The 224,838-nt window shown below is 44.7% G+C and overlaps 2 protein-coding genes across 5 annotated transcripts; both read left to right on the top strand.

Annotated features, from left to right (window-relative positions):
• Positions 1-6,548: 6,548 nt before the first annotated feature.
• Positions 6,549-18,577, top strand: LOC144723457 (protein phosphatase 1 regulatory subunit 14B-like). The gene is made up of 4 exons (XM_078602230.1): positions 6,549-7,336; positions 15,298-15,381; positions 15,912-15,944; positions 17,088-18,577. The coding sequence occupies exons 1-4, from the start codon at positions 7,043-7,045 to the stop codon at positions 17,151-17,153; spliced, it is 477 nt and encodes a 158-aa protein (XP_078458356.1). The 5' UTR covers positions 6,549-7,042; the 3' UTR covers positions 17,154-18,577.
• A 43,209-nt stretch (positions 18,578-61,786) lies between these two features.
• LOC144723456 (1-phosphatidylinositol 4,5-bisphosphate phosphodiesterase beta-1-like) lies at positions 61,787-206,384 on the top strand. Of its 4 annotated transcripts, none has more exons than XM_078602228.1 (33): positions 61,787-62,297; positions 79,226-79,303; positions 123,169-123,237; positions 159,122-159,259; positions 160,413-160,492; positions 164,788-164,841; positions 167,640-167,715; positions 169,829-169,929; positions 170,615-170,778; positions 173,185-173,331; positions 174,303-174,460; positions 174,922-175,004; positions 177,044-177,128; positions 177,272-177,440; positions 178,021-178,128; positions 179,566-179,636; positions 180,080-180,176; positions 181,882-181,966; positions 184,788-184,912; positions 186,285-186,439; positions 186,679-186,843; positions 188,020-188,119; positions 190,704-190,808; positions 191,593-191,681; positions 191,919-192,063; positions 192,541-192,591; positions 193,078-193,294; positions 195,636-195,780; positions 197,546-197,622; positions 200,067-200,162; positions 201,650-201,707; positions 202,507-202,593; positions 203,409-206,384. In XM_078602228.1, the coding sequence occupies exons 1-33, from the start codon at positions 62,199-62,201 to the stop codon at positions 203,610-203,612; spliced, it is 3,681 nt and encodes a 1,226-aa protein (XP_078458354.1). In that variant the 5' UTR covers positions 61,787-62,198; the 3' UTR covers positions 203,613-206,384. The 4 variants fall into 4 exon arrangements, with proteins under 4 accessions (XP_078458354.1, XP_078458353.1, XP_078458352.1 ...); XM_078602227.1 differs by having other exon boundaries at positions 178,009-178,128; positions 191,922-192,063; XM_078602226.1 differs by having other exon boundaries at positions 178,009-178,128.
• Positions 206,385-224,838: the final 18,454 nt, after the last annotated feature.

The following is a 224,838-nucleotide window of genomic DNA, read 5'->3' as shown; positions in this document are numbered from 1 at the left end:
GGTCTTCCTCTCTTTCCGGTCCCTTCCATTTTCCCGAACAACACACTTCTTTACTACGAAAGTATATATTTTTTTTATTAACAAAATGATTCAGGTATACACCGCCGAGGATATGAAAGGGGGTTGACACCAGCGCAAACACATTACGGATTACGGTGCAATGGGACTCTTTCTAAACCGCCTGTTTCAATAAACTGTTTCAATCAACTGTACAGCCCCCGTGTCTTCCTAAACCCTGATACCCTTGTAGGTGATGAACACAATAAGGGAGTGCCTAAATGTCCTCGTGAATGCTCTTAAGAATCACTGCCCACTGGAGGAGAGGTCGTGATGGGGTTTCATGTTTTGTGGTAAGCTTCCTCACTGCCCATTCGTTTGGCGCGTTTTTTTTATCGGCCCATTCTTGCAGTGTTGGGGAATCAGGCTCTTTCCATTTGTCTATAATGGTGCGTTTTGCATAACAGCAATAACACACTTTAAATTTTCCTTTTGTTGTCCATCCTACATACGTATCTAAATAGTGCCAGTTTTATTGTTTCACCCACGACTCTTTGCGTGGAGATATATAGACATCACGCAGGTGGTGAGAAACTTCTTTTTGATGCACAGGGAAAGGTGCCACGTGAGTTGCTGAGGGATGTAAGCACATTATACATGCGAAGAATACTATTGTTACGCGTGCAACCCCCACCAGCCATTGCAAATGTCGAAACGTTACCCTTATTTCTGAATTAAAGTCTCAAGGAAATCTGAACACTAACGTACTGTATATATTATTGTAAGGTGTTTTCACATACTCTGTCGTGCTCAAGGAAACTGTTACAGAGTATAAAACAAGGCAAAATATTATTTCTCGATGGTAAAATGCGCGAGTGTGACTCAGGGATCGGTCCTCTCAAGGATGGAACCATTATACAAATAATATGGGCCAGAATTGTTTTTCTACTTTGAGTTGGTCTATAAGAAGGCTGTGTGCATGACACACACAGTATGGTGATTTCACGTGGAATGCAAGGAATGACGGGAGGACTGTAAAATGGTCACAGTAATCGGTGTTTGCCAACTTGGTGGTTTTGTTGATAGATTTTACGACTTTTTGAGTTTTCCCGAATGACAAAATTTTGTCAAAATGACCAGAGGTGACACATTTAACAACTTTCTGCGATGAAGACATGGTGCAGATTTAGGAGCAATTTCCAGTGCACATTTCGGATCCTACATCTGTTTACTATGTGTGAATATTTGTAAATTGTTTAGTGAGAGTGTTGATGACTTTAGGTCTGCCCAGAAAGTATTTTGTGTTGTTCTGCTTTTAGGAGCTGGCAACACTTCCAATCAATCATACCTTTTGCTCTCCGGAAATCACAATGTTAGTACTCTTTTCTCTCTGAAAGTGTTACCGAGTCGGTTGAAGTGTTCCAGTATTATCAGGTTTTGCAGATCTGGTTGGGTTGCATTTTCTGCACTGTAGTCATTGCAGCTTGGCTGTCAATTGTCTTCACGCTTGGCTGAGGACAAAGCATATTGAGCGGTCGCCTTTCACAGTCACAAGATCCCCCAGAACTTTTAACAGTGAAGGCACAGGTTTGACATTAATATTATTATTGCTGCATCGCATTCCCCCCCCCCCCCCCATGAGTCACTTGCTTATGCCACTGCTGACGTAAGGACCCCGCCTGGAGGGAGCACGACAGAGCCGCTATCTCAATGATATTTGGCCTTCTCTTCCCACGCTGGCTGCACCGTTCTGGAACAAGTGTCAGTACCCACGTTTTACCCCACCACACATGACTTTCCGACCGACTGTGGTGTATCCATGTATTCTGCGGGATGGACAGAGCAGTGCGATTCATGTGGGAGAATGCACTTGGCACTACTGGGATGCAAGTCCACTGTGCTAACCATTAAACCACGGCAGCGTACCTGAGTAGTTTAAATGCGCAGTTAATGCTGTGCCTGAGTATTTTGTTCCATGAGTAAATAATTAATTCACATTTTAAAGATCGGTGTGATGTCCGTTTGCGTTAGTGTTCCAGGGCTAGTCATAAAACAAAGGAATGCGAGAGTGGATGCACATTCGCTGTTACTGGTTAATAATTTTCAGCTCAAACCCATCCAAGGTAAATAACAACCCAAGCAATACCAAGTTACTTCTACTGGTACCAATAATATTCTTCAAAAATAGTGATTCATTTTCATTGAGTGCATGCGTGCATGAGAGAGTTCTTAGAGACAGATACTTCATTCACCAAACTGCAATGTTTTACGGCAAGTTTCGCTTTAACTAAGCTACATCAGTGGCGAGAGATTACGCAATCGGTGTCTGAGTGGCGACCACCTTCACCAACCCACATTCATCGACGTGGCGAGGGGCCAGGCAAAACAACCAGCACGGCTTACGCGCCATGGAGGAGGGGCGTCCACACAGGTTGAAGTATCCTCAAATGTTCAAAATTGAAACGATTTGCTACTTTTACATTTTTCTTCTTCTTTCTTCTAAAGGTGAGTAGAGGGGTAGGATTTGTCATGGGCACTGGCTGGATTTTTATACAAAAAAATCATCTGAAGAGAGTTTTGCTGTGAGCCATACAAATTTCTGCCCATGCAATTTCAGCATCATTGTCTCCCTTCATGACATTTGCAGTTCGGAACAGATTTATGCTTCCCAAGAAGAAAGGAAGAATGGTCATATTGGAAGATTGATTTTTATGGTGTGGGAAATTTAAAACAATGTCGGAGAAAGTACATCACGTGGGCATGGAAAGAGGCCTGCAATTGTTGAGCATTTTTTTTTAAAATCAAGCTGACGGTGATGTAAGGAGAAAAGTGTCACGTGATGTGCCACTTTTGAAGCCAAGAGATGGTGGACTGAACAGAATGAGAATATTTATTTATACTGGAGGAATCCGATGAGCTATAAAGCTCCTTTTCACAGATGTCCAGGAGTTTTCACAGATGCCCAGTAAAGTTTGTTGGACAATATAGCGTGGAAAGAAAGTCACGCTTTGCGTTACCAAGCTGAGCATCTGTCACATCATGTCAAGGCATGAGTCGCGCAGCAAATGCATCATGTTACCTGTGTTTATGTGGGTTACAGGTACACCCAGAAGTAGTTGCCTATCATCAACACATTGTTTCTCAGATAGGAGTCATATGCAAATAGTTACTATTATTCGCATTTATTTGATATTAATTTCACGGATATGAATAATTTCCACGCATCACGTCCATCCCCCATGACTGGTCGAACGATGAGGCTGTTGGGACTCGAGCTGGCAGCTCTGATTGTGATCTCCCTCTACCTTGGTCGATCATCGACGTCACTCGTCAGCTGCTCACAATGTCTTTCAGCCAAGCTCGCTTAATTTCATTAACAGTCATAATTATTTCTTTAACTTGCGTTTCGCTCTCCGATGTAGGTGTTCCTCCTTCCGTCTCTCTGAACCTTTTTGCTAGAGATCTGCATGAAATTCCTCGGCTAGTTTTATGCTTTGTTTCTATCATACATAACGATTCCATTTTCCTCTGTAAGGACTACCAATTGTGATTTTTTTTCAATCAACGACCTTTTGCTTTAAATCTCCCATTGTTTGTTCTGACATCTAAAACACTTTTGTGTTGTGTTCTCTGTTTTTTCCCCCTCCACATTCCATTCCTAGTGGTATTATCTGTGTATTTATATTTAGTTTGGTATTTCCATGTTTAACTCTTTTCATCTCGTGTTTCGCTCCTCCCTTACAGTATTGTGAGATGCAGTGTTCTTCTTTCCCTGATATATCCTGGGGGTTATTTGCACCTCAGAGGTGGGCAACACGACCAGTAGCCGTCCAATCGTTGGGCCACGTGCGCCAAACGTTCAGGCTTTCTCCTGAACAAGGGTGGTCTTCACCCAGCAGGAACTTGGCAAAAGGACGTAAATGATAATTTATGTTATTACATGGTACATTAATTCTGACTTTGCTGAATATGTACAGATCCTTGTTCACTAACAACCCATTAGATATTAACTTTCAGACCGCCCATTATATCTACAGTTCATTGCCATCTTGGCAGCAAATCCCAAGTGTGAAGGACATGCCTGTTTTGTAATTTCTGTAATGCTCAGTCCCGCCCATTTGTTCACCAACTGCTCTCGATCGCCTTCAACAACCAAGGCATATGAAAGTGTCGCTGACAAGCTTCTCATTCTCACATAGTTACTATGCCATTTAAATTAACTTTCAGGTGTCTGTAGCCTTACTGAAGTTTGTTTCAATGCAATTAAATCGCTGACATCCTGTTATACGCGTGCCGCGTTTGGTCACCGTGGCATGCTGAGCAAGTAAAGCGCATCTGCGCCATCTCCTGGCCATACACTCGCAGCACAACAATTCATGTATTTCATTTCAAGAATAGGGTTTTCACCTTTTTTCTGGCAACAAAACTGAAACCTTTTTACAAGGGATCATGTCTGCATTCACCACAATACTTCAGAATGCAAACAAAAACACACTCTGATAATATATGCATTGTCCTTGAAAGGGATTGGTCCACACCAGAGACAGCTTTCTTTTGAGCCTCATCTCAAACGGTGTTAGACCAGAGGACGCCAAAATGCGTCCTCTGGTCTAACACCGTGTGGTTAATGCAGACACGATTCCTTGTAAAAAGGTTTCAGTTTTGTTGCCAGAAAAAATGGGAAAACCCTATTCTTATATTTTGGTACTGGCAAAGGAGGTCCCATGATATATTTCATTACAGTTTAACACGTAGGCTTTCGTGACCAATATTATCCACAATGAAGGTTTTGTTTCGGTTTAGATCTCGTAAATATAAAGTATTCGAATTCTAAATATTGCGGATTTACTCTCCAACACACCGGTGTGCTGAACTAGTAACGAATTGGCACACGTTTTGTTGACGTGACAAAACTTCGCTGATTGGCGGTGTCGGAGGGTGGCCGGTTTCACGACACGTTTATATTTACGCGATCTCACCCAAATAAAAATAACACATTCCTGCGGAGGGAGCTGGTAGGAACGTTGGGTTGCTCGGTCAATGGCCAGGGTCAACAGCGGCGTGGTGTATTCCGCAAATATGCCCGACTGTGAGGGCGGGCACAAGCCGGCGTGAGTAGGTTAAACGTTGAGGTTTATAAGGGCACCACGGGGCGACCAGCCTCTCCCCACCCAGCCCCACCCCTCCCACCCCCCCACCCAGCCCCTCCCCACCCAGCCCCTCCCCTCTCCACCCAGCCCCACTCCCCACCCTCCCCACCCTCCGCACCTTCCCCACCCAGCCCCTCTCCACCCTCCCCTCTCCACCCAGCTCCTCCCCACCCCTTCCACCCCCCACCCAGCCCAGCCCCGCCCTCCCCACCCAGCCCCTCCCCACCCCCCCACCCAGCCCCACCCCACCCTCCCCACGCAGCCCCTCCCCACCCTCCCCTCTCCACCCAGCCCCACCCCTCCAATTTTTGGATGCACGACGGACGGACGGACACAATAATCCCCTGTGGGCTGGTGGAACCAGGTGGTTCCTACCAGTATAAATACTTTACTATTTCATTACAGTACATGTACAGCTTCCTTGTTAATCTACTGCTGGATGACGACCTCGTCAAACCGTCGCAGGTCGTCGAGGCTATTTGACCATACTTCACCACGCCGGTCAATGCGTGCGGGTTGCTGTAAGTGGGGAGAATAGACGTGGGTCCAGGGCAACAGATGATGTTGCTGCACTGCCTCTTCTGCTGCCCACCACAGTAGCCACGCTGCAGCCTATAGCACCTGTTAGGCACGATGGTCACTCCATTCAGGCACTAAAGCCAGGATCACTCCTGCTTAGCTTGCAACAAATCTAACGAGATCGGGCGGGTTCTAGGATATTTGGTCATGGGATGAATCTAGATCAAATCTAGAATGACTGTGTTTTGTTTGTTACCACACGCTTGCATTTGTTTGTATTTGTGTAATGTTTATATTTCATATATGTATCTCTTTATTTTCCAAAACAAACTGCAAAAGGGCATAGCCGACAAGGCAAAGGGAGAGAGGGCTTAGTGGGATGGATCGGGGTGGCAAGGCTCATGGGGAAGGCTCAACTCGTCCAAAGGACCGGATTTGCCCTTCAGTAGGAATTATATTCACACGCGCTATGAAGAAGGGCCATTGCTCGAAACGTCGCATCCTCTACATTCCATGTAAATATCCCTTTAAAGCAGAAGGCAGTTTTATTATTGACGAACGCTGTTGGGAGTAGGAATTTAAAGCCAAATATCAGCTTCAAATAAAGATCAAATCAAGATCAAATCTCATCGCCAGCCGCTTGAAGAGTCGGGGCAAGAGATTGGGGGCATCGCTCTGCTGCAGAGGGAACCCCAACGCGAACGTAATCGATTCCCTTTCGATTAATCGTGCTCGCAACAATGTGCGATTCCTTATACGTGCGAATGGGCGGGGGAATCGATTAGTTTGAATCGAGCCACCGTCGATTCTTTCTGACCCCCCCCCCGCCCCACAGCGGCACCACCTCCCCTATATAAGCCCCAGGCTGAGGCAGGAGGCGCCGTCTGTGCGCTCCCCTCACTCCGCGCTGTCGCCAACGCGGCCTTACAGAGAAGTAAACAACGTCGTTTACAACAACAACAAGAACAAAGCAGACGCGTAATTTATATGAAGTGGCGGTAACGTTAAAATTTAACTCGTGAAGTGGCTTCACAGCAGTTGCGTTAAAGCCATCGACGTCGTCATACGCCGAGTTGATAAGTGTCGGCACAATCAGCTTAAACATCGCTTAAATTAAGCAAACAGTTGCGTAATTACCTTAACCACCACCAACCACCCACATCACCACCAACATATTAACATCATCGACACCATAATTGTCACACAATAATCACCGTCGTCATTATCACCTGCGATAAGCAGCATCAACACCACCACGATAATTACCACTGATATCATCATCACCGCCACCATCAGCACATACAAGTCGGCGCTTAATCATCACCATCATCACCACCATCTCATCACCGTCACGAGGAGGACTGGGCCCTCTGCTGATGTCTGCCAGAGTTTGCTTCGAGGCCGGGCCAGGGGTAGGCTCCGCCACGCAGGCGGGGCAAGGGAACGGAAAACAACAACAACAACAACAACCAGGACATGGACAACAACAACAGCAGCAGCAACAACAGGGGCCGGTCCTCCCTGGTGGAGGTGCAGCGCCGCCCACGATGCCTCCGGGGCGGCGGGCGGGCAGCAAGGTGACCGTCAAGTACAACCGCAAGGAGCTGCAGAAGAGGCTCGACCTGGAGGAGTGGATCGACGAGCGGCTGCACCTCCTCTACGACTGCGACGTAGGGCGCCGCCTCGCCTGTCTAACCTCCCTCCCTCCTCCCTGGCTTTGTCGCACGTGTCCACCACCAGCACACGTTGTTGTAGTTGTTGTTGTTGTGTTCTCTCTTGTTCGCGTTGCCCCCGTGGTGGTTCTCGTGTTGGGCTCGCCACCACCAACACCGGCGGCGGCGGCTGTCCGTTCAGCACCCTGGTCAGTCGGTGGGTTTCTATTGACGACGCCAGTGTGTGTGTGTGTTCCATGGAGTGTGTGTGTGTTCCATGGAGTGTGTGTGTGTTCCATGGTGTGTGTGTGTGTGTTCCATGGTGTGTGTGATTGTGTGTTCCATGGTGTGTGTGTGTGTTTCATGGTGTGTGTGTGTGTTCCATGGTGTGTGTGTGTTCCATGGTGTGTGTGTGTTCCATGGTGTGTGTGTGTGTGTTCCATGGTGTGTGTGTGTTCCATGGTGTGTGTGTGTTCCATGGTGTGTGTGTGTGTGTTCCATGGTGTGTGTGTGTGTTCCATGGAGTGTGTGTGTGTTCCATGGAGTGTGTGTGTTCCATGGAGTGTGTGTGTGTGTGTGTTCTATGGAGTGTGTGTGTTCTATGGAGTGTGTGTGTGTGTTCTATGGAGTGTGTGTGTGTGTGTGTTCCATGGAGTGTGTGTGTTCCATGGAGTGTGTGTGTTCCATGGAGTGTGTGTGTTCCATGGAGTGTGTGTGTTCCATGGAGTGTGTGTGTTCCATGGAGTGTGTGTGTTCCATGGAGTGTGTGTGTTCCATGGAGTGTGTGTGTGTGTGTGTTCCATGGAGTGTGTGTGTTCCATGGAGTGTGTGTGTGTGTGTGTGTTCCATGGAGTGTGTGTGTGTGTTCCATGGAGTGTGTGTGTGTGTGTTCCATGGAGTGTGTGTGTGTGTGTTCCATGGAGTGTGTGTGTGTGTGTTCCATGGAGTGTGTGTGTGTGTGTTCCATGGAGTGTGTGTGTGTGTGTTCCATGGAGTGTGTGTGTGTGTGTTCCATGGAGTGTGTGTGTGGGTGTTCCATGGAGTGTGTGTGTGTGTTCCATGGAGTGTGTGTGTTCCATGGAGTGTGTGTGTGTGTGTGTTCCATGGAATGTGTGTGTGTGTTCCATGGAGTGTGAATAACTGAGCCATCATCCTACCGTGTCCAACAACACCGTGTCTTTCTTGTACGGGGGAGGGGGGTTGAGTTCTCAGGTCTGTGCGACGTGCAGACGTTTCGATTACGGGCAAGAACGGCAATGTGTTTTTTGTCTGCTTGTTTGTGTTTCTCTCCTTGTGCTGGGACTTTGTAGGATGAACGATGACATTTATAAGGGCACGGTGACCAATACGGTCTGAATTGATCTGTAATAAGGTGGGCACTGATAAGGGGTTAACATGTGTGGTAGTGTAGTGTTATAGTATCGTGGTGGTATCGTATATTAGTGTAGTGGTATAGTAGTGTGGTGGTATAATCGTGCATACCTGCCAACCCATACGGTTTACTCGAATTCTTGTGCAGGGAAATAGAGTTTTCAGGTCCATAAGTTGTACAGCTGTTTCAATACCTGCAAACATTGTGTTGTGTCTATTTGTGTTTCTCCCTTGTGATGGAACTGTAGGGTGAACGTTGAGATTTATAAGGGCACGGGGTGACCAATAGGGTCTGAATTGGTCTGTAATAAGGGAGGCATTGATAAGGGGTTGACAGGTATGGAATAGTATGTTCAGTGTACGATGTACTGTTGTATAGTAAACTAAACTCAAAACTATATATCTATTTGTACTAGGTAAGGCCCACTTGAGCTCCCATGTAGCTCTTTTTTCAGCAGCGACCTGGCCACCAATGACAGCTAAACGAAGTGGCTTGTCGCGTGGAAACTTAGAGAAGCCACGTACCCCAAAGAGTGTGTTGTTTATAGAGTGCATAGTGCATATAAATACTTTATTACCTTCAGCTTGTTACTCTATATAGCAGTGTACTGAGTGAGTGAGTCCACATTGCAGTGCATGCCACATGGTGCAAAAGTACTTGGTACAGTTTATTCTCTAATATAATGTATTGTTTAGTATAACACTGTATATATTGTATACTAAAGAATACACTATGTACAGTACTGCACAGTATAAGACTATAGTCCTACACTGGTCTACTATATTTGAGTACACTCTCAGCTTGGCAATGTGCAGGGTGCATTGTGCGGCATAGTACTAATGTACTATAATACTATTTAGCATAATACATTGTAGTGTATTTATACGGGATTGTGTGTGTGTGTAGTCCAGCATACTGTCTGTTGTACAATACCGTATGCTGGCTTCAATGTATTGTGTATCCGTGCACCATTTACAGTCCACAATACGTGTACTGTGTTATACACAGCAAAATATATGGCGTACTGTGACAAATATACAAAATAAACTACTGGATACTATCTACACTATCAATATTAACGGGAGTGCACAATACACGGCAGTATTGAGCATATACTCGAGTAGTTTATTTTTATATCCCGTATTGTGCACTGTATACACAACTCACGGTATCAGTACTACATAGTACAACATGCACTACACAGGACAACATGCACTACATAGTACAACATGCACTACACAGGACAACATGCACTACACAGGACAACATGCACTACACAGGACAACATGCACCACACAGGACAACATGCACCACACAGGACAACATGCACCACACAGGACAACATGCACCACACAGGACAACATGCACCACACAGGACAACATGCACTACACAGGACAACATGCACTACACAGGACAACATGCACTACACAGGACAACATGCACTACACAGGACAACATGCACTACACAGGACAACATGCACTACACAGGACAACATGCACTACACAGGACAACATGCACTACACAGGACAACATGCACGATGTATAGAATATACAACTAGCATCGAGTGACTGGCTCTTGGCCAGAGGAGTATGGAAGTTACAGGCGCTCGTGGCTGTTAGAGGAGATCACCTTTCCGTTCATGCTCGTTTGAAACATAGACACGTGGTACTTTTAGCAGCTTTTAATCGAGGTCTTCGTCTAGCAGTGTATTGCTCATGGATGACGATGGTGTCATACGCTGTACCGCATTGCACTATGTGTATTTGCTGTACAAGTGCAGTATTGTGTACCATTGGAGGTGTGCAAACGGATTTTTGTGCGCAGTTCTGCCCTGTATAATAACCAATAAATAGTCCTGGAACTAACACTGCACACGAACGGTGTTTGTAATTTCGGTATACACACCACACGGGCTAACTGAAACGACTGTGTATCGTCAGTACACTCGTACATGTGGCAGCAACATGCCTAGCCAGTGGGCCCTACCTTGGTGAAAAGGTTGTGCAATTATCCATACATTATTTGGTATATGCACAGGTCTAAAGTTTCATCTGTTTGACCTTTTAAAGTACTGTAATAACATTTGGGTTTCGGAGCCTGGGAAAGGTCAACCAGCCAAACTGTCAGCGAAACCTAAGAAGACTTGTGAATGATGGAAACGCATATTAATCCTTCACTGATAAAATGTTATTTCTTTTGGAATATTTTATTTCAAATAATCCTTAGTTCGAAAAATAAACTCCTTCATTTGGAGTGATGATTTTTAGAATGTGTCCCAAGGAATGAATTTGATCTATATAATAAGCCAGCTGAAGGCATGGGTGTGGTTATTTGCACTTGCAAAGCAGATTTATCACGAAAATATGCACTTATGTAATATTGGATTTTCAAAATATTCAAAAGCCACAAATTACAATTGTCTTCTTGTGCGTGGTGCACGTTCTAGTAATGTTTATTTAGCGTTTTGAAAGGTTTCTGCTAAATTCAATCAAATTATTGTATAAAGCAGCAACGTGCAAAAACTACAGGCACTGTACTTTATAATTCACAAGTTGCATATCTGAATTGAAAGAGTTGGCACTTAACATTCTTCAACAATGATGTTTGTAGTTTTTTTATGCGGTGACCTTGACCATTCCCTTTGAGTGTTAAAATGTTATCGCAACATTCTTTGACCTGCTGCCCAATCGTATGCAACCTTGGAACAACCACTGTTGTATTACAAGGATTCAGTATTAACAAGTAAAATTGTGGTGGAATATATTCGTATGGCCATTGTACACAGCGATAATGTATTATTGTGCATTGGCAATATTTCACATCGTGAAAGATTGCTGGCTACTGCTGCCTTTGACATTACTGCCCCACGATGTAGTCATGCAGAGAGCTGTCATCCTGCTCGGGTGTAATTCATTGACAGATCACAAGTTAATAACTGCCTACCGAGACAAATGGGACCTTGGGAAAATGTAAAATCTGCAGTGTAGCAAAGATGTCCATCAGAAGAGCTGTGGCATTGCTGGAAGAGGCTCACTTTGCCTGAATGGTTATGACTACAGAAGTATGTGCTGCCTTACACTTTATATAGCCCGGAACAGAGAAGCATCGCGTTGTAAGAAAACATGCCCAGCAGAGCTGCATTCAAGGCAACTCTATTTTCGTTAAAGATTACCTATCCATTGCACACGGGCGGTCCTTCAGAAACAAATGGCTGCCTGACTGGTGCAGGGAATTAATCCTTGCAGAGGTCACGGAGAAGTCCGGCGAGACACATTAATGAGCTCAGAGAATTTGCGCTGAGTCAACTTCGATCAATGGAGCTTCGGTGAGGGCTTCTGTATGCTGCTTGCACTGTGCAAGGGGTGACTACTTTACTTCTTCATGCTCTCCTTTCCCTGCGCGATTTGGCGATTTTAACACCGACATTTGGTGTCCCTTGGCAATCATTGACAACCATTGACAACAATGATGTGTTTGAATGCCTGGAAAATATGAACTAGAATATCAAGTGCCAGCTTTATCACCACTACTGAGTCAATGCGGTCACATGTTCACGGTTACTTGTGAAAATTAAGAAGACTCTGACGTTCGTACATTTCTGGGTGAGGCCACGTTAAGTCGAAGATTGACTTATGCTGTGATTAGACCATTAGGTGTGGCATCCTTTTTTAAGAACTGAAGTTGGCAGTACATATTCTTATATATCGTGACATATACTTGATTTAATCATTGTTATTACCTTCATGTCCTGTCTTGTAACCAGGTCGCACTATTTAAGAGCCATTCATGCAAAATATTTTATGCCCCTATCTACGTTTTTGTGTGCGAACTTTGTATTTAATAACTCATGGTTAGACATTACCATGCCGAGAAATTATTCCAGCAAGGAAGTGTAGCTGTTAGACTTAAATGATTCTGCCTGATCTCGAGCTATGTAAGAGTATACTTCATAGCATAGTTGCTATTTTGCTCATCCTTCAAAGTCGAGCAGTAACTGTGTTTAAAACGCAATGTAATATGACTGAGGAAAATTAGCAATTCTTTGTTTGATGTGTAAGCACAACTTCTTCTTGCCAGTGAGTGTGCCCCAATACTCACATGAGCAATTGCCTCTACACATACTGCTTCTACATTCATTCATCTTCTTATTTCAGCGCATTGTCACTGGAAAAAGGTTCCAGCCATAGGACTGCGAGAACATCAATGTAACAAATGGCATTGCCTATGGCCGCCGGGTTAAGAATAATAGGATCGGGCCACTGGAAACTGAAATAACTGTCAGGCATCCTTCACCCTGTGGGTTTGCTGCTGTTGTGGAACTGGGTTGTTTGACATGACATTCCTTGGACAGATATTACTTCGTTTTGTTTAAGCTGCAGGCAAACATCCCAAAGCAAAGGGAGATTATGAACAAAAGTAAACATTTTATTTAGCTTTATTTTTTATTTAGTTTTGTACGAATTTTTCCTTTTTTTTTTTACAAATTTGCATATTACCAGGAAGATCAGTTTAACACATCGGCTTTTATTGGGCTTGGTTCTCCAACACACCGGTGTGCTGTACTAGTGACGAATTGGCATGTTCTGTTTACGTTGAATAACCATTACTAGTTGGCTGTGTCGGGTGGTGGTGGGTTTTAACGACACATTTATTTACGCGATCTAACCCAAAAAACATCTCTATTATACCAGGTGTTTGAATCGTTGCCGGGGCTGTAATATTACCCATGTGCTCCTCCATTTAGAGAGTGTGTAAAGTTAGCCCATTCCCACCAGCATTCAGGGATTTGCATTTTACAATACCGTAGTCTCGTAAATGTTTGGTACATGTGACTGCATTCTTTTTCAAAGTCCACTACAATCTTGGCCTTTATGTACGGGCCAAGTGTCTTACAAACAGCAGTACATACATGCATCACTGCCAGCACAAATCACTTCTTATATGTATGGTATTGTATTGGTTTTGACATTTATATATAACAATGTGTAATTTTCACAAGCACATGTTTACTTCAGTTAATTATGTTATGCATTCACTTTTGTATTTTTTTGTTACGTCAATAAATGCACATTGTTATTTTTACAGACATAAACATTCTGAAATGATATTTTTGAAAAATATTGAGGCATGAATGAAATTGTATGGTAACATGGCATAGCAGTAGTCATTTCGCAGCCTGTTATAGAGGTTCAGGATTAAAACCTAGCGGCCGCCCTAATTATTACTGCGGGTGTAAAGCCATACACGACAGTCTCCTTCAGAGTGGATGTTAAAGATCACCTGATGTCATTCGCAAAAAAACTAGGCCATTGTGTGCTGGCATCATGGCCCAAATTTGAAATATTACTTTCAAATGACTCAATTGGGATTATACATAGCCATGATCTCCCCTTACTGGCAGACTGATGCCCCAGCTTACTCTGGCAAATTAAACTATCCTGTGTCTCTTGAATTCTTACCTGGTTAAACAAAATAAACTTGACACTCCTGGAAAAGTGTTGTCTTGTCACTGGGCAGTTGCACAAGTTTGCATGTATCTTTCAGATACTTGAAATATGGGATTAATCATGAGTATAAACATGGCCATAGTAAGTCAACCAAATAGGACTGTCATTCAGATTTAAATATTTTGTCCACCTTTAGTGATACGGATGCTTCTAGAATACCGGTGCCAGCCCTTCACAGATGAGGTTAAATATTTGTACTGGGATCATGATTCAGTTGTGTAAATGAAACTGAGGGCTTCCAGCACGGTTTATATGTACGGTGTGAAAGAAGTTCAACATGCATGTAAGGCCATTTTTTTCAAAAAAATGTAATTAACTACTTTAAAATGACACCTTATATGTATTAGGATATGTTTTTACATTGTGACTGTAAAATTGCCTAATTTGTGAAATTGCATGGCTATGAATAATCTATAACACGAACTAGAAGAGGGGAAACTAAAAAAAGAGAATCTTGAATAACAGAGAAATAGCCGAGGATTTGAAAAGGTTAAATGATCAAGATAAAAAAGCCATAACGCGAAAGGTCCCTTTTGAGCAGCAAGTTAAAGACCTTTCAATAACCGCACTGCCATGCATTTTTAATCGTGCACGGGTCTGTGATGTTCAGTTCACTTCGTCTCATGTGATGTGCAGCAGTGAAACCCCGTGGCTTCGGCCCGCTTTCATGTTCGTTTCCGTCTGGCTTCAATAATGCATGCCGCCAATGATTATGGGAAGGCGTGGGGTGTTTGTACAGATTAGATAACCTTGGCTACTCAGTGGGGATGATGGCCTCCCTTGGTGGTTGTGTTTTTAGTTTCAATTACAGCTGATTGAATGCATTTGTTGTTACATGCACGATTGCATAGGTGGTTTGTGTTAAGTTTATTTAACAGCTTCACAATTGGCGGTCCCACTGCTTATGTCATAATGTTGCACTGTATTAAATGTCAGTCGATGCGAATTTACTTCATGTTTGATATAAGCACACGCAATACGTTATTTTGTGTAATTTGCTCTAGCAGTAGCATATGAATGTGCTATGTATTTGTATATGCAGCTAATCAAGAGTGTGTATAGATTTAAAGAATGCTGCCCTTTGTCTGGTACAACAGGAGGAGGAGATGCCTGAACTGGAGATAGACATTGACCAGCTGCTGGATATGAACACGGATGAGGAGAGAGCTGAGCAGTTACGGGTGAGTGCACGTTAGTACAAAATGCTGTCCCAAGAGGTGGACTAGCTGCTCGTGTAGAGGGAGCTTCTGAGAGCCCCTGTTTAGGGTATTTGGCCTACTTCTTCTACATTGGCCAGACGTCTTGAAAGAGGTTTGAGTAGCAACATATTACACCACCACACGCGACCTTCCAATAGATTAATGGTAATGCAACCATTGCGCTGGCAACCTGGATTACAAGTCCAGTGTGATAACCTTCACACCGTAGCAGCATAAGCATCTGCACTTGATGGGATGCTTCCAGAAAAATTGCCATTGCTTGTACCAAGAGAAAGTGACAAAGCGGGACCTTGACTTGGAATGTCAGGTTTACTAAAAACAGATATCCTGTATTTTAATTTTATTTACAGTGATTTTGAGTATCCCTTTGGATATGATTAATTTTCTTAACATGTGTGCATATGTTTCTCGGGTACATTAAAATGCAGCAGGGTTATTTGCCTCCTGTAAAACTGTCATACACTAATACAGCCATGTGTCTGTCTCCACAGGAGATTTTACAAGAGTGTTGCAGCAGTTCAGAGGTAAGCCAGTGCTAAGTTGAATGCAGAGAGAGTTAAATACATTACCATGTAGAACACATACAGTGAAGCAGAACCACAAGCCTGCAGAATGGACCGCATCCTAAAATATCTTGAGCATAGGTGAGTTACGTGGGCAATGGGTGTATATCCATGTCAAGTTGCTGAGCTCTTGGCTTCAAACTTCAGAATGTACCCTGGGCTAAAAAAGGTTATGCGTAACGTGTTTCAAAGTCTCGATTTGGTCACGGATTGCTTGGCAATAAACACATCTAAAATTAGCAATGCCTTTTTTAAAGGTGGGTGAAAAAAAACCATTTTCGTACGCAGAGCGAAAGGTCCATTTAAAGGTCAGGTAAGAAGAGGGTGCTGTGGTGAATGTGATGTTGACTGATGCACTGTAGTGTCTTTGCCACATTTTCACAACAAATGCGAACTTGTCTCAGCTGGCCTCGAGCTGGCCCAATCTGTGTCCCCAATCTCCACGAGTCAAAAGTTTCCATGGGTTTGGCCCATCCTGCTTCCGTGCCCTTGCCTGCTTTCTCCCCGTGCTCTGCAAATCGGGGAACGATCTTTAAATATAGTACAGTATAACATTTCCCCAGAAGCCCCTGGGGCGTTATTGCCGGACCTGTGTGCGTACCTGGATAAAAACATGAAAAGAGGTAATTGTTTCAACACTCAGTCGTTAGGATAGACTAATTTGAGCTAAAATGTATCGCATTTGTAATATTCCTCGTATTTTAAAGACTAATCTGGACATAATGTTGAACATTGTGAGTGACGTCATAGATTGCGTGTCTCATTTCCTCGCCGACTCGGTGATGCCATTTATGGTTCTCGGGTTGGCGGAGTCCTTAAGAACGTGGCACATAATGAAGGCATGAGCCTGGGGTCTTGGGTCTGTGATTGGTTCGGCTGGGCCAGGCTGCCATAAAAAACACACTCGTTCACTAGCACTGAGCCTGCATAGTTTCCTCTGGCTGTGAATCATTACAAAATTTGAATCGTTCGTTGCTAGGCCATGGCTGTACTGTCACTAGAGTTTGCATGGGTGGATTGCAAATGATGTTGTGTAAGGTACACCAGGCAGCTCGTTTACAAAACAGAAATAAACCTGACATTCATATTTGTCTGCTCGTGCAGGAATTTGTTTTGGAGCTGCTGTCCAGAATAAAAGGCATGAAAAAACTGAGTACTAACAAAAAATAAAGACCTGGCTCTTGGCCTTGCAGTGGAACAAGCTACTCCTCTCCATGGCGGCCACCTGTGAAAAAAGATGCTCGAAAATTTGTATTTAAAGAGAAAAGACAAACAAAAAAACCCCTAAATTGGATATTTAAAAAAATCACAGGGAAAACTTTGGTACACTTTGAGAGCAGATATTATTTTGCACACTGCTAGCCATGAAGGCACATTTGTAGTAAAGTAGTTTTAAGATACACTCCAGGAATATATAGTGTGCGGGTTAAGTTTATTGGCATTTGCAACTTTTAAAGGCACATGCCTTTCGCGATCGTAATAGTGAAGTTTTTGGAAATTTTTCCTTATGGTTCATTAAAGCGTCAGACGTGTGCATTTTTTTACCATCATGGCATAACTTTTTTACATTCATGTTAGACGGTTGCATTTGAATGTTCAGTCATACACTGTTACCTTTTAATGTTGCAGCTTATTCTCATTCAGTGTAAGTTTGTAAAACCTATGCGTTTTTGTTTTCATGTGTCCACACACATGGAGATTGTACAATTTTTTTTACATGTGTGGGTGTCTGTGTGTGTATCGTGTAGTTTCATGCTTGGGATTTTAAGAAAAATAATGCAGTATATACACGTGTATACAAACAGATGTGACAGCCTTCTGTTTTGCTGTTGTTGATGGCTTTATTTTTCTATGCTTCGATTAAGTTTTTGCACGTGACAATGTTCACATTTTTTTGGCGATAACATTCTTTTTATTTTTAAAACGTCCTTTATTGCATGCGATGAAGCTATATAACTTGCATTTTTTTCTTTGAACCTATCTACGTGACTTTACCGAAAGACCCAAGAATTCGAAAAAAACAATTAATACCCTAAGCACATTACTTGCAGTGTAAACAGTTGTTTGGCGTCATTGTGTCATGTACCGCAGCAGGAATATTTTTATACCACTTTTTTTTTTAAACGCACACACATTGGGAAATGTGGTATTTTGTTACACACAGTCATAGAACTGGCTTTCAACATCAGGGGACTTTGTGGTTTTTTTGTACTGTATATTGTATTTTCATTGGACATTGTTCTACACAACAAACATCGTAAATGTAGTATTTCGGTGCTTGTGGAGATCGCCTTCCATGCCTGAAACGAGCACACTGGTTGAAATGGCGTGCTAGTGCCTACTTAACCGATTGGTTAGTAGATTGATTGGCACTTGTGTTTTACGTAGTCTCGAATTTTTTGCGCGTCCTATAACCGGTTTAGTCCGTGAAATCTGGTTGGCTTGTTTCGCTTGCAAAAAAACTGTTAAAGCTGACTGCCAATAATTGTATTGGTTCAATTATATTTTACACTTGTGCTTTTAAACAAAAAGTATTCCTTGCAGTATTAATGCTGATACTGTCCGAGAAATAAATGAGGAGTTTCCACTTACAACCATCTGCAGTGCCGTTGGAAGGTGGTGTGAATTTATCCGGTTATAAAACATGCACATACATTTATTTATGTGAATACTGGCATATTGGTCTAATGTCCATAACGTGTTTTTACAATAATTTTGGCACGACACTTTCATGACACCTAAACCAAATGCAACAATTTCTGCATTCTCGAATGTAAAGTTGCGTCGGCATGGTGGCCTACTTCAGTTACTGATATCTACTGACGCTGTCAGCATTGACACTCGGCAGTTTCAACTCTCTCCGATTGTGCCACTCACCCATTTCACAAATCATCTCTGACTTTCATGACATCATTAACATGCACAAACTGTCAACGCTCGCATGCACGATTCGTGATCCAAACTTGTGAAAATCGTTTATACCACATGTGACAGCTGTCTGGGAAAGAAAGGAAGTTTTTTTAAATTCCCATTTGGCATGTGAAAAACGATGACAGCTGTACTGCTCTTGCCTTGGGATGGTAGTTTGTGATTTTATTATCTGTGCCCTGTGGACACAGGATGGAAGTGATGATCTTTCTGTTACAGTGGAAATACTTATAGATTTATTTTGGTGATGTTACAGGGTTAGTGTGAATAAACTACTCGCTTTAATCGCCATTGTCATCGATATCTGTACATAAAAGTGCACGAGAGGTTGCAATTGACATGGGAAGATCATCAGACTCTTTCGAGTTAGTGTGCATAATATCAATTCACCCAAATTTTATAATTTGAACACATTGCATTCAGTGGTTACAATCACTAAAACAGTGATTACAGACACGTGGCCGGTTATATTTAATTTCAAGCACTTATCAATAAAATATATTGTCTCTGTGTGAGTGGGTATTTACAGCCCCTTTACAGATTCACTCGGTTTGCTGTCAGTGGGCGTCGGCTTCCGATACATTTTAAGCCTGCGGTATTGAAATGTCAGGTATGATTTAGAAACGAGCAACTGCTCTAAAGGTCTGTACATCAAACTGCATTAACAAGATAAGCTTGGTAAAAAAAGTATTTGGCTGGATAAAACAAAATGTACAATAATTCATTCAAATGTGTTTTCTTGCTTGCAAAAATGAATCTTGTGATTGTGATTACGGTTGGTTTTGAATATTAAGCACAGCTTATTTTGTGCTCAAAGGTGTTTTCTATAATGTTTTATGGCACACATCAATATTTATTATTTGTAAGTGAATGTAAATGTCTAATTTTCCACGGAAAATTATGTGACTGAACGATAATGTATGCTGTTTATTATTGTTATCAATGGGGAATGTCACCATTAATTTCTTCTAATCAAATACAATTTAGTTTTTTTAAGGTGTGCAAGTTCGTATACTGTGGTATTTTCCACTCGTATCATACAAAGGTGTAGCTTCGTGTCTTTTGTTATAAACAAATAAGCCAAGTGGTGTGGTCTGGTGGAAAATTACATATTTGCTTCTGTATGTATAGTGGGAATGTGCTTTTGTTTGTTTATCCAAAACAATTTAAATCTAAATGCACACACGTTAAGTATATTTGCCGTCTTTAGTGTTGCAGTGTTTTCATGTTACCGATGTACGTTGGGTCACGTGCTGTTATTAAATGTCTGTGTACATACGAGTGGACTCTAAATAAAGCACCTTCAAAGCACATTGTCAACACCTTGATTTATTAATCAAAACTACGGGTCACTGTCAGTTGGTTTTTGTAACATTTCACTGGTGTCTTGTTTTTTCGGGTATGCGTGTGCTCATATTTGTGCTGTGCATTATAAACAAAATGCGATCCACAGCGTTCTCGATTGACTTTTGCGACTTGGAGATATCATTCCAGTCATGATTGCCATCCCAGAATAGAAGGGCTTGAAGCGTCCACTTGTCTTGGCTTATATGATAGCCATTCAGAAGGTCACCCATGTCCCACCGAATTGCTGTGCTTCTTATTTGATTTACCAACGACTACATGGCAAGCTTTGTAAAACACCTGAACCAGCCTTTGGTGAATATCTCATTTTTTTAATTGTTTTTTTTTGTATGACGTATTTTAAACTGGAAAAACATCAATCCCCTGAGTAGGAGGCTGATGGTGTTTTTGTATGTTGCTTTTATAAATAGCGATCCACCCTCCAACCCTTACAATACATTTTTCTTAAGGGCTACTCGGAGGTCAGAGGGCTGAGCTGGCATCGTTAAGGTCCTGGGTTAAAATCCAGACAGCCACCCATGCTGAAATAGTTATTTTGCCTTGCGAGTGGATGGGCACAGGCCCAGTCAAAAAATAACTGCATAAAACGCTCAATCTTATAACATTTGGCTCCTCACTATTTGCACGCTGAGACGTATGGAATAATTCAAATAGGGCAATTGGAATACATTGAGAGAGAAAAAAAAACATGGGTGTAAATTTAATTTGTATAGTTTGTAAACTAAAAAGATACTTGGTATAATTTAATGTATGTACCGTATTGTCCACTGCTGTACATTTGTATTGATAATCATTACACCTCCAATATATTGTATATACACCATAGATATTTGGTTTTTTACAAAATATTTTTTGGGAACTGACATTATAATATATTTATGGTTTTGATGAAATTTGTAAAAATATACTGCAGAGAATGTATATATAATCCATTTTATTTTCATTGCAGTTGTATTCTAACGAGCAAAATTTGAAATGTATCTAGCCCTAAAGCCATTTTATGATTGTATTTAACTGGTCTCTGATTTGCTCATTTTGGTAAAGAAAAAAATCACCTACATTACCAATTTCTGTACAGTATTTAAACATTGCTTTAGGGGCAGCATAGCACCACACAATTTAATTATAACCATGTAAATTATAGATGCACTACACATACATCTTAATATATTTAATCCACATTAAAATGCACGGTGTAATTTTGGCCGCTATTTTCTTTTTTCAAATCTAATAAGCCGTAGGATAAATAAATCACAATAAATCAGTAGGGCATGCATTATTTCGGGCAAGAATGGGCAGGAGTATAAATGTAGAGTGTGTGGGTTGTGCATACATCAAACGGCTCTCTCCAGCTGACCTTGGCTTGCATTGGGACTTTCATTTCAACTTAGCTGCCAATGCTCATACATTAATAATACACGCTGAAAGGAACTGACATAAGGCACACAAACCATTCTTGTGCCAGGTGCTGCCTACTCTACATTTTCCACAACGCGCTGAAATATAACGTCATGCACGTTTTGTTCGTGGTTTTCCTCCAGTGCAGATGAAAGCGTGATTCAATTTGCCACTGTGCCCACACTTCGGTTCCAGACAAAGGCATCATTGCATTTTCCAGGAAGTAAAAAAAAAACATAGAATGGATACACATTTTAATGCCTTACTTTGGTACAGTACAATATCGCATATCTAACTGGGGACTGAGCTATCGGCGAATATATTAAAATGTTCAATATGTGACCGTCTATAGAGAATGACTGTGCACAAACACTGCCCTGGGTGTGGGTGGTCACTTGGTAAGGGCAGTTATGAAATGTCGTAAATGTGGCATTGTTGTGTATGCTTTAGGTTAGACCCATCCATAATTCACTGCTATATGGTCTCGTGACTGTTGTAAGATGACTGGTCACGGATCGAAGATTAGCAAAGGCGCAATTTCTCATTCATTATTTATCTACAGAAGGAGGGACATTTGCGAATCATGTCAGTACTCTAATAGATGCATTAATTAGCACGTTATTTTATTTAACAGGAACGTTGATCACGTTTCCAATCGCACTATGGACAGCTGCGGATTGCACAATTGAAATAGCATTTCAATCCTAAGTATATATTTGCATGTCCTATTGCTCGTCTGTTGTGTATAGAAATGCTGCACAAACCCGTTTATTAATTGGTCGCTAAGAACTCGGTGATCTGACGTGCAAGTGACTCATGCAGGCGTCACGTGGCTAATACAATGGATTGAGAACAGGTACCTCGTGTCTGATGTTTCATGCCCTGAGCCTGGGCGCATTGCTCCAGCCCAACCTTGGTATGTGCTACACATTTTTAAAGCTTTTTTTTGTATGGCAAGTGTAAATAACATGATGTGTGTCTATCGGGGTTATTACGCCATTCAATAGCCTCTGTGTTGGTGGATTTGTTGAGCTATAAAGATGTTTTGTATTGGCTGTAGCTACTAAATATTGCAGTGTTTAAAAATGAAATCACAGTTACTGCGCATAGCCCAGCAACAAGCAGCATAAAAATAATATAACAAAGTTCAAATATTTTTTGAATTGAGCAAGATCATACGAACTTAGGGAAACAGACCAGGAGGGCAGAAGCAGAATGAAAAGTGTTTTGGACCCGCAGTGTGGTGGTTGAAAACTGTGGACAAGACGATAGAAGACGACACAAGTGAGTCTGGTAGGCGGACGCCTCCGCGTGCGTTGAGCCGGTGAGTGAGGTTCACGAGAGCCGTCGCCACGGTAGTCGTGGCGAGAGAAGAGTAATCAGGAGGTGACTTTGACTGCTGCTGACCGGAGTGAACTGGTGAGTGCTGGACCGTCAATGAACATGACTGATTCACATTGAATTCTAACAACAATGGTCAGGTAGGAACTGGGTGCTCCGGTACTGCAGCAGTACGACTTTTTGGTGCGTTGTATCGGAGTAGAACATTGTTCAGAGTTAAATAAGTCATATATAACGGGTGATAAAATACTCAATTGGCTACTCCTGGTGAAAAAGAATGAATACAACATGGGGCAGACATAAAGAAACATTATTCACGAACACTGCCTAATAGCATTGAACATAAGCTGCCATTTTGTGTTATAGCTTAATTTCAGAGTTGTGAAAGAGCACAATGGTTGCCTCGAGCCGTAAGTCATTGAGCCCTTCTAGAAACCCCTGTGTGATCGTCTGCTCATGAGTTCGCGTTAATTACAAACGTGCTAAGGTTTTTAAAAAAATCATCTGCTCATGCACCACTGCAATTGCAGTCTGTACATTTCTATTATCTTATTGAAGCAGTCAGGAATGGATGCCTCAGCCCTAAACTCAAGACTTGCAAGAGTGTGTGCATATCTGAGCTGACCAGCTTTGTGCAAAAATACATCCCCAAATCCCTCATACACTGCACCATTTGTATTCCAGAACATGAGACCCATTGTCTGGTACGTACGACACGGTACAAACCCGGGTCACTCAGATAAAAACACTTGAGCCTGGTTTCTACAATGGTGTAAGAGACTATCATTCAATCATGATACTACATTGTCAAAGGTGCACAAGCACAAATAACAAAAACAAACGCAACACATTTGGTCAATAATGCTGGCAAAAAAAAAGAAAGATATACAATGGGCGACGTGATGGCACATCGGTCCTATTTCATGTCACGTGTGCTGTGCGATATTGTATTATATATCGGCAGTGTCACTGACAAATGTGTTCAGTTTCTCCGTAATCAATTGTGAAAGTGTGCTCCCCGTTCAAGTGTTCACTATGGCCCTAGGAGGTTGGTCGTGATTATAATTCTGGTTCTAACCCATAAAATCCCATAGCTGCATGGGGTTCACCTGCTCAGATTTACTTTCCCCATGCGCTTCAATGTTGTGCCTCTTCTCTCGGTCACATCTGCCGTCCTCGAATCTCATTCCAACTCATCCGTTCATCACCATCTCGGTCTCGCTCAACTCCTTTAGCCAGTCACTTGTAGCGCTCATGATAACTTTTAAGACCATATTCTTCATTGGCAAAATATTTCAGCAGACACTGTCTCCTTCATATGTTATTCTTTACACATTCCCATGGGCCCCACACCCTTCTAGCCTTGAATACTTTTCAGCAGCATTGATTCGATACAAGCAAGCTCTGGACTAGTTTAGACATCCAGTGTCGCATCAGTAGTCAGACTTGCTTCAATCAATGCTGGCGAAAATGCCACGTGTGAAAGGGCACGGGCCCTCTCGTGGGATTAAAGCAAAGCAGTGGTGCTAATCTTCTTCCCTTCAGGCACCACTGTCAATCGTTTATGATTAACCCATTCATCGAACAGGCACAATATATTATCGAATTAACATTTGATTTTGTTGCCCATGAACAAATCACCCACAATGTGCCCAATAGCATCGGATTTTGGAAGCTTTCGCACGGGCTAATCCTGTATGATGAGCAGACAGCCAAGCACCATGCATAGAGGGTGTTGTAAAAGATACGACACTGCGACTGTGGCCATGCAACCCAAACTATGGACCATATATCAAAACGACACGCACACTCTGCTGAAGACCTCTCATGGCGAGCAGACGTTGGCATTTAGGTCCTGAACGTATTGCCACACGTAAGAATAGAACCATACGTTTCAGTGCTACTATTCAGTCACAACACAATGCTTCCTGCCTTCACAAACCCACACTGGCTAGTGTGGTGAAGTATGGTCAAATAACCTCCCCAAGCCTCCACCGCATAGGGAGGCCCTCATCCAGCAGTGGACAAATGGCTGTATATACAATATGCTCTTCATGTACACATGAGCATTGTGTCAGCTTGAATGCCGGACTCAAATAGTAATTTAATTTAGTTGGACCGCCGACAGTTAGACCAAATTTTCATTGTTTGAATGCGATTTAGCTGAGGGTACAATCGCGTCACAGTGCTCAAAGCCTTACAGTGCAATAAGACAAACCCGAGCCTCCCACAACACAATTTATAGGCTGCGCGTACACGTGCATTATCAGCAGAGTCGAATGCAGCCGCAGGCTACACCTGGCGTTGTTATGTTGAATCGTCAGCAGGCGGGGGCTTCGAAGCTGCAGATATATTTCCATTTTGACGTGGGGTCTGTTCGGCATTGAGCTTTTTAATTCACGATGCTAGACCATATGAATTGTTTGACTGTTTGGCATCACCTACGGTGACATAACTTTCGTGATTTATTTACGTGGTCAAGAATTGTCAATTATGTCATAACCATTTGAAATTCGTGGGGTTATCAAGTAATGTACTCGCATTAACTACGTAAATAAATAGGTGCTACTAAAGATGGTGCTACCTTAAGTGCTACTGTATTAATGTCTGCTCTGGCCCATGGACGATTTCCTTGCAACAAAATCCTCTGTCGTAAACAAAACAACCTCGTACGAATCACAGGGTTTCCACGACTCCTGTAGGATTAACTGTGGTTGACATTTGTACCAAATCGCAAATAACCTTTGCAATTTGTGTGTGTGCATGTCCTTTATACATTAAAGTGGAGAGCGGCCATGCTGAGCTATCAATTCCTGTGCACAACCAATCACAGTGGCGAATATTTGAATTGGTGCTGGGCCTCCCCTAGGTAAACCCAACCTCAAATGAGTACCTGCTGCTGTGTGTAAACATCGCCACCAAGGTGGCCCGGGCGTGGTGTTGGCAACCCCATCCCTCCGTACGCCGCGCTGGCCTGCAGAGGTATTCGCTTGCAGCACTTGTCCCAGGAGTGTGGTGAAGGCTATATGGAGGATCTTTGTCTTTATTTTTTATACAGAACAGTACAATATTTTGCGGTCTCATTATCTCTGCTCAGTGTTGCATGGCAGATGCGTAACCAGTGGGGAGCTCCCCTTGTTCCCCACAAACGTTTAATTAGCGATCACACAACGACTGCAATTTTATGCGTAATTTGGTAATTGTGTTATCCGCTATACTTGCACACGCGGACTTTACCTTGCAAATGCTGCCTCGGCCTACTTTTGCAAATGGAATTTTTACCGTGTGTTTTTGAAGTAGGCAGCATCCTAATGTATTGTCTTGGAGCATTCATTCCTAGGCAGTATAATAGCAATATGTTTAATGCATTCCCGAAACATAGTGGTGTTGGTATGGTCAAACAACCACCACAACCGACAGGTCGTGGTTAGGCCTTCATCTATCAGTGCTAAAGGCTAGAGGTAGACCTTTAAACATATTCCAATTTCAAGCTTGAATACATGAACAATTTGGAGTATACAGGGTGGCTCAAGTCAGGACACACATTTATTTCAACAAATCACAAAGTGTGTTTTCATTTGTTTTAACAAATGTCCAAACTGACTTCAATTAACACTCATTCAAACATGCATTTTCTTTTGAAATTAATTTAGGACTTTTTTTTTAAGATTGCCGGGATAATATTTGAAAATTCATCAATTATGTTTGCTCAATTCAATAAATTTTCTTTCTATTTTTAAAATATCATCTGAATAGGAAGAAGAATATATATTTATAATGATAATAAATTAAATTTTCACTGAAAGAATACAGAATATAAAAAATTATGGCAGTGTTAAAATAAATATAATAACACTGTGTCCTGACTTTTGGGTCTCCCTGTACATTGTACAACAGCTAATAGACAGTTTAACACGCAGGAGGCTTTCGCGACCAATATTATTATTGATAGAGGTTTTTTGGGTTAGATCTCGTAAATATAAACGTGTCGTTAAACCCGCCACCACCCGACACAGCCAACTAGTAAGGTTTGTCACGTAAACAAAACATGGCAATTCGTCACTCGTTCAGCACACCGGTATGTTGGAGAGTAAACCCACATCATGTAGAATTCGAGTACGACAGCCAGAATTGCGAAGAAATCCTCCTGTTTCGGTCTTAAATCGAGGGATAAATGTGATTGTCGTCACTTGTGAGCCATTCAGGTTAATGTAGTCATGTCAATGACAATGGTTGTCTATTATTAGTTGGATTATTCACAGTTAATCAATGATTAGCTGTGTCGGGTGGTGGCGGGTTTAACGGCACATTTATATTTACGAGATCTAACCCAAAGAAAACATCATCAGCGAATAGACTAATACGCATTATGAAACAGATGCCTTGCTAACATCGTGTTGACGTGGCCATCTCTGTCCTGTAGCCTTTGGAACCTCAGTTCCATTTTTGGAACAGAGTTGTATTATTGAGGTTAGACTTATCTTCGCTGTAAAAATCAGAGTTATACTCAATATGCTATTTGGAAGGGCATTTAAGTACAACAAATACAATGCACAATGAACTTGGATGGAACACCACGACTATAAAACTATCCAGGCCAGTTCACTGTGTGTTTATTTGAAAGTTCAAAGGCGTTTGAGGTTAACAACAAAGCTGTAACCCAGGTGTGCATGGCCTTTTGCTACAGGGGCTTGTCACATTGCTCATGTGTATGTGGCATGGGAGCTGACTCACGTTTAAGATTCATAAGAATGGCTCCAAAAAGTGCCTATGGGTGTGAACCTTATCTTAGTTGTTTACCTAAATGTTACTTCGCCATACGCCACTGTATATCATATGCATCGTCTTATGTTTCAGGATTGTTCGCCTAAATTTGTGCGGTACAAATATGGCTGCTGGTGTCCACGGGCTGTACGTTGTGCGTGCGTGTGATCACATGTTGGCCAAGCTTCTGTTGTCGATGTGCCACGTCCTTTGTCAAAGGCGTCAGTGATCATGGCCTTCCTTCCAGTCGGCTTTGTCCATGATATTACTCAAGAACGTGGCTCCGAGTTGCACCCAATTGTTCAAATTGCTTATGCACTTACATCTCGTCTGCAGGAGCTACAGGGATTGCTCGTTGTGAGACAGCGGGAGTTGGAGACCGATCGCGGAGTCCTTTATCCAGCAGTGGATAGACCACAGCTGACTCGATGCAGTACCTATCACGAGTGTACGATTCAGCTTTAATCGCTTTCTAAATGCCTCCTTTACACGTACTTGGGCACGAACATATAAACGGTGCACAAATTATTTTACTATCGTTCGTGTATCAAACCAACGTGGGAAAGCATCTGAGAAAAGCATAGACCACTCATTACACACCAAGACCAAGCTACCCGGTCCTCCACGAACTCGTCTGAGATGGTCGTCTGAGATGGTCGTCTGAGATGGTCGTCTGAGATGGTCGTCTGAGATGGTCGTCTGAGATGGTCGTCTGAGATGGTCGTCTGAGATGGTCGTCTGAGATGGTCGTCTGAGATGGTCGTCTGAGATGGTCGTCTGAGATGGTCGTCTGAGATGGTCGTCTGAGATGGTCGTCTGAGATCGTCGTCTGAGATCGTCGGACGAAGTGCGCAACTGGAGACCGCTGGCGAACGCTGTGGAGCTCTGCCGAAGTTCCGAATCAAATCCTCACCGAGTCCCCACCCCCACCATTGTTCCGCACGGCTTTGTTCTGCCAAGACAATGACGGTGGCTCCTCCGTCAACCGTCTGGAACGCTCTTCCTTCCGATATTAGGAAGCCACTGGAGCTATGCACCTCTAAATCTAGATTGAAAACTAATTTCTTTAGAGCTGCTGTTGTTGTGTTTACTTTGTTGTTGTCCTTCCCCCGCACCTCCGATTAGCACGGTTGGCTACGTCCTGTGCGAAAGAAGTTCAGCGTACGTCTGTACATCACGTGGCTTCAGAACATCGACCGCGCGCCTGTTGCTGCGCACACCTCTTCCACAAATGGGACACGAGAGGGGTCATCACGAGAGAGGGGTCATCACGAGAGAGGGGACATCACGAGAGAGGGGACATCACGAGAGAGGGGACATCACGAGAGAGGGGACATCACGAGAGAGGGGACATCACGAGAGAGGGGACATCACGAGAGAGAGAGAGAGGACCCACGGTGCCAGTGACTGCATCTACCCGACCCAAATAATGGACCACGTCGTGAACCACCGCATTCTACGCCGGCTCTCCGGCGGACTGGACAGCGTTAGCCACACAACCCGCGAAGCTATTATCACATGGCTCGCAAACTTACATCTTGACGTGTAATGTACACGTACTTGCCGTACTCTAGAAGAAGAATGACTCGTTACTTTATGTTAAATATGGCCATATTTATTTACGTGTCCCTCTGTTTCAGGTGATGATGGTGATGATCAAAACAAACACTACACTCTACCGCTGTGCATGCAGATATAACCACGTTCGGGTCCATCGGAGATCGATGGCTGCAGAATCTGTGCTCACGAAACACAATGCGCCATAGGAAATTGATGAGCCACTGGCTCACCTCAAGAATTTCACAAATGTGGCCAGGTGGGTTGTTACAGTGCATCGCTTTAGCACGGGCACCTTACGTGAGCGCACACCGATTAACGCAGACGATGAACGTCGCCAAATATTGCAGAGCCTCTTGCTCTCACTGAAGGAGTGTAATCACGAACGACCACATTGGGGGTGACTGCATTGAACATGAATGCGTTATTTGTGAGTTTCGGAATTCTTTAAAGTGTCCCATTCCCAAAATATTTCCCTCGCCTCTTGCGTCTGAACATTTATGTGCCAGTGCCTTCAACTTTACTTGGAGAATAAACTGCGAAGCTGGACCGAAGTTAAATATGAGCAAACATAAGTCCGTTAGTTAATCCTCTTCATCCCCTATTGGACATGAGTCCACAATGAGTTTCCCTCCACGTCTTCCTGTCCTTGGCAACACGTTGAGCCTCGCCCCAAGAGAGGTTGATCGCTGCTGCCCGCGCGGCCTTCACGGTCTCGCGTCACGTGGGTCTTGGGGCTGCCACGTTTCCTGTTGCCCGGCGGTCTCCGTGTTGAGCAAACAAAGTCACGTGCAATAAGGTCATGAAGCAAATGGAGAACGTTTTTTGGAGGGACACAACTGGCACACACATCGTACGTATGGCTCGGTACATTATTAATTGGGGACTGGGATCGACGCGATGAAATAAGTAATGTTTTGATCCGTGCGTATTTATCTGCTATGGCGTATGATTCATAAACACGGACATGGACACATTTAATGGAACAAAAATCTGAAAAGTACACAAAGAGGCAGGGAGAGGAGGTGTATGCAGGCATTTCTAATTGACACCAAGAGAGAGAAAAAGCAGTAGATGGATCAGAGAACAAATGCACATTAATTTATTAAAAGTATAAAGAAAAGTATGTGCGCTTGGGTTGGACAAGTTTTTGACCTAATTTATTTTAATTCCATGTCTGAGAATTGTATATATATCGGTGTCACTGTCATGCGATGAAAAATCTCTGCGCTACCACAAATGTCGACAAGAAGACCGGTGGCCGACACGAACGCTCGAGACGATGACGACTGCGGAGACTGGGTGATGAGATCAGCTCGTGTTGCACGAGTGAGGTGGATTGTTGGAGGGAGTGGCAATGGCTTGGAGAGGCATTCATTATGATGATGATAATGTTCAAATTAAAGCCAACTCTAAGAAAACCAAAGCTAATGAACGTGATAACAGAAATCGTTTTTGAAAGTTAATTTCTGCATATTGACTCAGACTTCACAAAATCTTCCGTCGGCCATAAAAAAAAAACATTCATGAAAATTGACTGTGTGCGCCCCACATAAATCTGGAAATCGTGACCATATTCGGAGCACACATCGCATGACTTAAAGATTAAGCCGCAACCTCTCGGCGAGCGGCTTGAATCTGCACACCGCCCGTCTCCTCGCTCTCTGTTGACGGTGCGCTCTGTTGTGGCCAAAGGGTGCCTTCGTTTCCGGGGGTCGCTGTGATTTGTTCTCATCATTATACCCGCTCCCTGCGTGTCGCTCGACTCCAGCACGCTATAATGCCAAATTAATGCCATGAATCAGGTGGCGCTGCTGGCGGTCCCCGGCTTGACGTGTCTCACGTAATTGGGCACGCGCCACATTTCCAGCGTCCCTTAGGACTCTGATTTCAGTTGGCTTGAGAAGGAAAAAAAGAAAGCCGCAAAGGTGTCAAGCAGCCTCCTAAAATTTATCTCTCTACTTTGGATATTTATTTACTGACTGACAAGACGAGCTCTCTTCCACTCGCTAACTCGGTTGTTTTACACGTCATAAGTGCGCTCGCCAGTTTGGCTGCGGTAGATCAGCGTGCGTAATGTATAAAATATATTTTTAAAAATACCCTCGCAGAGGTCGTTTGGTGGCTCAGAGGTCATCAGATCTGGCAAGATCCTGGTTGTGAATCTGGGCTACAGCCGCCCGTAATTAAACCGGGCTCTCAAGTGCAGTGAATCGATGGTCTCAGCCTGGCCACCATCGACTACACACTAAAATCCATCATGGAGTACTACGTTTAGTTTTGCACTAAATTTGGCTAAATTCCAGCTCTGAAAATTAAAAAATATAGGTTTGACTGGCCTGGTATGAACATGACTCTGTGCTGCCCCTAGCTTTCACAGGAAGAAGAGGCTCCTTGTGAAATATCTGCTTCCACAGACTGTTCTTGAACCACGGGGTCTTTCTCCATCAGGTTTTGGATTTTATGGACCGTTTTTTCCAGCAGCATTTGTTTAAATGGGCAAAACTCTGGAGCAGTTTTGACTTTCTGGATCCAATCAGCTTTCAGGCATGTTATACAAATGTTTTTAGAGAATGGGTTTGTTTTACTAATTCCTTCACGGTTATTTTGTCTATAGGAGGAAATAATATTACCCAGGGAAAACCCACACATTAATACAACATAATACATCCTTACAGCAACACTGTTCATGACCAGACGATCTAGTCATAATTCTACAGTCTTTTGCCAATCCTCTCCTGGATGAAGGTCTCCCCCATACTGTGTTGGCCATGGGGTCGTTAACCATACTTCACCACACTCGTCAGCGTGAATTGGTGAAGGGGAGCTCCCAGGACCGCTTCAGATCTCGCTCGCCACTGATGCTCACCGTGGCTGGGAATCGTACTCCGTTTGCCATTGCACTGATCACTGTACCATGCACTGCCCCTCCACTAACAAAACTACGTATTATATTGTAGTGAATGCTATTCACGACTCAATGTGATTCTATATACTGCAGTACTGAATGCCCTCAGAACATCAACATGCAATGTTTGCTTACGACAGTTTGTCATTATGAATTGGCAGCTGTCCGAGAAATAGTGGAACTGTGAGCTCACTCCAGTAAAGGCCTGGTATCTTGAAACGATGGGTAGAAATCCAGAATCTGAATTGCTGAAGAAAATTTAAATGTGAATTTAATCTTATGGAGAACATGCGCCGCTCAAGAAATGTTGGATCTCACCGAGTGTTAAATACACATTTACATAATTTTTTTTTACGGTACAGTATTATATAAAGAGAAGTGATTTCTTGCGCAAATGAGTATTGATGCAGTGCTCATGTCCTGTTTACAGTCGTGACTCAGTGGTGGAGTTTCTACCATCCTATGGTGGGTCAAATTGTCCCATAGCTTTCAGTTCGGTTTGCTTCAGTTAAGTGAGGTCTGTTTAGAAGGTAATTGTTGAATTTCATTGTTAAATACATGAAGGTAAAAGTGCTATGCAAAGCATAAACACATAAGCACTCCTATACAGTATGAAAGGAAGGTGATATATTGCCCATTCATCAAGGTGTTTATTTATTTCTAGGGTTAGAGGCCATCGAGACCTAACCGTCAGCTCCTTTTCAAGGGAGTTCTGCATCATGGAACTAAATCCAGCAATACAACGCATCAGAGTCTAATGCAAAAACATACAAACATTTGCCAAGCCAATAATAATACTAAGAAGGGCCATTCAATGTACAGTATTATGTTGATACTTGTTTACCCACGAGAGCCTCACCGATTCCCAAGACTCTGCCAAGTTTTCAAGTAGGGGTGATATTGCTACGTGTCATCTCAATTGAGTAATTTGCAGAAAACATGTTCAGCATGGGCATGTGTGGCCAATACCAATTACATTGCACTGTTGTTTTGTTAAAAAAAAACAGTTATGGGAGGAAATTGAAAAACCCAGAGGGGGGACCCATGCAGAACAGGGAAAGAACATACAGACCCTGCACTGAGAGGCACCTGAGTTGGGAATTTAATCCAAGGCCCCTTCCTACTGTGAGTCACGAGTTGGTACAACCATGCCACCCTGGGACGAAATAATTTAATTCAATGTACGCATATACATCTTATACATAGGCTTTCACGACAAATACTTTGATTTACTATTGCGATTTGGGGTTACAGTAGGTCTGAGTTGTTAACCTAAGGATGCTGGGGATGTAATCTCCAGCAAAATGTCGTAGCCATTTCAATGTTGTGAGATTACTCTCCAACAACAACACCGGTGGTGCTGCTGCAGCAGTTATACATCTGACCACGTTTGACTCACGTGGCACTTTTGTTAATGGGCTGATTGGGTGGAGGAGGGTTTACGACATACATGTTTTACACGACCTAGCTCAAAAACCCAATTATGAATCGTACACATATATATGTGTTACCACTCTCTAAGTGTTCAGAAGAGATACACTAAACTTAAAGCTCATAGAAAATTCAGTGTACGCTCATACAAAATAAACAGCTTTGACCTTTCTTGCCAGTGAATATTCATTTTAAGTACAGATCTATTCACGAAGTGCAAGCAATATTCGTTGGAGTGATAACAAGTATGTACCCATTGAAATATTCGTTGGAGAATACACATTAGGAAGGTGAAGACCTTTAATATAGCTAATCAAGCTCACGTTAAATTTCGATTTAAAGCTTTCGTGACTGCAGGGATTCATCTTCTTGCTTCTTTCGGTAAAGTCACATAGAAGGGAAGTAATAAAATAATAAAAATAAAACATAATAAAATAAAATAAGAATTATTCTACGTGACTTTACCGAAAGAACCAACAAGACAAGCTCACGTTTATATATCCTTAGAAAATATATCTCCAGCACATTCGATATTTATTTCCAATATAAAGGAATCTCAAAGTTGAGAAAATACACAGCACTTTCTCAGATTCCCAAGTCATGTCTTTGATTTTATAATGCTTTAAATTTAGGTTTCAAATCCCTCCAAGGGCTATCAATCCTCTGCACGATTGCCTTTACCGTATTCAATATTCTCCATGGACACCTCCTCTCATCTCACTATCCCCCCCCCCCTTCATGTACCCTCCTAATATAGCACTGGAGGCTTTCTCAGCCTTTCTATCAAAACTCTCAGTCAATATTCTCCGAGTAGAAGGTCGCTCTTTCTCTGATGCTGCTCTCACTGTTTGGACTCTCCACTCCTCTGACCATGCCCACTGCGGAGATCCTTCCTAAATATTCGAGTCCCGGTTCACGTCTTCTCCTTTGCATATGACCGCAGTGCACTACGGCTTTTAACTTTTCAACTCAGAATTAATCACGTGATGCGCTGCAGATAAATATTGTAAGCAGCACGACACGTATAAGTAACTTTCGTATTTTGTTATTTATACTTCTGCCATATCGTCCTCTCCGTTCATGATCTGACCAGCGTCTTTAGACACATGCAGTACAAATCCCAATTGTGTGATGTATTGTGACATGTCTTGTATCCATTCATACATTTTTGTGACGGGCGTTGATCCAGCCGGAAGGTTTATTGACCGGGTAGATCACTCTTAGGGCTGGGCAGCGGTGAGGTTGACGTAACGAAAGACTGAAATAGCACAGAGAGACACATCCCCAGTGACCACGCTGACACATTTTTTTACTGACATGGGATCCTCTACTGGCATAAAAAATCAGCAATTTGCAGGCATTTATTGCAGCCCTGTCTTGACAAATGCGCACAATTTATATTTTTTTATCCGACTGTATCCATCTTGCTTGCCGTGGGCATCTTTCTTAACCCCCCCTCCCCCCCACAAGCTATGTCCACTCAGCATCACAGATGGGAACGCCACAGTCAATTGCAAGCTGCACGTGGCGGGGTGCAGGGAAGGTGCCCCCATCTCTCTCAAGACGTCGGGCCAGTGTGGATCAGCAGGCTAGCAGTGGAGTGAGCAAGCGATTCCACGTCCGCACCTTTGCCTTTATACATGTTGATGCTGCCCTAATCGAGCCGAGTTGCCCAAAATAGCTCACACCCAGGGGGCGCCCAGGTTTTTGAGTCAACCTTTGCTCAAAGGGAAGTCGCCCTTTCTTTTCGTGTTGTCCCCCCCCACCCCCCTGGTCTGGAACTTCCTCCCCCACCCACCCATCCACCCCGCCCAGCCACTCACGTTGTGTCCCCTTTTCCTCTGCCAATAACTCGCCAAAATAAAATAAATATATTGATGGAACTCCTTTCCCTGCAATGACCCATGGGGCGGCCGCTGTTCTGTGGATCATCTACCTTGACACGTGGCTTCATTTAGATGCGATATAAACACAACATGTATTGCATGATGATCCTCGTTCTTTTTTTGGGTTAAAAGTATTGGCAAATATATTGGAAAATATATTGTCGGTTACTTGCCACATGTTTTTCTCTGTGTATTGCTCAGATGTACACGACGATTGTTTAGGAACCTTTTTTTAAATTCATCCAAAAAAATCCAGAGGTTTCATGGGAAGGTTTTTCTTGACACGATTGGTTCGCCATCTGCCGGCACAAATGACGAAGTGCGCTGCTCCGTGCTTCCGAGCGGTCTGCCGGTGCGTTGAGAACTATTGCGCCTTACATTCGCACATGTTTCACAGCAATTTGTTGACTTGATTGTACGAATTATAATCATTTTATGAACAAATAACAATAACAGATGTGCATCAACAAAGAAATATAATCTCCATCAACGTATTATTTCCATATTATTGTACTGCTTCCACATATTACTTGTTTCATGTGTACATATTTGTCCACTGCCAATGCCAAATGCAGCCATTTAGCAATATGACAAGGTCACGTGATATCCCGCAGTGGGCCCACGGGAACGCTTCCATGTTGCCCATTGTTCCATCCAGTCGCCCTTCTCGGTGTTCTTCAGGATCAACGTCTCTATTGCCTTCAAGTGCACCCCCCCCCCTCACGGTTTAACGAATAATGTTGTCGTGACCTCTACAACGTAATTTATCAAGGTAATAACGTGCGTCGTACCGTGTATGTGTTTCCTTTCCCTACTAATACAGACACACTTTTGTGAATAATTCATTGAGTGACTAATGCTAGACACGCTTCTCTGCTTGCAAATGCCCACGAAGTTTAAAGCTATGTTTCTGTTCCAACTTCCAAGTACGAATGAGGATGGTTTTTGTGTTATTCATCTTGCCAGTAGCACACAAGGGTCTTCAGCTGCTTTAAGTTCAGTGGTGGGGACGGACCTTTGGGGGCCTGAAGCTGACCCGTCCATTCTGGGCATCTGTGAAATGGAGCTTCGTATCTCACTGGATTCCTCCTGCAGTATAAATAAAGATTGTGATTCTGAAATAAAATGTGAGAGTCTCTCTTCCAATTCGTACAACCCTAGGGCGATGATGGAAGAGCTACGGACAGGAGATAGATATCAGTGGGCCCTACCTGGTCAAATAAAAATAGTATAGTTCCATCAAGTGAAATAAGTGACACGTGTACAATATAGAGATGTACAGTACGGATACAACACATGGGAGTTGCAGACAGGTTTGAGATGAGAGAGATTATTTGGCTTTTAAATGTTAATTAGCGCGTTATATTCATTAGGATTTGAATTTGAGCTTATTGTGAGTTGCTTGGAGCCCGGAGGTTTTGCTTCCTTTTTATTTCTGAGCTCTGCCACTGATCTAGTCGCTTCCAAACGGGCTTCTGGATGGTTGCAAGAATATCCGTTAATGGGAGGCAATTATGGCCTTTGATAAATTACTGTTCATATCAAACAAATGTCCCTGGATTTAGTTTCATACTTACAGCTGCAATGCCGCATAATCCTTTGCTTGCGGTGCCAAATGGCCCTTCTATAAAAAGAGAAAAGAGCCCTCATGTTGTTCTGGGCACACGCTGTTCCACAGGCGATGTTGGAGTTATTGTGCTTTTGGTCTAATTAATTCATTGGGCATTGTGATACTCCATGCGTGTACGTTTACTGATTATGTTGACAGTTGGTAGTAATGCAGTCCAATGTAATGAAATAAACATGCGTGCAAATTCTTAGGCTCGCTTCTTTTTTTAACGCTTTCTTTCGATACCTCCTTCTGCAAAACGTCCATACACAAGCACACGCACACACGCAACAATGTCCTGTGCATAGCCTCGCTCCGTGCACCTGTGAATAGCAGACACCACAGTCCTCACCGCTCATTAGCCACGTGATGATTCACCACCCCACACTGGAAATGTCATGAATTGTCAGGATTCTGGGTCACGATTTGTTCCCATATATAATCCATTCCCTTTGTCCTGTTTCGTTACCGTCTCGTTTGTTACTTTATCCAGCGAGATGGATTCTGCCGTGGCGGGACAGAGCGGGACACGGGGAAGGTTTCCATCCAGTAGTGGATAGAAAATGGATGATGATGCTCAAATGTTAAGTGTGCTTCTTTAAACGTTACTTCTGCCACATTGAATACAGGAAACAGTGGCTACTGTGCAGCCTGAATTAAGGAACTCTGAAAAAAGAATTTGTCTCGGTACAAGAGAAGGCATCTGCTGAGGGTTTTGGGCAGGTCTGAGCATGGCCTAGGAGACTTCCTATTACCGCAGCCACACACTAGCGTCACCTCAAGCACACATTCATCAAAAACCTAGACCCCATTGTCATCACCACCAGACATTCTCGGCCGATTCTTGGTTAAGGAATTATGTTTGTTAACAGATAATACTATTCTACAACTCTGTGTCAATCCAGTGCTGTGTCAGTCATGGGCTAGTCATTGAGCTGTGAGGCAGGTGTGTTCAGATGTTTTGTATATTGATATTACTGCCCGTCATCGCACATGACTGGTTCAGGTATCACTTGCCACTGATGATAGCCGGGATCAGGGATCGAATGCAGGCCACCGGGTTCACAACACAGTGTGCTCACTGATTTGCTTACCATTCCACCCTCTCTTTGATAATATGCATACATATGAGCACAAAATAGTAATTGCACAATATGTGGTCCACAGTACTAAGTACTGTACAATCAAATAATTTAAAGTTATTCAGTGGCCTCTGGGGCAGCAATGTTCACCTTCTAATATTTTAATGATAGAGGAGTAATAGTCGGTTTTTTTACTTGAGTATATTCTCTTTGAGTCTCAAGACAGTTTCCGGAGGGACCTGGATTGGAATTTAGACCAATTCCATTTTCGAAGACCCATTCGTAAGCAGGATCAAATACATTCCATACAGGAGCGTATAAACCTACTTGTGCTACTGCCATCTCCTGGCCACCGCACACCCTAGACACTCGGTTTCATGAAAATGTGTGCGATCCACCGACCCTGGGTAATAGGTTCACATCACACCTGGTACTCGACATTCATGATCTATCTCACTTCACTTTTATTGTTCCCCTAAAACACGTATTTTTCTTTCTTGTGTAGCACCATCCCATCACAAGCCTTGTGTGTATCTCAGCTGTCCTTCAAGCGAAGTTTCCTCTATACATCAATTTTGGTTTATTAACAGAGGAAGGGACACGTGCTGGGGTTATTGTCTCTTGCCTAATGCACACGGTTCTCAATTCGCAGAGTTATTCCAGGCGTTCTGTGTTTGCATTAGACAATCCAAATCCTTTCATCAGCAGCAGTGCCACAATATGTCGCCTGCTAAAGCAGTGAGGTTTATGTGAAGTGGAGTCAGATAATGAAGGCAATAGATGGCCGTAGAATGGCTAAATGAAGACCTGCCACCCACCGAAATGACAATTGACAGCACCTGGGATATTGCAGATGTGGTTCCCCCCCCCCCTTCCTTTCACTCTGCAGCCTCATGAATTTTTATGGCATGACTTGGTTATGGCTGAAATTCATTAACCTTCTGCGCAGGTGAAGAGGTTACACATTGCGGGGTGACGCGTGCCGGTGACAATTTGATAGTAATTTTCAAAGGGACATTGAAAACGTGTTATAATTGCCACCTGTGAAATGTATGACTCACCAATAGCTTTATTATGCAAAACAATATATCGTGCTGCAGTGTGTATGAAAGTGATATTAAAAATAATCTATCTTTGATGCACATTGGGTAGGTTTGCCAATGCTTACTTGACTAAATGTGATAAAGACGAATCTGTAATGCTTAATTTTTTTCAATTATCATGCTTTTTTATAACCACGTAATTAGTCACCCTACCAAAGGCTTCGATACATTTTCATGATTATGGGTCAGTTGCAATGTTTTAATTGATGATTCGTCACGTACAATTTGTTTTATCCAAATAAAAAAACGGGATGCTGCTGTAAAATGTGACTATGCCCATTACAGTTTTACACAAGCTCATTGTGTCGCTGTGAAGCACTCTAATAATGTTTAGTTTTATATACTGTAGTGTTGTTCATGAAAATGTTATCTCACAATTGCTGAAGAACCTCAGACAAGCAGGGAGGCATCAGCGAGGTGGTGAGCTGGTGCCAACAAGCTCTGCAATCCTCTATATATTAAGATGATTCAGCCAATTGAGTGTTTATTCACTGTATGTATATATGTTGAACTTCTTTCACACCGTATGTAGTCAACAGTGCTTTATCCGAGGTGCTGTAATAAGCATATCTGTGGGTAAAAAGCAGAACTCTGAGTTGTGTCTCCACATGTAAATACATGTTTGTTCAAATCCATCAGCTTATTGGCTTTGCAAACCAACAACATTCGACTGGTTATGAATGCTGAGTCACAGCAGCAAAGTCAGGCCCGCCAAGAAAAGTCTGCGAATAAACTCATCGACTAAAACATATATTGACTCACATATGGAGACATATAACGGAGTTGTTTTGACATTTTAGATGGACACGGTTATGATTTTTGTCGATCAAGCCATTGACAATACACAGTACACAATCATTTGCAAATGTGAAGATTGTACCGTTAATGTTGACAATACAGTTTGGGAGTGGCGTGGTGGGTAGGGCACTGTCCTACAACCCCAGGGACCTGAGTTTGATTCGCGGCCACGGCTAACATCACTGGCGAGTAGCATCTGAAGCCGTCACTACTTCCCTCTTTTACCAACTCACAACGAACAGCGCGTTGACGTATCTTTAACAAGACCCACCAATGACCTGCACGACATAGGGAGGCATTCATCCAGCAGTGGATTGTTGAGCAGCTTTATATTATCACATCAATAATCATTATCACAATGATACCGATTCTGTTGCGTTGGTGCAATATAGCTACAGCAGATGGCGTCATTAGATCATCGAGTTGCCTTCACACATAAGCTTAGAATGCAACCCCATTGCATTATTCAGTGAAATTTCATCCCCAGCCGCCGTGTACTCCCAACAATATTGATTAATGACACTTCCAGGGGAGGCTTTTACCCTGTTACATTCTGTCCTTGTGCACTGTGAGCGTTATTCTGTGGCTAAAGATGTGTACACACATTTGGAACTGCGTTATATTGAGGTTAGGATAGAGGGCATGTCTTGTGTGTATCACCCCCCCCCCCCCGTACATTGCCAGTTAAGTGATGCTGGCTCCCAGTTATGTTGCCAGCCGATTGAGGGCCCAAAGCAGAGATGATTGGTGGCTCCTCCCACCTCCACCCGCTCTCAAGGTACCCACACCTCGTGAGATGGCCGCAGAGATCTTGACAAGAGCCAGAGATGTGCAGTCGTGAGATAAGATGAAGGCCAATAAATGTAGACAAATAACAGCGAGGTCACGAGCAGAGAGATGTTGACAAGACAGAGATTAATTGGCCTTGTATGTTACCTAGTTTATGTTTTATGAGGATTTGATATTAAGCTGATATTTGAAGTACCACATTTTTTACATTTATGAATCCAGATCCCCTTTAGGCTTTTGGGGCACTACGTCTTAGCTTGGCTTTATTGTGCCTAGCGCGCCAAACTGCTGCCTTCAGCCAGAACATTCACTTTATATTACAGCCCATTGAATTCTGAGGTATTCCATGATTTCAGCAACCTTAAAGTGGTCAATAAAACCTCTTCTGGTGGCAATGCTAAGGGTCCCTTCATGCTGCACCGTTATCTTTCATAGCACGGTGCGCAACAGAGTCGTTGCCAACAAAAGTTGTGTAGCGGAACACCACAGAGCAATGTCTACAGCATTCACATAACATCACGATGTTAGTGGCCCTGTTGAGGTTGATGCTCACCGACGGATAACATCACCAACCCGCACTGACCAATCGCGATGAAGTTTGGTCACACAATTCGCATGACTGACACAGCACGAGTCCACCCTGTAGTGGATTTGGCTGCATGTGGACACAGTGGTACCACGTTGTGCCTCACAGCGAGAAGGGCTTGGATTCAATTCCTGACTCAAGCACATTTGTGTGTGGAGTTGGCGTGTTATCCCGCTGTTCGTGCACATACTTCCTCTGGATTCTCTGGATTCCTCTGGTAGCTGAATAAAAATAAAAAAATGCAACTGGTTTTGGCAAAAAATGTTAATGCTGAAAATGATATTTATATTGCTAAATTAGGTTTACGCGTAGAAATATCACCCCCTGCTGTTGGAAACTTGATAGGACACTCCTGAGAGAAGTCTGGAGACTCAGTGCGGCTTTCCTCGGTAAACAATCATAAAGGGGCTCTACATTAGTATGACTCTTTAAATCGTCTAGCACAGGGGTCGGCAACCTGCGGCTCCGGAGCCGCATGCGGCTCTTTTGAACCTTGACCGCGGCTCCGGGGCGGATGCTAGCGAGGGGAGGAGGCGCACTGTGACACCTGCTGTGGCGTTGCCGCTGCTGACAGGTCGCCGCTCCGCTCCACACTGCCCGCCCGGTGACAGGCAATAACGTTGCCGTTGCTTTGTCACATGTTTGGAAGAAGTAAAAACCTTCCTGGGCAGCAAAGAGCTCACCTTTGCTGAGCTGGAACAGCCAGAGTGGCTGGAAAAATTACATTTTATGGTAGACATGACAGCACATCTAAACACGCTAAATACAACCCTTCAGGGGAAAGGAGGCACAGCCCTGCACATGCTGGAGGAGGTTTTGGCATTCGAGCACAAGTTGACAGTGTTTGTCAAAGATTTACAGAGAGGTACACTGTCTCACTTTCCCTCTTTGAGAGAGTTCAAACAAAGTCATGATACGATAAATTTGGAATATTTCAAGTCTGCAATCACCACAATGCAAAGTTCGTTTGGGAAACGATTCTGTGAGTTCAGAGAGGAAAAAACGACATTATCCTTCCCTGTCACTCCCCTGGCGATCGATCCATCCCTATTGAATATGACTGCATTTGCAGGTGTAAGTCAACCTGATCTTGAGATGGAACTGGCCGATATAGCCGACAAAGATATATGGGTGTCCAAGTTCAAATGCTTGACCGCTACTCTTGAGGATGTTGCCGGTCAGAAGGCCATTCTGGCTCAGAATCATAAATGGAGTGATATTGAAAACCTTCCCAAACAGGACAAACTTGTATTCGAAACATGGAATGCCATCCCCAACACTTATATAAACATGAAAAAGTATGCATTTGGAGTCCTGTCGATCTTCGGCTCCACATATGTATGTGAGCAGGTCTTCTCCAACATGAACTATATTAAAAACAAACATCGATCACGCCTCACAGATGACAGCTTGCAAGCCTGTGTGAAAATGAAGGTGACGTCTTACAGCCCTGATGTGCAGACACTGTGCACTGAGGTTCAGGAGCAAAAATCCCATTAACCAGGTAATTTAGCTATTAATTTGCAAAAATATATTTTACATTGTTAAGTGAAAAAGTCCTTTTTTTATTCAGATTGACAGCTGACTGCACGATCCTGTATATAGCAATAAGGTAAGAAACAATATATGCAGTGTTATATTTGTTTTAAATGTTGCAATGGTTTTGCGGCTCCCAGTCTATTTTTTCCTTCGGAAACGGGTCCAAGTGGCTCTTTATGTCTTAAAGGTTGCAGACCCCTGGTCTAGCAGATTTATTTTAAACAGGAAAGCTCTGGACCGGTTTTGAGTTTCGTGCCTCATAAGCAGAATCAAGCTGCTCAGGCTTGGGGACCGTCCATAAATGACGTCACGCGATTTTGGACGATTTTTGACCTCCCCCCCTTCGTCACACGACATCACAAAAAGTCAGACCCCCCCCCCCTCAAATATGACGTCACAAAGCTCTGCCACCCCCCCAAAATAAAACATGCTTCAAATCGCTTTAGACTATTGTCATTGTAGTGCGCGTTTAATGTGGCGCTGCATTCTGATGTTGTAGGAGAAAACATTTATCTAAAAGTCTATTTAATTAAGTAGAACGTGTTGTCTATATTTAAAGTTGCGCATTATGATGTGACGTCACATTTCTCAAACTCCCCCCCCTCTCGTCACACATCGTCACAAATGTTTGACCCCCCCCCAGGTTCGTGACGTCATTTATGGACGGCCCCTTGTACGTTCGTATGTTGAACTTCTTTCGCACCGTACCCAGCTTGGTTATAATCGGAGGACAACAAACTGTGGTTCGGCCTTCGCCAGCTTCAGTGCTGCGTCATTCGCTGAATCGTAGGCGGCTCCTTACTCCAGAGACGATCTAATAAAGCGGCGGGGCCTGTCCTCAAGGAAACAGCCGTTTATCAAATGGCACGCGCGGCGGAGTGACGGATTTGATTGTCTAAATAATAAATGAACCCGACCCTGGGAATAATGCCGACGATTGTATGGGGGTTCGCAAGGTGTAAGGCGTGGGTCGATTTACCTTGAGCCTCGCATGTTAAATGGGAGGCAGGGATGCCCATCCACTCACTCAATGCAGCATTAAAGTTTGTGACCGCAGGAATTCTGAAATATTGTAATGCATTGCGCCTATGCAGAGACAAAGCCCATGCCTCAAGTGGGGGGTCAACCAACAGGCGTCGTCCCAGCCCACTCGGAATCTCTGTGGACCAGGGGCAGAGTCCTGTTTGCTGAACTTGTTAACATTCTAATTGGCGTTTTGCCAATTAGCATAATGGGAATATTGCCAATGGACATAATTGACACGCGGTGTTAAGAGTTATATGTACGTATTCTTACGGACACCTAATTTGTACTGGTAAAATAAAGCAATGGTTTGTTAAAATGTAGTATACGTGCAGTACTTTGTACATGCACAGCCCATTCGTTAATGCGCTGCTGGCTGGATGAGGGCTATGGATATTATGGCAGTACAGCATGTGGATTATTGGATCCTTCTGTGCGGGGCTTTGAGTATTATTCCCTCATCGACATTGTGTCTCTCCAGGTTCTCTAGTATCCTCCCACATGCCAAATACGAATTATTAAAAGTCATTACAAATCGCAATGCAGCACGCTCCCGAAAAACAACACTGTATTGAGACTATATTCTTTGGGTATTTCGGTAAAGCCACGTAGATAGATCAAATAATGAAAAAAATATCACGACGTTTCGATCTCAACACAAGCAATCGTCATCAGGTGAGACATATCGCGGGAGAGCTGCTGAGAATATATGAGGCTCTGTGAGACTTACCTGCACAAAGGATGTTGTTATCACCATCATCATGCAACTGTATATGTTAAGGTTGCATAATTCAAAACGTGTCTGTCGCATATTAATGATGTGGTTTCTCGTGTTAATAACGTGGAAACTTTTAAAGTATAGTTTGCTGTAAAAAAAGTACATTTCAATGATATCGGTAGTAGAAAATGAAAATATTTAATCAAATACGTTGTGTTCTTTTGTTGAATAGGGCGCCCGTGTTCAAGAGAGCCTAATAAGCTTGCGAGATTATTATCCGTGTGTTGTATGTCTATTTATTCCTTGCGCATCCTTCACAGCTATCATTAGAGATCAGGGTACACCTGCAGGTTTGTTCCCTTATATATTAGTATCCCAGTGTACTCGGCCATTATACATGGAAACGATGCAAATAAAGCATGGCTTGGTTCATCTTCTTGGTTCTTTCGGTAAAGTCACGTAGAATGGAAATAATAAAATAATAAAAATAAAACATTATAAAATAATTCTCACGACGTTTCGGCCACAACGCAAGCAGCCGTCCTCAGGTGAAGAACAAGTCTGTCGATAAGACAGAGTCTGAAGAACAGGTCTGTCGATAAGACAGAGTCTAGGTTTTTGATGAATGTGTGCTTGAGGTGACGCTAGTGTGTGGCTGCGGTAATAGGAAGTCTCCTAGGCCATGCTCAGACCTGCCCAAAACCCTCAGCAGATGCCTTCTCTTTTACCGAGACAAATTCTTTTTTCAGAGTTCCTTAATTCAGGCTGCACAGTAGCCACTGTTTCCTGTATTCAATGTGGTCTTCACCTGAGGACGGCTGCTTGCGTTGTGGCCGAAACGTCGTGAGAATTATTTTATTATGTTTTATTTTTATTATTTTATTATTTCCATTCTACGTGACTTTACCGAAAGAACCAAGAGGATTAATCCCTGCAGTCACGAAAGCTTTAATTCGAAATTCATGGCTTGGTTGTCTTTGTCGGCTGCCACACGCATCATGAACAAAGGCGAGGGGGCAGACTGGCAAAGACTCGCGGGTACGAGCGGGTGGACCCGGAGAGGCGACCGAAGCAATGAGCGACACGCTGCAAATACGTCGCTCTCTGTACGGTGGCACGATCGTGGAGACGCGCTCGTACAAAACGTGGCATTCTGCACAGCTCATTACAGCAGCCTTTAATGAAGACCGCTGGCAAACTCGGGCGAAGGCATTGATTGCAACGCTGTGGGAGGGAGCTGTCGTCCCCTTCACGATGGTTGGATCCGTCCGCCTCAGGGTCTGTTTAGTGGAAAGGAGAAAAAGCTACATCAAGGTGAATGGCCGAGTGTGATTAAGTTGGTATCGACAAGCCTGACCCACAACATTGAAAAATAATCTCCTAAAATCTTGACACCGTTTTTTTTTATGTCACCAACACTCGACATTTACACAGACTATGCCAGATGTGGATACATGATGCACAAGTGGGAAATAAATAAATAAAAACTCTCCAGTGTGTGTTCAAAACAAGACTCGACAACACGTAACGACGCAATGCCCGATCTACAAATATGAGGGAGACACCACAGCCATGCACACATCCGCTGCTCCTGGTGCGGCGATCTTGCTTGACCCCCTGAATGTGAAATTGTCGTTCTTGCCCTGCATCTACATCGGCCGTTCGAAGGAACGACTGCCTTGTAGCAAACAATCCGTTCGCTGGGCTAGCGGGTTGAGCAATGCTCCTTGTTCAGAGTAGGGAGAGAGCCAGATTGACTGATGCCAACTATTGAGCTAATCAACCCTTCTGAAAAATTTCTGTAAGATAATCTTATCCGCCTGTGTGTGTAATGGAGTGTATAGCATACCACGTTGTGCAATAGTGTGTCTATCTATGATTGTGTCATTACATACCCTGAAGAAAGGACGTTGCCAACACATTAGCATATTATATATTTGTTTGTATTATGAGTAAATTACAGATGCGATAATTAAAAACAAATATGTGTCCTCTGCTCCACTGCCAATGCAATCCCTTAATATTGTACTTGACTGTTTAACATATGTTGGTAAAACTTTTAAGCAGCAGGAAATATAATTAATTTAGGCTTAATGAACGTATTTGTGCATAAATGATCTGTCACAAAGCACAAGACAAACTCATTCACACGCGACCTTCTCTCACATTTAAGTCCCAGAATTCATGATATTGGGCATCTGCATTTAGCTCTTTATATTGTCTAATCGTCAGATTAATTTAAATTCCCATGTTTTTATTTTTTCTTTGAAGAATGTATGCGGGTTTTGTTGTTGACGCTTGTGCACCACTGCCAATGCAGAATCACCAAATTGTTGTATATGTAGGTGGGCACTTAGCGCACACGCCGCTGAGCGTGTACACAGTGTGTGTGTGTGTGTGTATACATGGTGTGTGTGTGTGTATACACGGTGTGTGTGTGTGTACACGGTGTGTGTGTGTGTACACGGTGTGTGTGTGTGTACACGGTGTGTGTGTGTGTGTGCCGGCAGGACGGAGGAACTGGGGGCAAGGGTCATGGTAGACCTCGTGGGGAAGCCCCTGGAACCTTCTGGAGGGTTCGAGAAGGGAGGCGCGGCTAGGGCGGAGCCAAGCCGCGCCGAGGGTAATAAAAGCAGCAGAGAGCGGGGAGCTCCGGGCTGTCGGTTCTGGGAGTGGACTCGCTTCGTCGTCGCCACCGCCGCCTTCGCCTGATCGTCGCGTGGCCGGACAGCGGTTGGCTGTCTCGGTCGACGCCGTCGGTGCAACGCGGACAGGGTCGTGTCTGGGCCGGGCCGTGCGGCAGCGTGGTCGAGAGAGAGGGGGGGGGGGGGTCCAGTGGTGGCGTGAACTCAACAGCAATGAAAGGGGAGGACGGTGCCTCCCGCGACTCCCTCGCCTCCGACTGAGCGTGTGTGCGACGCACGCCACCCCCACGCGCGCAAATGCAACGAGCGTCGAGCAAAAGAGACGCACACAGGACACTTCATATATTTAGGGTGATCCATTTATAGGTACCCCACTGATTTCTACTCACCCTCATATATGTGATGACCCTCAAGCTTTTACGCATCATTAAATGATGTGAGCACATCACAACAACTGGCTACGTCGGGCAACGTTTATCGGAAGGTGGCCAAAACATTTAACAAGTCTATTGAGACTAGCAGGAGACATGTTAAGGCCTTAATTAAAAAGGCCGTGCCCTTTATTTCGTACGTACGCTCTTCCCATTATTTTTCGTATAAATGGATCAGCTTGTACGATGCATTTGCTCGTTTTTGAATGAATATTACTCACGATTTGGCTTCAGTTACATTGAACCACTCAAGCGAAATTTTATCTATGATCCCTGGAGAAGTTGCCAATCACCATGTATTAGCACAAAGGTCTTTACATCCTGACTGACGAGTTGGGAAGGCACTTTAGTTGTCTGTAACTCCCACTCCTCGCCACGTGAAATGAGCTCAGAGTCAATCTCAGATGCTTCTCGCTACAGATAAAAACAATCGCTAACATGAATGTAAATAAACATTCAATAAAAATACACAGCCCTTTGTCAATATGTTGCATAGAGGTATCCCGCCCACACAGTGTTTGGCATCAGGGTGGTTTGACCATACTTCACCACGCTGGTCAGTGTGGGTTGGTGAAGGTGCGGTTCAAAACCAGTTCAGATCATTCGTCACTGAGGTTCGCCATTACGTATTGTATAACACAAACACGTGACACGTAGTGTATAACACAAACACGTGACACGTAGTGTATAACACAACACGTGACACGTAGTGTATAACACAAACACGTGACACGTATTGTATAACACAAACACGTGACACGTAGTGTATAACACAAACACGTGACACGTTGTGTATAACACACACGTGACACGTAGTGTATAACACAAACACGTGAAACGTTGTGTATAACACACACGTGACACGTAGTGTATAACACAAACACGTGAATGCATCAATCTGACGACTTCATCTCTCACGTGGGGGGTGGGTGGGGGCCACACATCCTGATGCATCATCCACAGCGATGAAAGAAAAGAAACAGCCCCCCCCCCTCACTCGCTCGGCAATGTTTTTGTACATTCTCTCGCTCGTGCGATGAAAAAAACAAAGACGACGGTCATCGTTTAGTGCACGCGGGCACGTCGCCACAAACACAAGAGCGAGATGCAATTTCCTCAGATTATTGCAGCCGTGAAAAAACAATCAGAAGGTGTGCTGGCCAGGATAGGAGGAGCGCAAACACCTGAGGGGGGTCCCCTTGCCTCTGTTGGGGTTCATTCCTCTCTTGTGTCTGCTGTTGAGGCAACATGGTGCCGTGGTGGCGAGATGTTAACTCCCTCGCCTGGTATGCAGGAGGTCGTGAGTTCGATCCCGTGTCTCTCCCTTTCTCCCCGTGGTCGCGTGGATTTTTTTCCCCTCTACATTCAGAGTCAACATGGGGTCTAGAGTAGATTGGCTGCTCCACTATTCCCAGGTGATAAAGCCACGTGGTTGAGCTATCGTTTGCATCCAGGTTGCTTCTGAAAAAGAGCTATCACAGCTCAGTGGGACTTACCTGGTGAAATTAAAATAGTTGAGTTTAGTATTACAGGGCAGTGTACATTTGTGTTCACAAAATGAGTGTAAAAAAATTGAAAGTTGATAAAAAAAAAATTAGCCAACAGTGATTATGAGTGGATGGAAATCATTGACAATGATTAAGACTGCCAGCCAAAGACTGAGTGATGAGTGACCGTGACGAGATTACATGAACGAGTGTGAATGAAGACACAGACTAGGATAGTTTCGTAAAAAGTTACTCAAAATCGCAGTGCACTGAGGAAGACCAAATACAGCAACTTGCAAAACTGTACATGCATATTCTTTGGGTCTTTTGGTAAAGCCACGGAGATAGAAAAAAAAGAAAAAAATTATCTACGTGGCTTTACCGAAAGACCCAAAGAATATGAATTCCTGCAGTCACGAGAGCTTTAAGTCGATGTATATGATGAATATTTTTAAAAATATTCTGAGGTCACTGACGAGCCGACCGGGTCGAGGGTGGGGGGGGATTCCATGCCCTCGTCACAGCAGCATTTAACAACGAGATAGTGGACACAAATAGTTGACTCCTGTACTCTCATCGACGAGATCCTAAGACAATGATGAAGTGAAATCCACAGGCTAAGATTTTACAAACATTCCACATGTTTACATCGACCAGACGAAGGCTTGTGACGACGATGAAATAAAATGCTCGCCGCATTGGCGCCGCGACGGGGCAGATCAAGTGCCGTCGCCTTGTGGAAATGCCTTCCCTTTTTCGGCAGCGTTGCCATTGCGACATTTGAGAACAAGAAGCCCTCTCTACGGAACACGCCGGTGACGCGCTGGGGAGACGCTTGTCCACTTGGTTAGCAGACGCAAGAGAGGAGCCAGCAAGAGGCATTTGCCAGTGCGAGGGCCAGGACAGTCCGTGCCCTGGTGCCACAGCCAAAGTTGAATGCCAGCAACTGGCGTGCACGCTTTTGAAATAGAGTGCTTTTAAAATTAGATTCCGGAATGTAATTGCGATGAAGCAATGCGGATCCGCTGCACGGTATACAAATGACTAACGTAGATAAATGCATGCGAACAATGCCCCTTGCCTACTCCCGAAATGTGAAATGAGTCACCAAATTGTGTGGGTACCTTTGAACATTTGTATACCCGGTGCATGCTGGTTATTACTACTGTTGTGCCGTTTTATCGTTTATTTTTCTCTGCACACAGAGAGAGAGACCTCACCTGCTGAATTTTTTGACCTCGTTATCCAGCTCTGAATATTTATACCAAATCGGCTTTAGCGTTCCTCCAAAATACGCCGTAATTATTGCGAGAAATGTAGCGTGTCGTTTCGCATGCATACGAACATGCAAATTTTAGCACGTACAAAAAAAAACACGCATACATATTGGGGATTTAAAAAACAAAACGCATCTACCAGCAACCAAATCTGCCGAAATATTAGTAGCAAAAAGGTCAATTTATAGTCAAACGTATGAAGAGCGACAAAATAACGTGCAAATGATCGCCAACGGCAGTGGGCGGCGAGCGCTTTCTGTTGGCGTCTGGAAGAGGGGGGTCGTTCTAATCGTCACCGAGCTTAATTCCCTCTGAGCAGGGCTGCCCGTGACAGCGTTGTAATATCAATTCATTGTTGCTACAAACCGTTACGGCTTTAAATGACGGGAGGAGACGCGCGGTTCACCGGTCCCATGTGTTTTTTAATCAACTCTAAAAATAGATCTATTTCCAATGAATTACAAAACTGTGGGATTGTCGCCGACTTTAGGGCTCCGCGTGTTTCTTGCAACCAGCATGTTACACTGGCGCCTTTTGTAAAATGTGGGCGATTTCCTGACGTGAACGAATGTTATTTGTATGAAAATATATTGCAAGCTCTCAACACTTTTTTCTTACGAAAAACAAACATTTTGTTTATATTCTTTATTTTGCGTGACCTTTTGTGGTTTTCCTGGAAATGTTCCTTCATGCAATTCTACGTATGTGTCATCCGAGCAATACATATTAAAATGAGTAAAAGTTGAAATTGCAAATAATAACATCACATGCATTACTTTTTGTTTATGCACGATAACAGAGGTTTGCTCATTAGCCAGATAAAAGTGACATTGCTGTGAGTCATGGGATGTTTGTTAATAGCAATGCATTTTATAAAGGAAAACACTTAACGGTTAGATTGTGCATACGCAGGCAATATATTTAATGGAAAATATTTTACGTGCGTACCTGTGCATGTATATCTGCCCCAGAAATATAATAGCGCCATGTTTCCTTACAGTCCTTTGCCAATTTGTGGAGGCATCAACACAACGTGTTGGTCGTGGCGAGCTGTTTGACCACGTTTCACCACACTGGTCAGTGCAGGTTGGTGAACCGAGTTCTGTCGGAACCAGTTCCGGAACCAGTTTCGACGTAACTCGCCACTGCTGTGAGCCGTGGCTGGGAAACGATCTCACGTGGCTTTGTTCACCACTCCAAGAGCAAACAGTATGCCTTGCATACCGTGTATACTTGCAAAAGTGAAACTGCAAACATGAATTGCCTTTCGAAAAAAGATGTCACGTCACTCCCGTTTGCATACTCTGACCTAAATGTAGCACGAAATGATGTTGATTTATTTTTTAATAAAGTAATTCCAGCACTGTTTTTTTTTTACATATAGTTACGGACAATATTTTCACGGTAGATACAAAGCTGCTGGTCGAGTGAGCCCTGGGTTCAGGCACATTTGTATTTACACCCAAAACACGAGCCGGTGGGAGCCCCGGTGTGTCCCACGAGGAGCGAGTGCAATGGACATCACCAGTGAGAGGCTGGCCGATGGTGACAGTGCTGATGAACTGTAGTAATGACGACCAGTACTGTTGCTCACTTGGGGACTTGTTGCAGTCGGAGTTTTTTTTCCTTCCTTAGAGTGTGTTTTTTTATCATCTCTCCCCCTCCTCCCCCAATGTGCCTGGGCAATGGAGAATTTAGGAGCAGTCTTTTTCAGAGCAGAGATTAAGCGGTGACCCTCCGCGATAGGCTTGCCTCGGCAGCTGTCCTCCCAAGCGGAATACGTTGGCAGTGATGGCGGCACTTATCGAGAAGACGATGATGATTGTGTTTGTGGTGAGAGTCACGGATCAGTGGACTTGAATTTGACAATTCTTTATTATTTGAAGATATGTTTTGTTCGATCAGCCACCAACAAAGCCACACTTGGCATCACGAGACCATTATCTGGCATTTGGAGCATCACCGTTTGTTATCGGTGGCTTGACCCGAAGGACCTTGGTTTGTGTCTCTTTGTGGAATTGCTGACCGTGAAGCCACATTGTATTGCGGCGATCTTACCTGCACGCAATAAGTCGTGAGTGACAGGGCTTTGTCTAAGGCGCCTCCTCTGCTGCTGGTGTTTTATGATTTAGTTGAAGGACAAAGTGAGATGTATGTCGAACTTCTTTCGCACCAGACGTAGCCAACCGTGCTCATCAGAGGTGCCCTTCAGAGAGATGCCTGCTGCAAAATAATACAAATAATACGTTTACATTTGTAAGGCGCATTCCATCTCAAAGGGACAATCACCTCCCAGCGTGTGTCGGACTCGTCCACGAGGAACGCAACTTGAAGAGCGATTTGCGTAAAAGGAGCTCAACGCCAGAGCTGGGCGTTTCACAAAGGGACGTTTGAAATCTGAGTGTCTGGCAGAGAGAGGTGTTGACTGCAAGCGCCCTTCTCAAGAAATCGATTGCTGTGTACATTCCCAAGCTTCAAGCTTATTTTGTTTGACCAGGGCGAGAACTCTGAGAGAGCAGGATAGAGTCTCATTTGCAAGAGTCACCTGGGTCACCAAACTCGCAAGAAGTAATACAAACAAAGGAAAGCGATGAAGCAAATATAAATCAGCGCAAAAACTAAACCGTGTCACGTCAAAAATACCAAAAGTTCCACAAACAGAAATAATTGTTCATGTTTCTTTTGCTGCATGTGGTTGCATTGTGGTCCTCGCTCTCAGCCACCGCGTGTGCACAGGGAGATAATTGCATTCCCCGCAGTGTAAGTCGGCTCAAGAAGATGATTTTCAGACTGATCACAGTGCAATTAAATTACGGAAACGTTTTCACGGATGCAGGGTGACTTTTGTACTAATATGTCAACAGGCAAGGATATCTGTCAATTATATCGACAGCATAACCTTGTTTAAAGGGCGGCTGAGGGGGAGGGCGGCAGAAACACCAAACTCATGGAGGGGGGCATGACACAATGTTAGACAAACTTTCAACAAATGTTAAACGTTGAACAGAATGAATAATGATAGCCTTTGCTTTTGTCTCTCATGCATTCTGATCTATAAACCTCCCCCACCGCGAACGCGAGGCAAGGCTGCGGTGTCCATCGCCTAATTGTATTGTGGGCGCCACGGTGGCTCGGAGATGTTAACTCCCTCGCCTTTTATGCAGGAGGTCGTGGGTTCGATCCCGGCCCTGATGCCTGCTGCTGTATATTTGGAGTTTGTGTGTCTCTCTCTCTCTACCCGGGTTCGCGTGTTTTTTTTTTTAGATCTGGGTCCTCCAGTTTTTCCCGCCACAAATAGAATGAATGTGCCTTTAGAGTGTTTGGCTGCTATAAAGTTTCACGTGATGATAAGACACTCTGTTGAGCTATCATTGTGGCCAGGTCGCTTCTGAAAAATAGCGATATAGCTCAGTGGGCCTTACCTGGTAAAATAAAAAAAAAGTTTAACTTAATAGTTTAGTATAACTTTCTTTTGTCATGCCTACTGCTCCAACTAACACCTGCGGTTCGTGTAACTATTGATGCTTGTAAATTTCAAGAAAGGGAGTGGATGAGCCTCATGCCCGATGTTACAGGAACGGCTGCGTAGCTGCCACCGTGACGTGCGAGCATTCCATGTCATGGGCTACAGCAGAGTCCTCTAATATTGTACGACCCGGCTTAACGTTGCAAATGTTTTCGTGAGAAAGTTAAACCGATGTCTTGCTTTGTTCGTAGAGTCGCGAGTGAATGCATTTGAAAACATGCATTTAGATCATTTAGATTAATTTGCTGCTATACATTTCCACACGATAAGCTACTTTGTTGAGTTATCATTTGTGCCCAGGTCGCTTTTGAAAAATAAGTTAACTTCTCAGTGGGCTTTACCTGGTAATGTAAAACATTGTTTAGTTTCACTTGTGTATCTTTGTTTCATTGATTTGTTTACCTTTCCTATACTTTTACTGCAATCGTGTCTTTGTATTGTTTGTTGAGACGTTCTGACCCGCTCCGACTGGACATCTGTGAAAAAGAGCTTGATAGTTCATCGGATTCCCCCAGTACAGATACTGATTCTGATTAACTCTGCTCGCCAGACGTGATGGCCGTGCGCCGAACATTCAGAGAAGGTGCATTCGTCCCGTGTGTCGACTTTCTTCACGCATTGTTTTTATTGATTTTATTCCTGTATTCAGTTCGTGTCCATCATACCAACTCAGTCAGAGCTACGAGAACCAAATGTGCGCACAGGCCCCACGCACAGTCTCATTTTATTGTCATCAATAAATAATAATGTTCGGCACTTTGTCAATTTGCTGCTGGATGAAGGAGTCCCCCACAGCGTGTCGTTCGTGGGGAGGGGTGTTTTTGACCATACCTCGGACAAATCTGTGTTCAATTGGTGGTAGGCGTCTAGTTTGTGGAATGACTTGCCCTAGACCGTCAGGGACGCTCCGTCAGTCGAGGTTTTTATGGCTCGTCTGAAAACACGTCAATTTTCTCTTGCGTATCCCCGTCTGTGTACGGGTTAGTTTGCCTCTATGGTTTAATGTTAAGGGTTATTTTTTACTGGGAATCTGTTGTAAAACTTTGTGTGAATGGCGCTAGAAAAAACTGAGTTTTACTTTTTTGTTTACGCTGCTCGGTAAATTCCAGTGACGCTGGGACGAGGGGGTTGTACAGGACCAGTTCAGATTTCACTTGCCACTGATGTTGGCTGTGCAAGGGAATCAAGCGGAAAGCCACCACGTTCACAGGTGCAGTGCACCACTTGTTGTGCAAACCAGATTGCAATGCCTGTACAATGAATGTACACACAATATCGTGGTTATATTTCACATGCAGTATGTATTTTATTGTGGTGGATACGTGACGTAATGCAGCGACGAGAACTGCAGCAATGCTCCGTCCACCGGTGACTAAGTCAGAAAATATTCATACCTTAGGGTGAAATATGCATCGAGTTAAAAAGTATCCCCGTATAAGGGTTCGTTACGTTGTACTCACTTCCGCTGAGAGTCATGAGCGGTGGTATAAATTGCACATTCTGGCGGGAGAGATCAAGCCTATCCATAAGATAACCGACCACAGTGCAAAATAGTGTTGCTGCCTGTCAGAAAACAAAGTCTTTCATTAACTGTCATTCCTTCAGATGGGGATGAACACCTACATTAGCAGGCAGAGAGGGATGCCACCCACGCACAAAAAGCTTCAAAATACCGGCGCAAAGTGACCTACGACCTCCACACGCCACCTCACCACCCACGTGCTCCTCGTGTCCGAGTCATTGTCCTTTCCGATGAGATCCGGCGACTGCCCGCGGGCGAACGGGGAGGGGTTTATTGTTATTCAATCTCACCGTTCTCAAGATATTACCTCGGAAATAAATAAATAAGCGCGCACAAACATTACCACATACAGCAATATATAAGGACATGTATATAAATGAAACCAGGTGTCATATGGAGGTCAGATGTAAAGAAAATGTGCTGAAACTTTAATGATTAAAAGTTCTGAAATTTTTACGAAGACCTGATGCTTGGGTGATAAGGCACGGCAGGGACAGGCATGTTTTTTTTTCTCTCAATAGATTCACATTAACCCTTTTACCAAGGATTTCCTGAAAGTGTGGTGTAATGCTTGCCATCTGTTTGATCACATCTTATAGGTGTGACATTTAAAGAAAGAAAGAAAAAAAACAAGCAATCTGACAGGATTTTTCAACCATTCCCTAACCAGAGGTTCTATTGCAATATCGGTACTTCTGCAAATTAGACCCACAACACTTGTTTAGATTTTTTTTCCCTTTGGGTATTTTTTATTTCCCCAGTGAAAAATGATTTCGTTGGGGATTTAAGAGTTCAGCCAACGGGAGCATCATTCCATCAACATTAATATCCTTCTACAGAGATGTATTATAATATTGCGGTGAAAGCTCCGGTCTAAAACTTGCAAATATAAATGTCACCCAACCTTTCTCTAAATGCACAATAGAGCCTGCATCGTTAACATTGAAAATGTACCTGGGGTAATGTTGCATTAACAAAAAAACCAATGCAAGGCATGCTTGTCTACAAAGAGCAAAAAAGTTAAACAAGATGATGTTTTCACAATATTTGGTAAAAATTTCGTCAAAACATTAAAATCCAGTATTTTATTATAATTCTGCCAGTGAGAGGGCTAAAGCATTCCAGCCGCAGGACGTGTCACCTAACCCCCGCACGCCTGGGTTTAGACACTCGAAATGAAATCGCAAATGCAACTGTGTGCACATGGGGATGAAGCTTCTTCATAAAAGTGGAGGAGGCTGTAATGAAATGTCAGCTGGTGTTTGCCTGGCTTCTGGTGCAGGCAATTGGGCTCGGAGGCTGATCAAAAGATTGAAACATCATTGTGGCCAGCAGACACCCAAAACAAGGAACTTCATCAATCAAACTTGTTTCTATTACAGAGGAGGGGCTTTGACCCTCCACGCTGGCAAGTCAAATGTTGTTAGTGTTGAAGTTAAAACGGGCCTCGTTAATGTTTATTAACGTTACGCTTAAAATTTAGTTTTCTGTGAGATGCGTTTTAATTTGAGTTCATCTCGAGCACGGCAATGTTTAGCAGAAAACAAAGCGAGTTCCGTGGTGTGAAGGCCAGAGCCGTCGAAGCCACCACAGGTGTGTGTTCATTGCCCCGAGTGTGATTTAATTGCGAGAAAAGCTATCAATGTTGGGCAATAGCCGTGCTTGAAATAGCTGATGTATAGGGAGTGCAGAGCGAGGAAAAAAACTAGAAAAGGGTGACTCGATATGGGTCCACAGTGTGGAGTCTAAATTGAAGCCCTAGATTACATGGATTTTTATCGACTGCGGGTATCATCATCAACCCTCCCGGGATGAGTTTCACCTTTGCTGGTTTAAAACGTATTCAGACGTGTGACATGGGGCCAGTCGCTGGATATGACAAAAAAAATTGACTTGAACGACACGCCTGCATTTACATTCAGGTGAAGACGCGGATTAAGGACTCTGCCCACTGGCCTGAAACATATAAATCCGGCTCTGGGAGAAAATACAATTTTTATTGATGATGACATGGCCATCCTAAAATTGGGGATTATCATTTTCATGTCACATCGCATACATTACCAGCCTATAGTTGATTATCCACTTTCTGCCCTATTTTCTTTTGTTGCTGCCTTTCCCTGTCCCATTGACATTTCAAAAACATAGCACTTCACTTTAAAATGTTCCTCCAGACCTGTCATTTATTTTACCCGCCGTTATTTCAACATGATGCATGCGTGTTCATGAGGTACTTATTTTGTAATCATTGAAATCCCTCCCACAACAAGGCACAACATCTGAAATTTTTTTAATTTTCTCGTGGCATTATTACATTTTCTTACAGGTATTCTGGATTACACAACATTCATCTCCTTAAAGCTACCGGTGCATTCACACGTTTGAAATGGTCAGGTAGAATATAATAAGTGTCATATTTACAAAAGCCCTTTATTTATCCAGAGAGTAAATGGCAGCGCTAGGCATAAAAAAACAAGCAAAAGCTGAGGGCCTCAAATAGTTCAAGGGACCCTGATTTATGAAAAATAAGGGTACATCCCATATCATCTTAAATTAAAATCTCTGTAATGTCTATCTTGTCTGCATCTCTCATATATCTTTACATCTCTATTTTTGCTACATTTTCATAACCACGAATTAGCTCCATCTCTTTCCTATGTGTCTCAGGTTCCCCAATGGGCTTTCACCGCCACCGCCAGAAGGCCTCCCCGAGTATAAAGACTCTCATTTCAGGCGGGCACTGCGTTGTTATGTTTGGCCAATTCCTCAAAGATTTCTTTGTATTCGTAAGGAAACTTAAAATTCCCGGAGAAAACCAAGACGTGCGATGGGGATACCATTCAAAATTCACACGTGATCCATGAACCCCTTTTACAGAACACTGGATGACAAGTGTGTGTGTGTCTGTGTGCCACGAAATCCGGCAGCATTTGCTTCCACGCCCCATTTTATTTGGACTGTACGCGACTAAAACGTTTCAATGCACTACCCGGGCAATAGACTTCTGTAATGACCTCATCAGCCATGCGCAATCCACAGCTGGATGAAGCTTCACCCAAGCCGTCGCCATCGCACGACCCTGTGACACAATCATCCACCCAGCACCTGAACGTGAGCGGCATCCACCACTCCCACACCCTCGGCGGATGTCGTCTCGGACACGCCACATTCACTGGCTGCAAAGCATAGTTAGTGATAATGGTTAGTGATACTAGTTAGCAGAGGTGGGACAAAGTCATTGTTATGCAAGTCCAAGTCGAGTCGCAAGTCATCAAATTCATGACTCGAGTCTGACTCGAGTCCAAGTCACATGACTCGAGTCCACAGCTCTGCTAGTTAGTAATACTAGTTAGTAATACTAGTTAGTAATACTAGTTAGTTATAATAGTCAGTAATAATAGTTAGTAATACTAGTTAGTAATAATAGTTAGTAATACTAGTTAGTTACAATAGTCAGTAATACTAGTTAGTAATACTAGTTAGTAATAATTATCGCCATCCTCTCCATTGACGGTCTAACCTCTATGGGTGTCCTCTCGTCCATGTGCTCCTCTCTTTCTGTCAATGTAGTTGCAAGCATGCAGCAGCTCTCCACGCTTCTGGACAGCCTCGTACCTAGTTATGCTTGCAGACAAGTTGGCAGATTGCAGAGGTTTGTTTTGAGGGTTCAAATCTCACCTCTGCTCAGTAACTGTGTAAGATGTAAGGCGGCCCTTTTCTGAAAAAAAAAATCTTATTTCACTCCAACTGAAAAGAGTGATGGAACAGCACTCAATTCAGGCTCACAATTCTGACTCCCTGGTGGAAAGTCCACATTCCAATGGCAGGGGCGAGCGATCCACACAAACATATGATAACAGCTCTGTATACGATGACCTAGTGGACGTTAACAGCCCTGTGCCTGGGGTCGGTCCTGCATGGCAAATGTCCATTTGGCCACGCAAGTTCACTCTCCTTCGCGGCGTGTATCACAGAATCAGAATGTTCACACTGCAGGAATCCCATGAGCTTAAAAGCTCTTTTTCACAGATGTCCAGTTGGGGCGGGTCAGAACGTTACAACAACAACAACAACAGGCAATACAACGCACACGATAGGAGTGCGAAGTATAGGAAAGGTAAGCAAATCACAAATAAACTTTGTTTTATTTTATCAGGTAAAGCCCGCTGATATCCCCCCCCCCATACACAAAACAGCACCCATACCCCCCCCCATCCCAGATGAGCTGGTATCGAGCCTGTGGGTGGGTGAAATCTGTCCACTTTCCTTGACTCGCTGCAAATTATTGCTCTGCCTGGCATTGATCATGGACGCATCTGCCAAAGATCATACCCCATCGGCAACAGATGATGACTAATCTGCCATAGATCATGATCAGAATTCCACAGGTCACGACCCATCTGTGGGCAGGCGATGGTACGTCTGAAGCAACAGTTGCTCTGTCTAGCACAGAGCTGTTATCGGGTATTCACTTTCTTACAAAAAAAATATCGAGCAAGTTTCGTTTATTTAAAGAAAAGTTAAGTGGAATATCAATGATGGATGAAAATGCATTCGTCCTTCAAACACCACATTCTTGTTTTCGAACAGGATAGAATGTGTATACCCCACCTGATAATGCGTCGAATTAACGCATTCAATTAATTTTAAGTGAAAATTATCTACAAGTGATGGATGACATCCAATTAGGAAGCTACTGTAAAGAACGACACGCGATTTTGTTGGAAAATGGGCTTGCTGCTCAAGATATAGGAATACAAATAAGTCATTGTTTTATTACAAAGTTCGAGTTACTCCCCCCTAGTTTTATACTTTACTATTTTTGTGAAAAATTGTAGTTGGTCTGTGGTCACTTCCTTTCTGAATAATTAATAATTTAACCCCCCCCCCCTTGGTTCTGGCGTCTCGTGATGCTGTGTGCCGCATGGGAGGCGAGGTGTACACAATACACGATGGTAATAGTTTATTATACACGATGATAATAGTTTATTGTTCACGATGGTAATAGTTTATTATACACGATGGTAATAGTTTATTATTCACGATGATAATAGTTTGTTATTTACGATGGTGATAGTTTATTGTTCACGATAATAGTTTATTATACACGATGATAATCGTTTATTGTGCTTCTTAACCATGCGGTGAGAACTCAAGAGATCAGGACGAGTCTCATTTGCAAAGGAGTGACCCACAGTTCACCGACATGACACGAGTACAGCGACAAAGCATTAGGAAGCGGTGCAAACGCAACAGCGTTACATGAGAAATCGAAATTTTTGCACAAAAATAATGATGATGATGTTTAGAAACTCAGCATGGGTGGAGTTTGCGGGGGGGGGGCACGGGGGGCAACGCCCCGCACAAACTGGACACCTTTATTAATTTATTTTCAGTAGTTTACAATTAACATGAAACATGTATTAATTGTATCCTCCCGCGATTCCTAATGCGAGGGACAAAGCGAACCCGTGCCTCCCACCCCCGGCCCCAAGTAAGGAAGTCAAACTCCGCCTCTGACTTAAGGGGCCATCCATTGAGTCGGCAGCAGAGATCTGTGAACTCTTGACCCCTCCTCCCCCTCCCTGTAGGCACGCGGACTTTTTACACCCCCACCCCCCCCGAATCCTATAGAACGGCCGATATATTTAATCCACGCAGAAACGATCCAGGATTAATACTATTAACGTGTTTAAGCAAACAGATAGTCCACCGCCGGACGATCTAACTCATTTGAAGGCCAACGTAGACAAATTGAATGTATGTCCCCTAACCCAGTGATGGTGACCCTCCCAGGATTCGTCTCCCACCAGACGTCTCCCCACCAGGAGGAATCCCATCGCGACGGGCGACTTTGCTCGTCGCAGGCACCAGAGGGCGCGTGGCGAATGGGGTTGGAGCGGACAGCGGCAGGGAGCGAGAGTCTGCGAGAGAGGGGGGAGGATGGAGGGTGGCGTGGAGGAGGAGGGGATTAGGGGGTGGAGGAGGTGGTGGTGGTGTGTGTGTGGTTTTAGTGGGTGGCGCTGCTAGACGAAGGAAGCCGCCTTGTGGCTCCCTCGCCGAGGAAGTCACCGCCCCACTTTTCAAGTTACATCCAAAGAGCCCGGACGAGAGGCGCACAGACACACGCACAGACACACACGCGCGTCAAGGCGGGACACTGAAGCGAACAGGCGAGACGAAGACGCACGGACATAGTCTGAAGTAGGAGGCGTACACAGAGAGAGAGAGAGGCGAGACAGACCGAGGACGGGAAGGGAAGACGGGAATAAAAGTTGCAATAATCGTTTGCCTGCGTTGCATATCATCAGCTGGGGCTGGCTGCGAGGCCGTGTGAGCGAGTTCGTGAGTGAGTGTCACTCAGTTGTGGTCGCTGCTGTCCTAGTTGCCATCTGCCGGCGCGTGTGTTAGTTGTGCGGCGGCAGTATTTGTCTCTGGGGTTTAGTTTAGTTTTGTTTATCGCGGCGGGGACAAGGCGAGCTTGTGGAGTCGAGAGCAGGAGATGGCAGGCGCACAGCCTGGCGTGCACTCGCTGCAGCTCAAGCCCATCCAAGTGTCAGAAGACCTGCGGAAGGGAAACAAGTTCCTGAAATGGGAAGAGGTGAGTGAGTGGCGACGCCTGTGACACCCACACACCTGGCTCGCTAGGTGACACACGCCTGCTTCTAGAAGTGACACACGGCTCCATGGGTCTTCACACACACCTGCTCGATCTCTCCAACACCACGCGTGGTTTACTGATGCCACATCTGGCTCTCTGTCTGTAAGTGACACGCCAGGCTCTTTAGGTGACAATCACCTGGATATGCTGGTGGCACACACCTGCACCTTTCCAACACCACACGTGGGCTACTGATGTCACACCCGGCGCTCTCTCTCTCTCTGTGACACACATATGACCCTCTAGAAGTGACACACCTAGTAGCTCTTTCCGAAGTCACACCACACTTGGCTCTGTATTTACTCGACACACATACACCTGCTTGCTAAAAGGACGGCTCTTTAAGTGTACACACACCTGGCCCTTGACTTGACACCCCCTGACTTTTGATAAGTGGCACCACATCTGGCCGAATCTCTCTTTAAGTGACACACACCTGACTCTGTTTACGTGACACACACACACACCTGACTCTGTTTACGTGACACACACACACACCTGTTTCTCTAGTAGTGACACACCTGGTTCTCTTAGTGACAAATATATGGCTCTCTCCTGAAGTGACACACCTGGCGGCATACGTGACACACACACACCTGACTCTATTTAAGTGACACACACTTAGCTCCCTAAGTGGCACAAACCTGGCTCGATCTGTAAGCGACACACACACACACACGTGGCTGCATTGGCACCACCGCACCAACATCCCACCACCTTATTGGATGTGACGTCCTTACAATATCACCATCACGGCACGAATGTGTCCAGCGTCGCTTATGCACGGTTACAATGCAGTGTTGTGTCGTGGTTAGCATTCAGCTCCGCTGTGCGTGGTTGATCGTGTGCGGAGGCATGTGCGTGGTGTCTATACTGCGGCGCACATGCAATGCGCAAAGTATTTTGATGAGTCAACAAATATTTGTGACTTTCTAATAAAGCTATACAGTAAGTACAACGTGATATATGTCCCGTAGTACATGTGTAAAAACAATCCCAGTGCTCCAGTGCTAAACTGATCATTGACTGGCGTACCATCTGTTGCTCCGAGGCAATGGTGAAAATTCCACATTGCCATGGTGGGGATAAGTCTATTCTTAGCGCACTCACTGCTGCTTTGTTCCCATCATGCAGTGGCTCAGCTGGTGTTACTCGTCTTGCCGGTCTGGAGTGATGAAGGGCCGCGTTGATTGCCGTACATCGAGGCTTGGGATGTTGCTCGGTTGCAATACATGGAGACCTTTCAAGTAGTAATCCCATGGGTTCAATCCCCGGATAGGGTACAATTCAGTTATGTCATCATCACCACCACCATCATCATCATCCCATCTTCTTTGGGATTTGTAAATGACCCATTACCTTGTGAGATTGCACCGCATGTATAGTATGATGGACAGTTATCAGTTCTATTAAGGAAGTTATGGGTCTCGCCATAGCAATGAGGAATTTACATAATCGGCTCACGGCCAACATTGTATATGTGTGTTACCTCCAGAACTCATCGCATTGTGAAACTCTTGTACCTGTTTATCCTTACAACAGCATGTCATCGTTACTCGTACAACTGTGGATAGCACTCATCATATGTAATAATTAAAACGCCGATTATCTATAAGTAAATGTACCATCCCAAAATGGATACACACATAAAGTGGCTTGCTGATGGAGCACCAAGAGGACACACACACTGTGCCCGTTGAGTAACTTGGGGCGCTTGCACCGTTGATGATCACTTACAACGTATTCATTGGATATCGAAGGCTTGCTGGATGATACTTCTCTGCGGTTACCTCCTAAATGTATTCGGTTGAATCACAGAATTGTACGTGGCGAGCCGTGTTACGTACTCCAAATGTCTCGTGAGTAACGACGCAAAGTACAAACCAATCGCCTCCGCTACTGTAACGTTAAGAAACGGTTGAATAAACTCCATCATCATGCGATCTTCGTTAGAGTATTGTCACTCACTTGCAGTCGATAAAGACGACATTTATAATAATAATCATTAATTCACAGCGCCCCCTCCACAACACATGACTGGGGGAAGGGAGGGCCGTGTCAGTTATTGTCAAACGACCCGTATCAGTTGTCAAACGACCCGTATCAGTTGTCAAACGACCCGTATCAGCCGTGCTGGCTATCTGACTGCAGCACGCTTTGTCGATGTGTGCGTTGAGCAGTAAGAATGGGGTGCAAGGATCACTCTGCACTGACATGAGCCCTGGCCAGGACTCAAACTTCGGCGTTGGTGGGGAGGGTCAAAGTGCAGTGGCAGTTGCCGGCACAGCACGTGCGTGGTGATGCATGGCAGTCGCGTACACGACGCACACTCCAAGTGCTGCGGCAAGTTCACTTGCTGTGGGCAATCTGACGTCTCGTGTCGTTATCCCACCGAGCCGCTCACAGCAAGAGTTGTGCGTTTATTACGAGTCTGTCCATTAGTCATTGCAGTGGGTTAGTCATTGTCGGCTGGTGAGTAGGGTCAGCGCACACAAAGCGTGCCGGCACCGGGTGTCTTCTCCGTGCTTACTGCGTGGCCAGGCGCGCAATCTCGCGTCTCCACACCTCCCCGTGAGCATGGTTGGCCACGTACGGTGCGAAAGAAGTCCAACGCGCATCCACACGCGGCGGCTCAGACGCAGCACCCGCGCTGCTCGTGGCGTGCCAAACTTGTGCGGACGGGACTCGCCCTTCGTTAGCCACCGAGCGTGACAGATGCTGCTTGCTGCCGTGCGCTCATCACACATTGAGGAATGTCTCGTTGGTGCCGCCTGTTCACGCTGAACAGCCCTGTCAGCCGGCGTCACGTTAATGCGCAGTATTGTTGCGATGTTATCGTCCCCGTGGGTGATTGCTCCATTGGCGAGCTGCCCCTCTACGTTGGCTGGCATCGTCGTTAGCCATTGTCCATCCACTGCTGGATGAAGGCACACCCACGCTGTTGCCATCTCTCCCGGTCTCCTGCGATGCCACGGCCCATCTCATTCTCTGCACAGGGACCGGTCCCATTGCGCCACCGCTGCGGTGTTCGTCTCGCCTGGCCCATTCCCTCCTTTGGCTGCCGTTCTTTACCCAGTCTCGTCTGTTGCCCATCATGCCTTTGAGTGGTGTGGCCTGCCCAAGCCCTCTTATCGTTTTTAGTGGGTTGTTTACCTTTTATTTCATTGGCACTCCTATCGGGTTTTGTGTTTGTCGTTTATTTCTGATCCACTCCTACTGGACGTTTGTGAAAAAGAGCTCCATAGCTCATCGGATTCCTGCAGGATAAATACAGATTCTCATTCTGATCTTTGTGGAATCACTGCGATACCTGCTTTGTGTTTATTCCTCTGATCCACGTCATCCTATTTCGGTCTCTCCATGTAATTCCAAGCACGTGTCTCTTATTATTATTAGCATCACCCATGATCGACCCACTGCTGGATGCATGTCTTCCCTGGCTGTGTACGCCCATTCACTTATTTGGTTGCCCCTCCGATGCGTATAGTCTTGATCACCGGCCAATTATTGTGCAGCATCTCTCATCGTTAATCGTTAAATCACGACCAAGCACAGCACCTCGATGTCGTATCGCGCGAACCAACTCATCTCGCGCAAGGAAGTAAAGATCGACCACGCGAGTGTTCAGTGTCAACATTCCGACGGCTTTCGACGGTCCGCGCCGAGGCGACCACACCGCGGCTTCCCGAACACCGAGACGCAGGCCCGGGGCCGACAGCGAGAGAAGAGAGCGACAGGTCAAGCGTGCATCCTTCTTACACCCCGGACATGTGTAAATGTTTTAGGTAGGAATTTGTATTGTGGAGGTGGGGTGGGGTGGGTGCAGAAAGTGAGCGGTTGTGCGATGTCACTGATCTGGCATCGCATGGCCCTCTCGCCCTCCCCCCATTGTCTAACTAACACACTTGGACTGCGCCCTCGCATTCAGCTCCACCTCTACCCCCCCTCGCCCTGTCTCTGCCCTCCCTCTGTCTCTGCCCCTCTCTCCCTCCCCCCATTGTCTAACTAACACACTTGGACTGCGCCCTCGCATTCAGCTCCACCTCTACCCCCCCTCGCCCTGTCTCTGCCCTCCCTCTGTCTCTGCCCCTCTCTCCCTCCCCCCATTGTCTCACGCACTCGCTTCACTTGCACGACTTGTACTTGCGGGGCTTAGCTCCGACATTGGCGCTGTCTGCCCCCCCGCCCGTGCCGTTGACGCCGCACGGCTCTGCTCACTCTGGAAGCCCCGAGAAGCAGTCGCATTCGGAGGCTTGCCCCCTCGTGTCTCTCCGCCTGATGAAGGCCGCTTGTGTTGCGATCGAAACGTCGTGGTTTTTTGCTTTTACTTTATTTATTTTTAATTTTCTATCTACGTGACTTTACCGAAAGAACTAAGAATATGAATAGAAAAGAAGGCTTTAAAGTTCACGTTCAATCTAGCACGTTGGTTTCTCTGTCGTCGGTGGCCTGGTGTGGTTCACGTGGGCCCATGGTGCAAGTGGTGCAAGGAGTGAAATTGTCTGCGATAAATTTGCACGTGATAAGCCACTTAGTTGAGCTCACATCTGTGGACAGGCCGCTTCTAAAATGAGTTATACAGCTCAGTGGGCCTTACCTGGTAAAATGAATAGTTTTTAATTTAGTTTAGGAATGAGGCCCCATTGTGCAATTTCCCCCTCGCTTGCCCCCGTTTTTGTCACCTGTTGGCTGGGCCAAAATGTAACGATTGCCCCCCCCCCACACAAGGTGCAGTTGCACCGCCTGCACACTATCGGCTATGCCACTGCTTTACACGAATGATGGGACTGAAGCAGTTTGACACAACTGCATAGTTTTTTTAGTTTTTTTATACAGTTGTGCTGTCCTGCTCTCTGATGTATTCTCGGGTTGTGCCACGGAGTTGGTCGGTATGACGACCACCGTTTCGGTCCATGCGCCGTCCCGGGAGCTTCTTCAGAAACGGAATTCCTGAGGAAGCTCGCGGAACATGGAGCGAAACGTCGGACATCACGCACATGCCGAACAGCACACCGCACAAGCCAGCAACAACATATGTGGCCGTTGCATAATGGACATCTGTGAAAAAGAGTTCCATAGCTCATTGGATTCCTTCAGTCTAAATAAATAAAGATACTGATTCTGATTCTAATGCAGGGCTAACGAGGGGAAAGCCTTCGCCCCAACATCCCGAGGTGATTTGATATTCCGGAAGAGTGTGAACTAATATTATTGGTTATTTCGGTAAAATCGCGTAGAAGGGAAATAATAAAATAATAAAAATAAAACAATAACATGATCACGACTTTATCGAAAGATCCAAGAACATGAAACCCTGCAGTCACGAAAGCTTTAAATCTAAACATGGCTGGTCAATTCGCGGGCTGGTGGTGAAGGCGGCTGTGGCCCAGTCCGGGCAGCACTCGCTCGGCGTGGTGGCCGGGGAATTGGACTCTGGTTGTCGGGTTCACGGTGCAGTGCTGTCCCATCGGCTGCACCATTCAGTGGCGCAAATACAATAGAGGCCTGCAGAAGTTGGCAATAGCGGGAGCTAATCTTAACGGTTTGCAGTTGTGCGAAGGGCGTGTTTGTTGACGTTGGAACATCACGGCCGTCTCGTATTGCCATGCAGAGAGAATAATAATTAAACTACGGCTCGTCAAGTGCTGTTGCTGACAGAGGTTGAGCAGCATATATATTCAAATGCTCCTTGCCAAAAGTCAAAATCCAGCAGATACCAGACGAAGCCGCCTGGTACAATGGTCATTTGTTATCTGTGCTTGATAAGAGCGGCTCGAACGTCCAGGGCGGGCGCCTTGCGAAACTCGCTCCTGAGGACGTGGACGTGGTGGTGGTGGCTTTTCTCGATCTGCGAGGTTCCGTCAACACAAACAACTTGTGCACTGTGCTGTGCAGAAAGATCTCGGGCCTGCAGCGAATGGAGCCGGCCACCTCGGGGACCATTTCACCGTGGAAGTATCCCTGTTGCCTTTAGTCTAACAAACTCAAAAGGCCAGTCTTGAGCAAATCGATGTATTATGTATTATGTTGAACTTCTTTCGCACCGTACCTAGACAACCGCGTTGATGGGAGGTGCGGGGGAAGGACAACAAACTAAATACGAAAAGCAGTTTGAACGGAATTGGTTTTCAATCTAATTTAGATTGAAAAAATCTGGTTTAGATTGAAAACTCAAACGTGGCTAACAGGCAGCAGTGAGACGAAGAGACGACTGCTAATCGATTTCGTCTGTATTAGGGCTCATCCGTAAAGTACAGTCACCAATGCGCATTGCTGCCAAGTCCATCTCTGGGAAAGGAATACGCAGAGACGCGACTTTTGTACTACGAGGATCCATTTATCTCGCCCACTTGCAACCAATACATCAAGTATGTTCACGATGAGAAACCCCATCTCATATTTTTTTTGTCAAGATGTCCTGCTTGCTATGCTGCTGAAATTTGAAACGGTTCGCCGTTCTGCATTTTGCTTTCATTGTGCTTGTGGCTGGCTACACGGCTTATCTTATCACAACACCTACAGTGCTTCTTGGTAAAACGCCACCCTCCCTGCTTCACCTAGATGCTGTGTCAGCCCTTGTGTGTCGACAAACATTTTGGCTTCTTCTGATACCGATAACCCATCCCGGCTTTTGTTAGAAGGGAGGTAAATTAATACAAATACTCAGATTGGCTTTTGAGTGTGTTGGATTAAAGCAACAGGGACACTTCCACGGTATTATGGTTCCCGCACTCGACTTTCAATCCAGAGTTCTCGTCTGCCCCACCTCTGTTCACCCAACAGGATAGGGGTCATCCATTCAGTCCGTACGCATGGAGGGGGGGGTTAACCCGAATGCGTGCCGTTTGCGTGTGGGGGGGCTCTACTGACAATGTGCGCATAGGAAACGGGGGGGGGGGGGGTGAAGCCTCGATAATAATTTTTCTACATTGGCCTTGAAATGAGTTAGATAGTCCGGCGGTGGACTATCTGTTTGCTTAAACACGTTACTATTATTAATCCTTGATCGTTTCTGCGTGGATTAAATATCGGCCGTTCTATAGGATTCGGGGGGACGGGGGTCAAGTTTTGACAGGTTTTTGCCGCCTACTAAATGGATGGCCCCATACACGGATACAGTCGAGTTAATCTCGATTGTCAGGTCACGTGTGGTGGGGTGCACTGTGGGTTCTCGTGCCTCTTGCAGGACAGCTGGCCGGCGTGAAGTAGGCCAAGCTACCCTTTTAGAGGGCCCCTCAAGTGTTCCTTCTAGTCGAGGCCCTTCTGCCAGCAGTGGTGTTAAGCTAGGAATTGCAGGGCTGCACTTTTACCTTTTTATATGAACGCATTAGGGCTGATCAGTCGGCTATCTTGTTCCTTGCAAGGCCCTGGTGAAGAGTACGTTGACATTTACACCACAGATGGAAGAAATACATCCGCATAAAAAATGTTGTGCTTCCTTTGAAGACAATATGAAACATCAGCAGTGCCAGTCCATCATGCTGATGGATATCCTCATCTTAACTCAAGTACAGTGGCTGGGGAAATAAATAATGCAAGTGTATAGTGGGAAATTATTTCACACTTTTGGTGATTTGTGAACCACTTATTTTCAGTTTGACTGTCTAATAATGCTCACTGGGAGGATCTGTAGGAATTTTGTAATTGAAAAATAATAAAATAAAACGGACCCGAGAAAGTGTTCTTATTGTCATAATTGTAAACGCTTGCATGCTTGTGTTTACCATTTATTGATCGTTGGTTACGTCAATATTTAGCTTTTTGTCTTGTCACTTATAATAGATTTTTCTCAACGATCATTCTTACCGAGTCACTGTTATTGGGGATGTGGAAGCGCTCTCAAGCCATTATTGAAGATTCACTCCGACAAACCGGTAAGAAGGAAGCTGCCAGGCTTAGATTTATCGAAACAAAAACTTCATTCAGGGAGGCCAGTGGGTAAGGCCGTGCTTGAGGCTGTGGCAGTTGGGTCGGCTCAGTGTGTGTGGGGGTGGTGGGATAGAACCCGTCAGCTGAAGAAGTGCCTCATTTGGTGGATTGATGTATAAAGCACTGCTGTCCGTGTCCCTAACTCGATAAATGAGTGCTGATCTTGTTTTCTCCGAGCCCTCCCCAAGTTTCAGAAATGCCAGCTTTGTCCCGTTGATTGTGAGAGAAACATACAACACTCAAGTAAAACGCTGCACTTACGATGATTTTAGACAGAAAGTTATTTGCTCGCTGATCATATCTCAAACATGTTGGTTGCCAGTGTCTTGTTTTCAGGATGGGTGTTTAATGACAGACCTGATGCTTGCCGTCAGCCACCAGTACTACGTTAATATATATGGACATTTAAATTCAACGGAGCACGTTTTTTAGCCCCCCCCCATCCACACCTCTGTCCTCCCAGCAGTATAAGTGGGTACACCACATTTAGTTGATGAGCAGGCTGCTTGTGTGTGGTGGGGTAAAGTGTGGGTACACCCACCTCTTCCAACACCAGTGTGTCAGAGCAGAGTAGGCCAAGATACCCTCCAGAAGGTCCCCCCAGAGGTCTGTCAAGTAGAGACCTCTACACCTTTACCTCTTTGCACCTTTATATTATTTACAAATGTTTTCATGAAGACTGCTCTCTCCTTAAATTGCAGTGACAGCCCCTACATCTTGGCCCTCGCCATCACCATGGCATCACATCCACATCTCTCTTAATGCCGTCACCACCGCCTCCACGCTCACCCTTGCCCTCGCCACTGCCATCCATCACCATCGTCTTCTTCATCACCATCACGTCGCTGGTTTTGTGCGCTCCGCGAGTTGGGACGGAGCGGGGCTCTGCGCGGCCTGCGCCCGCTTGCCCAGCCGCCGCCGAACCCGCGCCCCACGGAACGTTTCACCCAATTGATAAATTGGCACGTGGCAGGACTTAAACACCCTAGTGTGAATAGCGGCTGACATGTCGTTGTCTGATTTCTTTAGTGCACCGTTTTGCAGTCGCACCGAAAAGGGTGGGACGCCGACTCTGTGACATGCGTGACATGTTCTGATTTTCCACGTTTTTTTCGTCCTGATGTCCACATCCGGAACGGGACTGTTCTCTAACTCGCGTACCCATCGCTCAATGTCCCTCTGACCCTTTGACTTTCTGATTTTACGCCTCTGTTCCGCCATTATCATCCTTATAAGTGCTGTTGGCTGTCATTTTGAACATCATGATAGTTTTAGAAAATATAGCATATTTTACACGTGCGAAAATACCACCACCATCCTGGTGTTGATGAAAAAGACAGTTTTGTCTCTGTGCTGTGGTATTTTAGTTTCTTATCTAGAAAAGTGGGCAAATGATTGCCATCTGAGCAACAGTCCTAACTGGTTGACATCCAGTGCCCAAGTAAAAGCTGCCTTTTCATGACTACAAATCCTTACCCACACCGTTAAAGTGTCTGAATTGACAAATCGTGGAACTGCCCACGAGTTTCTAGCTTGACGCGGGAAATGAGCAACACTCCAGGAGACACCGTGAAGTGAAGGTTAGGGTGCAGCCCTGAAAGTGCTTGTTCGCGCCACAGCTGACAAGGTCACAATCAGAATGTGTATTTATACTGGAGGAATCCGATGAGCTATAAAGCTCTTTTCACAGATGTCCAGTAGGTCCTCCGCTAGAGGGAGCTCCATCATGCCCTTCTAGAGTTCTCGAGGACATGTGGCATCACTTTTCCATGCTGGCCGGTCGTCTTGGTGGCGGGTTACCCACACCTCATCCCACCATAGGGAACAGCCAACAGACTATGTGGATACACTCTGTGACTTAAAAACATTTAACCGTAGTGGAGACATTCTTTTGATTGGTTGGTTGAACAGTGGGGCTGATGCAATAAAGTTAAGGTGGATTGGCATTAAGGTGGATTGGCATGGACATAATACAGTGGCTTACAACCAGTTTTGGCCTATACAGTACTGTTTACAGCACAAATGCATACCAGCATGGGTTGCATTACTCTGAGATGCAGGCTAATGTGGGCTCACGTCATTACAGCCAGCGACAAGCCGCACTTCAAAGACACACTTTGAATACCACGTATGCCCTTGGAATTGACATGTCCTTTATATTCCCAGTACTTTATATATGTACAAACGTTATATTATCATATATGTTATATGATATGCATATATCCGCGATATTATATTTCTACCCAAGACTATCCTTCTTGTCCACGCTGATGTGCGGGGTGAACTTCATGGATACCGTTATCCTGGGGGTGGTCTGTGTTGTTTCTACCCCACTTATCCATGATAAAAACAATGCAGGTGAACGGGGGATAATAGGATGCATTTTCTGGATGAACTATTCTTATCTGTGAAAATAATTGTTGTGAATGTTGAAATGTACGCACGTACATTTCAACACTCACAACAATCACAACAATTATGTACCACGTAGGCAGCGCACCAACTAATGCGCCAATTGATGCTTCAATACTCTTTGGTTCTTTCGGTAAAGTCACGTAGGTATAAAAGAAAATAAATCACGACGTTTCGGGCACAACACAAGCATCCATCATCAGGTGGGAAAGCGTGGCCTGCTGCTGAGGCAGACTGTTTTAAAAGGTTTGAAATGGGTGTAGCTCATGGGTCATGAAGAAGTGGCCGGGGCTAGTGATGCTAATGTGAGAAATTATCATGTAACTGTGAGATAGGAGAGTGGCCTCCTAGACGAGGGCGCTCACATGTCTTTTGGATTGCACTCTTATCATGCCCACAGGCCCTGCGGATTACACCCGTTGGGTTGCACTCCCCCGTCGAGGAGGCCGCTCTTCTTCTTTTCTACAGTTACATGATAATCTCTCACATTTACAGAGCCACTTTTGTGCCCTCTAATCTCTCACATTAACATCACGCTAATCTCTCACATTAACAGAGCCACTTTTGTGCCCTCTAATCTCTCACATTAACATCACGCTAATCTCTCACATTAACAGAGCCACTTCCGTGCCCTCTAATCTCTCACATTAACATCACGCTAATCCCTCACATTAACAGAGCCACTTTTGTGCCCTCTAATCTCTCACTTTAACATCATGCTAATCTCTCACATTAACAGAGCCACTTCCGTGCCCTCTAATCTCTCACATTAACATCACGCTAATCCCTCACATTAACAGAGACACTTTTGTGCCCTCTAATCTCTCACATTAACATCACGCTAATCTCTCACATTAACAGAGCCACTTCCGTGCCCTCTAATTTCTCACTTTAACATCATGCTAATCCCTCACATTAACATAGTCACTTCCGTGCCCTCTAATTTTTCACATTAACATCATGCTAATCTCTCACATTAACATAGCCACTTCCGTGCCCTCTAATTTCTCACTTTAACATCATGCTAATCCCTCACATTAACATAGCCACTTCCGTGCCCTCTAATTTCTCACATTAACATCATGCTAATCCCTCACATTAACATAGTCACTTCCGTGCCCTCTAATTTCTCACATTAACATCATGCTAATCTCTTACATTAACAGAGCCACTTGCGTGCCCTCTAATTTCTCACTTTAACATCATGCTAATCCCTCACATTAACATAGCCACTTCCGTGCCCTCTAATTTCTCACATTAACATCATGCTAATCTCTCACATTAACAAAGCCACTTCCATGCCCTCTAATCTCTCACATTAACATCACGCTAATCCCTCACATTAACAGAGCCACTTCCGTGCCCTCTAATCTCTCACTTTAACATCACGCTAATCCCTCACATTTACATAGCCACTTCCTTGCCCTCTAATTTCTCACATTAACATCATGCTAATCCCTCACATTAACATAGCCACTTCCGTGCCCTCTAATTTCTCACTTTAACATCATGCTAATCCCTCACATTAACATAGTCACTTCCGTGCCCTCTAATCTCTCACATTAACATCGCGCTAATCTCTAACATTAACATAGACACTTCCGTGCCCTCTAATTTCTCACTTTAACATCATGCTAATCCCTCACATTAACATAGACACTTCCGTGCCCTCTAATTTCTCACTTTAACATCATGCTAATCCCTCACATTAACATAGCCACTTCCGTGCCCTCTAATTTCTCACTTTAACATCATGCTAATCCCTCACATTAACATAGTCATTTCCGTGCCCTCTAATCTCTCTCATTAACATCGCGCTAATCTCTCACATTAACATAGACACTTCCGTGCCCTCTAATTTCTCACATTAACATCATGCTAATCTCTCACATTAACATAGCCACTTCCGTGCCCTCTAATTTCTCACTTTAACATCATGCTAATCCCTCACATTAACATAGCCACTTCCGTGCCCTCTAATTTCTCACATTAACATCATGCTTATCCCTCACATTAACATAGTCACTTCCGTGCCCTCTAATTTCTCACATTAACATCATGCTTATCCCTCACATTAACATAGTCACTTCCGTGCCCTCTAATTTATCACATTAACATCATGCTAATCTCTCACATTAACATAGCCACTTCCGTGCCCTCTAATCTCTCACATTAACATCATGCTAATCTCTCACATTAACAGAGCCACTTCCGTGCCCTCTAATTTCTCACATTGACATCATGCTAATCTCTCACATTAACATAGCCACTTCCATGCCCTCTAATTTCTCACATTAACATCATGCTAATCTCTCACATTAACATAGACACTTCCGTGCCCTCTAATTTCTCACATTAACATCATGCTAATCTCTCACATTAACATAGACACTTCCGTGCCCTCTAATTTCTCACATTGACATCATGCTAATCCCTCACATTAACATAGCCACTTCAGTGCCCTCTAATTTCTCACATTAACATCATGCTAATCTCTCACATTAACATAGACACTTCCATGCCCTCTAATTTCTCACATTAACATCATGCTAATCTCTCACATTAACATAGACACTTCCATGCCCTCTAATTTCTCACATTAACATCATGCTAATCTCTCACATTAACATAGACACTTCCGTGCCCTCTAATTTCTCACATTAACATCATGCTAATCTCTCACATTAACATAGCCACTTCCGTGCCCTCTAATCTCTCACATTAACATCATGCTAATCTCTCACATTAACATAGCGACTTCCGTGCCCTCTAATCTCTCACATTAACATCATGCTAATCCCTCACATTAACAGAGCCACTTCCGTGCCCTCTAATTTCTCACACTAACATCATGCTAATCTCTCACATTAACATAGCCACTTCCGTGCCCTCTAGTTTCTCACGTTAACATCATGCTAATCCCTCACATTAACAGAGCCACTTCCGTGCAGCAGACCATGCTTTCCCACCTGATGACGGACGCTTGTGTTGCGCCCGAAACGTCGTGATTCATTTTATTTTATACTTACGTGACTTTACTGAATGAACCAAAGAGTATGGCTTCCTGCAGTCACGAAAGCTTCAAATCAAGATTAATGCTTCAATGCATGGATGAATGAATGCATAAATAAACGAATGCACACACGAATAAATGGTTGATTGCATAATAAGATGTGTGGATGAAGGAATAAATGCATAAATTGTTGAACACATTAATGACTGTGTGAAGGAATTCATACATTAACGGGTGTGTTAATGAATGAATGCATGAGCAAATGCATGAATGGGTGAGTGAATGAATGAATGAGCACCAGGCTGTATCGGGGTGCATGAGTGGAGGGCCGGGTTCCCCTAAGCTGCCCGGTGCCACTGCCGTTCGTTTTCAGTGATTGCAAATGTTAGATAACCTGCAGATATTCGGAGGAATGTGTCGCTCGATTCCTAATGGGATGCATCTGGGCGCGGACCATTTTAGTGCTGCGACTAATAGGAGTCGCAGGTTAGTAGGGCTGTGGATGAGTATGCTCAAGATATAGATGTGTGGATGAAGGAATGAATGCATGATACATTATTTCTACCATCCACATACCGCGCCTGTAAAATGGAAATATTTATTGTATTTACTTTACTGTTTTATATTTATGGATTTGTCTACAATAGCAGCAACACAATATATTTTCTTTGAATGCAAATTGATTTTTTTAAATTTCAGGGTCGTACCAGCAATACACATTTTATAAGTGTGATTTGTTTGGAGCATTTATATGATGGTAAAATAGATGATACATTATTTCTCCCATCCCCCTCACAAATTAAAGCGACATTAAAAACGTGTTACGCTCAGACTTCAATTTGATTGTAAATATTCTTCCCCAGATAGGTGGCAGAGATTTTGTCACGGCATCTTAGAGATTGAACCACGTGATGCATGTCAAGTGCGTGTGATTTTAGGGTTTCACCAATTAAATTGTGCACACCGTGGACGTCTGATGTTGGTCGATAAAAAAATCCGTTTTGATTAATTTTACCCTGTACAGTGGGGTTTAGCTTTTTTTTACATTGGGTACGTAATTTAACACCGTATGTTTGTCTTGTAAAATATGACACTGCAAACTTAACAGCAAAGGTGGCAGTGGCAATGAGGCAGCCTCAAATATGCACCTCAATGTCGAACGTGGTAGTGGGACGGAACGCCAATACAGCAGCAACTTTGCCTTTCCGCAGTTGGTGGAATACCAACATTATTTTTGAGTCTCTCATGCTCACGCTCTATTCCGTTGACTGCCTCAGGTCTACTTCAACAGCGGAACAATTAGTTTCTTCCACCTCCCGGCCGATTCGATGAGTTGTCACAATTTAAAACTCCGCCAGCTGGAGGCCCTCCAGAGACGAAGTGAAAAGTTGTTTCGTTTTGTGAACGCTGAATTTTACTTGTTGTTAGCCTTGTAAACATTTTTTACATTTTTACTTAACGTTGTTTTCCTTTTGAAAATATTACTGGGGGCCTCACAGTGCCTGTAGCCCAAGGGCCTACAAAATATTAATTCGGCCCTGTGTACACCAATGACAAATAGCATATCACCTCCGTGATCTGTCCATTGGTGGATGAAGGCATCCATAAGCCGTGTCTCAGTCTTGTGATGCAACGACCCACCTGCACATGAGATGATTACATTGCTCCATATCCGGAGTGGACTTCCTCCCTCTTTTAGCTGCCACTTCGTTGTTAGTCTTCATCAGCTGCCATCTGTTCCAGTGACACTTGCTGCCCAGGCCCACGTGCTTGTCTTAAGAGTCGATATGACGTCTTGAACTTGTGTGAATGTGTCCAAAGACTCATCGTCATCATCATCGTCACAATCATCGGTGTCCAGTGCACACGTTTCGTCATTTTGTTTCCACTTTCCTCTCCGTCTTGTGCCAATATGCTCAAGTAGTGCCACATCTTTCTGTCACCAATCTCTGACGTCGTCAAGAATGCGTGAGGATAATGAAGACAGTTGAAATTCGTCTGCGCTACCTGCCCCGACATGGTCCAGAAACACGGACACGAACATGCAATTAAAAGAAAGCGGAGGATATAAAAACGTCATAATTGAGTGAAGAAGCATGGAGGGCTGCATTCCAGGAATTGCACTGAAAGACAGAAAGAGCAACACATGGATGAGGGAACATGCACAACAGAGCGCACATCGAAAAACATTCGCTCCTCTTACGCAGCAGCTTTGATGCCGTGCACCGCGAGCTTAGGAATCGATATTAATGAATAAATGCGCTGTTCCACTCTCATACTTTGATTGCCGGATCGCCCCTGTCATCAAAGCGTGTATTGTCTCTTTGATGGCACGTTGCACCCCTGCACTTTACATGGGCCTCGTACGGAGAGCATTGGAGGTGATTTTTTTTTATATACTGTGGACCTTGGACTCTTTATAGGTTGGCTTCTGGCGAACGTGAAACAATCTCCCTCTTTGATTGTCCTTTGTGTTAGGGTACCTCAGGTTCTATGTGCTCCTGGAGCTGTCTTCTGCATCCTAATCTTGCTTACCAGACCACTTCAAAGGGTGTAATCAATGGCAGCGGTTCTTTGTTTTCCATGTTAAACGTCGGAAAGAAACTCACTTCAACATTTGCACCACCGTTAGTTTTGTTCAAATGTGCTCCAGTTAAAAATAGCATTCAAATCTTTAAGATCATCAAGACTACTCGCATGTGTGTGTGGATATCTCTATGTGGGTTCATTAAAGTACTTTAAGTGAGTTGTGCAATAAAAAAGATAATTATCTCATCAAACCAACATGGTTGAGTGCCTATTTGCCACTTTATTGTCGAGCAATAACACGTGGTTGACCCAACTCAGGGACTGATCCTTATTTAATTGCAGGTCTACAAATCATATATAAAAGTTAAAAGTGCAGCCCTGCAATTGCTCGTTCATGCCACTGCTAATGGAAGGGCCTCCACTAAAGGGAGCTCTAGAGAGCCACTCTGCAGGGTGTTTGGCCTACTCTTCCACACTGGTCAGATATATTGGAAGAGGTGGGGGGCACCCAAACATTACCCCACCATACATGATCTGCCGATCGACTGACAGTGGTTGCACCCATTCATACTGCTCGGTGGATAGAGGCAGGGAGGGGTGGGGGGGGTTAAGAAACTTGCACCATTGTCTCAACCATCGCACCGGGAGATTGAATCGAACCGGCGACCTCTGGATTGCAAGTCCACCGCACCTCGGCAGCATCCTCGCATTCGTATTACGGGACGGTATGCAATGTCTCTTAAACGCCACTATGTCGTCTCTTTGCAGCTGGTGACTTGTCAAACAAGGCTGTGTGCGGATACGGTGTCATTTTGACATGCACAGCACGCTTGGATTCCTGTTATGTGTTGCTGTTGACACCTTGTTTTGTGTGTTTATTGCCATTTGTTCCTGGGCTGCACACATTCGTACGGCTGCTGCAATGCCTCGTCAGCTGGGGAGGTCACCGCTTTAATTTGTCTGCTTTTTGTTGTTGTTTGTTAAGGACTCCAACACGCTGCTCCCTGTGACGTTGGCGGTGGATCCCAATGGACACTTTCTCTACTGGACAGATATGACCAAGGTACTTGTAACCTGCTGACTCGCTTTGCTCCAGCCACTGGAGCGGTGCACTTTTACATCTAGATTGAAAACGAGTTTATTTAGTTTGTTGTCCTTCACCCACACCTCAGATTAGCACGGTTGGCAATGTATGGTGCGAAAGAAGTGCAACATACATTCTGACGTGCCACAGGTGGTTTCCTTCCCGTGCCCCATATTCTTCGCTTCAGGTCCAACAATTTTCATTCATACAGAATTTGGATGTATATAGCATCTCTATATCCATAATAGAGGTTTATGGGTTAGATTGCGTAAATATAAATGTTGTGTTGTTAAACCCGCCACCACCCGACACAGTCAATTAGTAAGGTTTGTCACTTAAACAGAACATGCCAGTTTGTTACTAGTTTAGCACACCGGTGTGCTGGAGAATGAACCCACAACGTCTACAATTTGAGTACGACATTTTGCTGATTAGTTACAACCAGCATCATCAGGCGACAGCCAGAGTTATGTTAAACTGACCATTTCTATATATACTGCATGGATTCTCATAAATATGACTGCATCACAAAATTAATTAATTAATTAATTTTAATCTCAAATTCTGAGTCTGTACTTATGTGAAGAACATTGCATGCCACTGAGATTCCACTGCAGTTCAAGACTAAAGTTCTAGACTTGTCAGTGTGAGGGGAAGCTTGTAGATGTAAGTCCACGCAGGAGATGCTATTCCCATCCATAGACTCTAAAAGGAAATGCGACTTAAAGCATGAGAATGGAATAGCCCCTATGATTGTAGTATAGGACGACAGAGCTTGGGAAATTATTGGCGTCGGTTCTGGCTGCCTTTCCGCTTGTCTGTGGTTGTCTGCACTTTGTAAATCAGTCTCTCTCTCTCTCGCTCTGAGAGTGGATTAAAACTGCACGTTAGACATTCTAAATGATTATCACCTGCTTTAAGCAATTAACTCAAAACGTTCATCAATAAAACAAAAATATGCCTTCCAAGTAAAATTATATAATAGGTGATATTTTGGGAAATGGCTCTTCTAGTGTTAGGGAGAATTCACCATTGCCTGAAAATGTACATTTATTTTAAGTGTTATTGACGAATGCGTTGAATTTGTTTACGTATTATGCTGGTGCATCAATGCCAATGCAGTATCGCCCAAGAACTTGCTTTAGGCAATGCATTCTATATTGTTGTTGATTATAATACATTGATGTGATTGGTTGGGCCATGTTAGACCGTTTACTCTGTTGTGTCACAGACACAGCACTCACGTGCAAAGTGATGAACACTGTGGTATTCAGACTGTGCAATGCAATGCTGAACGCCGATAATGCTGGTCGAGGTTTTGAATAGTGCACATGTATAGAGAGCATCCTTGCCTATGCAGTAGTCTTAAAAATAGGAGTGGAATAGACACCAACATTGCTGCCTCAGCAGGCCACGAGAGATCATGACGGCCTGGGGAGGCCATCATCCAGCAGTGGATATATCATGGATGACGATGGCGAGGCACCAACATAGATATTCCTACTACAATTCAGGGTTTGTGCATTTTGAATAGTGGATGACAAACATCATAAGTGGGCTGTGAAGTAGCCATGAGATGGAGGTTTAATGATGGATTCTTGAATCTATCCACGTGGAGCTTTAAATCATGATAAGCATGGTTGTGGAGAATATGACTAACAAAATGATAATCAGACTATGTCCCCTTCACACATGCGTCTCCCCACATAAAAACTCAATGCATAATTTCAATACCATTGAATTTAATATAGGCAAACTCTGGACCAAATTCAACATACTGTATGTCAACGAGAAACGGTATGTTTGTGCGGCTGATGGGCCATGTAGGATATGCTTTTAGTTTTGATGTGGCCAGACAGATATGTTTAGGGAAACATTGTCTGCTTATTTGTTTTGTTATGTGGAGCTTTGGATGTTCTCGTTTCGTTGGATTTTCTCCAGGTACTCTGATTCCTTCCCATGTGCCAAACACTCACTACAGTAATTCTCTTCTCACGACATCCTAATGCTGGACTGTCCTGACAATGTGCCTTGACACCCAGTACGGCTTTCCTGGCTCAGTTTCGGGCATTATCATGATTGCAGTCTTGCAATATTACTACGTGCGTGTAAAGCACACAGGGTGGCCTGCTTAATTCACCACATCACAATTAGTTTCACGTGAACATTTTCGAGTGTCCTCTCTTCATGGCTATGAGGAAATGGCCACACATCTAAAACCTGATCCTCTACTATATTTTATTCACTCTCACCAGTATCGTCAGCCATTACCCACGACTGTACCGCTAGACAATGGCCACCCCACATCGTTTCCATCCCTGACAGTCCCGCAGTTCCACGTCTCATCTCGTCTCGCTCCCGCACACAATCCGATTCCATTGCTCCATCTCCACAGCGCTCGTCACTTGAGACGCGGGGTCTCCTCGTGGCCTCCACCTGCATCGCAAATCGTGTCCATCGGCCATCATCCATTCCAGCGCAGACCCCATTACATATTTGAACCCCGTTCCATCCTGGTCACATGCCCTGTACTCTGTGCTCATGCTGACCTAGCGAATAAAAAAGAAAAAGCCAACCGCAAATGCGATTACGTCGACCCTGTGGGGCACCCTTGCAGTTGCAGACGAACGCCGGTAATGAGCTTGCGTGGAAACATTAGGAGTGTGTTGGGGTCAGACGCGAGGGTTGGGGGAGGTGTGGGAGTGCTGGTTGAGAAGGGGAGACAATAAATGTTGCGTCGGTATGAATTGGCGCGACACCAATTAGTACGGCGGTTCACCTTTTACACCTTAAACGAACGCCGATTGTATATACACGACACGCACTGTATAAGATGTAGGCACAATCCGCAGATTAAAATAACTAATATCATATATATGCACACACTCAACGTATAGTTGTTTGCCCGATTCCACAGTCACGGGTTTATAAGACGAATGCAACAGGTACAGTGCTGTTGTATATAAGTCACAATGATTATTTACAGCCCTTTGTCCACTGCTGGATAAATGCCTCCCCATGCCATGCCAATAAGTAAGCATTGTGTTGACCATACTTAACAGGGCTGTTTACTGCAGGTTGGTGAAGGAAGGAGAGCACAGAAGCACAGTTTAGTAATTTCTCACCACTGATGTCTGCCACGGCTGGTAATCATCAGACTCCCGTCGTCAGGCTCGCAGTGCAGTGCGGTAATAATACTGTGCCACTGCTCGACCCATTTAATAATCGCCGCTTAAATAACACAACAGACCAACCACTGCACCACCTTGTATTTGTATTCTTTAATTACATTTTAAGTATTTTGACCCTTTTGAGATTAACCTTCTTGGCCAAAACGTTGCCAATTTTCGATTCCCTTTCAGGCAAGCTGTTTGTTTTCCTTTTGAGTCACATGATATCACTCGATGTGCATTTTTCTGAAGCACCATTGATGTACCGTGCTGTGTTGGATGTCTGCTACGTTTTGATAACGGTGCATTTCGCAAGTGTTGTTGATGGTTGCCTTTTTCATTACATAAGCATTTGGTGACACACCTCAATGGCTGGAGGCCATCACGTACGTGCAGAATCCTGGCTGCCTTCATCTGCACAGCTGCCCCCATCATTAGTATGAAAGGTAGACGGTGCAGCCCCGTAATTCCCTGCTCATGCCACTCCTGGCAGAAGTGCCTCAAATACTGTGCCATGTGCCCCTCGAAAATGAAACTAAGCTCAGGTATATTTTATTTTACCAGGTAAGGCCCAATGAGCTATACTGTAGAGCTCGTTTTCAGATGCCACAAATGATAGCTCAGTCAAGTGACTTAGCATGTATAGATTTATAGCAGCAGCCAAATACTCTAACATCACATTTCTCAATGTGGAGGCAAAAATCCACGTGACCACGGGGAGAACATGCAATCTCAAAATATACAGCAGCAGGCGTCAGGGTCGGGATGGAACCCACGACCTCCTGTATACCAGGCGAGGTAGTTAACATCTCGCCACACGCAGGCCAGTCAACTTGTAAGAGGTTGTAGCTACCCACGCTTTACCCCACCACATGCGACACCGCCGATGGACTCATGATGGTGAACCCACTTATACTGCTGGGTGGACAGAAGTGTCTGGAGTGGGATTTACGAAACTTGCAGCATTGTTTCACCTGCCGTGCCGGGAGATCGAATAGAACTGGCGACATCTCGGTGACAAGTCCGGTGTGCTCACCATCACAACACCATGCCAAGCATCTCCAGCATTAGTAGAATAGAGCAGTTGGCCAAACGTTACATTTCTTGGGAGGAGAAGCATCTATATTTAATGATCCAAGTGTGTGTATTTTCTTCTCTCTTTTCTGCAAATCGGGTGTAATATATCCAGCTTCCTTCGTGCCAGGAAAGATGAGTCTTGGCCGAATGCATAATGACATCATTTGGTTTCCATGGTGATGTGCATGTCTATATTCTGGATTTTAAATTGTCGGAAAGGTCAAACATTTCAGACTTATGTTTAATTTTGAACTACAGTATATATATGACATATTTTGTGCCTGACAATTATTCACATGTGCTTTTGCCAATGTGCTTTAGTCAAAGCACAGTACTAGACTGAGGGTCTTGAATATCATAGTTCTTAACTTTTTGTGCATCATGTGGGAATGTAATGCTGTATATTTTTTTTCACTCGTATGTATCGTAATTATACACCATTTTTGCCTTCTGAAATATGTTTATCGATGCTCAGCATGTTTAAAACATTTGCTGTGTTTTACCATAAAAACGGAGTCACATATCATTTCCAAAGCAGGTCAATTGGATATTTGTCACGCCTTCACTCTGTTATGTATACATCAACATTGTGATAGGGCACAAAGTAAATATGATCAAATCTTATATTTCCGAAGGATTATGTAACTCGAATGTATAATTTGTTTCTGAATCTGCAGAATGTACGTTTGTATACATGTTGTGAATTGAAAGTTATTTGTTTACTTCGTTTGGTTTGCTTTAAAAAGCTTCAACACGAAAGTTTTGGTGGCTTTCATTACAATTTCCTGAGCCTCACAAAGGCCCCCAAGAGACGTGGTTAATCATGCTCTTTAATTGAACCCCACGTGCAAAATGAAGGGGCTTGCGATGTCAACCGTTGAAAAGTTACGACGGAAACTGGCCTGGAGCAACTCGTTCGTGTGCGATGAATGAGCTTCTCCAGAGCTTCGTGGTTACACGAGGACCCAGGCAGCTGAGCCGGACCTGGGGAGAGCTGGGGTCCCCACGTGGCACAACGGGCCCCCCCGCGTAAGCTAAGAGGTTTGGCCATTTGACGCTGCGAGGTTTGTGGAGAACCAGCGTCACGAGTCGTCATTACACACAAAGATGCATTGTGCATAAGCCAGGGCTGTGTGCAGTCAAATTATTTTTTGGCACAGTGCGACTTAGAAAAATGGGAGGGGGGGTTGGGGGGTGGGGCGCGGGGGAGCAAGGGCAAAGGTGTGGGCAGGGTAGGAGAGGTGGCGGGGAGTTATGGGGGCAGTGGGGTGATGCCGGGGTTGTTTTCAGGGTAAGGTTGTTAGGAGCAAGTGAATGGAAGGCGGGGGGGGGGGGAGACAAAATCCAATATAACTCACGTGCCGAATTTAATCTCGAAATGCCGGTCGCGTTTCTTTTCAAAATTTCACGATGTCAATCGTCGATATTAAAACTTACTTAGCCAAATCGGCTCGCCAAATTGGAATGTTTTAAGCCGAGATTTCATCGCCTTATTTTTTGCCCGCGTTAAGCAAACCTGGCTTTTCCTATGCGCCTTGATAGGAAATTGCAAACGTAATGGAACAAGGTTCTTACGGCGCCACACGGCGCAAAACTGTGGTGCACAAATAAATGCGCTCGTAATGGCAAGCAGCTGGCAACGGCTCACTTGGCTTGCTCGCAAGAAGCGCTTTTACGGCACCTTTGTTCACGAGGGGAGAAGTGAGCGGCGGGGATTAGGAGCAGATTTATCAACCGCGCTGAGCCATTGCTGGAAACTGCTCGGATGTTTTGAGGTGCAGCTTTTCTCGGGCTCCGTTAGAAATGTGCAGCAGCACAAGCTTACATTAGGTCAGGTTTATGCAATATTAATGGGTGTAGTGCCCCTTGCCTGTCCAGCCCCCTTGAACCCTGTGGCCCCGATGTTCGGACGTTTCAGCGGTTGGGAGGCAACTCCTGGTAGAGGGCCGACCAACCCACGCAGCGGCCACCGCTAAAGGAACACAAGCTGGATGCTCGAACACCCTCGTGAGGATTCTTGAGCGTAGATTTGACTCGGACCGCCGAAGAGTGAGTTGGTACGCGGCACCTGGTGATTTAGCGCCACCCAACTCACGGTATTGCCCTCCAAAGTGTGAACGTCGGGCAATTTTTGCGTCGCTTGTTGTATTTAAGCGTAATATATGGTTCTGGCAGCCCTATACAACTTTAATGAAGACGTACAAAAAAAATCATCAATATATTTCTATACATTGCATGTTTATATACTTCTCTTAGTCTCCATCATCATCAGCTGTTGCCATATTAACCGCGAAACAAAAGTCTCCCCACTGTCGCCATCCTTGATGGTTCCGTAAAACCACAATTCAACTCTCCATCTCCAAGGCGGTTGTCTTGTTGGTACATTCTCACTTGAGGCTGCCATTCTGTTACCTGTCTCATCCATTGCAAATCATCCTTTCTCGTGACATATCCCGCCCCAACCCATTTACTTTACCGAACAATTGATTTGATCTCTGTGATTTGCATTCGTTCTTTTTCCTGTCTCTAAGTACGATTCTATGCAAAGTTTCTTTGCACACTTTTCACATTTGTTTTTCATTTCCTTAGTGTTTACGAAATATAACTGAATGTTATTTCTTGTACAATTGTATTGTGTTCCTTAAGTTTTTTACTTCATGGTTTAATTGTGTAAAGAGTGAGTTATATTTTCATGGGAATTGTGCGCCAGCTGTTTGCGTCATAGTTGTGGCAAAAAACTCAGCCCTACCACGACCTTGCATTCTTCACAGTTTCTCAATATCCATTTATGTTTTTACTTAGCAGTAACATGAACAAAGGTTAGATGCAGGTAATTCATAGTAGGGCAAGTGTATATAAATTCAGAATAAAGTTCTGGATAGTTTATTATTTTTTCAAACTACGCTTGACTTGTATTGTATTTGTTTTTATTCAGATTTATTTGAGAGACAAAGGTTGAATTTCTCTTTAAACATAATCTAAACAGGCAGGATAGAATTGTGGTGGCTGCTTGTGTTTTAGAAACATTGGTAAGCCCTGAATAACAATGCGCTCTGATCATGCACAAGTAATGTTTAAAAAAAAAAATTCAATAAAGCATCAAGGCGAATACAGTGCAATATTTCCAGCACGTGACCATGATTCACGATGATGACGGTGATGCAGGGAACAAACAAAGATGCGATGGGAAGAGGAAGACCACATTCTGACTCGATGTCGAACATCAAACGCTGACAGGGGATGTAAGCTGTCTCGGTTGAAAGGTGCAGCGACGGGCAGAGTAGAAGTGGAGAGAGCACTGCAAGGAGATGTTGGTGAAGGGAATGGGCAGGTCCCCAGTGGCTCAAGAGGCCAAGGGATGAGGAGAATAAGAACCTCCAAGGAGCTACACTCTTGTTTAATTTTTTCAGATTGTCCAAAAAAACCGATTTATGTAAAGCAACGATCATCAGCCACTGCTCATCCAGTCCTGGCTGGTGTTGGAACAATGATCATTCCAAATATACACTGACCGCGTCTGAAGTCTCTTTTTCAGGAAGGCCCTGCATTGGTTAGTTTGACAACTCGCGTTATTTAGGTTTTGGAATGTGGGAGGAAACCACAGCGACTAAATGGGCATCTCCTGGCTATTGATGATCCTGAAGCCGACAGCACCTGGCAAGGCCTTGTGGTCACCCATCCCATGTACCAACCACGCTCACAACCTGCATACTTATGAGAACTGACATGAGCATATTTATGGTGGTTTGGTAATAAGAGTTGGCACGAGTTTTATATGTCCTGAAGTGGTTGTATTTTGCAAAGCTGAATGGTGAAAGGCTGTGAAGTATCTTAAGAGTAGTTTAGCAGAGTAGACACGGACGTTGTATATCTTGAAGCATCCTGTGTTAAGCTCACAGATGGAGTGGGGTTTTTTTCTTTTTTTTAATTAAAGTCTTTATTTGACAGTCTTTTGCCTCATTACATGGTATTGAGTGACCGGGAGCTTTAATTGATACACACACGGGTGTGTTAATCCTCATCACCACAGCCCTGCATCCACCAATTCAGAGCAATCCTGATCCCTTTGCTCACACACACACACACGACTTTGGCATCTGACTGCACTCCTGCTACACCGGAGCACTGGAATATAAATACACCTGCATATTAATGCAAAATGTGGCACTTATGCCGTACATACAGTGGTATGCTGCGTATTAATTTATTCTCTATTCTTAGGTCAAAATTGTATAATGCATCACATGGCACGGCGTCTCTCCCCCTCGGATGCTTTTCCATCAGTAACAAAAGGTCAAGGTGCAACCCTGCAATTTCTTGCTCACCCCACCGCTGGTTTATGCTCCTTTCTCGTCAAGGAGCATAAACCGTCACGCAAACTCCGGTCATCCTCGCGGCGGCTTTCGGCCAACCATCGAAAAAAGACGATTACTGCATCGCGCACTTTCAGATGCGCTTCTGCGGCCATCTGGAACGCTCTTCCTTCTGATATAAGGAAGCCACTGGAGCTATGCACTTTTAATCATCTAGGTTGATAATTTATTTAGAACTGCTTTTTGTGTTAGGTTTGTTGTCCTTCCCCTGCACCTCCGATGATCACGGTTGGCTGCGTACAATGCGAACGAAGCTCAAACTAATGCATGCGTTGACGGAACAGCCTCGACTAGAGGGAGCTCTATAGAGCCAATAGAGCCTCCTCTCGAAGTTATTTTGGCCTACTCTTCCATGGGGACCAGATGTCTTGGAAAAAGGTGGAGTGCCCACACTTTATCCCACCACACATACTGAAATGTGGTGAACCCATTTACGCTGCTGGGTGGACAGAGCCGGAGAGGCTTTCACTTCAACTTGCCTCATTGTTTTAACTGCCACGCCGAGAAATTGAACCGGCGACCTCTGCATTGCAAGTCCCATTGTGCCGATCATGATACCACGTGAACATTTGTCATCTGCACCCACGCGTGTGTGTAGCGTAAGCTATTTTCAAGATTGCATAATGTATACGCACGCACCTTTCACATATATACTGTGCTTATTCGCATGTAGAACGCATATGCCGTATATGGCACATTCTACAATGTTTATAGTACAATACAGTATTGCCGGATTATGCATACGTGCAAACAGATAACAAAGGTAAAGTAATGAGTTTATCTACTATTGTTCTAATACAGAGCAGAGCTTAACACTTGAGGCAGTAAATGCATTTGCTGGAATAACAATGCATCCCTCTGTGGGTGTGTTGGTGGGAAGGCACTGAAAATGAGTGAGGAATTTCAATGCCCCCTCAAATGTTTGCCGTGGTGAAGTACCTCCCTCCCTTGCAAGTGTGCACCTTTGACACTGGCATTCTTCATTGAGAATGCGCAGTTTATTATTAGTATTATTATATATACGTGTAGGTAATCAACGGTGGCCCCAACAATTAGATGAATCATCCACATAAACAGAAGGACGGTAGGTTTTTCAAGTGCACATTTGTGAGGTTGTGTGGGTTTAAGGAAAATGAATTTAAATTAACTGGTGTAGGTTTATCCCGCGCTTGCACCCGTAATCGCAAATATCAAAATGCATATTGGGGATTTCCGTGCTCAAGGAAATTGCTCGGCGAAATTTACCGGTGGATGTTTTGATATTTACAAAGATGTTCAGCACAAACATTGATGCTGTAGTCGACCCGTGTTTTAAGGTGCAATTTGCCCGTTGGGTTTTGGCAAGATCCAGAATTTGCGAGCAGTTGGTGGATTTTTTTGTGGTATGATGGAGTCCGATTGGAGTGAATGTTTTGAGTGAAAAAAAAGGCGCTTTGCCATTTAAACACGTTGATTCTTTTCTGTTTAGGACCATATTAAACACCGGCTTGCGAACCTGTATCACGTTCGAATAGATTGTGTGCATAACGAAATTGCACTCACGGTTGCAGAGAGCATGCATTGTGGATAGCAAGCGAACCCCCCCCCCCCCCCCCAAAAAAAAATAATACGTGAACTGTATGTTACATAACATATAAAACTGAAAAATGTAAAACACTCATTAACATTTGTTGGCAAAGTACACGAGAGAGGGAGGCATGACCGTGAATGCGTTTTACTGTAAATGCGTACTTTATTTTCACGTGACACGAATGTGGTTAAAACGGATCTAGCCTTTTTTCCTTTACGTAGCTCCGACCTGGATTAAATTACTAATTGCAAAACAAGTGTTCTCTTTACGCTCCCATGACGCTGACATGGCAGCGTTTGCGTCGAGTAAAGTCCCTGGGCGGGTGATCTACATCTACCGTTTGTTGCCATTTCATTTTGTAACTGTAGGCTGGCTGCGTACGGACATTTCTAACGTTCAAGAAATCCCTGAGAATGGGAAAACGCCAAAAATTGAATTGAATTTTGGAAGTACCGTAATGGCAAATTGGATAATGTGAGCGTGTTTTGGTACCGGGTCTGCCGACAATACGGCTGGGTGTGTGTCGTAGTGAACACATCGGACCATCTGTAGCTGATCTGCGATTGAGTAATTGAGGTTTTGCGACATAAAGGCCCCTTTGTCGTTACATGAGACTGCCCGCAGGGAGCGCGGGCTGGTACAAAAGTGCCCCCTTTTCTCCCATTTTCATGCTGACAATGTCTCATTTTCTTTCCCAGTGAGAGGGCACGGTCAGCCAATTGGGCACAGAATGGGGCATGTCATGCTTATTGTGTGGTCTGTTTACCCAGCAGTCGGCTTCTTCTTGTATGTGCTTGGTTGAGTCTGAATAGATGTTCTGAATTAATACGGCATACTACAAGTGATCTATGTGTAAAAAAACTAAACACTACAGTCTTACTTTTTTTTTGGCCGTTCATAAAAAAAGAATGAAGTTATTTCCAATGCGCGCATATTTGTGAAATGAAAGGTAAATGACCAAATCGCAATTCGGGGAAAACAGAAAGTAACCGTTACAAAGTTATTTTCTAACGTATCTTATAAAAACACACGGGAAGTGAACTCATTGCTAAGATTTAAAGGTGAGAAATATAAAACATGCATGGTGTTTAAAAACCAGGTGTTGCTCGAAATATGCTGTGGTGCTGCGATTGAATTAATGTGGTGTGTCTTAATCCTCAACATAATAATAATACAGCCATGTCCTTTGTTTAGCATTGAAAGCCTCACTGAATCTCCAGACCCTTTAAAGATGGACATGCTTGTGAATTTGGTCAATTTCCTTGCTTTACTGAGTATCTTTGCATGTGGAAGAAAACTGGCAAACCAAGAGAAAACCCACACATATGACGAAATAACACTCAAAGCCGCCCACTTGATGGATTCAATAATCCTTTGCTCCATGGCCATCTCCTGGCTACCTCGCAGCCCAAGTCCTACCATGCAGTCTCCCGTCGTCGGACTAACCAGGCTCAACAATGCTTAGCTTCTGAGAGCGAATGAGATCGGGCACATTCATTTGTGATTTGGTCGCAGGAAAAATATGTCTTGTGCACGAAGCGTGGGGTAAATAATGAGTTCGTGCAGCGGACAGCACTGTGACCCTATGCGAGGCTTCCCGCTCGCCACTGATGTGGTGGCGGGGGGGAGTCACCGGCGAAAAGCTGCGATGCACACCTTGTGTTATTCATGATGTGGTAAATTGTGTTACGTTCCGGCCTTTTGTGTGGACCTCAATAGCTTGAATCGCTAACATTTTGAAATGGCAAGTTGTGTTTCTCAAATCAATATTGTATTCTCTGCAGCACAGAAAAAGTCGTCTTGTAGAAAATTGAAAAATGTAACTCTACGAGAGGTTTTATTTCAATTGTGTTGTTGTTGAGTTTGTGCAATGGAAGAAGGCAATCCGTTGAATGTAACGTGTCACGAATCTCATTTCAAGTGTGCTTCATCAGAGCTAACAAAGGCAAGATTAAAATGACTGCTAACAATGCACTGCATAAATAAAGCCTCTCATTCTAATCGCGTGCCATTGAATGCTCTACGCTTGTCCGCACTTAGGCAGGAAATATTATGGTCACAAGTGGTCAACACCAGCCAACAGAGAGTCTGAAGGGTCGACCAAATGAGAGATGGAGTTTTCAATTTACATGAATCATACTTTGTGCGGACGACGGCAGATGATAACCATTATGTACAGTAGTTTATTTAAATTAAATTAAATTAAACTCTTTTTTATTTTACCATGTAAGGCCCACTGAGCTATGTAGCTCTTCTCAGAAGCGACCTGGCCACAAACGATAGCTCAACACAATAGCTTGTCATGTGGAAATGTATAGCAGCCAAATACTCTAAACGCGTGTTTCTAAATGTGGAGGGAATAACCAGAGGACCCGGAGAAAAATCGATGTGACAACGGGGAGAACACGCAAACTCCAAATATACAGGCGTCAGGGTTAGGAACGAACCCACAACCTCCTGCATACCAGGTGAGGTAGTCAACATCTCGCCACTGCGAGATGTTGACTAAATGCCCTTTTAGAGGGGCTGTCTAAAGTCTTCTCTACTGAAGGCCCCTTCCACCAGCAGTGTCATGAGAAAGCAATTGCGGGGCCTGAACCTTTACCTGCGCTGTGTAATATCTCCATTCTGCGACGTGTAATGTGCCTGTCTGAGTCATTTTGTCATTTGCAGCGTTTAACTTGTAGTATGTTTCATCAGAGACGATTTCGGCTCGTTATGGCCAGATTTAAGCTGCGGTATTAATGATGAGCTGTGCGTTACCTTCTGATATTTCTCCTAGGTCAAACAATTAAGTAACATTTTCCAACTGCTAATCTTTTTTGATCGAAGCAATTTCATATTCATCTTCTCCATCCGCTGTTTTCTAAGTTTTTAATGTGTGTTCATTTTGTTAAATGTGTTCATTTTGTTCATTTTGTTAAATGAACACACATTCTGGATGATTTGTACCAAAACTAACAAGGCTTCATGTTATTCACGGAGTAATGCACTTCATTGGCTGGTGCATGCGTGTACTAGTATATAGAACCGTTAACGATTGTCCTGACATTCTCATCAGCACGAGGTTCACACTATTAATCACGACTTATCATGGCCATTATCATTGCTGTCACCGTGAAGTGTGGCAGTACATCATACATGGAGTATGATTACGTTAATACAGCTGGAGCAGTTTATAACCGAAGACTTAGTAATTAGCGCTTGGCAGATCAATTTGCATTTCATTATCGTCATCTGAAACATCATTGTTGTCATCGTGAATTTCATTACTTTCGTTTGCATCATCAGTGCCACAATCGTAATTAAAGCTGTGGCATTTTATCATCCCAATGAATGAATGTCGTTTTAAATATATACAGATCTTTCATTACTGCCACGGTCATTGGCATCATCGCCGAGACTTCGATTCCATTCATTGCCTTAAACGAGCGAGAGTGTAATGAATAAATATGAATGCAATTACGGTAATGCGACCAAAGATATAAAATTAAATCTCACCAAAACCTTCATCCTCCTCCCCATCCATTTCATCCGTCCAAACACGAATGAAGAATACGTTAAATACACGAGTTCGCATGAATGCATACAATTACAATATCAATTGAATATCGTATGCATTAAGCCTTCCACCTTACATTGCTTTAATCTGGAACTCCGGAAAGTGATATTGAGTGAAATACGTGATTTCTCTTCTTTAGTTACAGCGTGGTGTTTTTTCCTGGCCAGCTGTTTCAAAATCCCACCTGCTCCTACCCATTCCTTGTTCATCTCGCATCCCCACTTGCGTTCCCTCCTCCCCCTGTCCCCCGGATCCCTGTTTGCTTACAGTTTCAACTCCGTGCTGGGCGAACGAGCCAGAGTGCACCGTTGTGAGACGATCTGCTCTGAGGATGAGGGATCTGAGTTTAATATCTCACGACGCTTTACAGTATTCCTCTTGCGAGAGAGACGCAGGCTGACTCGATCGGTTCACACTTGCCTATTCGCTAAGCACAAGAAGAAATCAAGACGGTGTGCAATTGCAGGATATTTCACGGCAGCTGCTGTTTTTCCTTGTGCAGAGCATGGTTACGTGAAAAATCCAGAGCCTCCAGCGGGACGGATCTTTAATCAAATCGGCAACTGCTAATCTCACCGCCCGCAGACGTCCCTTGTCACCGCCGCTCGTCGTGCTCGCGGGAGACAATTCTCTCTCTCTCTCGCGACTCCTTTAAAATGGTCTCCTGAGTCTGCAACCCGCATCGTCTGTTGTGGATCGGTGCGAGCTCCACGTCAGTGTAATCCAGCGCAGCGGCCGCCCCTCCTCATCATTTGCAGCAGTTCCAGAACTAAACATCCCACCTCGTGCACCGACAATCGAACTTAACGTTGCACATTTGCACGGCATCTGCATCTGTTTATTCGTTCGGTGAATTTTTCACGACATTGAAGCCATTGTTCATGCAGTGAAAACTTAACCGCAGGTTTAGGTGGAATTGGGTCTGAGAGAATCGGGGGTCGGGAGATCGTTTGTGCCCACTTCGTTGTGGACGCGCCGCAGGAAAGGATGATGGCCGGCCGTCGAGACTAAAGGGAGGGGGAACGTTCACCGTGGAGGTGGAGCGACGCGGTCGGCTCGCATGCAGGAGCTCGACGCATCATTGCATCGCGCGACCTTGAGAGATGGCAACGGCTTGGGGAGGTTTTCCATCCAGCAGTGGGTAGATAATGGCCGATGGTGATTATAGTGACTCTGGACGGGCTGTAGGAATGGGCACTTGTGCTGCTTGTGTATCCGGATGTTGGTTATTCTGAGCAAGTACAGCTGAGCTATAATTTGTAGCACTTCCTTTTGAGTGGCGGGGGCGTCACAGCGCTCCGTCAAGACAGCTGCCAATTCGTGTGGCACGCGCAGAAAACCGCCAAACTGCCGACTGGAAACCCACAAGCTGGAACGTTTCTCAATGTTCCCAAGCTGACTGTTTATTTTTTTTTATCTGCGTGCAGAGATGTGAATTCTCAACGCTGTTCATTATCTCTGCACAGCATCTGCACAGAAATTGTTTAGCAGATTTAATTTATTGTATTTATTGCCAAGACTTCCGACAGCGCCACCGGTAATGATGATGCGATTCTGAAGTTAGTAAATTACCACTGCGGGTGGATGTTCCTAGCAGAGCACAATGAATTCCAAAATAATTACCATGGCTGAACGGCAGTGGATAACCCATGGTTTTCCAAACTCCAGTCATCATGACCCACCATGCAACGTCTTTCCACGTTTACCAGTTTACTCTCCACGCTGCACGTGGCCGACGATTCTCAAACACGTCCCGTATGACGCACAAAGCGGTGATCGCTGTCTGCGTCATGTGGAATACGTGTACACGCACATGTGCAACGGGTGTACACACACGCACACCGATATCTCAATCTTATTGTGAATCGCTCTCTTAATGCAGACATTGTGAATTGCTTAGCACATCACGTGGGATATGGTGAACGATTATAGGGCGTGTGCAGCGTTAATTTGTATATGAATGCAGAATAAATTGTTGAATGCGGAAAGACGTAGTGTGGTGGTTCACGTGGACTGGAGTTTGAGAAACCCTAGGATAGCCCCGTGCATTGTTTGTGTAAGCTTTGCGAAATTCAAATGTAAACACAGATTGGGTGTCCATTATTCTTTGCATTTAATAGTTTATTTGACTTCAACATTTCACATTTTTTTTCATAAACTGGGAAAATGATTGAATGGGCATGTAGAGCATTATTTAGAACTTTGTGTCCACCACGTAAATAATATTGGCGAGCATGCAAAATAAAACGAGGTCCCCACAAGCGCACTGCACAGCAGCAAGTTGTTTACATAACATATGTATGCGTTGCCGCGAGTGTAATATCAAGAGTTTATTGCTGTGTTGGATTTGAATGTATAGGTTGTTGAGCAACTTTAATTAGCATTATTTTGACCGGACGTGAGCAGCCGACAAAGCTCTGAGACTTAGAATAAATGAATCTAAACAGCTGCATTATGCATGTTCTATAACCAACCGATTTTGGCAAACATATATACGTAAATAGTTATGATATTACATAACAGGAGGGGAACTCGTCCGAGAAAATTATCCCCGCGGAGAGGGAGCGATGAAAATCAGCTCGTGTACAGGAGCCTAACGGATTGTTACATTGCGCAACCGTGAGAGGTGGTGGCGTCGGCTTGGGGAGGCCTTCATGCAACAGTGGATAGACCATGGCTGCTGATTAATTGTATCGTGTTCATTCTGAAATCAATATATTTTTCGTAAGCAATAGGAAAGAGTAGAATTTGTTGTCCTTAAATTAATCTATAAATTAACCGTTTCCTCCAAAGAAACACCCCCAAGTACATAGCAGATTAAACTACAATAATTAATACGGTATCTATAACCGTTTCAATTCTGAAAATAAGTAGACAGTGATAACATAATATTATAAAAAAAATTCAAAAACCGAACATTTTTTTTAAACATTGAAACATATTACCCGTACACACAAAGCGATCGTATCCATTCGGTTGTAACAACCTCTGCACCGGTTTCCTGTAAAGTCTCGGGTTCACTTCGAGCTTTGCGGCAACGTTGTTTTTATGGTCCTTGGCGGTCTTGTCTCCTGCCTCCAGCTTCCCCCTCTCATCTGACTCTCCCCGCCGGCGGCGGCGCGTTGCCGCCACTCCCGCAAGAGAGGCCTCCTTTCCTGGCTCACGGCTCTTGTGTCCGCAGTTCCTCCTCCACTTGAGCTCGGTGCCGGTTGAGATTCTGTCCTTATTCAGGTCAAGACTTCGATCTATTCTTGTTTTCATTCGAATGTTGCAAAACATTGTTTTAACATATATACAAACATTTTTCGTGTCCATTTCCCTGTCTATACCCCATTTTCTTAATGCATTTCGATCCCTGTGAAATATTCAGGAGATGTGGTTGCATTTAGACGCTATAGAAATGTAAAATGTATTGTATTTTATAGTTGTAATATAGAAATCTGAATGAAGCCGAATTCGGATTGATGTCTGTTATTCAAAACGCGCCTTATTTTAGTTATTTCATTGTCACAGTCATTTGATTAAAAAAACACCACACACTCGGTAATTGCACAGCCAATTTGTGGGAGCTGCCGAGTTGAGTTTAAGAGCGAGTGGCGGGCGATTGAAATGCATCTGACGAGGCTCTGAAGAAGGAGTGTGTTGCTGAAGGCACAGTTTGATTGGGGCCACAAACCCCCAGGATATGGCCTCAGCTGGCCAGAGTGGATCTGTATTCGTTGGGTGCCGGGTGATGACATTTTCGCACCGTGTGGCATTCGCATCATAATTGGCTTTTTTTTTGTTTTGCGGTACAGTGGCCGACAAAACTGGCCACGAATATGGACCAGCATCTCATTGTGGCAGATTCGTTTTTTTTTAAAGCATTGGACTTGAGAGTTTGCATGCCTAAACACTAAATATATGGTATTCATATGTGGAGACTCGCAACACAGGTCTGCTTATAATAATGAGTTTGTACAAGACATTTATTTATTTCCATTAAACAGGGCCCCATCACCCACAACATCTTCCGGCCCAGCAACATTTGTGTGACAATGCTGGCGAGAACCACAAGGTCGAAGCCGGTACAGAGTTTGATCACTTAAATGCTGCTGGGTAATATTGATAATGTAAAGCCAGTAAGCCGATGGATTTTCATTTATATGTGTAGATAGACAACGGAGGTCGGCTCATGTAACCCTCATCCAAGCGGGAGGTTTGTTTTCTAAAGCATTGCGCTGCGCTGCGATGAGGTACCTGCTTGCGCTGTAAGACAAGCAAGTGGCATGCATAGGTGCCCTTTGTACCTGCAATTGTAATCATCCCTCCGATGCAAAACAGGAAATCCAGCATGGAAAATTATGTTAACGTGGACTGATGCTGTGCTGCTTAAATAAGGTCCAATTATGGCCCCAGAAGCAGAGTAATGAGTCTAATTCAAAGATTTATTTCAGCTTTTTGAATGCTGACTCATCTCACGGGCCTTTGTACCTATGCAGCAATTATGGACAGAGAAATTACAATCATTGCTACTGGTGTGGATTCATCCACTCCCCCTCCCCAGCGGTTTCACGAATTGTCTTGATTCAGGATCGCGATCCAGCTCGGGTATTCTTGTAACATTGTTGTTGATGGTCGCATCTCGAACGGTCGAAGGGGGGCCCATGAACCCACGACGGTACATGCAACATATGCAAATCTAAAGCCAGTGATTCTTACACAAGCGATTCGGTGCATGTTTTGTGAGCTTAAGATTCAATATTAATTGGTGAATCCTTGGTCGGGTTGGTCACTGTGTGTGTACGGACCTGTACGAGATAACATTGGCATTATTTGGAGGTGTAATTCAAGGCATTTGACAGCCTGCATGGCTCAGGTGCAAAGTCTTGTTGACAGTGTATGATGGTGATAAAGCAGGATGCTTTGCTATTGCAGATATATGCATTATATATTTACACTGTGATGTTTTTTATTTATTGCTTTTCCAATTTAGCCAGCGGTACTTGGTTTTGAATACAGATGAACGATTTGGTTTGTGATGTGTGTCAAACGCTACTGTAGTGGGATTAAGGTGGCACGCTGCAAACGTATGATCTTGGTTTGTGAGGCCTTTGTGGAAGAAGGAACAATTCCTCGTGTGAGCCACTGTAAGAAGAAGAGTTTGCCGAGATGGGGTTAAACACATGAGCATGTTTGAATACTTCTCTTAAACCACTGGCCCATTTTAATTGAGGAAGTCAAAGGGTCCCCACATTGTCATGGACACGGGCGGGTGGTTCTCCTCTCGTTCACCAGCAGCCGGCTTGAGTCGGCTCGGGTGGACTTGAGTTGGCCTGATTCCGGCAAGAAGCAACTCATTTTGAAAGCGACGTTTCCATAATTTGCCGAGTTAGTTGGACCTATCCCTTGAGTCTCGCAGGTCTTTATCAGGAAGCCTTGAGAGCAAAAAGGTCAAGGCCACTCTGAAAACAATATTTAATGTTGCATTAGGCCAACTCAAGTTATATTACATATTCAGTGTAATATCAAATATTCCCAATGCTTGCAACACTTTTGATTGAACTAAGTTCGGTTGTGTATTTCTGCTCGGCCCAAATTCTGATGTAGGAAATATTGAATTGAGGCCAGCCCATGAAGCGAAATCGATCCAGAGAATTCAGATTTCAGCCAACTCGAGTTGACTAAAAATAAAAAATAAACACATAGACTGGGGGATAGTAACTAGAGTCCGTGCTGTAGTCCTGTGGTCCGTGCAAATGCAGTCTCTGTGGTCTTGAAACATTGGTGGAAACTCCACATTCCTGTGGCTGCCACAAACTCCTTAATGTCGTTGACTCCCCATAAAGCGGTACTCAATTTTGTTAACCCTCAGAGGCTGAGTCTATTAACTGACCAGGAATTGAACTCGTAGACTTGTGACTGGCACAGGACCAGACACATTTGATGAACAGTATGTTAATTTACACCGTCTCTGTGGAATTCAAAATCACTTTACTCAGGCTGAAAATGTTGCCCCATCAACAACAGTTAGAAAGTAGCACGTGTGATCCATTTATAGATACCACATTGATTGTCAATGACCGTTTTTGTTTCTCAATAAAATGAATGAATATTGTAAAAGGAAATCAGAGCGGCTTTGTTGGACAACGTAGTATCAGGAAAGTGTATACATGTTTAATACGTGTATTGAACATGGGAGGAGGCATGGAGAGGCTTTGAAATAAAATACAGTCATTATTTTCTATATCATCTCTTGGTAATCCAGTATTTACTGGGGTGTATATATATACACACATATAAATGGTTGGCCCCTGTATATTCCAAGTGTGAAAATGTACCTGTGACAATAATCAATGTGCATATATGCAGCGTATTTGCTGGCGATCCACGTATATCCGCTGTGCACACTCGGACCTGAGCAGTCTGACAGGTGGCCTCTGACGGTGGAATAAAACCGGCAGACTGTATTTATATTTTACGTCAGCGTTCGAAGTCGTGTGTGCGCGTGTGTGCGCGCGTGTGTGCAAATGGCCAGCGTGTGCTGCACGCGCTGCAAGTGGCATGAGTCACATCGCCACGTCTATTTACGCTGACTTTACCCGTTCGCTGCTGCCGGAGCAGCACACAGCTGATGTCACGGCAATTTATAGCCTCCAGAGGTTGGCAATACTTAAGGTATGCAACCGTCACCTCTCTTTAACGCCACCCCCCATGTCAAACCCCCTGTCATGCTTGAGAATCCTGGACAGTCGGAGATGCGGGCTATTGCTTAGCCCGCATCTCCGATTAGCAGTGTTGGCTAAGTACGGTACGAAAGAAGACCCACCATACATAATACACATTGTGTATACGATTCACAATCGGTATTTAACATGTGCGTGTGGGTTCAGGGTGGAGAGTGTGAGTGGGGACGGAATCCGATAAGACGCGGTTCAGTGTTCGTTGTCACCTTTCCCAGTTCACATTTTTTTTCACCGATTTTGTATTATTGTGATGAAGCGGTTATCGTATGAGTAGCTGTCAACTTTTTGTTTTAAGTGGAGGTACTAAAGTGACGTTGCATTAACCCCGCTGTGTTAAACGGCTTTCAAAAACCTGATTTGTTTGCTATTCCTGCGCTATAATAATACACAAAACTAAATCGTTATTTACGTGTTTCAAGAAAGCCTCACTGAGTGTCAGGACTCTTGCAGCAGAGTCCTGCATGATGTTATTTTTCGAGTTGCTTTATGTGTGTTAAACGATGCACATTGCTCATAGAATGGGGTCGAGCCGTGGCATCGTGGTTCGTGCGAGTCTCGGCCGTGTCTACCACGAGCGGTGAGTGATATCTTAGCCATCAGTCCTGGGGGGCCATCCTCTTCACAAATCCACAACGACCAGCGTGGTGAAGTATGGTCAAACCGGTATGGAGTGAAACATGGTCAAACAACCACCGTGACTGAAAGGCACGGGGAGGCCTTCATCGAGCAGTGGGTTGACAAAGGACTGTGTACATTGTTTATAATATGTAAGTGTGCAGTATTCTTACAAGGGCTTTCGAGAGTGAACGTTAACGTGTCAAGCATCTGAGTCAGAACACGTTTGAATTGCTGTACTCTCCTTAGAATGGCAGATAACGCACAGGAAGCTCGTGGTTTATTATACTTCCTTCATTTTGAATCCGCATTTTCCAAATAAATTCAGGTCCTGCGTTGTGTCACCACGTTGGAGTTCTCGCATCTCAGTGGAATGTCCGTTCACTCGAATCACTCAAGACCCAAAGCATTTTTCATGACGCTACGAAATTCACATCTGTTACGAGCAAGCGAGCGCGCCCGTATCAAGGGAATGCCGAGCTGAGCATGGCGCGCACACGGCGTTGCGCGTAAGCGCCCGCTACTTACAGGGCTTTTACATCTCGCAGCCCGACTGGAGTCACGTTTTCACAGCCGTGTCCGGTGAGAAACGCTGCAAAGTGTCTGAACGGTATCCTTAAAAATGATGAAAACAGCTGAACACCAACGGTATTTAGTGTCGCTGACTTCAGTGCCATTCAAACTGGGAAGGGAAGTGAGCAGTGAGCTGGGGCAGGGCACGTTGCTTGAAGGGACGGTGTGGCCAGTGGTGAAGAATAGCGGAGTGGCAGCAGCCGTGGAATGTGACGCGTCCGAGAGGGCGCCCAGCGAGGAGGTGGAGGGGTGAAATGAGTTCGTGTGAAGGTGCCGTGTGGATTATCACACCGCAGGATCTCGAGAGGTAGCAGCGGCCTGGGGGAGGCCTTCATCCAGCAGTGGATTGACCATGGCTGATGATACAACAGTGCAGTGCTTCTGCGAGGCAATGCTTTGAGCGGTCGTGATTCAAGTGGAGATACGTTCTAATTGAATTCGAGCTAATCCCCCACGATGCCGTGTCTTGCCAAGGGGCTCGGGCTTGGCAGGGCGAGGAGGGAGGAGGGTCACGAGACGGAGGTGGTGCGGACGACGGAGGAGGGGCGGGCAAGTTGTGTGGTCACCATGGTGTTTCTAAGTGACATGAAACAGTTATCGTACAGTGCGTGTCTGAGAGCCCACTTGCTCTCTTAGGGCCACCGTGTGCTCGTGCCAAGGCCACCTCTTGGTCTCTATTAATGAGGAGGGAGGAATTCCCCCCCCCCCTTTTTTTTAGCTTCTGTCATTCCTTTTGGGCTGGCGGGCAGAAGAGTTGGAGTGACCGCTCTCTCAGAAGCATTGCCTATGGCACCGGCATGAAAAGAATGAGAAAAATCCCCATATATCTGTATAGACTGTTGGGGAAAGTGCTGTTATAGCGAGCGAAATGCTGGCACGGTGCACGAGATGGTTTATTTGGTCAGTGCTATGCCTGGCAGCCTTTGTCACTCCATGCTGATGCTTACACACTTTGATAGGAACTCATTTTAGACTGAGATGACCTCGAGTAGGCCCCGTAGCCAGTTCAGACAAGCGCCACTGATGATAGCTGTGCTGTAACTCGCGTCGCGAGGTTCAGAGCACAAATCGCAAACCACCACACGAATCGCTCACCACGAAAAACGCTCACACACTCACACTGCCACGTGCGGCCCACGGCTAATTGAACAGCCCATAAAAGGGTGGCTCTGGGCCAGTGGGTATGAAGCCAGAGGTCCTTGTGAAGAGCAAATGCGGCATGTCTCCACGTAAACCAACCTGCATTCAGTGTGGAGAGCAGACACCAGCAGATATCAAGAGTGGAATGATACATCAATGATTTTATTTAATATACAGGGTTCTTTAAAAAAATGCTAACACTTATATGGGACTATCGTTTTCAATGTAAAAGCAACAGATAATACTACACTGTAACATGATCACAAATGTATGTTAATAGCTTCAAAAGTCAGTCACCACTTGTTTGCCATAATTGTCAACGCGTGCCTGGAATCTTCTCCAGGTGGTCTCCAGAGCCCGGAGGCACATTTCTTGTGGCGTTGTTGCAAATTTTCAGAAGTGTTCACATTTGTTTAAGCACCCTGTAAATCTCTGATCTCCCAATACAAGCATTGAATTGCCTATGTGTGAAACAGTGATACATGGAGGTGTTCAAGGTTGTGCAATACAGCTCTCCATGGCGAGTAAAGAAAAACGTCGGGAATCAGAAACGCGAAAGATGTAGATGTTTTTGTTGTCAATTGGATAAGGTCAGCTCTGCAGCAGCAGCCCAACTTGTGAATGCGGCCACCTAAGTCAGACACAATCGCCCACATACTGAACTACTGCCATGAGAGATTCATTCCCAGTGGCATCAGAACCATTCACTCTGCCTCACCTGAAGCCATTGCATGGATTGCTAACCTCAACATCACACCATAACTGCTTCCCCAGCCATACGAGGAAGAAGAATACTTCTGCAGCTGCTATTAGCCACGACCATTCACACAAAAACATCCTAATTTATTGTTGAATTTAATCGTGACCTCCAAATTGCAGCAATTCGTCGAATCCCCATGCATGATAAATATTTTTTAACCCCAAGTGGATATTGGATATGTGAGCAGGACAGGTATGCGATAGTTGTGAACATTGCATGGATTGCTAACCTCAACATCAATGAGCTGAAATGGCAAAATCGGAGCATGTGGTGAGTGCAGTGTTCATTAATTAATTTCTGAATTTAAAGCAGAAATGAGGATGCGAGCATCTGGGGCACATTTGTCCCCCCCCCAAACAAGTGAAAAGTTACAGCTGCTTCCCGCTGCACTTTCAAACTGAAACTGTTAAATTGTTTGTTTGTCAGATTTACGATTGTTAACAAAGAGGGCCGGGGAAGGGTATGGGGTTGTGGGTGGTTTGGTGGTGGTGGGGGAGGCAGTGTGGAATAATTTGTGGACCGACAGCCTTTATAGCGAAAGCGATTGAGGCAGTAATACTGGCAGCTGGAACCCTTTTTTTGGGGGGGGGGCGGGATAAAAATAATGGGGTTGGAGAAATGTAAGCATCTGGATTTGGATACCAGCCTCACTCTTTGCCTTTCAAGGCTTGGATTGAGGGTAAAAAAGCGCAAGGAAATGGCACCACGCTTACGAGTGGCGCACGTAGATCGATTGAAGCGCACCGACCGGGCTTGCAGGTGGGAGAGATCTTGCGACGTCTGTTTAATTGTGGCTCCTGATGGAGTAAGCGATCGCCGTGCGCTCACCTGAGCGTAAATCGGCGCGCGCGGTTTTTAGGTCACACGTTGCCGGGCGCGTGACCTCAGCGTGGCCGCTCATTCCATTCGTCGTCACTACAATGGCACCACGTTCTGAACGTGGCACGCGAGAGGTTAATTAAAACCACCATTTCATCGTATTGGCTTGGGGGGGGGGGGGATACACACATTGGCTGCACTACATACGAGATATATGTGTAGAAAGGCGTTATCTGACTCCAATGCCAGAAGTCCAGAAGGTAGCTGTAATGTGTTCTATTAGTTATTAAATCCTGAGGATGGCGACACAGATGCAGACGCACACAAATACGATTAGTCTTGATGGCCAGACAAAGATGCCCCCTGTTAGTGAGCACCTATTAAGGTCGGCATTCCGCGTGAGGGGGTCCTATGGCCATCACCATACCCAGCCACCTTTATCTCCCTAGTCTTGATATCTGACCACCGTACCAGGTACTCGTTGAAAGGTTGAGCCGATCTAGGGAAGGCCCATGTCCGGTTCAAATATTTATCACTCATGTTGGCCGTGAGCGGGAACTCAACTCAGCTGGCTGAGGCTCGTTGTGGAGTGTGCCAACCACCACACAACTACAACAACAACAACCGCCATTTGCCGCTAAGTGGCGGTGACATCACCACGACGCTTGTGCCAGGCTATGTGCACGTTGAGGCCACGTTAAGTGTCGAACGCCCGCTGGCACGAGGTCACAGGACAGACCCAGGTGCCACGGATCGACTGACTGAGACGAGTGGCTGATGCACCACCTGTGCCCCTTACTGTGCCACCTTGCTGTGCTTTAGCCACCCGGCAATCCGCTCGTTGTTGTGAGCGTCGCTCCTCCGCCCTCCGTTGTTGTTGGAGGGTGACTGCCTCCAACTGCCCAGTAGCGTCCTTCACGAGCCTGCTCCACAGACACTGCTGGTACCAGTCATCGGCCACTCAGCTCCACATCCTCCTGAACCACATCACTCCATCTCTTCTCTAGCCCGTGCCGTGCCCGTTTAGCCCCCTCAATCCGGCCAAACAAAAGCTGTTTAGGCATGCGGTGGCTGGGCATGCGGGCTACATGACCCAGCCAACGCAGCTTTGCTTGCCGGAGGAGCTCATCGATGGGACTTTGTCCAGATGTTTCAAGGATTTGTGAGCTCCTCACGCAATCCTGGTTAAACACAGGTTGGATCGTAGGCAGGCCAGCCTAAATGTTTCTAACCGGCGAAGATGTTCCATTAGGGGGGTCCACGTTTTGCAAGTGTAGAGAAGGGAGGGAATGACTGTGGCTGAGAAAACCTGAAGCTTCGTGCGGAGCGACAGACCAGGTAACTTCCACACAGCGTTATGCAACCGATGAAAAGATAATGCCGCTCGACTGATTCGGAGTGAGACCTCTGCTGTCAAACCGGAGCCGGTCATGAGCACACTGCCCAGGTATAGGAAACTCTCCACTCTCTCCACAACTGCCCCATCACCAATTGGGAGTTGTGGGGGTGGAGTGTCTAATGGTACAAAATACCCAGGGAGGTGCTTAGTTTTGGTGGGGCTGATGGTAAGGCCCCACCTCTTAGTGGCAAGCTCCAGGTTCAGCAGCAGCGCCTCCAACTCCTCCTCTGAGTTGGCAGCGATTACCAGATCATCGGCATACATAACATGGTTGAGCAATTGGGAGCCATCCCTTGACCACACACGGGCATCGATCAGCCTCCCATTGTATCTGTACTAGATGGAAATTCCTCTGGTACAGCTATTGAAGGCTTCACGAACTACGTGGTTGAAATAGATGTTAAATAATGTGGGAGCCAGAGGACATCCCTGTCGCACCCCAAGGTGTACATGGAATGACTGACTCCCAGCCACCTAGTGTTACCCGGGCCCGCTCACCATCATGAAGGTCCTTAATGATCGTGAGCAGATGGTCAGGGACTCCGAAAGCACGAGGAACAACCCAGAGCCCAGGCCTACTGATGGTATCATAGGCCTTGACCAGGTCAATAAAGCAGAGATGTAGTTCTTGTTGGAATTCTCTACACCTCTGTTGATGCAGACGGACAGAAATTATGGCATCTGTGCAGGACCGCCCTTTCCTGAAACCGCATTGTGGCTCCACAAGCCTCTCCTCAGCGTGCCTAGCAAGGCGATGTTGAATAATCCTTGCCAGGACCTTTCCCGGCACACTGAGGAGTGAGATGCCCCTGTAGTTGTTATAACACAACTACTCCCCCCACACACATGCAAAGGCAACCCCTTCCCCCACACTAAGTCATGACAACTTGTTGAATCCCAAATGGGGGTAAATCGTTACACTTGACGAATGCCACTGCGTGGGTGTTCGTGGGTGTGCACAATGTCCAACTATTCGCTGCATCTGCTGAAGAGGCTCCCAGATTTTTATTTCCCCGAAGAAGCTTCCGGCACGTGGATCGAAACGTTGGACATCGTGCCGAACGACGCGTGGCACAACCCTGAGAGAACACGTTGCAAAGCTAGACCCAAATGAATACTTTCACAAATACGAGAGACGTTTCACCGTTTCTCTTTTCATCTGATTCACCAGAAATTATACTTTGTGAATGTAGCAGATGAGAAGACTTGTTGTGAACAACAGTTTTACACACCGGTCTGTTGATTTGTGTCGGTTATGTTATGACAAAACAAGCTGAATATAATGTTTTAACCGGGAAAATTATAGGTACAGGAAGCAGGGGAAGACAGTGAATTGAGTATACCAAAAGAAAATGGAACAAATATATGCAAATGGTGGAGTTCTTGAGTAAATATCATGGACGGTGCAATGTGGAAGACCATGGTCACCGAATGTCATTGATTGCCTTTGAAAAAAGACATGGCACATGGAGACAGAGAGAGAGAGATGTTGGGCAAAGTATTTAAACAAGTCACCAGTTGCGCTAATTAAATGTATGTGTATATGACTCACAGGAAATGATTGTATTGAAGGTACAGCATACCTTGTGCCTCAGACACAAGTGACACTGTTTGCTTTGCTACAGCTCGTGTTTTAACTGTGTGCCTATTGAATTTCAGAGTGAAGTGCTGTGTAGCGAAGCAGAGGCAGAAAGATGTAGCGTTTGCTTGTCGGCTCTGTAAATATTAACGCTTTCTCTCATGTTCATAATCTTTGCGGAACAGGGTCTCTCTTGTAACAGCTGGGAGGTCACCGTAAACAGCCCCATTGTCTAAATGTTTAGCTCCCGTTAATCCAAAAGAAACAAAAAACAAGGCGGAATAGAGGAGCACAGCTATGAGTATCCGTCCGTGCATCACCTGTTGCACAGAGGGCATAGCAATGATAAGAAAACACATGGCCAACGCACAGAGAGACACAAACGACATGAATTGCGAACGCATGCTGGTAATGAATTAAAGCGAGTGGAGGAATTTATCCAGGGGTTTTTTTTTGGGCGATTCGTAGCGAGCGAAGCATTTTTCGTTCAATTGTTCGAGGTAACTTGACAGTGGAGGCCTGCCCGCAAGTGTGGGTTAGTTTGATAATGGCGTACCCATCGCCACGGCAACTGGATGTTATCTCCATGGCGACGTTTACGCGCTATCAGCTGCGTTGGGATGAGAAGCACCGCTGCTTGTGCATGAAGTTACTCTCATGGCTGAAGAGGCCTACATCTTTAAACGTTTTCGTAGGAAAACGTGAAAAATTTATGACGTGCATTATATAGCTGACGTACTGCGTAACGCTTTCCCTGAAAGGGAATAAAACGGGGAAATGCTTTGGCCTAAAGGTTATTCTCAAGACTCACGGTGCAGGATACAAATAGATGGGGTGATATTTAAAAGAATTATAGGGGTGAAAAAGCGGTGAGCGCTACCAACTAGGCAACCCGAGTTTGTATCCGGCCATGACTAACATCTGAGTCCCACCCCTTAATTAACTGGGAATGTGTGGTGAAGTATGGTGAAAACAACCCTCACAACTGATGTGGTGTGGGGGTTCATTCAGTAGTAGCGGAGACAGTGGGCTGTAATAATGTTGAATACATGTTATCGACAATCAGTTTTTTTAACGTACTTTTACATGAATAAAAGATTTAGAGTGTTTTTTACTTGCGTCACCACCGGCGATCCAATTTTGAAGAATCGTCGCCTTCCCGTCGCTTGTCAGTCTCAGAATGCTCATCGACTCTGCAACTACGAGCGACCGGCAATCGCTCACTTTGCTCAGCTCGGTTGCACAGTTGATAAGCGTTTCAAATTAGGGGAGCTACAACGGAGAACTTCCGTAAAATATAGAACAGATGGTGAACCCGCGCCGAACTTGACCTTTAGAAAATTGTTGAGTGCAGCGCACGATTGAACGTTGCGTTCCGCCGGGGCATTTAGAAGGGTGTAATGAGAGATGGGGGAATCAATCACGGCGGGTCAGAGTTTTCAATTGGTCTGTTGGTATGTATCGTTTTACAGAATATTAAAAAAAATGGTCCTGGTTTAACTTTTTTTGGGATCAATTTCCAATTTTAATTGCACAAATGAAAGTTAAAAGGTGATTACTCAAAGGCTAGATTTTACTCTCACATTGTACTACCGTTCAACCTCGAAGGCCAAGTCAAAAGCAGGCACGATTGAAGCAGATGCAGGTTCAGAATGATAATTAAGAAAGCTATCGAATCAAAACATAATCGTTTAATTGTAGAAAGTTTTAAAACTATTGAGCTTTGCGGACTCGCTCCAGGAGTTATATAGGAATACTTAGTAGCCTCTTGTTTGATACTCAATTCCACACATCCATACATTCCGAGCCTCTAGATTGGCACAGCCACTGTTAATTAGCGTGCTAATCCCTGACGTGGATGGCTCTTAATGATGTAGCGCCACTTCAAAAGCAGAGGCTAAGCAGGGGGGCACGGAGTGATCTCTCAACTTGGGCCGAGAGCTTCGCGCTGACCTTGTTCTATCGTTTACTATTCAAGGGACCCCGGGCATTGACCTCCTGTCAAACGACAAAGTGGTCTGCATTGAAGAGTGGCTGTTCTAGGGGACGTGAGGCACATGTTTAACAGTTGTATCAACACGGGCTATTACGGGGGTTGCAATGGGGTCTGCCGGTCACACGCTGACCAGAGACACCGTGCAATGGATCGGGCGCCCTTTTCGGTTTCTTATCGTGGAGCGTTATCGATGGACGCTGCAGCCGTCTTGACCCGCTTTCGTTTCCCTGCTCAGGAGTAAGTGCCGCTGAACTGTCGCCCGATTTGTATCTCCTTGAGCAGCCAGTTAGAGAAGACAACTGTCATATATGAGCACCCTTATTAGGCATTCAACCCACGGCAATTCAATGATTTGATGTTCATCGTGATGGAATTAACCTAGCATTTTTTGGTCTCGCCTTAAATGGCTTTGTTGGTATTGTTTGTTAAGTCAATTTTTTTGGACAGGCTTATTAACCATCATCAGCCTAATAGGAACATTTGCATAATGGGAAAAATAATAGTTTTCACATGGACAATTCTATGCGTGTATTTTGAGCATTCTCATCGATTTTTTTTCATTAATCACGAAATGCCTTGTCAATACCAACACCGATGCTGCTGATGTGCGATATTTTAACTGGCGACAGAGTTTTTTAGCCCTGACCAATTCCCTAAAGTCGAAGACACTGCATGAGATGCATTATTAATGGTGGGCAGCTGTTGCTTGTTAAACCAACTGGCCTTGTCTTCTTTAATCACTAGCATTGTTTCAGATTTTTTTTTTACCTTTGATTTGTACTCTTGAAGCTTAGACAAATAACATGCCACGGTAGGGTTAAATGAAGTGATGCATATCTTTATTCTTCATGTACAATGCAATGTCGCTTTTCATTATTAAAAACAGTTTTCCAAAATCACTCTATTCCACTCTTTGCTCACCTTCTTTTCTCATCATTGAGGTTGCTCAGGTGGCCCAGCGGGAGCGTGCTTGCCACTTTGTTGCGGAGGTTCACGGTTCGAAGCCAGCGGCCACCATGGTTAATACTGCGCTGTGCATCGACCATAAAAGTACTACCTGCCATCTGCTTCACATCGGACGTTCAAAGGTCCCGTTACACCGTTTGCAAGAGTAGGCCACTGCGTGCCAGTGTCGTTGTCCAATTTACCAAACTGAAACATTTTTACTTAATTGAAATTGACTTAATTGGAATAAACCTAGCAATCGTCCTCACCCCCCCTGAAAAAGACGTATGCGATTCAGTGAATCTTTCCTCGGTAATCAAGCAAAATAATAAATGAACATTTTCTCCAATCTGCCTTCAGTAATTGCCTTAGGTACATGTAATCTGCTGTGTCTTTTCGAGTTGTGTCCTCCAACTTAGATTCTTTCATCACGGGACCTCCTTTGCCAGTACCAAAATATGAGAATAGGTGTTCCCCTTTTTTCTGGCAACAAAACAGGTGTTAAGATGTTAAAACACCAATTTGAAACCTTTTACGAGGAATCATGTCTGCATTAACCACAATATTTGTGTTCAGAATGCAAACAAAAAACATACTCTGATAATATATGCATTGTCTTTGAAACTGATTGGCTCACAAGTGACAACATCACATTCACCCCCTTTATTTAAGACCGAAACAGGAGGATTTCTCCACAATTCTGGCTGTCGCCTAATGAGGCTGATTGTAATTACCGGTGAAATGTCACAGTACTCGAATTGTAAATGTTGTGGGTTTACTATCCAACACACCGTTGTGCTGAACTAGTAACTAATCGGCATGTTCTGTTTACTTGACCAGCCTTACTAATTGGCTGTCGGGTGGTGGCGGGTTTTAACGACACGTTTATGTTTATGCGCTCTAAGCCAAAAAATCCTCTATTAGGGATGCCTACAATGTGGGGAGGCCGTCAACTTGCAGCGGTGAGATCATGGCTGCTTTCACAAAACACCTCTGCGGAATTTTAAATCCACTTCGAAAGTTCAACTCCGATGAAATCTGCTAACGCAGGTGTTATATGCGTTGTTGCATCGTAATACAGTGGGCGATGGCAAAGGCTCGGTAAGACCCTTCATCCAGCAAGCCTGCTTCAACGTTGAATTTGTAGTTATCGACATTCAAATCCTCGTGGGTCCAACGACATTTCCCACTTTGCCGATGTGCCCGAGTTGATTGTCCACCATCTCACCATCACCACGGTGGCACCAAATAACAAAACGATGGAACACGTGGAGGCCATAACGATTTACATTTCACCGCCTTTGGGCCTGAGAATAGTTTTTTGTTTTGTTTAAAGGTGGTGACCACAGCGTGCACCAATGTTGCCTTGGAAACGCCTGTGACTGCTACCTAGGCATAAGTGAATGTCAAGCTTGCATTCTGTGCTTGTTGGAAAAGAAAGGCAAAAGGCAAGTTGCCTGCATTCTGTGTGCGTGCGCGTGTGTGCGTTGAGCGTTTATGGGTGTGCAAGCTTGTATGCGTGATTGTGGTTGTCATGGTTGGTTGGAGTGGTGGTGCGGTGGTTAGTGCACTCGCGACGAACTGCGGAAACCTGAATCCGATTCCCAGCCGTGCCTAATATCCGCGACGAATATCTAAACCAGTTCTGGCAGCTCCTTTAGGTCATCTCAGCCACAAATGAGGATCTGTGCGTCAGCGTCAGACAACGGTGGGCAGGCGTGCTCCTGGCCACCCCCCCCCCCCCCCCTTGTGCGCCGTGATGGCCTCCACAGGGGCTAGGTAACGGCACTTGTCCCAACAGTCCGTCCGGTTTCACAGGGCAGTTTTCTCGATTTTATTCGTGTCTGTTTGGTTGTCGTGAATGCCACGCACAAAGTGTGGTGTGGAGCGGTGGCACAGTGGTTGGCGCTACCAACCCGGCGACCTGAATTTGATTCCCGGCCATTGCTGACGTGATTGGCGAATGTGTCTCGGGCTTCACCCGACGTTGCATTCTCATACAAGTCAGCACCGCAGGGACAAAGGTGGCCAACGGTGATGCTGACCATACCCCATCCCCTTTTAGGCTGTGGCAGCCTTCATAGGTCATCGCTGACAGTACTTGCCCCGAGGTTCTGTATAGCTATGCGGCGGTAGACCTTTGTCTTTTATCTTCGGCTTGCATGTGTGTGCGCGGTTGTCATGTGGCGTGCGAGCTGCTTGCTAATTTTTCCCGAGAAGGGAACTCCCACGGAACGCTTTGTTTCGTTTCGACTTTTGCCCACGCGTCCCGTGCGGGCGCTAATCCCTCCGCGGCGATTTTGACACGGCGGTGGCAAGCGCAGAAAGCGGCCAGCGGCGGACACGCGAGGCCACCGCGGGTTCCCTGCAAACCGCCGATAAAAACTCTGAGCCGTGCCATCGGGCGGCCTTCGAAGCCAAATGGGTTTTGAGAGCGGCGGCAGAGGCTGTGTGTGTTTGTACACGGCGAGCCGAGGCTTGCGTTTGTCACTGATGTCGAACAGATCCAACTGTTACACTCACTTGACCGCTAATTCTCGTGCCGCGTGAATACCTAAGCCACTCTGTTCTCCTTCAGTCGTAGCTTTGGGGTCGTATCTCTTATAGGCCCGTATTTGTTATTCTCAAAGAACGATGTGATTGAAAAATTCTTGTCCAGGGTTATGAGAAATGGTTAACTGAATAGGAGATAGCTAGCTGTAGGTTTCAATATAAAACTTGCTTTGCCTTAGTCTCCTGGTGGACTCTTACCTCGACCATATTTTATCTTTGTTTTTTTTCTCTCACTCTCAAGTCGCTTTCTGTCGTTAAGTGAGATTGCTGAATTACTGCATTTGCATTTAGTTTAATCGGGATTTAATTTCAGCTATTAAGCTTTGCAAGCACATTTTTTTTCCAGAGTTGGTTTGCTTTGTACTGCCACTTATTGTCAGAGTCATGCACACAGCAGGATCAGACTTTCGTTATACGGAGTGTGTGTTTAGACTGCAGTAGAATTCCTCTTATCCGCTGTGATGTGGGGAAGAGGTGGGGTGCGATAAACATCATAGCCCACATTATCCGCGGTGTTATCTGCAAAAGAATAATTGTGGATACTCACAAATGTGATGCATGAATCACATTTGCATCCCACACAGGTGAAAGTGTCATTTAGTTTGAGTCTAAGCCAATAATGGGGGTGAGCGTCCATGCTAGAAACGTTAAACAGGATGCTAGAGTTAGAGCAATGGTATTATTTTTCATCCGTCCCACTCCTCTCTTGTCATACACAAATGTACAACTGCCGCAACTGCAAACGTGCCAAGCTTGTGGAAACAGAGAGAGGTGGTAGGGTGGCATGAGCTAAAGCCAAAAATGACACATGGTGCTTTCTTGAATTCGTTTAAAGCCAAATAGGGAAGTAATGCATGAAATGATATATTTTATGGAAAACAATAACGAAAATACAAAAATTTAAATTGGGAAATTGATTTAATGCTTTTCAGCCCCAGTCCAAGTACTGGATTATAACAGCAAAATACTTTGAAAATAGTATTAAAACAAGATCTTTAAAAAAGAAACAGTTATGACCATTTTTCTAAAATTGCATAACCACCTTGATTCACCAAACTTTTTAGAAAGCAGTGTGAATAGCTTTGAACGTTGGCAAGTGGTAAAAGTGTTCAACTAGACAGCAGCCCGCTGCTTCGTCAGTAGGGTTGGCAAGTATGCGGCTTACTTGCAACACACAGCAACTTAATGTCCGTCACCTATTGAGGCAATAATCAGGGGGAATGACTTCAACAGTCAGCGGCACCGCATTCCAAAAGGTGCGCACCCGTGGCTTCTTGTTCGGTGATTAAAGAAGAAGAAAATCCCTTGCGTTATTTATACACGCACCCTGCCCATCTCTTTGCGAATGTTTTAACCGCACGCACGCCGCCTCGAGTCATGGGTGTGAATGTAACCAGCTGGAGATGTCAGTTCGTCTGGGCAGAGGACGCATCCAGCATTGTCTCGAGTCCCCCATCTTTCTCGAAGACAAGATTTATCAGGATATCTCTGATCGTGAATGTTCGTTGACGTGTCACTCTGAACTCCTCGAGGCACGGCGATGAAGAGGCAAGGGGGCAAAACATGACGATGCTCCTCATCGACGATTGCCGGCGAGTCTCCACACCAGCAGAGCAACCCGTTGTGTCACAGCAGTTATGCGCGGATCGCGTGTGGTGCGGTCAAGTGTGGGTACTCCCATCGCCAGCGTGGATGAGTGGGGCAAATTCCTTCTGCGGGAGGTCACTCAAGGGCTGTGCGAGCGGCGGCATTTTCCAGCAGCGGTGGCGGGAGCGAGCAATTGCAGGGCTGCACATCACCTGCGGTCTGTGCGCCACCAGCCCGTAGCGCTCGCTCCAAGAAACTTGCGAGCCTGTGTCCGCGTGTGTGCGGGGGAGCGGTGGCGCAGTGCTTAGCGCGCTGCGCGACGAACCCGGCGAACCGAATTCGATTCCCGCTCACGGCCAACACCAGTGACGATTATTTGAACCGGTCCTGGGCCTCCCCTAGGTAGATTCAGCCTCAAATAAGTACCTGGTGCGGTGTGTAAACAGCGCTACTGGTGAGACAAAGGCGGTTGGGCCACCCACCCCCTCGTGTACTTCACTTGCCCCAACAGTATGTTAAGGCTATCGGGAGATCTTTGTTTTTTTAAAACACTTCTTTTGCACCGTACACAGCCAACCGTGCTAATCGGAGGTGCTCGGGAAGGACAACAGACTAAACACACCAAGTGGTTCTAAAGAAATGAGTTTTCCCATCTGGAGATCTAACACTCACGTGATACAACTCCTGGAGTGCTTTGACTTTCATTACTGAACTCGCCGAGAGAAAACAAAGTGAAAAACAGTTTGTGGAATTCGCCTGACCGGCCCCGCTGAATGATTGCCCTGGTATCCCGAGCGGGGTGAACTCTCTCAGCGCAACTCCTTGTTAAACCGGTTCCCTGCCACATTGTGCACCGCCTCCTCTTCGATCAGCTCGCACCATGAAAGAGAGATGATGATGATGATAATGTCAGCCGAAACCTTTTTTTTTGCGATGGACTTTCTGGTCCTAATTTTTGCGTAAGTTTTGTGAGTTACGTAGAACATGTTTACGCATAAACACGTGTGTTTACAGAAGCACTGTACAATTGCACTTTTACTCTCGCTCCAGCTCGCTGCACGCACGCACACATGTTGCGAACTCGGACAGTCCTTGATTTAGCAACTTTAAAGACAACACGTTTTGACTTTTAATCACATTTATACACGTTCAGTATATGTTTGTGCGTATTCGTGGGGAGTAGTAGTCGTCGTGGTAAGCGCGTTGTACTACAAACCCAGCAGTTCGATTCCTGCAGATGATATGGGCAACATCAGTGGCAGGTATCTGAATTGGTCTTAGGCCAGATGACAACTGCCTCGTCTGGTGTGCAGAGGGTCGTGATGTGGAACCCAACTCTGATGCCTGCAGCTTTGGAGTTTGCATGTTCTCCCCGTGGTCGCGTGGATTTGTATACGGACCCTCCGGTTGGTCTCTCCACGTTTAGTATCAACATGCTTTTAGAGGATTTGGCTGCAATACATTTCAACACGATAAGCCACTTCGTTGAGCTATAATTTGTGGCCAGGGCACTTTTGACAAAGACCCATATCTCCCAGCGGGCCTTACCTGGTAAAAACAAAAAATAATTTAGACTTAAATGAGAACATGAGCACTTGAGAGACGAAGGCTTCCGAGCGCTGGTGCTGGTCACACCACCCCCTCGTGAACCGCGCCATCCTTGATAAAGGCTCGCGAACAGCACTTTCCCAAAAGGCTTGAGGAGGCTACACAGGTGACCTTTGTCTTTGTATAGTTTGGACCAGCTGCAAGCGCAAACTAAAGAAGCAGTGGGTTCTGGTCTCGTACTTGCTGAACTGGTTGACAAAAACAAAGCCTCTTTGTTTTGCGTTTCACGCAGGCATACACACACACACGCGCGCGTGCACACACTCGTGTCTCGTGCTTCCTCCAAGACGCGCACGTGTGTGAACACACACGGACAAACATGACTGCAGCACATTCACTCGGGTTACCATGTTTGAAATGAAGAAAAGAAGGACAACAATCGTGTACAACAATATATATTGTTTTACTTTAAAGAGTATATTCTTGCAAATAGGTGTTTGGGGCCGTCCATAAATGACGTCACGAACCTAGGGGGGGGGTCAGACATTTGTGACGATGTGTGACGAGGGGGGGGGGTTTGAGAAATGTGACGTCACATCAAAATGCGCAACTTTAAATAAATATAGACAACACGTTTTACTTAATTAAATAGACTTTTTAATAAATGTTTTCCCCTGCAACATCAGAGTGCAGCGCCACATTAAATACGCACTACAATGACAATAGTTGAAAGCGATTTGAAGCGAGGTTTTATTTGGGGGGGGAGGGGGGCAGAGCTTTGTGACGTCATATTTGAGGGGGGGGTCTGACTTTTTGTGACGCCGTGTGACTAGGGGGGGATCAAAAATAGTCCAAAATCGCGTGACGTCATTTATGGACGGCCCCTTTGGAGTCATGACATCTATCCACGCCAGATATGTAAAAGAGGCAAAATTTAAACTCGTACACATTTCAGAATTGCTGTTGCGCCGTGCCGTGGAAACTCACTCGTTATGTTGTGGAAACTCACTCGTTATGTCGCACATGGGGAAATTGTCATGGTGATAAATGAATCAGAATCTGGATGTAGACCGGAAGAATCCGATGAGCTATGAAGCTCTTTTCCAGTTGTCCAGTAGGGGCAGCTCAGCAAGTTACAACAACAGCACCTCCCATGCGGTACAACCCGAGGAAGGAAAAAGATTGTTTGTACTACACGTCTAAATTATCGGACCAATTGGTCCTTCCAACTTCGTGCTGTTTGTGTCGCCTGAACTCATGTAGACACAGTTATATTCACACACACACACAAACATATATTTTATTATTTGTTGCCATAACTTGTTGACCTGCACCGACTGGACATCTGCGATAAAGAGCATTAAAGCTCATCGGATTCTTCCAGTCTAATTAAAGATTCAGATTCTAAATAAAGATTCTGATTGTATGGATGTACATAGAACTTCCTTTGCACCGTACGTAGCCAACCACGCTAATCGAAGGTCATTCTCCATCTCCACCTCCCAGAGAAGGAAAAATTAATTCGGTAGAGGTTGTCGGCATATCCTTGTTTCACTTTGGCAGTCTTAAGTGGACGCAACTTGCGTCAGCACACAATTGAGTCTACACGTCCTGCCCACGTGAAACAGGTGCCGCTCACCGTTGACCATGAACCGAGCCGACACGGTTACACTCGCACACGTGCACAGTTACACACACAAGACAGACAGCACGCTTTGTAAGCTTCACCTATGACTGGTGGTCCTGCACGTTGCCACCTGTTGACACATTCACGGTAGTGGTGATGATACATAGTAATGATCCAAGGCGATGTTGTTAATCTTGTGCAAGCTTCAATACATCCGCTATTGAAACAAATTTTGACAGACACAACTTAGGAGAACAATATTACCCATCGGTATCTCGTTATAACAGCTGAAGAATCCAATCACTTAACGATTACAGTGCTCTACCAATTATCAGTTCGACTATTCGACTCGTAAGGGTGACACGAAAATAGTAGGATGGGGGTGTGGGGGATGTCGCCTCCATTCCTATGTGTGCCGCTGGACGGGAGGTGATGGGACAGGATTAGCAACATCATTGGCATCATCATCCACTTCGTGATGGGCGTGATTTGGAGAGGGTTTACCCCCTTCCTGAGAGAAGCATATGTTGGCGATGAGAAATTTTCATTGATTAATTGACTCTAATCCTTCCATTCCAAGGGATTATAGTGCAGTATCTGCCTTGCTTCTGAAGGCCATTGCTAGTTAACATGTAAAGAAGTGCCTGCGCGCACGCACACACACAAAACACGCACATGCACTCTCACACAAGGTTGTAAGTGTTGAGGCACAGCTGTGCGGGTCTCTGTGCCAGGGCCGTGCACATGTAAATGCCAGATCGGTGAAAATCTGCAAAAGCAACAATTAGTGTGTGTGTGTGCACTTTTGTAAATTCATGCAATTGAAACAAAAGTGAAAAATAAGCAACTAAATTGTTCCTTGGTGACTTGCTGCGAGCGAGCAGCTTATTGCTATGGGATTGCCATTGTGACTGCCAAAATAAAAATAAAATCATTGCTCCAGGATTGAGTTTCGGTAAACACTACGCTGTAGTGTGTGTTTTATTTGGTATGGTCTTCATTGTTGCCAAGGTGAATGCTAATTAATGTGTGGCAGCTGCTGTATCTGTATTGGTACAATGGACCACATAGCAAAGGGGTATTCGAATTGTGCCAAAACTGCAGTGACACGATGCTTGCAAATAGACGACAATATGAGTAAACGACTACGCTTGATCATTTCCCTGAACTTATCGTGGCAGGAAATTGTAAAGTTTTTAATAAATTACAATATCATTGAAAGTTACGTCTCTTTGGGCTCCTTTAATACATGTGTTCGGCATATAATGATACGTCGATGAATTGATTCACGTAGATTTTAATATTTACAATGTGTGCATCGAATCATGCATGTCTCGCATATAAATGTTTCAAGTTATGTAAATTTAAAGGGAATGATATACACATATTTACATTCAGGCTTATGGAGCTCATAGAATTGTGCAAAAAACCCAGATAATATTCCTATTGAGAAACAGTGCAAATGAGACAATTGGACGTGCGATGAGATAATAGATTCTGGGATAAAATCGCGATTCCGAAAGGGGAGGTGGAAGATGGCACATTGCATGGAATAGCGATGCCTTTTATGTCGCCAAATAAAATGAGTGGAAAATAAGTGGAAACTCCCTATGAAATCTGATTAAATGTTTTACGGTACTTGATTAAAGTACGTTTAAACACATGGCCACTGAGGATGCTGTCCCATGGTTTCGCGATTACGCATTCGCTGGATGAATGAATGGTTCTCAAATAATAGCTCAGCTAGTGCCTGCGATGGTTATTGTAAACCGCTCTAGCATTTCGCATGCGTCGAGTTTCGTGATGGATCGTCCACATTAGGGCTGCTATAAAATATTTTAAAAGCATTTTTAACACTTCAGAGTGTTGTTTTTCTTTAAAGTATGCACCAAGTATACACCATGCAGTTGAGCACTGCAGCATTCAGGCAAATCAAAACTGTGGCTTCAGGGTCATTATATATAATCGATGCATTTCATCAAAGTCAGGTCAAGGTATGTATGAAATCGATAACTTAATCATTTTAACTCATGAAGGTCTCACGTTCTGGCATAGAATGAAACGTATACATTCTGGTATTATCTGCCCTTTTTACCTCCCACCAAAAAGTCAGTGAGTTCCCACTCATGTGAGCAATGAGGTTCATCTGTTATTTACGTTCCTGAGCCAGTGGTGGAAATTCCACATTACTCTGGTAGAGGAGAGTCTCTCCATAGGACACCCACTGACGGCTTCACCATAGAACGATACTTATTTCAATCTAGATTTGAAGTTTTCGTGACTGCAGGGATCCATACTCTTTGGTTCTTTCGGTAAAGTCACGTAGGTATAAAATAAAATAAAGTAAATCACGACGTTTCGGGCACAACACAAGCGTTCGTCATCAGGTGGGACAACCACAGCACTTCAGCAATTGTTTCTTTTATCAACCCGAAAGGGATGATTGGCTTAGCCAAGGGAAAAATCGTGATTTTAATTCACAACCTTCCTAAAGCGAACCGCTCACCACTCTACTGCTGACCCACGTTACATATTGCATTTTGAAAAACATTGTGAGTGCTACTTATTTTGATCCAGATGACCAAACATAGCATTGACAGGAGTTAGACCCAGTGAGGCTTTCTGGAATATAAAGGACCATAATGATGTAGAATAAGAATTTGCATGTATTCAGTGCTTAAATGCCACGGTAAAGAACACTTGTACCATTTTTGGAACACGCCAACACTATCTTCTTGGTTCTTTCGGTAAAGTCACGTAGAAGGAAAATAATAAAATAATAAAAATAAAACATAAGAAAATAATTCTCACGACGCTTCACCTGAGGACGGCTGTTTGCGTTGTGGCCGAAACGTCGTGAGAATAATTTTGTTATGTTTTATTTTTATTATTTTATTATTTTCCTTCTACGTGACTTTTCCGAAAGAACCAAGAAGATGAATCCCTGCAGTCACGAAAGCTTTAAATCGAAACGCCAACACTATATTAGAGCTTCACACCAAGTAAGCAGTATCCTGTAGTAGAAGAGGAGCGACTGGGTGTCTCGTGCCTCAGAAGCTGGGCAAGCCGCTCAACAGACGAACTTCAGAGACAGCGTCTTTGGCTCATTGAACCCTTGGTAAGTCGCGATTGTATATCACACACGAGACATCGGGAGACAGCGACTCAGATGGCTCCGACACGTACTCACAATGGACCAGGCCCGTGTACCAAACGTGGCAGACCCAAGACCCACGTGGCGCTAGACCGTGAAGGCCGCGCTGGCGACATCGATCAACCTCCGTTGGGGCGAGGCTCAACGTGTTGCCAAGGACAGGGAGCAGCGGAGGGGAACTCGTTGTGGCCTGATTTCCAATAGGGGATGACGCGGTTTGTAAGAAGATTTCAAGAATCCTATTTGTGCATCATTTGACCAAGCATTCCAAACATTGTTGACAAGCAGCAAACACAATCGCCTGTACATGCACACCCTGCCTGGGTTGTGTCTGGGAGTAGTTTGCCTTTCGGTGCGCGATTACCCGTGAAGGTTCAAATGGCACCATGCAGGTGCGGCTCTATTTTAATTAAATGAGCCGATCGGCCACAAATCATGGTGTGAGACGTGTGCTTTATTCTCTTGGACACTTGGGAACCTTTACAGAACCCTAATTCGTTGGCCTCACGGAACTGTGCGATACTCATTGATCTCCATTGAAAACAGTGCCCACGGTTATGTCAGATCGAGACATTTTTGTTCAAAACGTCTGGCTAACCCAGCAGCATTCGTTGATCAAGCCTGGCATTGCTGAGGCCCAGAAGGTCTCAACCAGTCCACAGTTTGCTTGCTTAAACCATAATGCTGCCCGATAATATTAGTCTGGAAAGACAACAGACTGATCGACTATAACATCGTATTTTATTTTATGTGGAGATACAGAACACATTGCTGCTGATGCATTATGTGCTTTAACTCATAATGTTCCACACAACAGCAACGCATAATGGGTTTGTATACTTTATTATGTCATAAGTTACAAAACAGTGACCGTATTGTATATACCAAGCGTTGTCAACGTGCAGATGACAGATACGGAAAAACAACAACATATCTCTGGCTCCATCACGTGGCTTAGAGACCATCGATGGCCGTGGTGTTTGTTGTACTGTGCGTGTTGCATGTCTGTGGGCTAGGTGGGCATTGGTACGCACGGAGCAGTTTGTGACGCCAGCCTCTAACACCACTAACTGTGTCGTTATCTAGCCTGCAAAGCAGTGCTGGATCGCATTTATCTCAACAAAATAAGTGCTACTGCACGGCAGATTGCATTCCATCGTTGTCATATCAGCGTTAACCGCTATCGACTGGTCCTTGGCACGGCATAGCTCCAGTCAAAGTCCGCTGCATGCTTGGGCAATGCACAGGACCCGCCCTGTGAGACTGAATTACCCACCACTTGCTGCTGCTGCTGCTGCTGATGTACTTTGCAAACTTTCTGTAACCCCCCCCCACCCCATATATTTCAAATGCTTCAAGCGATTATAAACTACAGTACTTAATTGATGTTAATTGAGATTTGTAATCCTACTGTCGATGGACATTTAGCACCGATAAGCGAAGAGAACAGGATCCATAAAATACAGATCAGGCAGTGACCCAACCCTGCGGCATGGCCTTGTTTAAAGGGGACGGGGGGGGGACACAACATCTGAAGAGGGACGTGACACCGTCAATGTTAAATAAACTGTAAACGAACGTTAAACGCTAAACAGAATGAGTAAAGTAAAAACTGATCTGCTTTTGGTGTTCCATTGTGCCAAGATTTTTTCATTTTATGATTTGATGATGGGAATATAGACGGGGTGGGGGTGGGGGGGTGAGCTTTCATCAAGGGGGTGGCTCAACCCCATCCAGCTCCCCCAGCCCCCACCTCCACCCTCGATGTTACTAAGCTGATCCCAGGGATCCACAACTCCCACGGCCACTAAGTGCCATGTTTTTGCGGCCGTGTCACGCAAGCCCACTACGCCACTGCCGGCGCCACCACTGCAGGTAGTAGATTAGCAGCTTGCGTGCAGATAGTGCCCAAGATGTTTCCCAAGCCGGAGAAGACAGCGCTGGAATGTCGATTGGGGATGTTTACATGACGGGCAAATTTTATGCATTTTGAAACGGGTGGTGGGTGGTGGTTTTTTTCTCATTGGGGTCACAGGGGGATTGTGGCTGGGATGCCGGGGGCATGTGGGCGTTTTGAGACTTTGGGTCAACTGCGGTGATGTCGTGGCAGCGTTAGCATGCAGCGTGCACGATGGAGAAGCAGGTGGCTGCGAGGCCACAGCACTGATGCAGCATTGCTGAGAACCTGGGTGTGATACCAAGTGGCCATATACTGACTAAACTGGGGTTTATTGTCTCGCCCCAGTCATCAGTGACTGCACGAAAAATAAACATCGCATTGAATTTTATATTAAATTTTAATTGGCCTTTTCCAGCTCTGTGGATTGATATTACTGGTTTGACTGTAATGGGACAAACCCAATCTCATAGTAGAATGTGTGGGAAGTGTGCTCCCCCTTCGTATTGTGTGAAAATAAAACGGTCAAACGTTGTGTTAAATAATTATCTTGAACACACTGTGTCTCAGCTGCTCTCCCAAGAGTTCTAAACGGACTTTCACTGTCTCATCACTGCGCTGAGAGTCCACCGAGAATTAAATTGGGGAATAGGCAAGAAAGCAGGTCACGTCCGTTGCCTCTACTGAAGAAGAATATAAGTCAGCCTACTGGGCAGCCTTTTGAGCTGTACTTATCACCCAAACCAGCAGTTACGTGGAACTTTACATCACATTGTAAGGCCTGGGGCCAATTTACCCATTGATGCATCATCACACCTTGTTAATGTGTGATTTAATATTCATTGTGTCTTTGTAATGTTTTCTTCTGGGATGTCATTTTAACGCAGCATTCGAAATAAACACAAGCTTATTATCATAAACTGTTGCCCGTTTACAGAGCAGTAGATTTATTAGGGTGTGTAAAACATTTTCGCGTGAATGGCAGATGGTAATTTAATATGAAATAATTAATTCCTGTAAAATATATAATCATAGTATAATTGGGCAGGAAGTTGTGTCAGCAGCTTTGCCCTAGACTTCGGCCATGAAGATGTTTTACTTGATAATTGCATCTTTTAGTGGAGCCATATTTTTGTTTTACCATGCTTATGCAATTGTGTCACGTTGTGTTGCAGGAAACGGAATGTTTGGAAATCACAAGCATCCGAGACACAAGGACCGGGAAGTATGCCAAGATGCCAAAGGTGAACACGGAGGGGGGAATGCTTTAGTCAATGATCTATGCTAACTTGCTTAATACGCCTTCATCTCTGTGGAAAATCCTAGCAGGAAACAAATCAACCAACCAGTCTTTGCTCGTGCCATAACTCATACCCATAAGCACTGCTTGGGACTCGGTTATCAGTTGGTCGATCCTCGGTTTGTTTTTCGCACGGGTAGAACATCAATGAGTGGCATTTCACCAAGATTGCCATTTTTGGAGCCTTTTGTAACAGCAACAATTGTAACTTTGTCTGCCACAAAAAATACTTAAGAATACTTAAATTCTATGAGGTATAGAATCGACAGGGCAGAGCAAGAAAGGAGGTGCACCATGGTAAGTTGCAGGTTAAGTGACTTCACAAGGAGAGGCAATCCTAGGCAGACAAAACAAACGTCTACAGCAAGGACTTGAACAGGACAAGTCAGAAGTGGGTGCTGCAGCAAGTTGTCAATTGAAGTGATGAATGCATTGCTTTTAAACTATTGTTTTTTTGCACGGAAAATTGATTCATTGGCCGCCGATTTCAAACAGCAGTATCCTATTATCCGGCCTCCAAAATGCGGACAACTCACTGCAGTGAATGCCCAGCGTCATTTCCCCACCCACCTTGAGCTCAGCTCCAACTCCGTTATAATTTTACGTTACAAAAAATTATTGCATTGAATTAATCGAATCAGTGGTTGAAGAGTTAACCAACGAAGTAAGGGGGTAATCGACTAAGCAAGGTGATGATAGTTTCGGCGTTCCGGTTATACGTATGTTGAACTCCTTTCACACTGTATGTAGCGAACCGTGCCAATTGGAGGGTCCTGAGCTCATTGACAATCGGGTGGCACTGTGGTGCCACATTCAAACATGGGGAATGTTTGTGTTGCTAGCATGCTCATGGTAAGCGCGTGTGTCTGTGGGTGCGGATGGATGCGTCTGACAGTTACCACAATCTGTTAATTCAACAGCACCTGGGTTCCCCCCTCCTGTAACCACCGGCCACAGAGCCTTTGCACTGCATGGGGCCCTCAGAAAGTACACCTAGCCTGGCACTAGCACCATAGTGGTATCACAGCACTAGTGGCTGCTGCTGCCACCGCCACCATGATTGAGGTACCACCCTCTTGGTGGTGTGCACCTATCGCTTGGTGTTCTTAGAACAACAGACTGGCTCCTCACAATGTAAACTGCTTTACGGACTTTTATGAATCTGCACTAACCAATACCAGTACAGATAATGCCTCTTACGGGATGTGTAGCAGTGGGTTCCATGTGTCGCAGGATAATGTTATCTTTGAAGTTGTCAATATTGATACAGCGCTGTCACTTGTACTAGACCAATACCTTAAGTAGTTATGATAGTAGCAGTTGCCAAGGTATTTTTTCTATCGCAAAAAAACATCAACACATTCGTCAATAATACTGCCTTGAAAGGAAACATACATTTTCAAAAGTCAGTTGTGTTTGTACAAGAGCTAAACCCGTTTTATATTATTCAGTAACGATAATATGAAGAATAACAACGAGGCTATTTGTGATTTATTTATCCAGGAAAGCCTCGCTGTGTCTTGATCCTGCAGGATGTTTGGCCAATTTAATTTAAAGGAGTTATGCCATTTGCATGTTAAAGGAGTCCAAGGTTCCCAAAGAGGACATATCCATACAAGGGAATAGCAGAGAATAGTCTGCGAAGACAGCGTGACACTAATTTAGCTGGGCTGCCATCTCCTGCACATCTTTAAATCCGGCGGATTTGGAAACCTCACAAATGTGTGATCTTCCAACCCTTGCCTCCCAAGAGCTGGGTTACAAGGATAGCATGCGCCACCTTGCTTGCTTGGCTGTATGAATAGACATTAAAAATTGTATATTTTTGTTATAATAACTTAAACATTGTTCTTCAAACAACATGAAAATAAACGTTCCAATGTTTTCAGAAGCCGAACAGCAGGCCATGCCCATGACATCATAGTCTGCACCAGGATATTTGAAAATAAATCGAGCGGCTTCATGCTTTTGAATCTCAGCATAGAAATAAAATTTCTCGTCGTGAAAGATGTGAAAAAATAAATACTGTGATTTGATTATTCACGCGTGTTTTTCTTCATCGTTTTTGGTAGCTAATGAACGGTTAACAAACAAGATAACAGCAGCCTTGTGTAACCTCTTCCATGTGTGGCTTAAATTGGGGCAATATTACACTGTGTGTGTCTTTGTCTTTATTTGTGTGGTGAACAGTAGTCTAGTGGTTAGTCTGCAAACCGAGTTTGATTCCTGCTCATGGGCAACACCAGTGACGATTGTCTGAACCAGTCTTGGGCCTCACCTAAGTCGACTCAGCCTCAAATGAGTACCTGGTGCAATGTGCAAACATCGCCACTGGGAGACAAAGGCGGCCGGGTGTGGTGCTGGCCACCCACTCCCTTGTGTGCCACGCCAGCCTTCATTGGTGCTCGCTAGCAGCACTTGCGCGAACAGTCTGTTGAGGCTACACGGGGGATCTTTGTCTTTGTATGTGTGTGCGGGAGATCGTTAGGGTAGTGGTTGGCGCACTGCACAAGGAGCACTGGCCACCTGAGTTCGATTCATGCCCATGGCCAACGTCAGTGATACATATCTGAACTAGTCATGGTCCTCCACTCCCCGAGATCGACTCAAACCTCTGAATGAGTACCTGGGATGGTGGTCAGATATCGAGACTAGGGGGAGAAAGGTGGCTGGGTATGGTGTTGGCCATATGACCCATCTCATGCACCATGCCGACCTTAATAGACGCTCGCTAACGGGGGGGGGGGGGGGGGGTATTTATGTGGCTATCAAGACTAATCATGTTTGTGTGAATCTGCGTCTGTGTCGCCATCCCCGGGAACTAATACCTAATGGAACACATTACCGCGACCTTCTGGCCTTCTGGCATCGGGGTCACATAACGTGCCTTTGAGCATACCACTAATCATCATCATGTTAATATTTGATTTGTTGACATGTGTTTGTGCTTAAAATGCGGGAGTGAAGAAATACACACACACATCTGTAATAATCGTTGAAAAACATGTTTCCAAAATGCACTTTTTTAAAAAGCAGTGACTGGCAAGCTGTTCATGTTCCCTCGAGACAATGGCACAGGATGGCACCACGAAAATATTACACAAAGTCACAATATTACGACGGTATTACTGCGGCTTGCTGATTTTAGTTTTTAGTTTGTTTCCCATTATTCTGTTCTACAACTTGGGAACCAAAAGGAGTACACGGATGGGGGGGGGGCTGTTTGCAAGATCGTGGTGCTGAGACAGTTGAGATTTCTATGGCGTTAGAGCCACAGCTGTATTTTGCTTGGTTGAGCATTTGTCAGAAAGCAAAAGTCATTGTGTTATTGTTATAAAATAATTATAATCCATACTGTGCAGTGCTTTTTCAGTCCACTTCTGCATGAAGGTATCCGCATACATTTTTTGGTTGTTTATCCATATTTCACCACATTGGTGGCGGGGGTCAGCATTGTGCAATTGTCACTGAGAGGAATTCCAAAGTACACCTCGTGTAACAAAGTCAATTTCACGAAACCGTAATGTGTTGCATAATGACAGATTGTAATTTTTATCCAACCGAGATGGCCCGTACATAAGCGAACATGTAGGCATTGTTGTAGCACAACAATAGCACCTATGAATAGTTCTTACTTCTATATAAGGCCTGCAACACTGTAGAATGCAACCGTACCCTCTCCAAAAAACAAGACATTGCAATGATGGCATCATATGTCAGGAAAAGACTCCCCAGTATGAAGGACTGTGCTGGAATTTGCGTGGCAGTGTCTGAAAATATGTAAGGTATGAGTTCACCATGGCTTGGCTTTTGAATTTGACACCGACCATTAATAATGAATGAGATTCGTTTTGTTGTTGTTAGTTAGATCGCCCGCTTTTATGGTTGTGTGATAACCACAGGCAGTCTAAAAACAACGAGCAATGAGCAATCAAATAACTGGGTTTGTTTATCCTTCGGGAGTATCATGTTTGGGTTAGTGTCAGAGTTAGGGTTATACAGTAGTCGTTGTCTTCAGTTGTGCTCACGTGTGAGTATATATTTTGTTACTAGCCTTTTGTCCGTCCTAGGATGGAAGCTGTAATATTTACGAAAAAATTGAGCAGAGTATAAATTGTATCTTGTGTAAATTTAATGGCAGTGAATCTTGCACAAAAGTACGTCATCAAACACTTCACTGCAGTTCACTGTAGCACTGTATTAATGGCAGTGATTCTTGCACAGAACTACGTCATAAAACACCTCACTTCATGTCACTGTAGCACTGTATATAACTGACCTTCAATTTGTTCAAATTCACTGCTCTGATACTTTATTCTCTTCTGCTTTCGGCCGCTAGGGTTGAAATAAATTGGAATTCGATACAATATCTGGAAAATCACCGAGAAATATCTATTTTACCATAATGTAGAAGCATACATTAGACTTGCCTTTTGTCTCAAGTGCTGAAGAAATATATAAAGACACCAAATCCACTTTGTTACTGCCTAGAATTATTTATTCGATTCACTTTCAATAAAAAAACGTCAAACTTAAAGCAAATCTGCGAAAACATATTTCCGCTCGACCTTCTTCTGCGTGAGTGTAAAAATCCACCCGCTCATGAATATTAATGACGGGGGGTGTGGCATGTGGAGTGACGTCACGCGCGTTACACACAGACAGACTTTCTTGACTCATTATAGTCCTAATAGCGAATAAAGCGCGGTGGAAGGGATGATGGCCGATGGTGCAGATGCTGCGTGGAGGGAGGAGGCCTTTATCAACAGTAGATTGACGATGGCCAATGATCATGGTGATTATGACCGGTTGGTATCTGAACCTGACCTGCACCTCCCCCTAGATCAACTCGGCCTAAAACCAGTACCCAGTGCAGTGTGTGAACATCAACTGGTTTAATAGGTGCTCGCTAACAGCACTTTCCCCCAAGCAGTCTATTAGGCCAAATCACCATTGCGGTTGTCTGTGCCAGCCCCATGTGTGGGGCGCAGTGGGCACAGCGATGGGCGCAGCGCGCTGCGAATCTGGTGACCTCAGCCCGCTCGCCCGCCATGGCTGACTCCTGAGGCAAGCGGAATCAGAACTTGTCCTGGGCCTCCCCTAGGTCGACGCAACCTGAAGTGAGAATCGAACGCCGCGTCCAAACGCCGGGCACTGGGTGAGGCGCCGCACTTGCCCCCTCGGTCGCTGTCCCGACCTTGATAGGCGCTCGCCAACACCACTTGTCCCAACGGTACTCGAGGCTTTTCACGGTGTTTGCGTATGGCCTGCCAAGTGCAGCCACGTGCAGCCACGTGCGTTCATGCGAAGCACGTGGAGCAGACAGCCCTGCACCCCCCCCCCCCAGGTGGATTGACGCGTAATGTCTGCCGTGTGGCAGGAGTCTGCATTCATTACCGTCTCATTAAAATGCACACTTCTTTATTCTTATGAGCAGAATTAACGAAAGCATCTTATTACCGCTTATCACTTTGACAATTTTAGGCGAGCCCGGACCATTCACTATTCAAAACCGGCACTGCAAATTGATGCCAAAGCCCGCTAACGATAATTCCTAGAGGTAAAATGACAACCTCGCTTCCTTCGCCCCCCCTACCCCACTTCCATTTATAATTCAATGAATAGTCATGATTCATGCTCGTCTCTTGCTTCAAGAGTTGGTTGGTATTTTTTAACACTGTGGTGACTGTTGCGGCCAATAGTCATCGCGGGAAAGGTAAAAGTGCATCCCTGCTGACGGGAGGGTTCTCCACTTCGAGGGAGCTCTGGAGAGCTCTTCTCGAGGGTATGTTTGCCTACTCTTCCATTCTGGCCACGTGTCTTCGAGCAGGTGGCAGTACCCACGTTCAACCCCACCACACACGACCTGTCAATTAAAATAATTGCATTTATACTGCGGAGTGGAACGGGGCGGGAGGATTTAGGAAACATGGTACCTTTGTTAAAACTGCCGTGCCGGGAAGCTGAGCTGGCACCCTGACCCATGCACCACAGCAGTGGCTATCCACTGTGTCTACAAATCAAAACGTACATTCTCATGCGAGCAATTCGATGCGTATATCGTGACCTTCAAAGTATATTAAGCGAGGAGTCAACGCATTGTGATGGCTCTAACAATTCCTCTTGTTAGTCTAAACATGCTGTACGTTTGAAAAAGACGAATGTTTACTTTTACAGTGCAGGCCTCAGCTTATCTTTCTGCGGCCAAAGCGAATCTTTTTTTTGGGTTTGGATACTCAAGCGGACTGTTTTGATTTATAAACGCAGGTTCCCTTTTCGTGTGCGTTGCTTCCCTGTTGCTCACTTCCCTGTAGCGCCCAGCGTCAGCTTCCTTTTGGGTGCACGCATCACGTGCTCGCGCAATCGCATGCCGTGGAGTTGGGAGCAGGATTGGAACATGACGTGAAGCCCGCGCCTGGCAGCGCACGTGCTGCATGCATGCTCGTCACTGTGCACTCTTGCCCGAGCGGTCACGGTTACACAGGGGGCACTTTTTGGGAGCAATCGTTGCTTGCCATCTTCACATGTCAGTGCATTTTTACTGCGAATAACTGTGAGCAACTGGCTTGGTACTGGCAACGAGTGACACAGTTCTGAAAACGACATATAAACTGGAATTGCAACTATTCCCGGTGAAGATTGCCAATGACAATTCAGCATAAACATTTCCCGTGAGTTTGATGATACAGTAACCTATGGCCAAATGTACCTGAATTCTTCCGATCTCATCAAAGTTCATAACCTGGTTAATTCTCTGCAGTACTTGGATGAGCGACTGCCATGGGGCTACCAGGTGTTTGTAGGCTTCCACTTTGATGTGGTCTATCTGTGCGAATGTTGAGCGTTTACTCCCTTGTTTCTTCTGGAAAGTCCGGCGTTTTCCCAAATACCAAACACACAAATGGAATTGGCCATATATCTTATTACAGTGCCCTTCTTAGAAATAATCTTGAGGCTCAGATGATTTCTTGGGTTAATAAAAGGGCATTATTAATGGTTTGTTCTCCTTGCATATGTTGATTAGTATTATGACTACTTCAGAGTAATGCATGCCTAAGAGTGTGGTTGAAAGAGGCTAGGCTATAGACATGCAGTTTCAGTTTATGGACTGATAATAAGTAATGTAGTAGTAAGCACATGATTAATGTTCCAACAAATGCAATAAACTTAAAAAAAAGATGTGACCAATATACCGTTTAGGTCTTTTTGGAATTTAGTTTTTAACTTTTTGCCAATGTTCATCGAACTTTTGTAGCATTGTTTAATGATCTACTCAGAAGTTAACTCTGAGCTCTGCTTCAGCGTGGGCAAATTGAGTCACTTTGACAAAGGAAAGTGCCAGGTGAGATCCTTTGAGAGAGTGTTGCCACACATCAACCCGTTGGGACCCTTGCCGCACCATTAGGAAATTACCCCAACCGTCTGGGATGTAATTAGAGATCCCGTTGATTATATCTAATTTGGTCAGAGAAGGCCATCTTTTCATTTCTCTTGACACATCGTGCCGTTGATTAAGGTTATTATAAATCAAAGCAGGCACATGCGATTGTTCCCAGATGGTAAACAGCTGTGGCCGTTGCTTAGAAGAGAGCATACCGAGGCTTAATTTACAAGATTTAAATTATTTCTAATCACCTTTATACATGCATGTTTAAAGCGATGGATGGTGTGACACAGCTGGGACTGCTGCAGGCTTTTGCTCTGCTAGGCCTGCAGAGCGCAGAGGTGGCGAAAGTTGCAGCGCCGCATTGTGTCGTGGTCACTGCTCAGGCCACTGATGGCGGCCGAAGGGCCTCCAATTAGAATGAGAGAGAGGCCTTCAAGCGGGTGATTTGGCCTACTCTTCCACACTAGCCAAACATCTAAGTGGGAGTTCCCACCGTTGACCCCACCAGGCGCGACTCGTCAATCGACTAACCGGTGTATACCCATCTATGCTGCTGGGTGGTTCGTTTCAACTGCCATGGTGGGAGGAGATCCAACCAGCGATCTCTGGATTTTTCGAGTCCATTGTGCGCTCACCATTACACCAACCACTGCAGCATTCAGAGAAGCACAATGCCGTGCTTTAAAGTATCACAAACCCCGTCGCTTTAGCAGGGCAGCCTCTAAATAAATTCGCGGCTCGCCTTGGTCACTGGCGTGTGCGAGCGCCCCGTTACTGTGAACCAAATTCGCGCGCTGAGTTTTGGCAAGAGGGGAAGAAATGTTCAGTGCCGTGACTCGCGCGTCCACCGTGGTTGTGGCAGCGGTGCAGAATACTATGAAGCTTACGGGCTGCTGACATGACAGCCAGCTCTGGGGTTAATTGGGAAAATGACGGAAGAGATTATAATGAGGACGGTGGTGGTGGCGGCAGTGATTAGCCGGTAAATGGTCGCAGTAGCCAAGGTGATGTCGATGTAGATTAAAGCTGGAACCGCTGACAAGTAACAACAACAACGTGGCTGAATGTGCCTGTGACGTGCGTAGTGAATGCGATTATTGTGGATCGATAGCGATACTCATGATTGATTAACGTTAAACTATACCCAGTGTTTTATTTTCATTCGGTAATGCCTACAGGTGGTTACGATTGTGATGTTGACAGTAAATATGGAAGGGCTGGAGTGAACAGCTAAAGTGACTCAGGAATGTAACGGACTACTTAAAGGTGGCATCAATAAAATGGAATTTGGAAAGAGTGTTAGGTATCGGTAGAATATCTATGGGTTTGCAAGCACGTGTCGCCAACTTACATTGTGATTCATGGCACGTCCACAGAAACGTATTGCGCACTGCTTTTAGACTTGTATCGCCGATGTGTGATTAAAGTAAATAATGGTACGATAATAGTTTATAGTCCTGGGTCAACCCACTGTTGGATGAAGGCCTCCCAGTGCTGTATTGCTCATGGGGAATGTTGGGCCATGCTCCATTAAGGGTCGTGAACGGGGATGGAAGGAGACATCTCTCTCGTCCGTGCTGTTGGCCGTGGCTGGGAGTGCAACTCGGACTCACAGTTGCAGTGCACTAACCCCTGGCCAGCCAGCCGCTCTACTTTTCCACCCCTGGTGTAACGGTTAATGGATCGGTATAATCGAGCCAGAAAAAACAAGCCTTTGTTAAACTAAATCATTAAAAAAATAAGAATATGCCTTATCCTTTCTGACAACAAACCATAACTAAGTGTAAAATCCAACAACACACACGGGCAATGGAGTATTTCACGGTGCACAGGGAGTAATTAATTTCGCTTGGCGTGTACGTTATCCGACTTAATACACCATGCTGTATTGTGTATCTTGTGTTGTCAGCCAGCAGACAGCCTGGCATATACAATTCATGGCAAACTGACCATAAATCACTCACTCACTCTGTATAGAGTACAGAGACAAACAGCGCACACCTTTTGTAGCATGCACAAAATGAATGCAAAGTTGTTCCATCAGAATTGTAGGCAGACCTGGTTACGGATTTGGGTGAATACATATGGCACAGACATCTCACGGGCTGACAATTCAGCCCTGGTGCTCTTGGTTTTCCAACGACTCTTGAAGGTTATTTAAAGCCTGTTCTCGAAGTCTTGTAACAAGGAAAGACATCTAGCAAGGAGACAATTACCCATACATACAAATACAAAGGATGGACACTGCGAGGTGTGGCGGTATTGAGTATCCATCCCTCTTGTACACAGTGGGGTTTGTGGGGTTTCTCTAAAATGAAACAAAAAATAATACATCATGACGTTTCGATCGCAACACCAGCGGTCGTCCTCAGGTGGAAAAAATAATCCAGCAGCTGCTTCAGCAGCTCCACTGCTGGATTATTTTTTCTTCCGCCTGAGGACGACCGCTTGTGTTGCGATCGAAACGTCGTGATATATAATTTTTTGTTTTATTTAATTTTTCCACCTACGTGACTTTACCGAAAGAACCAAAGAGAATGGATTCCTGCAGTCACGAAAGCTTCAAATCAAGATTTTCTCTGGGTTCCTTGGCCTTTCTCACACACGCCACACTCTCAGTAATGGAATTGGCCAAGCATCTCGGTGCAGGACTGTCGTGAAAGAGAGTCTTGAGACTCGCTAAACAGCGCACTGTATTCAAATTGGCATTGCGCCACTGGCAGATTACTTATGGAGGAAGTATTTTGTTTAAAGCAATTATTATCTTTTAGAGCATCGTTTGACCATGTTAAAACAGCTCAGGGAAAAAAAAACTCAAATCTTCACCAGCCCAAATTGCTCAACTGGATTTTGCTTGATTACTTTGGCTTGTTAATGGAGCCCTAAACACTTTCTGGTGAGTCCAGTCGATCAGGTTAAAAGCAACAGGTTTCTGGAACAATGGGTCTCTGTAAAGTAAAACAACAGTCCCGTGGCTTCTTATTCTCTTGCAAGCCAAGTAGAGTTGAACATTGCAGGATGAATTTTCTTTCCATGAGCTCTGTCCTACCACCGCGAAAATAAGAGCTCTCGAATTTACATGCACACATTATATTTCATAAATCGACCCTAACATTTATACTTTTGCATATTTATTTGTGTTTTAAATAAACTTTACATTAAAAAAATTTCGTTTTAAAAAATTAAATGGGGATCACAAGACATCTGGAGCACCCTATATATTTAAAAAAATATATTTTATAATAATGAATGTATAATTCGCACTGGTTTCTCAATCCACTACAGGGTGACGGCCTCTCCATATCATGTGAGCGATGGGGGGTTTCTGGACCAAACTTCACCACTCTGGTCAGTGCAGGTTGGAGTAGGAAAGGAGGTTACAGGTCCTGTCCAGATATCACTGGATACTGATGTTAGCCGTGGCTGGAAATTGAGCTCCGGTCACCAGGTTCATTGCACGAGTAGCTTGAACCACGAGCCATCGCTCCCCCCTACACTCGCAGTGCATGCCTTGACTTACTTCTTCATCGCAATTGATCCCTTCGATATCCTTCATGCAGGTTGCATGAGGTTTTTGTTTTTTGTTTGTTGCGGTTACACCCGATTCAAGAGCCGAATGGCTCACAGGGCTATACCAAATAAATGAAACTGAAACTGAAACGTACGAGGCAATATTGGTTGTAAATGTAATTGTATAACCGATAAACTTTGATACATGCTGGATCAGCTTTGGAGATTTTTACGGGTATCAAGATAAATATGGTAAAATAGAGAACTATATTTAATCGTAACTTTTTCACACAATAACCCAAGTCAAAACGCCATCCCCAGGCAATTATGCCCTTATCCACTATGACATCTGTGCCAAGCTAGGTGCACCTTGAGGCCACGTGAGGTGTCAAAGGCTCGCTGGCAGGAGGTCATGGAACAGACCCAGATGTCATGGGTTGACTGGCTGAGATGACTGTTCTCCCCACTGTGCCAACTTATACATGCACGCACATACAGGATCATCAGAATATCTCACACCCTGGACACACATTTTGCTTAAATACATAATATACAACATTGTTTTCAAAACATTTATCAACTACAAAAGGAAATTGCAGTGTAGGCTACGCACGCACTGTTTGCAGACCATGAATGGCAAGCCATGTGTATTTAGCTTCAAATTGTTTTTATTATCTGCCGGTGAGTTTGTTGAATATGCAATGTCGTGTGCCACCTGCTTCCATAAAGTGCTTCGCTGTGAGGTCAGGCTGAGACGGGGGAAAACGTTGTTCTTGTAAATAAGAGTAATTTTCAACTATTGTCAAGCCACCACTGGACAAAGGCCCTCCCTATGCCATTTTGGTCATGGCAGTTTTCTAAACTGTACTTGACCATACCGGTCAGAGCAGTGTTGATGAAGAAAGACAGATAACCTCCCTCTATGGCCATGCTGGCTGCTGTGGCAAGGTCTGTTAGTGAGCACCTGTTCAGGTCTCTGTCTTCCCAGCGCTGATATTTACACACGACACCAGGTACTCATTTGAATCTGATTTGGTGGAGGAGGGGCTCAAGATAAGTTCTGATGTCGTCACCAGATCAGATATTACTCACCACTAATGTTAGACGGAGCCAAGCAATTGAACTGCGCTGTGAACCTGGTGACCTGAGTTTGATTTCTATCCACATGTGCGTACGGTATTGCACACACACACACATATATGCAGTGCACCGATGTGTATAGCAATTTCGTGTCCACATATATCATACCCAGTACATTTTATGTTGTTTCAAACCTGTAGGGAATGTAACTGGCAGATTAGGTCATGTGGCTGTGTGAAGATCGCACAATGCTAGGGCCATGCTGGGACACTGCTGTGAGAAAAAGCCAAATGACCATTTGCCATCTCATTCTCGCCAACCCCGTGGGGACCTCTTGGGATTTCCCTGTTCCACTTTTTTTCTCTCTCTTTCTCTGTCTCTTTCACTTAAAAAAAATCAAAATAAAACAGGAAGCGGCACTCAGGATGTTTGTTGAAAGTTGTTTAGACATGCGGTCTCGTGTTTTAAATAAAAATACTTGAGAGTTTCCAATGGAGCGGAGTATTATATTAATATGGCCCTAAACACCCGTTCAGTTTTTGTTGTGGAATAATTGCGTTATGATTGGATTAATTGAACTATGGTATTGCAACACAGGAGATCGACTCTTATCTGTGGTGATGTTGGAGACCCATATCGCGGGGTTGTCTGTAAATGTACTCACACTTATCGTGGATAATTGTGTATAATTGAGGAAATTGCTGGCACAGCTCCTTTCGCAGGTAATTGGAAGCTATTCCCGCAGTGACTTTACGAGAAAAGTCATGGATGACGACGGATGATTGTCAAAACACCTCCGTGGGAAATGGGAGTTTTCGCCGACTCTAAGAATCCCCACGGATGAGAGCAATTCTCCTGTATTTCATTTTATGGGTGTATTTGTGCGCATTCTCTTCTAAGCGTTTTGTTCATGTCTCTTTCTTTACGTTAGCCCTGTCTTCCTGTGCTGGTAGCCTCTGTTCATCTTGGCCATGTGCATTTCTCTTTGAGTCAGTGTCCATGCACTTGTCAGCAATGTGTGTGTTTAGCGTTCGCGCATATGAGTCGAGAGCCGGTGTTTGCAGTGGAATGTCTGTGCAGCTTGTACGGGATTCATTTTGCCATGCTGGGATGAGTGCAGTTTATTTTCATTTAATGCCCTTAAGGCTGCATGAACCTTGTATTATCTCACTTTGTCTCTCATGCCTCGGTTTTGGCCGTCTCCGGTGCAAAAAAAAAATCTATCTCGCTCGCCAGAGGATGGGCAGCGGTTTGCAAAGCTCAGCGCGTGCCCCAATGTCAAGTCCACGCACGGCCAGGAAAAGCCGTAGCCAGAGAGCTTTATTTTTCAGAGCGGTGGGACTCCTTCCAAGTGAGCCGATCTGTTCTGGTTCGGCAATTTTATTGAGCGTTACAGTTTAGGGAGACATGACTACCCGTCCCCTCCGACCGGCCCTTCACCACCACCATCCTCATACCCCCCCCCCCCTTGCAGCACTTCCTCCTTTTCCTGCTAGACGCAAACTGTGGTTGCCACTGTGAGATGGGGTGGTGAGGGCAGGGGTTACTCGTTCTTTTCTTGAATGATTGCATCGAAATGGTGGTTTCTCTGTTGCACAAGGCTTACTCCTCTTATAGGGAGCCCCATTTTGCAGAGCATCCTCTATTATCTGTGGGTAGTCGGGTGATTTTGCTAGGCCACACCTCTTTTCCACGAGAAAATCACGGATATTATGAAGCCACTTCGTTATGCATCCCAGCCCTTTATCAAGCCAGAGCTGGGGTGCAGGCTCTCTCCATGCAGCGATTACACTTTGCCACAGCTGTGGCCAGAAATTTGAGCATGCTAATGCTTTTGTTGTGATTTTCTATCCAGTGCTGGTTGAAGGCCTCCCCCACACTGTGTTGGTTGTAGGGATTTATTGACCATACTTCATTACCCTGTTCAGAGGGGGTTGGTGATTGTTTCAGATATCACTTGCCACTGATGATAGCCGTGGCCCGGAATCAAACTCATGTCGTCGGGTTCACAGTGCAGTGTGTGAACCACTGTGCCACTGCTCAACCCCATGTGCTTCTAATTTTTCATTTCAAATATTTCGAGCCTGCAGAATATGTTGTACTGTTTGGGTGGGTTTCTGTTACAATTTTTGTGAAATATTGGCAATGTTTATTGTAACAATATATTTCCATATTTACTGTACATTCCATGCATATTTCTGTTTTTGACAACTGAATATATAACACATTGTATTTCTCCTATAGCGTGTTGAGTGTGGGCTATTTTGCGCATGGGTTTTCTCTTTCACACAAGCTAAACACTCGCTTATGGAATTGGCCAAACATCCCAATACAGGACCATCCTGACACAGAGTCTTGGGCCTCATTTAGGCATCCCTAGTTGAATAAAGACCCTCATTTTTATTTTGATAAAAGAAGGCAGATCTCTTACACTGATGGACAATTAAGAATACCCCACAGTGCGACTGCGGTCAGCAATCCAGTACCATGGACCACATGGTGATACCACCAGCCACTTCCATCATTTGCTGGCACCATTTCAGATGTTTCAGTCGGCCACTCCTGAATCATTTCACCGCCTCACTCACCAACGTTCGCCTGAACACATTAACGTTGCTGATCAACTTCCCCGCCGTACGTAGCAAAAAGGATCAAATGTCCTTTTTATCATACTATTTTAATAGTGCAAGAATGATAGTCATTAAAATGTGTCTCTTTATACATGTTCTTTTTTATTTCATTTAATTAATAACTGTAAAATACCCAGAATGCAGTCCTGTAAGAGTTGTTCTTGTGTCGGCCCTGCTGGACGGCCGTACATCCAGTCAGTTGAAAGTCCGACTGATTTTGTAGATTTGGTGCCAATTTCCCTGCTGTGAACACGACAGTTGGGTGCCTAGCACCTCTGGCCACCTCACTTTGTCTCCCGCGAGCACCAATCTCAGAGCCGACTCGCACCTCGCCCGCTGCAAGGGTTGTGCCTGTTGCCGTGGTCAACGTGGTACTGGACGCTGGCTTTGCTGCTGGACCTCATGGCTGGCAGGATTCAAATGTACATGGCCGTGTCACGTTAAAGTGAGACCGTATAGAATGGCTGCGTGTGAATGAGGGGGTAAGCTTAATCATGGTATTACCTTTGTTGCCTGATGTATTGTATTCCAGCCTGTCTTCATTCCCACAATTCAACAACTGACCCAAGCGATGGTTCGGGTTACTCTTTTCTTTTGTCTGACCATGAATAAATGCTTGCACGCAGGTGCAAGTGTGTGCAATTGGATAGTGGGGGGACAATGCGTCAGGGAGGACGCAGCACAATTGCCTCTGCTTGTACAATGTACTGAAATTATGAACGTGTTTTAAATATACGTTGACCGGGTATGTTGTGTACGTATGTTCAACTTCTTTTGCACCGTACGCTGCCAACCGTGCTAATCGGAGGTGCGGGTAGGCAGGCAGGCTGGAGGAATGCATTTGCCACGGGTATAGTAACCGAGTGGGAGCGTTCAGATCTTTCAAACAGTCGTGTGTTTATTGTAAAAGGGGCCTTTTGTTGAGACTTCAAATCTCTACTTTAATAGTCCAAAGTCAAACTGCCTCTATGCTAATATGAGAATGCGGTGGTGCTCCTATCCATAGGCTGGCTCTCATCATGGCAATGTGGAATTTACGCATTAGGATGGAAGCCAGTCTTTTCATAGCAGGGTCACGTGTGACCTCCCACACGTTTTACTAACTACACGGGCATCATTGACCAAAGAAACCAGATCTGTAATTATTGCACAAGCGTCGGTCAAAAGCTGTAAAATGGGTTGACCTTTGCATGCTTGCAATTGTCATTCATCAGCCCGGAGAGCTGCTGCTGCTGCTGCTGCTTCAGCTGCTGCTGCTGCTTCAGCGTGGGTTTCACAGAAAGTGCCCGAGGGGGCATTCGTGACACCAGTGACCTGTTGATGTGCCCAAATCCCGGGTTTTGGCAGAGCGCCCTCCACAGGATCGTCTGATCCTCGGATCTCGGGTATGCGCACGCCAAAGTCAGTGTCATGGAATTTTATTGAAACCGCCTTTTTTAAAATTAAGACCAGAAATGGTGGCGCACACTAATCGAGAAACTTAAAAGGGGTTGGGGCGGTGGGGAGGGGGAGGTTGACGGATCACCCCTTAAATCTGTGGGTTTTCTCTGGGTCGGGCGGCTTCTTCCCACAAGAAAGAAGAAGCAAACAACCCGCGAAGGATTCTCGTGAAGAAAAAAAAAGTCTACAGACGGCATTTGAAGATTCCATGGGAATATTTAAGCGCCCGCCGGGTGGCTTGGCGGCTCGGAGAGATAATATTGTGTCTGAGCAACGAGCCGGCACTGCTCGAGAGCCGGGATTCGAATGTGGGTATCAGCCGCCCGTCATTAAACCAGGTCCTGAAGTGTAACGTGCTAATGATAGTCTCAGCCTGGTCACTAATGAATGCACACAACAACAAAACACATTAAATGTTCCTCTCCCCCCCCCCACTTAATTCACATCATTCCCCCCCTGAGGAGTATGAAAGTGTTAATTGATATAGCGACAAACTCTTTTTGCATGGCATATAAAAGTTGGGCATTTGGTCTAAATAGGATAGCCGAGTTAAACGACCTTTGGTTTCTTGAGCATATGGCTGTGGCATTATCTTATGGGGCAAATTCTCTGGCAACATAATAGGGCACCACTATCTGCAATAGCACAAGAGGAATATAATTGGGGGAAAATTAGTGGTCACTGTCACAAATGTATACTCTTTGGTTCTTTCGGTAAAGTCACGTAGGTAGAAATAAAATAGAATAAAACCTGCCCACGTGACTTTACCGAAAGAACCAAAGAGAATGGATTCCTGCAGTCACGAAAGCTTCAAATCAAGATGTCACAAATTTATTCTTTGAAGGCTCTCGAATTCAATGAGCAAATTTCATGTAAATTGTTTCTCTCCATTGTATTTGAAGGACCAGTTATAATAGCATGGCACAATATACAAGTAAATAGCAGTTCCAAAAAAATCCCATGGAATAATGTATGAAATACAATCCCAGCTGAATATATATATATTTTTTGCAGTCATATAAGATTGTTTTACAATTTGAAACATACAGGCAACCAATGTGGCAGCACTTTGGGATACATTCCAAGAACCTCGGAAAATATCCACCAGAGCTGAGACATCCTCGCACGCAGCGCTGTGGCTGGTTTCCACAAACAACCCCGGGCAGGAGACATTGAGGCCAGGAAACAAAGCGGCATTGTCCCATTACCGATGGGACATCACAGAAAGAAAAAGGATCTGGCGGATATTGTTCCCTTCCTATTGCCTCCCAAGTACCGAAATGAAGACGTATTGCTGAGCACTTCCCTCCCCTACCTCCTATCCCGTGTGTTTGCGTCCCATTCCACGAGCACAGATTAAACAGGCGGTCATAATAAACAGTGGCAAGTGGGGGGGGGGGGGGGGGGGGGTACATACTCTTAGGTTTTTTCGGTAAAGTCACGTAGGTAAAAAATAATAAAAATAAAATAATAATAAATGAAAATTACTGAGGTACAATTTTTTTTATAAGTGAGTCCTGCATGTGGCTGTCAATGAGTGATTTTGTTTTTGTGCATATCACACCTATCACTGTCATGTTGGCAACGTGAAATATTTTTCTTTGGCAGATATTTCGCCAAAAGTCCACGTTTATTTGTCATTTCTTGTCTTGAGACAATTTTGAGAGGACATCTTTATCATTTTTTTTTAAACAATTGGTTTTATTGCAGAAATGTCTTCCCGAGAACACAGTTTCCATCTCTCCACGTCAATGCTTTGGGGTTTAGAATCTGAATATTTATTTATACTGGAGGAATCCCATGAGCTATAAAGATATTTTTCACAGATGTCCAGCAGGGGTGGGTAAGAACTTTACAATAACAATACAAAAAAATACAAAGACATGATAGGAGTACAACATGATAGGGGTTACCTTAGTCATCTCTCTGCATGTTTGCACATTTCTCAGGCATTTGTGGCCATCAGACTTCTTGTCACTGTGCCAGTGTTTCCCCTCCCCCTAATTTCTGGTGGAGATTTGCAAAATGCCCCTGAAAACTTTACACTGATCAGAAGTCAATGATACTCAACCAGACGGAAGTAAGATACAGCAATTTGAAACAAACACCCCAATTGTAATAGAATTTTCTTACATATCGAATTAGCATTGACTTTGACGTACAGCAGATGCTTAGCAACGCAACTACATAATAAGGGGAGCCGGGCAGGACGGCGAGGTTTGCTTCTCCCTCCCGTCGCTACGCTTTTGGATATTCAATGAGTTGCTTCAATTTGGCTGTTGGGAGCATTTGGCATTCACGAGGCATTTTTAGAATCTTAAAACACGGTCTGATGTAACTAGGGCAACCTGCACCAACCCACAGTCATTCAACACACTGCTTGGGAAGTTGTGGCTTTTCTTAAGTTCATTATTATTAGTAGCGGTAGTATAATTGATATGATAAAATTGGAGCATGCGCACAGACTGCCTTCCTGCTTAACGCACCTTGTGCCAATCAATTCTTGCATGCCACCACTTTGTGGTGCTGCCCTGCGGAAAACGCTCCAATTTAAATGTTTCTATACATGACCATAATCCCCCGTTTCACGCGGGAGATGCGTTCCTGACAAGTGCAGCGTCAGGCGAGGGATCCGTGTACTGAGTCACATTTGTCAAATCTGCCTGCGGTCTTCCCAGGGCGGTTTGCGGGTACGCCGACGTGTACCGTATTCACTGCGCACGTATACCCAGAATTCCCAGACCGCTTAGGCGCGCGCAGCTCAAGAGAGTAGTTCATCGTCAACCGCTCATGAAGCATGTTATAGTGGGGGCGCGCTCTGCGTTACGACAGTGCGCTTTCTGCGTTGCGTGAAAAAGTGTTCCGTAATGGAAGAGGCCGTGTTATTATAGCGAGAACGTGTTGCGTGGAAAAGGACTGACATTCGTGCAAAATATTGATTTCCAAAAGTCGTGATTTTGTTAAAAACTACAAATGCTAGCGATTTTAATTTATTCTTGTCACAACCAGAGGTCAAGAGCATCCATTTGATGTAAACCTGATTTTTGTAAATAATGAAGAATATCGGAATATAAATATATAATTATAGACAACTCATAACCTCATATATTAATATCTATCTGCAGGAGAAAATGAAAAACTATAACCAAGGTGCTTCGTAAATATGATGAATGCCTGTTTGTTTTCTATGAAGATACATTTCTGCAGTGGCAAATAAACATTATGATGAAGCTTTCATATTTACACCAAAGGCAACGTGTCCCCCGGCCTGTGTCTTTCTCGCTGCGTCTCCCCCCATTGTCCCCCACCAAACGTGAGGGTTTGGCTTTACGTCACCCTGCCGGTCAGTGTGAGAAGCAGGGGCGCAGGACCGGGTCAAATATCATTCACCACTGATGTTGATTCACCACTATGCCCATATTCCTTCCCATTTCTTACATTGTTTTACCGTAGTTATGTTTTAGAGAGAGGGATCAGTTTAATTTTAAGATACTTTAAAAAAATATTCTATAGATACAGTGAAGTTATCGACAGAACGTTCACAATGTGTCCCTCCGCGGGTATTTCAATGTCAAGGGGAGAGTGTTCCCGAAAGATATACTCGCGTTTACTCGCTGTGAGCGATTTGTCTTGTATGTGTTATGTTTTACTAATCACCCTGCTATGATTGTGCAGGCTTTCTCAGATAAGCAGCATGAGTTTGTTTATGAACGCCATGGCAGTGGATCCTCTTGAGGGTTTCAGTGTAGAGGGCAGCCCATTTCTTTTTGCTGAGCCGTTTGTGGTCATGTACAAGGGGAGAACAAAAACAACACGATTCGTCATTTTTATGAAAGCGAGCGCAAGATATTTTGCTGCTGGAGTGCGGAGTTTTAACGCACAATTATGCTAAATTCTACATGGTTGTTTCAATAATTACAATATCATGTACAGTACGATCATAGTGTTTTTTTTTTACTTATGAATGCAGCACAGAGTTCCACAGACTTCTTTATCCTGAAGGTCCTGTTTGGGAAATTCGAACAATTTATGTTTGTCCTTTATTAGCATTAGAAAGGAAATTGCATTTGCCCCACAGACAAAAACCACACAGGTTGAAAGTGAGCACAGATTTGGTCAGCATCGTGCCTGGGAACGTGTGTTGTGTACAGGCCTGTCCTCGCTGTGCAAGGCGACACAGCCTTGGGCCGACAATCTCAGCGAGGTGGACCAACTCCATGACAAAGTCACCATATTACCATCAGCAGGACATTGAGTTAAATCATTATTGTCAGCCATGGTCTTTCCTCTGCTGGATGAAGTACTTCCCAAGCTACTCGCATCTCTCACCGTCCTGTGATGCAACAGTTTATCTAGCTCCTGTGCAAGAGCTCATCTCATTGCTCCATTTCCATCATGGACATCCACTTGCGCGTGTTTCCGAAAATATGTCTTTTGGCTGCCCATTTAATTTTGTTGACGGTTAATATGCTGCATCTATGGAAGATGCACAATTTGCAAAATGCTATTTTATGGATAGGGCAAGCTGACTTTCATGTTATAATAGGGATTACAATTATTAATATACTGTAACAGTGTACTTAAAAAAATCTAATGGTAGAGGTTATGACCGTATATTTTATATTTTTTAGCTTGGCATAAGCCATCTATAAAGGTGTGGGATTATATATTTTTTATCAAGCATAAGCTGTGCATTATGGGGAAATTTCAACTGGAATGAGGATAGATATGTTAAATTGAATGCTGTGTCTATTCTGAGATTGCATTGTCACTGCCAGTTAGAGGCACCAGCCTTCAATGATGAAAAGCACCTGTGGCAGGTTTATTGCTGGTTGCTGTAAAGCTGTAGCACCACAACACAGCCACAGCTTACACTGAATACATGGCCCTAAGCCTTTGGCCGGGACAGTGTTTCGCATCAGGACCCAAAGGCATCTTTATGTAATAGTTTTGTCTTTGTAGCCACTTTCTCTTGGCTGTTATCGCTTTAGTTGGACTGCCGCCTGATTAAAGAACTTTCAGGTGTAATTTCACTCGTTGTTAATTAATTAATTTGTGATGAGAGAGAAGCTGCGTGTGACGTAACTCAATCACATTGCACCACCTATTTTGTGGCTGCCCACAAACATAGGAAGGGGAGGTTTTTGGTGCTTACTGATAAGGTCCCTTCAATCATACCACGGAAGAAAATCATGCATATGTATGGCTTCTGCAACACATTCCAACGTGCCTTCGTGCCCGTAAGAAATTAAATGTAGCTCATAACGGTAGAGCTCGAACCAGGTGCAAGAAGCAGTACATCTGCAGTGCAGCACAAGTCAGAGACGAGGTAGTTGCAGGAGGCACCTTCTTTATTGTAACAATCTTTAGCGGTTCACACACAGCGCTCGCCTCCTTCCTTCTCGTTGCGGTCGAGCCAAGCCGAGACACAACCCTAACCGCGTTGCACCTACGGCATCGACAGAGACAGCCAACCACTGTTCGCCCGTGCAATGATCGGGCGAAGGCGGCGGCGATGACGACAGTGACGACGAGTCCAATCCTAAGACCGGCAGGCCGGAGCTCTCCGCTGCTTTTATTACAAACTTTTATTGAACTCACTCTGTCTGCTGTTGTCGTTGTTGTATTCTCAAATCCTGTAACTACATTTTAACCCACTTCCCATTGTGGTATCGACTGCAAACTTGATATACTTATGTAATACTGATGGCAATACTATATTCTATCATAAAAAATAAAAAACATTTTAAAACATTATTTTTTATATGTTATGTTTCGGCTTGGGTCTAATTGTCCACGGTAAACTGACGTTGGCTGTAGTTGACCACGGTCCCTTATGTTATGGCAAGCTTCGGGGCCACTTCCTGGAGTCATGGAGTTCTGCCATTACTAGTACCGTACATTTCATAAAAGCGTGTTTAAAAAAAAGTTTTTTTTAATATTACTTATTCTACTCGGCACGACCTGGCTCCGCCCTGGCCACACCTCCGTTCTCGAACTCTATAGCAGGTTCCAGGGGCTCCCCGATGAGGTCTTCCGTGACCCTTGCCCCAGTTCCTCCGTCCTTCCGGCACGCCCACCGTGTGTATGCTCGACGTCGTGTGCGCTCACTGTCCATCGCAGTTGCTGCTGTTGGACAGCAGTCGGCGCTGTGTCATTACACGTCCATAAGCTGTGGTGAGACAACATTGCTCGGATGGCGGCTCTGTCAGGGAGGACACATGAAATAATTTTATCAGTTTCCTAAAGGGCAAGTCCTTAGGAGCAGCACAACTTTGCATGAGAGTTTCGTTCATATTTCATCTGCCTTTACAAGAGCGATTGATTGTGCCGCCCCGCGTTACTGGCAAATGGAGAGAGCTGATGCATGAAACGCTTTTAACCGTGGCTAAAAAGTGGGCACTTAAAATGAGGACCAGCATTGTTAGGCGTCGAGTGATCTGAGAGGGAGTGGCCGCAATAATAAGTGACTACACTGATGGCAGCATGGAAATCCATGCTATTAAAGTAGGCAAAAGGATCTGCAATATATATTACTGTTGCCTGCCAATTCTGTTTGAATCACTACAAAATAGCACTTTAGTTAATGTAAGACGTGTAATATTTAGTTTCCTGTGTATTTATTCGTTTGATAAATTATTTGGTGATGTTGCTGTGTTGGCAGTGCTGTATACCAGCACATTCGTAAATAACACTGCGGCCTTAAAAGGAGAAGTATATAGTAGCCGACGTTTCAGGAAATGACCCAACTCTCATCTAGTCTCGTATATTGACTCCACTTTCAAAGTGCAATGAAATAGGTTGATGTGCAAGCTACGTACTTCTGTGATTATTTAATCCCCCAAGGTCTATTTTTAGGCCAGGTATGCGGCAAAAAAACCCATCTCATTGCTGCGGGTACTGACCCGTGTCACATTTAATTCCACCATAGAAGTTTGTCCTCACACCATCGGATTAAAGTTCCATTGGCACCGCATTACACTGAAAAATAAACGCAATGTATTTATTTGTTTAACCCTTAGATACACACATTTAGAGCGAGGTGTATGTAAATAAGGGTTAAAAAAATTCCACGCTTACAACCATTGGAACCGTGTGCAATTTTACAATTTTGTGACTTCATGCAGCTGAATGTTGCATGAGTAAGAAGACATTTATGTCAGGTCGTTTCCACAAACAAGTCTTCAGGAAGGAAGTTTTCCGAGTGTGGGTTTTTTTACGATGGAAATCCCCACGAGATATTTCAGGCAGAGCTACATAATCACGTGCATACCTTTGAACCCTAAATATTTGAAACGTACAAGCTGTTACCCTTATTTAAGCACATTGCAAGTTATCTAGCTGATTAAGAAGTAGCTAAGCTGTAGGTGGTGAAATCCCTTCATTGTTTTTCAATAAAATCTCTTGCGCAACTCTATCGACTTGCTCCGCTTGTAATTGATTGATGATATTTCAACAGAACATATGCCTCGGCCGTGCCATAATGGCAATAATGGTCGGCACACTGAACTTGTAATCCAGAGGCGTGCCGGTTCGATCGCCCAGCGTAGCGTGGAAGTTGAAACAAGGGGCAACTTCTTTTTCATCTTCCCCCCACTGCCGCCTCTGTCCACCCAGCAGTATAAATGGGCAACACCACAGTCGGTCAATCAGCGCGGTGTAAAGTGTGTGTACTCCCACCTCTACCAAGACGTCTGGCCAGTGTGAAAGTAGGCCAGAATACCATCTCCCGGAGGCCCTTGATCTCTGTACCACCTTGGCCACAGTTTATTCCACCAGAAGCGAAGTCCACGTCTCATTCCTCAGTCCAGCCAGACAAAGCCACTTCGGCTTCTTCGTGCTTTGAAAGGCCGACGCGACGGTGGTATTAGTCGTCCAATGGGACACTTAACAAGTGGGCCATGTGAAGGCCACAGCATCGGAGTCAGAATCTTTTATTTATCCTGGATACATTCGATGAGCTATGAAGCTATTTTTCACAGATGTCCAGTAAAGCTCCTGCCAAAGCTGTCACATGACTCACAACCCTAAATCATCGTGTATAATATACACACGCTTGCCATCCGCTCGAATAAGTATTAGAAAATTGATGACCATGCGCCTGTTTCTTTAGTATTATTCATAGAAAGTAGTCACACACTAGTGACAGCCTGGACCAACTGGAACTTGTGGGCTGGAGCACTGTCCTTGAAGAGAAGTTCACCGCCATTCAACTCCGGTTCTTGTTGCCGATGTCTTAAATGTCACGTAGCTTCGCGTGGAGTCGAACGGAACTGAAACTCTGCAGGCATGAACAACAGATATGTCACAACGTGTCCACCTGTGTAGCTGCACGCAAATTCCGGACTCCCAACACGTCTTAGTAAAGCATATAGTGCTCCACGTCCTGTGACTGAGGGTATACAACGCATGCCTCTGTTTCTTCTGGGTAGGAACACGCACGATGGCCTTGCAAATGTTCACATACAAGTTAGGGTGTGAATAGGCATATGTATATTATATATGATACAGTATTCAGGCCTGTGTCAGTCCACCGCTGGATGAACGTTGGCCCATGGTTCGTTGGCCATGGGGGGGGGGGGGGGTTGTTCTGCCGTCCTTCACCATGCTGCGGTTTGCAGAAAGGGCGAAGGGGGGCCGGGTAGGACAAGTTCACAATGTCGCTCACCGCTGGTGTCACACACTGCCAGGGACCCCAGCTGAGGTCACCGGCGCCTTAGTGCAGTGTGCTAACCGCTGAACCTTCCACTCCTCCTCTTCCTTGAAATTGCGGTGTTTGAAAACAAAGTTGCGTTGTTCGTTGCGCGGTCCCTTTTTCTGTTCATTATTATTGTCAGCCGTTTCATAGGCAAGCATTTCCTTCTCGAAATTCCATTGAAATTCATGCCATTACGTTAGAAACAATATTTTTTTTGTTGTATACCATATGTCGCTGAAAAACGGAGGACATCACGAATGCATGCCATCACTGTGAGAGTCAAAGAATAATAATTAGTGTAATGGTTGAAGTTCGGTGGGGTAAGTGGGGGGGGGGAATTAAACTGATGTGACAGCCTTCCCCTTTATGGTGCCAAGTGTACAGAAGACATGCAAATTGGGAACGTGTGGGAATACCAGAAGCCACTTCGTGGATGCTGGGCGACATGCAAATACCCGCGCTGAGTCGAGCTGGGGAGGGAGCAGGAGCCCAGCTGCACCGTCTGTCACGCGTGTCGGCACTCGCCCACTCGTTGACTCACATCATTGTTAAATGGTCGGGCAATGGAGCAACGTTCCCTTTGGCACTGATATCCTCACGCATAGGTGTATTGTTGTTTTAGTCACACCGAGCTCACATCTCTCTGGATTACAAAACACAATGTTGATTAAAAACACTTTTTCTTTTCGCAGTACTGTGTACACACACACATTGAGGATAAAGGGGCTGGTTGCTTACAGGGACCTTCTGAACAGAATTCTTGTGGACAGAGCTGACTTGAGATTCCTTAAATTTCTAGAATTCATTAACATTCCTAAGGCCCGGGGAGTGAAAGCGGGGATTTCCAATACAGTAACAGAAATGTAACCGAACAAAAATACTCGCCCGGATTGCACCAGATCCCGTCAGATCTCGGGAGGTGAGCAGGTCTGAGTGCGTGGACAAGGTGATCACCATGAGCCGACAGGCCGTCGTCATAGGGCGTGTGGGGTGGCAGCAGAGTGCAGTGCTGCAGAACACGTGGTGTTGATGTGCTCCAATGTCTGTGCTGCCCGCCTTGACGAGCACGCGCTGACCAGCGCGGTGAAGTATGGTCAAATAGAACTCCCAGACCCTTCAACCAGTGCTGCGTTGGCAAAGCCCTGAACGTGCGCGTACCACACTCATGATGCAATTCAATTAATTGCTGCGATAGGGGTCGGTGATTCAATCACATTTTTAAAACGCTGCAGTTAATGGTCGTACCTCAAGTGAATTCCGGGTTTTACTGTATGTTGTTTCTAACTCATTACATACAATATATACGTATTGTAAGACGTCGATTCTTGCACACACGATGCATTGCATGCATGTGTTGTGTGCACATAAATTCGATATTTATCCACAAATCAATACTCTTTTTTTTCCACTTATAAAATACACATCTCAGGTGCCGTATCTCGTATTTAACCAAACACGAGACTGCCATTGAACACATTCTAATAACAATAGCTCTGTGCATTGAGAATGCGTTCGTCATGCACAGCATACATGTGTGGCTCGCATCTAAATAGAGCGCGCAGGTTTAGGATGACTCACACACTGCACACAACTGGAAAGGCATCCGTCTCGCAAAGTCAACGTTGCCAATCGACACCTATTATATCTCTACAATAATTTAACTGAAGGCAAAACATCTGCGCTTCCTTCAAGATGTATTTTCTGTGTTCTTAACTTTTTACAGCATTGTTTTTTTTTATTTTGTCACCGTATCGAGAGCCATATGTTTAGGCGGAGGATCATCATCTTTTTTTCCATTTTGCTTTTCTCGCCACAAATGTTTTTAAAAATGGATTTTCCCGGAAGTATTGTTTTCATTCTTTTTGAGTCGTGAAAAGTGGAAGTAATTGCCTGCAATTGATGTGAGATTGTTTGTTGAAGTTGTGCGTGCAGCTTTGGCAGAGATAGTGTGCAAAACATGTAAAGACGACAAATACATTTGTGGATATGCACACACCCGAAACGCTCACGGGGATGCCCTGGCCGGTCTGCTTCGAGCGTCAACACAAGCGATATTACTGAGGGTGATACCGTATACAAGATAGCACGGCTGGGGGTGTGTGTGCACGCAGTCACTACAATGAGAAAGCCACTGCGTGGATTTTTCGCCGCTGTTCCATACCGCTTAGTGTTGTTGGTTTGTACCGCATGTTCTCGGTGCTTCTCCTCGTGTCGGACACGGTGCCAAGCAACAGGCGGTACAATGTGATCGTGTGCACTTTCAAACATGTATGGAAAACTCATTTCGTTAGAGCTGCTTGTTGTGTTTAATTTGCTGTCCTTCCCCCATACCTCCGATTAGCACGGTTGGCTACTTGTGGTGCGAAAGACGTTCAACGTGCATTCATCTTAACCACAACCCTGATCCTAGCCACCAACCTAGCACTAATAGTAACCCTAACACCATCCCTAACAATAACACAAATACTTATCCAACCCCTAGCAATATGCTACCATCACTTACATGTTCTCTCATCCATGTTCCACCTCTTTCTGTCTGAATGCCAATTTTATGTATGCACATGTCCATGCTTTTTTGTGCAAAGAGATCATGAATTAATCAAGGCAGAGAGAATGAAAGCGACGGTGAATCTTTATAAGAACTGTGATGAGAAGTTAAAGATAGGGCTCATAATTGCACGGTCCATATTGTGAACTGCCTCCTATTGCTGAGGGATTTCTGGGGGGACACTTTGTGCTGAAGGGACAATGGTAACAAATTGATCAGAGTGTGCACGGGGAATGCGATGGGGCAGCTGAGATGGGACATCTCATTTGAAACATCACATCTGATTCTTCCAGACCAAACTACGCTGCCACTTCCCCATCGCGGGCACGTGTGCGGAGGATTAAGCGTTGCGAGTGGACGCTTACCCCCAGTGCTCTGGTGTGCAAAAGCATGGGGTGGTAGTGCGGGCATCTCAGTGGCATAGCGTGGTTGGCATGGGCCCCAAGGTGAAATAAACTAAATGGGGTCCCCTACCTTCTTTATAGCCCAGAGCCTGGGCCCATCTGGCCCGTGGAAAGCCCTGGTGCAGTTGCACGGCCTACATATTCTATAGCTACGTCACTGTGGCAGCCCATTGCTGTGGTGGCATGTGCTTATGTGGTGGCATGTGCTTATGTCTGGGTCCTGACTAGAAGAGGGCAGCGTTTGCAGTGGCTGCTGCTGCTGTGTGGTAATCCCATTTCCATGCCAATTGCTTCCTGAGAGTCTGGCTGGCAGCATTGTGTAACACATGCGATGATGTTTCTGCATGGACTTCAATATGCAGCTGAAAGTCAGGAACAGCCCGTTAGGCTTCTGTGATGGGTGAACATTTCACATGAATTATATTTTCAAAATTCTCAACAACAAAACATATATGGGAATGGGAATAATTACTGAACAGCCATAACATTACCACGGTGACATTTTTTTGCATTATTTAAAACATGTAAGTACAAGGTTATACATCAAACAAACAATAACATAGATCCCTGATTTTTTCCGATCAGTGAGGCCTTACGCAACTTTGTACAACAAAAATTACTCCAAAAAGGGCTGTGATTGATAGCCTGACTTACACAGTCACATTTATTATAACGTAGATTGCGTGAGTAGATGTGGGGGCAAGAAAAACTCACAGGCAAATGTACGGAAATGCTGTTCATATTGAACAGACTGGAACGACATGTGTGATTAGTGAGCACTTCCAAAGTTGGCACAGCACATTCGATAGCGGTAGGGTCTGCGACACACAGCACCAATGTTCCCTGCCCAGTTGTGTGGGCAGAGAATATTGATTACGCCCTAATCGGAAGCTAAGCAAATTTGAGCCTGGTTGGATGAGCGACTGTTTGAGAATATCAGGCGCTATAGGCTTGGACTGCAAGGTGGCCAGAAGATGCCCGTACACAATTGGATTCTTGAATTCTAGATTTGAAGCTTTCGTGACTGCAAGGATTCATACTCTTAGGTTGTTTTCGGTAAAGTCACGTAGGTAAAAAATAATAATAAAATAAAATGATAATAAATGAAAATAACTAAATTAAATCACGACGTTTCGGAGGCAACACAAGTCTCCGTCTTCAGGTGGGACCATCACAGCCAAATTTACTGACTTTACCGAAAAAACCTAAGAGTATGGATTCTTGAATGTTCCTGTGCAGAACAGTGAGTGTTATTCCCTCAGTTACATTGGTTTTATTTGACCAAACATGTCAATGCAGTCTTGCGACTCGCTGACACTTCCCGGGAGATATTAATGTAAGGCATAACGATAATACTATTATGACAGTACTCCTTGGTCTTAAAACGGTACATCACCAGGTGTTTTTTTTTTTGCCAAGTCAAGCAAAGTGGAGGCAGAGCCAGTTGACGGTGTCGACGGCCAGGAATTGAACCCGGGTGGCCAGGATTCCATTGTGGTGCGGTCACACACTTCAACCCTGCCACTCCCCGTCACGTGAAGTCACACGCACGACCACGTGCACAGACACGTGTTTAGACACGCACAGTCGCTGCCGACATTGCTGCGTTACACTTGAGGTTACAGAAGAGTAACAGTTAATACATCGTGCAAAACGGGTGTCCATCCAGTGAGTGTATCGCCTCCTGTAGAATTTGTATTCCACGTGCACAGCTCGGCAAACAACGGTACATCGTATCTGTCTGCCACGAGATACACGTGCCGTGTCTGGGTGGCTTCAAGATGAATATGTCGTTGTGTTTTGAATTGACGTGACTGAAGGCGGTTGAAACCTGAAACACCAAAATTAAAACCATGAAATGTTTATTATTTTAATTTCTAACCGAAAAGTTTGTCCAAGCGTACTCGGCTAAAATACAATTACATTTTATGCGGAGAGACAGATGTAAGAAGCAGACATTGTCTGCTGATCTGTTTTGTAATTAGGCTAAAGTTTCAAACACACTACTTCTATATGTATATATTTTCACAAGAAGACTTGACTGAGACTCGAGACTTGGAGGGTTCTGATCGCTATCCTGGGACAGTGTTCTGTGTTTTTTTGCTTTTCGTATTTCTTAGCAAACGTCACAAATCTCTGTAATTTCCTATAAAAGACTACACTCTTCCCAGCTATTTCCCGACAACAGAGGGATGGGCTGTAACATCCTCAATTTACACCACACGTTGCCGGCCCCACGGTAGGGTCACAAAGTCTTCACTCGTGAGCGTTCGGCGGGGAGCCAAAACCACTGCCTTGCAGAACGAATTCCATTGCAAACAAAAAACGAAACCAAAAGCCACGACCCCTTTTGCGATACCGTGTGATGCGTTTTCGAGTTGTACCGCGCGTTGTTCGACACGACGTCCGACGTTTTACTTCACGTGCTGGGAGCGTCCTCGGGAAACTGAATCCATGCCAGGATCCGAAATGAATTCTGTTCCTGAAGAAGGTCCTCCCTCCCCTGGCACGTGGAGCGAAACGTCTGACGTAATGCCGAACAACACGCAATAGTAGTACAAGCCAAACGCTCTCGGTGTATTAGAGGAATTTGAATTTTTGATTTGAGTGTTTCATTCTGTTCGCATACAACAACAAGAGTACTTTGGTTTGGGCTTATGAAGCCTGAGGCATTTTTGCTGAATTCTAAGCAGATTAGGGGCGAACGCTGTGCAAACTCGATCAGATGGCGACACTGAGTTGAGCTTGAGAAGGCATGAATGATGAATACTAAGTAAACCAGACCCGTGATAGCATCATTGATAAATTGTCTCTCTCGTGTGTGTGTGTAATATTATAACTGCATTATTATAGCATGCGAACCTGCAACTGATTGGTCGAGCAGTGCATTTGCCCTACTTGCTTTGCATCTTGCAATTACTATCGTAGATTGCATACATTTTATACGGTGATTCACTTCTTTACATTACGTACGTATTTTAGCTGGATGTAAAAATATGGGTGCAAAATATTAAGGTTTTGACAATCATGCTGAAATGACGACTGCATACAATTAAATTAGAGACGCTCATTAAAGAGAAGAAAAGCGGCCTGGATAATTGTTGTTTGGCGAGTATTTTGATCGTGTTTTGCATCATATTATATTTCCTGAATATGAAAAAACACTCATCTCGAATTCTTAGCGCAATTTTAATTAGATATTAATTTTCTATTTTAAAAAAAACATGCTGGTTACAACGTTTGGTAGAGGAAGCATTCTGCACTATAGACCTTGTGTCTTGGGTTTCATTACTGACTACATACTTCGCATGGAGATATACAGGTAGTCCCCGACTTACGATGGAGATGCGTTACGACGACCCCATCGTAAGTTGAAAATATCGTAAGTCGAAGATGGCTTAGCTTACCCAGGAGTCTTAAAGAATGGTGATAATACTGTATAAACTATATGCGTACATCCCGGCAGCGTCCCAACGTACAGTATCGTACCTCGTACGCTGCTGCGTTTGCCTGCCGCGCGAAATGTAAAATATTTTACAATTTTGTCGTATCGCTATCGCCATCGTAAGTCGGACCGTCGTAAGTCGGGGACTACATGTACACTGTAATGGTAACGTTCGTGCAAAATAATCAGGCTAATAAATAAAAAACTGCGTATTTATTTGTTTATTGTGACCATTTGTAATGTTGGGTTTCTTTGGGAAATGTTCACGCTTACCGAGAGAGGAAGAGACCCGACTTTTCTGGAGAGGGCCGGGCGGTCAGGGTTCAGGAGTGGCCAAGGAATCTTTTAATCCACTGCTTAGTTCATGTGTTATTCGACTGATGCAAAGCGTCTCTATTCCACACGTATATCTGTGCGTGCACCTCGTGTTGTGTTTACTTACATGCTGCCATTTTAACAGCAAACCATATGGCGTGTGTTTTAGCTTAATATGCGATGCTTCCGCTTATGAGAAGAAATGTTAGTTTGATTGTAATATTCTTTGGGTCTTTCGATAAAGTCACGTAGATAGGAAAATAACAAAAAATAACAAAAAACGCCGACGTTTCGATCGCAACACAAGCGTTCATCCTGATGACGACCGCTTGTGTTGCGTTCGAAATGCCGTAGTTTTTTGTATTTTTTTTTTTACCTATCTACGTATCATTACCGAAAGACCCAAAGAATATTAATTCCTGAAGTCACGAAAGCTTTAAGTCAAGATTTGATTGTAATGTTCAATGCCATTTGGTAATACGCTGCCTAATTAAAAACCTGTAAGGCATGTTTGATTAAAATCATCTCGTGCAAACATGTAGCCGACTTCAGTGGTACTTGTTGATTATTGCTGTTGGATGTTCTTGGGAAACCTTTCTGTGAGTAGTGGATTTTCCGCTTACATTTGTAATGCTTTCCCACTACTGTTGACGCACATGAGCTCTGTCTGTCCCTTCTGTCTCTCTCACACGAGATGGAGGTGGGGGCTATCCTAAAGATGATCTAATATGAACAACACTTTAGCACAATATGAAGTTACGTTGCTATGCGGGACTATGCCCTTGAGAAAACCAGCCCACAATTGAGGAAAGGGTTTCCCAAAGCGTCTGGCACACACACACACAAAGAAAAATAAACCGGCGCAGCAAATATTCGCCTTGGCGGGTGCGCGAGAACGGTGGAGGGACGCACGCAATGCCCTCGCGATGACTTGCTGTCCGTCACTCGCCATCTCGTCGTCAGGCTGGAGATGCAGCGTTAATGTCGCCACTTCAACACTCAGGAGGATCAACGCATGTTGGGGAGGGGGGGGGAACGCCACAATCCTTGCGCGCATGGCATGACCTTTCCACGTTGTTTTATTTACCTCGAGTTAGGCACAAATACGACAAGTCCCCGACTTTCGAACATTATTAGTTCCCGAGACCCGTTCGTAAGCCGAACGGTTCGTAAGTCGGAGCACGGTAATCTGTATATTTAGATGCGCACGCACACAAACAATCACCCGCAGCACGAGTCTGACTCATTACATCCCGCGGAGGATCGTTCAGCCGAACAAAATAGTGTCGCGGTTAAATTTTGCAAGTGATAGTTGGCGTTTGAAGTCAATGTAAACAACAACAGGCGCGGGCGTTCGTTAGTCGAGGACTGCCTGCGCACACTCGTGTGCAGGACCCGGCGGCGTTGCGTCGCCACCTGTTGGAGGGATTCTTTCACTGCGACGTTACCGTGAATTGTCGCGGTGTCCGCGTTATCCCTACAACGCTCGGTACCTGCGGTTTAAAACATTTTAACATTGAAATAATTATGCATTGTGTTTATTGTTGTGTCCTCGTATGCTAAGTCATATTGAAATAAAAAAAAAAAATTGGGGTCATGTAAATTAATTACGAAGAGATTTTTTTTTTTACAAAGGAGGCTGTTACTGGGGCTCTTCCGATTTACTCCCCCATTCCACATCGAGTCGAGGAATTGTCACATGTTTAGGACCCCTATTTGATTAAAGAACACATTATTTCAGTTCTGTACGGGCCAAAAGACTAAATGTAACATGATTAATATTCTTTGGGTCTTTCGGTGTGTAATAATTCATATATAATTTGCGTGAATAATAATGGATACTTGCTCGCAATATATGATTCACATACCATCTCCGTAGTAATCTATTTTAAATAATGAATTGTTGCATAGTAATGTGCCTACTTTATCTGTTCAAGTGGGTTAATGTTTAGATGCTCTTTAAAATTGTCAAATAACTTCTGCTAGCAGTACAGTATTGCCAATGGCAATTGAGTTAGAAGGCTTAAGGTGTCTTTTGCTCAGTTGACACCTCAGCCACCTGATCATGGACAAAGAGTGGTCAGATATGAGAAGAGAGAGAACTTCGCACATTGGCTGCCTGTCAATGTTGCTTGTTTAGCACTAAAGTGCATTCTCTGATTACACAAGACTCTTAAGTACAGATGATGTAAATGTCACGCTGTGTTTAGTTTGTTCGTGGAGCCAATTTTCTGTCTAAACAAGTTAATTATTGCCCAAGAGAAGCAGCTTAGTGTAACTTTATTACATTTTGCATGGGGGAAATGTTATTTTCTTAAATCGATTCATCTAGGCGCTTGACAATGATTATAAAATTGTGCATAAGATGATAGTGGTTAAAATAAAGAGTGGGGTTATTAAAAGTGGTGGTGTAGTTTTGGTGACAGGAGAACAGGTGGGAGTGGTTACGGAGGGTTTGTGGTAGTGATAGGAGTTGTGGTAGTGATAGGGGTTGTGGTATTGATAGGGCTTAGGGTAGTGATATGGGTTGTGGTAGTGATAGGGGTTGTGGTAGTGATAGGGGTTGGGGTAGTGATATGGGTTGTTGTAGTGATAGGAGTTGTGGTAGTGATAGGGGTTGTGGTAGTGATAGGGGTTTGGGTAGTGATAGGGGTTGGGGTAGTGATAGGGGTTTGGGTAGTGATAGGGGTTGGGGTAGTGATAGGGGTTGGGGTAGTGATAGGGGTTGGGGTAGTGATAGGGGCTGGGGTAGTGGTAGGGGTTGTGGTAGTGATAGGGGCTGGGGTAGTGGTAGGGGTTGTGGTAGTGATAGGGGTTTGGGTAGTGATAGGGGTGGTGATAGGGTTTGAGGTAGTGACAGGGGTGGGGTGGTGATGGGGATTGGGGTAGTGATAGGAATTGGGGTAGTGATAGGGGTTGGGGTAGTGATAGGGGCTGGGGTAGTGATAGGGGTAGTGATAGGGTTTGGGGTAGTGATAGGGGCTGGGGTAGTGATAGGGTTTGGGGTAGTGATAGGGTTGGGGTAGTGATAGGGGTTGGGGAAGTGATAGGGGTTGCGGTAGTGATAGGGTTGGGGCAGGCCTGGTTATAGCTGGGGGACGGGGCAGGCAGTAGAAGTAGGATGGGCATGGGAGAAGGGATGGGGTTTAATAGAGGAACGGAAGCAGGTTCGTAAAGATGATTGTTATGTGTTCCGTTACGCTTTACTATGCTCGTTTGTATTATGTTTGAGGCTGTGATGATGTTTTATGTCATGGCTTAATACCCATTCTTAAGTGTACGATGCATATGAATTCACACGTGTCGCGTGTCATAAGTTTCACACGACTCCCTCCAGCCACTAGAGGCCACGACATAAACCACGATGTTGACCAAGATTTGATTGTCGAATCAAACGGTGAGCACGGAAAAAGACGATGCGATGATTTGTGAAGCGGCTAATTTGGTTAGGTTCACACTAAAGGTTTTTTTTAGGTCGGATAGCATAAATATAAATGTGTCAGTAACCCGCCACCACCTGACACAGACAATTAGTAAGGTTTGCCACGTAAACAAAACCTGCCAATTAATTACTACTTCAGCCCATCGGTGTGTTGGAGAGAGAATCCACAACATTTACAATTTGAGTACTGTGACGTTTGGCTGGTAATTACATCCAGCATCATCGGGCGATTTTGGCATGAACAAAACACGTTTATTATGAATAATATCGGTCGTGAAAGCCGACGTGTCAAGCTGATTTCACACTATCGGGCAAACTGCTCGAAAAGAATGAGCAAATAAATTGTGGGTACAATGCAGAATTAATTAATCACATCTTGGGCCATGAACACGATTGCACAAACACTCGTAACAAACGCCTTGGCACATTCATCAAGAGCACTGCGTGGCCTTTAAAGGAACAACATGTCTAACAGGTGACATTTTGGACAATGGCACTTTTTCCGGTGCTATGAAGAAGGGACACTGCCTGAAACGTCACCGATAGTATATTTTTCCCCTTTCAAGGCAGTGTTTTTGACGATTATGAACATCGTACCAAAGTTAAAGCTTCCTCATGTTAGGGCAAGTGCTGTTAGCGAGCACCTATGAAAGCCGGAAAGGCACACGAGGGGGTGGGTGGCCAACACCATGCCTTTGTCTCTCCAGTGGCGATGTTTACACACCACACCAGGTACTCATTTGAGGCTGAGTCGACCCAGGGGAGGCCCAGGACCAGTTGAAATAATTCTCACTGGTGTTGGCCGTGAGTGGGTATCGAACCCGGATCGCCGGGTTCGCAGTGCAAGCGCGCTGACCGCTACACGACCGACTCTGGCCTAAGAGAACTAATATCTCCTCTTGCCTGACGTGCATTGTGCCCTTGTGTAGGACGCCAAGTTCCGAGACCAGGTGGAGGGCTTCACTGGCGTCGGAATGGAGAGCCGGACCATCACTGTGGTGCACGGCCCAGACCTCGTCAACATCTCCTTCCTCAACTTCACCTCCTTGACCGAGTCCGTGGCCAAGGTGGGCCCTCGGCCTCTCCTCGCCGTTTTACTGTTCCTCGCTCCGTCACTGACGCACTCGATTTGGGTTCGTGAAGCGTCTCTAATTGTGACCGCATCACATCGCGCTGAGCAAATTGAGGTAAACATTGCCTGTCTCCAGCAGGGGAAGAAGACGTTTTGTTTCTTTTTAATTAGCAAAGGGAATGAGGATAGAATTAAGGTGAATAATGCAATCAAATATAATTTGGATCCATATACAGCTCATGTTAAAAGTGAATAGAGAGACACCTCAGAGAGAGAGAGAGAGATACAGTCATATGGGCAGGAGAAGTAGAGGTCCTGAGCCTTGACTTAAAAAGGAGAAGGGAACTATGGACAGCTTTTTTATTTGAACCCTTGGTTGCTGGAGCATAACAAGTTCAGGAAGCAGAGTGAGGTGAGAGTGGTCAGGTGGGGGTGGGGAGGGGAGAGGGGGAGGGTGATCTTGGAATTGGTGAGAGGAATTAAGATAGCGATGCCACCCGTCTCTTCCTCACTCTTGTTCTCACACGTAAGTGTTTTCTCATCTGCGCCAGCTCACTAACTCGCCTACTCTCTAACTCAACGCCCCCCGCCAGTGCTATCTGCAACTGCTCGGTCTCTCATTTGCTCATTCGGTTATGTGTTCGCTTACCTGTTCATCCTCACTTTTGTGGTCATATTCTGTATCGCTCACGTGCACACTCACTTCCTCACTTCACTTTCCGTTCTTCAACCGTCTGGAGCCCAGCTTCACCGAAACCACCCAAGTGGAATTTAGTTTGAAATAAATATCCCAAAGTAAATAAAACAAACACACAACATCGCGTGGCACAGTGTGTGTGTGGTTTACAGTATTTACGGCGGCACTGCAGCCCGGCCGAGGCCATCGAGGGCGTTTGACGGTGATTGATTCTGATGGGAAAATACAACTTTGGCCTCAGTGTCCGTTCGAAATGTTGGATTCAGTTCTGGAAGATACAAAAAAAAAATTGCCGCCGCTGCAAAGTAGCCTGGGTCATCTCGACAGGGCACGTGAAGTTTTGCGGAGTGTCAGAGAATGCTGAGATGTTATTGATCCACGGCGAATGTTTTCCCCCTTCATTAATACCCTGCGTTTGCTCTCTTGACTGTCCCATCTCGCGTTACTGAAGGAATGGACTGATGAACTCTTCACTTTGGCTACGAACCTCCTCGCACAGAACTCATCGCGAGATAAGTTTTTGAACAAAGCGTAAGTTGCGCTTGTACAGCATTCCATGTTTTATATATTTTTTCATTAATGTGTTAATATAAATTCATTCATCTCTTTATAATGCAGACTGCTTAAGAAACAGCATGCAGACTACTCTGACAGAACTATAATTTTGCATTATAATTAAAAAAGTTTAAAGGTCAAAGGTGATTTCTTGCTCAAATGAGCATTGAGGTGGTCCTCATCTTCCGCTTACAGTCCTGAGCCAGTGGTCGGGTTGATACCACAACAACTGTTCACTTCCCACAAGGTGATACCGATTTTATTCACCCCAGAGGTGTGATGGGCTGAGTTGATCCCCAACCAGGATTTGAACTCACAACCTTTCGATTGTGAGTCACCTGGCCAGCATTTACTCCGTAAAAACAAAAATACTCGGAAATATATTGTTTCAATATGCGGTTCATTTTAATATTAAATTCTAATGCTTTCATTTGGAAAACATGACGTCTCATTATAAATTAATTGGTTATTGTGATGTTCCACCACATGTATATACAATGCAAATGTGTATATCTAATTGCTATAGGTTGTATTCTAAAAGGTAACTGCATATGGAAATATCATATCTGTCTTTATTTTAACAGGCAGTATTGTTTAGTAGTTTAATTCTAAACACTTAAAAAACACGACAGTGTTTGGGCATACCCCCTGCACACAGAAAACGTGTTCATTAATGCAAATGCATTCCTGGGTTAAGCTGTCCAACTCGTTTTCATATAAATTGACAAGCAAATGCGTGTGCCAGGCAGTGTTGCATGAGAGTTAGTGCAAGTGGAAAGTTATATAATGACATTGAAAGTAGAAAATACAAATGTTACTTGGAACAAAAAATTTAGTTAGCTGTCATGAAATAATCAACCGTCAGCATTGAATGTAATGGACATGTTAATTATGTGCATGTGTTATTCATAAACAAAAATAATTACGGAGTTAATTATACCAGGATTAGAAACTTAAAATCATAATTGGTAGCCTATTCTCAGGTTTGATGCAGCTAATTCGGCTGTGACGGTCCCACCTGATGACGGAGACTTGTGGTGCCTCCGAAACGTCGTGAATTTTATTTTGTTTTGTTTTATTTTACTTTCATTAATTTTAATGTTTTTACCTACGTGACTTTACCGAAAAAACCTGAGAATATGAATCATTGCAGTCACGAAAGCTTCAAATCTAGAATTGGTAGCCTCTTGAACCCAAACAAGAAAAATGTGTCAGTGTAAATCGGAAACAATTTAGATGTTTGGCCAGGGTGTAGTGTGGAGGAAATTCCACCCATTCCAGGTGTATCCTGATTCTAATATATATAAATATAAAAACAATGTCTCTCATGTCCCATAGTGTGGCCTTATCTGGGAGTGCCATTTTCATGAGATAAATCAACCAAACATATTTCCGCGGACTTAAAATTCCTCACTGACTATGTAAATACATCGCTTAGAAAAGTATTAAGAATGGAAACTTTCAAGTGCTTCTTTTTATCGTGTTTATCTAAAACGCAATTCCTTGATAAGTGTCACGTTTCGGCAGTCGTGTTTAAGAATGCGTGTCGACAAAATGCATACCGGATTATATAACCAGGGTCGTTCTATGCTCTGCTATTCTTAAAATGTCACGGTGACTGCCATGTAAAAGAAGGGTGAAGCGCGGCCCTGCAATTCCTTGCTCACTTCACTGTTGGTGGAAGAGCCTTTGGATCTAGAGATCCGGCTCAGAGGGTGTTTGGCCTACTCTTCCATGCGAGATTGTGAGAATACCCCACACGTCACCTTGACTGTTATGTAACCCACTCTTTTTTTCCTCCTAGAAAATATTAGCCCGATGCCATGCTTGAATGTTAGGGTAATTTCCACAGTATGTCTTGGAATATGTGCGAAGCCAAAGTAAACACAGGCAATATTTCTTCAAGGAATGCAGTGCACGGCTTAAGTGTGCCCGTGTTGGCTCCCACATAACTTGCGGCTGGCCTCTTCCCAAAAGACACACACACGGTTGCTGAAAACTTCCTCAAGGCTTGACCTTCCCCTTGGGCCTTCACGGTAGCCCCAGAGGTCCCTTTAAAAGAGATGTTCAGTACCTCGGTTGAGTATATTTATTGGTGGCACCGTATGTGTGTGCGTCTATGTGCACGCGCGCAAACTCGTTGCACGCATGTAAACCTGTGCACTCGCATATGCTCATGTGCACACCTGTGTAACTAACTCGTACAGAGATTAATATTTGTTTTCATGTTTATGTGTCCTGCCCCAACAGTCTGTTAAGGCGAAAGGGGGGATCTTGATTTGAAGCTTTCGTGACTGCAGGAATTCATACTCTTTGTTTCTTTCGGTAAAGTCACGTAGATAGAAAAAACAACTAATAAATCACGACGTTTCGATAGCAACACAAGCCATCGTCTTCAGATGATGGCTTGTGTTGCTATCGTGTTGCTATCGAAACGTGATTTATTAGTTATTTTTTCTATCTACGTGACTTTACCGAAAAAACCAAAGAGTTTCTGGGGGATCTTTGTCTTTGTGGAGTGATAGTGTTGTGTTTAGCACGCTGCATGATTTATCCAGCAACCCGAGTTTGATTCCTGCTCATGGCCAACACCGGCGACTGGCGATATATGAGCCAGTCCCCTGCCCCCTCCTCGTTTGACTCAGCCACAAACGAGAAGCTGGTGTGGTGTGTACAGATAGCCACTAGGGAGACAAAGGCGGCCAGCGGTCCTGACCACGCCACCCCCTCGTGCCGTGCCGACATAGGTTGTTCGTGTACAACACTTGCCTCAACAGTGTGTTATGGCTCTATAGGGGAGAGGATCTTTGTCATTTTGTTGTAGGGGGATGGGGAGCGGTGATGCATGTGAAGGGCTTCTACTTGGGATAACTGTAGATGGGTATTTTGGCCTTCCACACTGGGCCCCATGGTGGCGAGATGTTAACTACCTCGCCTGGTATGCAAGAGGTTATGGGTTCGATCCCAACCCTGACTCCTGTATATCTGGAGTTTGCATGTTCTCCCCGTGGTCGTGTTGATTTTTCTCCGGGTCCTCTGGTTTTTCTCTCCACATTTAGAAACATGCCTTTAGAGTATTTGGCTGGTACACATGTGCACGTTCTAAGCCACTTAGTTGAGCTATGATTTGTGGCCAGGTAACTTCTGAAAAATAGCTATATAGCTCATTGGGCCTTACCTGGTCAAATAAAAATAGTTTAATCTTAGAGATAGTGGGAGTAAACCCACACTTTACCCCGTCACACGCAAACTGCCATTTGACCAGAGCCTGGCCGTCAGGCAGAGGTCGCAAACGGGTTTTGATTCCTTACCCGTACCCGTAGCCGTACCCGTAGCCGGCCGCACCAGGGTCGCAAACGGGAACCCGGCTACCCGATACCACCTGTGCTGTCTCCGCCTCTCCGGGTAAAACAATTATCCTGAGGCCTTCAGAATGTCGAGTGAATCCCCTCTGCTGTTGAAGCAAATGGGGATGATGTTGTTGATTGTCATATTCTTGAACCAATCAGGTGTTGAGTTTGCCATGGTGGGCGTATTATTTGACACGCGGGAGCCTTCTAGCTGGCCTAGCCGCCTATGTCAGCCTTGTTCGTGTGGTGTGATCGGAGGGCCACTTAGCTAGCTGAAGTAAAACTAGCATGTAACGTAACATCATCTAAGATTTATTTAAACTTTAGTTCGTGACGTTTAGTTTTTTAGATGTAGTGCTTTAGATTTTAGATTAGTGTATTTTTTTTTCTGTGGGGAAGCCTATTGAATCCTGATTGTGTTATTTGTGTTTTACGGCATTTTTGCTTGCTTGGTGGTCGTATGAGTAAATGTGACTGGTTGTTATGAGTTTGTTCTTGTTTCTTTGGTAATGACATTGATTTGGGCTATGCGATGTCTATTTGTGATGCAGCATCCTGTCATACTGCGTAATAGTGATACATCCTTGATGGTTTCAGTCACCATGTATTCATGTCTCTGCAATTAGTGTATTGTAACTGTCATAGGTGTTGAGCCTCGTGTTAAATCACTTTATTCCACTCGACAAAGGTTACTGTCACTGTGAACGTGGAGTGGTTACGTCGACAACAGCCTCTAGCCCTCGTGTCACGGTGAGGTTATTCGAAGGAAGTTTAATTGCGGGAGGATAGCACTGAAGGCCGAGGTGTAAGATACACAGCCCACCACTGCACTTGACGATACTGCTGGGTGGGACTGGTGCATGGGGATTAGAGAAACTTGGTGTGTGTCTCATCGTATATCAATTTAATTTCCTCTGGCAGATACACAAAACTGAAACTGCAGTTGAACACTGAAGATAAACTGCCAGTCAGAAGGTGAGTGCGGCTGTATTTGCGGAGTACTTGTGACTTGTTTAAATGTATGGTAATAGGATTTGTTCTAGGCTTGGAGCAATTTACTGTTCACTACAGCTGTTTAAGCATTAAAAGGCAATTAGCGTGTTAATTATATTTTACTGTTAATGCTGATGAGGCTCATTTAGGAACGCATTGTGAAAATTCTTGCATAGTCCGAGAAGGAAGTTAATGACAACATCTGTGGCCAAAAATTGTATTTAAGCGTAAGATGGGATTTATTTAAATTGTTTTTAATTTTGTTAGCGTTTTTGTTGCAATTTGTTTTGTGCATTTATCGCCGTTACGGAACATTGCCAGACGTCTTTATCTGCCGGTCAGCAACTGAGCGCCATACTCACCCAGAGTTGGTTCACAGGCCCCGACCAGATAATGTCACTTGTTCGGTTCCGTATAAGGTGGCATAACTTAGTTGTTGTTTTATAATATCTATATACAGTGTAAGTTATAAGATACCAAAATAATTAGGCTGCCGCATGAATTCACTTCTCTCGGCCATGTAATGAAATTGGTACCGTTGAAAGTTTTGCCTCCTATTTTTGCCACCATGGGCAGCAAATTTACACTGCAGTACACAGACTACAGGTAGTCTGTTTGAAAAATATACTAGTAAAATGAACTGCAGTCCATTTCTCCATTTGAATTTAATATATATATAGCCCATTGGTCTTTTGTCCTTATAGACCGATCTTCCCCTGAAGCATTTGTTTAAGCAGGCAAAGTCTGGACCAGAGTTGGTTGACCTTCAGGGTCTAATCAGCAGTGTCAGTTTCGCCCCATATGCTGGGAGCTTCCTGAGGAACTGAATGTTTCGGAATAGCTCTGAACAGTTCACGTTCCTGAAGAAGTTCCTTGCACGTGGAGTGAAAGGTTGCAGATTACGCCGAATATCTTGAGGTTCAACTGTAAAAACACATCCTAGAGCTATGTTGCAGCGCAATCGCACAACACGCGCAGTAGCATCGTCTTCGGTGCACATACATTACGTAGTCACGACTCAGGTCCCTCCATATTTTTTCTCGGGGTGTATGGGGATCAAGTACATGTACAGCACACAATGCGGACCGTGAGGGATATTTGACCCTCCATCACCACACTGGTCACGTGCCAGTTGGTAAAGGTGGGAAGGAAAGATGTACACTGCCCCCTGCTTGCCCCAACGTGTCCTGGCAGCAGCTTTATAACACTTGTTTATGACCACCATGGTGGTCATCGATATACACTCATCATAAAGGATTTTGGGTAAGATCGCGTAAGTATAAATGTGTCGTCAGCCTCCACCACCCGACACAGTCAGTAAGGGGTTTGGCACGTAAACAACGAGCCAACTCGTGACTGCTTCAGCCCACAGGTGTGTTGGAGAGTAAATCCACAACATTTATAATTGTTAATTTATACTTTCGCGATCTAACCCAAAAACCTTCATTATTAATAATATTGGTCGCGAAAGCTGACGTGTTCAACTGATATATACACTATTTACGGTTGCCCAATGGTGCGAGATGTTAACTACCCCTCTTGGTATACAGGAGGTCGTAGATTCGATCTCGACCCTCATGCCTGTTTATTTGGAGTTGCATGTTCTCTCCGTGGTCGTCTGGATTTTTCTCCAAGTCCTCTGGTTTTTCCCTCCACCTGTAGAAACATACATTTAGAGTAATTGGCTGCTATTAATGTCCACATGACAAGCCACTTCGTTGAGCTATCATTTGTGGCCAGGTCGCTTCTGAAAAAGATCTGTATAGCTCAGTGGGCCTTTAGTGGTAAAATGAAAAGAGGTTATTCTCATTTCACATTGACCTCTTGTTTATAGCCTATCTTGGACGATTATATTGCTTCGTAGCTAGAGCATAAATTCATCCTGTGAATCAAGCAAAAGGTATGCATAATGCTCACTGCTGATGTTCAACGAGCTTGTGTTGATGATTGGTGGAATGTGAAAACATGGAATGTGACAGCCACCCCCACTCGTGTCGTGCGTGGCCTTGACTGTAGTTGACATTTAAGGTAAATCCTCTCTTCAAAACTGGAAAACACTCAATAATGTAATCCAGACATTTCTCTGTTTAATAATTGCTTAATAAAAAACATACTAAACCGTTTCCTTTGCTTCTGTTATGATTAAGTTGATTCGTAAATAGGATCTCGCATGTATTGTCTTTTGTGCTTATTTGAGCTTACCTTATTTCAGGAAACGTCCAATTTTTGAAATCCAAAAATTGAAGGACACATTTTTGATACATCGTTGGCAGTGGTGCACAAACGCAAACAGCAGACATTCAACACAGGAAAGCATACATATAATAGGCAACATTTAGGGATATTGTTCTTCATAACAGAGAGAAAGAAGGATCCTTCTTTGCTTTAAAGATGGAGCATTGGCCAAAACATCACCGTAATACTTGTACTTTTATTGCAGTGGAATTTACAAATGTGTTTTACATTTTTGGATCTGGTCGCACAAATAATGTGCGTCATGTAAAACAATTGGGTACCCAGTTGTTAAATGTGGTGAGATCCAACAATGCACCGGTGTTGCTGCTGAAGAAGTGATAAACTGGCCACGTCTTGTTTTTCCGTGCCAGCTTTTGTAATTGACTGTGCCAAGCAGAGGGGGTTTACGGCACACGTTTCAGTTATGCAATCGGACCCTAAAATTAATTATGAATCATAACGTTGGTGGCGAAAGCCGTCTGCATGTCAAACGGAGCAGCGTCTGCAGCTGAATTTATTTGTGTTTCCCTTTCTCCTCTGTGTAGCATTCTGCGCATGTTTCCCACGGACAAGAAGAAGGTGGAGATGGCTCTGATGAGCTGTGAGCTTCCTTCTGGAAGGGTAAGGCGACGTTCCCTTCACCCTTCCTGTGGCTCCGTGGTCCCCGACCCAGCAGTATGTCGAGACATCTCTCAGGGGTACACGTGGCACCTCTAGTAGTCACGTGACCTCTCTAGTAGTCACATGACCTCTCTAGTAGTCACGTGACACCTCTAGTGGTCACGTGACCTATCTAGTAGTCACGTGACCTCTCTAGTAGTCACGTGACACATCTAGTGGTCACGTGACCTCTCTAGTAGTCACGTGCCCTCTCTAGCAGTCACGTGACACCTCTAGTGGTCACGTGACCTCTCTAGTAGTCACGTGACCTCTCTAGTAGTCACGTGGCACCTCTAGTGGCCACGTGCCCTCTCTAGTAGTCACGTGACCTCTCTAGCAGTCACGTGACACCTAGTGGTCACGTGACCTCTCTAGTAGTCACGTGACGTCTCTTGGGGGTGCGCGTGGCATCTTGGGGGTATGTGAGACATCTCTGGGGGGTGCATGTGACATCGCTAGAGTTTACGGCTGTCATCTCTAGTTTTTAGCTCTCAGCTAATTGTTTTAGGTGTTAATTACTTACGAATGTAATTACAATGTAGGAATGTGTGAATTGTTTAATTAAAAAGTAAACCCGATACGCTGGTGGGGAGAGTATGAGGACAGGGGATAGACCGGTGTGCTAGACGGCGCAGTGGTTTGCACCAAAGGGTGCACACCACTGCTCTCTCTCTCTCCGTGCACACAGAGCATAATGTTCCACGTGGTTGCGAATGGGACTACGGCTGAGATTAGGAACAACTTCACGCCCGCGGGGAGAGGTGGGGGGATCATCTTCAAGAGTTGTCTGTCCGGATTTTGTGTGAATTTAATTAATTTGGCTCGTTGTTCTACTCCATTAAAAGTTTCGCTCTCGGTGTTTCCTGAGATTTATGAAGCCTATTAAGGAGTTGAAGTCACACACAAAGCACAGCAATAAAGCCTCGGCTTAACATCACGTGTTTTATTTGACTCGTAAAACATTTTTTTTACTTTTGAAATATATTAAGCCCATTTCTCTCATTTCAGCAATCGGTAGGCACTTTAGGAAACTTATGATGACATTTTTGTAAGTGTAGAATTTATAATAAATACTTCGGTTCATGAATTCGTATTCTTGGATTTTAAAACAGTTCCGCGAGGAATCAGCGCTGAGCTGACACAGCTGATTTCCTCGGTTCAGATCTGGGATTCAGCCTTTGTTGATAACACTGGATTCTCACGTTTAATGCGTTCATGGGCATAGGTCAGTCAATGGGTGTTTTTTTCCCCCCTCAATTTTGCAAACTCTAGCCTTGACAAATTTCTCTCTGAGGATTATAAGTCACTTGAGGGAATATGACGTACAGTGGTTGTGATTTTTCCTATTGTGGGCCATCCTCTAACTCGGGGTGATGCACTGCTTACTGCAAGAGTTCTGAATGGACATTTCTTCGTCATGACATGGAGCCGATAGTTAATATTATGCATCGGCTTATTTTTCATAATTGGTGCCTTATTGGTTAGATCGTGTCGACAGAATGACAATTTTTTTACTCTAATCTTCCACTGATGAAGCTAATCAAATCAGGTCGTCAGATGGGCTAATGTGCAAACGTTTATTCAACAGCTTGGATCGTTATTTTTGAAAATAAAATCCTCATAACTTTGGAATAAAAGCATGAAAAGTAAAAAAAACAATGTGGATTATAAAATATGTCAAATGATTATTTTTAGGAACAAAAATTGGCCTGCTGAATAATTTCAACACAAGCACAAACGTGTGAACGAGTAAAAACAAAAACACGTGGTGTTTTCACGTCTCATGGTGAATCTGCCACGATGAAGTTTTATATTCGTGTTTTTGTTTAAAATATCTCGTGCACAGGCATCGCGAACATCTTGATTTTGGCAAGATTGCGACTCCGTGTGGCACACTCCTAACGAGACCCAGGGGGGCAGCGGCGGTGGATGCTGTGCGGAGCCAGACACGAAGCACGCACGCGCACACACGGGCGTGTGCGTGTGTGCATGCATCTGCGTGCGTGTGTGTATCCGCGCGCACGTGTATGTGCGCAGTCCAAGCAGAAGATGTTTGTTTTTCTCATTCTTGCAGAACGAAAACATCCCGTTAGCGGACTTCACATACGAGACATTCTACAGCTTTGTCAACAAACTCTGCCCCAGGACCGACATAGACAGCATCTTCGCCGAAAGGTGAACGCCGCCGTGTTGCGCGGAGCTAAACAAATTCATAATCCAGAGCGTGTGGACTCGGCCTTTGACCAGATGAACCAGAATGTGCCCGATATCTCGTCACATCCCGGAAGCTAATCAGGGTCTACATGAGCGCGGACAGCACGTGGATCGGCTACTGGCAGACGCGGCAGGTTGCAATAGCCGGCTTTGGGATGATGTGGGGGACAGCAGAGTGCAGTGCAGTTGAAGCTACATGTTTCGCTATACTATACTCTGGGGGGGGGGGGGGGGGGGGCTTGTACTTCTTTTAGTTCTGGAGTTAAAAGCCAAATGGAGGGACAAACATTTTCAATACATCAATCATGGTGTGAAAAAACATTGTGTTTCAGCCTTCTATTGATATGAATTTCTGGCGAGTAATCTCAGCTCATTCAATTGTTGTATTAAATGTTCATACCCACTCTCCAGGTTGGGTCACACCATCTCAAAAGATAAACGTATGCATTTCGGCATGGAAACCTATCTTTGATAAACGTATGCATTTCGGCATGGAAACCTATCTTTGATAAACGTATGCATTTCGGCATGGAAACCTATCTTTGGTGTATTGCTCATGCTCATGCTAACTCTCTGGACGTCGGAACAACAAACCGACGTCCGTCCATGAATCAACAGCAGCACGTTTGTCCGTCTCTTTAACCAGCGGCGCCAAAAATAAGCCCTACATGACGGTCGAGCAATTTACGGACTTCATCAACAGCAAGCAGCGCGACCCTCGTCTCAACGAGGTCCTCTTCCCTCCGATGAAAACCCACCAGGTGCAGGCGCTCATCGAGAAGTTCGAGATCACCAACCTCGCCAAGAAAGGTGCGCTCGTGCCCCTCCGCCCTCTCACACGTGCCCCTCCGCCCTCTCGCCGGTGCCCCTCCGCCCTCTCACCCGCACCACCTCCACACGTCGCTTGTCCGCTCCCCGTGATTCTTCACGGTGGGAATATGCCATTGGAACCTCATTTGCCAGTAGAAAAACATGATAATTGTTTTTTTACCCTTTTATCTGGCAACAAAACTGACACCTTTTACAAGGAGTCATGTTTGCATAGACCACAATACCTGCGGTCATAATGCAAACAAAAAACATAACTCGGATAATGTATGCACTGTGGGAATATGCTCGTCGGTGGCCAGTTAGCTCTGGGGTGGCGAATACAATGTCAGTAGCATTGAACCTGCACCACTTATATCCTAGGTTTGAATCCAGGTTTCAGCCGCCCCTGATTTACTAAAGTACAATGACGCATATCTGACTCTGCGGACAACGGTATAGGCGGACATGTGAAAAGGTCGGATATGTGAGCATCTACAAGATGAGCACGGTTGGCTACGTACGGTGCGATAGAAGTTCAACATACATGCAACATGCAGAAAATGACAGTGACACTTTACACAAACACCACACTTGTTTATGGCCGTTATTTGGCCAGGGCTTGATATGGGACGTTGTAATGTCCCGCAATCTTAACGACCTTTCACCATGACCTTCAAGACCTCTCACCGACGACCCTGACAACGTTTTTTTTTTTTTCCCTGCCATAAACGCTCACCCATCGCTCAATTGCAGTGAGTTTATGGTTTCAGTGTAGTTAGCAATGTCTGCAAAACAAAATACATTATTTTTGGATTTTCACTTTTTGCAGCTTATTTCAGCTCAGTGTGTTATAAGTATTGGATTTATTGCCATGCTTCAAAGCACACTATTTGTTGTGGGATTTTAAGATTTAGGTCTTTTGAAGGGACTTATAAACCCCCGTATTCTCCATATTTGAAGACGCTTTGAAAAGGGCCAAGATGTTAATTACCTCGCCTGGTATACAGGAGGTCGTGGGTTCGATCCCTACCCTGACACCTGCTGTATATGTAGAGTTTGCGTGTTCTCCCAGTGGTCGCGTGGATTTTTCTCCGGGTCTTACATGCATTTAGAGTATTTGGCTGCTATAAATGTACATGTAATAAGCCACTTCGTTGAGCTATCATTTGTGGCCAGGTCACTTCTGAAAAAGAGCTATATAGCTCAGTGGGCCTTACCTGGTAAAATAAATAAAGAAATTTCGTTTAAAGTAAGACGCACCGCCAAACTTTTGGCAATCCAGAGAATCCGGTAGTTTTTGGAAGCCATCTCTCAGGTGCTGTTCTCTGAATGAGCCCCAATCGGCATACGACAGCAGTAGGCAATGAGGGCTTTACTGCACTGATGATTCCTAATCAGAGTGAAACTCGTGTACAGTTGTCTCATTCCCTACTGCTGTCTAAATTAAAATGGCCACAATTTTGACTCCGAATGGAAATTTGGCTATATTTGGTCTAATGACCATGGCATCAGTGACACGGTTGTCATACATTGGTGAGGAAAGAGGCAAATAAATGACATGGAATGTCACTAACACTTATTTGTAATGTAAGTACCCAAAACATGAGGGTAAAAACAAAACCTCTCATGTATTCTCAAAGTTATTTTATCCCGCCTGTTATTCTGCTCACTTTATTCTCCGAATGATAGTGACGTTTGATGCGTCTTTGTGTTGACTGTGAACTTTTCTATTTATATCATGGGACCTCCTGTTCAGTGTTTATTGAGCAATTATAATGTCAGCCTTCAAGCCCGGGCACTCTTGCAATAAATATATTGAATATTAACCTCATTTAAAGGGGAAAAAAATAACAGGTTAAACGAAAGCACTTTAAGTTAATGTGGATTTGGCTGGTGAGCAAGGACTGCCCTGTAAAGTCCAGGGTAGGTTATTTTTGTTCATTCTACTGCACATAAACATAGGAAGGTTTATACTTTCCCGGATGTTGCAAAACCTGTTCTGCAGCCACGCCGCAACCATAACTATAAGGAAATAAATCGAGTATGTTTCCACTGCGGAGTAACATTCCACTGGTCTCTCAGTGGTGTCCTGCTGTTTTGTGCCACATTGCATCCCCGTGATGGAATGTGCCCTACTGTGCTTGAGCCGTGGAGTTGACAGCAGGGCCTAATTCTGCCTGTGTTTTTGTCCCCCCCGACTCCCCCCCCCACCACTCCCCACCTTCACCTCCCCCACCACTCCCCACCTTCACCTCCCCACCTTCACCTCCCCACCTGCACCACCTCACCTGCACCTCCCCGCCTTCACCTCCCCACCTGCACCACCTCACCACTCCTCACCTGCACCTCCTCACCACTCCCCACCTTCACCTCCCCACCTTCACCTCCCCACCTTCACCTCCGCAGGACAAATCTCCGTGCTGGGTTTCCTGCGGTACTTGAACGGGGAGGAGAATGGCATTGTCCCTCCAGAGAAGCTGGATTTGAACGAGGACATGACTCAGCCGCTGTCTCATTACTTTATCAACTCGTCGCACAATACCTACCTCACGGGTAAGGACTTGCATTTACATGACGCTTTAATGCCTCGGCAGCCATAGCACCTTCCATCGTACATCTCATTCGTTACAATCCCCTGCTGCAGCCGTGTCAAGAGTTACCCAAGGTGGCAGCTGTCCCTGTGTGGCACAAGGTGGACTACAAAGAGGTTTTAACCTGCCAGTAGGGGCCGATGTTGCTATGTTGGTTTTTTACCCCAGTTAATTTAGGTGAATGATTGATTACATTTGACATTTGACCCCGTGAAGCATGCACACACAGTCTGTTCTCTTACCAGATCTTTAACATCCACGGTGACACAATGTGTACTTATGGATCATATGCATGCAGTATCAACCTGGGCGGCTGCTGAGTTTGAACCGCGAACCTCTCCAACAAGCGGCATGGGCCCTGGTGCAAGGGGATATCTGAGTCTGCCCTGTCCGCCTTCCACCCCCTCACTGTAGCTTGGTGCCTGGGCAATTGCACTGCCTGCATACTTGAGGGCTATGCCACTTGTTTATGGCTCTGTGTGTGTCTTAGCGCCCTGCGTTGTGAACCTGGAGACCCGAGTTTAATTCCTGCCAACGGCTACCAACACTAATGACGATTATCTGAACTGGTCCTGGGTCTCCCTTAGGTTGACTGAGCCTCAAATAAGTACCTGGTGCGGTGTGTCAACATCAAAAGTAGGTTAGACAAAGGTGGCCAGGCATGGTGCTGTCCACCCACCCCCTTTTGTGCCATGCCAGGCTTTACAGGTCCTGCTCGCTGACAGCACTTTCCTCTAGAGTCAGTTAAGGCTATACGGGAGTTCCTTGTCTTGTGTACGGCTTTACATGTGTGCATGAGTATGGGTGCCTGTGCGTACATGTCACGCTTGTCGATAATCAGCGCGACGGCAAGACAAGTGGTGCCACTGCCTAACGCAGGCACCTCGTCTCTCGCTGCTCGGTAACAAAGTGGAGGTTCCGTGCTTGTCCCAGGGGGGCAGCTGAAGGGCAACTCGTCGGTGGAGATGTACCGCCAGTCCCTGCTCGCCGGGTGCCGTTGCGTGGAGCTCGACTGCTGGAAGGGACGCACGGCCGACGAGGACCCCATCATCACCCACGGCTTCACCATGACCACCGAGATTCCCTTCAAGGTGTGCCGGTGCCCCCGTTTCCCCGCACTCCTGCGTCTTCCTTCCGCGCAGCGTGACATACGGATTGCATTTGTGTCGTACCACTAGGGTCGGTTGTGCGGTGTCGCTGTTCGAATCGTTTCTTTTTTGGTTTTACCGCGAGTTTAATGGGAACCATGTCCGACATTTCCCTCCCATGTGCTAGGAACTTCTTGGGGAACTGAATAGTTAAGAATAATGAAGGTGGGAAGTTCTGTATTGCTGCCATTTCGCCAAGACCTCCTTGCGAAATGAGATGTGGTTGTCATTGGTTTTATCCTGGTTAGATAAATATAAATACTAAGAACAGGCTTCTGCAGAGGTGAGATGTGTAGAGAGTGCTCGACTTGAAGACTCGGTGCTGCTGCTACTGCTGCTGCAGCTGTTGCTGCTGTTCTCATTTCTAGCTGATTGAGGCTGCGTCCTCGCTTCTGTGTGTTTAGGAGGTGATCGATGCCATCGCTGAGACTGCCTTCAAGACCTCGCCGTACCCCGTGGTCCTTTCCTTTGAGAACCACGTGGATTCGTACGTCACTCTCCCATCTTTCCTTGCATACACACTCTAGTCTAGGTGTTGTGACAGCGCATTGATTAATCATTTAAAATAGGTTATTTCTATTACGTTTATATGTGTCGAATTGCGCGTGTTGAATTTTTTTTTATTGAAGCTGTTCGTATGCAAGTGATCTGGCTTAAGGCTCATTTGGGCTCAACGAGCAAAAACAAAATTGCACAAACGAGACAGAACAATAATAGAGGTTTTTTGGGTTAGATCGTGTACATTTCTAAATGTGTCGTTCAACCCACCACCACCCGACACAGCCAACTAGTAAGGGTTGTCACGTAAACAGAACGTGGCCAATTCGTCACTAGTACAGCACACCGGTGTGTTGGAGAGCCAAGTCACAACATTTACAATCTGAGTACGACGTTTCGCCAGTAATTACAACCAGCTTCATCAGGCGACAGCCAGATTTGTGGAGAAGACCTCCTGAGACGGAATAAACAGGAGACGACACAAATGAGATGGTAAACATGTTTTAAATTAAATATGTAAATGTATTAATACATTAAATTGGGACAATTCATCGAATCATTGGGCAAGGGTAAAGTATGACATGCCCTGCACGGTCAGTTGTTCCATCAAATGTTCTTTTGCTAAATTGTATTCATCGATGTTTCAATCAGCATTCTGCAAGATACTAGCACCATGCCCCAATGTACCCTCTTGCAAGTGATTGTTCAATTGTCAGAATGACATCAAACAAACTTCTTCTTTATTTTCATCAGCAGTAGCTGCAGCCGTGATCAATCCACTGCTGGGTGAAGGCCTCACCACGGCGTTGCCATTTCCCATGGTCTGACAACGCCATAGTCCATCTGGTTCCTGCACGCGAGCTAATCGCTTCGCTGCATCTCTGTGGCGGTCATCCTCTCACTACTCTCGCTCTGGCCGCTATTCTGTCCACTGTCTTGTCCTAGCAAATGTGTCCTGCCCAAGCCCACTTACATTTCTTCAGAGTAGATATGATGTTTAATTCCATGTCTAGTCCACGTGTTCCTGTTTTTATCTCTCATTATAATCCCAATCGTGCATCCCTCCATGTTTTGTGTGTGTGTCATTTGCAGCTTTTATTCCACTTCTTTTGTCAGCGTCTATGCTTTACCATCCACGTGTCATCCTCGACAATACGCACTGATGGAAAACTTTCTTCTAAAGGAACATTTTTGTGTTTATTTTCATTATAAAATGGAAAAAAAAATTCAAAAGCACTGCAACCTGCACTCGCCTCACCTCCTCATTTAATCAGTTTGATCCAGGGCACAATTTAATGATTAAATGCTCCTTAGTCTGTTCAAGTTGTGTAACGACAATACAATAATTGTCTCTCGTTGAGAAAACTTCGTTGAATGTGACTTTTGTTTTCATTTATCGCTCTCCCAAACTCGCAGACTTCCTCCTTTCAGATATTCGGTAATTTCCTGAAGTTCAATTCTACTGATCGTTCACAATGGCTGGCACTGGCAAATATTGAGTTGGTTGGTTTATACTTTCTGAATTTATGTTAACACCTTTGGTTTTTTAAAATGTTCACAAAATATCTTCACTGAATACCTGTGAATAGTCTTGAGTGAGAGACTAATTTGTATCATTTAAGCCATAAATTGTATATATATACTGTACTGCATTCCATGTTATAGTATTCCTTCAGTTATATATGTAACAATGTATTCATTTTATTGGGCACTTTATTTTGAATGTCGTGCAAGTGTCTTGCTTTTTACTTGGATTATATTGCACCCGTTCTTTACACAGTTGTGAAGTTAACAAGTATACAATAACTCCAAAAACATTTAAATCACCTGCATGAATGCCTTGGCCTTCATACTGTGAAATCAAAACCAAACATGATTTCAGAGTGGTTTAGACCACTGCAATCATGAATTGTAACATTAGCCGACAAAACCTACGTGTTCTGTAAATGTTTAGTTTTCGTTGATTTTGTCGTGTTTTGTATCGTCAATGTATTTATTTACTAATGTATATATTTGTTTTCGCGACAGCCCCAAGCAGCAGGCCAAGATGGCGGAGTACTGCAGGCTGATGTTTGGAGACGCTCTGCTCGTGGACGTTCTTGACAAATATCCGGTGCGCACGCAACGCTCGAAACCCTCCCTCCCCGTGCGGCTCGCTGAATAACGCTCGCTCTGGCGCGTGGGACGACTCTTCCTATGTGCCTTTCCTCGTATCATCCCCCCGTGTATTTATTTTGTCCGTTTTGTGTTGTTCAGCTGGAATCTGGGGTGCCGCTGCCCAGTCCTGAAGAGCTCAAAGGGAAAATTCTCATCAAGAACAAGAAGAAGAAGATTTCCAAGGCGGATACGGCCCGCAAGAAGCTGGAGGTGACCAACTCCAACACTCCGAGCGAGTCCAGCATCGGGGACGTTCCTGCTTCAACTGGTGAGCAGAGGCCACAATTGGTGGCCGTCACGACTGCCATCGTCATTGTCATGATGCTCATCATCATCATTGTGCTGTGGATACCACCAACGCATGAACACACAATTGTAAATGACATACATTGTCATCTTCATTGTCATCATTCATAACTATATTCACTGTGTACTGTGGTTTCTGACATCACATTGAAGACATTGTAGATTCACAGCCCATTTCCCCAAGCAGCGCAGACTGTAAGGGTCATGTTGACACCCCTTCACCACACTGGTCAGTGTGGGTTGGTGAAGGTAGGGGTAGGACAGACCAACAGTGGATTTTATGGCACATAGAACATGGCCATAATTGAACGTCATTATCTTTATCATCGTCATCATCATAATCCCGTGGTAGACACGGACACCGTGTGGAATATCGTCATCGTAATTAATTATTTAATCACCCGAAGAGAGTATAGAACAGAGCATATTCCCATGGGAGCATAATTGAGCAAAGAAGACAGAAGTGCGTTTAGTTCATGCATTCGTGAGACGCACGGCGCACCCACAGTACCATTTAACATGACCCCCAGCATCTCCCATAGGAGTGGAGCCAGCAGACAACTCACAGGCTCAAGCTACACCCAACGGCACAGAGAAAGTCGCCAAGAACACTGACTGGCAGAAGTCCACCATGTTCAAGAAATCCTTCGGTAATTCATGTCTGTATCCAAGTGGCTCAGGGGGGTAGAGTAAGAGGCTTGCGATTGCAAGCCGGCGAGTTCAAAGCCTGGCCGCGGGTTGACTCAGCCCATCGTTCCTGTGGGGTCAATAAAATTACTACCGCTTTGTGGGAAAGTCAGCGGTGGTTGACTCTATTTTGATCCAAGGACAGTTAGAATCGCCGTGCCACCCCCATGTGCAAACACGTAGAACGTTCCAAGCCCCCTGTGTCTTAAGCCGTCAAATATATGCGTGGGATATCTGTCACGGACTGCGCCGTTTGGGCAGAGGGGCTGATGCGTAGGCCTATGACGGATGTCCCGTTATTTACAACGCGGTGCTCGGCAAACGGCGCGGCAACGATTGAGGGCGGCACGAGGGAAGTTTACGTTGGGCTGCCAAGATTTGTGAAGGCACTGACAAGCTCGGAAGCGTTTTAAAATCATTTCTTGTTTTGTTTACGGACACGGTTGGACAGCGCAGTAAATTTCATGGCACACCTTGTGCCCGTGTTTGCACCGGATAGCGACGCACTCTGGGAGGTGCGAGCGAAAGAAAGGTGAAATAACTAATGGCCGCTTGACACGTTTATAGATGTCAAACGGAGCTCCGCACACAGACCGTAATTCACGCGCCGAGCGAACCCATGAGACCGACGCTGGGCATACGCAAGAATACTGCGCTGACATACCGTCGCTCCTTGCTTCTGCAACATCAAGTGCTCGCTCAGTAGTTTGAGCACGGTGAATTGACGCAGCTGCAAATTATTGCAAGCCGTAGCCCAACCAGTAGTGCCTGTTCGTGGAAGTACCCATGTATGTATGACTAAATTGGGCTGTTAAGGATTTCCATTTATAGGGATCATAAATGCAACTCATAGCACCTTACATCACATTTCATCTCAACCATTCCAGTGCCCTCCTGTAGTCTAGCTGAGGGGACCCCCCTGGTGGCAGCTGTCCCTGTGTGGCACAAGGTGAATGCAGCGCTGTCCTGTGGCTGCTGGATGTCTGTCAAAAAGAGCTTCAGTATAAATAATTCTGATTCTGAAATGCCTCGGCATGTAAATGCAATCTTGGTCTGTGGCTTTTCCCAATTGCGTAATAAATATAATTTGCTCATCATTTATCAAATTTGGATCATGACGCCGACGCACGGTGGCCTTTTAACTCCCGCTGTGAAGCACACAGTTAATGCTCCTGCAGTATAAACCAGGGTGGCCTCTGGGCTCGAACCGCAAACCTCTGCTGCCACTCGGCCATGTCACTGCCATGTCACGTGTGCTACTGAACATGGAGCGCGAGTGTGGTGCGGACGGACACTTAGCCTTGCAAGGATGGTATTGCTTGGAGGCTGGAGTTCATTCCTATTAATATGCACGTTCTTTTGGGTGATTCTCTTGAAGTAGTGATGCCAACTTGTTACAGGCGATGAGGACGTGGGAAGCGATGATGAAGACTACAACGAAGAGGAACTCAAAAAGGCCAACACAGATGAGGTGCGGTAACACACCGAATCCAGAATCTCTCATTAAATAGGTAAATACTAATTCTAGATTTGAAGCTTTCGTGACTGCAAGGATTCATATTCTTAGGTTTTTTTCGGTAAAGTCACGTAGATAAAAATTTAAATTAAAACGTTTAATTTTAATTTTTATCTACGTGACTTTACTGAAAAAACCTAAAAATAGGTAAATATGATACAGGGTGGAAGCAGTGGTAACACTCTTCCTTCATAGCAAGCAGAGCCTGGGTTCGATTCCTGGCTTGGATGCCTTTCTGTGTGGAAAGACATCTCCCGAGTGTGGAAGAGTAGGCCGGATGACAGGGGATCTCTTGAGCTCTGCGTTAATGGATGCCCTTCCACCAGCAGTGCCATAAGGAAATAATTTCAGCCCTGTACCTTTGCCTTGTATTAAATTTGAACGCTTTGGATGCTCAGGGAACTGCAAGCATTGAAGCGGGAGCCTCGGAAGAGATGTCCAACCTGGTGAACTATGTGCAGCCCATCAAGTTCGACTCATTTGAGGATGCCAAGAGTGAGTGTCAGCTTCCATTCCTTGTGCATCATTCTTTTGTCAGTCGCAGGACTTGCTTGAGCAATATGCTCCCCTACAAAGTGGATTGAGGACCCGCTCTTTCTGAATGGAAAGAGTATTGGACTTAAGAATTTGACGATTGGCTCTGTGCGACCTATGACCTTAGACCGAGGTCACATGACATGTTTTTCAGAATGGTGTGAAACCAGAAATAGCGACAAGAAAACTCACCGCGTGAAAGAGAAAACACATCTTTAATAGGCATCGTGTTGACTAGGTCGCCGCCTGGTGAACAACGTGTGTATTGCGCTAATGAACAAAAACGTGACCGGGTACTGAAGGGCAAGCCCAATGAGGCGTGAGGTCACTCGTGCAATGCAGTTTGATGCGGGATTTAAATTCATGTAAAAAAAAGCAGGTTGGGATGGTACTGGAGTGTGCGTCTTATAATGGGGATTTTAAAAAAATAAAGTCTAGCAGCAGGGTTGCAAAGCTGAGTGCTCCACAATCGTTGTTGTGTCTCTATTTGCTGTATTTTATCGTAGTTTACTCGCCGTCGATAATTAGAATTTCAATGAGCAGCCTCAACTAGATTTCAACTGTCATCTTTTTTTTACATCAAGAATATCACTTTATTGAATAATTCGCTACAGAGGCCAGTGCTATAATAATGCACACTCCGAGATCACAGATTTTCCTGCAAAAGGATTATTATTTTTTTCCCAACTTGTATACGTGATTATTCAAATTTCAAGGGACGTGACATCTGTTGCAAAAGTTGTTGGGTAGGTCACGGAATTGCTTGATCATCTCCGCTCCTGTGAAAGAGAGACCTGCTTGGCAAGGCAGACGTGCCCTTGCATGCTTAATCAGGTTTGCTCATTGTAAACAGAACTCAAATAGGCTATTGGATTTGCTCTTACCGCTCTAATGGAAACCTGCACATTCACCATTCGATCATAATCATTAATCAATCTTAATAAAGGCACGTCGCCCGACATGTTGTCCACTATTTATAATGAAGGAGCATTCTTTGGTTTTCTCACGGCCAGAGTTTGATGCCGTCAGTGCTTTAGTCTTAAAATCGACGACGGGCAATGATAATCCGTGGAATTTTAGTCCGGTCTTAGTCTGTGGATTTTATAAAGTCGTTCAAATAACACAGTTCTGACTAAATTAACGCTATTCTCAGTGTTATTGACTAAATGATATCCACAGACTAAGCCTTGACTAAAATGCCACAGGTTGTTTCGAACATAATTATACTCGCAGCTGACTAAATTAACACTGCTTTATGGCCTTATCACAGATTCGCTGCAATTGTGTTGCATACAGAGTGACTTAAGGAGGCCTTTTTCTGTTATTTCGGAGATGCATTTTGGTATTCTCTTCACAGCCTGATAGAAATTGTGATGCCAATGTTTATGTAACTGCATGTAATACAAACAAAACGTTTTAAACATATATTCATGAAGATAATTTTAAAAATGTGATACTGGTATTAAAACATTGCTTAAAGAGTTGACATTATTCTACAGAAGAAATAAATTATGTTTTAATTTGACGTGTAGAGGCATTCGTTGCTTTTGGCCGTCAGACTTGTGGTACGTGAAATATATTGCGCTCGGATATTCCACACGTGTTTCAACAATTCTCCGTGCTCGAAACAAAAAACACGCGGTAATTTCCCTTTTCTCTCGCTCAGAGAGGAACCGAAATTACGAGATGTCATCCTTCGTGGAGAGCAAGGGCATGGAGCAGCTTACCAAGTGTCCCGTGGAGTTTGTGGAGTATCCTCCCACTGGCGTCGTGGCATCCTCACCCCTCCAATCCAGATGATGACTTAAAAGTGCAGAGCTCCGGTGGCTTTCTAACACTGGAAGGAAGAGCGTTCCAGACGGCCGCAGAAGCGCACCTGAAAGCGCGTGATGCAGTGAGATAAATCATGGTCATTACACTGCTGGATGAAGGCCTCCACAAGGCACTGTCCATCATGAGCATGAGATGTAATAATTCACCTAAAACATGCACACGAGCTGATTTCATCGCTCCGTTTCCTATATGAAGGTACTTTTAAATACACTTCCATTACTTGGTTGCCACACCGTCATTATTATGGCCCATCAGCCATCATTGCTCGTAGCGATGTGTCCTGTCCAAGCCACACTTACTTGTCTTCATATTCTTTTAATGTCCCTTCCATTTATCTTTGTGCCTCACAATGTAATACGTCTCTTCGAGATTCGTTGTACACTATTCAGTTTTAGTTCCATTGTTTTTTGTGAATGACCGTGTTTGTGAATCATGCGGCATAGCAGGACTTTTTATTGTGTCTCCCACTGCTGATTATAGACTGAATTACTTGCAAGCATTTTAATGTCCTTTTTGTTATGTTTTTTTCTTAGATTTGGTATTTGTTTTATATCAGATTAATCTAATTTGATGCGTAAGCTTGCACGACAATTATTGTGATCTGTAATTTGTTTTTTAACCAGATCGTTTGAGTAAAATATGTGTCGTTAAACCTCCCCCACTCAACACAGCCAATTAATCAAGTCACGTGACCAAATGCTGAAGGATATTTTGAGAATTCTGTAAACTGCCTAATGATACTGGCTCTAACTACCAGCGAAACGTCATACCCAATTCGTTAAATGTTCTGACATTGCTTTCCAACAACACACCGATGGTGCTGAAACAGTAATAAACGAGTACTTTGTTCATGTGACGACTTTATTAATTGGTTCTGCTGAGTGGAGGAGGATTTATGATACACATTTTACTTACGCAATCCATCAGATTCATCTATTAGATTCCCCCCAAGCATGGTACAAATTTTGTGGGTTTCACTTAGAGGGCTTGGCTCATGGGGACTATTTATTCATCATAATATCCTTTATATAAAAAGCCCAATTTAGCCCCGACTCTTTAAGGAGTGTATTGCAATTGGGATTATTGGCCAATTCCATTCATGACTGTTTGGCTTGCGGGCGAGAAATCGAGGTACCCAAAGAAAACGCACCCAGACGGTCGGTCGGTTTAGTTCGGGTCGGGCCCATTGAGCTATGGCAACGCGGCCAACGTGCCTGGGCTCGTTACCTGGAGTATGTTCATACGGGGGGTGGGTGGGGGGTGTGGTGGGGGGGTAACTGTGCACAGGTCGATCATGCTGTTTACAAAGGGTGTTGTTGGTGTGCCACAGGAATGTAAACTTCTGCTGTCGGTTGGTCATCCCTTCCACTAGTGGGCAGTGTTGGACTTCTGCATCGGCAATATTTTGGTACAGCCTTCTCAACTTTTATTCGCTGACCGCAGGCTACTATCCATCGATTGAAATCGATTCTTACACTCGAAACGCACTCATTGCATGGTGTGTATGCACAATCTTTGCAATGGTTACCAGCTCCAAAGAGTTGGAATTATTTTTTTATATTTATGTAATCGCCAAAGTAATTAAAAAACAAGGTTACTGTTTTAAGACTAACGTAAACATATTCCTGTTTAGCCAGTGCAGTGGGTTTGGCTACATGACTACAAAGTAGTTGTATGCCAACATTATTGTGATTAACTTCCACCACCCAACAAGATTGTTCACGTTTGCAAAGATATTATTTGTACGTGCCAAAGTATTAACTTCATTTTTTTCCCAATCGACTTAACTACATATCTCATTGCAAACATTGTGGCCGTTAAAAACTCTTCAAAAATGTTAACCAAGGCAGAATGCAATAGATTTTTGCACTATCAATATTATGAAAACATCCTTCTCTTAAACGTTGTGAATACGGTATGCATAACATTTTTAATTGACTTGATCAGGTAGCTCAGGGCTCAGAGCTATGAGCCAGCACATCTGAAAGGCTCGGTTTTAATCCAGGATCTCAGTTGCCCATGATTAAACTAGGTTCTGAAGTGTCGTGAATTATTGATCTCAGCCCGGTTACCAATAACTGTAGAGAGAGAAAAAAGAAGTCATTACACTTTTTTATTTTCAATTCAATTGGCGAAATTCCAGCTCTGACACAAGGTGATGGCATTGCTTTGCGAAAGTTCCGTATCGACACTTCTTCATCTCATGATATGATGTTGATAGCACAGTTGGAGTTAAAAACTATAAAGGGCAAAGGTGCGGCCCTGCAATTGCTTCCTCTCACCACTGCTGGTCGCTGAAGAGCCTCCACTCGAGGGAGCTCCAGAGAGCCCTTCTCAAAAGTAGTTTTTTATCTACTTTTCCACTGTGGCCTGAAGTCTTGAAGGTGTAGCAGTACTGACACTACACCCCACCACACATCACCTAATGATTGACCTGACCGTGGTGCACCGGTTGGCACTGCTTGGTGGGCTGAGGCAGGCGGATTTAAGAAACTTGCACCATTGTTTTCACTTGCCGCCAGTCGAACCCCCGCACCCTCCGGATTGCAAGTGCAGCGTGGATAACCATTGGTCCGTTGCAGTGTTCCCTACAAATGTACATATTTCATTTAAAAAAATGTATATGGCGCTAAAACCCAGTTATTTTTAACAATCTTCAAAGTAAGAGGCTGTTGTGGCACCTTAATCAGCAACCTCTCGACTTGTCCACCGCCATCAACACCGCATCGACTCCTGAAGATACAACAAGACCCAGCTGAGCCGCATCTATCCCAAGGGCACACGAGTCGACTCCTCCAACTACATGCCGCAGGTGTTTTGGAACGCCGGCTGCCAGATGGTGGCCCTGAACTACCAGACGTTGGGTGAGCTGCTCTGCTCCACATCACTTCCTTTTTCTGTGCCAAAGCCTTCTCTAACGCGCGTCTTGTCCCCCGAAACCAGCATGTGGATGTACAAGATAGGACATCGATTTAAAGTTGCTAAATTTTGACTTTAAACTTTCGTGACTGCTGCTCAGCTGCCTCTGTATCACTCTTCTATTGCTACTGCAGGCTGCAGGCCGCAGGCCGCAGGCCGCAGGCCGCAGGCCGCAGGCCGCTGGCCGCGGGCCGCGGGCCGCAGGCCGCAGGCCGCAGGCCGCAGGATGCAGGCCGCAGGCCGCAGGCCGCAGGCCGCAGGCCGCAGGCCGCAGGCCGCAGGCCGCAGGCTGCAGGCCGCAGGCTGCAGGATGGCCGGGACTTGATCCGATGGTCACTCTCCACTGACGTCAGCTATGGCCGTGAATCAAGTTCAGGTCACTGGGTTCACAGCGCAGAGCACCGTCCTCGCCTATCCTAGAATAGCCTATTATAATTTACTCGCCTTTTGCCCGTTGAAAGACGGGTGTATTGTAGTAAATCTGAAACTTGCAAGCAAAAAGTAGAACACGACGTGATATTCATTGCACTAATGCGTGTGCAATTTGTAAGGGCGCGGTGACGCAGACCTATTTCATTTTAAGGTTATAATTCCTTGTTCATCATGACGTCCTTTTTACTTTGATGTCTCAACAGCGTTATGGAGATCGCGTGACGTAAGGATTCTGCCTTTGTAGTGAGGGTTGTAAGTTGACTTCGGGGACGAGAGAGGAGGCGCCTCGGCCCCCATGTGGAGTGACGTCAGCCGCTAATTATTATGAATGGCGGGGGGGGGGGTGTCCATTTGGAGGACGTCACCCACTCATGATTATTAATGAGGGGGACTGGTCGATGTGGAGTGACGTCATGTTCGTTAAGGACAGACATTGCTGGGTGATCATAGTAGGTATTTCACTAAAATTAAATTCATATTAGTAAAAGTCTCAATACAGCCGTACTGTGACACATTGCAGAGTCTACCTTCTGCAAGCGAGGGGTGGCTCTTTATCTGCTGCTGCCCCTGTAATCTGAACCTCCCTTCCACCAACAAGCTTTTCTTTCGACTCCCTGCTCAAGTGGACACTCAAGACCTCCTCTCCTCCTAAGGAAATAAATATATTATTTTCCCCTGGATGCTCACGTCCCACTATTTTTACAACACCTTGAAATATGGCTGCGTCTATACACGCTGTATACATCCAAACTGTATTGTGTTGGGTTAACCAAGGACAGTTTTTTCTTTCACTCTATGCATATTTACAATAATTTCCGGTAGATGTCCACACTCCTTCACAACCCACAGTGAGAACTGATTTCTCTCACCTTCTCCGCCACCCAGACTTGGCCATGCAGCTCAACATGGGCATCTTCGAGTACAACTGCCGCAGTGGCTACCTGCTCAAGCCAGAGTTCATGCGCCGGGCCGACAAGCAGTTTGACCCCTTCACGCAGGACATCATCGACGGGGTCATCGCCAACACCATCTCTGTCAAGGTGGCCCCCGCGTGAACGATGCAAGCGTTGGCACGGGCAGAGATTGCAGTATAGGGGCAGGGGTAGACAGTGATTGGAGTGGCAGCATAGGAATAGACGGAGAGTGGTGGTGTCATCCCCTTTGGCGGCCCAAAGCAAAACAAATATTTAGAGGCCCCCACTTTCAATGTACACACTTTTCATGAGATGACCAAAGGGAGGAGTAAGATGAGAGGAATCCTCTGTGTGTGCATCTTCAGGTGATCTCGGGCCAGTTCCTGTCGGACAGGAAAGTGAGCACGTACGTGGAGGTGGATATGTTCGGGTTGCCTGTGGACACCAAGCGGAAATACAAGACTCGCACCAGCAAAGACAACAACTCCATCAACCCGGTGTGGGAAGAGGACCCCTTTGTCTTTGACAAGGTCAGTCCACTGCGTTTTAATTTCCTTTTATTAACACACAAAACAAACTGGCACTGCTCAATTATCCCAATAATGAAAAAAATATCTTGAAATTACACTACGAAGCAGCATTGCCCACCCCCCTCTACTGTGACAACAAGGCAGGACCCTCCGATAAAAATGTCTTTAGAATTGGTGAAGCTTTCCTGAGTAAACAAGCGTAATAATAAGAAATTATGATAGGCTTAGGCCAGATATTTCACCTGTTGGTACCAACGTTTATTTGATTACGAATAAAAGCGCTCACTAAAACTACTGAACAAATATTTTTTTTATGTTACCAGGTAAGACCCACTGGGCTATATAGCTCTTTTTCAGAAGCGACCTGGCCATAAATGATATACAACAGGCCTCGGGTTGGGATCGAACCCACGGTCTCCTGTATATCAGGAGAGGTAGTTAACATATCACCACCGTGGTGGGATGTTAACGGTAGTGCAGCCTGAAACCTGACACCTGGTCACTTGCAACTCCGATTTCATCATCCATGATGATGGCCAAGGGATACAGCATTGAAATTAGATCATGTGCAGATGCCAAGCTGATTGTTACATTCGCAGAACCCATGAGAGAATGCGACGGCGTGGGGAGGCCTTCATCCAGCAGTGGATTTATCTTGGCTGACGGTGATGATGAAGAAGAGTGATAAAACTTCCCGTTATGTGGTTATACCATGTTTTATTGACTTCATGAAGATATTTGTGCCGATAAAGTTTGGCCACTGCAGGTGGTATGCAGAGAACAACATTTAAAATGAATGAAATCCAGCGAGATTCCATCAGGTGAAGGACAAGCACGCCAGCGAGCTGGCAGGAGAATGAGAAGTGCTCGAAAGGATAGAAGAGGCAACATTCCCAAAAATAAAAAGTTTTTGTTCGGAGGGAAGGAAACTGAGATCCAAGGCAAAAATGAGGTCTACAGATAATGTTGTTGAGGCCTTGGGAAAGAAAGGAGAGGACTGGAGAGTAATGGAGACAGAAAATGAAAAGAGTGGAAAGTATGGAGAGGTGTTTTTGCCCAACCTACCCAGGCAGTGCCTGGACATAGAGACCAACAGAGACCACGCTTGCATGACCACGATGACGGTTGACCATGGCTGGCGGTCGTGATGACGAGTATGCGTGGTTGTGTCCGCAGGTGGTGCTGCCCAGCCTTGCGTCACTGCGCATCGGGGTGTTTGAGGAGGGTGGGAAGTTCGTCGGACACCGCATCCTGCCTGTGTCTGCCATCCGCCCTGGTGAGGGGGGAGAGCTGCACACTTGATTCAGAGAATGAAACAAAAAACCCAACCAAAAACAAACCACCGCAATCGTCATTCACCCTGCCTCTGCCATTGAACAGTAGCACGTTCAAAGCGTAGGACTACTGCGTAGGTTTGTAGTTGTTGCGCTGTACAGCTTTCCAATGTCCTCACGACGTTTCGGCCACAACGCAAGCAGCCGTCCTCAGGTGAAGACCAGGTCTGTCGGGGAGACAGCGTCTTGAGAATTATTTTATTATGTTTTATTTGTATTATTTTATTACTTCCCTTCTACGTGACTTTACCGAAAGAACCAAGAAGATGAATCCCTGCAGTCACGAAAGCTTTAAATCGAAATTTAGCTCTCCAATGTTTTTCATGTTGCAATCTGTGCCTGTCAGCATGCGCTGAATATTCGATTCCTGAAAAAACTCCCAGTTCGTAGAGCGAAACGTCGGACAATGTGCCAAATAACAAGCGGTACAACCCCAAAACGAATCCAAGAGATACGTAACATAGTCAATCAATGTCACTCAGTGCATCATCTCTCTGGCATTCCTTAAATGAGTGCTGCATTTGTCCTACGAGCTGGATATATATCGTATGGTAACAGCGTGGAGATTCCTTCATCCAGAAGTGTATTGATTATGGCTGCTGCTGCTGCATCTGCTGCTGAATGATGATGATGTCCAGTGGAAAAATTGGCTCCCACCAAATGAATGTGGAATTCCCTCTGAACCCCCAATAGAGATGATCACCACCGCATGGTCACTTGCAGGAGGGATGCTGTTTTAGCCAGTGACCTGTCAATCACAAGTGGCATTGCTGGAAACATTACACTACTGTGTGTGTCTTTATTTAACGAGGCAGTTGTCAATGGTGGCAGTGGGGCGGTTCATTCAGTATTGGCTTAATTGGAATGTTGTTATTTTCATTTTGAGCAAATTTTAAAGAACTTTAAATTAATGCATTGTTTTTGTTATCATGCTAATTTTCCCAGGAAAGCCTCACTGCGTCTCACAAATCTTTTTCACGAGGGTCCTGCCAATGTATTATTATTATTATGGTTTGCGGGTAGGGGGGGGGCAATAGTTGCTGTGTATGTTCTATTTGAGTAACGACTTAAGATTAACTGCAACATACTGCTCAGAGCCGCTGGAGAGCTGTAGGATATGGCCTTAAAATGTGTGGGAACCAAAGCATTTCTGTCTCTCCACGACTTCCCCCCTCAATCAATCTTCATAGGCAATTCAACGTGTGGCTAGGATGATAAACGATGATTCCATGATCAGCTTTGAACCGGTGATTTTGGGTGTAATATCATGAGCACTAAATATATATAAAAGCACCACAAGGCATCAACTGTCACACGCAGCACAGCTTACGAATCCTCTTTGCGCTGTCTGCTGAATGATCTCTGCGTCTCGCAGTCTGCGTATTGCCACCATACATCAGTACTGAAGTGACACATTCTTTCGTGGACTTCATAACGTTCACTTCTCTGCCTTCCGGCCCCCAGAATGTTCATCGCTTTTGTCTGCCTTCAGCTAGAACGGTAGACGCAAAGTACCGGGAGCCCATGAAAAATATTGTGTTATGATTTGCCTCTCCCACACACCCTCTACCCCCAACTCAAGTCGATAAATTGTTCCGATTCATGTTTAAAACGAGTGTTTTCTACGTCGTGGTCAATGTCATGTGGATCGTGAGGGTTATTTGAACAGACTTCATTTCCCTGGTTTGTATGTGTTTGTGAAGCTTGGGAGCATTGATGTGGGCGGGAGGGGAGGCATAGAAGTGTCATAGAACTTGACTTGAAGCACGTGTCCTCTATGTGGAGGTGGCTCTGTGATCTTCCATTGACATGCTAATCTCTCACTTTCACATCACTAGCCCCACCCACTTAGTTTATGACCCTTGGGCTACACTCATTTCAAACCTTTAAAACAGCAGCTTTCCCCCTCTTTTTTCTCCTGATGACGATTGCTTGCGTTGCGATCGAAGCGTCGTGATATTTTTTATTATTCACTTCATTTTAATTTTCATTATTTTATTCTTATTTTTTCTATCTACGTGACTTTACAGAAGGACCCAAAGAATATCATATAACTGTGACTTTTGCTGCACTGCCCTCTGCTGCTTTCAGAATGTGGCCCCACAGCAAGCCTATAATACCTGTTGTGCATGGTGCTCACCCATCCAAGCACAATTCAGGCTCAACTCTTGCTTCGCATGAGATATCTGATGAGATTGGGAGTGTTCCGTGTGATTTGGACAAGTCAGATGTCATCGTCATTGTCATCGTTGTCTTTCTCTTAACCACAGTGGTTGTGGGGGCTCCACTGATGGCCTGTCTGTCAACTCTCTCCATTTTTACCTGTCCTTTTCAGTTTTTGCCAGGTGTTGTCCCAACTTATCAGTCCATGTTACCACAAAAAATATCTATTCTCACGTGTACGATTTGATGCAAGTGTTGTGACCGCCAGAATCAATAATCGATGCTTTTGTTTTTTGTGCCCACGAGAAATGCCACCTCTTATTTGTTTGGCACGCTTGGCTTGGCGCGGTTCGTTTATTCCAGGTTTCCACCACATTTGTCTACGAAATGAGAGCAACCAGCCGCTGAGCCTCCCTGCAATTTTCGTTTTCATTCAAGTCAAGGATTATGTCCCGGTCGCCTTTGAGAGTGAGTATGGGGCGTCTCTGACCCTGGCTGTTTCCTGTCTCTTCCCATCGATCACGGGCACTAACCTTGTAGAGCTCTGCCCCAGTAGAGTCTGTGACTGAAGAACTCCAGGTGCAAGAGCCTTCTGGCCTGGACCATCATGTTCTCTGTAACATTAAGTAAATAAGCCTGCCCCCTGCCCCCTTTATTGTATTTAAGGTCATTATGCACAGTGGTTGAAAAACATTGCCACTAATCCCGATGAGTTAAGCCTATTGTCCTGAGTATTTATTTTAGATAAATGCTACTTTGAATGTGCAAGAAGGGCATTGGAGTTCGCTCGTGGTGGTCACGGAAGTACGTACAATCTTGTAAATGGCTGGGGAGGAGTGGGGAGGACTATAGAAACACGTTCGATTTGGTGTGCCTTAAATTTACTTTAAACAATGCCATGAAATCTCACTGAAGATGATTGTGCCAAAATTGTAGCCTTAATTTTAAGTACTGCGAGGTGATTGAGTGGAAAGGTTCCCAAACATAGCAATGTGAGTTTAAACCTTGGCCAGCATGATCTCATCCGATCATCATAATGAGCACCACCTACTAAAGCTTTCCCTAAGGACAGACTGGTCCCTGCCAAATGAATGTGGAATTTCCATCATGGGTTGTCGACTTCCATCAGTGTAAATAATAATTGCACATCATTCAATTGAGCAAGGGGTGACTGTAACTTAATTTATGAATAGAATTCTGCAATTTCAAAAATAACCACGTGTGTCTTTATTCGTGTTATGTCTCTTTAAAGATTTCATCAGCGGATTGTCCAACCCCATAATGTACCAGGGGTTGATGGAGCAGCGAGCCAAGCAGCTGGAATCTCTCACCATGGACGAGGTACGAATTTAAAAAGAATCTTCAAGGATGATCAGAGCGTTCAAATGGCACTGCTGACTTTAGCCCGCTGTCTGGTTAAACCAAGCTCTCAAGTGTAGAGAGGATTTTAATTGTGAAATTAATCCATCGTCGCATGTCCCAATAGACATTTGTTTTATGACCACCATCATCATCATCATCATCAGGGTAGTCACTGCTGTATGTTAACGGTGAGCGTGTGATGGGCTCCCCGTGGAGCAGGACCAGGTGGACGGTCAGGCTGCACCGCAGACTCCTCAGACCCCGCAGCGGCCAAGCCCCGGCCCTCGGCCTGACCCTGTGGCCGCACCGCGGGACAAACACCGGGCCAGCATCACCAACCCGCCAGACTTGCTGGGCCTCGGTACGTGGCCACATCCACACTGCTGCCTCTAGAACACACGGAGCTCCTCCATTTATAACACACAGATGACTCATGTTATAGCTCCTTCCACTCAGACATAACAACCACATATAAAGATGTAAGAGCTACATTGCGATTGTATCAAAGTAATACAATACAAATGGAATAGGAGTCGGGCAAGGAAATACGCTCTCACAAAGGCTTTTCAAAGTCTTACTACACGGTGTTTTCTGGAGATTGGATTTGAAAGATGAAGGCATGAATATAAATGTAAACAATAGGAACGATCTAAGATTATTCTCACGACATCAACTGATATACAGGCTTAAATTGCATCCAGTTTGAGGTTCTCACGTATACAATCTTGAGTAACTGAAATAAGTAATGTGCATGGCCCACTAACGATAAATTTAAATTAAGTTGGAGTGGCCATTTCACTTTTGACAGCAATGTATTGTCCTGTGTGGTGTTTCACAGGCCTGTCCCCGAAAGTTGATAAGAGATGCAGCATTGATGAGCATTTTCAAGGTGAGTGTTCAGAGTCATTCTACTTTGTCTTTACTGCATTTTCCTGCATCCCACACTCTCCTCTGAAAAGGAAAGTCGTGGTCTAAGGCTTGTTTAAATGGAGAATATGTATGCACCTGAGTTCTTGGTTCATGCTGTGGGTCTATTTACCATAAACACTCGCGGTGGACATCACAGATCCTGTAGCGTTATTCAAAAACTGGTGGATCATAGATGTCGGCGCCATTGTTCACAAATTTCCAAAACCTGAAAACATTTTTCCAATTATATAAATTGTAAAAATCGCATCACAACATCGCCCCCTATGGTAGATGATACCCAATCGCAGGGCATTACTGCAGACCCCTCGGTGTGGTGGTGTATGGACATTCTCCACCGGGCGGGGGTTACCTTGGCTAGGCTGTGAGGCGCTTTGAGACGCTGAGGTGTTCCTGCGAGTGCCACTGTGAATGAAAATCCTTTTGCGATGCTCATGGCTTTTCACAGCGGACGTGCGCCTCGCAAGTCTGGACGACCTTAAGTGCAACAAGCTGCTTGCCAAGTTGTCCAAGCGGCACATGAAGGAGCTGCAGGATCTGCAGAAGAAGAACGGCAAGAAGGCGGCCGACCTCATCAAGGAGCAGTCGTCGCAATTGTCCGACATGCAGTCTGGCCTGCTCAGGCAGAGGGCGTCTTTTGAACGGAAACTCTTCAAGGGAAAGAGGTGAGGTGTCGGGTCGCGCAATCGCGATGGGTTTGGCGCGGCCCCTCACCCTTCCCTGTACCGACAACGTCTGTTATCACTCTTCAGTAACAGGAGTTCGAGTTTATTTTGTTGAACCAGGTGAGAGCTCTGTAGACCACGACAGTGTCATGTGGAAGAGTGAACCTGCCTCTAGAACGCACAGAGCTCCTGCCTCTAGAACGCACAGAGCTCCTGCCTCTAGAACGCACAGAGCTCCTGCCTCTAGAACGCACAGAGCTCCTGCCTCTAGAACGCACAGAGCTCCTGCCTCTAGAACGCACAGAGCTCCTGCCTCTAGAACGCACAGAGCTCCTGCCTCTAGAACGCACAGAGCTCCTGCCTCTAGAACGCACAGAGCTCCTGCCTCTAGAACGCACAGAGCTCCTGCCTCTAGAACGCACAGAGCTCCTGCCTCTAGAACGCACAGAGCTCCTGCCTCTAGAACGCACAGAGCTCCTGCCTCTAGAACGCACAGAGCTCCTGCCTCTAGAACGCACAGAGCTCCTGCCTCTAGAACGCACAGAGCTCCTACCTCTAGAACGCACAGAGCTCCTGCCTCTAGAACGCACAGAGCTCCTGCCTCTAGAACGCACAGAGCTCCTGCCTCTAGAACGTACAGAGCTCCTGCCTCTAGAACGCACAGAGCTCCTACCTCTGTCTGTCCACCACAGTTGCCGCTGCTGTCCACCAGCCGGCGCTATTACACTACATATGTAACAAATCAAATAAACTCAAACTCAATCCGCAATCTCACAACATCTCTTGTCTAAATCTCACCTGTCATTTCCCTAGTCGTTTATCTCTTCTGTACGTATTAATATGTATTTTGAACTTCTATTGCACCATACATAGCCAACCATGTTAATCAGCGGTGTGGGGGACGGACAACAAACTAAACACAAAAAGCAGTTCTAACGAAATTAGTTTTCAATCTAGATTTAGAAGTGCATAACTTCAGGGGCTTCCTAATATCGGAAGGAAGAGCTTCCAGACGATCGCAGAAGCGCATCCGAAAGCGAGTGCGACCCTGTAATGTATTCTGCCATCACAAATTGAAAGGATAGGGGGGCCACACAAAAAATGACTTCCGTGTCAGGACCCCCCAGTGGTCATGGCACCACCAATGGACCTCACTCGCACGGCCGTGCGTCTTCCGGAGCGCAGTGCGCTCATTGCAGAATTTCCCACCAGATGGTAGCACAGAGCTGCCGGGCAAATCTGTCCATTCGCGGGTTAATGCAGCTGCCAATTGTGTTCAAAACACACAAGCCAAGAAAAATCTGCTGGAGGAGTTATTGCCATTATTAGTGCCCCCCCTGCCGCAAGGACCCCCTCGGAGGTTTATTGGAGTAGCACGTCACGCTGTGCTAATAATAAAAGTGGTATGTCAACAAAACACAATGGGCGCCCTGCAGGGGCTTCGGAATGATGAAGGAAATCTGTTGCCGCTTTTCACACAAACGACATCGCCGCTTTCCAGCGGCGTTGACAATTACCGCTTGCAGTGATGGTCACAGACTGCTCCGGTTGGATCATTAAGTGCTCGTTGTCCAATTTGCGGAAATTTGGATTAATTGCCCTCTTTGGTTCCTTCCTAGTAAGCGGGCGAGGCATCTTGATGCTGTTCTTGTGTTGCCAACTAAAGCCGAGGGTACAAATACGCCCCCGGATGAAACGGTCGTGCCGATGGTAATTATGGTGACCTATTTATGAAAGTGACGATGATGGGCAGTGACTTTATTATGATAATGGTTTGCACTTTTGGTTCATCATTCAGAGCTTCAGATGCATAATTGAAGAAATCTAAAAAAGGGTTTTCCTGAAGGAAAATCCCTTCAAGTGATGATTTTATGCACACACTATGGGCACATTTCCCCACACCCTTCTGAAGAGAAATGTTAATTCTGTTAAACGAGTCATGAAGTAATATTTTAAATAACATACCAAAGTATGAAATGCCAATTAGTTTTGCATTACGTCTTGAAATATTAACTCACAAATTTTTTTACTTTTTTCCACCTGTTGAAACGATGGTCAAATTGTTTATTTAACCCCTCCCACTTCCGCTCCACCAGGCAAGTGTCAATGGACGCACCACAGTTAGTCAATCGGCAGGTTGCAAAGAGTGGGCCAAAGCGTGGGGGTAATCCCACCACTTCCACGACGTGTGGCCAGCATGCGTCAGGGTAAAACCCTCTCGGGGGGCTCTCTCGTGGGCTACCTGTAGTAGTGGAGGCCTTTTCACCAACAGGCGTGCGAGCAAGCAATTGCAGGGCTGCGCCTGCACCTCGTATTGTGTGCGTGCGTGTGCGCGCTGCAGTGTGGATTGCAAGGAGCCATTCGTGGACTCGGAATTGAGCCGCTCCTTGACCGAAATGCGCAAAAAGCAGCAGGAGGATCTGGTGCTGCTGAGGCAGGAGCACTACGCCCAGGAGCTGCGCAAGCGGGGGCAACACAACGCACAGGTGGGCACGGGCAGCAGGTCGAGGAGTGAGCGCGGTGGCACAGGATGACAGAGGCTCTGCATTCAGCAGCCGATGGACATCTCCACGTTGCGCCTGATGACGTCACTTGCAATCGCATTCGATGTATATGCGTGTACGTGGAACCTTTTTCGCGCTGTACGTAGCCAACTGTACCAATCGGAGGGGCTATATACTTGTTTGTTGACATGTTAGCAAAATAGCACACTCTGTATCTGTTTAATGTTTGTGTAACTTTAATGTAATCACACTATGATCAGTTTAGAAATAATCTGATGAGCCAACGTATGCTGCAAGGAACTTATTGTTTCACATTGATTTATGTTTTTGGAATATTTTTCTATTTCTCATGTGTGACTGAGTTGCGTTTGCTCCAATTCCTATTCTCTTCATTAGCTGTGCCTTGTTTTATTGGTTAATTTTCAGTAATTTTGGTGACCCAGGGTCTCTCTTGCAAATGACACTCATCCTGGTCTCCTGAGTTCTCACCCGGTTAAATACAATTTAAAGGTGAAACTTGAAACACATTAAGTAGGCATGTGATGTGAATGCATCGGGGAATGGATGCAAGTTTGATTCTCACGCTCACGGCTTAATTGCAGCCTGGTTTTGTTTATCTGGCTTGGCCACCAGCAAAATATGTCAAGACCCACCACGGCACACCCAGTAAACCTCTTGTTATAGTTTTGCCTGCCGGTCATGTGCCTGTTGCAGTCTACCAGCGACTGATAACATATTCAGGGAAAAAATTATCCCTGCCGACACTCACGATGATGCACACATCAAATTGCGCGTTTATGAATCCGTTAATGACAATGTATGCAATGCACTTGCAAGCGATGAACAAGGTTTTTTGGTATGACGTAAACAACACAAAAGTAAAACCACAATAAGCAACATTCAATTCCATTCTCGCATACGTCGATACGTTTGGGCGCTAAATGCCAATGTCGAGGTCTGCTGGCCATGAGAGGGCTTCGGGAGAGAGTTCCGTGCGGTTTTGCTGTTCCTCGTCCTCCGTTGAAGCAGCTCGGACGGCAATGGCTTACTGCGTGTGGTCGATGTTTGGGTTGCAGGGCCACAATCGCACTGCCACGGCTTGTCATTGATTTTTCCATTTACGAAGGAGACGTGTGCATTGCCTGTTGATGTTTTGGCAATATTAATGGTAGTTGGCATAGGGCACCCTCATCATTATGTTCAGTATAGCTAAGGAATTACATGACTGTCTCTGTGAATTCCAAATAACTTGGTGGAATTGGTATGGGCCTTACATTCACTGTCACGTATTTTACAAAGCGAAATTTAACCTCTGTGGAACCCACGTAAACACCTGGAAAGGGAATTGCTAAAGCAGGATACTTAGAGACATCAAGGGCTACAACACCAACTTGTTTCATGAAGACGGGAACACTGCCTCTCTACGATTGAAACACATCTCCGATTATATATATATATTTCCTCTTTAGGCCAGTGTTGTGGATGAATGTGTTGAATGTTGTGCTGTAATGTATGTGTGCACCACTGCCAACCCGGCCTCCTTTCCTACAGATTTATGGCAGCATATTAAAGATGTAATTTTAGATTTGTTATCCGCACTGCCAACCCAGTATCAGCTGCTTTGTTTAACCTGCTCCATGAAATGCTGAGGACGCATTTTGCTGTTGCCCACAATTTAAATTTATATCCGGTGCGTGTTTTTGTTCATTTTTTTTTGCTAACCTCATTTTTCCCCCTCTCTCTGTAGATGTATGAGAAGCTGCTGGAGCTGGCTCAGGAGAGCTACGCGAGCCTACAGAAGAAGCTGAAGGACGTGTGCGAGAAGTGAGCACGGCCGGAGAATCGTTCGCGCTGCGTAACCCGAGTGCCACCATAGCACACTTGTCTCAATAATGTCCCTCGCTGTGCACAACCACATGTTGCACAACGATAGATTACATCTCTTTCACCAATGCATCTTCCGAGAATTAACCGGTGCACGTTGCCGCAGCTATTTATTTTGTTATTATTGAATACAATTTTAAGGTCAGTACGTGCACACGGTATGCACTTCTCTTTGCACCAATAGGTGCATGCTTGCAGTCGCACTGCGAGGCAGAAATATAAACTTATGGATGAGAGAACATATGCAGCTGCAGAGGCATGAGTTCGACTGTTAAGAAAAGGAAGGGGGCTTGGGGAATGACACGGAGGAGGGAAGCACACCCTAGAGGCCGTCCTCCTTGGAGATGGAGCTTTGAATCCAGCCCGTGTGGACGTGCAAGATGGCTTGTTGCATTGCAGGGCCACAAGAGATGGGGGCAGCTTGGAGAGGCCTTCATCTGTCAGTGAATCGATCATGACGGTGTTGATGATTCATGCGCACAGAGTGTTCACAGTTCCTTTCGCAAGAACCAGAAGAGTAATCTCGAGATGGTATCCCTTTTGTAACCTACCGCACATCTGCAAAGAATGAAGTGATCAAGCGGGCAGTAACCTATGCCCTGTCCTGGCCTGTGTGACGATTAGGGTTGCAGTGTGCACATTTACAGACGAGCCATTGTCAAGTGAGATCATCGGTTAGTTACCTTCTCAAATCGCAGCCAGCGAGAGACCCAGCAGATGAAATGCAATCCGTTAAAGCACTAGCAAAGAGGCAAGTGATAGCGTTCTATCTGTCGGAAAGAGAAACGCAACCAGGCAGAAGAAACATTACCACACAAGCCAGTGAAAGTCTTCCGTTCAGCCATGAAATGAAACGTAACGGAACAATCGGCAGGGCAGGACAACAATATAACATTGTACCTCTTTTTCACGGGGAGTGCATAGACATTTTAATTTTCTTCTGCTTACAGATGCATGATAAAACTAATAAATAGTTGACCGTTCATGCTGTGTAGGTTGTCGTGGTTGTGCTGTGAAGCGCTCTGGTATTTTTGGTTGTGCTGCTCGTTGTTTGGCGTGATGTCCGACGTTTTGCGACGCCCGCTCTGGAGCTCATTCATATCGAACTGAAGAAGCTCCCAGCGGCACGTGGGGCAAAACGTTGGGCATTATGCCGAACAAGACCCGAAAACACATCGGAGAGCAAACGTATATCCCCTAAATATATAAATAGAAAGAGTTGAGGATTTCTTAATACTGCTTGCGTGAAGAATAGCAAAGCTTTAAGATGAAATGTTTTCATTTCAGATATCAGAGAAAGTGCATTCTCTTGTATTGTGTACACCGAAGTCTGGGATTTACTGCATTAAGTAATGTTTTTTTACAGGATCAGAAATTAATTTTCCTGCTTCAGCTGCAAAAAATGTAGCATTCAGGAGCCTCCTTTTCCATTTTGTGCTTATTCCTGCAAAATTCCATCTATTTGGCATTCCTTCTTTTAAACGCGTCCCGTGGGGATTTATTGAGAGGGCGCGGAGCTCCGAAATGTCTATCGGGGGATTCATTAAACTCCACTTTATTTTGAAAAATGACCCGGTTCGGGTTTTCTAGAGAACCCGCGCCAGGTGTGGCCAACGCAGGTTATTCTAATGATGGATCGCCCTCCGCACATTTCACATTAAACTCCGTGGCTACTTACCTGACGTGGCTGCGATGAAAAACTTGAAGCGACTCATTTTTCTACGTAAGGAGCAATTCAATCCCCCACCCACCCACCCACGCTGCCCCCCCCTCGCTCCCTCCCCCGCAACCCACCACCCTGCGGGTCACTGCTGTGGCATGCACGTGCTCCTTGTCACCTCCCGTCAGGATGACGTCAGTGTAGAGAGCAAGCCCCATGCTCTTGCCAGATGCAGTCGCTCAGCTCGTCTTACGCCAATGAAAGCAAAGCGTGGTTTATCACCGTACAGGAATGTTAATCAGTGTTTGCGCTGAAATGTTGTCATCATGGCCCCCCCACCTCCCCAACCTCCTTGTACAACATATATTCGTAATTGTCATTCATTAGACGATCATCAACATTATTCAACGTAAGCGTTATTATTACCGTCTTCCAAAATAATTGGCCAGCCTGGAAGAGTCGGCCTCTACACCCTCTGGAGGGTGTCTCTTGACTGAGCTCCTTCTAGTGGCGGCCCTTCCACCAGCAGTGGCGTTTGCAGGCAATTGCAGCGCCGTACCTTTACCTACCGTCTACCGACCACCTAAAGTGGCACACTTGGCCAGAAATTCATCGCTTACAACTCCACACCACTCACTGGCGCGCGTGGTCAAGTCGCGGCAGATCGTCGTTTTTTTTTCCGTCATCGTCATTGATGTTGTCGCCCGTGCCCTCTGCGTCGCAGGGAGGAGAAGGACACGAGGAAGCAGATGGACACGGTTCGGCAGGAGCAGCTGGAGAACGCCTCCAAGGACGTGAAGGACAAGAAGGAGCTGGAGAGGTAGACTCGGGGGCATGTGACGACTGTGGGGCGCCTCGACGGCAAGGAGCCCCCCCCCCTCGCCACGGCTCGCTGGGCTGGCACCTCTCCCGTGCAGGTTTAGAACACGCACGGTAGAGGGCAGCACGCATTGCCAGGCAGGTTGGACAAGTCTCACGGCCCTGCGGGGACTATTCCTGCGTTGGTGAATGCTTCTTGTGATGTTTGCTAACAAAAAAAAATGCATAAGGCAAAGGATTGGCAATTATCAGATGCTTAATTGCCTAAGCAATTTAAAGCCCCTGAGATCACATCTCATAATCAATCATTCCAATTGCCCTGCTGCAGTCTGGTCAAGGGGACCCCCAATGGCAGCTCTCCCTGTGTGGCGAAGGTGTACGTTAGCACGGGCGTGCAAATGGCATAAGCCAGGCGATGTAGTTCAACAAAATTGCCAAGATGTGAATTTAGTTTGAAGTGTCTCCATACTCAAATGAGCTTCTGTGGGTGCTCATCATATTGTTTATCCTGATCCTTTAGAAGAAATTCTATATTGGTATGGCAGCGGCGAGTGTACAAGTGGACTGCTTTCATCACGAAATTGATGCACAATTGACGATAAACTTTTTTGATAAAAAAATATATACTCAGCAGGTCCGTCAAATAACATTGTGGCCATAATGGGGAAAAAGTATATATATATAACAAGCGATGTTTAGGGCAGTGGCACTTCCTCATAGCATATAAATCAGAAGAGCCATTACCTGAAATATCACCTGTTATATATGTTTCATTTGGGACGCCACGGTGGCGAGATGTTAACTACCTCGTCTGGTATACAGGAGGTCGTGTGTTCGATCCCGACCGTGACGCTTGTATATTTGGAGTTTGCGTGTTCTCCCTGTGGTCGTGTGGAATTTTGTTTGGGACCTCGACGTGATAAGCCATTTCCTTGAGCCATCATCTGTGGTCAGGTCGCTTCTGAAAAAGAGCTCAGTGGGTCTTACCTGGTAAAATTTAAATAGTTAAGTTTTGTTTGTGGTTTTAAGACATTGCTATTGACAAATGTGTGGGGTTTTTTTGTTAATTGCCGATGCAGCATTACCAAATTATTTGTTAATTTTTTATAAATATTATTTTGATATGCTTGTTTTCTTTTTAGATCAGTGCTATTAACAAATGTGATTCACAGATATATTTTCTGCACATGTACACATTAATTAAACTCTGTAAATGGAGAATGGCAATAGGCTTTAGAACAGGTACTCGAATAAAATACTTCAAAATATACTCTTTACACAAAGTTAAAAAACTTTTATTTTAATTTCTCACCATCAAAAGTTACAAGTGCGTGTGTATGTTTATTACGGTGGAGTCCACATTACACACTTGGAATGTATAATTGCATTGACTGACTCTTCGTGAGTTAACACCGATCGCTGGACAGTGGCAAATTCCTGGTGCTGTTCATATTCCCAGGTTTGCACAATAATGTCCTTTCTTTACAGGCAAAAGAACCAGATCAACACCATGCACATACAGGACACAGTTGTCAAGGTTAAAACAGTAAGTGAGCATTTCCATTGCATGTAAAGGTTTTGTGTTAGTGAACGCTTGGAGGCTCCAAACTCACATACCAGCAGATGTCCCATGCTTCTGGTGAAATATGTTTCCTATTGCAGTGGTGGCTGACCTGGATTGTAAATAGAAATGCAAACAAAAACAGACCTTTTTATTTAACTTCAGAATTATAATGACAGAAGACAGACACAAGTTGAACTATATCATAGGGCCCCGTCGAATAAAAAACACACGGAAGGGAACGAAAGAAGATCATAATTGCGCGGTGGGGAGAGTGGTGGCGCAGTGATTAGCGCTCTGTGCTTAGGAAGCTGGCGAACCTGAGTTTCATTACTTGTCACGACTAACATTCAGTGGCTAATACATTCCTAAGTGGTCCCCATCCACTACCCTGCACTGACAGTGATTTTAAGTTCGACACAACAACAACTCCCATGACCGACACAATGTGGAGAGAGGGCCTTCATTCGACAGCGGCTTGACAAAGGGCTGTAAATTATCATGATTTTATCACAGCAGATGAGAAGTCCACTTCTTGGTCCCCAATGTAGCCAGACGGAGCAACTTTAATTGCACGCCCGCTATGTCCGCGTTGGACCAAAATATATATTTTTTTGTATTGCCTGAAACCTTTCCTGGAAAATTAAATGGAATGCTCCAGTAATTGTCATTATCCCTCGTGTCGTGAAGTGATGGAGAGTTCCATATATTTTCTTACACTTTTTGAAGCTTAAGTGTTTGGGTTCTTGAGCATTAATCGCTGTGACTGTGTTCATGCCTTTAGTTGCAGGATTCTCAAGAAAAGCGAAAGGAAAGGATTGCAAAAACGTACGAACAACTCCTGAAGCAGATAAAGGACGAGGAGCAGATGGTATTTGGCCTCTCACGTTCCTCGTGATTCTGCTCTTTCCATTGAATGTCTCTTGCATTGCTCGTGAAGCCTTTAAAATACACTTCTCTTATTTATTTCCTTCAATTTATCATTAAACGAACGGCTTGTGTTGTCACTCACCTTCTCATTGAGCGAATGACAAGAAGCGCATTTTTTACTTTTGCATTTCGAGATGTACTTTTGATTGCTCGCTGGTGCTGTGTTGCCTTGAGCGGCGAGATGTTAACTAACTCGCTTGGTATGCAGGAGGTCGTGGGTTCGATCCTGATCCTGATGCCTGTGTATTTGGAGATGACATCTCCAAATACACAGGCATCAACATGCGTACAACTCCTCGTCAACATATTTTGCAGGGTCACAATTTCAAGCAGAATGCCATCTCTAAGTGTTATGTAGCCAGGCGTGATAGTTGAGTATCATTTCTTAACGCGATGCAGCACTTTGCCGGCATGGTTGATGTATCATGCAGATCTCAGCCATGTCCTGTTGAACTAGGAGATGCCCAGTTAGTGGTTAGACAGTAAGAGGATTGATAACTTATCCCATCCTGATTTCTGAGCGGTTTCCCCCCTCGTGTATGAGAGGTTTTTCTTCTTCCAGATACTCTCATTTCCTCCCACATTGACAGTCGTTAAGGAGATTGGCGAAACATCCCAAAGCCAAAGGCCCTTTTGAAAATGAGTTTCGAGACTCAGAGCAAGGCTTTCCTGGCTAAATAAGGAACAATATTGTTATAGATAACATGAATAACAACCTCCCCATGATGTCCACCTCCCTTTGCTTCATTTCCCCAGCAACTCAAGTCCTTGCAGATAAAGTATGACGAGAAGTTGAAGCGGCTGCCGACGGAGATCAAGGACTACGTGGAGGGTGGCATGAAGGGGCAGCTCCCCCAGGAGCCGGAGTACTTCTTCCGCACAAACTCACGCAGCTCCCTCGAGTTTGGCTTCTCGGTGTCGGTCGACTGCGACGACGACTCGGTGGTCACGCAGCTCTGAGTTGGCCTGCGGCGGATCTTGGCGGACCGCCCCCTGGGTGGCTCTCGACGCGTGCCCCGTTCGCCAACGTGGCACCGAATGTTCGCCCAAAGAAAAAGAAAAAAGCGATCGCTGGTCTAGTTACGTACTCAACAGGACTTGAGGAAATAACCGCTATTTATGTACAAATTACTACTTATTAGGCACAGTGTCCTTAGGAATGAGGAAAATGTTTTAATTTGGAGTTTGTTGCCAATGTCTTTTGAGTGGGGAAATTAACTTTTCTTGATTTATTTTTTCAAAAGAAGATTATAAATATTGTTGGTACTGCAAGTAGCTCGTTTTGCTCGAGTCTTTTAACGTCTGGTCTCAGCCAGGAAGCCGTGCGTGATCGCGCTTGTGGAAATGTTTTGGCTAAAATTGGACGAGCGCTGGTGAAACACTCGTGTCGCGCAGCGCCGAGTCACCGTGACAGGTCTGTGTGCGTTGTTGGGCTTTTCCTGCTGGTGTTTGACGCAATGGGTCAGCTGCACGTTATCTGTGTTGTTGTGCGATGCTAGGTCCGCGTCCTAGGTGAGCGCACTAAATGAGTGGCGTTAAACGTTTGGAATAACACCGTTCGTCATTGTGCATACTCGATAATTGCCGACTTATTTTTTCAAATTTTGGGGGTTTTTTTGTCTCCCTGGTACTGACATCCTCCTGAGGTTATTGCTGGCCTAAATAGGGATGGGAACGGGTCAAAAGAATGATTTTTGTGGGCATGTATTTAGAGGACTGGAACATGTCCATTATCCAGAGGTGAAAAAATTAATGTGGTAAATGCTTATCAGCTTGTGTGCGTGTGGGACTGTGTGAAGGAGTGGATTACGTGATCTCACTCTCTTGGGGAAATTCACTCATGTCTAAAGGGTGAGACAGGACAGGATGGTACTAAAAGTGCTGCACCTTGATATACAACCGGTATCAACACTTGCTGTGGCTTACACTTTACTCAGCAAATAGGCAGTACATCATGACATGTGCAGGCATTATCCTTTATTTACTCAGATGAGGATTGCTTTTTTCTTTCATAGGAATGTAATTTACGGAACAGGGAAAAGGCACATTATTTAACTCGTTCAGTCAATTCAAGTGCCCGGTTATACTGCTTTCCATCGCAGCCTTATCTTCCTATCACGGCTGCCTACATCAAATGGCGATTACTCACTTTGCTTCTCTCGATGTCACCCATGGTTATTTCTTCCCGAACCCGTCTGCTAAGCCCACCATCTCTTACCCAATGTGCTGCTGGGAGCCATCTGTTCTAGCAGCAGTCACAGCTTCCCCCACAGTTTTATTTGATCCGTCCGCAGTCACGAGGCGCCTACTGTGAGATGCGGTCAATCATGGTCAAGTTTAAACAACTGCTTCTTTAATACCCGCTAAATGTATTGCCCCAGTGCCACGCAATGGCAAATCACCGTATAATTGATCTAACGCTCCACATTGGAACGTGTGCCTCCCACACTTCCCCTTCAGCCATAGACGGCAGTGTTCTCTTTCTGCCCACCAGGCGCACATGCACTGACACATGTTGTTAACCTGCCAGACAGTTCTGTTAACTGCTATTATTTAAATTATCAACGTTCACCTCTATGTTCATATTCATCATTAGAGTCCTGGGGGTTTTGGGGTCCTTCGGTCACCTTGTAAGACTCCGCCACGGTGTAATGATTCGCCAGCGAGACTCGGAATCCAGAGGTTGCCTGTCTGCTCTCCCTGTGCGACAACTAATGTAATGGGCACGTTTCTTAGTCTGCCCACCACAGACTTAGAAATAGATTCAACACATAGTAATAGGTTTTTACCCTTTCAACTGGTACAAAAACTGACACCTAAAAACCTATTACTATATTTTGCCACTGGTAAAGGAGGTCTCATAGAGTAGATTCAACACATTTAGTCGACTGACAGGTCGCGTGCGCCGGGGAAGGGTTTGGCAACTTCCTCGTCTTCCAAGACGCCAGCGTGGAAGAGTAGGCCAAAGTCCCGTCCGGAAGGGCACTTTGAAGATTCCTGTGGTGGAGACCCCCCCCCCCCCCTCTTCCACGAGCAACGAATTGCAGAACTCCTCCTTGCCTTTAGTCACCTGTAAAGCTTTGGCGCCGCAGTTGTGTTTTAATTCTGTGGCATCGCGCGTGAAACTAGTGAAGAGTGAAGGGATTGGCCGCTAGCTGAACAAGCCGTCCGTGTGTCGCGGCCTCAAACCCTTCACGAACTTCTCCAAGGACACAGGGTGCCCGTCTGGCAAACCCTTTACATGTTCAACACATTATTGCAGTTTGTCTATATTACACAATTTAAGGCATTTACAATAAAAAAGGATTAGGTAGTTGAACTAAAACATGTTTACGATCATCTTTAAGAGTTCAGATAGGGAAATATGCCGTTTAATGTTTTAATGATTTTGTTTATGATACTCAGAGGCAATTTGACCTGTTATATTTGATATAAATATACATTTACAGAGGTACATAATCAAAGAGAAATAACTCTTTCCCCCTTGATTTCAGAATTGTGAAGAGATTAATGCTGGTCAGGGTTTAGCACGTCATTTAACATGGTACTGAAGTGGTCTTAAAAAATGGCATTGTCTTACATTGAGAGCAAATGCATCTCAATTACAATAGAAATATTCCAAAGAAACCTTTTTACCCATTATATCATTTTGCATTGCACATTGTGAACAGATTGTAATCATTATTAGTTGGGTTTTCTGTTTATATTAAATCAGCGTTGCAATTTTTGGTTTTTAAGTTGTCATAGCCTTTTTTTTACAATTGTTGTTGCAAAAATACTGCCAAGATTTGTTGAAATAATCAGTCATGTTTCTTTTAAAATCAGCCACAAACACATTGTGCATATCAGACGAGTGGAGTTCACATGAAGGCCTCGCAATACACAGCACAACCATTGCCGTTTTAGTCGTAGCTACGTTTTTAACTACAGCGAAGGAATCTGGGCACAGAACGTTCAATCATGGTTTCCGTGGTTACATAATAAACTTAGGGGATGGTGGGAGTGGTAGAAGGGGGAATATTAAAACCCATGCATGCTCAAGGTGATGTGACGATGATCTGTTATGAAATTACTGTCCCCGTTAAGGTCAAACGCTTGTCTGATATTCACAATGAGCTGTTTTCTTTTTTTAAAGCAAAATTTATTTACCCTGTCCTACAAAAAGCATTGCTTTAACAAATTGCCTCCATCGGGCCATATAAAAAAAACAAAGTTACGGTGCTGATAGTAACGTTCAAAGTATTGCGCAAGATGTGGTTGCATCAACAGCTGAGGCAATGGTGGCACCCCGATCGTGGCAATGCACAATGTGATAGGCACGTCGAGGTGCCGCGTGGAGTCTTGCCCTATCCCCAAATGAAACAATAATTTTGCGTGTCGCGGATTTATCAGTAGATCCACAAGAGAGTCGATACCGACCGTATGGGCAGTCTAACAAATTAAAATGCCACAGCTGCTCGAAATCCGCCTGCGGTTCGCCAGGTCTCGCTGCGTGTCGAGCGACCATTCTCCCGAGCTTGCGCCACCTCTACTGTGGGCATCTTGAGCCGGTGGAGATCCCTGCACCCCTGACGATGCCCGCAGTAGTGCGCGGTGAAAGCTCAAGAGGAGAGATCCTCAACAGGCTGGGGAAATAAAACACTCTACCGTGTTTGTCACTTTCTTGAAGAAACGTCCTCAAGCTAATGTGGAGCGCAAGCTCAAATGAAACATACGGTGTCTTACTGTAGATGTACGTACTTATGGTGATCATATAATGTCGACTTGGCTCACGAGCCAGAGGTTTCACGTTTCCTGCTTATAAACAGGGCATATAAATGTGTCTTAAACGTGGGGTGTTTCCTGCCTGGTGGTGGCTGGGTTGCTCTTGTGGTGTAATGTGCGTGTGTGTGTGAGTCGGGACCTTCTTTCCCACGCTGCCTCAACTCCGGCTTGACAAACTGCCGCGGGCATGTGCAGAATGTCATGTTGAGCAATAGCACTATCAACGGAGCACTGGACACACTATTGGAAGTGCATGAGTTCACATCTCAGAGTCAGGGGTTGACTCACCCTCGTCATCTGTTCGTGGTCAATAAAATGAGTAACACTCTGGGAAGTCTGCAGTCGTCCTACGGCGAAATTGGGTAACCACCGTATGAATGTGAAACTTCTGTCGCTGTATCAGGGTCACCGTTGAAGATTACACTTTTTTGGAGGCGCATTTTCCGATAAACCCATTGGAATAAATAAATAATACTTGAACAGTGGTTGTGCACAATTGGTTCCGATGATGCCAAATGTTCAAACGTTTGATATGTACCAAATTTGGCCAACTTCATTGAGTTATTGATATTCGGGGGTTGATCACGCGTCATGAAATCCACCTCTGTTACAGAATTTATCTTCATGAAGAGAATAATCGGACCTTCTCTGCACTTGAAAACCTCCTTCTAGCAGAGGTGTTGACATTTATTTCCACACCCTGACGTCTCAGGATTTTTAATATCCTGATCACAGCAGCCCGAGCAGAGAAATCCTGACTTGGGAATTTGTTAGCTGAAACCTGCCGACTCTTCTCCGGAAGCCTTGGATCTTGACGTTAACAATCACACACTGTAAGCCTCGCTGCCCACTGAGTCAGGACAACTTTGGCCACCGATGCGTTAGTGGCAAGCTTGTCCCATTTGTTTGCCAACGGTAAATATCGATGCTGCGCTTTACTCGGTAGCTTGGCTCTCGTGGGTGGCTAAACACATGCACGCGTGTCATGAGGCACCAAAGACAGCAAATTATACTTTTGGCTATTTGTGTTAAATTCAGAATTCTGAATTTTAGTTATAATGCTTGCACTAAGGTGTTAGGTTTTTTTTCTCTTTCTCAAAATCTGTGTAAAAAAAAATCACTCCTTGGGAAATTAAAACATATAAAATAGCATAATATTTTCTTTTGATTTATGCAGAGATTGAACCCCTCCCACCCCATTCGCAAGTCAAATTGCCAAAGTTGCTGTCAATCGAAGTAACTCAATTGTTGCGTGTGCATCTTGACAGTAGAAGATATGGTGGCTATTGCGTGCAAGTCTATCCTTGCGTTGTTACATCAGTGTTTAAGCTTTACCTGTGGGTACGAATCGTGTGCACTGTGCTCGTGTGTGGGGTTTTGTGGGCATATTGTAGATATAAGCGAGAGTTGTGTTTCTATTTGTAGCCACTTGGGTGGTCCAGGCGTACAGGTGTAGAAATATCTTTGTAGGGAATTTTAAGGTGTAAATGGTGTTCTTTTCATTTTGAAAGCTTTATTTAATATATTGTACCTTTTGCGTTGTCGTAACGGGTTTTATAGATCTATGCAACATGTATGTCACATTGTTCTGATCTCGTGGAATCAAATAAAAAAAAATTGTTCGACAGCATAATTGCGTATTTAAATGTAGATATATCTATTTCAGGGAGACGGGCTGGTTCGTTTATGACATTTGCCGAGATACCATTATCTGAATGTTTATACATTTTTTTCCCTGTATTTAAAAAAAAAAGTTGTGGGTGTTGTGTTACTTTCCAGAGCATCTTATCATTCAGAGAATACGATTGTGGATTTTTTGGACCACGGTGGCGAGATGTTACCTATCTTACCTGGTATACGGGAGATCGTGGGTTCAATCCCGACCCTGACGCCTGTACATTTGGAGTTTGCATTTTCTACCTGTGGTCACGTGGATTTTTCTACGGGCCCTCCGGTTTTCCCTCCACATTTAGAAACATACGTTTAGAGTATTTGGTTGCTTCTGAAGAAGAGCTATATAGCTCAGAGGGCCTTACCTGGTAAAATAAAAAAATAGTTTAATAGTTAATTTGCCTTCAAATGTATGACACCATTTTTGTAGAGCCTCACTGTGATTTTTTTATGATGCTCATTTACCCAGGGAAGTTTCACTGAGTCTCAACTCTACTTTTTCAGGAGGGCCCTACCAAGTTTCACCATAGGGGGCGATGTTGTTCCTATGTGTCTTCAAAATTAAGTAATTTTCAAGTTGACTTGAAGCTTTCGTGACTGCAGGAATTTATATTCTTTGGGTCTTTCGGTAAAGCCACGTGGATAGAAATAAATAAATATATATCTACGTGGCTTTACCGAAATAATATAATTTTCAAGTTATTTGTCATCATCTTGATGTTTGGCCAATGCCAATTGCATTGTATGTGTTTTTAGCTATGGGTAAAAACCCATGCGGAACAGGACATCCACGATTACAACGGTTGGTTACGTACGGTGTGAAAGAAGTTCAACATACACACACAAACACGACACAGAGAGACGCCCGAGTCAGGAATCGACATCAGGACCTTCCTTTCTGCGAGGCAGAGGTGTTACCGTTGTGCCACCATGCTGCCCAGTAGTTATTTGTTTATCTTTATTATATATCACATTTATTAGGGGTGTATGTTTTATATACATATTGTATTGTGTAGCCATGATTTAATCAAAAGTATCATTCTGAACAAAATGGATCCAATATATGATTCCACAATTAATCACAATTGGTTATTCAATCGAATCGATCGGAATAGATTTCATTTTAGGCTCATAATATTTAAATCTTACAATAATAGACTACAGTAGTAGATTAATGATAATACTGTGGAATAATAAAATGGTAATGTTTACAATATCACCTGATCTGATCATACTCCCCTACTATCCATTGAATACTCTCATGATGAATACATTTATGGCGAATGTCCATGTGTGAATGTTTGGCTTCTGGGTGGAAACTGGCTTACCTGGAGATACCCTGCGCAATAGATAGATTAAAGTATCAATGCTTTACCATCATCTGCTGGCCACATCGCAGGCCAATAATTTCGAGGCAGTCACCCATGAATAAAATGTTTTTACGAACCAGGCTCGACTTTGCTTAGCTTCTGAGAGCTGACGAGATTGCGTAGCATTCAGGATGATTTGGTCGTAGGTTCACATCGAAGGAACATTCTGTGCTTTGTTGTCAGTCGGGGTTCTTAAAACATATTAAATAACCAATAAAATACAAGCGGGAGAGTGCCACGGGGCGTAAATACGAAGCCAGAGCCAGTTTTACCGATTAATTTAAACCAAGCTGAAATGCTGGGTTTGAACACAGGCAACAGAGTGCAGTGAGTTAATGGGCTTACCCCTGTCTACTTATGATTGCACATACAAAATAATAACATCAGATACTATTCAACACATTTTAAAATTCAACACATTTCACAATTTAACATTCCAGTTCTGAAAATAAAAGTTGGCTCTACGAATGGGGCACATGTCACATGACACGTGTGGCCCCTTTTGGGGATAAACATATTTATGGGACTTCAAAATGAGTTCTTGTTGCATCACCTTCCAAACTCATTCTGTGACACGGCGGTGTACTGTGAACTGTGAGAGGTCCAACTGGAAGTTTGCTGATCTAATTTGTCTCGGGGCATGAGTCAAAAATGTTAAATAATTAGACCTGGCCATGCCATTGCCAGAAATGTGCTTAACAGAATTGAGCATTCACCACAGGAAAGCAATGTCAGCCTCTTCAGGTGAGAAACTTTTATTCAGTACTCAATTACATTTTAAAGAACCGGTTTAAAGTGGACTTCCTTGTTGATGCGACCAAAACAAATGTGTTATATTAATTTAATTTAACATGGGCCATATCCCAGTCGGGTATCATGACTGAAATAGTTATATCATTTGATATTTTGGAGGTACACTGTCATTCATGTATTTAGATTTTATTTCCAGAGCTATGCTGACGTGAATCCCATTATATGATCAACGCACACATGGATCAGAGAACAAATACGAATATTGAGATGTCATCTTGACTGTTCAGAAAAGTTTTGGGGCTGTCCATGTCACGGGGAGAGATAATGGGCCAGGGTTGAGACGGACGACTGAGTGATCAGCGTATGGATTTGTGGATAGAATTGTTGGGTCACGAAAATTATGGCGATGACATGGAGAGAAACCTTCATTCCGCAGTGGCTAAAGCACGGTAGGTGATGATAGCACTGAGTAATAGTTATATTATTTGTTCTACATGTATGCATGTTAAACTTATTTTGCATCGTAGCCAACCGGGCTAATCAAAGGTGTGATGAGCACGGTTGAAGGACAAAGCTGGGATTTATTATAATCTAAACATTAGATGGAATGGACACGAAGATAGTTTTAGACGGATCTGATTCGCAAACGACCTTCTCTGTTGCTCCTTGTGCATTAATATAGAGTACTGGTGGTGGCAGATTCCATTCTCAGGGTCAAAGATCCTCCGAATAACGATGTGGCACAGATTAAAGTGAGACGTATTGGCGTTCTGTGGGATTTACTCACTCGAAAATATCCCAGGAGGCTTTCGTAATAATTGAACAGCGAGGAAAACAGGATCTTCCCAAAGCCAATCATCGATGCGTTGTACGAAAGTCGGTGCACTTGAGGTGAATAATAAAACATCTTCTGGGCAAGGATGGTATTTTGAATATTATTTTAATTGGCCTTATATTCCTTCATTAATCAACGTTTTGCTTTTAATTGCATGTTTCTGGCGAATTTGATAAATGTTTGTTGAAAGGTCGTATCCATCATCTTTTCATGGGCTTAAGCAAAGAAACAGAACTCCTGTGTGAACGCTGTTGTCGTAGGTTTGACTCGTTCGAAATGCTGCTGGCACTTGGCACAGCTGCAATAATTTTGAAAATCCCGTGAGGAAGTAATTTCTCAGTCTTAAATTTTGTGGTAACTGCAGGTCTTAAAGAATCCCCGAGTCCAGCCTGCCGTGATTAGAGGGAAGTTTTTTTTTTTGCCAAAGCTAATGAAAAAATTCCAACGGTGAGTCCAGCAGACACGCAAGCTTCACCAGAGCCTCCCCTCGCGAGGACGAACGCGTTTTGCCTGTCGAATTCTCACGATCGTCCGTCAAAAAGCCCAGTCAATTACATCTAATTAGCGATTAATGTTTTTCACAGTTTCCCTACAAGATTGTCATAGTGTATTAGACCGATTCTGGTTGATTTTTTTTCTAACTGCCTCACGCACGCATAACTAGCATTGCAGTACAACTTCAGTGGATAAGTCTGGCGCGCACATATATGTTTTTGTGGATAGAAAACATTTGCTTAGCTTGAGGTTATAATTGATATATATATTTAAAGTTCATCGATAACGTGCAGATTTAGATGAAGATTACGTTCGTAAATTCTAGCCACTTGTGTAACGTTCTGCAAAATCCTGCAACGCACTCCCCCCCGCCCCCCCAAAAAAAGTAGTATTCCTTCTGAGGGCACTGCTCATGTGGTTTTCTTTAACTCCCAGTGGGAGGATTTACAAAGGGGCCCCCTGCTCTCGCTCTCTCTCTCCCCCCTTGTCCTCTTCATCTGCCCGCGACAGCAGCCTGGTGCAAGAGCGCCGCAGGTCGGGAGAGGAGGCGGGAGGGAGATAGCAGGGAGGCCTCCGCCAGCGGTCTCCGTCGCCACCCGCGTGAAAAGCGCTGGTCTGCCACGGGGTCTGCCACGGGGTCTGCCAGGGAGGCTGCCACGGGACCTTCCAGGGAGGCTGCCACGGGGGATGCCACGGGGGCTGCCACGGTCTTGCACGAGTGAAAAATGGAGCCCCGGAGGTTGCCCTAATCAGGCGGAGCGGGGGTCTGGAGAGAGGTGCTGGGGGCAAGGGGGGGGGGCTGTCGGGGCCACGCGGGGCACGCACCTGCAAACACAAGGGCCCTTCAAAGTGCGGGGCGCGCAGCGGACCTTTTGCCCCTTCCGCGAGATCATGATGCCTCGCAAGATGCGCAGCCTCAGTGTGGAGCCGCACGTTGCGCATGGGGCACGCGAGGCAGTTGTCGGTGATGGGGTCCGCCACATCACGTTGTTGCGCAACAGTGGCAATACTTACACTTATATTCTGCCCAATAAAGGAACGACACGTCTCACAGTGCAGGTTTTAGCCTAGGGGACCACCTAATGGCAGCTTCTCTCCGTTTAGGCCACTGATGAAGCAGAGTATGTGGCCTTTACAAATTTGTCAATTTGGCAAAGTTGGAAAATTAGCTCAAGTGACTTAATTGGGAAAAACACAGGAATATCGCCCCCTAATGTGTAACTATTGCAGACTATGCACAATGTCATGATGTATATTACATATTAAAACAAAAAATTCCCCACGGAAGGCCTACTGAGCTATGTAGATTTTTTTCAGAAGCGACCTGGCCACAAATGACAGTTCAACGAAGTGGCTTATCACGTGGAAATGTATAGCAGCCAAATACTCTAAATACACGTTGATTCTAAATATGGAGGTAAAAACCAGAGGACCTGGATAAAAATCCACGTGACCACGGGGAGAACATGCAAACTCCAAATATAGAGCAGCATGCGTCAGGGTCGGTATCGACCCCACGACCTCCTGTGTGCCTGGCGAGGTAGTTAACATCTCCTAGCCACCGTGGTGCTCATACAGAGCCATGGAGAACCTACTCAGATAGAACCACATCCTTTACAATGGCATTGTGAACTGCAATACTTGGCACAGCAAACACAGCAAAGCATTAACAACAATGTAGATTTACTTATTGTAACGTTGCAGGTCAACATTAAACGTAAAACACGAATACATTGCTGATATAAACATATATTTGCTACTTCAGGGATCCCACATTAAGCCTTATAGATTGTCATCCCAAGTGCCGTGAGTTAGCACCTGCTAAGTTCTGCATCGCACAGCTTATACACAGAGTGTAAGGTACTTTTAACTTGTAAAAACAAATATCCCCCGTTCAGTTTCATAGCATTGGGAGGGTTAGAGTTGTTTGTGAACACCAAATACAAACTCATACACGTGCCACGAGTCGTGTTAAATATCAGATTTTCTGTAGATTTAGTTATTTTTCAGCTAATTAGCTTTTCAAACTGGAACACATTCATGCTTTCATAATATTGATTCAACAGCCTTTCATGTATAGTATGTGTGTGTACATACAATATATATTATTTTGCTAACACACACACGATTTTATTCAAAATGTGTGGTAAAAATGTCTTATAGCCACAATATTCTTTCTTTTCTATGCTGCCAGGATTGATAATCATTTATATGTTTTATAACCTCTAACTTTGTATCAAAGCCAGTATGCTAAAGTCGGCGTTCATTGTTCATGCTTTCCAAAAGTGTGCAGATTTATTGGCTCATAAAAAAGCGTCAACATTGAAAAGCTCCAAATATATCAGTCGATTCAGAAGCTTTGACAAACGCAATATAAAAAGTGGTGTCAATTTACAGCCTTCAGAGAGGACTTTTGCGTCATCCACGTGATTACAGGAATGTAAACGTTGACACTACATGCATCGGTGACAGGTGTGTATGTCGGAATGCCACAGTTTTTAGTGTAAAAGTCTCACTACTCTAAAAAACTAGGCTATGAGAAATGTGTTCTGGGGACACTGGTAAGCCACGAGTCCAGCAGAACAAAGACAGGGCAAACCCTTTCTAAGCCTTGCATCTCAATAGACTGGAACGTACAATAAATCGTTACAACCAAAAGTCAACGCTATATCGGGAGAAGGTTTATCATCGGCGCGAGCAAAGACTCTGGATCATTTGCCGGTGGAATTAACGCACAGGAGCCAAGTGTACCGCTTGCCACGTTTTCTTATTAACGTCCACTCGTGTGAAGCCTCTTCTGCCGCTCAGCATTGTCCTAATGGGCAGCAGTAAATCAGACCCAAGCATTGCCATCCCTTATGAAATCCCGCCCAAAAAAATAAGCAACTCTGACCGGGGGATTGGATGCTTTCAGGTTGGCAGGCGGATAAGCCCGTGGAAGCGAAAACGGTAAAGTTGTGGTGCAGGTGGAGAAGGCATGCCGCTGGGCAAAACCAAACTAAGGGAGAGCTTCGGGCTCCAATCAGCTCAAAGGGCCACGAATTGATGAACAGAAATCGGGGGGTATCAAATATCATCTCAAATTCACATTGTTATAAACATAACAATCTAACATATGGAAGCCAATTAATATATCTCTCTCTTGTCTGTATCTGTCATCTCACTCCATCTATATCGCACGTGTATGTCGTGTCTGTCACCTCACGAGGATTTTATCAAATGAAAGGGAAGAGGCCTCTAAAATTAATGTCTGGTCACAGCCCCCAATGGGCAAGCGCCACCACTGCGGTGGAGGTAATGGAGATGAGGCCTTACGACGGGAGGAGATTTCGTGAATTTTCTTGAGGCAGGAGGTGGAAATGCACTGGATGTTTTTTTTTCATTGAGTAAAAAAAAAACCCAAAATCAGCTTGATTGATGGTTGCAATTTCAATACGGAGCACTCTCCATTTGTTTGAGCAGCGTGGCCAGCGAGTGGCTCGCTTGGGATTGGTCACCTGCGCCGGGGCAGTGGGGACCGACAATCAGCACGGAGCGCTCACGCGAGCGTGGCGCTCGGGAACGGAGCGAGCACCGGCCACCTGACGCCTGTTCAGGACAGCTGCCAGCAATCAAAACATTTACGCTTGGCTCCGCTCCAGTGTAAACTCGCAAATCTTAATATTTTATAGCCACGCGCATTGCTCTTCAAAGGCCCCCCCCCCACCCCTTCTTCGACCCCTTGTCTGTAAACTGCATTTTATATTTTGTTATTGTGGATGATTGGCTATCGTGCTGGTGGTGGCAGTTGAGAAGTGACAGTTTTTGTTAAACATGACCTGAAAGAGCCCAGAGTGGCTGACAAGAGGGTAATCATCGTGATGGTGATGACTGACTTGATGATAATGATGATGGTTATTTAGGGATTCTCTTATAGAGAGCACTGAACGATGAATTATTCTAACGATTGTGATAATGTGTATTGATAACCCTGTCTTTTTAAATAACGTACACACGTATGCTTGTTTTTATATTGCTGATGGGCAGCTCCACACATTAGACGACTTCAGTCAAAATGTTTCAATCACCCTTACGATTCACACGGAGTGTCCTTTTTTAAGCTAATTATCTAGGGTTTTAGAAAATGTGTTTTTTAATGGAGTAGTTGAATAGTTTGAGGCATGCTGTGCACGAAACTGAATGCTGTAACAGTATCCCAGTGTGGATGATAGCGTTCGTCTGAGTATGCCTGACACCATGGCATTTTATGGGAATTTATCTTTTATCAAGAAAGGTGGACACGTTTATTTATATCCGAATTAACTCCGGTTAGCATGGCTACGTATGGGGCGATAGATGTTCAATATACATACATAATTGGCTGACACAATATGCCCAAGTAAAAAGCCGCTTCATGATTATACGAATGATTATCCATATATGTTAAGTATGTGAAAGTAGTCCAAAATCGTGCTACTGTACTGTTATTAGAAATAAATATTTTAAACGTATCTGGGAAATAATTTTTCATAAGATTAAAATATTAATGTAATTCAAGGTCTTAAGTCAACTTTACTAAGTGGACGGTATACAAATCTACCCCTCCGTCATTTGCCATCGGTATGTCCCGTTGTGCGCTGCTGCATCATTACATTTCAGGCAACTTTTCAAAAGTTGCTCCTACCCGAATTCTGATAATGTACACACGCAGGCTTGTTTGAATAGCTCGGGATCATTTACCAGCTCTGAGGATTAATACCTGTCGCGTTTATCTTTTCCAGAACACTGACAGATGAGTTTATCTCGGCTGCGGATTAAAAGTGGATCTCGGATTACTGTACTTAGCCCCCTTGCTTATCTCCCAAGTTAATGCACCGTGATATGTGTGTGTGTGTGCATCTGTACTTAGAACTTAGAACCGCCTTCCTCGTTTTCAAATAGATTTTTGACTTGGCTACTTCCACTTATGTCTACCAGTGTTCTTCATTTATTTTTGGTAGATGTTTTGATGCCAGTTTTTGTGTCTCGTGTTAGAAAGCATAGCCATATTCCAAGAGGACTTGAAGCTTTGATGACGGATGAGCAATGATATACAGCTCTGTGTCAATCAACTTCTGGAAAAAGGCCTCGGCACACCGTGTTTATCATGAATGTTCTTTGACCATACTTCACCGTGCTGGTGAGTACAGGTTGGTGCAATGGAGAAGAGCCCAGGACACGTTCGGCACTAACCACTGAGTCTCGAGTTATATCTCGTGAAAATTGTCAGATTTCATTAAGGAGTTTTCGGCACGTCTCAGGAAAGCGGAGTGCCCAGAGAAAACCCACGTGTGCGAGAAGGTAACAGCTCGTAACGTCACACAGATGGTGTCAAGAATCCGTCACACTCCTGCAATGCCCTGGCTACTTCTGTCCCACCCAGCATCGCCAATTCAGTCTTCCATCCAAGTACTACCCAGACTCACACCTGCTTAGCTTTTCAAGATCTGGCGAGATTGGGAGTATGTGGTTTATAGGTTTAAAAAACAAACGCCAGGGGTTGTATTAGGTATGGCTGTATCTTTGCAACGCCATGGGCCCCACTTTCAAAACCAGTCTCTTGTTCTAAGTCTTACTTTAGAAAGCAGGTGATGCCTACGTTTGACAAGGCGATAAAATCTCACTTGTTTCATAACTTATAATTCCATTCGATTTACCAAACTGCCGCATTTGACTGACGTTGAATTTAAAATAGCTGATGATCATGGCTACAGGCCTAAATGCTGCACCAACGTGAACTCTGTGGTGGCATAAGCCGGGGATGATGAACAGAGAAGTTTGGTGAATGCAGGGATTATATCATTGGCCATTCAAGTCAATCATCGGCCTAGTAGTCACCCGAATACAATTACATGCTCAGTAGCTTAGACTTAGGTGTTGCATAAATTGAGAATATAACCTTCTTTCGCCCAGCCTGCAGGCAAACCAGTCAAGCGACCCTCTCTTTCTTCCCTCGAGACGTTTTTGGCACAGTGGTTGGTTGGATTATGTGTGGAAAGTAATGCTTCCCAGTTCAGGTGTATCCTGGCATTATAGAGTTCTAGCGAAGTGATTCAAAGTTGCTCTCCTTGCATTTAAAACGCGCGTTGTAAAGCGGTGATATGCGCAGGCTGTCATAAACATGCCACTTTCAGCCTTCAAGGGCGCACGTGCGTTTTATTATAAGAAACGCAATTCCAGTAGTGCATCAGGATTTACAGTTGATGGGCAAATGTTTGCCTAAATGTATTCTAACAGTAATCTAATACTATATCTGTTTTCTCTTAAGAGCCACATTCCTACGGGACATGTTTTAAAGTGCAGACCCACTCTGTGTTTTGCGGAATAGGGTTTTCGCTCATCCGTGCTGTTTCCATTTCTGCTACGTGACAAGGTCGTGGAAAGTGGGTGACCGGGTGCGCGCCGCTTAGCAGAGAGGCACACAGAAGCCCCCTTTATGTTGCACAAATTGAGGACACTGGGAGAAAAAAAATCACAAGAGCTAAACAAAAAAAACAGTCCAGGTAGCCAGTGTGATAGAGCTCTGCAGAAGCATCGACTGCCGTCTGTATCTTTTTTACGATGATGGTGAGAAGTGATTCGTTGACAGGTTATATCACGTGTTCAGTCTTTCTTACTCAAGGATTCGTGATGTTTAATGTATAAAGTTTTCCCATTGTCTCCTGGAACCGTGTAACACGGCGCAACAGCTCAAACCCATTTAAAATTTTGTTTTTTTTGGTTTTTGCAGTCAGGTTTTTATGGTTTTGGGACAGATGGAAAACATACTTATTATTATTGTTTAGTTTACCTGGGCATTATTTGTTTACTTACAGTTTTAAAGAGGCACAATTTTGGTCCTGAAAGTTCAGAATTTTACTTGGAAATTATAAACTGTTGTCAAACAAGATGGCGTGAGCTGTGGGTTGTGTGGCCATGTGACCCAGATGCATCTTGTGCAGTGCCTTAGCCTCCGAGAACGGTTCAGTGAATCGCTCAGCTCATTTACCAGACTCTGTTTACTTGATGTGTGTGGGACGGGACGGAGCAAAGCGCGTAGCTTTTGTGAAGCGTGTGTACTTTTTGCAATGTTGGTTGCCCCGCGCACGAGCATCGCCAAACAACTCTGCAAGTAAACACTGGAACAAGTGTGCACGTGCTCCGGTACAGCGTGGGGTGACTGCATTTGTTGTCGCTCTGTAGGATCACACAGAAGTCGCGGGCGGACCTCGCCACTGACAGACGAGTACAATATTCTTAGGATTTTTCGGTAATGTCACGTAGGTAAAAAATTAAAATTAATAAAAGTAAAATAAAAATTAAAGAAATTCACTTGAAACAGCAATCGTGCTGTGACGGTTCCACCTGAAGACGGAAGTTTGTGTTGCCTCCGAAACGTCGTGATTTTTTTTTATTTATGTTTTACTTTTATTAATTTTAATTTTTTACCTACGTGACTTTACCGAAAAAACCTAAGAATATGAATCCTTGCAGTCACGAAAGCTTCAAATCTGGACGAGTACAACCTTAACGCAGGGTCGTATTCATCTTGATTTGAAGATTTCGTGACTGCAGGAATCCATACTCTTGGTTTATTTCGGTAAAGTCACGTAGGTAGAAAAATAAAACAAAATAAAAAAGATATATCACGACGTTTCGATCGCAACACAAGCGGTCGTCCTCAAGCGGAAAAAATAATCCAGCAGTGGAACTGCTAAAGGGTTCAGCAGTGATATATTAATTTCATTTTGTTTTATTTTTCTTCCTACGTTACTTTACCGAAAGAACCAAAGAATAGGATCGTATTCGTTCCTTCCGTGCATTTTGTGTTCCCGGTCGCACAATCCTCGCATGAAACGTCGCCCAGATACGGGGGAGCCGTTCCCTCGACGGCCTCCGCTTGAACGATGGCTCATGCAGATAAGCGTGGCGATGTCGGCTGGGTGTACACACACACACACACGCACACACGTACACACACGCACGCACACGCACACACGCACACGCACGCACACACACACACACGCACACACGTACACACACGCACACGCACGCACACACACGCACGCACACGCACGCACACACACGCACGCACACACGCACACGCACGCACACACACGCACGCACACGCACGCACACACACGCACGCACACGCACGCACACACACGCACGCACACACGCACACGCACGCACACACACGCACGCACACGCACGCACACACGCACACGCACGCACACACACGCACGTGTTGCAAGTGGGCCGTGCGGTCCAGATGTAATGAGTCTAGCCGGCCGGTTATTTAGAAAAACGTTGAAAATCATTTCAAGCTGTCCGTATATATATAAACTATATTTACATAACTTATCGGGGGTTTATAAAATTCAAATATTAGAAAATAGTTTACATGTGCACACATGCATACCGATCAAGCCAATTCCATCAACATGAAGGCCTTGATCCCGCAATAGATAGAGCATGACCAATCTTAACATAGTGTATTTGACATATTTAGTAATCCATAATGAGCCTACGTGTTAAACATATTTAGAAATATTACACGGAATAGTTTTTTTTACAAATTATGTAAATAGTGGATGCCGTTCACGGATGGAATCTATAAAATCAGGTTATGTTTTAATGCAATATAAATATTCATATTAAGCGGTATTAAAAGCCACAAACATTATCTAAGGCCAATTATATCTTAAACATGCCTAGCGTAAGTTTTATTGTCGACATCTGCCTTAACTTTCAAGATCGTACTTAGTATATTTTTCTATTGCAAAGCCATTGACAATACGAGGCAGAAATCTTCCAATATATGGACAATATAAATAACGGCAAGTAAAATATGAATTGAAATTAATTTGCCTTCTGCAGGACAGTCTTTCAGAGTCAGATAATGCTGAATTATTACGTTATTTCATTCCTTTATTGAATCATCATTAGCCAGTGTCTGCCCACTGCTGGATGAAAGGCTGTCCACGCTGTATCCACCCATCACGGTCCAACAAAACCGCAATCCATAACCCAGTATGTAAACATATCAATTGATTAATCAAGAAAAAAACCCTCACTGAGTCTCGATATTCTTATATCGTATGGTTACGTATTGTTTAACATTGTCAGCAATTACAGACACTGTTAAAGCATAATCATTACAAAAACTCATTCATTTTCCGTATTGATTTTCGTTCACCCGTCAATTGAATACATTTTCCGTGACGCAAGGGCATACGTGCATTTTCACCGCGTCTACAGTTACCCGCACCCGCCGCTGCTGCTGCGGTTACTCAAATGCAGATTAAGTGCGAAGTATAAGAAGGGTGAGAGGCGTGGGAGATTGTAATTACTGACCATAAAAAACGCCCTTCTCTCCTGTCAGATTTACTCGAAACCCGAGCAGACAGCGTGCATTTGGCCTGAGTTTAGGAGCTGCATGCAAGATTTAATTTAAAACCAAAATATTTTGGTTGCATAGAGCCGGGTTCTGTGAACCACCCCTTCAGTGGAGTGTTTATGATTTCGATAGAGGCTCAGAACATGCGTGAAATGTGACTTTTTCCGCTATCGCACAACATGCAAGTGGTCTCTGCCTCTAAAACCAACACCGTCTTTAAAAAAAAAAACTGCTTTTCCCTCTCTGCTGTCACAAGTAGTTTTAAGTCAACGTTGTTGTGCCAGGCCATCGAAGTTTGGTGTCGAGTGACATTCACATTAATTTTGTTCGATAAGGTTCTGCACTCATTGAAACCGCACCAACACTCACTTGACTCCTGTCTTCCTATTCACCAACCCTTATAATTACATTCTAATTGTTATGCTCAGTGATGACATCGCAAGCATTGTGAGACATCGCGACACCGTGGGAGAGACCATCGCGATGTCTCGCACAAATGCTAACACGTTCGCTAAGAGGCAAAACGACGGTTCAGTGTAACTTAAAACGTGAGTTTTCATCGACATTCTCATGATCCACATCAGTGTTTCAGTTACGTGGCCTAATTAGAAATAATAATGACAATTTTTATGCTGCCGTAAAATTGCAAGCCATTACACGGATGCTGAACAAATGACTCAACACATCAATACATTAGTTCATAGTTACTTATTTACCCAGGAAAGCCACACTGAATCCCAACATTCTTTTTAAGGATGGGCATACATTGGGATGTTTGGCTACTGCCAATGATATTGAATGTGTATTGTTTAGCTACGGGAGGACTCCACACACTTAGCACCCGATTTGGGAATCGAACCCAGGTATTTATTGCTTCGAGGCACGAGTGTTTATAAAATCAGTATTTTATTCGGGAAAGACACGCTCAGTCCGACGACTCTTTGTAAGGAGGGTTCTGCATTGGGTTTTTTATTTCAACATGCTTTCAACCGATTCGTGATGAGTGTGTATACGTGTGTGAGTAGACAGGCGCAGGCAGAGAATCCCCACACCCGCAAGGGAGGAAGTGGTCTATCTCCGTACAGATGCAAAGAGATGGAGATTGTTCCACCTGCTGCATCGCCTTCACTTGGCGAGCCAGAATCTGGCACCTCGACACCAACATGTGTGCGATCCACCGTCCCTCGCCTCGACAGTGGTGGACTCCAGGCCACGTGCATCATGGCCAACACCGCCGGCCGTGTCATCACTCTGGCGCCCTCGACATTCATCGATGTTGGTCCATTGCGACCAAAAATCACTGCAGTGGCACTCGTGGCTATTAAGGAGGTGAGTAGATCTGAGTGAGAGCTTGCATGTATGTATGTATGTTGAACTTCTTTCGCACCGGGGAGAGGACAAAAAGCTAAGCACAAAAATCAGTTCTAAAAAGATGATTTTTCAATCGAGCAAAAAGTGCATAGCTCCAGTGGCTTCCTAACATTAGATGTAAGCGCATTGCAGACGGCCGCGGAAGCGCATCTGAAAGCGCTCGATGCAGTGACCGTCTTGTTCGATGGCGAGCTAAGATCCGCTGCTGCGTGGATGGCCGCAGTTCGTGTGGTGGTGGTTTCTGCTCCTCGACGAGAGACAGCATTGACTCAGCGGCTCGGACGTGCAATGGCAGGGGCTGCTGCAGCTGCAGGGGCCAGCGATGGCAAAGAGCCAGATGCCAAACGTCACTTTACTCGTCAGTGTTCCTGTGTGCAGTAGGCCTCAGGCATCACCAGGACTCGTCAAATTGTAGTTCAGTGCGATGATTAAAATGTTCGTATCATTTTATTGTTAACTCGTTGACTTCTGCAGAATGTTTTATAAAATATGCAGAAAAACATGTTTTAAGTACGTGCTATTGGGGCGTGCAGTGGCGATATGGTTTAGTGCACTGTGCTGTGAACCCAGAACCCTGAGTTTGATCCTCACCCATGGTTAGCGCCAGTGGCGAGTGATGTCTAAACCGATCCTGGTCACCTTCCACTCGCACTGACCAGTGTGGTGAAGTATGGTCAAACAGCCCCCTATGGGGAGGCCGACATCCAGCGACGTATTGACAAATGTGCTCTAAATTATTGTCTTGCTAACATTTGTAAAACATTAATTCTAATTAAATTGTTGCAGCAAGCATCTCAATGGAGAATACATTAATAATCAGTAACTCCCAGCTGCTGTGTGTATATATGAGTGTGCGTGTGTGTGTATATGTGTGTGTGTGTATGTGTGTGTGTATTTGTATATGGCACGGGCTAGAGAGATGGAGTGATGTGGTACAGGAGGATGTGGAGCTGAGTGGACTTGCCAATGACTGGTACCAGCGGTGTCAAGATCGGCCTCTGTGGAGGAGGCTCGTGAAGGACGCTACTGGGCAGTTGGAGGCAGTCGCCCTCCAACAACAACGAAGGGCGGAGGAGCGACGCTCACAACAACGAGCGGAGCGCCGGGTGGCTAAAGCACAGCAAGTTGGCACAGTAAGGGGCACAGGTGGTGCATCAGCCAGTCGTCTCAGTCAGTCGACCCGTGGCACCTGCTGGGTCTGCCCCGTGACCTCCTGCCAGCGGGCGTTCGACACTTCACGTGGCCTCAAGGTGCACATAACCTGGCACAAGCGTCGTGGTGACGTCACCGCCGCTTAGTGGCGAATGACGGTTGTTGTTGTATGCGTGTATGTGCGTAGGATGTATGTTGCATTGTCGATGTTGCATGATTTAACAGAACAATGTCAATTTGTTTTGTGGCTTATTTCGGTTACACCTGAACAGATCTTTAAATATGTCAATATCATGTAATGTGGCAATGCTACTGAAAAGGGCACTTGTTCAACACACTGCCTTAAAAAATAAAACATTACAGCAATAATAATTGTAT

Source organism: Lampetra planeri, chromosome 18 (assembly GCF_965212315.1).
Source record: "Lampetra planeri chromosome 18, kcLamPlan1.2.h2, whole genome shotgun sequence".
NCBI lineage: Eukaryota > Metazoa > Chordata > Hyperoartia > Petromyzontiformes > Petromyzontidae > Lampetra > Lampetra planeri.
This window is presented reverse-complemented; position numbering and strand designations above follow the sequence as displayed.

Bases quoted from the DNA above. Each gene is read 5' to 3' on its own strand.
- LOC144723457 (XM_078602230.1), top strand. From the start codon at position 7,043: ATGTCTGCCAGAGTTTGCTTCGAGGCCGGGCCAGGGGTAGGCTCCGCC. The intron at 15,382-15,911 runs GTGAGTGCACGT...CTGTCTCCACAG, and splicing joins AGAGAGCTGAGCAGTTACGG to GAGATTTTACAAGAGTGTTG. The intron at 15,945-17,087 runs GTAAGCCAGTGC...CTGCTCGTGCAG, and splicing joins AGTGTTGCAGCAGTTCAGAG to GAATTTGTTTTGGAGCTGCT.
- LOC144723456 (XM_078602226.1), top strand. From the start codon at position 62,199: ATGGCAGGCGCACAGCCTGGCGTGCACTCGCTGCAGCTCAAGCCCATC. The intron at 167,716-169,828 runs GTAAGGCGACGT...TCATTCTTGCAG, and splicing joins GTGAGCTTCCTTCTGGAAGG to AACGAAAACATCCCGTTAGC. The intron at 188,120-190,703 runs GTGAGGGGGGAG...CGTTTATTCCAG, and splicing joins TGTGTCTGCCATCCGCCCTG to GTTTCCACCACATTTGTCTA.